Source organism: Stylophora pistillata, chromosome 7 (genome assembly GCF_964205215.1).
Source record: "Stylophora pistillata chromosome 7, jaStyPist1.2, whole genome shotgun sequence".
Classification (NCBI taxonomy): domain Eukaryota; kingdom Metazoa; phylum Cnidaria; class Anthozoa; order Scleractinia; family Pocilloporidae; genus Stylophora; species Stylophora pistillata.
This window is the reverse complement of record NC_142525.1, coordinates 3,012,263-3,247,244: the sequence shown is the minus strand read 5'-3', so window position 1 is coordinate 3,247,244 and position 234,982 is coordinate 3,012,263. Positions and strand designations below refer to the sequence as shown.

At 38.8% G+C, this 234,982-nt stretch overlaps 17 protein-coding genes, 7 long non-coding RNA genes and 1 pseudogene across 40 annotated transcripts; 11 read left to right on the top strand and 14 right to left on the bottom strand.

Moving 5' to 3' along the window:
* The first annotated feature begins 2,200 nt into the window (after nt 1-2,200).
* LOC111342966 (uncharacterized) lies at nt 2,201-18,202 on the top strand. 3 transcript variants are annotated; one of them, XM_022950094.2, is made up of 23 exons: nt 2,201-2,469; nt 2,643-2,705; nt 5,066-5,143; nt 6,214-6,252; nt 7,328-7,385; nt 7,488-7,567; nt 8,129-8,180; nt 8,770-8,815; nt 9,436-9,528; nt 9,761-9,832; nt 10,162-10,243; nt 10,514-10,589; nt 11,322-11,383; nt 11,926-12,008; nt 12,151-12,251; nt 12,613-12,668; nt 13,797-13,888; nt 14,302-14,399; nt 14,962-15,056; nt 15,719-15,787; nt 16,544-16,600; nt 17,012-17,102; nt 17,204-18,202. In XM_022950094.2, the coding sequence occupies exons 1-23, from the start codon at nt 2,437-2,439 to the stop codon at nt 17,284-17,286; spliced, it is 1,659 nt and encodes a 552-aa protein (XP_022805829.1). In that variant the 5' UTR covers nt 2,201-2,436; the 3' UTR covers nt 17,287-18,202. The 3 variants fall into 3 exon arrangements, with proteins under 3 accessions (XP_022805829.1, XP_022805828.1, XP_022805830.1); XM_022950093.2 differs by lacking the exons at nt 2,201-2,469; nt 2,643-2,705 and adding an exon at nt 4,779-4,992; XM_022950095.2 differs by lacking the exons at nt 2,201-2,469; nt 2,643-2,705 and adding an exon at nt 4,780-4,941.
* A 447-nt stretch (nt 18,203-18,649) lies between these two features.
* On the bottom strand, nt 18,650-22,918 carry LOC111342967 (uncharacterized). The gene is made up of 3 exons (XM_022950096.2): nt 22,779-22,918; nt 21,118-21,257; nt 18,650-18,884 (listed from the first exon to the last, which is right to left on the bottom strand). Exons 1-3 carry the CDS (start codon nt 22,845-22,847, stop codon nt 18,863-18,865), a joined length of 231 nt encoding a protein of 76 aa, XP_022805831.1. The 5' UTR covers nt 22,848-22,918; the 3' UTR covers nt 18,650-18,862.
* Nucleotides 22,919-24,916: 1,998 nt separating this feature from the next.
* Nucleotides 24,917-85,287, bottom strand: LOC148726182 (uncharacterized). Of its 5 annotated transcripts, XM_088729113.1 has the most exons (8): nt 85,169-85,269; nt 84,423-84,467; nt 82,151-82,226; nt 47,082-47,313; nt 45,450-45,536; nt 42,343-42,429; nt 28,797-28,883; nt 24,917-28,083 (listed from the first exon to the last, which is right to left on the bottom strand). In XM_088729113.1, the coding sequence occupies exons 4-8, from the start codon at nt 47,134-47,136 to the stop codon at nt 28,010-28,012; spliced, it is 390 nt and encodes a 129-aa protein (XP_088585239.1). In that variant the 5' UTR covers nt 47,137-47,313; nt 82,151-82,226; nt 84,423-84,467; nt 85,169-85,269; the 3' UTR covers nt 24,917-28,009. The 5 variants fall into 5 exon arrangements, 4 of the variants coding, with proteins under 4 accessions (XP_088585239.1, XP_088585237.1, XP_088585240.1 ...); XM_088729111.1 differs by lacking the exon at nt 84,423-84,467 and having other exon boundaries at nt 85,169-85,287; XM_088729114.1 differs by lacking the exons at nt 82,151-82,226; nt 84,423-84,467; nt 85,169-85,269 and adding an exon at nt 75,000-75,099 and having other exon boundaries at nt 47,082-47,218.
* On the bottom strand, nt 51,703-53,568 carry LOC111342963 (uncharacterized). Its single transcript, XR_002696004.2, has 3 exons — nt 53,022-53,568; nt 52,862-52,951; nt 51,703-52,509 (listed from the first exon to the last, which is right to left on the bottom strand). It is a non-coding gene; the product is annotated as an uncharacterized LOC111342963 (long non-coding RNA).
* On the top strand, nt 55,892-57,473 carry LOC148726186 (uncharacterized). 2 transcript variants are annotated; one of them, XM_088729116.1, is made up of 3 exons: nt 55,996-56,821; nt 56,891-57,100; nt 57,352-57,473. In XM_088729116.1, exons 1-2 carry the CDS (start codon nt 56,722-56,724, stop codon nt 57,085-57,087), a joined length of 297 nt encoding a protein of 98 aa, XP_088585242.1. In that variant the 5' UTR covers nt 55,996-56,721; the 3' UTR covers nt 57,088-57,100; nt 57,352-57,473. The 2 variants fall into 2 exon arrangements, with proteins under 2 accessions (XP_088585243.1, XP_088585242.1); XM_088729117.1 differs by lacking the exon at nt 57,352-57,473 and having other exon boundaries at nt 55,892-56,821; nt 56,891-57,101.
* Nucleotides 57,572-70,609, top strand: LOC111342965 (uncharacterized). Of its 5 annotated transcripts, XM_088729110.1 has the most exons (22): nt 57,835-58,034; nt 58,111-58,172; nt 58,315-58,831; nt 59,183-59,299; nt 59,377-59,440; nt 59,675-60,424; nt 60,507-60,573; nt 60,770-61,322; nt 61,409-61,525; nt 61,616-61,675; nt 61,950-63,039; nt 63,126-63,242; nt 63,602-63,667; nt 64,107-64,637; nt 64,725-64,853; nt 64,934-64,997; nt 65,370-66,172; nt 66,588-66,645; nt 66,949-68,577; nt 68,681-68,803; nt 70,186-70,246; nt 70,511-70,609. In XM_088729110.1, the coding sequence occupies exons 14-16, from the start codon at nt 64,523-64,525 to the stop codon at nt 64,993-64,995; spliced, it is 306 nt and encodes a 101-aa protein (XP_088585236.1). In that variant the 5' UTR covers nt 57,835-58,034; nt 58,111-58,172; nt 58,315-58,831; nt 59,183-59,299; nt 59,377-59,440; nt 59,675-60,424; nt 60,507-60,573; nt 60,770-61,322; nt 61,409-61,525; nt 61,616-61,675; nt 61,950-63,039; nt 63,126-63,242; nt 63,602-63,667; nt 64,107-64,522; the 3' UTR covers nt 64,996-64,997; nt 65,370-66,172; nt 66,588-66,645; nt 66,949-68,577; nt 68,681-68,803; nt 70,186-70,246; nt 70,511-70,609. The 5 variants fall into 5 exon arrangements, with proteins under 5 accessions (XP_088585232.1, XP_088585233.1, XP_088585234.1 ...); XM_088729109.1 differs by lacking the exons at nt 57,835-58,034; nt 58,111-58,172; nt 58,315-58,831 and adding an exon at nt 58,846-59,096; XM_088729106.1 differs by lacking the exons at nt 60,507-60,573; nt 60,770-61,322; nt 61,409-61,525; ... (11 more) ...; nt 70,186-70,246; nt 70,511-70,609 and adding an exon at nt 57,572-57,821 and having other exon boundaries at nt 57,903-58,034; nt 58,315-58,806; nt 59,675-59,807.
* Nucleotides 70,762-72,265, top strand: LOC148726185 (uncharacterized). Its single transcript, XM_088729115.1, has 4 exons — nt 70,762-71,276; nt 71,358-71,504; nt 71,595-71,658; nt 72,178-72,265. Exons 1-3 carry the CDS (start codon nt 71,165-71,167, stop codon nt 71,651-71,653), a joined length of 318 nt encoding a protein of 105 aa, XP_088585241.1. The 5' UTR covers nt 70,762-71,164; the 3' UTR covers nt 71,654-71,658; nt 72,178-72,265.
* On the top strand, nt 72,394-74,271 carry LOC148726184 (uncharacterized). Of its 2 annotated transcripts, none has more exons than XR_015990173.1 (4): nt 72,394-73,492; nt 73,576-73,689; nt 73,769-73,852; nt 74,156-74,271. It is a non-coding gene; the product is annotated as an uncharacterized LOC148726184 (long non-coding RNA). The 2 variants fall into 2 exon arrangements; XR_015990174.1 differs by lacking the exon at nt 74,156-74,271 and adding an exon at nt 73,953-74,149.
* On the top strand, nt 75,539-85,059 carry LOC148726183 (uncharacterized). Its single transcript, XR_015990175.1, has 3 exons — nt 75,539-76,961; nt 77,035-77,097; nt 84,822-85,059. It is a non-coding gene; the product is annotated as an uncharacterized LOC148726183 (long non-coding RNA).
* A 7,190-nt stretch (nt 85,288-92,477) lies between the features above and the next one.
* On the top strand, nt 92,478-99,244 carry LOC148726181 (uncharacterized). Of its 2 annotated transcripts, XR_015990196.1 has the most exons (4): nt 92,478-92,583; nt 94,287-94,406; nt 94,944-98,107; nt 98,188-99,244. It is a non-coding gene; the product is annotated as an uncharacterized LOC148726181 (long non-coding RNA). The 2 variants fall into 2 exon arrangements; XR_015990195.1 differs by having other exon boundaries at nt 94,944-99,244.
* A 925-nt stretch (nt 99,245-100,169) lies between these two features.
* Nucleotides 100,170-103,979, bottom strand: LOC148726180 (flavin-containing monooxygenase 5-like; annotated as a pseudogene). Its single transcript, XR_015990039.1, has 3 exons — nt 103,857-103,979; nt 102,660-102,838; nt 100,170-102,022 (listed from the first exon to the last, which is right to left on the bottom strand). The product of XR_015990039.1 is annotated as a flavin-containing monooxygenase 5-like (transcript).
* A 912-nt stretch (nt 103,980-104,891) lies between these two features.
* Nucleotides 104,892-115,790, top strand: LOC148726178 (DNA polymerase alpha catalytic subunit-like). Its single transcript, XM_088728684.1, has 15 exons — nt 104,892-104,903; nt 106,276-106,335; nt 106,481-106,534; nt 106,639-106,701; nt 108,320-108,393; nt 108,750-108,814; nt 108,963-109,000; nt 109,300-109,362; nt 109,789-109,845; nt 110,060-110,144; nt 110,774-110,835; nt 112,132-112,221; nt 112,581-112,640; nt 113,168-113,224; nt 114,981-115,790. The coding sequence occupies exons 1-15, from the start codon at nt 104,892-104,894 to the stop codon at nt 115,116-115,118; spliced, it is 978 nt and encodes a 325-aa protein (XP_088584810.1). The 3' UTR covers nt 115,119-115,790.
* On the top strand, nt 113,231-114,953 carry LOC148726179 (uncharacterized). Its single transcript, XM_088726978.1, has one exon. The coding sequence runs from the start codon at nt 113,792-113,794 to the stop codon at nt 114,812-114,814; it is 1,023 nt and encodes a 340-aa protein (XP_088583104.1). The 5' UTR covers nt 113,231-113,791; the 3' UTR covers nt 114,815-114,953.
* On the top strand, nt 115,203-120,145 carry LOC148726177 (uncharacterized). The gene is made up of 5 exons (XM_088728683.1): nt 115,203-115,224; nt 116,005-116,069; nt 116,689-116,743; nt 117,022-117,076; nt 120,011-120,145. The coding sequence occupies exons 1-5, from the start codon at nt 115,203-115,205 to the stop codon at nt 120,117-120,119; spliced, it is 306 nt and encodes a 101-aa protein (XP_088584809.1). The 3' UTR covers nt 120,120-120,145.
* A 2,084-nt stretch (nt 120,146-122,229) lies between these two features.
* LOC148726176 (uncharacterized) lies at nt 122,230-131,925 on the bottom strand. Its single transcript, XR_015989366.1, has 2 exons — nt 131,757-131,925; nt 122,230-125,740 (listed from the first exon to the last, which is right to left on the bottom strand). It is a non-coding gene; the product is annotated as an uncharacterized LOC148726176 (long non-coding RNA).
* An 86-nt stretch (nt 131,926-132,011) lies between these two features.
* On the top strand, nt 132,012-147,373 carry LOC148726175 (uncharacterized). Of its 2 annotated transcripts, XR_015989365.1 has the most exons (6): nt 132,012-134,414; nt 135,543-135,607; nt 135,773-135,805; nt 143,762-144,245; nt 144,879-145,069; nt 145,375-147,373. XR_015989365.1 is itself a non-coding variant. In XM_088726979.1 (5 exons), the coding sequence occupies exons 1-4, from the start codon at nt 134,347-134,349 to the stop codon at nt 143,938-143,940; spliced, it is 345 nt and encodes a 114-aa protein (XP_088583105.1). In that variant the 5' UTR covers nt 132,012-134,346; the 3' UTR covers nt 143,941-144,245; nt 144,879-147,373. The 2 variants fall into 2 exon arrangements, 1 of the variants encoding a protein (XP_088583105.1); XM_088726979.1 differs by having other exon boundaries at nt 144,879-147,373.
* On the bottom strand, nt 135,736-140,405 carry LOC111347496 (uncharacterized). Its single transcript, XM_088726977.1, has one exon. It carries the CDS (start codon nt 140,233-140,235, stop codon nt 136,591-136,593), a length of 3,645 nt encoding a protein of 1,214 aa, XP_088583103.1. The 5' UTR covers nt 140,236-140,405; the 3' UTR covers nt 135,736-136,590.
* Nucleotides 147,374-157,008: 9,635 nt separating the features above from the next.
* LOC148726174 (uncharacterized) lies at nt 157,009-159,210 on the bottom strand. Its single transcript, XR_015989356.1, has 2 exons — nt 158,905-159,210; nt 157,009-158,494 (listed from the first exon to the last, which is right to left on the bottom strand). It is a non-coding gene; the product is annotated as an uncharacterized LOC148726174 (long non-coding RNA).
* A 3,286-nt stretch (nt 159,211-162,496) lies between these two features.
* Nucleotides 162,497-178,924, bottom strand: LOC148726172 (uncharacterized). Its single transcript, XM_088726934.1, has 3 exons — nt 178,490-178,924; nt 171,547-171,642; nt 162,497-165,905 (listed from the first exon to the last, which is right to left on the bottom strand). Exons 1-3 carry the CDS (start codon nt 178,554-178,556, stop codon nt 163,141-163,143), a joined length of 2,928 nt encoding a protein of 975 aa, XP_088583060.1. The 5' UTR covers nt 178,557-178,924; the 3' UTR covers nt 162,497-163,140.
* Nucleotides 174,965-177,414, bottom strand: LOC148726173 (NLR family CARD domain-containing protein 4-like). The gene has a single exon (XM_088726942.1). The coding sequence runs from the start codon at nt 177,190-177,192 to the stop codon at nt 175,894-175,896; it is 1,299 nt and encodes a 432-aa protein (XP_088583068.1). The 5' UTR covers nt 177,193-177,414; the 3' UTR covers nt 174,965-175,893.
* Nucleotides 178,925-180,508: 1,584 nt separating the features above from the next.
* On the bottom strand, nt 180,509-183,348 carry LOC148726171 (uncharacterized). Its single transcript, XM_088726949.1, has 5 exons — nt 182,780-183,348; nt 182,532-182,695; nt 181,922-182,134; nt 181,520-181,624; nt 180,509-181,228 (listed from the first exon to the last, which is right to left on the bottom strand). The coding sequence occupies exons 1-5, from the start codon at nt 182,805-182,807 to the stop codon at nt 180,731-180,733; spliced, it is 1,008 nt and encodes a 335-aa protein (XP_088583075.1). The 5' UTR covers nt 182,808-183,348; the 3' UTR covers nt 180,509-180,730.
* Nucleotides 183,349-191,403: 8,055 nt separating this feature from the next.
* On the bottom strand, nt 191,404-207,334 carry LOC148726170 (NACHT, LRR and PYD domains-containing protein 12-like). Of its 2 annotated transcripts, XM_088726936.1 has the most exons (3): nt 206,903-207,334; nt 199,969-200,064; nt 191,404-194,339 (listed from the first exon to the last, which is right to left on the bottom strand). In XM_088726936.1, exons 1-3 carry the CDS (start codon nt 206,967-206,969, stop codon nt 192,127-192,129), a joined length of 2,376 nt encoding a protein of 791 aa, XP_088583062.1. In that variant the 5' UTR covers nt 206,970-207,334; the 3' UTR covers nt 191,404-192,126. The 2 variants fall into 2 exon arrangements, with proteins under 2 accessions (XP_088583062.1, XP_088583063.1); XM_088726937.1 differs by lacking the exon at nt 199,969-200,064.
* A 1,767-nt stretch (nt 207,335-209,101) lies between these two features.
* LOC148726169 (uncharacterized) lies at nt 209,102-211,938 on the bottom strand. The gene is made up of 5 exons (XM_088728682.1): nt 211,389-211,938; nt 211,141-211,304; nt 210,531-210,743; nt 210,129-210,233; nt 209,102-209,837 (listed from the first exon to the last, which is right to left on the bottom strand). Exons 1-5 carry the CDS (start codon nt 211,414-211,416, stop codon nt 209,331-209,333), a joined length of 1,017 nt encoding a protein of 338 aa, XP_088584808.1. The 5' UTR covers nt 211,417-211,938; the 3' UTR covers nt 209,102-209,330.
* Nucleotides 211,939-215,782: 3,844 nt separating this feature from the next.
* On the bottom strand, nt 215,783-219,499 carry LOC148726168 (uncharacterized). Its single transcript, XR_015989357.1, has 2 exons — nt 218,801-219,499; nt 215,783-218,675 (listed from the first exon to the last, which is right to left on the bottom strand). It is a non-coding gene; the product is annotated as an uncharacterized LOC148726168 (long non-coding RNA).
* A 510-nt stretch (nt 219,500-220,009) lies between these two features.
* On the bottom strand, nt 220,010-222,941 carry LOC148726167 (NACHT, LRR and PYD domains-containing protein 12-like). Its single transcript, XM_088726939.1, has one exon. The coding sequence runs from the start codon at nt 222,923-222,925 to the stop codon at nt 220,733-220,735; it is 2,193 nt and encodes a 730-aa protein (XP_088583065.1). The 5' UTR covers nt 222,926-222,941; the 3' UTR covers nt 220,010-220,732.
* Between the last annotated feature and the right edge of the window lie 12,041 nt (nt 222,942-234,982).

Sequence of the window (234,982 nt, the reverse complement as noted above, 5' to 3'; positions counted from 1 at the left end):
ATGATCGCAAGAGTGGAATTTTTCTAACAATTTTTGTTGTAAATTCAAGTCAAGCGTACAAAAAGGTTTAGACTAAGTAGCTTCATTTTCAAAGGTTACCTAAAACGTTTATTACGGTCGACAAGAATTGAAAAAATGATTTATTGTATGTTCTATACGAGTGTCTGTGGGAAGTCTCCTTCGCAAAGACGGAATACTAATGAACCATCTGCAGAGATTCTTGTTGCGTTTCCTAAATATCATTACCCTAAATTTAAGGGAGATATTTCACGCTTGCACTAATCCTAATTTATCAGTTACATAGAAGTATTCCCTGAAAAGTTATTTTGAAATAATTAAGGAGTTTAATTTTCTAAGATTATAGGATGTTTTTCTCGAGGAGAATACAAAAGCTTGTAAGTACAACATCAAAGGTGGGTGGTTTCTTGAGCTCAAAGTTAACGACAAACAACGATCGAGGCGTCGCCAATGGATAAATAGATCGTAGGAGGTCACATTGCAGAGCATATTTGCAACTGTCGAGGTCTACGACGAAGTTGCTTTACAAACAGTGGGTTATCAATGTTTCGATAAATGCCAGTTGGAGTTGATGGCGAGCGATGAAACGAAACAATTGAGATATGGGGTACCGCACGCGGTTTAGATCAACTGTTAACTCAAATTCGTTTTTCTTTTGGTTTGTTTTGCTCATGTTGATTCATATAAACATCCAGATATAGTACAAAGTAATTCGAATTAACCCTCTTGAAAATATGTCAAATGAGTTTTGAGATATTTATTTTTTTGCCTTCAAATGTACTACTGTAAATTTCCGAAGAAACCCTTCCAAATTTTGCGCTTTGTAACCAACAAACCATTTTTAAATATAATATCCAAGCTTTTTTAAAGCTGAATCAATTTAGTCCTTAGTCGAGCCTCGAGAGATGAGAATAATTTATTTGCAATATCTGTCAGCTGTCTGCGGGTCTAAAAAGACAAATTTCACAATCTGCTATAGATACAAAATAAAACTCTACTTTTGAGATTTTTGCCGACTACTTTTTTTCTAATCAAGTTCTTTTCTGTTATTTTTCACCGGCGTGCGCGTAAAACAGAAGTCAAAAATGAAATTTTGAATATTTAGTCTCAGACTTGATGATAATTTTGCTCGAAAAACTTCTGCCGTGTTCAAGCGCAAATTTGCCCGGCTTTTTGGGGAGATACAATGTGAATTGTAAGCAAATTAAAGTTATCTGTAATGGAAAAGAAAACATTTATTTCAGTCTTTAAGTTGAATGCATGATTGCGATATTTTGGGTAAATAATATGATTATTGTATTAGACACACTATATTTAATGACAGAACAAAATCAGGCAACGATCAGATTTTTTAATTTTTCAGTTTCAATGGTAAAGTGAAAATTTATTGGACAGTAAAAACTGGGGACTTTCGCCACAGCTTGATTTTGCCGCCGACACCTCTCACACCTGGAAATGTTCGTCTATTCGGCTGACAGTCGGAGCTTTCCGATGAAGTAATTGACTCTCATTTTCTTCAGTCTGGAAATTCAAGAACGATTAAGCGCCGAATGAGGTCTTCAATTTTTCCATATGGAATTGCATTTCTATTTCAGCTGCTCGAAACTTTCATCTTTAGAGAATGTCTTTTTTTTCAGTTTTTGTTTTGACACGATCTCGTATAAATCCATCAAGAATCTTTTGCAATTAAGTTCCAATGTTCGCACATTGTCCTCGAAAAAAACACCAGTTTGAAAGACTATTATTTTAGTCATTATTTTCTCGTTGTACAAAAATTTATTTAATAAGAAAATATAGCCTTTCAAACTAGGTTATTGCATTACTTTCTCAATTATCAATTCTAAATAATTCGGTAGTAGAACAGATCTCCTTTCGTCTTTTTAAAACCATAAACCCAAGTGCGACAGTGGACGTAATAAATTTTCCGCAATAAATAAATTTGTGCCAAATATGAAAAAAACTTGACCTTATTTCACTAAGACAATCACAAACTCATTAATTTCTTTCAAATTTGTTATTACTTGTTAGACAAAAGATTGCTTTGTACCAAAGAGAAAGAAATGAATTTTAATGACGTTTATACGGAAGAGGTCCTTTTTGGAAGCGAATATTGACTTAATCTAGCATACGCTTTTAATATTCAGTGAAGTTCATAACTACATGCGGTTTCTAAGAGGAAATTGCCTCGTGTTTACACAAGGAGACGGAAAATTCTAATAAGAAAACAATTCGAAGTCAGCTTGCTCGACCTACGAACATTTGAGCAAAATGGAGAAATTTATCCATGACAACGTTTTTCTTCGCCTCGTGCGAGAGCATTAGTTTACAGTTACCCAAACACGACAATTTGGCGACATTGTTCGAAGGCAAAGCGAAATGAAAGGATGAAACAAACGTAAGCGTCTGTACGGGTTTACAATGAGTACAATTGCCCGTAGTCACCCTTCCAAGGTAAGCTTAACTTATATTGGACACGCTGTTCGAGTCGCTCTCATCGAACAGTAAACAATGTCGTCAATTGTGCTTGCTCGCCGGGTTACGGCAAAACTGCGCTCGATTTGAATGCTCTTTTTTTTTTTACTACTTAGTAAATTACAATGTCTGTTTATAATAATAACTCACAGGAAGATGCTTCGTCGGTTGAAATGAAGAAGAAGACGAAAGAGATGAAAATACGATTGGCGAAGGTAATTTCCGTTGCGTTCAATGAATTTACCGTAATTAAGCGCTTTACTGAATACGCTTTGAACCATTCAATAGTTTATCAGCGAAATTACTTGGTTGTGATTAGAAAATTGTTTTGAAACCGTCTTATCTCCAGTGAAAGCTTTCTGAGGTCAGCCAATACAAACCTGTGCAAGACCGAGCGATTATTTGATTATCCATATATCTTTGAGGATTGTGAAGCAAAGATAATTTGTAACAACATAAAATGGCCATGGATTATCGCAAATACGGTAAAAAATCCAAAGTCCAATTAGATTTTATTCTAAAGCGTCAGCAATCAAACTCGAAATATTTCCTTGCCACAACACATCAAAGGCAAGAGTTTGACGCCTGGTCGGAACGAAAGTCAAGTTGTCGAAAGGACTCGGTGTTAATTGCTGTATACAATCTCTTGTTCTGAAACAGGGGGAAAAAAACATTATTTCCTACAAGTCAGATGTGCAATGCGCATTTAGCTTTTTAATATACGAGTCACAAATAAAATTCGGCAATTTCTGTTTTGCGTGTTCACGAAAATCTTCTCTGACATATTTTAAGTGTACGAACAGTAAGTCATCTATTACCTTGGAAACGAGAAAACATGATGATCTTTATGAACGAATTAAAGGCGCGAAAAGTAGTAATTTTAACAATCGTGACTTTCCTTTTTCCCTCGAGATTAATTAGAAGGGCCTCGATCACGTCGACCTTCTCGTGTTAAAGTTACCAACAAGATTTGAGTGGAAAATTCAAGATTTTGTGAGAACCTTGAAACTGCACGTAAACTCCAAAACTAGCATTTAACTTTATTCGATTCGCATTTTCGCGAAAGTAAGAAATTAAGTTCTCAGTGATACGCTTTAAAATTAAACCGCGTGTGACTTCGATTCTCTTTGACATGTTTGAAGAAGGAGATAAAATATCTTCAAACCTAAAAGTTTGTTTACAAGTAAACATTGATCATTGATTCTAGTTGTTATTATTCCTCTAGCAAGGGCTACAAGAGAGGTTATCAGTTTTCATGTCTGTGCTAATGTCAGTGAACACCGATATAGGATTGGGTAAAATTGCTTGCGTAAATAAAACACTTATTAACAATTCTATCTATGCCCCTTTATCCCTTTAAGCTCTAGCTAAAGATTATAATCTTTCGGAACGTCAGAGCAAAATTCGATTAAAAGGTCGTTACCAATTTCTCGTTGCTAGGTGAAGTGTAAAAGAATAATAAAACTTGTTCTTACCAACAAGTTTGTGAGCGTGACTGCACACATCTGGTTCGCGTGCAAGGAAACCATTTGACTGCAAGCTCTTGGCACGAGCTATTAATTTCTGACCGAACTATGTACGATATTTTTGGGTCTTTCTCTCGTCCTATTTTCAATTTTTACCGCTTCCTTTTAACCAAAAAATCCAATAAGGTCGGTCGAAGCCACTAGGGGCGGGGGGGGGGGGGGGGTGGAGGGAACCAATTGACCGACCTAAGAGTTTCCCGAGAAGGTTTCCGGTCATTTCTTTTTAGAGAAAAAAAAAAAAAAAAAAACCAACAACACCAAAAATTAGATTGAAAATATACACCATAATGCGATTCGCACCGCTTTACAATGCCTAAAGAGAACTAATCGAATTAAACAAAACTACATCCGAAAGAGAGCATATCATCGAAAATCGATATATGCTCGCATACATTCTAAAACAAAAAACAGTTCTACGATTTTGATTTAGAATTAAGATGAGCTTGTAATCAAATCCTTCGATGAATACACACATTTGGGCGATAATGCAAGCTTTTTGCAACATGAGTGAGCTTTGGAACGTTATCTGAATCAACGTTGAATGCGTAGATACACTTTATATTTCTAACCTAGAAACGGTACTTATAAGTCCCGGAAGTTATAATTAACAATCTTACTATAATACCTTATTTGTCTTTGCGGTAAAGGATTTTGGTCGTAATATCTAAATCACTGCATGCTGTGACTTTGTATTGTCTCCTACGGGGTATCTTGCATATTATTCTGTAAAAAAAAAAAAGAGAAGGTCAAGAACTGTTCGTAATTTACATTTCCATGTCGCCATGGCAGTGCTGTCTGCAGAGCTAATTTTCTTCATGAAAACTTGATTCAGTTCTTGCACATTTTTGATAGCTGGTTGATTTAGAATCAAACAATGAACGAGGTCTTTGGTTTCCTTGTTCTCTGTGGTGAAAGACTGAGCGAGGTGTGTTTATGCAGCATGTGCGATGCACGAATTGCAGAGTATTATTACCGGGTGAGCAATGAGCTCGCAGCAACAATTAATGTCTTGATTTACCAACTCATGTGTAATGTGCCTTTTCTTTCAGATGTTTGATCTGTTCGATAAAGTGATCGAATTCAATCACAACCCGACGAGTGAGTCGGCGAAGAGGAAACTCGATTTGGTAAGGCCGTGTACTTTTTCGCATCACGAAAATCTAAAGAACATTAAACGAAATTGAATTAACTACAATGAAACCGGTTCATTCAAGTTCATCATCAGATCTAAGAAGAAATCTTCACAATGAACCATTCACAATGGATAAGACATACAGCATGCATATGAACTCAGATAACTCGAAAATCGTAGGAGAATTTGAGACGAAAAATTTAAAATTAGTTCTTGAGTACTCGCTAATTTAAAGCCCAATGGCTCTTTAATCTCTCTGCGGCACCGTGGATTTCTGCTACGTAAAACGATCGCCTTGCGGATTAATCTTTGGAAGTTTTATTTGAACAAACCTGATATCATAGATTAATTCAGTGATACTGAATCTTTATGCAAGAATATCTAAGGGAAAATTACAGAAAGGCCTCTGGCATCTTCCGTTGTTCAGACTTTCTATTGTGGCGGTGCATCACAGGAAAATATTCGTTATTTTGAATCATCTCAACGCGCCTGATCAAAAATGAGTCTACAAGGTTTAGAAACCAATTACGTAAGAAAGGGAAGTTTTACTCTTAATAGCATCTATTCTGGTAGCTAACAGTGGAAGTTAATTGAAAATCAATACCTTACTTATGTATTCGGCAATTAAGATCATATCTGCGTATGAAATTAAAAACTTTCTGGGTGGTTAATAATGAAAATGGCCAAAGAGACAAAAGATGATGGAATTGCAAATTATTTTGTAGGATATATATAATTTATCGTTAGTCGCTTTCTATAACTTAAGCGTCCTAAAGATCTTAATCTTTCACGAGTTATTTGCAAGAAAAGTAAACTCCCCGCTCGTCGTACAGTAAATTAGTTGATTCGCGGATTCAACAAGTTAAAGTTGCTACTACGAGACGTTGTGAGGTTTTTCTTCGAATGTTGCATTAAAATTTTTAGGCTCGTTTCGCAAAGCACTAATGAAAGCGTCTATCAGCAATCTGCTGGCTGCTTTGGCACTGAGCAGATTTTTTCAGATCAACCTCATCATCACCTTTTCCAGAAAGGGAGAGCTAACATAGTTTCTCTTAATTGCTTTAGGAAATTGAGAAGCTGAAATCCCTTCAACAACAACTTGAGGTACGTAAATATATCAGTAAAATAATAGAGAAATACCGGACGAGCGAAAGAACGAATCGATAACACATCGTTGCATATCAATAGACAGACGGGTAAATAGAGCCTGAACGATCGGATCATCCAAAGTCTTGACAGACAGACAGACAGACAGACAGAAAGGCAGAAGGGCAGACAGACAGACATATACATCCGATTTGCTTTGACGCTTGAAAAGTCAGTTTCAGAATCTCCTTACGATGGCCGATTCGCGTTATCCGACTCAATTGATAAAACAAAAAATATCTTGATGAGCTCCAACCGACGCAGCAGCAAAGTTTCTTTAGAAACTTACCCTCTTTAGACACGGACAAACAGAGAAAAAAAATAAGAAACAGACAGACGTAGACAGCCATGCAGATATACATACTTAGTACACACGTACATTTATGCAGGCAGGCAGACAGACAGACAGACAGACAGACATCGAGACAGATTGACAATTTGACAAATTGACAGACTGACAGACCGACAGGCAATCAGACAAATAGACAGCCTGACAAAAAAATGGCTGAGGTTTTTTCTGATGTCCCACCCTTCGCTCCACGAACGAGACCTGACTCCCAGTACAAATGTGTTACAAAGCGGCATGACAAGAGGTCGTCTTAGAATGACACTGTCAGCGGTAATGTTTGATGTACAACCGGCGTGATTTCACCGGCTAAAATAACGTATGGATTAGCGGTCTGATCTGGGCTTGAATCCCAACTGGGATAAATAAGTATTCAGTGAACGTTACCCCAGCGCTCTCCACAGTCTTGCTTGTCTCCCATTCAAGAGTTTTCAAAGAAATTACTATCACCTTAAACTTAAAAAAAAAATGCTGCGACTGAGGTGTTTGGACAGTTAAAATTCTCTTCATTTAGAAAAATGTTAAAAATAACACTATCATCATCATCATCATCACAATCGTCGTCATCATTATCATTGTCATTATGAACAGCATCAAAAGAACAATAGCAGGGCTGCACAGAGTGACTTCAGTATTACAGATATTAGAAAAATACTTTCCTTCATCACCATTTTCTTGCATTTCTAGAGGGAGCCTCAAAAGATCGACCTTTTCGAAGAAAATTTGAAAGATGTCCAAGAATACGGCAAGTGAAACGTTCTTTCTAACACTTAATGCAGTTCGATTTCACTGCACTATAGTGTTTCTTAAATAATCTTCTGTTGACATGCACCTCTTCTGTTTTCAGATAAATTCTACATCCAGTATGTCAATCATGTTTCTCAAGATTTGGAAAATTTGAAAAACAGTATAATTCAGTATATACAGGTAAGAGTCTAAAAAGGAAATATTGACTGCCTCGTTTTTTGCCTATGGTCCTCAAATCATTATCTATCAGGGAAATAAGGAAAAAAAACCTTATTGTCATCTAATGCAAATGTATTCCCTTAAGTGCAAAACTGCTAGAATCAGAGGGAAAAAAACTAAACTCTTTATAGATTCGTAGCCGAAGATCCTGAGGTAAGGAGGGGAAGAGAACAGTAAAAAAACACACAAGTCATATTTTTCAGCATAAACTTTGTTTTCATCCTCCAATGATCTCAATTTTGCGTCTTACACTAAATCCATTTGGCAAACGATGGTGTTTCTGCAGTAGTGTTCACAAAAATAAATGAGGTCCGCTTTAGTCATAACGTCCCACACCCCCCGACCGCTTTCATTGAAAATATTATTTCACAAAAATCCTCGTAAGCGGCCCCTATGCGGTGGGGCGGGTTTGGCCGGAAAAAGCCCCACGGCCCCACCGACGGCTCCGCGAGAAAAAAGAAGAAGACTGAGGTGGCCCTCCCAGTCAGTCAGTCAGTAAGTACCCTGTCTTCTGCTTTATAGGAGAAAACTAAAGCTGAACAACTGCTCGCAAAGGAAAACATGAAACTGAAACGTGAGTTTTCATTTGCATGTATTCCACTTTTCTTTATTACTTATGTCGTTCTGACTTTCGTACATTAACAGTTAGGCCAGGTTCTCGAGAAGACAATTCAAGATCTGAAATGAACGAATGGTGTTCTGTTAATAGGATCAATCTAACTTTGGTGAATAGCACCCAGCTCTTCCTCAGACTGACATTTCTGATTCATAGCGAGTATACTAACTGAGGGTGAAGTTCGTGAGCGGAGGCCCATAGCAGAAAACAAATATGGCAACTTTGTCAAACCGAGATAACTTAGTTGCCACGCGAAAGCTATTCGTCTGCCAGCGCACAAAATTGCATTCGGACGTCGCCGGGCAATGTAAATGGACGAGTGGACGGGCAATTTGTAGCTGGGAAATCCGAATGAAATTAAGTGTACTAAAAAATTCACCAACTTGGGCACCGCTTTGAAGACTTAGCTGAATTTATGGTATTGATTGATATTTTTTAATGGTTCACATTGGCTTTCTTTTTATGTATGGAAGTGGCTGAACCTTGATTTAGTAGTGTAGACCTTCTCAGTAATAAAAAAATGCCTTTTTTGATTTACCTATTGCAGTTGACTTACAACGCGAGCAAGCTGAATCGATGCATCAGCAACAAAAGTAAGGAACATAGGCAGAAAATGTTAATTTTTTTTTCCGAGGGGTTAAATGTGATTTTCCCACCGTAGATCGAGAAAAGTGGAAGCTCCAAGTAAAGAGGTATTGGTTTGAGATCTGGTCGGGTCATGTCTTTTAAAGAGAGATTTAGCAGTGCGTTTAGGTGAAACGGCAAACGTCAGCTTGCCCATTCACGTTTCACGTAAAATAGCGTGAACCCTGCTGCTTCAGCTTCGCGTGTGCTCACGTCAAGGTGGATTTGAAGGCGCCCTTGTATGGCTTACATAGAATAGTTTTGATGCCCTTTTTCCGGCAGTTAACTTCTACTCTGTGAGAGAAAAGGGAAAAAAATCTTACGTACACGGCAAACGCGAAACAGGATGCTTTCAAGTAGAAGCGGAAAAGCGCAACTGGCAAACGTGAAAAAATGGCGGGAGAAATGAGGTGACGTGGTCACTTTTTCCGTTCACGTTTCACGTAAAAGCAGCGCTAAATCTCTCTTTGATCTCGGTGCTCCCGTCCACAAGGGATACAGGATTCTACAACGAAGTGATGTACCAATGAAACATCATGTTTTAAAAATTTGGAACTAAATGTCAATGTCATTTATTTTTGTTTCCAAGGCACGAATACGCTGTGGCAGAGAAGAACACAGTCTTGGCGACTTGTAGAAAGCTGGAGGAGCAACTGGAAGAAAGAGGAAAACAAATTCAACAGTAAGTTACATAGATAAGTAACTTTTCTAAATTAATTTTCTGGCCTGGAGAACTCAGTGAGGTTTTTAAGGGTTCACATGGAATAGAAGCTTCGGAGTTGAGCTTAAGTTGACAATTTTCACAAACCATGACGATTTACCGAGTAACACGAGCTACGGAAGAACTATGATCCTTTTTCTTAATTATTGACGATGCCTTATTCATATTAATGTACCACCGAAATTTCTTTCAGGCTTCAACGCGAGGGAACTGTGAGTCTGTGGCAGCGAGAAAAGGCGAAGCTGATAAAAGACGTCCAGTCAAAGTAACGTTCCCTACTTTCTGTAGATCATGTTTTTTTTATAGAGAACCTCGGTCGATGTTTAGCCGATATGTCGATCGATAGTCCATCCCTGATCGGTCTGTGGTCAGCCGATAGAGATAATAGTTGACCGATACCTTACCGATAGTTGGCCGATGGTCGACCGACGGTTGGTCGAGTGTGGTTCGGCCATCGGCTGACCTTCAAGAGACATCGACTGTGGTTACCTTAAAACATACGATCTTTTTCTTTATGAAGGAGGTGAGATTTGTTTTTGAGTTTTTCCGTTCATATGTCAGTGAACAAGTATTCTTATATGATTTGTTTTTTAGTGAGGAGAGGCTTGCAAAGGAACTCAAAGAAACTAAAGATCAATTAGATGATACAAAATCAAGACTAAATCAGAGAATTATGGTATGGAATAAAATATAAGGGGGCTACAGAGCACAAGCATATTTTACTGCTTTTCCTCCATATGGCTGGGTCATTCGTGTAACTGCTAGAAATTCCGCTTAACAATCCAAAAAACGCACAGCTGTTGAACTCATCGCTGCTCAGTCGATTGTCAATCTGTTGGGAAGCAAAAGCGCTAAAACCAAAGTTGCAAGGCCGTTTACTCAGAGCACCAGACCTCCTCAGGCTTTATTTATTTATTTAATAATTGGATCTTTGCTGGTTTCATAGGAGCTTATGGATCAAGTGAAATATCTTAAAATGGAGAAAGATGTCAAGAATGGGACAGTGAGGACGCATGGAGCAGGTAAATTTGTGAATAAGAAGGGATATATATAGCGAAATTCATTTGGTTAAGCTAAGAAATGATCCTCGCTCCCAGGTGGACTGCGAAGCTTAAAAAAATTCTGGCTTTGAAGGAGATTGGAACCCAGACCTCCTAGATACTAGTTGGGCGCCACTACCATTTGAGCTACGGAGCCTTATCTTGGGAGCGAGGCAAATTTTATAGGGTTCGAATTTCGTCGAAACCTGAATTTTTTCAAGCGTTTTAATTCTTGCAATTGCAGTCAACTTTTCACCCTTACGTCCTGAAATGCGCGCAGAAACGAAAATGCAGTGATTTGACGATATTTCGTCAAACCGAGCGAATATTCAGGGTTTGACAATTTTGGTGAAATTTCGTCAGAATCGTCACTTTCACCAAATTCGTTAACTTTTTGGCACTGCTCTAACCACGTCATATCTAGTTACTTGTAAAATTTCATAAACAACCTTTCACCGATTTCATCAGAATCATCACTTTAAACAAAATTTGCATAAATTGACAAATTTCGTCAAATCTGTCAAAATCGTCGACAAAATCTCGTCAAATCTGCCATTTTTGTCCCTGCATGCATTTCTGGACATAACTCACCTAGAAGGATCATCTCTTTGCTTGAGTTTCATCCGCAGGTCAAATGAAATTTATTTCTTTACAAGTTCCCATGAATGGTACAGTGCTAAGATTTGTTGTTTTTTTTATCCTTTTTCTCCCCAGTTCCCCATGTTTCCTCAAGTGAAATGGAGAAAATCAAGCAGCAATTATTCCTTAAGGACAGAGTACGTATCAGGGTTCGCATTTTTAGTACACAATGACACGCAGCTCGCAAGAGCGGAAGAAAGTGGTACTGATGTAGTAAGAGGTCAAGGAAAATACTTGAGCTGTGTAAACTTAAAACAAAAATAAACGGATAGAACCAGGTTGCACTGAGTGTGACAGGTCTTGGTCCATTTCTCTCTGTGATTGGTTAAAAAAAAACTCGCGCCAGCCTCTTAACCAATCAAACGCAGAACTACAACGAATTGTGACTTGGTCAACCGCGTTTTCCCGCGCTTTAGGCAGTTGTTTTCACTCTAATTTCTCATTGGCTCGTTTAGATATGTCCTTGGTTCTGATTGGTCACTGTGATATGCTTAGTCTGCTTTTACCTCATGCCTCTTTTCTAAAGCGAGTCCTGGTGCTCATCCTTTCATACGATGATTAGTTTTCATTCACATTTAAATTTAATACATTTTCAAAAGAGTGGTGGAGCACCAGGCCTAGTTTTAAAAAAAGAGCCCAAGGGTAATTCGGAAATGGCCTATTCATTTTGTTCTTTCAGTTATTGGTTGTGGCAGAAGGCGAAATCCAAAAACAGCAAAAATATTATGTAGGATTTATAAGTGGATTGAGTCGAGATTTCAGGTAAGCCACCCCAACAAATACTGAACTGGCTGGTAATTGTTCTTCACGACAGTTCACTCTAGTAGAATGATGTCTAGATCTGTAACTTTTGGTACAATAACTGCCTAACACGCTTTAAAAACCTTTTAAAACTTGATTGCAGGATTATGCTGGAAAGACAACATCTGACAATCAAAGAATACAACAAAGATCAAAAAGCGTACGCTTCAATGTTGAATAAAATGTACGTGGCAGCGAAAGAAGGTGAGCTTATGTCGATGCCTATTGCCCTTTTAAGCAATGGACCGCACTTTTATTGGTTTTTTACCACCATTAAAAGTACTGTCGTAATCTGACTGACCAGTTAGCAAACGTGTCACGCACTGAAAGAATTGTTTCATTTGACGTCGATATTGTGGTGAAAACAGATCGACAATGATTTAGAAAGGTCTGTACTCTTATCAACAACGATATTCGTCATCACAATGGTAAAAAATTGTTGCGCACTCACTTGGCTGCACCTTGTAAGTCCACAACATTTTGACCACTGTGGTGACGTATATATATATTGTGCATCATATGTAGAATGTGGACTAACCTGATTTTAACGAAAAATTTACACTAGGAACTTTGACGGAGTTTAGAGCGACGTTACCTTCTCACTATCTTGGAATAAATGAGGTAACAAGCCATACTTATGTGAAATTTTAATCTCAAACAAATTCATTCAGAGCTGGAAGAACGATTCAAAAATTGCGGCAAGCTGATACGAAAACAAACAAACAAAAAGGACTCGGAACAGTGGCAGGTCGTGTAAACGCTTACAAACACAGAAATATACTCACTAATAGCGCATGTTCAGTTTCAATTTCCGTCTTAAGTTATTTTTTGGTCGATTCTTCAGTGCGATTGGCTAATCTGACGGATAAAAAACTTACTTAAGATGGTAAGGTGTGAGTAGTCCAGTGGGTAGTCCAGTGGGTAGTCCAGTGGGTAGTCCAGTGGGTAGTCCAGTGGGTAGTCCAGTGGGTAGTCCAGTGGGTAGTCCAGTGAGTAGTCCAGTGGGTAGTCCAGTGGGTAGTCCAGTGGGTAGTCCAGTGGGTAGTCCAGTGAGTAGTCCAGTGGGTGGTCCAGTGGGTAGTCCAGTGGGTAGTCCAGTGAGTAGTCCAGTGGGTAGTCCAGTGGGTAGTCCAGTGGGTAGTCCAGTGGGTAGTCCAGTGGGTAAGGCGTGAATAGTCCAGTGGTCAGTGCGCTGGACTCTGGGTCGGCTGGCCCGAGTTCAAGTCCTGGCTGGGGCATGACGCTGTGTCCTTAAGCAAGACGCTTCACTCACATTGCTTCGTCTTCTCGGATAAGACTTAAAACCGTAGGTCCTGTCTCCAGCAGGGTTAGGGGAAGGAGACGTAAATTTCCCATGCACGAGATTACTGTGTAGTGGATGTCCTCCCCGGGGTGGGATGGGTGGGATGGGTGGGAAGGTGAGATCGCTACATGGACTGAAGCGGTTGCCAGAGGCGCCTGATAAAAATGCTGACGTCCGATCTCAACCTTACGATACTGTTAAGCGCGACTGAATATATCCACATAGAAGTCTGCGCTATATAAATGTAAATGTAAAAAATGTAGACACAGGCAGTATTTACGCATCAATGTCGGTACCTGAGAAACTGCGCACGTACCCCTAACCCAGCACTGGCTCTAACTTGTCATCAATTGACTGTTGTTGGTTTTCTCATTTCCATCCGCTTTGGGGTTCTTGGAATCCTTCCGTATGTCGACCTTTTTTTCTGTATGTGTCATGGTATGTAGGATCTTTCTGGCCATCCATTGGGTAAAAAGCTTTCAACGCCTTTCCAGGATTTGGAATTGCATTTACAAGAAGTTGAGAACAGTGAATTCAGGTGAATCAAAATAATTTTTAAGACTTTTATTAAGTTCGATAAATGTCTTTCTACGCTTTCACGTTTCAGTTACAGTCAGTCTTTCAATCAGTGCGCTGGACTCTAGCTAGGCCGAGTGGTCTGGGTTCAAGACCTGACTTTGTCATTTTGTTGCATTCTTGGGCATGACACTTTATTTTCACAGTGCCTCTCCCCATATAGGAGTAGAAATGGGTAACAGCGAATTCTCAGGGCTGCCTGATGAAATGCTGTAGGGTAGTCTTGTGATGGACTGGTATCCCTTCCCAGGGGGGGAGGAGTCATACTCATAGTTGCTTCATGCATTGGAAACCGGGATAAGCTCTGGCTTGATGGGTCACTTTGCTCGGGTATAGACTTTACCTTTACCTTTATATTTTTTGAAATTATTACAGAGTTGATATCAACCATCCATTACTTACGGGTTGGAGAGAGGGCAGGTCAGCAAGTGCCAGAGAGAATGCCAGAAAGTTTTCCAAAAAATCATCTAAAGGTAAAACAGTCTAAGCGATAAGCCAGTAGGACATTTTTTGTAGATCACGAGCGACCGTCTGTTATTTCATTCACACTGAATATTCGGGGGCACTACGGGGTATAGCCAATCAGGTTACAAATCAAGTCGATATATTGGATGCCAATCCGGCCAGATGATTGGTTTATACTAGCTACCTTCATATCCATATTTCATCAATAAAATCTGAGCGGCTGTGAAAAAAAAAAAAAAAAAAAACAGTTTTCTCACGTTGTCATTCCTTAGTGGAAACTCTTATATTATCAGCCGAACGTGGATAGAAACAAAAAGCAGCCAATGGCTTATTTTAGTCTTTCATTGCTCACGGGCCTGTTTCTCTCGGTCATTTAGTCAGCCAGTCAGTCAATGCGTCTGTCAGCCAGTCAGTCAATGCCTCTGTCAGCCAGTCAGTCAAGGTGTCTGTCAGCCAGTCAGTCAGCAGGCTGGTCGCTCAGTCAGCCAGTCGAAGTGTCTCAGTCGGTCAGCTGCTCTATGCAGTACATCAAATTTAAGCGTTTCTAATCTGACTGACTTACATCGGCAGTTACCGGCGTTCATCCGAGGCTTGTCGACACGAAGCTTGGAAAACCGCTTCTAAATGAGGCTAAAGAACACTTCCCTGAGTGGTCTGACCAAGAGGTAACATTTCATCACAAAAATAGTTATCACAAAAACTTGACCCCGGTATGGGTAGCTCGCTGAACTCCAGATAGAGCGGTCTGTCTAGAGTGCCAGACAGGGCTCTTGTTTGAGTTCTTGTTCGAGGTATCTTTTCTTGGCCATGCTTCTCTTGAGGCCGAATGCGTTGACTTATAATTAGCAATGATCCAAACTTGCTGACTTGGCGTCGCTGTTAATCGAGTTCCGTTTAGAGTACTTTTCAACTGACTTTACAATTTGTGAAATCTTTACCAAAGTAGTCACAACAGCCAATAAGACTGAAGGAAACGCTCACAGAGATCCAATAGGAACCCTTTGTAAAAAATAGAAAACTTCCTGAAGGGCGGGAAGACACCGGTGCACAGGTCACGTTTGGTGTAAGTTTGGTACTTATAGCTGATTGGGTGAGAGAGTAGCACAAGTTTTCTGGACCAATCAAAGCGCGAAGTAACGCAATCTTGCCTCAGGATCACTTTCGATACACAGGTGAAAACTGTTCCAAGTGATCCCCTTTTGCTCTCAAAGAAAAAAAAATGCAGAAAGTTAAAGGTTAAGAGATTGAGGTTTTAGTTTGATCGTTGTAAACAAAGACGAACCTATAGAGCATTCTGCATTCAGCATAATCCTTGATTTCTTACCAGATTCAGATGATGTTCGAGCAGTTTAAGAGATTCGACACAAACGAAGATTTCAACCTTGATACGCAAGAGGTAGGAAAGGAAAAGGAACTTTGTTACGTTTTTAACTCGTAGATCTATGGATATGCAATATGTAAATTTTGTGGCGCCAACATGGCCGTAGGAGTCTAGGGAGAGCAGATGACGGACCAGTTGTTAAACATAGGGTTTAACAGTAACTCACTGACTACCCAAGTTGTTACAACCCAAAGTTAACAACCCAAGTTGTTACATTTTTAACTCGTAGATCTATGGATATGCAATATGTAAATTTTGTGGCGCTAACATGGCCGTAGGAGTCTGGGGAGAGCAGATGACGGACCAGTTGTTAAACATAGGGTTTAACAGTAACTCACTGACTACCCAAGTTGTTACAACCCAAAGTTAACAACCCAAGTTGTTACATTTTTAACTCGTAGATCTATGGATATGCAATATGTAAATTTTGTGGCGCTAACATGGCCGTAGGAGTCTAGGGAGAGCAGATGACGGACCAGTTGTTAAACATAGGGTTTAACAGTAACTCACTGACTACCCAAGCCCTCCTCGGTTCCTAGAGGCTCAATTCTGTTTCTTAGAATCACAGACTCTTTGGCTGCCAGGACAATCACTGTAAATTTTAGTTCTATTCTGCAAGGTATATCCACGAGTTCACCATTTTGTCACTTTAATGACTGACGTTTAGGAAGTTAAGATAACGCTCTTTCATGTTTGAAATGTGTGATTTTCTTAATTGCATCCCGTATATCAAAACGAATGGACATGTTTTAATTTCTTTTCTTTTCACAGTTATTACGAGCAATCCCTGATACGTTAGGTAGAATGGCAACCACTGAAGAAATAAAGGTACTTAAGATAATAGACCACTTTCATAAATGGCTGCCGGATTAATATTCTTTTGTTTAAATTTAAATTAGCCCTACTGGCCTCGTTCACAAGTACAACATTCAAAATAATACATTATCTCAAGCGAGGCCAGTAGGGCTAATTTGAATTTAAACAAAAGAATATTTATACGGCAGCCATTTATGAAAGTGGTTTATTATTGTTAAGCAAAAAAATAACCTCTATTTAGTGGTTATCTCTATAAGAAATGCAAGGATTTAAGTATTAAAAACCAAAAAAAAAAATTTCTGTGGTGCATATTGCATTGTTAATTTTCCTAGATAGGCTCTGACGAGAAAAAGTAGGCGACAAAATCTGTAAGTTTTATATGTACTTCAGAAAGTTTAACTGTAGGATAATTTTGTCACACAGGAAGCGATGTTAGAGGTAGATATAGATGACTCTGGAACGGTGGATTTTTTCGAGTTTCTCTGCGTAGCAAGACTAATTTCGCAAGGGAAAGGTAAGTAAAAAGATATTCCACGAGTACTAAAACGCGACTTTGAGTTGGCACCGATGGATGCATTCCAATGCTACATTAAGTATCCGTGTTCTGATATTTAGGAGAAGCAAGGCTATTCAAGAAAAAGACTCTCACAGCATTACAGAAACCGAACGGGAAGTCGACCATCTGTTCAGTTCAGTAGCCTTCACCACGCCCCACACACTTCAGAACTATTTTCAATGAACATTATAACTAAGAGTGTCAGTTTGTTTCTCAAAAAGAAAAAAGGACAAATATGTCAAGACTCGAACCTGATATAACAGTACAGTGCAAATAAAATCCCAAAAGATACGCTGTAATGTGGATTTTAAGATAGTCCTCGTAATTCAAAGTCGAACCAATTGTACTTAACTCCCACTTTCACAGAAAACTTTAGAGAACCATCTCTGAACACATCTTTTTAAGTCATTCAATAGCTGATAATTGCATATTTGTCATGAATGTACAAATGAATCATGTAAACATTCAAATGCGTTATTTAAAGTCGTTCTTGTCAAAGAAATCCTATGGTTAATTGTACATAGTTTTAAGTTAATCTCTTTATTACATCCATTTTGAAATCTTTAGTGATTCCTGCAATCTGATTGGCTCTCATTGGTGCAATTAAATCACGAATAGCACCATTTTTTTGCTCTAAATCGCATCTTTTCCTGGCCAGTGACAAAGCTCTACTGAAAAACAACCACCAATCAGATTTTAAGGCTTATTTAAAGTAACAAATCAAATTTCAGGAAAATGAAAGACAATTTCTTTTTCAACTTTTTTGTAAACCAGATCAATACTGGATCAATAAAATATTTTTAAAGACTACAAAAATCCTGTATGTGAGCAACTGAAATTTGCGATCTTTAAATTGGATGTGGTAAAAAGATAATTGGGCTTTGTGTTGTGCAATTTTGGTCTTTTTGATATTTGTGATTTCAAATCAAACTTGTGCTGTCTGCTCATTCAATTCTGAAATCACTTGTATAATTTTCACACCAAATTACACTCCACTCAGTTCAATTACAATTATAAATCCAGCTGGTGTTTAAATAAAAGACAGAAACAAGAAGTAATTCTGACTGATTCTCTGTGCAAACGGTCAACAAATGATTTTTGTACAATCTCCTTCATTTCCTTTGACCTTAAATTGACAACATTTGAGAATCACTCCAAAGCATTGAATAATAATTGCATAACCTCACAATTTAAAAGTTTTTTTAGCCTCTGCTACAGCAAAAATGACTTGAGGTCTGAATACTGGAATTTGCTCAGTTTTCACTGTTGTTAATGGTATCCACAATACCCCTCTTTAAAACACCATGTGTTTTTTAGTGTGTCTCCAACCCCCCCTTCCACCCCCCCCCCCCCCACAACTTTTGTAAAGGGCATCATGAGAAATGCAAGTGAGACTTTCTTTTAATCAGTTTTGGAAGGCAAAAGAAAAAAAAAAACCATAGGATCCCAACTTAGATAAAATTTTTGAACAACTGACAGTCTACAAGACAGTACAAATATCTTCATCAAGTAGGACCTTTAGTATGTTTATTGTAATGCGCACTCGGAGATTTTTGATTTGTGCATGTCATGTACTCTGACAGAGGTGAAAAATTCATCTGCATATATATTTACAAAATGAAACAATGAACAGATAATCTATGAACACTGCTAAGATGCTTCTATGTACAATTATATTTCAGGTTATTTTTCACAATTTTCCGGCTCAGCATTCTTTGTCATCTTATGCTCTTTGTTCTCCTGTGGAGATCAAGGAAAGAAAATATTTTAGAAAACCTGCTGCCAGTCTTCCCTTCGTTTTTTCATCACCCCTTGAACACCCATGAGTAGCGAAGAGAGAATTTCCTTGCAATGTCCAAACAATATGGAGTAGATAATGTAGTGATTATTAACTGGGTTGCCTGTGCATGCGCAACCCTAAGGAATTGCAGGTGAGCAAGAATTAAACATGTTCTTGTTTATCTGTCGATGATCCACCTGCAACAACAGAGTTCCCGTTAACGCACAGGTGTGCGTCTTATACACACAAAAAATGAAAAGGACGCACAGTTTTTGCCAATGTGCGTCCTCGGGACGCAGGAAAAAGGTTCCGACTAGTTAGGAGACTGGGTCTGACGGGCCCTACCCAAGAATTACTGCAATCATCAAGGCATGTCCTTTGACCCGCCATTTTGTCATGGTCAAGAGCATGTCTACTCAGAAAGGCTTATTCAATATATTCGATATTCAAAAGGGGAAACCTGGAAGTGATACAGATCTGGGGGATGATACCCTAGTGAAGAAATGCAAATTTTGTCCCAAACGGTTGGAGGAGTTCCAATGGTTAAAATATGATTCAACCGAAAAACAAGTGGTTGGTGTTAAGAAACATGAGCACACTTTATTCCAAAATTAAAGCTCTATTAATGGCATTAACACCTGGTCTTGGCTTTTGCCTCTCTGTTAAAAACTATAAAATTAAATTTTAGTAAAAAGGCAGGGAACCCCTAAAAAGCTAAATGGACCCCCAACTTTTAAGAACTGGGGGTTCCAAGGACCCTTAACTATCAAAAGTATTGGGAACTCTGAACAAGGACTTGGTTGTAGTACTGACATTACAGATAAGTGTTAAGAAAAAATTACCAATCAGAGCACCCTTAGTTGATCAAATACCAAATTCTTTAAACTAGCATCATAAGAATTGAAGAGCAAATGATTAGGAGAACTGGTGAAATCTTCAAAGTAAAAGAGTCAACTATGAGCTCTGTGCTGCTAATACGAACTCACAAAAATTTCTAACATTGAAAAACTGTCCAAACATTATCAGTGTTTCCCAAAAAAATCAAGTAATCTTGGAATTTTTACCACATTCATAATCTTTCAAAATCTCTTTTATTTGCCCATTCTTTCCTTCAAACTTTCATATTTCCTTGATTTGAATTTAAAGTTACTTTTCCCTGACATTGAATAGGTTTATTTCTAGTCTACTTCTTGACATGAGGCACCCATTCTTAGAAAAAGTTGTATTGGCAATTTTCAATATTACAAAAAAGCAAGAAACTTCAATCTATTCTCTGATTTTGTTTCATTCATTCACCCTTTGGCCTGTCCATGTTTGAATTTGATTAAGGTTATTTATCAAGGTTAATCAAAGCTTAAACATTCCCCCATGACCACACAGAGGCATTTGACTGTCCTCCTTGCCCAAAGGTGGTTTTTTTAACCTTATATGGGTGGGGTGGGGAATTTGAACGCCATCTGTAAAGTCATTCCAACTAAACAAACATGTCTTATCTCTTAAAATGGAGACATTTAAGGGTAAAAAGTTCACTTCTACAAGCAGATGGCTCATTAGAAAAGGCCTACAAATAAGTCACCCTCACTAATTGTGCCTTTTACAAAAACAATCGATGATCAAATCAGGCACATGGGTGGGGTAATTGACACCATTTTCGCCCCAAGGGGGGAGGAATTTGAATAACCCAAACATCAAAAGTTCAAATGCTCAAGAGTTGCCCAGGAAGACATACTCGAAACATACTCAAACTCATGCCAACACCTTGAATACATGCCACATGAATGAAGTGATACAGTGGCTCTAGAGGTAGAGTGGTATATTTGTATACAGTGCAGCTCAAAGATAAGGTTGGCCTTCTGATAGGGTGCAATAAAAATGTAAACTATGCAATTTAGCCCTGATTGCAGACTAGTCTTATACACTCATCTGACGTGTGTGCATCGGTAAACAGACTAGTTTAAAAAGGCATTGAAATGAAATGTGATTTACTTATTTCATTGTTCATGGTAGATTTTTCTTCAAGAAGATTATTTTCTTTAGAACAGCATGTATAGCTTCCATCATTCACCAAGTGCCGAGCCCTGATTGTGATCAACACATCTGCCTACCAACAAAGCTGTCCGGTCTCCCATGATTATTGTGACAATTTGTGTCATTTGGTGTGTGTGAGTGTAAGCAATTAAAACACTTTCTCACCTGAAAAATTCTAAAATTCTGTTTGGAACTCTGAACACAAACTTCATTACTTCTTGTCTTCTCCTAAGGGTCTGTCTGTTAGATGTTACTCTTCTGTTGAACTCTGCAAATCGTCTATAAAGTCTTGGGAATCCATAGTACTATGGAAATATTAAAAAAAAAAAAAAGAAATAGATTTTTTTGCATTGCTAACTCTGTGACGAGGGAACATGGAATGAACCCACTCAGATTTGCATAATTTTTAAGCCAGGGGGGGTGGGGTCTATGCTTACACGAAGTCCAAGTGGAGTCCCCTTTCTAAAATAATGGTCTCTGCCCAAAATAATTGGAGACACATAAGCCTGGTTTTTTGATGTAACCTCAATATCTTGTCAGCTTAAGGAATTCGACCTCAGAATTTAAGATTCTGCACTCTGGTATTCTGAGTCACAAAGACTCTATGATAAGCTGGACCATATGGTTATTAATAGGGGCCTTAAGCAGCCACGAAGGAGACGGCAACGAGGACGTGGAAAAACAAGAGATCTAATTGGAAGAACAATAGCTCAGCACGTGCATTTTGAAACTTTGAACATTTCTTAGCCGTCCTATGCAAAACAACAACGTGAAATCGCCAAAATTTGCGTCATCTGCAAACTGAAACCACAACGGCAAATTATTTTAATTTCCATTTGTAACTCAACACTACTTTTATACGTCATGCTGAAGTTGAGCTGTGGCGCTGTATGAGACAGTAAGCTCATGCAGCCATTTTTGAAATTCTGACTAAGAGTAGAAATTCATTTTTTAATTGAAGTCTTCCTTGGCGTTGCCATCCTGACTGCTTAAGGTCCCTATTAGTGACACACATCCTGTATATTGCTAGACTGAGCAATGGCAAAGGTATCATGTGTGTAAACAGAATTAGAAGATAATAGATTTTACACTCAGTAAGGAAATAAGGTAAGACATTTTTTTTTCTCTTGTCAAGAGACAAGAAATTACCAAATACACTGTATGAACAAATGATCTCTCTTGCTGAGATCAAAGTTGAAAGAACTCTGCTGTTGATCCCAGTAACCAGACTCAAATTTCTTATTCCAAAGAAATAATGTAACTGAGCTAAAACATAGTAGCGTAGTGAACAGGATGAAATTTCTCACATGAAGAAATAACAATTATTCGCTCCTAAAATCGGACCAGCTTTGCTGCCAGGCTCGTATGGAAAGCACCAAATTCTTAAAACTCTTGAGCTTATTGACATCCACCAGTATCGTGTTAGGTATAACAGCAAAATAACGGCAGAATGGTAGCCTGGTGAAATCTTACGATGTTATATTTCTCCAAGCATTATCAATTGTGGTATTTTGTAACCAAATTGAATGTTACGTCACCCTCATCGATCAGCTACATGAAGATCCTTCGAATCATCGATCGGATACGTATTCATCTAACCATGTTCAAATTTAAAGTCAGCAATAGCAAAAATTATACATCGAAGGAGGAAGAAACTCAAAATGCCAGTTATGATCAGAGTTCACGAAACTTCACGAAACATCACGAGTCACCGGATTAACCTCTGCCACGATCAGAGAGGTACTTCTTGCCACTGGATATATCTTACACAGAATATCCCCAACAGCATCAAGATCAATCACATAAAATAGGCTGCGCATACTCACCCTTCCCACAGCATATACCGTAACTTTTTTTCCTAAAGATACAGCTATGAGGGCTAATATTTTCTCCATGAATCGCAGTTCTTGTCAGTTTGCACATGTTCTTAGACTAGCTATGTCGCCGCGCCTTTGTTTATAGTGGGATGGTCTGGGATCGGAGTTAAAACTGACCAATGCGCATCGAGGACAGAAATAGCATCAAAGTAAAGTGTTCGAACGACGAGAAGACTTTTTTAGCACGAAACATTTTATCACTTACTTACTCGGATGAACACAGCAATTCTTACCTGTATTTTGTCAGCTATTTAAAGCAGTTTTATTTTCCAATTCAGCACTAACAGTTTTCTTCGTTTGTTCGTCTATTTATTGTTTAAATTCTGATTTAGCGTTCTACAAAAATTACCATAATTCGATAGAAAAAATCAGGAGAAACAAATCAAAATATATATTGTAATAAATAGACAACTTTTTTGAGAGACATGTTTCGGCATGCTTATGCCATCTTCAATCAATGAGTAACTGAACGTGAGTAATTATAAACCATACAAGTAGATGAATGAAATATTTACAGTATGATGTAATATAAAAGCGGGCACTAGTTACAACGTGACAACAAACCTCAAAGGTGCGAACTAAAACGCTAGAAAAGTGTTATAATGCTATAATTGTTTGTTAAGTTCAGGTTTGGTCTTATTTATATAAAAGCATCTTTGAGTTTTAAATCAATTGAGTTGTTAGCAGAATCCAGCATGCTAAAGCAAGAAAGGGAGTATTTGTTCTTACAAGAAGGAGATGTGTTGAAATGCTTAAAAATATGCGAGTTTTTGTCGCTTTCCGTGTGCTCCTTTATCCTAGTAGAGAAGTGGCGACTATTTTCGCCAATATAACGGGAATTACAACCCGCACAAGAAAATTGGTAAACTACCATGGATTTTCGAGCATCAGGAGTACGATCTTTAACACTGAACATGTTTTCAATTTTAAAAGAAGTGAAAACTAGTTTGATATTAAGGTCCGATTTGCAAAAGCGCTTAGTGAGTTGTCGGAGTTTAAGGTACGCTATTTTAGAATAATAGCCGACAAAGAGGAGTTTAAAGTAACGTGTATTATTGTCATCAATGTTCCGGCTATTTTGAGAGGAGGACCCGTCAAGATACCGTCCCCTCGATTAACTATGCACAGAACGACTAAGTTGAGAAATCTTCTGGCATCCTACAGCTATTGTACAAATTATATTCAACATTATTATATGCTAGTATATAACCAGCCATTGTGTTTGCCAAGGTGTATTACCAGCTTGGGTTAATGCAAGAGTGCAAAAAGTCACTTATGGGTGTGATTACCATTTGACTCTCAATGTTTCCTTGGCCTTAATCATAATAGATGTTTTTCTTAGCAATGGTCGGACGGCCCGGGTTCAAGTCCTTGCAGGGGCACTACGTTGTGGCCTTAAGCAAGTCGCTTCACTCACATTGCTACGTCTTCTCGGATAAGACGTAAAGCCGTAGGTCCCGTCTCCTGCAGGGTTTGGGGCAGGAGACGTTGATTTCCCACGCACGGGATTACTGTGTGGTGGATGTCCTCCCCTGGGTAGGATGGGTGGGAAGGTGAGATCGCTACATGGACCGAAGCGGCTGCCGAAGGCGCCTGATAAAGTGCCGACGTCCGTTATCAACCTTACTACATTGAGGCTGAAAAGCCCCTTTAGGGGAGATTCAATTAACGTTGCATGGTCTTTCTTCTGCGATTTTCTATCATAAGCAAAATAGAGCATTTTTTTTTTTTTTTAGGTCGAATTTTCGATTCAGCTCGATTGAATCTTACACAAATTCTTAACCTTTTTGATACTTTATTTCAACTTGTATTCTTCAAAACTATTCATGGTCAGGTTTAGGGAATAACAAATACAGAGTCTTGATGAGAGTTCACATACAGACTTAAGGAGAGCTCATAATCTAGGCATGAACTTGAATTGCAATTTCTATCAAATCTATTATGAAAGAAAAGGCACCATGGTACATAGGCCGGGCCTTTATCTGATGCAGTGCTGATATAACCGTCTGGTGCGCATTCCATCCCATATAGTTTATTTCCTACACCTGTACAAAAAGTATATACAAGATATCATCATTAAAAAACCATTGAAAGTTGAACATCCACAACTTTATTTTCACTTTGATTTCCTCATAATTGGTGGGTTCCACTAAGTTTTTGGGCTGACACCTCTAGAAAAATATAATAATGGTCTGAACATTGCTATTAATAAAGAATGTCTGATAACTAATTACAATGTCGAAGACAACTTTTTACATACCGACTAAAAGAACTTTTATTTTAAATTTCTGAGTTATGCAGTGTGAAATATTGCTGCAGGGGTAATAAATTTCCTCAAAAAAATTTTTATTCATTGCTTCTTTTTCTATTTTTCACAAAGGTCAAGAAAATATGTTCAATACTAGACATAGTTCCATAGTGGAAAAATTTGTTTGATTTGAAAAAGAAAAAAGAAAACAAAAAAAAACCAAGGACAGAAATCTAAAAATATAACAGTCAATATTAACCCTTTAACTCCCATGAGTGACCAAGATAGAATTTCTCCTTACAATGTCAATACAATATCAAGCAGACAAGTGATGAGAATATAGAAAAATATCAGATGGGGATTATTAGGTGTTCAATTCAAAATTCTCCCAAGTAACACCAAAAGAATTGTATGGCAGACAATAAGGAGAATTACTAACAAGATCATGGGAGAGGAAGGATTAAGGTGGCCGAACACAGTTTTCGCGCGTGCTTTTACTGACGCCATTCAGCGCACGAAAAAGGATCGTAAAAAACAAACATGCCGTAAATAGAGCGGTCATTTTATTTACTCAACAAGTACCTGTACCCGCACTATCTGCGCTATTTTTCTCTCTAGTTGATGCAGTGTATTGATGGTTTTAGTCTTTTGTTACAAAGATATGTAAGAAAAGGTAAAAGTGCAAAGAACGCAGTAATTCTCAGCTTTTTCGTTGTTAGTGAAAGAGCCCAGTTAAATGCAGCGCATGCGTAGTAAGTCAAAAAATTTCTGATTGAATGGAAAATTGCTTTCTTGGAAATACGCCTATTTCATGAAAACCACTCATTAGAATTTCATGAATTTTGGCATGGAAATACTTTAGGAAATAAGTAATGGGAGTATTGAAAAAAAATTGAACTTTAATGAGGGAAATTCTAGATATTTCAGTGAACCCTCAACAAGGTATAATTAAAGATCTACCAATTAAATTATTAGCAAAATGGTGTCAACTTGTGAGTATCATTACAAGCTCATTGCATGCAAATTATAAAGAAAATCTAATGACTAGGTTTTCTACAAATAAACAAAACCGATTTTAAAAGCCAATTTATATTTGTTCATGCTGCCATGGCAATGGCACATCTGTCAGTTTAACTATCAAAAAAGCAAAGTTTGTGTTGTTCACTTGCTTAATGCCAGTTTTGGCAACTGAGGGATCAAGGGTTTTAGAGAAAAAGGTGAATGAAACACAGGCATCAAAATCTGTGTATAGCCACCTTAAAGGAAAACTGATCATGTTTTGTTCATCAGCAAGAACAAGACCTTTGTTTCAGTTAAATCAATCTCGCATACCTTTACCGTACAGTTAAGAAACTTTTTGTTTCATTCATACTACTGAAGAGTTTTCTTTAATAGGCAACAATTACTTTAAGGTTTCCTTTTGTTAATCAAGGTACTCATTCCACTCAAGAATACTTTGTGCGGTCTTTCTCTAACTTTTTCTTCTAAACTCTCCTCAGTTCAACTGAAGGGAAAGAAAAGCAAAGTAAAGACATAATTAAATCGAAGTTGAAACTCTGATATTGATGACCACATAATCGATATCAATACTAATCAATATGTAATCAATACTATAAATTATGGATTAAATTTATTCCATTGGGATTTAGGGCCTGTGCATGATGAGGTCCCATAACTTACAATACTAACCACAGAAACAAGGTTAACATGATACCTTCATGCTCAAATAGAGGGGGAAGATTTCAAATCAAACAAACTGTTGAAATCAGTAGGCCATACATGTCAGTAAAAATGACCAATTATGATAGGTCTCAGGGTTTTGATCTGATGGCACCATTAACATTTCTGTTCTAGGCCATTCACTCAATCCAAATTAACTTTTGTATGAAGCTGTTCACCAAGTTATTTTGAGAAAAATATCATTTGACCTCATATTGAACATCAAAACTTTAAGAATCAAGACCCAAATCGGCAGTCTACAGTCCTGTAAATATCTTGACATACACCCTCCTCCTCCCCCCTTTCCTGGTCCAGTCCTGTCCACAGCTATAAGGAGGAGTCTTTTTGCAACTAGCAATAGCCTACCTACCACATTTGGTATGGGGTATTACTTAAAACTGGATCATTGGATAATGCAATTCAAGACTTTTTAATGGCTTAGCCATTATAGTATATGAGCTAATATACCATAATCTACAAATATGGTAAGCGTACGTGTCAGCTTAAAATCAAAAGGGAGCTAAAAAATCCCGATTCTTCTTACAAAATAATAATTTCTTGGGAGCGTTTTTAATAAAACAATTATTCCACTCGGCTTGTTGGATATGAGATGATTATAGCCAACTCGGCGCTACGCGCCTCGTTGGCTATCTATCATCTCACATCCAACGCGCGCTTGTGAAATAATTGTTAATTATATCAATTTGTATGCAAAATGACCCAATGATCTAGCATAATATAACTGTCAACATTTCAGAGCTTTCACACATTTATACTGATGTATGCACTTTTACCCCTTTACAGTTTAACCCTAATTTGTATATGCTTTCTACATTTCCCAAGGTGCTGACAAGGAGAATTTGTCAAACACTCCAAATTTCTTTAGTTGGTGATCACTTCCTATTCTCTCCTGACCTTAATGTGTGATTCAGGGGTGATATTGTAAGGAGAAATTAGATGCTAGTCACTATTAGGGTAACTGGAAGCAAAACCCTGTATATGGGGGTTATACCCCTCCCATATAAACTACAAGAGCAGTTAATATTTCACTACACTTTGGAATGGAGCCAAAAAAGCAGTTAGTGGGTACATTCACATGCCAAAGCAGTCCTCTTGAGGCATTTTTTTCTAGGCTCTTTTCATCTGTTTCTTGATACATGGTATTTTTTCAAAACCAAGGAATCTGCAGGACAACTTCAACTTAATTCAAATCTCATAAAGTATCTTTCCCCTTTAAGCAGACATCTTTTTCCTGTGTTGCTGGCACAAACCAACCTCCTTTTTTCACTGTACAACAAAGAAAATTAGAGATGTCATAATGTAGGTTGGGCCAAGTGGGAGTAAAAAACACCTTCTCATTCTTTCTTAAGGTTACCAAAAGCCTTCATGAATTACTTGTACACTGAATTGAGACCTTTAAAAGTATGTTAAGTTGATTGCATTTTGTTTTCATGGTAAAGTATGTGCTCATGCCAAATGGCCCTGCACCCAACCAGAGCATATCTTGGTTTCCATGTAGCATGAAGTGACTTACTAGAGTATTCTTACCCCCCCAGGATAGGATGCTTGTCCCTTGCAAGGTTACCCCCCCCCCAAAGCATTTAATCAGGCTTTCTTGACAATTCACTGGTGTCCATTTCTACTTCTGGGTGGAGACAGGCACTGTGAGAGTAAAGTGTTGTGTCCACGAACACAACACATTGCCCAGGCCAGGTCTAGAACCCAGACCCCTTTACCCAGAATCACATGCGCTGACCATTAGGCCACAGCATCTCCCACAGGCTTTCTTGCCTGGCTACTTTATTTTGGGGGGCGTACTAACAGTCATTTTCAAAGGTCAGTGACGTTGATTTTGCATGAAAGAGAAAGAGATGAACCAAAGACCTTAATTTGGAATTAGGGGGTGATGTTATGGGATAAAATTAGACGCTAGTCACTTTAAGGGGTAAATCAGAAGCAAAACCCTTAGCTTCAGCAAATAAAATGGTTACAATTTCTACCTGACATATCTTCATCTGAATCATTCCATTTGTAAAAAGTTCCTTTGCACTTATGTTGCCACACCTTTTCCTCTAAATGCAGCTTCTCTAAAGACAAAAGGAAGGCCATGAGACAAAAAATCAAAGAAGTAATTCTTTTATTTAGGAATTGACCATTCTAGGACTGGGCAAAAGAATATAATAATTTCAAAAAGCTCCAGTAAAGTTATCAAACTGTAGGATTTCCATGATATGTTTGTCCAATTACAGACACAGTTTGTGCCAAAAGCAAAACTTTATCCCAGGACAAAGTAATACACAGGGTTGAGCTACCTACATTCATACATACATACATACATACATACATACATACATAGTTACATACATACATAGGTTAATTGACCACTACCCATAGGGGCTTTTCAGGACCAACACCCACCCACCCCACCCAGGGGAGGACATCCACCACACAGTAATCTCGTGCGTGGGAAATTAACGTCTCCTACCCCTAACCTTGCAGGAGACGGACCTACAGTTTATTCGTCCTTATCCGAGAAGACTAGAATATCTATCCATTTCTTGATTATAGAAAGGTAGCAAATTCTCCTCAGTTATTTTAAGACCATGAGTATTGGTCTGGCTGGGGCTCAAACCCTCAACCTCCTGCACAACACAATCCGGCACTCTAGCCAATTGAGCTAACCGGGAGGCCGTTAGGAAATACTGGAGGAGAAGGGAAATACTGAAAAGAAGAGGGAAGGGGAGGGAAAGGGTGTAGCAGGTTTGGGACATCCAGGAGATACTGGAAAGAGAAGGGGAGGGGAGGGGAGGGAAAGGGTGTAGCAGGTTTGGGATATCCAGGTCTCCAAACTCATGAATGCTCATGAATTTTAATCAAACCCTTTTTAATTTGTAGCACTTTTCTCACCTATATCCATCTCTCTTTATAGTATATAGGAGCCAAGATCATCTCAAAGTAATAGAAACTGTGCAGAAAAAAGAATGAAAACATGTTCTTGTTTATCTGTGGATAATCCACCTGCAACAAGGACTTGGTTGTAGTACTGACATTACAGATAAGTGTTAAGAAAAAATTACCAATCAGAGAAGCATTAGTTGATCAAATACCAACTTCTTTAAACTAGCATCATAAGAATTGAAGAGGAAATGATAAGGAGAACTGGTGAAATCTTCAAAGTAAAAGAGTCAACTATGAGCTCTGTGCTGCTAATACCAACTCACAAAAAATTTCTAACATTGAAAAGCTGTCCAAACATTATCAGCGTTTCCCAAAAAAATCAAGTAATCTTGGAATTTTCACCACATTCATAATCTTTCAAAATCTCTTTTATTTTCCCATTCTTTCCTTCAAACTTTCATATTTCCTTGATTTGAATTTAAAGTCACTTCTCCCTGACATTGAATAGGTTTATTTCTAGTCTACTTCTTGACATGAGGCACCCATTCTTAGAAAAAGTTGTATTAGCAATGTTCAATATTACAAAAAAGCAAGAAACTTCAATCTATTCTCTGATTTTGTTTCATTCATTCACCCTTTGGCCTGTCCATGTTTGAATTTGATTAAGGGTATTTATCAAGGTTATTCAAAGCTTAAACATCCCCCCATGACCACACAGAGGCATTTGACTGTCCTCCTTGCCCAAAGGTGGTTTTTTTTTAACCTTATATGGGTGGGGTGGGGAATTTGAACGCCATCTGTAAAGTCATTCCAACTAAACAAACATGTCTTATCTTTTAAAATGGAGACATTTAAGGGTAAAAAGTTCACTTCTACAAGCAGATGGCTCATTAGAAAAGGTCTAAAGATAAGTCACCCTCACTAATTGTGCCTTTTACAATAAAAAATCGATGATCAAATCAGGCACATGGGTGGGGTAATTGACACCATTTTCGCCCCAAGGGGGGAGGAATTTGAATAACCCAAACATCAAAAGTTCAAATGCTCAAGAGTTTCCCAGGAAGACATACTCGAAACATACTCAAACTCATGCCAACACCTTGAATACATGCCACATGAATGAAGTGATACAGTGGCTCTAGAGGTAGAGTGGTATATTTGTATACAGTGCAGCTCAAAGATAAGGTTGGCCTTCTGATAGGGTGCAATAAAAAATGTAAACTATGCAATTTAGCCCTGATTGCAGACTAGTCTTATACACTCATCTGACGTGTGTGCATCGGTAAACAGACTAGTTTAAAAAGGCATTGAAATGAAATGTGATTTACTTATTTCATTGTTCATGGTAGATTTTTCTTCAAGAAGATTATTTTCTTTAGAACAGCATGTATAGCTTCCATCATTCACCAAGTGCCGAGCCCTGATTGTGATCAACACATCTGCCTACCAACAAAGCTGTCCCGTCTCCCATGATTATTGTGACAATTTGTGTCATTTGGCGTGTGTGAGTGTAAGCAATTAAAACACTTTCTCACCTGAAAAATTCTAAAATTCTGTTTGGAACTCTGAACACAAACTTCATTACTTCTTGTCTTCTCCTAAGGGTCTGTCTGTTAGATGTTACTCTTCTGTTGAACTCTGCAAATCGTCTATAAAGTCTTGGGAATCCATAGTACTATGGAAATATTAAAAAAAAAAAAAAGAAATAGATTTTTTTGCATTGCTAACTCTGTGACGAGGGAACATGGAATGAACCCACTCAGATTTGCATAATTTTTAAGCCAGGGGGGGTGGGGTCTATGCTTACATGAAGTCCAAGTGGAGTCCCCTTTCTAAAATAATGGTCTCTGCCCAAAATAATTGGAGACACATAAGCCTGGTTTTTTTATGTAACCTCAATATCTTGTCAGCTTAAGGAATCCGACCTCAGAATTTAAGATTCTGCACTCTGGTATTCTGAGTCACAAAGACTCTATGGTAAGCTGGACCATATGGCTATTAATAGGGGCCTTAAGCAGCCACGAAGGCGACGGCAACGAGGACGTGGAAAAACAAGAGATCTAATTGGCAGAACAATAGCTCAGCACGTGCATTTTGAAACTTTGAACATTTCTTAGCCGTCCTATGCAAAACAACAACGTGAAATCGCCAAAATTTGCGTCATCTGCAAACTGAAACCACAACGGCAAATTATTTTAATTTCCATTTGGAACTCAACACTACTTTTATACGTCATGCTGAAGTTGAGCTGTGGCGCTGTATGAGACAGTAAGCTCATGCAGCCATTTTTGAAATTCTAACTAAGAGTAAAAATTCATTTTTTAATTGAAGTCTTCCTTGGCGTTGCCATCCTGACTGCTTAAGGTCCCTATTAGTGACACACATCCTGTATATTGCTAGACTGAGCAATGGCAAAGGTATCATGTGTGTAAACAGAATTAGAAGATAATAGATTTTACACTCAGTAAGGAAATAAGGTAAGACATTTTTTTTTCTCTTGTCAAGAGACAAGAAATTACCAAATACACTGTATGAACAAATGATCTCTCTTGCTGAGATCAAAGTTGAAAGAACTCTGTTGTTGATCCCAGTAACCAGACTCAAATTTCTTATTCCAAAGAAATAATGTAACTGAGCAAAAACATAGTAGCGTGGTGAACAGGATGAAATTTCTCACAAGAAGAAATAACAATTATTCGCTCCTAAAATCGGACCAGCTTTGCTGCCAGGCTTGTATGGAAAGCACCAAATTCTTAAAACTCTTGAGCTTATTGACATCCACCAGTATCGTGTTAGGTATAACAGCAGAATAACGGCAGAATAGTAGCCTGATGAAATCTAACGATGTTATATTTCTCCAAGCATTATCAATTGTGGTATTTTGTAACCAAATTGAATGTTACGTCACCCTCATCGATCAGCTACATGAAGTTCCTTCGAATCATCGATCGGATACGTATTCAATCTAACCATGTTCAAATTTAAAGTCAGCAATAGCAAAAATTATACATCGAAGGAGGAAGAAACTCAAAATGCCAGGTATGATCAGGGTTCACGAAACTTTACGACACATCACGAATCACCGGTTTAACCTCTGCCACGATCAGAGAGGTACTTCTTGCCACTGGATATATCTTACACAGAATATCCCCAACAGCATCAAGATCAATCACATAAAATAGGCTGCGCATACTCACCCTTCCCACAGCATATACCGTAACTTTTTTGCCTAAAGATACAGCTATGAGGGCTAATATTTTCTCCATGAATCGCAGTTCTTGTCAGTTTGCACATGTTCTTAGACTAGCTATGTCGCCGCGCCTTTGTTTATAGTGGGATGGTCTGGGATCGGAGTTAAAACTGACCAATGCGCATCGAGGACAGAAATAGCATCAAAGTAAAGTGTTCGAACGACGAGAAGACTTTTTTAGCACGAAACATTTTATCACTTACTTACTCGGATGAACACAGCAATTCTTACCTGTATTTTGTCAGCTTTTTAAAGCAGTTTTATTTTCCAATTCAGCACTAACAGTTTTCTTCGTTTGTTCGTCTATTTATTGTTTAAATTCTGATTTAGCGTTCTACAAAAATTACCATAATTCGATAGAAAAAATCAGGAGAAACAAATCAAAATATATATTGTAATAAATAGACAACTTTTTTGAGAGACATGTTTCGGCATGCTTATGCCATCTTCAATCAATGAGTAACTGAACGTGAGTAATTATAAACCATACAAGTAGATGAATAAAATATTTACAGTATGATGTAATATAAAAGCGGGCACTAGTTACAACGTGACAACAAACCTCAAAGGTGCGAACTAAAACGCTAGAAAAGTGTTATAATGCTATAATTGTTTGTTAAGTTCATGTTTGGTCTTATTTATATAAAAGCATCTTTGAGTTTTAAATCAATTGAGTTGTTAGCAGAATCCAGCATGCTAAAGCAAGAAAGGGAGTATTTGTTCTTACAAGAAGGAGATGTGTTGAAATGCTTAAAAATATGCGAGTTTTTGTCGCTTTCCGTGTGCTCCTTTATCCTAGTAGAGAAGTGGCGACTATTTTCGCCAATATAACGGGAATTACAACCCGCACAAGAAAATTGGTAAACTACCATGGATTTTCGAGCATCAGGAGTACGATCTTTAACACTGAACATGTTTTCAATTTTAAAAGAAGTGAAAACTAGTTTGATATTAAGGTCCGATTTGCAAAAGCGCTTAGTGAGTTGTCGGAGTTTAAGGTACGCTATTTTAGAATAATAGCCGACAAAGAGGAGTTTAAAGTAACGTGTATTATTGTCATCAATGTTCCGGCTATTTTGAGAGGAGGACCCGTCAAGGTACCGTCCCCTCGATTAACTATGCACAGAACGACTAAGTTGAGAAATCTTCTGGCATCCTACAGCTATTGTACAAATTATATTCAACATTATTATATGCTAGTATATAACCAGCCATTGTGTTTGCCAAGGTGTATTGCCAGCTTGGGTTAATGCAAGAGTGCAAAAAGTCACTTATGGGTGTGATTACCATTTGACTCTCAATGTTTCCTTGGCCTTAATCATAATAGATGTTTTTCTTAGCAATGGTCGGACGGCCTGGGTTCAAGTCCTTGCAGGGGCACTACGTTGTGGCCTTAAGCAAGTCGCTTCACTCACATTGCTACGTCTTCTCGGATAAGACGTAAAGCCGTAGGTCCCGTCTCCTGCAGGGTTTGGGGCAGGAGACGTTGATTTCCCACGCATGGGATTACTGTGTAGTGGATGTCCTCCCCTGGGTAGGATGGGTGGGAAGGTGAGATCGCTACATGGACCGAAGCGGCTGCCGAAGGCGCCTGATAAAGTGCCGACGTCCGTTATCAACCTTACTACATTGAGGCTGAAAAGCCCCTTTAGGGGAGATTCAATTAACGTTGCATGGTCTTTCTTCTGCGATTTTCTATCATAAGCAAAATAGAGCATTTTTTTTTTTTTTTAGGTCGAATTTTCGATTCAGCTCGATTGAATCTTACACAAATTCTTAACCTTTTTGATACTTTATTTCAACTTGTATTCTTCAAAACTATTCATGGTCAGGTTTAGGGAATAACAAATACAGAGTCTTGATGAGAGTTCACATACAGACTTAAGGAGAGCTCATAATCTAGGCATGAACTTGAATTGCAATTTCTATCAAATCTATTATGAAAGAAAAGGCACCATGGTACATAGGCCGGGCCTTTATCTGATGCAGTGCTGATATAACCGTCTGGTGCGCATTCCATCCCATATAGTTTATTTCCTACACCTGTACAAAAAGTATATACAAGATATCATCATTAAAAAACCATTGAAAGTTGAACATCCACAACTTTATTTTCACTTTGATTTCCTCATAATTGGTGGGTTCCACTAAGTTTTTGGGCTGACACCTCTAGAAAAATATAATAATGGTCTGAACATTGCTATTAATAAAGAATGTCTGATAACTAATTACAATGTCGAAGACAACTTTTTACATACCGACTAAAAGAACTTTTATTTTAAATTTCTGAGTTATGCAGTGTGAAATATTGCTGCAGGGGTAATAAATTTCCTCAAAAAAATTTTTATTCATTGCTTCTTTTTCTATTTTTCACAAAGGTCAAGAAAATATGTTCAATACTAGACATAGTTCCATAGTGGAAAAATTTGTTTGATTTGAAAAAGAAAAAATAAAACAAAAAAAAACCAAGGACAGAAATCTAAAAATATAACAGTCAATATTAACCCTTTAACTCCCATGAGTGACCAAGATAGAATTTCTCCTTACAATGTCAATACAATATCAAGCAGACAAGTGATGAGAATATAGAAAAATATCAGATGGGGATTATTAGGTGTTCAATTCAAAATTCTCCCAAGTAACACCAAAAGAATTGTATGGCAGACAATAAGGAGAATTACTAACAAGATCATGGGAGAGGAAGGATTAAGGTGGCCGAACACAGTTTTCGCGCGTGCTTTTACTGACGCCATTCAGCGCACGAAAAAGGATCGTAAAAAACAAACATGCCGTAAATAGAGCGGTCATTTTATTTACTCAACAAGTACCTGTACCCGCACTATCTGCGCTATTTTTCTCTCTAGTTGATGCAGTGTATTGATGGTTTTAGTCTTTTGTTACAAAGATATGTAAGAAAAGGTAAAAGTGCAAAGAACGCAGTAATTCTCAGCTTTTTCGTTGTTAGTGAAAGAGCCCAGTTAAATGCAGCGCATGCGTAGTAAGTCAAAAAATTTCTGATTGAATGGAAAATTGCTTTCTTGGAAATACGCCTATTTCATGAAAACCACTCATTAGAATTTCATGAATTTTGGCATGGAAATACTTTAGGAAATAAGTAATGGGAGTATTGAAAAAAAATTGAACTTTAATGAGGGAAATTCTAGATATTTCAGTGAACCCTCAACAAGGTATAATTAAAGATCTACCAATTAAATTATTAGCAAAATGGTGTCAACTTGTGAGTATCATTACAAGCTCATTGCATGCAAATTATAAAGAAAATCTAATGACTAGGTTTTCTACAAATAAACAAAACCGATTTTAAAAGCCAATTTATATTTGTTCATGCTGCCATGGCAATGGCACATCTGTCAGTTTAACTATCAAAAAAGCAAAGTTTGTGTTGTTCACTTGCTTAATGCCAGTTTTGGCAACTGAGGGATCAAGGGTTTTAGAGAAAAAGGTGAATGAAACACAGGCATCAAAATCTGTGTATAGCCACCTTAAAGGAAAACTGATCATGTTTTGTTCATCAGCAAGAACAAGACCTTTGTTTCAGTTAAATCAATCTCGCATACCTTTACCGTACAGTTAAGAAACTTTTTGTTTCATTCATACTACTGAAGAGTTTTCTTTAATAGGCAACAATTACTTTAAGGTTTCCTTTTGTTAATCAAGGTACTCATTCCACTCAAGAATACTTTGTGCGGTCTTTCTCTAACTTTTTCTTCTAAACTCTCCTCAGTTCAACTGAAGGGAAAGAAAAGCAAAGTAAAGACATAATTAAATCGAAGTTGAAACTCTGATATTGATGACCACATAATCGATATCAATACTAATCAATATGTAATCAATACTATAAATTATGGATTAAATTTATTCCATTGGGATTTAGGGCCTGTGCATGATGAGGTCCCATAACTTACAATACTAACCACAGAAACAAGGTTAACATGATACCTTCATGCTCAAATAGAGGGGGAAGATTTCAAATCAAACAAACTGTTGAAATCAGTAGGCCATACATGTCAGTAAAAATGACCAATTATGATAGGTCTCAGGGTTTTGATCTGATGGCACCATTAACATTTCTGTTCTAGGCCATTCATTGTTAGCAGAATCCAGCATGCTAAAGCAAGAAAGGGAGTATTTGTTCTTACAAGAAGGAGATGTGTTGAAATGCTTAAAAATATGCGAGTTTTTGTCGCTTTCCGTGTGCTCCTTTATCCTAGTAGAGAAGTGGCGACTATTTTCGCCAATATAACGGGAATTACAACCCGCACAAGAAAATTGGTAAACTACCATGGATTTTCGAGCATCAGGAGTACGATCTTTAACACTGAACATGTTTTCAATTTTAAAAGAAGTGAAAACTAGTTTGATATTAAGGTCCGATTTGCAAAAGCGCTTAGTGAGTTGTCGGAGTTTAAGGTACGCTATTTTAGAATAATAGCCGACAAAGAGGAGTTTAAAGTAACGTGTATTATTGTCATCAATGTTCCGGCTATTTTGAGAGGAGGACCCGTCAAGATACCGTCCCCTCGATTAACTATGCACAGAACGACTAAGTTGAGAAATCTTCTGGCATCCTACAGCTATTGTACAAATTATATTCAACATTATTATATGCTAGTATATAACCAGCCATTGTGTTTGCCAAGGTGTATTACCAGCTTGGGTTAATGCAAGAGTGCAAAAAGTCACTTATGGGTGTGATTACCATTTGACTCTCAATGTTTCCTTGGCCTTAATCATAATAGATGTTTTTCTTAGCAATGGTCGGACGGCCCGGGTTCAAGTCCTTGCAGGGGCACTACGTTGTGGCCTTAAGCAAGTCGCTTCACTCACATTGCTACGTCTTCTCGGATAAGACGTAAAGCCGTAGGTCCCGTCTCCTGCAGGGTTTGGGGCAGGAGACGTTGATTTCCCACGCACGGGATTACTGTGTGGTGGATGTCCTCCCCTGGGTAGGATGGGTGGGAAGGTGAGATCGCTACATGGACCGAAGCGGCTGCCGAAGGCGCCTGATAAAGTGCCGACGTCCGTTATCAACCTTACTACATTGAGGCTGAAAAGCCCCTTTAGGGGAGATTCAATTAACGTTGCATGGTCTTTCTTCTGCGATTTTCTATCATAAGCAAAATAGAGCATTTTTTTTTTTTTTTAGGTCGAATTTTCGATTCAGCTCGATTGAATCTTACACAAATTCTTAACCTTTTTGATACTTTATTTCAACTTGTATTCTTCAAAACTATTCATGGTCAGGTTTAGGGAATAACAAATACAGAGTCTTGATGAGAGTTCACATACAGACTTAAGGAGAGCTCATAATCTAGGCATGAACTTGAATTGCAATTTCTATCAAATCTATTATGAAAGAAAAGGCACCATGGTACATAGGCCGGGCCTTTATCTGATGCAGTGCTGATATAACCGTCTGGTGCGCATTCCATCCCATATAGTTTATTTCCTACACCTGTACAAAAAGTATATACAAGATATCATCATTAAAAAACCATTGAAAGTTGAACATCCACAACTTTATTTTCACTTTGATTTCCTCATAATTGGTGGGTTCCACTAAGTTTTTGGGCTGACACCTCTAGAAAAATATAATAATGGTCTGAACATTGCTATTAATAAAGAATGTCTGATAACTAATTACAATGTCGAAGACAACTTTTTACATACCGACTAAAAGAACTTTTATTTTAAATTTCTGAGTTATGCAGTGTGAAATATTGCTGCAGGGGTAATAAATTTCCTCAAAAAAATTTTTATTCATTGCTTCTTTTTCTATTTTTCACAAAGGTCAAGAAAATATGTTCAATACTAGACATAGTTCCATAGTGGAAAAATTTGTTTGATTTGAAAAAGAAAAAATAAAACAAAAAAAAACCAAGGACAGAAATCTAAAAATATAACAGTCAATATTAACCCTTTAACTCCCATGAGTGACCAAGATAGAATTTCTCCTTACAATGTCAATACAATATCAAGCAGACAAGTGATGAGAATATAGAAAAATATCAGATGGGGATTATTAGGTGTTCAATTCAAAATTCTCCCAAGTAACACCAAAAGAATTGTATGGCAGACAATAAGGAGAATTACTAACAAGATCATGGGAGAGGAAGGATTAAGGTGGCCGAACACAGTTTTCGCGCGTGCTTTTACTGACGCCATTCAGCGCACGAAAAAGGATCGTAAAAAACAAACATGCCGTAAATAGAGCGGTCATTTTATTTACTCAACAAGTACCTGTACCCGCACTATCTGCGCTATTTTTCTCTCTAGTTGATGCAGTGTATTGATGGTTTTAGTCTTTTGTTACAAAGATATGTAAGAAAAGGTAAAAGTGCAAAGAACGCAGTAATTCTCAGCTTTTTCGTTGTTAGTGAAAGAGCCCAGTTAAATGCAGCGCATGCGTAGTAAGTCAAAAAATTTCTGATTGAATGGAAAATTGCTTTCTTGGAAATACGCCTATTTCATGAAAACCACTCATTAGAATCTCATGAATTTTGGCATGGAAATACTTTAGGAAATAAGTAATGGGAGTATTGAAAAAAAATTGAACTTTAATGAGGGAAATTCTAGATATTTCAGTGAACCCTCAACAAGGTATAATTAAAGATCTACCAATTAAATTATTAGCAAAATGGTGTCAACTTATGAGTATCATTACAAGCTCATTGCATGCAAATTATAAAGAAAATCTAATGACTAGATTTTCTACAAATAAACAAAATCGATTTTAAAAGCCAATTTATATTTGTTCATGCTGCCATGGCAATGGCACATCTGTCAGTTTAACTATCAAAAAAGCAAAGTTTGTGTTGTTCACTTGCTTGATGCCAGTTTTGGCTACTGAGGGATCAAGGGTTTTAGAGAAAAAGGTGAATGAAACACAGGCATCAAAATCTGTGTATATAAAGGAAAACTGATCATGTTTTGCTCATCAGCAAGAACAAGACCTTTGTTTTGGTTAAATCAATCTCACATACTTTTACTGTACAGTTAAGAAACTTTTTGTTTCATTCATACTCCTGAAGTATTTTCTTTAATAGGCAACAATTACTTTAAGGTTTCCTTTTGTTAATCAAGGTACTCATTCCACTCAAGAATACTTTGTGCCGTCTTTCTCTAACTTTTTCTTCTAAACTCTACTCAGTTCAACTGAAGGGAAAGAAAAAGCAAAGTGAAGACATAATTAAATGGAAGTTGAAACTCTGATATTGATGACCACATAATCAATATCAATACTAATCAATATGTAATCAATACTATAAATTATGGATTAAATTTATTCCATTGGGATTTAGGGCCTGTGCATGATGAGGTCCATAACTTACAATACTAACCACAGAAACAAGGTTAATATGATATTCATGCTACCTTCATGTTCAAATAGAGGGGGAAGATTTCAAATCAAACAAACTGTTGAAATCAGTAGGCCATACATGGCAGTAAAAATGACCAATTATGATAGGTCTCAGGGTTTCGATCTGATGGCACCATTAACATTTCTGTTCTAGGCCATTCACTCAATCCAAATTAACTTTTGTATGAAGCTGTTCACCAAGTTATTTTGAGAAAAATATCATTTGACCTCATATTGAACATCAAAACTTTAAGAATCACGACCCAAATCGGCAGTTTACAGTCCTGTAAATATCTTGACATGCACCCTCCTCCTCCCCCCTTTCCTGGTCCAGTCCTGTCCACAGCTATAAGGAGGAGTCTTTTTGCAACTAGCAATAGCCTACATACCACATTCGGTATGGGGTATTACTTAAAACTGGATCATTGGATAATGCAATTCAAGACTTTTTATTGGCTTAGCCATTATGGTATATGAGCCAATATACCATAATCTACAAATATGGTAAGCGTATGTGTCAGCTTAAAATCAAAAGGGAGCTAAAAAATCCGGTTTCTTCTTACAAAATAATAATTTCTTGGGAGCGTTTTTAATAAAACAATTATTCCACTCGGCTTGTTGGATATGGGATGATTATAGCCAACTCGGCGCTACGCGCCTCGTTGGCTATCTATCATCTCATATCCAACGCGCGCTCGTGAAATAATTGTTAATTATATCAATTTGTATGCAAAATGACCCAATGATCTAGCATAATATAACTGTCAACATTTCAGAGCTTTCACACATTTATACTGATGTATGCACTTTTACCCCTTTACAGTTTAACCCTAATTTGTATATGCTTTCTACATTTCCCAAGGTGCTGACAAGGAGAATTTGTCAAACACTCCAAATTTCTTTAGTTGGTGATCACTTCCTCTTCTCTCCTGACCTTAATGTGTGATTCAGGGGTGATATTGTGAGGAGAAATTAGATGCTAGTCACTATTAGGGTAACTGGAAGCAAAACCCTGTATATGGGGGTTATACCCCTCCCATATAAACTACAAGAGCAGTTAATATTTCACTACACTTTAGAATGGAGCCAAAAAAGCAGTTAGTGGGTACATTCACATGCCAAAGCAGTCCTCTTGAGGCATTTTTTTCTAGGCTCTTTCCATCTGTTTCTTGATACATGGTATTTTTTCAAAACCAAGGAATCTGCAGGACAACTTCAACTTAATTCAAATCTCATAAAGTATCTTTCCCCTATAAGCAGACATCTTTTTCCTGTGTTGCTGGCACAAACCAACATCCTTTTTTTCACAGTACAACAAAGAAAATTAGAGATGTCTTAATGTAGGTTGGGCCAAGTGGGAGTAAAAAACACCCTCTCATTCTTTCTTAAGGTTACCAAAAGCCTTCACGAATTACTTGTACCCTGAATTGAGACCTTTAAAAGTATGTTAAGTTGATTGCATGTTGTTTTCATGGTAAAGTCTTTGCTCAAGCCTAATGGCCCTGCTCCCAACCAGAGCATATCTTGGTTTCCATGTAGCATGAAATGACTTACTAGAGTATTCTTATCCCCCCTGGATAGGAAGCTTGTCCCTTGCAAGGTTACCCCCCCCCCCCAAACCATTTAATCAGGCTTTCTTGACAATTCACTGGTGTCCATTTCTACTTCTGGGTGGAGACAGGCACTGTGAGAGTAAAGTGTTGTGTCCACGAACACAACACATTGTCCAGGCCAGGTCTAGAACCCAGACCCCTTTACCCAGAATCACATGTGCTGACCATTAGGCCACAGCATCTCCCACAGGCTTTCTTGCCTGGCTACTTTATTTTGGGGGGGTACTAACATTTTCAAAGGTCAATGACATTGATTTTGCATGAAAGAGAAAGAGATGAACCAAAGACCTTAATTTGGAATTAGGGGGTAATGTTATGGGATAAAATTAGATGCTAGTCACTTTAAGGGGTAAAACAGAAGCAAAACCCTTAGCTTCAGCAAATAAAATGGTTACAATTTCTACCTGACATATCTTCATCTGAATCATTCCATTTGTAAAAAGTTCCTTTGCACTTATGTTGCCACACCTTTTCCTCTAAATGCAGCTTCTCTAAAGACAAAAGGAAGGTCATGACACAAAAAATCAAAGAAGTAATTCTTTTATTTAGGAATTGACCATTCTAGGACTGGGCAAAAGAATATAATAATTTCAAGAAGCTCCAGTAAAGTTATCAAACTATAGGATTTCCATGATATGTTTGTCCAATTACAGACACAGTTTGTGTCAACAGCAAAATTTTATCCCAGGATACATTCATTCATTCATTCATTCATTCATTCATTCATTCATTCATTCATTCATTCATTCATTCATTCATTCATTCATTCATTCATTCATTCATTCATTCATTCATTCATTCATTCATTCATTCATTCATTCATACATACATACATACATACAACCATACATACAATTTCTTTAGTTGGTGATCACTTCCTCTTCTCTCCTGACCTTAATGTGTGATTCAGGGGTGATATTGTGAGGAGAAATTAGATGCTAGTCACTATTAGGGTAACTGGAAGCAAAACCCTGTATATGGGGGTTAGACCCCTCCCATATAAACTACAAGAGCAGTTAATATTTCACTACACTTTAGAATGGAGCCAAAAAAGCAGTTAGTGGGTACATTCACATGCCAAAGCAGTCCTCTTGAGGCATTTTTTTCTAGGCTCTTTCCATCTGTTTCTTGATACATGGTATTTTTTCAAAACCAAGGAATCTGCAGGACAACTTCAACTTAACTCAAATCTCATAAAGTATCTTTCCCCTATAAGCAGACATCTTTTTCCTATGTTGCTGGCACAAACCAACATCCTTTTTTTCACAGTACAACAAAGAAAATTAGAGATGTCTTAATGTAGGTTGGGCCAAGTGGGAGTAAAAAACACCTTCTCATTCTTTCTTCAGGTTACCAAAAGCCTTCACGAATTACTTGTACCCTGAATTGAGACCTTTAAAAGTATGTTAAGTTGATTGCATGTTGTTTTCATGGTAAAGTCTTTGCCCAAGCCTAATGGCCTTGCACCCAACCAGAGCATATCTTGGTTTCCATGTAGCATGAAGTGACTTACAAGAGTATTGTGAAGGTGTAGTCTGATCGTCCGGGTGAGTGTAGTCCTGAGAAGGACTGTTGTCGGTGGCAGTGACTGACGTTTCGACAACCTGTGCGGAAGTCATCATCAGAGTCAAGTGAGTGATTGTTGTCAGTAGAATGTTCTTATTCCAGTTCGTGTGAAATGATCGGTTGGTTTTGCCGTGATGTTATTGGCTGTAAGACTCAAGTGACGTAAGTCGTTCGTGATTGGTCTGTTTCGGTCTGTCGGTAAAGCTAGGTTGTTCTTTTTCGGTCGTTTGTGATGTTTATGTCGTGAATGAGTCGTTCGTATGGGGCGGGTAGTTGTTGACATCTGTTTAGGGGAGTCTGTTCTAAGTTAGTAAACCAGCTTTCCAGAGTCAGTCGTTGAAAATAGTCAGTGCTGTAGGTTAGGCATTGCGCAGAGTCCCAGTCAATGTTGTGGTTGGTAAGTCGATGGTGTTCAGCAATGTGATTGCTGACATCACCTTTCCTCGTCGCCCGTCTGTGTTCAGTCAGTCTTGTTGTGAGGTTTCTGCCAGTCTCACCGATGTAGGAGGCTTGGCAGTCAGAATACTATCAGAACTCTAACACGACGCGCACAACTAGTATGTGACTCGACAGACAGCTTATCCGACGAGAACAAATACCTTCACCGTGTTTTTACGAAGAACAACTACAACAACGACTTCATCCGACGAAACACTCACCGACCCACTACCACTACCGAAACAAACGACACCGCAACCCCTACGACTACAGCAACCATACCGTACATAAAAGGTATGTCTGAAAACATCTCGCGCATCTTACTACCCTTCAATATCCGCGTCGCCCACAAACCCATCACCACACTACGTCAGTTACTAACCAACGTTAAAGACAAAGACGAACCGAGGAACAGACAGGGAACGATTTATAAGATCAATTGTTCCGACTGCCAAGCCTCCTACATCGGTGAGACTGGCAGAAACCTCACAACAAGACTGACTGAACACAGACGGGCGACGAGGAAAGGTGATGTCAGCAATCACATTGCTGAACACCATCGACTTACCAACCACAACATTGACTGGGACTCTGCGCAATGCCTAACCTACAGCACTGACTATTTTCAACGACTGACTCTGGAAAGCTGGTTTACTAACTTAGAACAGACTCCCCTAAACAGATGTCAACAACTACCCGCCCCATACAAACGACTCATTCACGACATAAACATCACAAACGACCGAAAAAGAACAACCTAGCTTTACCGACAGACCGAAACAGACCAATCACGAACGACTTACGTCACTTGAGTCTTACAGCCAATAACATCACGGCAAAACCAACCGATCATTTCACACGAACTGGAATAAGAACATTCTACTGACAACAATCACTCACTTGACTCTGATGATGACTGCCGCACAGGTTGTCGAAACGTCAGTCACTGCCACCGACAACAGTCCTTCTCAGGACTACACTCACCCGGACGATCAGACTACACCTTCACATGTTACCCCCGGGTTCAAACCATTTACTGCATTACAAGAGTATTCTTAACCCCCCTGGATAGGATGCTTGTCCCTTGCAAGGTTACCCCCCCCCCCAAAGCATTTAATCAGGTTTTCTTGACAATTCACTGGTGTCCATTTCTACTTCTGGGTGGAGACAGGCACTGTGAGAGTAAAGTGTTGTGCCCACGAACACAACACATTGTCCAGGCCAGGTCTAGAACCCAGACCCCTTTACCCAGAATCACATGTGCTGACCATTAGGCCACAGCATCTCCCACAGGCTTTCTTGCCTGGCTACTTTATTTTGGGGGGGTACTAACATTTTCAAAGGTCAATGACGTTGATTTTGCATGAAAGAGAAAGAGATGAACCAAAGACCTCAACTTGGAATTAGGGGGTAATGTTATGGGATAAAATTAGATACTAGTCACTTTAAGGGGTAAATCAGTAGCAAAACCCTTAGCTTCAGCAAATAAAATGGTTACAATTTCTACCTGACATATCTTCATCTGAATCATTCCATTTGTAAAAAGTTCCTTTGCACTTATGTTGCCACACCTTTTCCTCTAAATGCAGCTTCTCTAAAGACAAAAGGAAGGTCATGACACAAAAAATCAAAGAAGTAATTCTTTTATTTAGGAATTGACCATTCTAGGACTGGGCAAAAGAATATAATAATTTCAAGAAGCTCCAGTAAAGTTATCAAACTGTAGGATTTCCATGATATGTTTGTCCAATTATAGACACAGTTTGTGCCAACAGCAAAACTTCATCCCAGGACAAAGTAATACACAGGGTTGAGCTACCTACATTCATACATACATACATACATACATAGTTACATACATACATAGGTTAATTGACCACTACCCATAGGGGCTTTTCAGGACCAACACCCACCCACCCCACCCAGGGGAGGACATCCACCACACAGTAATCTCGTGCGTGGGAAATTAATGTCTCCTACCCCTAACCTTGCAGGAGACGGGACCTACGGTTTATTCGTCCTTATCCGAGAAGACTAGAATATCTATCCATTTCTTGATTATAGAAAGGTAGCAAATTGTCCTCAGTTATTTTAAGACCATGAGTATTGGTCTGGCTGGGGCTCAAACCCTCAACCTCCTGCACAACACAATCCGGCACTCTAGCCAATTGAGCTAACCGGGAGGCGGTTAGGAAATACTGGAGGAGAAGGGAAATACTGAAAAGAAAAGGGAAGGGGAGGAAAAGGGTGTAGCAGGTTTGGGATATCCAGGAGATACTGGAAAGAGAAGGGGAGGGGAGGGAAAGGGTGTAGCAGGTTTAGGATATCCAGGTCCCCAAACTCATGAATGCTCATGAATTTTAATAAAACCTTTTTTAATTTGTAGCACTTTTCTCGCCTATATCCATCTCTCTTTATAGTATATAGGAGCCAAGATCATCTCAAAGTAATAGAAACTGTGCAGAAAAAAGAATGACCAATTATGATTGGCTCTGATGGTTTGAAGAGATAGCACTATAAATTTCTGTTCTAGATCAATCACTTGCTCTATTTCGAAATGCAACTCCCTTCCCTAGTCCACCATCCACAACTAAAGAGGGTCTCTTTGTACCTAGCAATAGCCTATATACTACATTTGGTATGGGTTATTATAATTTCAATTTGTACACAAAAATGTGACAAACATTAGCATACATTTTTCCCAAAGATTTATCGTAATATGGCTGCCAACATTTCAGAGCTTTCACACATTTATATTGATGTATCCTTTTTTAAACCTTGAATAGCCCTAGCTACTTGCGGGCCCAAGCATTGTAATTTTCTTATTAAGCTTAAATACATTTGTTGTTGTTGTTGTTGTTGTTGTTGTTGTTGTAGTTTAACCCTAGTGTGCACATGTTGCCTACATTTCCTAAAGTGCTGACAAGGAGAATTTAATTTTGTTAAACATTCAAAGGTTCTCTAATTGATGATCATTTTCTTTATTCTCCTGACCTTAATGTGTGATTCAGGGGTAATATTGTAAGGAGAAATTAGATGCTGGTCACTTTTAGAGGTAATTGGAAGCAAAACCCTGTATAGGGGTTAAACCACTCCCACACCCCATATAAAATACAAACTAAAGCAGTTAATATCTCACCACATTTTGGGATGGAGCCACAAAAGCAGTTGGTGGTGTGACAGCACATCCACATGCCAAAGCAGTCCTCTTGAGGTGTTTTTCTGCACTCTTTGCATCTGTTTCTTGCTCCATATTATTTTTCAAAACCAAGGCATCTGCAGGACAACTTCAACTTCAAATCTCATAAAGTATCTTTCCCTTATATGCAGATATCTTCTTTTTCCTATGTTACTGGCACAAACCAACATCCCTTTTTCAGTATGCAACAAAGAAAATTAGAGATGTCTTAATGTAGGCTGGGTCAAGTGGGAGTAAAAAAACACCTTCCCATACTTTCTTGAGGTTACTTAAAACCTTCAGAAATTACTTGTACCCTGAAATTGAGACCTTTTTAAAGTTTGCAAAGTTAATTGCATTTTGTTTTCAGGGTAAAGTCTGTGCTCCAGTCTAATGGCCCAGTATCCAACCAAAACTTATCTTAGTTTCCATGGTAGCAAGAAGTGACTTAGAGTATTCCTACCAACCCTCCCCTGGATGGGATGCTTGTTAATTGCAAAGTTACCCCCCCCCCAGCATTTCATCAGGCTTCCTTGACACTTTGCTAGTGCCCATTTCTACTCCTGGGTGGACAGAGGCACTGCAAGAGTAAAGAGTCTTGCCTGAGAACACAACACAAGGACACTGCCAGGTCTAGAACCCAGGCCCCTTGACCCAAAATCCAATGCACCAACCATTAGACCACAGCAACTCTCACTGGCTTTCTTGCCTGGCTACTTAATTTTTTGGAGGAGGTGATATTTTGAAAGCTCTATGCTGCTGACTTTGAGTGAAATAAGGAAGAGATTAACCTAAAGAAAAATAGCAATACAAGGAAACTATTTAAGAGGTAAACATCTCTGTCACAATCAGTCCTACGACCAAAATTCCATGATTGTGTAAGTTTTTATCATCAACCTTTTTTATCCCTCACTTAAGCAGATAAAACCTCTATCTGCAATACAGCTAACTAAAAATACATTTCTGATGTATAATAACTAAAAAAAAACAACAACTTAAGCAAAAAAAAATTATAGAGTCCATTGACATCCCAACCAACTCATAACACCCTACCGGCTCATCCACAGAGAAAATTTAATGTCATGATTTTCACTCCGGATTTTCTCTCCGTTCAATGCAAAGCTTCAACACTCTCCTCCTCATGGGCCACCCCATGGGTATTTGAACCTTGCCTGGCCAGGGTGGGGAATTTTGAGCTGGCAGTGTTAAGTCTTTGCAGTGGGTTATAAGTGTTATATTTAGTTCTTAATAACCAAGCGGAAGGTCTGTATAGGAGAATCTTGACTGAGTGCCAGTACAGACCGAACACAGTGAGGCCTGTACCAGCGACCGAGGTCAAGATTCTCCCATACAGACCGACCTAGCTCGGTTAATAAGATGTTTATTATATGGCTGTGTCTTATATGCCAATTTTTTATATTCTTTGTATCTTTTTGTTTTCTACACCGCTCTAGATGCCGGTCTAGATGGGAAAATCTAGACTGCTTTCAATATTGATTTCAGCCAATCAAATTCATGAATTTGATAGTTCCCAGTCCTTGTGAAACACAGCCATATAATAATACTTATTATTACATCGCTCACAGCGCTCATGGGAAAGATGAAGTGGATCTTTTGTTCTGATTGGCTACCCGAGCGGGCAAGATGGGCCCATCTTGCCAGCTCAGGATTGCCGGCAATAATACCACACGTGAAAAAAAAATAGAATTAGAACTACATTCGTAATTCTTGGATGATTTCAGCAATAGAAACAGAAGAAGCGACAAGATAGTCAAAAGAAAACAGAAGCAACTCTCGTGCGTTTGTTGTGCTATGAGCACAGTTGGCTTTCTTTCCAGGCTCTTGAAGTAAACAAGTCACTCCTAATTCTTATTTGGTAAACCAAAATCCTATTACAATGTAATAAATCCTTTACTAACCAAGCCCGTTCAGTCGAGATGGCTGGATATTGGCCTCATTCTTTTTTGCATTTTTATGGGCCTCAACTTCATTTCCATCCATAAAAATGCAAAAAAAGAACTTGGCCAATATCCAGCCATCTTGAACTCACATTTGGTTAATAACCCATATATCTATATGGAGGTGTTTAAAAGTAAAGAGTTTACTTTTGCTAGTGAAAGGCTCAGAAAGAAGTGTACAAGGTCCAGGTTGTAAAGATTGGTATATATGTAGAAAGTCACAATCGCTGAATTTGCCTTGTACAAAAAAAGTGGGTGGATATTTGAACACAATTTTTGCCCTAGGAGCTGGGAATTTAAGCAAACCAGTCTTCAAATGTTAAAATGCCTAGGGGGTTGCCCCAGGGCAGGGGGTTGGGGGTGGGGGGGGGGGAGTGTTGAAGCTTCAAAATGATTGACACAGTAATGGGTAATTTAGAAAACTGTGAAGGAGATAAGACGAGAAGAATCCCTTTGTATTCAGGAGACTTACGAGTATATAAGTAACAGCAGTTTTATATTTAGGTGGCCCAGGACCAAGCACTGGTGAGGTTTACTTTTTCATTCCCTAATATAATAAATTATAACAAGCATCCTTACTGAGCATTATTTCAAGAATTTTTCATTCATTATATCAAGTAGACTTCCCAAGTTCTTTGATAGTAATTCAATTTGATTTTTGCATGACTGTGAAATTCACAAAAAAACTTGATTTGTGATATTATCAGGGCATATGCATTTCTATATTCAGCCGAGTAATTACACTACAGTGCATTACTCACAGCTGAACCCTAATAATTTTCACTGCCATACTCACCCTTACCATAAATCTCCTATTAAGCCCCCCTCTGACAAGCCCCCCCCACTCCTCCCCCTTAAAAACAAAAATTCAAATAATACTCATGTCAGTAAGTATAACAAATTTACTACTCAAGTACTGCAATTTAATCATACAACTTATCAGACTTTACTGAGGGTTTTGACGCCATCAATTTGGTAAAATTAAAGAATCGTAAAATGAGAAAAATTTTTGAATAAATGCAGTACATCATACCCTGTTTTACCCTGGTAGTGAACATTGGGCTGAATTAATAAAAAGCCCCCCCCCCCCCCCTTCCCCCCTCTATTCTTTTTATTTCTTTTTTTTTAATTATTTACTTGTAGATCAGACAAAATAAATAAGAACTCTATCAAGAAACCATCCACCTGCTGATAAGCTTGTAGGTCCTCAAAGTCTGTTTGTAGGATGGCATATTAGAATCCCATGAAGTTACAAATAAATCACTTCTGGGACTTAACATGTAATTGATAATGCTTAAAAGTTTTGATTTTAGAAGAAATTATAGTGCTATTTAGAAGATGGGGAGACACACTCTCCAGGTATTGCTCCACCCCCACGCACTGATCTTCACAACCTTCCTTCTGGCCCCCCCCCCCCCCCCTCCCCAGCCCCTCACCATTTCTAAATGCCATTAGACACTGCAACATGGTAAAAGTTTGACAAAAAAATCCACATAAGTTCCATTTCAGAGGAGTGAATCTCACTGTCATTTATAATTATCTGTGAGAATCAATTGGCCCTTTGCAGTTCACAACACTAATATTATTTGTATCTAATTTACTATTTATGGTTAAACAAATGCCGTATTTCAAGTTCACATAGTTCTGTTTGTGACTCAGCTAACGAATGAACCTTGGAAGGGCGAGATTTCTAATGGCTGGTATCTTCTACTTACAGTTTGCAACACAACAGTGACAATAACAATAATAAAAAAAACATTTGTATATCAAAGTATAGAAAATGAACTGTCTCACCGAGCACCATATTATAGATGTCTCTTCAAATGTTTCGATCGTTGCGTGACAGTTCCAAGAATCGGGAGGTTTTCTCGGAAGACAACTATATCACTTTCACAATTTAAAACATTCAAGGCTATCTTTCACAACTAATCATCGTTCAGCAAAAGAATTTTTGCCTTTGCACGCCAATCAGAGATGAAATTGCCTCACATGGTAACCAAAATGAGAAAATTAAGCAAAGTAATTCCGCTGAGAATTCTTCCAATTGGCTAAATTCGTTCCAGACTCTTCGCGGAATAAAATAGACGCCTGGCGAAAACGCGATTTTATGGGAAACTTGGAAGTCAAATCGATGGCAACCCTCACTCTTCTTCGCTCTTCCATTACGTTTTGACAATAAAGAGTTGTTTCCGATTATGTTGTTACCAGTAGACCACAACTACGAAAGGGAAAGTCCCAGAGTCCAAAATTATTTCTATTTCGTTGAAGAAATATTTCAATTCCATATCATAACATAACAGTTAGGAACGTTCCAGTGAGGAAGGTTTCTTGGCGAACAGATTGTGGATGAGATTTACCGCCCACCTCGATAACCTCTTCTTCAAGTTTTGTCAACTGTGAAACATTTCAAAATATGTTTTCGAAAGTACAGATCGAATGCTCTGCTTTTCAATCATTTTTAGTGTGGCGCATGAAACAACAATATCGTCACTGCCGTAACTAGGCAATTATTTAAATAAAAGTAGATTAACTCCAGCTCCTAAAGTCAGAAGACGAACACATGTAGTAACTAAAGATCACCGAAAACAGCCCCAGGAAATTAAAAAGAACACAACACAACTGTCAAAAGACAAAGTTCAATTATTTATTTCCGTGAAGTCTTATCGAAAATTTACACATTACAATAAACGCATTTTACGTTTTCGTATCACAACGTCAAGTTTTTGGCGTTGGAAAGTAAAAAAAAGGGCAGATTTTCCAAACTATGAGGCTCGAAAGTAATTAATAATATTAACGAGGGTGTGAACAGTTTCAGACGATGAAAAAATATTGAAAAGTAATAGCAATTTTTATTCAAAAGATAATGTTAAAATAACAGACTAGAAAATTACCAAACCTGCACATAATCTTAATGCAGCCGGGATGTATAATACAATTAAAGGAAATTAAATGCTCATGTTTGTATCAGTTGGGTCACGAGAGGTTAAAGCACAACTCTAAGTAGATAAAAGTGAACTGATATAGCATGTTTGCTGAAGGACATAATTGACGAGATGAAAGGTGATATTAAACGAGGGACGCTAATTTCCATACATACCTGGGTAAGCCTTTCTCTACAATAACACATTTAACGTACGAAAATGAAATATTCTGGGTGAATATGGTCACTGAGCCAAGCAGCAGAAATCAAATTCATAATGGTGGTATTTGAATAAATCAAAATGTTTCAATTTCTTTGCTGACACCTTGAATCAATTACTTAGCAATTATGTCTTTTTAAAAGTTTCAATCTTGACAGTCCAAGCCTTCACTCGTTCGAACATAGTCCCAAAGCCTCCCTGAGGATGTGCAGAGTTGGTCAAGAACCATGCTTTGTCCACAGTCGAGGTTATCTGATCCAGACAAATCTTCTATTCATTTTCGAGTTTATCCTGAAAATAAAGAAGTTAAGAAGTTTTGATAACACGAAACACTAAGTTGATATACCACGCTGTCTGGTGCCGAATGGGTCGACAAGCTCGGAAAAACAGATCAAGCGGCCAGTTAAGAAGAGCAGAACTGTTGCATTCTGTTGATATTGTAAATATAAATATTTAGTTCAACAACGCAGACAGTCGTGTTCCATTTCGACATTTCATCACTTAGAAAGAGCAAAGTGAAGACATCTAATTAAACGAGAGTCGAAATTCAGATATTGATTACAGCGGAATTTCAAGACAATTAATCAAAATGAAAGACAATGAGGAATGGCAAACAAGATGCGATTGTTATAATGTTGGTTACCTGATGTCTCTTCGTCGTCACTCCTTTGGTAAAATTCTCCTTCGTGCCGTCTTCTTCTAACTTTTTCTTCTAAACTCTCCTCTCCTTCATCTGAAGGGAAAGAAGAAAGTTTTAAGAACCCACCAGGCATATATGTCGTTGGATATAAACGAAAACGAACCTGGTGGTTCTGGAGTGACAAAGGGAGTCGGTGGTGTGAGCGTACAAGCCAATGCCAAAGCATCCTTTTTGAGACGTTTCTCCAGACTTTTAGCTTCGGTTTCGAGCTCCATATCGTTCTTACCGAAATTAAACCTGGTTTGCAACTTTTAGAGAGGCAAATGTTGAAATTTCCACGCAACGTGTTAGACACAATGACCTGAATATTTCAATATACCACAAACAGCTGTCGGGAGAGTCCCTTTACTCTGCGCCCTCCAGCTAAGTTCTGCCCCAGCCAATCACCATCCTGCAATTCTGACAGCTCGTCATTTGCAGTGACGTTTGAAAGTTTCAATAATACACGGCTCAGAGAAGGTAGCTGTGTTTACTTTTTGATCAACCAATCAACAAGCGAGGTTTGAAAGCGGTAGTTAACCCTTATGCAGATTAATGGCTTGGAATAGAATTTCTACACGCAAAGATGCAAAACAAAGAAATGAGTAAATTTCGAGTGAGATTCTTGCGTAAAACGTTGATTTGAAGGCTTTGGATGCTCATTTCATCGAAACTAACGATTTGTTTGGGCGGTGGAAAATGCCCATATAAGGTAAGGTTTTCATCTTGGATGGTCGGTGACAACAGATCTGCTGCATAGGCACATTATTTGCGATAAGATCATGGCTATGTAAGCAATTTCAAATCTGCTTACAATGCATTTGCATTGTTAAAATCGAAACCACGGGCTAAGCACATTCTTGGACCCACACGTAATACAAAAACAGGAAACTGAAAGCGATTACTAAGCACCTTTGGCCCGCGACAACAAAAAATTCATTCACATTATGATGGTTTTCCCACGATAAACATGGCGCCAGCGATTCAACCCATTGCACCGTTGACAGGTGATCGATCATCATTCTGTGACAGGTGCATGTGAGGAGAAAATACGAGATAATCATAGCGGAGCAAACAGCTCGTTTTAAAACCATTTCAAGGGAAATAAACTATTTGGGAGATAATTTTATTGAGGTCTTAGTCTAGGGAGTCGATGGTATGAATCACATTTGTCAAAGTGGGAGGAAAATATTTTGCGTGCAGGCATGCCAAGGCGGCAGCCTTTTGTTTGTGGAAGCATATTTCAGGAAACGAGTAACACTCGCGAGTGGTCCACGCGTAGAAATTTCTTGCGTGTATCACTCAGACTTTGGACCACGCTTTCGGATGAACCAAAAATTTGATAGATATGAAAGTCTGTTCTATTTTGTCTAACTTGGTTTGCTCACTGCTTTTTGTAAGGTATCAGAATTACAAACTCTGAGGTAAGAGGTTTTCATATTCTCCACTAAGTTTGATTGTCTAAAAGGCAGTCGTATAACACGCTACAACTTGCTTAAACATGAAATTTCGAAAATAATATTGCATCTCTACATTGCATTTTTGCAGTTTAGGGAGGAAGATGTTTACTTTGTATAAGACATGAGAACGTACAAAATGTTCTCTGCAAAAATTCCCGTTTATTTTCGTTTAACTTAATAAAATGAATATTTCATCTCTTTAGTGTGCACTCTAAATTTCATTTAGCAATTTAGGGAGGGAGATGTTTACTGCGTATAAGACACGAGAACGTACAAGATGTTCTTTGCTGAAATTTCTGTTTATTTTTGTATAGCTTTATGTTATAAATATTGCATCCCTACAGTGTACACTATAAATTACATAGGAGGAAGATGTATACTATATATAAGACATGAGAACGTACAAAATTTTTACTGTAGAAGTTCCTGTTTATTTCTGTATAGCTAAATGTAATAAATATTGCAGCTCTACAGTGTGCACTGTAAATTGTATGAAGAGAAGATGTTTACGTATATGAGACATGAGAACGTACAAAATGTTCTCTGCCGAAATTCCTGTTAATTATTGTACAGCTTAATGCAAAATAAATATCGCATCTATGGTGGGCAATGTTAATTACATTTAGCAATTTTGGAAGGGAGAAGTTTACTGTATATAAGACATGAGAACGTACAAAGTGTTCTCTGCAGAAATTCCTGTTCATTTTTGTTTAGCTTAATGTTTCAAATATTGCATCTCTACAGTGGGAACTTTCAATTGTATTTAGCAATTCAAGAGGACGATATTTTGACCACATATATATCTGACACATCCACTAGTAAGTTTCCAAGATAAAATAAAATTCATCCTTCATGCGGAAGTAATGTTCGATTCTGTAGGACTAAGCTGCGAACTTCCCATTGACTAAATACTGTACTGTAAAGTATTTGAGATGCTCAACAATATGACGACTTTAGGTCGAAATAACAGGAACACATAGTTATAAACAAAACAATCGGGACTTAGGGAGTCTTGGTTTCTTAAAGCTGTAGAATGTTCTGTCAGCAACAAAAAATGCACCTAAAATGAACTTCTGTAAAGAATTTTAGTTGCTAAAATGACGAAATTATTACGAGATAACTTGAATATAGAGTTATCAACAAAACAATCGGAACCCAAGGTGTCTTGATGTCTTAGGAGCTGTGCACTATTCTATTAAATTATGGAACGATTTACCGAGCAACATTAAGCACGCGAGCTCTTTACATAACTTTAAAGCCTTAATTAAACGGTTTTATACAGAAAAGCTCACGCTTTATACTCCGCCCTAACTAAGTGTTGCAGTCGGTCGGCAAATTATTTTATTCTATAGACTAAGCACATAAGTGCATATGTAACCTATATTTTTCTATTCTTTGTATTTTGTAAGGGGACAAATGTCAGTTGGGCTCGCCCTGTATTTTTCTCCTGCCATTATATTTTTGTTTATTTATTGCGTGTCTCTGTTCATGTATTTACTTGTAAATTGTATTTTTCAGTGGAAAATCTCAATAAACTAAACTAAACTATTACCGACAAAAATTGCACCTAAACTGTTGCGATCCAAAAGATGAATGCATTGTAGTGAAATAATTAATTGCTAAATGTTTCTTGTGTGTCGTAAATAGTTGAAAAATCCTTTATCACAGCATACATTGATAACATGGCTTTGGAGGTTCAGCTATATCACTAGGTAAGCTATAGATATGTTTTACGATGACAATGGAAACCATTTCAAAGTAAAAACCATCACCGTTGTGTGACAGAACGAGGTCAGATTGACTGACAGCAATAAACAAGATATCCTTTATTCTTTTCACAAGCAAAGTATGTCACCCTCTACAGTTTTTCCAGCCACAACAAAGCCAGACTTAAAGTGAGAGGTGGAAACAACTTAGTTGTTACTGCGCAAAATGAATGCAAACGAACTTCATCTCGGAAGCCATTTGAAGTTAGCGAAAATGAATGATTTTCACAGTAGCAAGAGGAAGTTTAATCGACTAGATACAAGGAAATCTTCAAGGCAAAAATAATTCCTTCATTTCGTGTGTTCTGGCTATTGCGTTGCGTGGTCAACAAAATTAGGCCCAATACATAGATTTTTCTTGCGCGCAGAGTAAAAATAGAAACATATATTTTGGACACTGACGAAAGTTGTGCGGTAGATCTAAGTAAAGGGTTTTTCCCCATTTATCTGACGTTTCGCGCGCATTTGATTGGCTAAATCTTAAACAATTAATTGCAACCATATAAAAACCCATCCCAAAGGAGTTTTATTCGCTTCGAAGAGGAACACTGAGTAGAAAAATTGGAAAGGAAGAGAATAATTTTGCTGTATATTGAGTATGAATCCACCAGATCCGAACGGTCGTTCTCGCTATGAAATCTTAAAAATCTGGATACCCACTCATGGAGTGGTTAACATCTACAGAAACCCGCGAGGAGGTAAGAACTACGCAGAAAAGTAATGATAGAGTTTTGAGACCTATTTTAACTGGGCTTTCATCTCAACAGAATACCATGTTGACAATGGATTTATACTCGAAAAGCCTGTCAATAGATATGGTGTAGAAAGACTCCGAGTTTTGGCCTCGCAAGGTGGTGTTATCAAAATTACAAGAGACGCAAGTGTTCCAGCGATGCAAAACAAGTATACAATCGAGCCAAGCCTTTCTATGGATCAGACTGAGGTTTGGGTTGATAACCCTTAGCCTCGGTAAAAAGGTAGGTATAGACGTTGATCTATTAGTTGCGATTGTAAATGTCGTTTTAGCTTTCTGTTCTGGGGTTTACGATTACACAAAAGTAAAAATTCTACAAGTGTACGCAGTAACGCGATGAGTCAGCAAGTTTGCGCAAGGAAGAGAAGCAAGATGGTTACGTCGATAAATACAGAAAGTGTGACTAAGCAAAGCAGAAAAACTTTAAATGATTGAGTTCTTTATGAAAGAAGTCCTTTTTTTTCTTGACTATAGGAAACCTCAACAACAACATGACAAAGACGAGGAGTGCGAGGGAGAGAGAGCGTCAGCTTTAATTTCTTATCTTGTATTAAAAATTCAACTTCCTATAATAAAATTGATTTGATTGTTTGAAACTATGTCTGTTGTTTCTGTTTATTGAGAGCTGATACTTTTGGCACAAAATTAGTTTTTCTTGCAAGCGAGACAGAGGACAAAAATAGGCCATGACGCAATGGGAAGGCTCACGGTTTCTGGATTGTGCGCAGAAGCGCGAAAAATGCGAGTACCCCTTGTGACTCAACGCAAGTACTCAAGAGCGATTTTCAATGCATTTGACTTGCACAAAGAACTAATTTTAAAAATGGCCGGGTTTGAAACAGATGAGCCGGACCTTTCCGACGAGTCTGAATATTGTCAAGCAGTGAGAATAGGGCGGGACGATAAAGGCGCCGAACTTACAATCTTTCACACACAAAGCGGAGGTCAGGCGAGATTATGTTTCCGCACTTACAAAATCACGGCCTAGATTCCATCAATACATTCCTTAAAATATATATTTTTAGGATACGAAATTCACAACGGATACCTAGCAGAGAAGAGGAAAGGCTACAGCCATGGTAGACGTTACGACAGGTTAACAATAGTTACACCCAGAGGAAAGAAAATCGTCGTTCGTCGCTACGAGGACGATGGAGGTGATTTCACAAAAATTGAGCTTTGAAAATGTTCATAGGAACATGGTGTCATAATCAACCTCTCTCACTTTTTTAGAGTTCGATATAATGTCACAAGGATATTGGATAAGTCAAAAGGACGTCGAACTTTAAAAAACGGTAAGAGAAAAGTATGGCGAATATGATGCCATACCTTTATACGAGAAAAATGCTCAATAAATTTGCCATGACAGCTCTAACTCAACTGAGCAAGTCTTTGGGACGCTCTAATGAAAATATGGTATGTCTATCTCATTTGCAGAGTACATCAATTTTACAAGATGTCTGAAAATGCTTAAGAAGACCTTCGACATTTTTCCTTCGTGACTTTTTCACTAATGTAACTTAGAAAGATTATCTTGCCAATCAGTAATAAATAAGACACTTTTGTAACATTCTCCATGTGTGTAAATGCGTCCAAAACATTTCGCCACCCAAAACTGAACGCAGCAACATGTATGTGATCAAAATACGTTTTCTCTCTTCCGAACTCCACGATCAATGCAGTTCCCAAAATAGCCTTTCGGTCATGTTGACATCTAAAGTACCCTACAAACGCAACACTAAACAAACCCAGAACCACGAGAACTGGGGCCTTACTGATAAATAAAACTGGTTTCAATTGGAACTTGAGTTATAGAGGGGTAAAAACTTTGAGGAGTAATCCGAGATAAGCAACACATTATTGCGAGTTCGCTGGAAGTTGGAGTGAGCGCCGGTCGGTAGAAGCAGACAAAACATATCGAGAGCATAAGTGCGTGCTGAGATGCAAATATCAGGTTTCTGCCATGCGCATTACAATTTTGCTGATACATCGTATTACCTGCGTATACATCACTGCCGATTTTCGGAAAACAACAGATAACAGCAAATTTTTCTCTCTGCGTTTTCACCCATTAGATTGTCGTAGATAATAGACTAAGATGTCTCAGTTTGAATATTGGGAACCGATACACTCTTTCACAGAAACAGTTCGTGTTGGAAGAGGCTGAAGTTATCTTAACGTAATAATTCGTTACAATAACCCCGGTTTTGGACGAGGAGGTAATTTGAGTCTGTTACTCAACGATGTTTGCGCGAAATAGGGTGTTACTAAAAAGGTCTCGCGCTCAAATTGTTCTCTTGTTTAGAATTCACCGTTGAATATGGGTGGAAACAACGTGAACAAGAGGTGAACGGAGGACGAACACTGTGTGTTCAGACATACGACGGACACGTTTTCCAGATCACCCGTCGACGACGAGGAGGTATTTTTCTTTTCTTGAATTTCGATTCAAATACCAACATTACTCCTAACATTACTACATGTGATTCTATCTTAAAGAATACGTAATGCAAACACCCGGTTACTGGTTCCTGAAGGTATAATGCGGCTAAAATTTGTGAAGGTAAGATACTTCCAGTTTAATTCTCTGCAGCAAAAATTACTGATATTGGTTGACAAGCCTCCAAACACTGTAATCTACTGATTCACTCAAAGTTGTTCAGTTACGTTATTCTTTACTGATCTCACCTATAAAGAAGAGCTAAATCGTTTCGACGCAGAAGCAAATTCATCATATATGTTTTATTTGTAAAACAAAAGTGCACCAATTGATCCATTGTTTCCCCTTCTATTTCAGGCTTTGCCAAGAAGAACAAAAAATTTATCTCTATATTAACTAGTCAATCGAATTCTATAATCAGTTATAAACTAATACATAAATTTTGTAGCAATCAGCAAGAAGGAAATAAAATGTAAACTGTTAAGATACAGATACGTCTAGCCTCTTTATTTGTATAATTGCAACGACGTGTATCCCCTTACATCATCAAAATTGGATAAAAATATATAAATTTCATCCAACACAGCTATGGGCAAAATAGGCACAAATTGTAACAAGCACCTTGGCATTTCGCATAAGACTACATATAGGAAAGAGGACAAAAGCTTACTTGTTTAACGTATTCAAACTCAAAAGTGTTATACTAAATCACTATTTAGATTCTAAGATTTGCAGATGGTCGAAACGATTAGGTTTAGGAAGCACTACTTGTCGCTTCATGAACGACCCTTTAGGGCTCACGAGCGCAGATATAGTGAGGTGATCCGACTAGGCATAGAAGAGAACAATGCTCGAGAAATGTTTTTTCTGACCCTCAGAAGCTAAGTGACGCTGGTTTTCTATAAGCTAGTTTGAGAAAAACATATACGCAACTGGTGATAAACTGGGTAAATATGTTGATCAACCATCTTAGTTTCGCTTGAACAAATCCAAAAATGTCCCCGCCTGATCAAAATACGCTAAATTATAAGAGTGACTTCGTTGAAATATGGATTGCTATGGGCCATGGACGTCACTTAATCAAAGTCACACGTTTTAAAAGAGGAGGTAAGTTCAGTGTTACTGCAAGCGCTTAATTTTTCATTTAGATCCGTGTTAGAAGCACTTTGATATTTTTTCTTGTTTTTAGCATACCAGATAGAAAATGGCTACTGGATATCGACACCAAAGCGACTTCAGTTGTCAAGATGAGTTAGGTAAAACCCGCTGAAAATCATAGTTTCATGCTCCAGATTTTAATCTAATACGTGCACACCCAATCAGATAGTACTTGTCACAATAAACAGCGAGGTTCATTCGCTTACTAGAAGGCGTTCTTCACAGACAAATACGCTGCGTTTCTAATAGATCTCGTATTGTGCGAAGATCGATAACTCCTTTATTTCATTACAGATTCTCTGACGAACATGGCTGTGCTATTATGACGGAAGCAACTAGTATACAGTGTATAATGTATCAGTTTTGTTATGTAAGTCGTTCTCGCTCGCCTCAAAAGTTTTAAGTGAATAAAAATTGGGTTTGGTAAACTCATTGTACACTCAGCTTGTTATATATTTTTTCTTGGTGGAGTTCAACTGTGCTGGCTTAAAACATGATCTGGCACACTGGAGCAAACATATTGAAACAAGAAGATCGAAAGTCAAATTCTCATTGCCTATTGTCTCGCCTCACTTGTTATGTATTCAAATCTTTTGGCGGGCTATGCATTCGCATTGCATATGCACGAACTAATCATCTCATCGCCAAGAAAAGGTATCGCTGTCGTCTTCCTCAGTTTTTCTGCTATTACCTTGGTCAAATATCACTCAACCAAATACCAAGATGTACGGGTTTCGCAATCTAGAACCGACAAACCGATTTTCCGAAACAGTTTATGTTACAAGACACTTTGTTCAAGACAGAAAATACGACGTGAAAATCGTCTACCACAGCGAAGGGCGAGGAGGTAAATAAAGATTCTGATTTTTCGTGGTCTTTTAGATCTCAATGATTACTGGAAAACATGTTTCTCCTGTTTTCTTTATCATTTAGTATTTGAAGTTGAAGGAGGAAAGAAAATTTCAGATGAAAAAGTAGAAGGAGGTCGCAGACTAAAAATTAAGATTAATCAAATGGAAAAATGTTTTCATATCACTCGGGCGCAAGGAGGTTCGTATCTTTTGATCTTTACTTTCATTATTTCGGCCGAGTGAATTACGAAGAACACCACATCTAAATTTTCATCGTTCTCTTTTGCAGAATACACAGTCTCTCCCGGATACGATATAGAAGAAGAAGAACGCGTATACTACTAGAAAGGTGAGACACTTCTTAAGTAGTTCCTTCTTGCTACACAGAAAACCGATTTCAAGCCTTAGCCTAACCCTAAACCTAAGCAATACTAACCGCTCACTTCACCATCTGTATCACTCAGTTCTAAAGAAACATCTTACCTCTCAGAAATCTCTTGAATGCGGAAACTAGCGGACAGCAACTAGCAGACAAAATCCATTTCATTATAAAACGTTCTCACTTATATGTGATCCTCTGTCAAAACAATTTCTCAATATGCCCGTGCTCTTTTCTTTTTCAGACTGACGACTTACATTTCGCATTCCTGATTACTCTGGGAATTTGATAAATCAAGTTCTGTCCACAATGGAGGTCAAATGTTTTGATTCCTCTCAACACAGAAGTAGCCGCCATGTTGTTTCGCATAGTAGTTTTAACACACCATCCTTGCTACTAAATTAATATCCGCTAACAATAGCCCCTTAACGTGACAAATCTAAGGAGAGCTAGAATATGCTTTTGCTTGTCTTGGTTAATTTCGTCGTGAATTTCTATCCGTTTGACGCCTTTGAGGAGCTTTTTTTCCCCTGAAGCGCGCATAAAACTCAGCTTAAGCACAGCCTGCTGTAACATGTAGGCAGTTATTAGGAAACAAGTTACTGAACTCGTCTGATTATAATTTAAAACTTAGCGAAGGCGTTTTTTGGAAAACTGGAAAACTTGAATAAATATCCATTCTACATGGTTAAGTGCGAGAGTTATTTATGTATCGTAGCAAGAAAATGGAAGCGGTTATAAGCAACTAGACAAACCGTTTGAAAACATGCGCGTCAAAATCAATTGTGAATGAAATATTGAGAACTGTTCTACGCACGCATCCTCGAATCACATTTCACGCCTGATTTCGTCATATATGTAACGTTTGGATACAGTATCTGGCTCTTTGCAATTTCGCTACACGATGGCGCAACTACCCGCAAAGACCCATCTCAAATATTAATTAGTGGCTAAAAATAAATCTTTTGAGAACCATCTAAAAATGCGCAAAATAAACATTTCTCAAGTCGCACACGTTGACAAACATACGAGAACACCAGGTACTTCGTTTTCAGATGAGCTAAAAATATGTTATGACACAATAAGTTGGGGAATATCAGTGCTAGACAATCACTGCTGAATGCTATAAAAGCACTGTACTTCGATTCTCTGCTAATTTGATTCGAAAATCGAAGGATTGTGCTGCTCAAGCTGTTTTTTGTCAACAAGAATTAAGATGGCTTGCTTCCAATCTAGAGAACCAAAAAATTTATTCGTAGAAACTGTTCAGATTGGAAGGAACTTCGTACATCACAAAGATGTGACGCTTTACTACGACTCTCGTGGAAGAGGAGGTATGTTGAATCCGATGAAGCTATGTGTGACCTCAAATTATCTAATAAATATAAAATTAAATTTCTCTTTTTATTGTTTTCTACAGAATTTTCCGCGCAAGGAGGAGATATACGTCACATTCAACGCCACGGAAGAGATCGAAGGCTAACGATTGAAACCAATACCGGACACAGATTTGATATCACTCGTCACAGAGGGGGAGGTTTGTAAAGTTCTATCTGCATGCTTCAGTTTAGAAATTTCATCATACACCTTCGATGTCACCTTTTAGACAAACCGTGGTTCTTTAGGAACGGTTCATTCCAGACAACTCAGCTTACTGATTCATCCGCTGGTTTCACGAGCGTAAATCAACTGCGTAACTGTAAAAACATGCTCCCTGATTTTGAGACTACTTGTAGATAGAGAAAATAGATGTATACTTATTAATGTTGTGTCGAATGCTGTTAACTCGTGCGCGTCCAATTATGGCTTTAAACACCTGACCGACAAAATCAACTACTGGAGGCCAAAAAGCTAAATAATACCCATTCACTCTCTCTCTTTCTCTTCGCTCTAAAGGATATCATTTGAACACTGGCGGATTCTGGTATAAAGAGGGAGAACGTGTATACTACTAGTTCAAAGGTAAGACACCTCATTTATATATTGTATATATTATATATTAAACAGACTAAGAGAAGTCGTGGCTGTGAAAAAGTGCGCGATGCGGGTTGCAGAGCGTTTCAATAGCGGTTATAAATTAATGACAGGAAGATCGTTTCACCATTACTCTGAGTTTCACGCAGCTTGCACTGCGATCGTCAGACGGTTATATATATTATATACATTATATATATTATATCTCCTTGCGCAATTCACAGAAAGCGATTTTCACGAGCGAAACCTATCTCGTCGACTATTTTATTCAACAATGGAGTAAGGTGTCTTCTTAAAGGAGCACCACACATAAGCAGCAGTCAAATTTACCTTTTTACTAAAGTATGAATTACAACTTTAGATGAGTGTTAATGTTCATTTAAAACATGCGCCAGTTGATCTACAGTTACGTCTTGCTCTATTGCAGGTTTTCCTTGGAGGAACCATTTGTTTATCTATTTATCACTAAGTTTATCACAAGATCCTAGGACAGTCAAGGCTGTAATCGGCGAAAATGTTAACACATAAAAATTCCGTAATCAGCACAATAATAATAAAATTTGTATTGTGACGACACATAAAAGCCTGGTCTCATCATTTGCATGGCTTCGATGTCAGAAATTCCCTAACATCGCAAAAAGGAGCTAAAAATAGGTCTCTTATTAATAAGTTGAGAATGCGCAGTCAAAGCAAATATCGTGACGCGCTGGTTCGAAAACGTAAAGCGGCGGGACAAGACAAAACAGAAGAGATATAACGAGAAATCAGGTTATTTGGTGAGGAAAACATCACAGTTCAACACCAAATTATCGTCTATCTCCTCGAGGATCGTGGTTAGTCAAAATGAGTGACGGATACAATCCCCCCGAGCCAAACGCGCGCAAATATTGCGAAGTAATCCAGATAGGCATAGAAGATGACACTGCTGAAGTAACGCTTTTCTATACTCCAGAAAGAGGTTTGAAGTATACTTTTCTGTACAATTGTTTGAGATAAAAACGCAGCTACATCTGCTTAAAATCGGCACTTTTTAAAACGTCAACAGAATTCCAAGTTAGTGATGGATACGTATCGGAGGATAAAATGGAGAGTAATTATGGCCGGCGATACCGCAAATTGAAACTCGTTACTTCAAAAGCTAACGTGATAGAAGTCAGGCGATATACCAACGGAGGTAGGCATTTACGATCATCATAGAAGTTTTCAACGTTATTTGCCAAACATTGATGCACCAAATCGTTCTTTTCCGCCAAGAATATCACGTGGACGCGGACGGGAGAGACTATCACTTCGATGGAAGAAAAGTTGAAGTATAAACGTAAGTAGCTAGGCAAGGCAAAATCTAGTTGTACGCCAAAGCTTGTTTGCTTCTTAGACCCAAGGGTGTAATTTTCTGTATTTGGCCAGAAAAAGGCGAAGAAATACGTGCATGGGATATTGAGCAACCAAGCTACAAGCATGTACGCAATGATTCGCTCCTGTTAGAGGAGAGGAAACATGTCGAAATGGCTTTTTCTTACGACAAGAGGGACCATTTCACCGCGCAACGCTTCGCCAATTCGAGTGTTTTCGGTAAATCCAGAAGATAGCTGTACCAAATATAAATTTGCAGGAAATTGATCCTACTTATCTGGTTAAAAATAGGCATTTCTGCTAGGAGTAATATAATGAAAATTGTCTTTTCCTTCAGAGGATCACTCACGAAGGACTTCAGGTGACAAGAAAGACAGCCGACAGATCTTGATTCCAATCTAACGTAAACGAAAATCATGTTAATTGCCATAAATAGTCGAAATGTTTCTCCATGTCTGTGCATTGGTAAAACTGTTGCTATAATAATGTAATCAGTTCAGCAAGTTCAAAGATTTAAAATGCCCTTGGCGAAGCAAAAATAAAGCATTCTTGCCATGTTCAGAGTCAGTTTTCTCCTTTCCATAGCTCCGCCTACTGAATAATTATAACCTCTCACGCGAAACACGCACGTTGCAGATGATTGAAAAATCAAGTCAAGCTGAAGATGGCTTTTGATGATCGCGCCACAAATGACTATTAAGCTGACAGCATTGCCTTTAAGAGCAAAAAATTAAACTTAGAGATATAAATGAACAAGTTTTGAGTTAAAATTGTAAGTCAATGAAAAAGAGAAATTAATTCCATGCAAGAACGTAAACAATCACACAAGTTCAAGAGTGCGATAAAAATTACGTCGCTCGAGAAGCGCGCGCGAACGAGGAAGTGAAACTGAAAACTCGCCCATCACAAACAAAAGCTTAGACAAACCTGCTGGGAGAAGCAGATTTCTCTCAGTGTATTCGCAAACCGCGCATAAGAGGTTGCCTTCGAGAAAGTGCGAACATTCAATCACAATTCACTTGAGGGAAATGTCGGGGCATGAAGGACATGAGCCAAGACAACGAGAGGTAGTATCCCTTGGAAGACGCTTTTGGCATTGGAATCCAAATGTTATACTACTGTACGAACTCGATAGAAAACGTAAGTGGCTTTAATTGTTTCGCATAGCACTAAGTTTCAAATTTCCTTACACGACATCTGGAAATTGTAGTTTTTCAAGCCAAGTACGGACAAATAAAAAAGACAGAAACCTCTGGGGCAGACACAAAAGTGACACTCGAATCGAACGACGGATATCGTTATGTCGTCACTCGGCATGGTAAAGAAGGTAAGTGAAGACTAACTGATTTCACCTTTTAGTAGGGAGTTATGCATTTGTGATGCTGCCGTAGTCGACAGATATCGCGATTACACAGGATAATTTTCAACTTCCCATTGTGTTTATGGTCTGAACTAGGGTCAGTTGAACACCTTCGAACTAATTTTTTATGAAAATTTTAATCGTTTGTTGAGCAATTTTATTTTAATAGCTTCTTCTTGTTCATCTTCATCATAGATTATAGCACTAATTGGTATAACTGGACGAAAGTTACGACTGTTTCTTATTAGCTGTGGTAAGTGTGTAAAACTCAATATGCTCAATCATATTTTCTTTGTAAATACTGGCATACCAAACAAACAAATGCAAATGGCGGCCACTCTAGTTTCAAAGCTATTCTAGTACTAAAAATTTGCTCCTTAGCGGACACAATTCTAAGATTGAGACCTAGTAAAAGAAGCCTTGAGGACGTTGGTTTAACCGAGTACTTTGCTTGGTAGTGCCATGTTTCATTACCTTAAGCAAATAGTACGTGAAATTTCTTTGTTTGTTATCTGCAATTAAAATGCGTTCTTTTCTTATTTCATCTCACTTGCAGACTGTTCAAGAGCACTGCCTAGGCCATTCTGTACAACACTAGGAAATTGTTGATTATAAACGAAGCGAAAGGCTAATAAAGTTTTCAGCATGGCATAAACCAAATATGACTCTTCATGTAACTTCGCTGATTTAAGATTTTGAGAACCAAGGGTGTGAGTTCCTGTATTTGGCCTGAATAAGGTGAAGAAATATGGGCGTAGGATATTGAACAACCACTATGCAGGCATGTAAGCAATTATTAGCTCCTTTTGAGTAAAGACGAATAACAAAGTCGACATGACTTTTCCTCACGACAAGAGGGCCCACTTCAATCGCTATTCGTTTAGCAAAATTGAGTATTAGCAAAGGTAGATTTACTATGTAGGCACGTTCGTGCAGTCCTTCCAATCCGCTTACCATGAGGGAAATACAAAATTTTTTTCTGACTGTAGTCATTTCTGCTGTGGACAAAATAATAAGAGATGTACTTTTCTTCTTTGTAGTATCACTCAAAGAGAACTTCCAGCTTGCAAGAGCTCACTAGAGACGGCTTATACGTTTAACTTCATCGACATGTTTCTCTGAGTTCTTAAGAAATCACAATTATGTTGACTGCAGTAAACAACACTCGAAACGTTCCTCCTTGCATGTTCATTGCTAAAAACTATTGTCACAAGAACACGTGATCAACTCCGTAAGCCTTAGAAACGACGAATCGCTGCATAACGGTGATTCCCCACAAATTATCAAAAAAAATCAAAATGACCTTACTGAGGCAAAAACAGAATCTTCTCGACGTACTGGTCTGTGGTCTGTTCAGATTCAATTTGTTTGCTTGCCTTCGCTCCGGCCTCTGAGTGTTAATCAAAAGTAACGAGCGGGCTTACGATGATTGAAATGATGAAGCGACACGCCTAATGTTGATTATGAAAATGATCGCACTCGAAACGCAAGCCTTGGCTGGTTAAATTACTTTCAGCTGAAATAGAATTTCTGAAAATTTAGTGAGGGACAGAAATAAAGACAAACAAGTTTTAAGTGTCTGTTGCTAAGCAGAAATCCAAGAGAGGAAGAAAGGAAACGGGAAATAACAATATTAGCTCACGAGAGGAAACGCGCGGCTGGACGCGTTCGCGCGTAAAGGAAGTGGGAGAGATTTAATTTTGTTGTGTGATTCACGACGGCTCGAAGACACCAATGCCCCCCAATAAGTCTTATAAGTCGCGAATCGCAAACTGCTTAAAGGCCATTACGAAAACACACACACAATTTTAAAACGCAAATACAAATTCTTCTCTTAGAAACGTAAATAAACTCTCAGCCGAGGTTCTCGCGCGAGGAAGAAAAGTGACGCAAAGCAGGAAGCGTGCTTGCGAACATGGAAGCGAGGCCATACACACGAACCAATCATTAAGAAGAAGAGGAGCTGAGACTACGAAATAAAGCGGATATTTCCGGTTTGATCTGCATTGCGGTAGAGGACGTTTTCTTGAAAACATCGCAATTTATACAAACGAAAACCTGAAAGACATGTCTTGGTATGAACCAGACGAGCCTCGGTATCGAGAAGAAGTGTCTCTTCGAAAAAAAGAATTTCATCCCGTCAACTATGTCGATGTCGTACTTACTTACAATTTAACTACTGGAGGTAAGTTGCTATTTGGTTCACGACACGGTTCATGTAACTATTCCTATTTTGCTCGATGTCCAAAGTGTTTGACTTCGCTCTGACTCCATTTTGCTCCGGTCAGCTTTTAGAGCAAGGGGTGGACGGTGCAGCACACCGATACAAAATCGGTGGGGGTACCCAACAGTGACTATTACATCGAACTACTCAGGATATAGTTATGAAGTGACCCGACGTGGGCCAGAAGGTACGTGTGGATGAACTTGAATCAATTCTTTCGTCGTCTCTCAGTTGCAAGATATTCGTTTATCTTTCTGACCAAAGCCAGATCTTTTAAGATTGATATATCTAGCAGCGATAGATCTCGAGGAAACCTAGAATTATACACCTTTTTAAACGGTGTCAAAGCTGGTATTCAGTGGAATACCGCAAAATATGTACTTGAAAACCTCGTGGTAGGTTTAGCGCAAAACGAAACATGGTTCTCTCATTTCGGGCTGTTGTCATTTTTTCCGGAACAATTTATCTCTCACGATAAAAAGGTTCTCTCAGAGCAAAGCTTCTCCAATGTTCTAAGAGTTGCTTACTATACAAACAATAATTTATCTTCACGACAGAGACATGAATTTATACTGTCGATGACTTTGGCGCCTTGATGGATTAAAGTACACAATGTTCGTTACTCGTATTTATTGTGTGGAATTCTTTACATCAGTTTCTGTATGGGATTCTATTTTTTAATAATAGTTTCACCAATGCTTTGCCTACATACACTTTCCAGCCTCGTGTATTGCAACCAGAAAGAAACACAAACCATTTAGCAACATAGATTGATTAGATTTTCAATTCAGTAAGGCACTTTACCATCAGTGGTGACATAGTACAAGATCTTACAGATTACCTATCTAATTTTCGAATTTTTCATAAATTTACAATAATGCCTTGCACTGTTGAAATATTCAGGAGAATATTACTCGAAAATCGATCAGTAGGTCTTGATCAATGACATTTAGTTAATTGACCGGGAAACTGTTTTAGCTTAATGCCAGTAAATGCACTTTGTTGAGATCATTCTAGTCAAAAATTTCGAGTACAATAGATAAACATATACCAGTCAAGCAACCGTCTCGGAGGGAAAAAGAGCTTACATCAAAGGCATGGATAATTGGTACTCTACCAAAATCTATTCGAGTTCAACGTTATAATTGCAAAAAATACCTTAACACAAGCTACCTATCGCCACAGGGATATAGAAGGCTACTAAGCTAGTAGAACACTTCAAGTCACAAACGAGCCACAAACTAGCAAGATTATGGAGATTAATTCCTTAATTATGGAACTTAAAATTGTTGCCAATGTATTCAATGATTATTTGGCCAAAGTTGGTAAAAACTAGACAGTGAAGTAAAAATCGTTAGATATCTGTAGATATTTCATCTTGGATGAAAATACTGTTTTGCATTGCAAGAAAATTTTCCTAATCGTAGTCCACTTGATTTAGTTGATCTCTATTTTTCTGTATGTCAACTGGTACACGAAGTTGGGTTACCACTGCTTATCTCCGTTTGTGTGTGTGTCTATATTAGTTTGTTTCTTTGTTGAAAAAATGACACTTATTCCTCTTAGCAGACTATACCACTGACAACAGAGCTAACGGGATGAGAGTGGAAACAGTTTGTTATTAGTTGTGGTAAGTGGACAAACTTTTTCGACTTCACAGAGTCCACGAATATTCGCAAAGGATCTCTTAGCACGCACGGTGGTAATTCAATCTATCTTCGTACTATGTAAAAATATTTTATCACTTAACTGATATTTAACTAAAGGTTGAAACTGAGAGGTACTGAGATAAACCGTCGTAACGAGAAATTAATAACTTGTATTGGTGTTTTCCTTAAATGCAATGGTTTGTTAGTGTGAAAATAAATGTTCTCTTTTCTTGCTTTGGTTTCAGAATACTCAACGGTGTTGATACAACAAGTTTATAATTAGCTAAAACGTTACGCTTGAAGTGTAAAACAAGGAAATAAAGTTCATGACCCAGTATCAATAACACTGTCTCTATCATTCTACAAAATTAAACAACTATTGACGACTAAAACACAACGCGCGAGAGAGATAGTTAATGCACATCAGTAATACTATCTTTTTTTAAGGAAAGATATGCGCTTTTTACGTTCAATTATTAACAATCACCCGAACCAAATCTTATCTACGTTTCTGTTCGACTAGAGGTTCTAGAATTCCAATGTCTTGCTCAGTTAATGTTTCTTTGAGTCCTATCAGGAGATCCAAGAAAAATATGAGTAGGGGGAGAGAAGAAAGTTCCATGAGAGAGATTTATTTGGTGCTAGTTGGGTGTTTTTCGATAGCATGACATTGCTAGCTACATTTCAATAAGAATTTGCTCATATCTCCAATTTCAAACTCTCACAGGAACTGCTATGACTTCACCATTGTAACAGTGCGCGCGTTGGCATTATGGGATCCGTGACATCATGAATAAATTCCGCACCAAGAAAGTGCTTACTCGTGTCATTTTTGCGATTTCAAACTCCGCCGCAAAGAAGATAACACCTCTTTCTTGATATACACTTTTAGCTTTGTCATGAGCTGGTATCCACCTCCCGATTTTGTCGATAACACCTGCGAAATTGTGAAAGTCCAGACTAATCTAGGTCAACATGTAGCGACAATCTTTCGCAAGCCACCAAATGGAGGTATGTCCGCAACCTTTCCTAGTCTGACAAGTCAGTAGATAAAAACTCAGTTTCCTAACATGTTTTCCTTATTCGCGTTAGAATTCGAAGTTCACGGGGCTTGTTTGGTTCGTAATGAACTGGTACAGGACTTCGACTGGCGACGTAATCGGAATCGCCCATATAGAAAACTACGAATCGTAACTTCTTTGGGAAGCGTTTTGGATATCAAGCGCCGTGGCACAAATGGTATTTTGCTGATAACTTTATCACTGAGGTTTATTATAAAGAAAACAAGTCGTCAAAAACTCAGTTACACGATTTTCTCCCCCTTTTAAGATTACGAGATTGAAACTTCAGGATTTCACTTGACTGGAGTAAAGTCGGTGAGCATTTGAGTGAGGTAAGAAGAAGGAAATATAGCTCTACTGTACTACTGTATAGCACTTTACAATTTCGATCAAAGAAGAAAAACCTACGTTAAACATTTGAGAACGAAGGCTTTATGTGCGGAGGCCCCGCGCTAATAATATAAAGTGATATGACAGAAACTAAATTACGAAGGTATTTCGATATTAAGCTAAGAAGGTCCTTGCTCTTTGGGTAATTAGTATGACATGTATGGGATCGTAGTCGCCATGACCTGGTTCTTGTTTGATTCCTTCAACCGAAGCACAGCACTATCCAATTAAGAGTTAAATCTACTATGAAACACCTGGAGCAATCCAAAAACTGCAGCTCAATGCCTATGTCTCGTGATAACCGATCATTTCTCGGAGATGTTATCGAATTTTACTTCCAATGGCCCTCACACGAGCGAAACGAAAGCATTCGGTCGATTGCGGCGCGAAAGATACTCGACCAAATTGACGTCTTTCGGACTGTTCTTCTCTTTTAAGCAGATCTCTGTCTTTCTTTACAGGCTTAGAAATGAAGACGATACGACTCCTGAATGTAGAAAATAGCACTGTAATGATTTTGTCAGTAGAATAAACATTATTTCTAAATGCCATGTGCTTACGCCTTGTTGCTATAATCACTTGTTCACAGCTATGGGCTAGAAAAACAAAGCAATAAACGCAAATCGGTGTAAGTTTCCCTTTAGGATAAAGCCAAAACTCGACCAAAAAAGACGCATTTGTAAATTAAAAATGACGTAATATCTAAAATAACACGGTAACTCTGGGCGAAAGTGATGAAGATCTGTCTGCTCAATACCATCCCCCCTTTCATTCTTTTCGACTAAATCAATATTCACAGTTGGAAAGGCTAGCAAATCTGACAAGCGACGCGAAGTATTATGTTGACCGCGACGATGAACGATTCGTCCTCTTGAATCCCTTAAATTTCAATGTTTTGTATAATGTACAGTGGTAAAGTGATAAGTGAAAGTTAAACGAGCATAACGACAAACGCACGACAAAAGATGACCCTGCGCGCAGTGATGGTAAACAAACTGTGGATGCACGCGCACGCACGCAACGCGAGAAACATGCGTGGAGGGAAACAACAAGAAACTAGGTAGTTTGACGAAAGGATACATTGTGAGATGCACAATCTTTGGGAAAGTTTCTTTACCTCCTCGTCCTTCTTATCACAAGAATTGCTAAGCACAAAGGGAAAAGCCTATTTTCCTCCCTTGGCGGCCGAACAGTGTAATATCAAACCATCAGATAATGTTATGCAGATTTGAAAGTCAGAAATGGAATTGTTGACTAAACCCTAGTGAAATTCGATTGACTCAAACCTACTTCCTGTATCTCTATACCTTTTGCTTTCCTTCAATAAAAGTGCACTGCAATGCAACACGCACTAATCTCAACAAACTTATGGCTACCACCTCTCAGAGCAAATACCTCAACGTACAGAACGAGAAGGATATCATAAGAGCCTCAAAATGTATCCTATATAAAGTCAATTTTAGATTGCACGGAGCATTTTTTGGCCCCCGACATGTATTCATTGCGACTGTCAGTGTTTATACATGACGCACCAAGTAAATTAGCATGCTAACCAGAGTCCCACAAGGAGCGCATGTCACTGTGACGTCTGAAGTACGCGGCCGGCGCTACTGGGCAAAAGAGTAAAAGACTCCGTCCATTATCACTGCGTCTCGATCAGATGCAACATGGCTGAGCCGGTTGAGCCCTCCAATGATTTCATTGAGTTTGTGATTGTACAGAGAGCTTTTGTTTCCTCTCCAGAAGCGATAATATTATACGAATCAAGGAACCGAAGTAGGAACATGAAGATACGTTGGTCGAATTTCAGCCAAATATTGACATTTTTTCCGAATACTAAGCTGAAACTTTGCTTGCAGCCTTTACGGTACAAGCTGGATATTTGGTTAACGAATCAAGAGAGCAAAATGGGCGACGCCTTTCAATCATAACTACCGCTGGAACCATTTTAGAAATCAAACGAGGGAAGCGAGGTAATGTTCTATGTATTGTTATTCGTCATACTTGTTGATAACCACGTCTTAGAATATATATTGCTTCCTTTCTTTAAAGGGGACGTTCAGAGAAGATACACGATTGAAGACAATAGTTTCAGTCTCGCTGTCTCCAGAACGTATTTGCTGTATTAACTCCAAGGTAAGCAGAGCTATCGATTTTTTTCCTTTTTCATTTATTAACTTGATATTTTCGTCAAACCCACAAATACCTTAAGACATTCATTCATTCTTTTCATTAGAGAGGAATAAAAGAAAACCATTTCACGACATAACTTATGTCTCACCCTCCTCATTAGAATAAAAAAAGTGCATCGAATCACGGCGCAAACATAATTCAGGGTTAGTAACACCAATCTCTTAGTTACACAATCTTCCATCATATAAGCATCTCCACATCTGTTTTAAGTCTAAAATAAAAACTTTAAAATTTTTTTCTCTACAGCTAGAAAACTTTATCGAGGTCGTTCAAGTAAGGAGGATGCTTCCTATTAAAGCATATTTAATTCAAGTAATCTGTTAAAACAATGGCCACGTAATAAATTACAAGAATTCAGCGAGTTTATTCTCAAACAAGTTTCTCTCTGCGACTGCATACGGATCTACAGTTTGATCTTGTGAATTTCCTCGAAAAAAAGAAATGCAGACGAATAATACGACCACCAATCGAATATTTGACAAAAATAAAAAGCGCACGCACACATTCTTTCCCTAGAAAGGACTCGAAAAGCCTCCAACAACTTTTGAGGTGCAACAGATAAACATCTACTTCTCCTTACGTGTAGCTCCTCCCCATCAGGCGAGGGTGGAATTGATTAGCTTTCTTTATCATCGATACCTCACGCGATGAAAGAAAACTCCATGGAATAAAGATTTCTTTGGTTAAAAACTTAATGATAAATACCGTACGAATAAGCACTCAAAAGCTAAGCACAGTTTCACTATATAAGAAAATTGACCATATTTAAAGGTAAAATACTTCTTTAGGAGAAAAAAGAAAGGCAGGCGTGTTGAGCAAGCGACCAAATCTCTTCAAGACAAAAGCCTTAAGAAGAGCGCAATATCAAGGACGACCGATATGATGACCTGTCTGCCTTTTAGTTGTGCCAGCATTCTCAAGACTATCATAAACAAGTTTACCAGCCGCAGTACACCATTGCGTTTTTTTGCTACGCAGATAAACAAATCAAAAACGAAGTGCTTTTGTTGTATGATATCCTTCACTAAGCAATATGGGTACTACTTCGAGCGAAAAAAAAAAGCTAGGACAAAGAATGGCAATAACACACCTTAAATTTCGAGCTTCATTTCCAACCTCCACTTGCATTGCAGTTATCAACCACAGTTCTTCCAAACATTACTCGACTAAGCCAACATTTTCATTTACGCAACAAACAATACAACTGCGTGAGAGATTCGGTGTCCTTAAATACAACGCGGGCTATTTAATCGTGACGTATTTTGTCTATGAATTGTGATTGGTGTAGTCGTGACATCAAATTGACGGCTTAGCAAAATCAAAAGCACTCACGAACGAGATGCTTCGAGAAGTCTTCCCAATAGTCTCTGGTATTTAACTGAACAACTCATAAAATTACACGCACAGTAGTACAGCTGAGGAATTAAAACTGCATTGTAGGCAGCTCAACAGAAGTATGAGTAAATCTACGCTATGAAAACGTGTTTGAGACAGATTGAATCAACATACTCTTAAAAAAATTTAAAATCCAGCTTGTAGAATACGACAGCTGGCTCTGATTTCTTTCTGCATTCTCGACCCAAATACTCCTCTTCTTACTTGGAGCAGAAAAAGTCATGTGCCTGTGCAATCTAATGAGCATGACCTGTTATCAGCTGGCTTATTACCCAATAGCTTTAAATCAATAGCTTTAAATTGCAAAAAAGCCTCCAAGAAAAATCATAAACTTCATAGAAGATAGTGATTTTATTTGATCTAATAGTTATGCCCTACTCCTTGGTATGATGTAAGCAATGTTAATCGTACTCAAGATAGCTCTGTTAAAAGTCTGAGGGTTGATTTTCTCTGTCATTAGGCTGACTAAAAGATGGGTAAGTCTCCATTCTGATCACTGAGTGATCGAGTCTTCCAGAACATCCTAATGTAACAGTGCAACCCAGACCACAAAAATGTGTCAAAAATCTTCTTAGATTTTAGAGTAACAGACATTTAATCATGCCAGTAGCAAGTCAGTCACCACCTACCTATTAGTTGCATTAGCTCTTTCAGGGATGCAATAAATGTCCAAAACCTTTAAGCACACCGTGAAGCCTCGTCAGCTGAATCAAATGTAGAACAGCGATGAATGATCCACACAAATGCGAAGGTGTTTCAAATCGACCAAAAAGTTATGATCGCTTTGTACAGTAAGCTACTACTGTAAAAGTTTCATTAACAAGCCTACACATTATATAGCCACCATGTACAACATGAGATAGAATACCACAGAAGAGCTCGGCTGAGTGGGATTCTTTTGAATGATCACACAACAGGGTTTTATCCTCACAACTCAAAGGCACAACCACTTCGCAAAGTAGAAAGAGGAAACCACGTGAAAATTCTTCTCAGTAGCTACATTACTTTGGACACTTACTAGAGTTTTGTTCACAGACTAAAACAAATTAGGATTCAATTGCAGATCATGATTAGTAGCACCAGAAGAAATTTTTGCTCAGTTCTTTTGACACAAGCAGCTTCCAAAGGCAGAGAGGATATAATTTTTGAAAACTCTTAAAAAAAAAAGACTTGAAATACAGAATGAGATTTATAAAAAGTCGGAGGGAGGCTATTGATGTACACAGGTCACACAGATACGAAATTAGGGAAAAGCCCTGAGACCACATAAACAAAGAAAGCATAATAGTTGTACGTCGAGAAGACAATACAATCTATTGGGATTCTCCCATAGTAGAGGGATTTTTTTAATGGCAAGGTAGGGAAAAATAGCTCCTAGCTCATGCAATGATACCACAACGCTTGCAGATTTCATACTTACGAGCTTTATAACCAGTATCAGAGATATCGCCAAGCAGTTAAAAGTACTCACAGAGACACGCAGATCATTTTGGTAGAGAAGCTACACCAGTCGAAGGAATCATGGAAAATACATCAGATAGAAAAGGAGCACAGAGTCAAGCAGCAGGTGAAGGTCGGAAATCAACGCCGTATCAACGAATAGTGATCGCATGCCCTGAAAATCACATTATTGTGGTGAAGAGATTTTCGAACGGAGGTAAGAACGCACCTATGTTGTTTATTAAGGATTCAGGGATTCCACACTTTATGGTGGTGTGTTTTTGTTACAGAAGTCAAAGTCGAAGGAGGACGACTTGTCGCTGTTGAAGATAAGAAGGGCCGCTAGATGAGAGGTTTGTTTATGTAATTCCGTTGTTTGTCTCAAGATGAATAAAACTGAAAGTAAACAAGTCCAAAACTGGACAATCGATACAAACATTATGCCAGAAAATTAACTCATCTAGAGATAGTTCGCACTCATACTTGAATTAATAAGCTGCTTCAGATGCGTTGAAAACAGATGAAATCGAGACGATAAAAACAGAGTAGACGAGATAATTGCATTTGTAAGGGAGTATGATGACGGCATAATTAGCAAACGGGAAAAAGCAATAACCTTTGTAATTATGTAGGTATGCATGGCGAAGATAAAGAGACAGAAATGAGTGTCCAAAGCGAAGATAAATAAGCGGAAACTATTAATGAACAGAATAGCAGATACAAAATACAACTCAACGTGAAAGCTGTTAAGGTAGCGTGACTGACCAATACTCGATTTGTTCTGAATGTATTCCCACAAACGAAAGAAAGCAGAAAACTACGAAGAATAGAAATAATTATCGTAGCTTTCGTCCTGTTAATCAAGTAGTAGCTTCTGCGCTGATGCTACACTAAATCCTCAAAACAAATTTGGATCAAAAGTATGGCAATCCGTAAGGAGAATTCATGTACGCATGTATGTCAAAGGAGCAACGTAAAAGGAATTTTCAGCCAAAAGCTTTAGCCTACATTTTTTTCAGCTGCCCTTGTCACGTTTTGATTTATCATTACCTAATTTTGTTTTTTTTCCCACCAATTTCATCTAATGCCTAGGAGATTCCTTTAAGTTTCAATAATAATTTGAAACGTCTCTGAGAAAAAGTCACTCAAAACATTGTGAGCCTTCGAGCAATAGAAAGAGCGCAAAGTTTTTATTGAGCTTCAAATACTAATATATGAACTACGCTTCCAGTATCTAGAGTCTTCGAGATCAATCTATTGTAAGCATAGGCAACTGATATATTCGGTGAATTGAGCAGATCAGCTTATGAATTTTCCGCACCATTTTTAACAGGTGGACAAAAGCACAGGAGACACAATCAAAGCTTATAACAAGCAATGGGAAGACTAACTAAAAAAAATGAGTTAAAACTACGATCTTTTACCAAGTAAAATGTGATATTACAACCTAATTTTGAGAAATGTAAATTTCTGCGAAGGAGTGTTAATGGCATCTCTAAGTTTCCAAAAATTATCCCAGTAATTTTCCCACGATTTCAGTCCTCAACTTACTCCTAAGGCAACCGGTACCAAATTATTCTCCAAAGTATCTCGCGAAATGTCTCCACTCCTTTCAGAGAAAAAAAGTCTGATCTGTTTTGCTTAAGTAAATCTTTCTATCTTCTCTCTTTCGGTGGATGCTCAAACGTTCGTAGAACAACAGCTTAGAAAACTCAGAACATACCTTCCAAAAGCAATTTCATCAACTTCCAGTTTCCTAAAAGGAAATAAATTGGCTTGTGGGAGCACAAAGTTGGTGTGGTCAAAGGATCTGTCTATCTGCTCAAAGTAGTTCTCTCGACCAACAAAAGCCTATTGATTGTAGAAACACAATTGAGGCATTCCGAAGATGTATGGTCAAATCAAGATAACATAAATCTCGTTAAAATAACAAAAGGCAATTAAGAAAGGCATTAAATCGGTTGTGGACACCCTAATGGCTTTAGACAGCTGGGAACTTTGGGATAGCTTTGCCTAGTTTGAGATCATATTTTTTTTTTTTTTTTTTTTGTATCTTGGCCTACCGACTCGAGATGATGAACACTTCAAAACATAATTCTAAGTTTCTCGTAATTGAACGCAATCGATGGAGCAACAAGGGCCCTTTGTGAGCAAATTCTGAGGCGTAAGGCTAGGAATGATTTTTCTCAACCTGACAAGTTCAATGAAAGAGTCGTTAATTCTCAGGCTTCGTTCGCTGCTCGAAATGCTGGTATTTCATTGGATGAGGCGTGTGCGTTAAGGGCGTTTTTCCCCTCTTACAAACGTTTTTGAATAATTTATAGTGACCTTAACATCACATGATCGTTTCTCCAATAGCGCTTCGAAATTTTTTACTCTCGTTCGTTCTAGAGCCACAGCTAAAATTATTTCTTTTTTAATCCATTTTTTTGGGGGAGGAGGGGGAAGGGCAAGGGGGGGGGGCTATACAAGGATGGCACTTTCTGCGTTAAATCTGAAATGGTAGTAACCAGTGCCACACCTCATTTCAAATACATGAAGTACTCCGTCTCACTTAATCTTTGTTTGGAGAGCAGCTATTTATCTAAAGTTGTGGATAAAGGCTCCTAAATTTAGACAATTTTATTTCAAACAGTGGAATGAGCATCTCAATTTAAGCCAGGAATATTTTCAAGGCTTTTGTAGATTTCATCTTGGTTAAGGATATTTTATTTCTGATCTCGCATCTTACCCCAGGGAGTAATTTTGGCCACCACCCGATCGTCCCGGTCCTCGTGACGTGGGAGTACACCCGAAGAGGAAGATACTACTTATTCTTGCGCTGCCTCTCTTCACCCTGGAGAATGTGAAGGAGCCCATGAATTGTCATGGTAGCCAAACAGAGTCCTCAGAGGAGGGGGAAGGGGTCCAAAGGGAGTCCTTAGAGGAGGGGGAACGGGTCCAAACAGAGTCCTCAGAGGAGGGGGAAGGGGTCTAAAAAGAGTCCTCAGAGGAGGGGGAAGGGTTCCAAACTGAGTCCTCAGAGGAGGGGGAAGGGTTCCAAACTGAGTCCTCAGAGGAGGGGGAAGGGAGCCAAAGAGAGTTCTCAGGAGGGGGGAAGTGGTCCAAACAGAGTCCTCAGAGGAGGGGGAAGGGGTCCAAACAGAGTCCTCAGAGGAAGGGGAAGGGGCCCAAACAAAGTCCCCAGAGGAGGGAGAAGGGGTCCAAAGAGAGTCCTCAGAGGAGGGGGAAGGGGTCCAAACAGAGTCCTCAGAGGAGGGGGAAGGGGTCCAAAGAGAGTCCTCAGAGGAGGGGGAAGGGGTCCAAACAGAGTCCTCAGAGGAGGGGGAAGGGGTCGCACGACTTCTGCAGCGCACTATCATTTTCGGCTTTCTCTCCAGAGAAGGGGGTAGAAGCAGTCCCCTACTAATTTATACCTGGGCGATAGGAATAATGTGTCAACTTCATAAAATAAGTAAATTACGAACCGAATTCAGGCCGCGTTAGCGCTCGGAACTTTAGAGTCAAAAGATCAATTCTCCATATTGAATGTCATACACGTCTGCTCATTTTATTTCTGAGAATCTGGTACCTCATCAATTTATCATCTTGTTAATAGTTTTCTATATTTGCCTCACTTGACTGTTCGACACTGAAACAGCGAGGAGAAATCAACTGTTGATCTATACCCAATGAAAAAAAGTTAAATATTCTGCTTGTGTGTCTCAAAAAGTCATTATAATTCACATATAATTTTCAAGAAGTACCTTTTCGAGAAAATTTTTCTAGCTTTGCCAATTCATATTGCTTTTTTTTTTACCTAAACTGAGACATTGCTTAATTTTGGTGTGGGCAGGTGTCACTTTTCATGTAGCACTATATGAGACAATACCATTTGTTTTAGAAAACACGGCAGTCATGAGCAAAAGAGACAAGGATAGGATATTTGATCCGCTGATCAGTAATACTGCTGATTTACAGAATCCACTTTACTGAGGCAGGGAGGAAGAGATATTAAGGAATATCTCAACAGTGCTCACCTGCAACATGAGCAGCTGTAAAGAAAGATGTGAGATGTTAAAGATTTGATTTAAGAGTGAGACAAAGATAGAATAAGTGTTTGTAGTCTTGAGATGTGCTGACTTCAAAAAAAAAAACCACCATAGTAGGGAATATTTCATTGATGTGCAAGGACATTTTTGAGAAAGACATTTAGATCAATGTTGTTTGAAAATATCCAGGAAAACATTCAAGACACCAACTTTGTGAGACATACACTATTCAGCACCATTTGCCATTGATGAAACTTTTTGTACCTTACACCAAACCTCATTCATGAGTTAAAAGGCAATACCTTGCAAGCAGCCCTTAGTGACTCAAAAACATCACTAACACCTTAGAAATACCTCACTAGTGACTCGGACCATTACCAATGAGCTGACATTTTTCCAATGATTACATATTTGTGCTAGACCAGTACAAATAAAACAGCCCATGTCCAAGCCATTGTTCAACTGTGTTGAAGTGTTGGGACAGATACATCCTCAAGGAGCTAACACCTAATCCAGAGTAAGGTTCCCGTATAGAAGTCTACTGATGTATAAATTTACACTTAGTCTAGCATATAATCACATGTTACCATAAACAGCTTGAGGTCACATTCTAATTTATTGTCCTCCTTCATGGCATAGTTAAAAGATATTTCTCTGTAATACTGTAGTTACTAATTACCAAATAAGTCTATTAAATTTGAATGTTATCCTTAAAAGCACAAAGAATAGATAAACAATAATTCAAGGCATGTCGTACACTGCAATAACAATTCCTTAATAGACAAAACTCAACTGAATCAACTATGTATTCTAAGAGTCCACATGACATCATCACCATCATCATCATAATAATAGTAATAATAATAATAATAATAATAATAATAATAATACGGTGGGTTTTTTGGGTCATATCAAAACTACTATGATACAAGTCAAATCACTTCCATGATTGAATACAAACATTCATGTTTCAACAGTTAAGATTAAGCAGTCAGCTTTTTATCAGTCTCATTTCTGATACACACCTGGTTAGTATTTATGAATAAGAATGGATCTCTTTAAAGCAGAGATATTGAGGAAACATGGAAAATTACACATTAAGTTAACTGGCTTGTGATATGCTCAGTTCCCTCAACTATTGGACCTTTAGAAGTAACTTGCATCTAACTTCTCCACACAATATCACCCCTGAATCACACATTAAGGTCATGAGAATAAAGAAAATGATCATTAACTTAAGAGGCTCTTGATTGTTAAACAAATTCTCTTTGTCAGCACCTTAGGAAACCTATAGAGAACAGTATGGAGAATATGCACAATGATGTTAGGGTGTAAAGAGTAATGGGAAATGGCTCACTGCCTTTAAGACTCTCACCTTATAAATCCAAGTCACTCTTTCTTCTAGATTCTAATTGTGGCATATCTCTTCTTGTCTCTTTTCATGTCTAAATCTACATAAAAGGTAAAAACTCCATGTTTAGATTTCAAATAAAACCTGTAATATAAGAAAATCAGCAAACTTTAAACTTTAAACTTTATCAAGGGTACATAATTACAGTAAAAAGAAACTGTACTCTCCCTTATGGCCCTTAAGGTCGGCACACACGAGGGGACTATTCCCTGCGACTAGTCCCAGCGACCAGTTTCATGCGACTAGTCCCTTCGTGTGAACTACACATTTCTGTGGTCGCAGGGACCAAAATTTGGTCCCTGCGATTGGTCGCACGAATTCAAACTTGTTTGAATTCGTGCGACCAGTCGCAGGGACTTGTCGCATGAAACAAATGTTTGTCCCCTCGTGTGAACTGTTTGTGCGACCAGTCCCTGCGACTAAACGGTAAATAAGCCAATCACGGGTCAGTATGATGCGTGACTTCCGGTATTTGTAAACATTGCAGTCCCTATGAATTTTCCCTGAATTCTAGATTTCTACAACTGAAGAATAAAAAACTATTTCTAATTTTGTAAACATATACAGATGTCTTGGAGCCGTTTTGATGGAATTTTTACCCTATTTGACTCTGTGTCTGTTAAAAATAAATAAATAAATAAAAAAACGGAACGTAAAAACATGAATAATTCGACTGAATAAGTGTAGTTCATTTGCGTTGATGTTTAATAGTGCCACAATGAAAAGTTGTCAAATTTTCAATGTTTACGTGTAACGCCCCAGACCAAGAAACATCTTTTGCCTCTTAATTTTCCTATGTTCTTGTGCAATTGAGTGCCCTCGTGTGAACACCTTAAGGGACTAGTCCCTGCTACCGGTCCCCTCGTGTAAACCCTTTAAAGACTTGTCACGGGGACTAGTCGCACGGACTAGTCGCAGGGACTAGTCCCCTCGTGTGTGCCGACCTTTATTAAATTATATACAACTAACTAAAATACTAGTTTTCTAAGACACTTAAATACTAAAATATTAAGATAACATACTATTACAATTCTAAGATACTAGAAAACTCAATTACTTGAATACTAAAATATTCAAATATTTAACTATTAAAGTGCAAAAATAATAAATTGTGTGAACTGACAGCAACATGGAAAACTACTTTGTTATCACTGAATTTTTTGCTATCAGATTTAAATAGCCTTGTGTACTGTCTAAGTTGCTATGAAATATACCCCCTCAGTATGACAGGCTAGTGATAAAACAACCAGAAATGTCCTAGCAAACAACAAAAGTCTGAAATGATGAGTTCAAATGATGAGGTCCTGAATTAAAGCCTAAAAACACCAAATATATTTGTTTCTCTGTAGCCCTAAGTTCAACTCCATCATCAAGCCCAACTTGTAAACAACCATTTTAAGGTTTACAGACATGTTATGTTTGATTTAGTTTATTTGTCTTGGAGTTTAACTTTCTAAAGCCATAATGACAGCTACTACTTCACCAGTAATTGAGTCAACCTTCTGTGATCTATATATTTTTTGGTGCAAGGAATTGGCTGCAATGATCCCCACCTCATTAATTCTATAAGTGAGCTTGACCAAAAGTCCTTTTTAGTGGAACAGTTTTTATGTGTAGGAGAGCAAAGCCTTAATGCAAAGGTCACTATGATTTCAAAATATCTTGCAGTCTTATGTAATATGAAGGGGGGGTGACTAATTCAACTATAGGGGGTAGGGGGGTCCTGTAGCATATAAAGCTTATCAAAGAAAGCAAACCATCAAGTTGAACAATGCCAGATTGACAAATGGTGCTGGAAATAGTTCACAACAAAATTTCATATTTTCTGAAGCATGATTCCATCTTAGCATTTATATTTTAGTGCTTCTGGTTCGGCGATGGTGACCTTTGAGTCTCTCGCATAAATGCTCATTAGTATCTTGAAATAGTTCTTGGTTGTACTCAACATGAATTTAAAATCCTTGTTCTTTCATGTGAAGAATTATACTGGTAATCCCGTTACTGTTTAACTTAACTTGGTTCGAAATATAAATCTGCAGATCTGGGCCCAGTTGTTTGAATGGGGACTAGCACTAACCCAGGGTTAAATTTTAATCCAGGTTTCTTTATTTCTTGGTTCAAAAGCCTTTTTTGAGAAAATTTTTTCTTAGAACATCCAACCATCAAATTGTAGATGTAAAGATTACCTGAGTTTTCCTTTAAAGCTTTCAGATACTAAATGAAATTTCACACTAACCTTGGGTTACCTTTACCCAGCTTTGAATAATCCCACCCTGAAGAACTGCCACAAAGGACAAAAAAAAATACATACATATCCCCTCTTGTGAAATCTAAGTTGTTGGATGCTCTGTGATTTTGCATGCTGAGACCCAAAGAATCTCTTTACTGAATTAATATTCATTATGACTGGAATCATCTGATCATTATTGGTTATGATATATTGAAAGAAAGGGGGAAAAACAGATTTTACCATCAAGTCTAACTGAATAAGACACTAAGCACCAACTAACTTTACATGGCTAGAAGACCCTCTATTTGTAAATGTTTGAGCTTTAATTGTAATGACTTTAGAGAGAACGATCTCTTCGCTTTTTCCCTTAGCGTGATATTGATCAATCTACCATTTTCTTTAAAGAGTGTTTCAAGAGCTGCCAGAAGATCTATGGACCTCAAGCATGTCGAACGGATTTGGAAGTCAGGGAATCGCTCGAAGAAAGAAAGCAATGGATACTGTTAGCAAGTTTTAGGACTAACTGCGTGTAAAGTTAAATGATTTTGCAGTGATCATAGAGATCAATCGCTAAAATGTATTAATCTTTTCAATTTGACATTAAAGTATTGTAAATCGAATAAAATGTCGGCTCTTTCGAAAAGTCGCCTCAGTGTTGCGTGCAAGAAGGACGATTTGCTCGTCAACATTAAAGCTAATCGTGCTATGACAAAAAAGGATTGGATTAACATTGTAAAACCGTAATACTTTACCTTGCTAAAGTAAGACACCAACATCTCAAAACTCTTCCTTTACCATGGGTGAAACCCGTGCTTTTGATGTTGAAAAATATCAAACCGCGCGGCGGAAGGTAAAATATAGAAGCGCATTTGTCCAACAGACTCGTCCCAGTACACCTCGACAATTACAATAACATCACGCATTGTAGCCTCCATGACAGTCACGAATGTAAAACAAAGTTCTACACTATCTAAAAAAACCAACACTTATTCTTTAAAAGTATGGTGTAGTAGGTGAGGTATGGTACAGTCTCGTGAAGTGCGTGTAGTTGGTGGTGTAGGTTTATCACCAAACTACACCTACGTACACCAAACTGCTCCAAACTACTCCAAATTACACCACCTGGTGTAGTTTGGTGGAAACTGAGCCACACCAAACTCCATCAAACTGCACCAAATTGCACTTACTATACGACATCGTACCAAAATACGCCTTGTGCACTTACTTCTCGATTATATGAGGGAATAAGTGTTGGTTTTTTCTTGGATAGTGTAGAACCTTGTTCTACCGATTTTCGTCACGGTAATCATCGATCTGTTACCGTTCTAGGCGATCAGTTACTAAAACGAAGCGCTCTAGTAGCGTAGGAGTGAACTTTCCTCATTTTCGCGCTGGCGCCTCTTACGCATGTTCACTATTGCACTCCGTTTAACTAACCGAGTACCTGGAACAGGCCAGTAGTCACTCAGCTGAGTTATAATGAAGAGACAGTGGGAAACTTAACCCATGCCTAAACATCGAGGTCGTGACACCAATCTTTGATAGATGGTGGCTGGAGGAAGCCCTCAATCTTAACGATTTGGTTGTAAATTGCTACACAACGATTCAAGCCCCCTGTTAACGTGCGGATTCTGTTTACCGTATCAAGATTCAACTTTGACATAGTTGACATCGACATGAAATACTGAGCATAAGTACAAGAATTGTGATATGGTGTTGTTCTCGATCTAAGAAACCCGCACGAGGGTGTGTAGTTGCGTCTTCCTAATTACATGTCCCCAGGGCATATTATTAATATATGCAAATGACTTTGCATAGTAAGCTGTTTTTTTTGTCCTGGAATTCTAAGGATGAATACATGTTTAGTTTTTTAACCATGTAATCCTATGGGAAACGTTGCCTGATCTGTAAGGAGTAAAAAAAACAACAACAAAACGAGTGTATCAGCTAAAAAAGGTGAACTACTCAGTACTACGTTGAGAAGCCTACAAACCTCTTTGAAATCCGAGTAATCCTTCGAAAAGTATTATTCCTTTAAAAGAAGCCTCGCTACTGCAATTTGCCACGTGGAACAATTTTCTAATAGTGGTGTCACGTTTACGGAGATGAACTTTGATCGTTATATACTAAGAACTTTTGTTACCTTTTCTAACACAAAGACACTTAGAAAGTTTCAGGGATTGACTGAGTGATTGCCTAATTTCCGTCTGCAGCTAGCAGTACAAAGCTTTGCTCATTTTTATCTCCCTCACGTCGAGGTTGCACGTGACGAATGCTCGTGCATATAATCAAATACCATCATTAGACTTTGACTATTCGTGGTATGTCTCACCTCTGTGATAGAATAATTATAACCGTGTATATAAAGGTTCATCAACTATTGCATTTAAATTGTTTTTGATTTCTACTTGTTACAATGTGGTCGTTCGTCTCCTGTACCGTTCGTTGCAAAGGTGGTAGCTAAATTTCCTTTCCATGAGCTCTTAGATTAGTTCTCAGTAGTCGCTCATAATGTAAGGAGTCACCAAACGGTGTCCAGGGTTTCTCAGGAACTGGGAGACTTGGAGTTCTTTATTCCTCAGAGACAAAATCCAAAGTAAGTCACGCTTGTTACGTTTAATCTTTTTCATTCGCGGTTTCTTAGTTCAAGCTGTAGCTTCTTCCGTTTCCCTTATTCCAAAATATCGTATATTTATTTAGTTATCACTGCATGTGCTTTATGGAGTGATCTTGCAACCTGCTTCATACATGAAGGTTGTTATAAACCTGGCGAACTCTGGTGCACAACACCACGTGTCTGTGGCACGGGGAACACGACAAATAGCTTTAGTGGTATGACCATTTAAATAATTTGGGAACCGGAATTATTTGCACGTAAAACACAAGTTCAGGTTCAGGAGGAATACTGTTCACAATCGTTGTATGTCGTTGCGATATGCCCTCATTATTCAGTAACGCTGTAGAACGCGCACTTTGTGCCCAAGGGAAGATTTGAGACATATCAGGGAGTAGTTCGCCGGGCCGGGGTTCTGGTACTTAATGAGAGCCCTTCACAATTTTTTAAATGCTCGACCCCTTTGCAGCTCAAAAGGTACAACAGTAAAGTCTATACTCGAGCCTATTTACCCATCGAGCTGGAGCTTATCCCAGTTTCCCCATAGCATGAAGCGACTAGAAGTATTGTTACTCCCCCCGGATGGGATGCATGTTTAACCCCCTCCCCAGCATTTCATTAGGCTGCCTTGACTATTTTTACCCATGGGCCGTAGAGGAGCAGCGTGAGAGTTTCAAATCCCTAAAAAAAACTTGAGGGCCCTCCCCCGCTAAGAACCAAGCGGCTGTCGACTGTAAGAAAAATCCTTAACCACCAGGTGCCAGTCGAGAGTGACAAAAGTGGTCGGTAAAAGAATGACTCGCCAAATACTCACACGAGAGGCACGCGAAGGTAGCCACAACAGGGGAAAATGCAAAAAATCCTTTGCAATGATGTAAACCTTTGTAAGCTGAAGGATAAATACCCAGAATTGCTGAATGATATTCACATATGCTAAAAATTATCTCATTATTAAGGAAACAGTTCCCAATGTTGAAAAGGCACAGATTCTTTACTCAGCAATGTCAAGACTCCTCTACTGAAGCCAACTACTATTTTAAATAAAAGAATTATTTTTTAAAGAAGATACTTCTGCCAAATAAATTTAATTTATCTTGTATGGGCAGGTCAGGTTCCTTGATGAACAACTCAATGAAACAGTGTAGCGTTAAAGTTTTGCTTTAAAGTGGAATCAACATTTCATGAAAATGTCAACATTTGTAATTCAGGATCTAACAAGAGATATGCAGAAGGACCTCAAAATGCAGTGTGTCAACACCGTATTAATTTTATTTTTATTTTGGGCTTAACTAGGACTATCCTTAAATGTTTCGCTACTACATTTCATAATTTGACTCATCATCGAGTGTATTTTATCTGTATGTTTGGTAAACCGTTTTAAAGCCACATTTTACTGATGACCATCATGAAAACCTCACTGTACTGTCATGTAACTCAGAGACAAGCAAACACCGCCATAAACCTGAGAGGAAGAGGTGGAAAAAAAGATCACAAAGAAAAGGAAGGAGAATAAGTAAGTTTTTATTAATTTTACAGCTGACAGAAAGAGTAAAAAGGGTTTATGGAACTGTGTTTACATATGCATGACCGTTGTGCACTTTACGGACGGAGAAATGTCAAGTCAGATAAAGAGGAAAAGGTGGGAAAATAATTGACCTAAAGGTATGAATTTTTCTTCCTACTGAAATATACCAACCTATGTTCTTATTGAGTAACGTTTATAAAGTTTTGTACCATCCCACACAAGTTGGACCGGTGCGATATATGTCAGAATTATCTTTGCCCCATGTTCACCTTTCTTTCGATCCGAGCTCAAAACGTATCCACATTGTTCGTTTGTTAGTAAAATTCAAATTAATGTCTACTTCTGTATTATTTAGGTGGTTTAAAATATAATTTCCTTCATTTTTTTTAATCTTTATCATCTTTGAAATTATAATCATTACCAGACAAAAGTGTGTATGTTATACTTCTTTAAAAGGAAAACCAATTATCAGGGGATAATTTGAATATATCAACAAAGTTGAAATGGTAAATTGGCCACCGTTACGATTATAAAATCACACACAACCCACAATTCTTCTATTCGCTCCGACGAAGGGCTAACGCTCGAAATGTCAGCTTTTATAATCGTAACGGTGGCCAATTTACCATTTCAACTTTGTTGATATATTCAAATTATTTTGTTACCCCCACCGACGCAGCCCCAAACAGTTTCTTTAGAAACTATCAGCCTTTATTCAATTATCAGGGGGTGGAGGATTTGGAGAAACGGGGGAGGGGGGGAGGGGAACAGTCGTCATCAATAAAGTAGAAAGGGGAGGACCATAAAAATTGACTGCTAGTCAACTGCCAATGAGGGGGACACACCAGTCCCATAGGGATTCCATATAATCAATTTATCACATTTTCCCATTGTTATATATTTTTCAATCGCATTTCCCTTTTTTTAGGAGGAAATCTTGTCTAAACTGATAAAAATGGATGAAATGATAACGCAAATGGAAAGAAATGTAGAAGAATTGAAAGAACAGAACAGAAAACTGAAAGAAAATTTACAAAATCGAAAGAGGCACACAAACAACCGGACAGGAGATAGCTGGTATGTGATGGTGAAATGTGTACCAGCCCATGACTTTATGCAACCAATTTACGGTTCACTCTGTCTAAAGCATATCCTCGCAACTGCAACATGTTTTCATTTCTCTTTCCCCATTTCCTCAATATTCTCACTGATTATACAGATACCGTATTTAGCCTTGCGACTAACGATGAAATTTAAGACAGTAAAGATGTCCTAGTATAGCGCTTTAGATGAGATGGGCATTCATAGGGATGACTAATGGGTGAAAATTAACACAAAAAAAATTCTCCAATTACCCCCCCCCCCCCTCTCTTATCACCGATAAATAGTGACTAGCACCTTAAGAAATTATTTACAACAAACTTGAATTCCTTGGTTTAAGTTAATCACATATTCCCATTGTTCAATTTCTTTTTTTTGTAGGAAGAGATCTTGTCAAAACTGATAAAAATGAATGAAAAGATGGAGGAAATGGAAAGAAAATGAGACAAATTAAAAGAAGAGAATGAAAACCTGAAAGAGCAAATTTGCAAAATCGATAGGGGCATACAGACAACCGGAGAGGAGATGATCGGTAGGTGATGTTAAAACTTGTACCGGCCCATGACTTTATGAAGGAAGTTACGGTTTCCACTCTGTTCAAAGCATATCCAATGCAATTCTGCAGCATATTTCCCTCTCTCTCTCTCTCTCTCTCTCTCTCTCTCTCTCTCTCTCTCTCTCTCTCTCTCTCTCTCTCTCTCTCTCTCTTTCCCCCCTCTCTCAATATTCTCATTGATTATACAGATGCAGTATAAAGCCTTGCGACTAACGGTGAAATCTAAGACAGTAAATATGTCCTAGTATAGCGCATTAGATGAGAGATGGGCATTCATAGCGTGATGACTAATGTTTGAATAATTTCTTATACCCAATTTTCCCTCAGACTTTAGAGCTTAAGCCTTAACTCTCTTCATGCTACTAGTAATGAACTTTCTTTTATAGGTTCTTATGTTTTATAGAAGGCCAAAAACAAAGGGAGATGACACGGAATACTTGTTAGATAAAATTTCTGCTGGTGGATGACTTGAAAAGATCACTCGCCAATGATATTACAAAAAGTTGAAGATAAATTTTACTCCACTGTGAGCATAATTTCTCGACAACTTCACAATTCCGTCTTGCGTGAGTGTGTTCATCGTTAATCCTCTCACACAATGACATCACAGAGGCAGGTAAGCAAACAGAGTATGTATATGAGAACGATCCTTCGCAGTAAAGCACTATTTGAGCAATAGTGAAAATCAGACCTGAAAAAAAATTAATTTGAATTAATTTGATGGCCTGCTCCCAGTTGGCTTGTTAGCTCAATTGGTAGAGCGCTGCACTAGTATCGCAGAGGTCAGTGGTTCGAGTCCCGTACAGGTCTGATTTTCACTATTGCTGAAATAGTGCTTTACTGCGAAGGATCGTTCTCATATACGTCTCATAACCGCAGTTCACACATATGTTTCATATGTTTGTTGTTGTCAAACAGAGTATGTCGTCTGCTACTTGAAATCGGGGGTCGGAAACGCAGTTTGCAGTGAAGCTAGTGGAAAGTGTTTGCGGTCAAGGGACTGGCACAAGGTTCAGCCCAGAAGTTAAAAGTAATGCTTGAAAGGCATGAGGAGCAGGTAGAAACAATTAAGGTATGAGGAAAAGCAAGGAGAACTGACAGAAATACAAGAGCCTAAGTAAAATTGTGGTGAGTTTCATTTCTTAAACTCGGCTATTCATACAATTTTGAGTTGTTTCCGTTTTTCTTTAAAAAATGTGTGGGCAATTTTTTTTCTCATTAGTTATTTCATTCGTCTAAAAGAATGCGGTAATTGTACTATTATTATAACAATGTTAAAGTGCTATATATATTTTCTCGACAGATTATATTTCATAGGATAAGTGGAGCTGCATAAGCACCAGCGAACGATTTTTTACTAATTTCAGTTTTTTCGTTATTTTCATTTTACCTTTCCATCTTATAATACTCAGCTCTTATTCGTTACCTAAGCAAAACATTTTCAAACACCTTTTTAGCCGTTTGGCCATTCTCGATTTCGCTAAAACTAGGTTTAGTAGCAACATCAATTTCATCGGTCGTTACCTTTATTCAAATGTTATTCTACGGGTTTTCGCTCGAATTTTTTATTTATCTTCCTTTCCTCTTTCTAATCAATATCGTCATCAATTCATTGCCCTCGAAATTCTTTTTCGCTTTCAAATATATCATTACCTTATTTCTTTTCAATCCCTATTTTCTTTGACAATTAACATATGTCATAGTCTTTTGTACCTCGACTTTTATGCTGTTTGGAAATACGCAATAATTACTGCACTGATGATAAATTATTACCGTCAGGAAACTCAGGGAATGACAACCCAAAGCAAGAGGAGGCAAGATCAGCAAGAAAAGCAATTGAAAAAGGTACGATTTTTTTTTCCAGCACCGTCATGACATCTCTACTAAAGCCAAAAACTTCTTAAAATACTTAGAATTCGTTTAATGTTTACTTTACCCACTAGATTTCATTTTTCTTGTATGCGCAGTTCAGGTTCCTTGATGAACAAGACAGTTAATTTAATTTAGTCTAATTTAGTCCATTAAGTTTTGCAGTGGGGAAGGACTAGAAAGGAATATAGGAACCATTCGTGCTAGTCCACCCTCCCACCCATCCCACCCCAGGGGAGGACATCCACCACACAGTAATCTCGTGTGTGGGAAATTAACGTCTCCTACCCCAACCCTGCAGGAGACGGGACCTCCATTTATTCGTCCCTATCCGAGAAGACTAGAATATCTAACCTTTTTTTGATGTTTTAGAAAGGTAGCAAATTCTTCTCAATTATTTTAAGACCCTGAGTGTTGGTCCGGCCGGGACTCGAACCCTCAACCTCCCGCACAACAGTCCAGCGGTCTATCCATTGAGCTAACAGTGAGACGGAGCTGCAAGGTAATTGTTTATAACCATAATAGCTTTGCTTTAAAGTGGATTGATCATTTTATGAATGAACGTGATTTTGATGGTTGAGGAAAAATAAGTTCCTAAACTATAACTAGTTCAACCCCGATTGTCGACATTATTTGTTATTCAGAATCTAACAAGAGAGAGGCTCGAGGATGAAACTCCAATCGCGGTATGTCCGAAAGGCAGACCACTATGTTTTAATTTGGATATATCTACAAAGTTGAAATGGTAAATTGGCCACCGTAACGATTACAAAAGCTGACGTTTCGAGCGTTAGCCCTTCGTCGGAGCGACGACGAAGGGCTAACGCTCGAAACGTCAGCTTTTGTAATCGTTACGGTGGCCAATTTACCATTTCAACTTTGTTGATATATCCAAATTATTTCGTTACCCCCACCGACGCAGCCCCAAACAGTTTCTATCGAAACTATCAGCCTTCACTCTATGTTTTCGTGGCTAATAATTATTGTTGACACGAGACGATCAAAATCTAATGCTAAGCTGAATATATTAGACCGTACCAGAAAAAAAATGATAGTCAGTCGCAAAATGGTCACCATACTCGAAACTGTACACTGCCAACATCCTCCTGATGTGTGAAACTCGCATTAGATTGCGTAAGTATGGAACAATTAACATAACCGCTAAACATAACGAAAAAGCAGCAAGCGAAGTCGATCGGTATGTCAAGGAGTGAAACGCGACTTGATTCTTGGTGATAATGTACTTTCGCCGATATAACTTTTTCTCCTCCCTACCAACAGCAATGTCTGTTGTCGAATACCGTATTCTGCTGTATCAGTTCAGCGAGAAAATCGATTGGGAAACTTAACGACAACACTTGATATTTATCTTCAAAGCTATCCTTCCTGATGGCTCTGAAGACCATATCACAGACCGCGTTACTTTGTTGCTTAGCAAGTTGGAGGATAAGAATATTCTCGGAATTGATCGTCTTAATGTATTGCATGAAGGATCTATCAAAAGGAATTGGAAAATGGGATTTCATTCTTACAGGAAAACAATTTGAAATTAAAAGGGCTACAAACAATTACTGGAGAAGATAAGTTTTGCACTCGAACTGACTCTCATGAACTGCAATGACTTATTGAAATCTGCCGAGCCAAAAATCTAATAACTCGTGGAAGAAAACGAATAGAAAATATCATAAATTTCAAGGCATTGTTCGCAGAATTAAAACAACAGGAGAATTTGGGGATAAGAAGACTAGATCTTTTGAAAACCATAGTAAGTGAATAAGAGAAACCCAGAGTTGCGCAGATTAATCGAGGAGTTTGAAAAGAGGGCATTTTAGAACATTTGAGCAAGAGCATGCGCATGGCCGGGTAAGAGATAGTCCCACATCTTTCAAAATGCTCAGCCGCCTCTGTTTTTGGTAAACCGTTAGAAGCATTCTGAAGAGCAATTTTTACCTGCTGACCCTTTTTGCAAAGGATAAACCTCACTGCATTGTTATGTACCTCCGGGACCAGCAATGCGGCCGTTAAGAGAAAAAGAGGTGAAAGAAAAGAACGAGAAGAAAAGAAAAAAAAGTATTTTTTCTATTTTACTCTCGACCGTCAAAACTTTATTTGGTTCAAGTGGATGGTAGTTTATATGTATTATTCCGAGTGCATTGTTTCCATTGTTCTATATTTTTCAATCTCATTTCTTTTTTTTTTTTTAAGCATGAAAAGTTAACGGAAATGGATAAAAGGATAGACGAATTTTAAAGAAGAGAACATAGAGCTTAAAGTAAATTGCGAAAACTAAAAGAGGCACAGAGACGACCGGACAGAAGATAACCGGTATGTGATAATAAAACGTGTACCAACCTATGACCTGGGTGGTTAACTAGTGTATGAATGATTTCTTATGCCTAATTTTCCCTCGGAGTTTAGAACTGAAGCCCTATCAGCTAATTTCTCCTAGCAACTTCAACAGTATGAGAGACACACCAGGCACCCCAGGGAATCTCATTGTCATTTACAATTCTTCGTGATAGGTTCATACTAAGTTTTTAAGGCTTGCTGAAAGAGCAGTCCATATCTATCGCATACGGAGCTGTGACTTTTCCAAAGTCTTGTTGATCATAACCTTCCTTAGGGGACCAGTACTAGCTATTATTTTTTACCAGTGAGGTCGGAGAGCGTTATTTTTTTAATTTTTTCATTGCCATTTTTTAATAATAAAGTGATTAACTTAACATGCTAAAGCATGACCTGTCCCTTTAACAAGTTTAAGTGTTTCTGCATTACGACAGAGCAACACAAACCCAGTGTAACTTTCAGTGTTTTAATTGTTGAGTGATTAACTTTCTTTTATGGTTGCTTATGTGGCAATAGGAGACCAAGAGATTGTCCGCTTCTAAGCGAAAGAGTATCTCGCCTGCCACTTAAAATCGGGTCGGCAACCCAGTTTACCGTGTGAAGCTGGTGAAAAGTGCCTGCGGTCTGGAGACCATGAAGGTGTCAACCGTCACTGGCACCAGATCCGGGATGGCCCAGCTGGAACCGGACGTCTTAAAGGTAATTTAGACTGAGTTAAGTCAATTAAATCGTATGATGTGCATATTGAATGAGTGAGAGAGCCAGACATGGCCGAGTAAAGCATGCCCGTGTTTCGTCACCTCGTTCCTGGTCTAATAGTTTTTTCAATTTCGATAATTTTTGTCTTAGCCTGCCCTAATTACATCATTTCATCTTTTAGAATATAGGTTTCACTTTGTTACACTTTTAAAACATTCCCAAACACGCCGATCTAAGGCGAAGAAAAATTCTAGGAAATATGGCAGAACTCGTAGAAGTTGAAACAACTCATGACGGTGAACCTCTATCAGCAGAGCAAGTTCGAGTAGAACAAATCGTACAAAGATTTTTACAGCAGAGAGAACAATTTTACAATGATGCACCGGAAGTGGATGCCGATAACGACGAAAGCGAATCGGAAGAACAACACTCTGCTACAACGGACGAAAGACAGTTGTCCGAGTTGCCTCGAACCACGGGTCACGATTGGCGAAAGTTTATACTCGTTCGAGGAAAACCCGGTACGGGCAAGAGTTATGCTGTAAAAAATGCAATAAGAGCATCTTTACAACGAGATTCTAGAGTTCTGTATGCAACACCCACTGGCATACTTTCCACCGTATACACGAGTACTAAACGTTGTCCGGCATTCTCTGCAAATACGGTTCACAGCGCTTTCAGGTATCCCGTAGGCGATTCGCAATCACCGCAGATCAATTGGGATATAGGAAATTATGATTTACTCGTTCTCGATGAAATTTCCATGGTATCTTCTAAAATTTTCGATCACGTAGCAAATACTTTAACGCAGTTACGCGTTAGACCCGTTGTACTCTTGTGCGGTAATCAATAGCAGCAGAACCAATAGCAACTATCGATGGTCGAATCACCACTACCAGTGGAATTTGCAGAATCGGTTACTTTATTCCAATTCAATTGTGATTAACTTTGTTCAACAACACAGATGTGTAGATCAAGAATTTAATGATTTGTTACATCTGTTGCACTATTTCAAGCCAAGTACGCATACCATTCGAAAACTAGAAGAAGGACGCGTATTATCTAGGCACGAACCCAATGACTTAGACATATTGAATATATTTAAAGCAAACTCAGGAGCATTGATGGTCACAGTCAGTCGTGCAGCCACTTCGAGAATAAACATAGTGGCTGTCACCAATCTTTTCGAAGAATCCGAATATCTAGGCTCTAATTGGTATGATAACCAACATGAATCCACTCGACCATTGTATCGAAACGTGAAAGTACTCATCATTTGGAATAGAAACAAAGAATTGTGGGTAGTCAACGGTCAGACGGGTACCGTAGTGACAATGCAAAATGCAACCGTTTTCATAAAGTTGCCCAATGCCAGCCAATGTAGTTGCAATTTTTCCCGTGACTGAGAAAAACGATAACGACAATAGAACTTTTTACCCTATTGTACCAGCATATTCCTGCATTATATGCAAGATTCGAGGACAAAATTTGAAAGATGATTCTTTGGTTGGATTCTCAATTTGTACCTCAATTTTGTATGCTGCATATATGGCTCTATCTAGAATTAGAAAGCTTGATGATCTTATTCATGACCACAACTAACTCCGATTAATATAAACCAATTCTAAAAAATGCAGATTAAACTTTTTTCCAGACAATGTATACTCCAAAGAAGAACGCTGCTTCTCCTGGTAGCTGCAGAGGAATCAATTATTTTAACCATTTTCCTCGGCAAAGTGCCTTATGGAGCTATCACGGAGCCAACACCTGATAGTAACATGTTAGATAAGGCAAAATCCATGAATTGCGAATACACAAAAAGACCGAAAGTTGGCTTGAGCGAATTGGCTGATACTGTGAGCTCCAACGAAGATCGAGTTAAGCACATGTCCGCCAATTTAGATCACGACGAGATCGCTACGGCTTTAGATCAATTGGATGACGTCCTTCATAGCTTTAATAGAAGAGGGGATTAATGCGGGAGTTGGCAAAAAAAGAGAATAATATCTAGTTAAAGAGGATGCGCAAACGGATCAAATCTTTGATCGTATGGAGCATCTGGGAATGATACTCCACGTGGTGGGAAGCCACGTCAAACAGGTAAGAGCTTTAGTCTGGGAACCGAAAGAGTACAGTAAAAAATGCGACCATCTAAATGCTAGGGAAGAATTTAAAGTGAATCCCAATATCGAAACCTTAAGGACATGGTGGATCACGCAGACCGTAACTAGTGAAAAAACATTCACTCCGGCAACCTCTAGTGGTAAATATCTTTATTTGAAGAGCTCGAAAGCAGTGCTTCATCCGAAGACGAATCTTCTTCTCACGATCAAAGGGCTGCGGTCGATGTCACGAGAAAACAAGTGGATTCTCTTAGAGAACTAGCAGAAGAACAAAATGCAGAAACTTCACATGTACACTCTTCTAAGAAAAAAACAAAGAATAGTAAGAAAAGAAAGAAGTAAACAATTGTACCTTTCAGGTTTAAAGCTCTCCTGGTATAATTAGTGAGAGGTACTTTGCCTGGTTTCACAAGTGACAGGTACTTTGCGTTTTTCTTTTGTTTCTTTGTTTTTCTCCTACTTTTAGATGGCAACGCGTGATGTAGAAGAATTTGACTTGACCCCTGATTGCGACATGGAGGTGTCGAGCGAGAGTTCGTTTCCACGTTCCGTGGAGAACCTGTGTTTGATCACGGCCGCCGAACAACAACAAACGGAGACGGAGAAACAACACCAAACTCTCACAGTAGATTTGACCGATCAAGTCAAAGCCAAAAAAAGATAAATAAAAAACTAAGAAGAAGAGAACGTCCACTTCCAGAGACGACCATTCTCCCGACGAAGACAGGAGGAGAAGAAGGATCAGAACCAATGAAGTGGACAGGAGAGCGACCCATGCTTCGTCCGAAAGGACAAGATAACACACCACGAGACCACACGACACGGAAACTCAATCGAGGAATAATCCTTATTACAATAGTGAGTGCTATCATTTTACTCAATCACTACAATATAAAGAACAAAATGACTATCCGATTTTCGTATCTATTCTATTATAGAAACCTGTTACAATTGTGGAGAGGGTACATAAAGAAATTCTGTAGAAATCCGAGGAGAAGAATACCACGGAGATTCAATTTTGTCATCCAAGGAGGCACCATGCAAGCACACTTTCACGAAAGTCGACACATTAGATGTAAATAGTAACCATTTGTATTCACGTTAAGAAAAAAAAATTCCAAGATGCACTATGTGCAAAAAAAAAAAAAATTGCACATGCACTATGTGCATAAAAAAAAATTGTACATACACGTTACGTTTGTAGTTTGTAATAGTTACCTTTTTAAAAGTTCTACTGGTACTTTGCATATGAAAAAAAAGGAAAAACACAAAAAAATTGTAACTATAAGTTCTATTTCGACAGCCCAGCTACAATGAGCTCAGTTGGCAACTGAGTGATACCCCCAACATGATGACTTGTGCTGAAATGAAACAGTGTTCAGCATATTTCGTGATGCGTGGATAATACCTTTTTATAGGGGGGACTGGGAAACCAAAAAAGATACTTTGCAAAAAAACTACACCTTCTTTCTGTTATTATGACAAAGGAGTAAATAAAAACTAATAAAAAAAAAACCAAGACAACGTGCTTTTTCTTATTAGAACTAAGGACTAAATAATACCTTATAAAAAAAAAAAAACAAAAAAACCAACAACAAAAAACCACAACCATGCAGCAAAAGTGAAGATTGAAAGAAGAAACGAATTTACCTTTACAACTCTTAACTTAAGAACCATTAGAAATATATCTTACCTGAAATTTGGCTTGGACAAACCGCTGCTGCTCATTTCAATGACGAGGGATCATTGGAACGTCCAGAAGAATACGTTTACCCACCAACAAAGAGGCCGGCAACATCTATGATATCCTCTTTCTTGTAAGCCTAAGTAAGACAACCCAGGTCACTTAAGCTTCGACAAAACTCACCCATGTTTCAATGTGATTATCAAATAGTTACCATGAAGACCAAATTGTAGAATCCAAGTTTCAAATCGTACAATCTCAAAATGGAATGTTTAAGGTCTCGATGGTTGAATATTTTTTTGCGTATGATTTTCTTGAGGATAGAAGCCGTCAGTTGAATCGTAGGAAAAAAGATGAAGACCACATTTCTTGTACGTAGGATAGAAGCCGTCTTTGAATCGAAGGAAAGAGGAGAATGACCAAATCTTTTTCGCGTACGATTTTAGAGAAGCCGTCTGTATGCGAGGAGAGGAGATAAAAAGGAAAGTTTTTTTTCACGTACGATATCCAGTCTGATATTCGCTATTGCATAAATAGCGCTATCTACTGCCAGGATCGTGCATCATACGTATCTAATACCGCAGTTCAAAATATATGAACTTCATATATTTATTGTATCTCATTTATCACTTTCACGGGTTTATTACGAATCAACTTAACGGCCTGCTCCCAGTTGGCTTGTTAGCTCAATTGGTAGAGCGCTGCACTAGTATCGCAGAGGTCAGTGGTTCGAATCCTGTACAGGCCTGACATTTTTTTTTTTTTTTTTCAGGTCTGATTTTCGCTATTGCATAAATAGCGCTATCTACTGCGAGGATCGTGCATCATACGTATCTAATACCGCAGTTCAAAATATATGAACTTCATATATTTATTGTATCTCATTTATCACTTTCACGGGTTTATTACGAATCAACTTAACGGCCTGCTCCCAGTTGGCTTGTTAGCTCAATTGGTAGAGCGCTGCACTAGTATCGCAGAGGTCAGTGGTTCGAGTCCCGTACAGGCCTGATTTTTTTCAGGTCTGATTTTCGCTATTGCATAAATAGCGCTATCTACCGCGAGGATCGTGCATCATACGTCTCTTTAATACATTAATATTCTAGGAAAATAACTTCTCGTTGTTAAAGGATTTTAAAACAGCTGATCATTATCTCGGATTAATTTGTTGGTAAAAAAAAAAAATTAAGCGCGGACAGCTCACGACCTTAGATCGAAACTAAATTACCACTTCACTCTTCATCTAATCTTTATTGTCACTGAAACACTATGTGTATAATTCGACATTTTTAACGAGTAATTCAATACTTTGTAAACGTTGTTCGGTTTAGTTAATTTCTTCGTTGGTAACCTGTATTTACTAAAGTGGCTCAATTCTCGGTCGTTCATTTGCTTGTTCCTTGTTTTCTTATTGTAAAAAAAAACAAGTGGTTTCCTCTTTTTTTTTTACAAAAGAATAAAATGTAACAGACAACAAGAGTGCAAAAAATTACCATGATGGTAACCCTTTGAATCCAAGAGTGACCAGCATCTAATTTCTCCTTACAATATCAGCCCTGAATCACACATCAAGGTCCTGAGAATTAAGGAAAGGATCATCACTTGGAGAAGCTCTTGATCGTTACACAAATTCTCCATGTCAGTACTTTAGGAAATGTATAGAGAGCAGTATGGAGAATATGTATGTTGATGTTAGTGTATGAAGTTTCTGGTTTAACAAAATTTAAGAATTATAAAGGTTACAATGAACATTACCAACACAAGCAAAGTGATGGTTCCATAACGCATGAGTGGGGTGATGGGAACAGAACGTACAACTTCTTTAGCCTTGCTCCACTTGTGTGGACCCTGCAGTCTCCACTGAGCTGGCCCACAAGAACCTATAATCAAATTCCAAGCCAACGAGGGGTATCTCCATAACTGCGGCCTTACACGGAAATAAGATGTTATCTTGTCAATGTAAGGAATGGGGTCTTGTTGAATGGTGTGTCTTGCTGAGGCATAGTATATGCTCTCACTTCCTTGCTGGTCTTGCTTCATGTTGTGGAACATTTTCTCTACCGAAGGGAGTTTGATTGTTCCTTTACACAGCTCTTAAAACCATCCAGCTTGGATTTCAGAAACTGACAGTAGACCACCAGAAGCTGGCTGCGTAAAACCTACGAATGCTAATGAGGCTCCAATTTCTGGAGCAAAAACATTTTTGAAGAGCTTCATTTCGTTGGTGCTTTCCTCCAAAACTTGACCTTTAACTTTGTCATCTAAAAATGGCAGATCAATATGATACCCAGTACAACAGACTATAACATCAGATGCTGTTTTTGTCCCATCAGTAAAGGTAACATTGTTTCCTTCTAATGCTGCAATGTTAGGTTTCACTTCAATATTCCTCCTCTGAATGTGATGAATTAGCGTAGGGCTTACAGTGGGCTGGGTTTGACGAGCTTTCATTTTGGGGTTTAAATTCCAGCGCCAAGGGCTTCCCACCACACTTTGAACTAGCAACTGAAAGACAAAATTTGATAAACTCCATGGAAGCCAAAAGAACAGACGACAGGCATAATGATCAGTTGGGTAGCCATGGACGTAGTTGGGTATAATCCATGCACCAGATCTTGTTGAAATACAGAGGGGTTTTTTTCTTCCCAATTCTGCCACATTGACTGCAACATCTACAGCACTATTTCCTATACCAACAACCACAACCTTCTTTCCCATGACCTCATTGCTGATTGCATCTTTATGGTCAACACTATGGAGTATTCTGCCTGTGAATGTTTCCTGACCATCAAAGTGAGGCATGTTTGGTTTGGCATGATGCCCAGTTGCTATAGCAACACACTTGACAAAGGTTTCCTTGGAACCACCTTGATGCATTCCTGCACTGTCCACTTTCACCCATGTTATTTTCCATCTCTTAGGGAGCTGCTCAATGCGAACCACCTTTGTTTTGAAACTAATGTTCTCTGATACCAAAATGCCCAGCATAGTTGTTGATATACTCTGCCATGTGCGAGTGGTGAGGATAATCAGGAAAGTCTTCAGGAAATGGGAAGTCAGAGAAGCAGTAGTTGTGTTTTGAGACATTTCTGTGGAACAAAGATTCTGAGTTTAGCATTCAGTGACTCATGTGAGTACGAGATATGCCGGTAATTAAACTTTAAACTGAAGCCTGGGTGCACGGAAAAAATGTCCCAAGTCACTGGACCCTTTCATTCCTGAGATCTGATTGTTAATTCTCCCGTACAGCTGCTGTACATTTCCTTGTAAATGAGAAATGAAAATTTGTTGTTGGATCAAGACAACTTCTACCTGAAAAGTTTGTGTATTCTCATTATCTGTTTGTTGGATAATGAATAGAATGATGTTCTAGGGAGAAGTCAGATGTTAATTGCTTCGAGGAATTACAGGCTGGGTTACAATAGACTGCTTTGAGTTGAACATGAGAGGTGAGTTGAGCACCACAAGAGAAATTCCATTTGTACAAGAAACCATGTATTATTTTGTTTATCACATAAACACCATAGACCTTTACTGATGAGAAAAGATGACATTATAGGTGAATGAACCTGACAAGTGACATTTCAGAAGCTGATTGGCAATATCAAACCTACATAAAAAGTTATTGCAATTTTACACAGGTGAAGTTAAAGTTTTTTTCAGGAATGGAGATATTTATAAACCACAGCAGTTTGTACAATAAATAGTGTTATTTTTCCTACATACATATGAGTGAACTGCATAACTCCATATCCATGCTCTGTAAAATGCCACAGACCTCCAATGTGGTCAGTCTGTTCAAAAACAATGATCTTGAATTTGTCATCCAACAGACATTTTGCTGCAGCTATCCCAGTAATCCCAGCTTCAATAACTGCAACATCATAGTCTAAATGAAAGCTGATCTTTTAACCTTAAAAATCAGATAAAAATGTAGTGTTTAAGTAATCAGCGAAGAAAAATAAGTCTACTGTATTGCTTCAAACAAGAGCCCAAGCTCTAATGAGCACCCTTCCCTGAATAAGCGCTCACCCCCTACGGCACAATATTTAAACAATTGCTTCTCTTGAATAAGTGCACCCCCCTCCAATCTCTCTTTCTTAAATAATTTGTAGGAATACACGGAAACCTTGTTTCATAACTGCCTCCTGGTTAGCTTATGTTGTAGAGCATCAGATTGCTGTGCGGGAGAGTGAGGGTTCCAGCCCCAGACTGGACCACACTCAGGGTCTTAAAATGCTTGAGGAGAATGTACTGCCTTGCTATGACATCTGCAAATGATTAGACACTCTAATCTTCTCTCATAAGGACAAGACATCTGCAGGGCCTGTCTCCTGTACCTTCTTTGTACTGGTTAGTGGGGAAGTTAAAGAACTCACACACTTCTGTGTTAGTCATTCTGGTATTCCCGGAAAAGGATAGAAAACCGTAGGCCCTGTCCCCTGCATCTTCTCTCTACTGGTTAGTGGGGAAGTTAAAGAACTCGCACACTTCTGTGTCAGTCATTCTGGTATTCCCGGAAAAGGATAGAAAACCGTAGGCCCTGTCCCCTGCATCTTCTCTCTACTGGTTAGTGTGGAAGTTAAAGAACCTACACACTTCTGTGTTAGTCATTCTGGTATTCCCGGAAAAGGATAGAAAACCGTAGGCCCTGTCCCCTGCATCTTCTCTCTACTGGTTAGTGGGGAAGTTAAAGAACTCGCACACTTCTGTGTTAGTCATTCTGGTATTCCCGGAAAAGGATAGAAAACCGTAGGCCCTGTCCCCTGCATCTTCTCTCTACTGGTTAGTGGGGAGGTTAAAGAACTCGCACACTTCTGTATTAGTCATTCTGGTATTCCCGGAAAAGGATAGAAAACCGTAGGCCCTGTCCCCTGCATCTTCTCTGTACTGGTTAGTGGGGAAGTTAAAGAGCCAACACACTTCTGTGTTAGTCATTCTGGTATTCCCGGATAAGGATAGAAAACCGTAAGCCTTGTCCCGTCCATCTTCTCTGTACTGGTTAGTGGGAAAGTTAAAGAACCAACACACTTCTGTGTTAGTCATTCTGGTATTCCCGGATAAGGATAGAAATCCGTAGGCCCCGTCCCCTGCATCTTCTCTGTAGATGCAGGGGACATTAAAGACATTAAAGAACCCACACACCTATCACAAAGTGTAGGAAGGAAGATTCTGGCGTTGTGATCTGATCATGCGCTAAATTATAATTTTGGATAAAAATGCACATAAATGGCTTATTATAATGTACTTTCCTTGGTATCAAAACACTACCTTATAAATACATGAATGAGTTTTGATACTCTCCCAGTGATGCATGGAAAATAAATGTGTACCACATGCATGACTAGCTGAGGCAATCGGGACGATGCGGGCGATCAAAAGACCCTTACCTTACGAGTGAGTGCACTTCGAAAATACAGAAACTGTGAAACACTTGACTAACTCTAGTCTCCCTCGCAGCCGTTTTTTTTTTTTTGGATGTCACGCAACGCTCCCCCAAAAGAACGGCTGCTGACAACCGAACTACATTCCTTTCTCCGAATTGGCCAATCACAGCTCGGGTTCCATTTTCAGGAACCTTTTCGCGCCAGACTCACCTTTTGAGACTCCTCCAATCAGATATCGTTTTCTATCGCGATTCTCATGTGGAAAACACAAGACAAATGGCGGTGCTTGAAGGAGCTTTCGCAAAGCGTCGTCAAAGTTCAAAATTTTCGAGCTTAATGCTCACCAGAAGCTTGCAATTTAAAAAATTTTTAGTCGAGAAAGAAGATGTTTTTGTTAAGTTGCCTACAGGATCCGGGAAATCGTTAATATATCAAGCACTCCCGCTCGTGTTTGACCATGTTACCGATGAAAGTGGTCATATCATTGTTATTGTTGTTGCGTTGTACCAACGTGCGGAAACACACGATAATTCGGGCCGATTTCCTTTACCGGTGACAAGAAGCCACGAACATGACTAATCAGGTTCGCTCCAGCTAGCAGCGGACTGGCAAATGAAGAAGTACAAGTAGTGTAGGAGATACGTATGATGCACGATCCTCGCAGTAGATAGCGCTATTTATGCAATAGCGAAAATCAGACCTGAAAAAAATCAGGCCTGTACGGGACTCGAACCACTGACCTCTGCGATACTAGTGCAGCGCTCTACCAATTGAGCTAACAAGCCAACTGGGAGCAGGCCGTTAAGTTGGTTCGTAATAAACCCGTGAAAGTGATAAATGAGATAGAATAAATATATGAACTTCATATATTTATTCTATCTCAGTGTAGGAGATGTTGGCCGACCTAAATTGCAGTGTTCTCGAAGCTTCGCCCGGTTTGTTGACGGCAAGCACGCGCTTTTTTCCTCCTGATCTCCATCTGTAGGTCGAAGCAAGCGTTTAACCCTTGGCCTAGATTGAAAGGCGTCTTGTATTTCCTTTTTATTATTGATGTAATTTACTGTTTCCTATAATATTCTGACTTTTATAATCTGTAGTAACCTCTTGAAATACTGCGAATAAAGAGTTTCAGTTCAGTTTTTAGCTTCTTCTACTTTCTCAGTTGCTCGCTGAAACTTTAACAACCGCTCAAACAATCTAGCGTTCGTGTCGTTGGCGTAGCAGTTGACGTCTATGTTAAGCGTAGATTCTATAGTTTCAACCAAATTGTGAGAAGTTTTCCCAAAAATATATACTCTATCTTTACCAGGGCACAATGATGAACATATGAAACATTTCGAGCTCGCATCGACAAATTTCTTCAGTGTTTCTCCCGACATGATAGTTAGATCATCTGCCACATCCACATTTTCGCGCGAAACCTTACGTCATTCAGATTTTCTGATATGTGATTGGTCTGTTCAATAGACCGCGACCAAACCGCAAGGACAATGAGAAAGGAATGCAGTTCGGTTGTCAGCAGCCGTTCTTTTGGGGGAGCGTTGCGTGACATCCAAAAAAAACGGCTGCAAGGGAGACTAGGTCACCCCTAGCCTCACTCCCGTTCAAAGGCTTGGCCACCAAGCATGTAACTGTAAAATGGACTATTAATTAACACTTCTGCATTGTAAATGAAAATATGTTTTGACTTCTTCAACCACAAAAGAAATAACTTGAACTAGTAAACTAAGGAATAAGGAAAGTATAAGGAAAAGATGGCGTCTTATTGATTAATGCCAAGAACATTTTCGAAGTTACTTTTATTCAATCATGCATTTTTTAATTTATTTTTTTCCTATTTTTCTTGATATGCAAAAAGGAAACAAGGACCACTTGAGGTTACTTGATTTCTTCATCTTTTAATGTCTTTTTTTGTTGTTTTGGGTATACATTTGCCTTTTTATCTAATCAAACAGAAACATGAAGTCGATGGCACTGAAACAAATGAACCAGTTGGTTTTAATGACGTGTATCAGGTAAAAACAAAAGAGGAAATCATTTACACTATTTTATTGTAATTGTCTCCTTAAATGTAGAATGTAAAATATTTGATTTTTTTTTTCTTGTGCAATTTTTTTTCCAATGACTTAAAAGTAAGTTTCCATGTTCTTTCTTTGCCAGGAATTCAATGAGAAGATTGCAACAAAACACAAAATTATGAAGTTCACTTTAAGGGTAAACTTGAATATACTAGAATATGTTTGCTGGATACTGATCGGTGTATTTCAAATCTTGTTTAATTTTTTTTTCCTCTAAAGTGTTGTCATGTGTCTGTTTAGAAAATTCAAAAGGCTTATGCTTTTGAGATTGAAGATGTCCCTGTCACATCTGAGTACCTGGAGGTTAGATTGTTACGAGGATCGAATTATTTTTACTGAATCTGTCACGCAATCCCAGACTTTTCTAGAATTATCTATAATCTGTAATATTCCAGAAACTTCTTTCATGTGACTCAGCAGTTTCCAAAAATAGTACAACTTGTAATACGCTATAAATAGTAAAAGAACATTCTAGATAACTAAAGTAAATGTATAAAAGCTGGCTTGTGAGAAGTACAAAGGCGATTTGCCCGAGGGCTCACCCTCGTGGCTTGCTGACTGAACTTTTGGAAGCTATGATATGACGAGGCTATGACCTTTTGACCTTGCGATATCCGGAGAGAAGAAAGAGATGAAAAAGACGATAGTCGAGAGAGGAAGAAGATAGAGAATACAGAGTTTACTATGGAGTCCTTCGGAAGAGTTTGTGTGCAAGGAAAGAATGCGATAAATCAAGAAAGCCAAGCGCTGTTGTCTTCAGTCGGCGGAAGTTGGAATTGGAGGTTGATCAAGACGATGAACACTTACACGGCATGAAGGATTGTAAGCCTGCTTTATGAACTGCTTAACTTAATCTTTAACCTAAGTAAATTAGACAATGTAAAACTAATTAAATAATAGTTAAAATGGGTAACTGCTTGTTGTTACATTTTTGTTGCGTGCCATATATCGTACTCGGGAGTTTATTTTCATATAAGCTTTGTTAGCGGACATTTCTTGGTCATTCGTGCACGTAACAAGATATTCAGTAAGTCAGAATCTTGTTTATTGGTGGCATAAACTTTAAGAAATATTACCTCATTGTATAATTATAATTACTAAAATTTTTACTAACATTTTAGGGAAATGCTAGAAAATTGTCCATCAGATTGATTAATTTGATGAGAGCTGATACCCTGGGTTTATACAAAATCAAACTCTGAGGTTGCTGTTTGATCTTATTTGTTTCACTCCCAGGAGAGACTCTAAAGGAATTTCCCCCTAAAATACCAAATTTATATATTCTTGGGGAGATAGGTAATGAGGAAAAAGGAAAATAGTCGTGTAGCCCTTTGACCCCTGAGAATGATTGACTTCTAGTTTCTCGTTACTCTATCACTGCTGAGTCAAATAGTATGGTCAGGAGAATTAAGGAAATGATCACTGTTTGGAAGCGAAACGGAAATCAAACAAACACGTTTATTCGTAACACGGTAAACGGTAAACTCACAGTAAACATGATAAATACTAACGACTGCCAAACAAATTGCCACTCAAAAAACTCAAAACTTTTAACTCCTCTAAATGATTTATTCACGACATTTTAATGCGAGTTGCGTGCGCACAAGTTCGGTAACTTCTTAACAATCACAAACTCTAGAAGTTCTCGATTGGTGAATAAATTCTCCTTGACACCACCTTAGGAAATGTGTAGAGAACAGTATGGAGAATATGCATAGTGATGTTATTGGGGTAAAGGGCTGAGAGATTTGATCGGATTTGACATCAAATTCTTAGCACCAAAATGATAGGGAATGTGTAGTACAAAGTGCAGAGAATTGAAACTTAAATATTTGAGCTGGCAGTGGAGACAACAGCATCAAACTTCCCTGTCTTAAGAGAGAAGATTACCTGAAAATTGTCCTCATTTGCTTCTGGACAGGCAGACGGCCCTCAGTTACCATCGGACCTGTCTGGACAAACATTCAGTCATGTGTTTGGTACTAATACTTCAAGGTAAGGTTCACTTTGGCTTATACCTGGGGGATTTCAAGGGTTGAGGTGTAATTGGGGAGGGGAGGGAGAAGTGAGTCTTCCAGGTAGGGCGGGGGGGAGGGGGGGAGGCAGGTGAGTATAGGCTATGTGGTGAAGGTAAGGATAGAGTTATATTACTTTTACCCTAACCGTCCCCTCCCACCCACACACACACATCACGCGTCAAAAGTGTTATTTATTTACGCCCTAACACTTGCAGCAACAATTGATAACTTTGGAGATATTCCATGCGATTGTTTAACTCGAATGATAATTGATTTTTTGTAATGTTCCCCTTGGAGGGAGATTTTCCTAAGTTAAGTTCATTTCTATTTCAGTCTTGAACTCCTTTTACTCAATCGCAAGATGAAAGGACCTTGTTGGCTTAATGTCAAGTTACCTCGTGAGTACTTACAGTGATTAAAAAATAAACTCTTTTAACTGATTCTCCTACATTTCTTTCATTGCCAGCTGTGAGAACTTTGTGTCACCACGGAAAAAAAATATTTGTGAAATTTATGTTCTTTTACTTTTCTTTTCGGTTTTTTTAGAGCTTCCTCAACAACCAGTGAGCTGGTGCAAAGTAGAGGTTGGTATTCTCACTGCTGGAGCGTTCGCAATATGTATCAACTGTTTTCGGTAAAATGTGTGAGGCTTTGAACAACGCGAGTCGGTGAGAGGTCTAGCACTGAAGAGTACTAGCCCCCTGGCAAACTACTCCTTGACTTGTCCCAAATCTTGCAGCGGGCGGAGAAAAACGCCCGTCTTGTAGCGTACTAACGAGGACTGCTCGCAGGCTCAAAAGCTAACAATACCAATGGCCATTTAGATATGATTTTCAACGAAATTTACTTTAAATTTTTTTTTTTTTGACATGGTGTCTTGTAGGCTGTAGTCCCCAAACCTGACCTCCTTGAAGTAGCAAGTCAACAGGATCCACCCCCGTCTATGGTAAGAACAGAGATAAAGCAGAGTGTGTTTTTAAAAAATGCCGATGTCAGGATTTTCATTTAAGAAAACCTAGTTGCAGCGAACTAGGGTAAAGCAACAGGACCCAGTTATTCAAAAGGCGGATAACGCTCTCCAACGGATAAATTGCAATTCTGCGGATAAGAGTAAACAAAACGTACTGCGCTGTCCACTGGATACAGAATTGTCTTTTGTCCATTGGATGGATCTTTATTCGGTGCATAGTCATCCACCCTTGGGCCTAGCGAATGCTCTCTAGGCTGAATGAAAAGAAAACCAAGGCACTGAACTTTAGCCAGAGGATTTTCTGATCTTTTTGTGTACTGAACGCGTTACGTTGTGTCGCAGTGGCTCTATAAGATGCTGCTAACATGAAGAATTTTATACTGTTTTTCTTTCTTCTTGTAGGTTGTCATGAGCCTCAGTTTTCGGACAATGTTGAACACCAAAACTCACACACATGAGGTGAGCTACAATAGTTCATTGAAATCTTGAAATAGCCTTGAAATGGTCTAGCTTACCGTAAAGTCTCTCTGGCTCAGTGACATTACATCGGAGCTTGGAATCCAATGATCTAAGACCTGATTCCTCATAAAGACTCAGAACTTTTTCTTTCCCCCACGGTAGTGACACGACTTAAAAACATCATCCTTTAAGTTTTTCCATGTTTTGATTTTAGATCTTTGCTGTGTCAGCTCTGGTTCACCATCAAGTGTCATTAGACAAAGCTGCACCCAAACAGAAGTTTCACTATTATTTCTGTGGTGAGTTTAACTACCATACTTGCTTATAACTTTAATAATAACCTTATTGAAAATGAAACGCCTGTGATGATATTTTGAAATCAGCAATTACTTAAATAACCCGAAAACAAGGAAATTACTTGAAAAAGAAGCTGAAATCTCAGTGTGGAAATTTTACGCGATATACACAAAGAGAATAATTTATTTGGACCACAGGAATAAATTTGAAGGCGTGATGTTCGATTTCTCTTGGGGACTCTGAATGTTTTCTTTGCCGTCCCACGCTCGTGACGATACAACAAGCATCTTTTTCCACTTCTTTACCAAGTACAAAACTTACCATCTTTCTTACATTATTTACAGGATAAATTTGTTTGCAGAATGAGAGTTTAAATCCACAACCCGTTCAATTTTCGCGTTAATCAGATTTGGGTAACATTTTGGGTCTACCCGATTTAAGACGGCGTCATCCGACTTTTGACGCTTCCGTCGGATTTGGGCGTCTCCGTTCGATTTTGGGCGTCTCCGTCCGATTTTGGTCTTTCTATCATGGTTCTGTTTCATGATTCCATGTCAGGTTTTCACGACTTTTTTGAGACATCTTATTCAGATACAATCACATCTGTATATCTTTTACTTTTCTGTTTTAGCTGTAAGCAAATCCAACGATCAGATGTATCCTTACGACTTTAGAGATGCTGTCAAAAAGAAGGTAAAAAACGAAAATACTTGCCAACTCTACCCGATCATTCAAGAATTCCAGATGAAAGTTACTTAGCCTGTGCCACAGGTCACCAAACCTCTCACAGAAAATTGCCAGAGTCTCAGTCAGCGAAGACAAGCAAGAACGCAGGCGGGCAAAATATGGCGGGAAAGTCAACCGCCCCATTCAAGTTCTTGCGCTTTTTCGGGCATCTCCCGTGACCGCAACTTTGATCAGCTCCATCCAAAAACGTGACATGCTAAATCTATATTTTTTTTAAAATCTAAAACCGTTTAGGTTTCTATGCTCTTCCCACCTCATGTGCGTAGTGTGTGTCAGATGAAGGAAACTTAGGCCCGGTTTAAACGTCGCATTTTACATGCGCCGAATCTAATACTAATTTAAGTCGACCTGAATTAAAAAAGTTCGGCATTTGATTTAAACGTCGCATTTAATTGTGCCGAATTTAATTGCCGAGTGCGAGTGACAGCTTCATTCCCAGACTCCGCTCCAAGTCCCCCGCTAATATGGCTGACAAAAATAAGGAGGCTATTTTGTGTTTTCGGCGTTTATGCCTCTCAAACACCATTCGTGCTAACAGGAAACGGCAACTTATAATCCAGATGGCAGTGCATCATCTGCTAGCAAGAAAAAGACGGCTTCTGTATGTTTGTTCCCTTGTTATGCTTTTCCTATCCCAAAGAAATGCTATAGGACGTGTCCCAAGACCCCGATTGTGCCGTCGATTGATACAAAATGAAGGCCGGTGGCACAAGTTATGGACTATATATTCTTATGTTCGATTCTTTCCCGCCAGTTTTCTTTGCGCATGTCATGTACCATAAAACTGTTGTGTTATGTGTAAAATATAATTAAACATAATTTATGAATTAGATTCGGCACATGTAAAATGCGGTGTTTAAATCAACTGTCGAACCTCAGTCGCATATTCGACTGGATCAGTCGAATATTCGACTGAACTCGTATTTAATACAAATCTACTGAATTTAATTGATTTAAACGTCGCATTTTACATGCCCTTAATTCGGCAATTAGATTCGGCGCATGTAAAATGCGACGTTTAAACCGGGCCTAAGCTCTTGCAGCAAAGAAGCAACGGTTTGATCGCAAGACAATAGATGTGAGGCATCTTCCCTGTCGGGGGATGGGACAGTGCAGAGGAAGGTTTCCTTGGAGAGGGGGGAGGGGCGAGCGGCTCGGTAATTGGCAGGATTTGACGTCTATGCAAACTCGACGAGCAATCTGTAGGCAGTTCTTTTTAATTTCTTATCGTTATCTCATTAGCAAATAAACATGGAGATTACGACATCAGTGAGGGCTCTTTTAGGACTGTTCATGGCCAAGATTCACCAAATTGACCCGGATGTACTTGTGGTATGCGACCTTTATGTTTGAAGTGTTTTTTCAAAGTGATGTTACACCAGCATGCAAAAAGAGAATGTTTAACTGACGTTATAATAATGTAATTTTAGAATTTACTCGATATTCAGCTCTAGCGCACACAAAATTCAAATTCAAATGAATATAGTCAAATCCATTCGGCATTTTCATTGTTGAAGTAGCTATAATAACCCGGAATATTGATTTAATTTTAGCGAACAGGCAGTGTGAGGTCAGAATCATGGCGCCTTAACTTATAAATGGATTCTTGTCGTTGTAGCTTGTCGTTTGAGTCGTAAAATGTCGTCATCACTAATTCTACCACTCATTTTTCCTGTCTTTTTTTGCTTAAGGGTTATGATATCTATGGCCTTGATCTCGATCTTCTGTTGCACAGAATCAGTGCTTGTAAGGTGAACACTACAGCTTAAACAATCTACGTCTTAACAGTGCGTTAGCAAAACAAAGGATGATTCATTCCAAAACCTCCAGTCCTTGGGAAGAGCAGTATACCTCATTACTATACAGTTGGATCTGCAAACGGTCAAGATGATGGGAATCCTTCATTCTGATCCGCTCACAGAACCCATCTTGTTCGTGATTGCCTGCTGCCCCTACAAAAGCCAAGCCCTTTTGCTATGCGAAAAAGCTTTTAATGACCAATTTCGTTCGTCGGCGTTTTTAATATTTTTACGTATCATAGCAAAATGAAAAAAGAAAAGAAAACTTAATACTCAGTATCTTGTGATCTTGACCACATCTTTGGTCAACAATATATGTGTATAATGTTTCTAGGCTCAGTGCATAGGGTCAGTTCTTTCCTATGCTGAAATCTCTGGTTATCTTTCGTTACGCGATGATGTTGCACATAATGTCAGAACGTCTATTAAGATTTTTTAGAATTAAAACTGAATTGAGTTTATGTATGATGTTTCTCTAGATTCCCCATTGGTCTCGCCTTGGACGACTGAAGAGAAGCGTTCTTACCAAGCTTTCTGTAAGTGTCTCGTTCTCACTTTTATATTAGGGACCTTAAGCAGTCAGGACGGCAACGCCAAGGAAGACTTCGATTAAAAAATGAATTTGTTCTCTTAGTTAGAATTTCAAAAATGACTGCATGAGCTTACTGTCTCATACGGCGCCACAGCTCAACTTTAGCATGACGTATAAAAGTAGCGTTCAGTGGATTGTAGTTTATGTCTGGATTTGTTGGTTAGCGGTTGTAGTATTGTCGTCAGGTACATGGATAGTTGGTATGTGGGAGAGCCACTGAAAGAAACAATAGGTCGCATCGGGAAAACTGCAATCCACTGAATACTTCATTAATGCTACCAAGACTGTTCAGATACCAGACGACTACAAACTAGTGCCATTTGATGTGAAATCACTATTCACAAGTATTCCACTTCAATTGGCATAATAATGTACTGAGACTGCAATCCGACAATCTACCGACCCACTACCGCTACCGACAGACGACATCATCGACTTGCTAAACATTTGCCTAACGTCTACTTAGTTTCAGTACAACGGTAAACACTACAAACAGTTACACGGCACTGCCATGGGGTCTCCAGTTTCTGTTGTTATAGCAGCAATTGTGATGCAGAACATCGAGGAACGCGCCCTTTCGACTTGCCGACAAACGATACCGCTTTGGTTACGTTACGTTGACGACACATTCACCGCCATTGGACACGACGAAATCGACGCATTCCACCACCACCTTAACAAACAAAACACTGACATACAGTTTACCAGAGAAGTCGAAGAAAATGGCAAACTTCCTTTTCTAGACTGCCTGGTAAGCCACAACGACAACTCATTACGAACGACAGTTTACAGAAAACCGACACACACCGACAGATTACTAGACGAGTCATCCTACAACCCTACATCACACAAAGCCACAACTATCAGAACTCTAACACGACGCGCACAACTAGTATGCGACTCGACAGACAGCTTATCCGACGAGAACAAATACCTTCACCGTGTTTTTTCGAAGAACAACTACAACAACGACTTCATCCGACGAAACACTCACCGACCCACTACCACTACCGAAACAAACGACACCGCAACCCCTACCACTACAGCAACCATACCGTACATAAAAGGCATGTCTGAAAACATCTCGCGCATCTTACTACCCTTCAATATCTGCGTCGCCCACAAACCCATCACCACACTACGTCAGTTACTAACCAACGTTAAAGACAAAGACGAACCGAGGAACAGACAGGGAACGATTTATAAGATCAATTGTTCCGACTGCCAAGCCTCCTACATCGGTGAGACTGGCAGAAACGTCACAACAAGACTGACCGAACACAGACGGGCGACGAGGAAAGGTGATGTCAGCAATCACATTGCTGAACACCATCAACTTACCAACCACAACATTGACTGGGACTCTGCGCAATGCCTAACCTACAGCACTGACTATTTTCAACGACTGACTCTGGAAAGCTGGTTTACTAACTTAGAACAGACTCCCCTAAACAGATGTCAACAACTACCCGCTCCATACAAACGACTCATTCACGACATAAACATCACAAACGACCGAAAAAGAACGACCTAACTTTACCGACAGATCGAAACAGACCAATCACGACCGACTTACGTCACTTGAGTCTTTCAGCCAATAACATCACGGCAAAACCGACTGATCATTTTACACGAACTGGAATAAGAACATTCTACTGACAACAATCATTCACTTGTCTCTGATGATGACTTCCGCACAGGTTGTTGAAACGTCAATCACTACCACGGACAACAGTCCTTCTCCGGACTACACTCACCCGGACGATCAGACTACACCTTCATATGTTACCCCCGGGTTCAAGCCATTTACTGCACAGAATATTATGACTTGTATATAAAGGCTTCTATTGGTCTTCATGGTAAATGTTGTTGATTTTTGAACAAAAGAACTGCTTACTGTACAGAGAACTCACTAAAGCCAGATGACAGAGAACAATAGTTCAGGCAATTTGGTTTCCATCAATGAGGCTTTCTTAGGCCTTTCTTTAGCAGCGATCTCTAACGCTGCCTTTCCTCTGGATCCCTGGGAATTAATGAGACTTCCTAGGGGCTTTGTACAGAGTTTATTGTTTAAGCTCTTTAGTTACCATAAACTTTACCCTTTAACTCCCAAGATCTGATTATGAATTCTCCCCTCTAGCTGCTACACATTTCCTTATAAATTAGTTAGGAGAATTTGGTGTTCAATCAAGATAACTTCTACCTGATAAGTTTGAGTATTCTCATTACCTGTTTGCTGGATCATGTATGGAGAAGTTACAGGTTAATCACTTGTGAGAGTTAAAGGGTTAATCAACCTCTATATTTACCCATCATCCAATGCAGTGTTGTTCTCCCCTATTTTAAGCATGTTACATGTAGATATAATAAACCTCCAAACTGGCAGGGCAAATCCTTTTCGCACTGTTGAACTTTCAGGAATTCCTAGTGGTTTTCAACAGTGATAATAGGTACTGCAGGGTGTGCATTTTACATGTCACAACCTGAGAAGAACACTGCTAAGGTTTATACTTTTAAAAAGTATTCATTGCTCTTGTGATTGTAGGTTGAAACAAGTGACAGACAGAAAATGTGCTCTTTCTCACAAAAGTATGTAAAGTGATTTGAAAATGTGCCTTCCCAATGAAAACCACATGGCTAATAAAAAATAATTACGCTTTCTCATCATTCTTGGAATCTATATTTTGCTTGGTAATTTTTTAAACATCATTTTTGTATTTTCAGAACAACAGAAATTTCTGGTGACAGCTTGGGAGACAATTCCAGAGAATGAGGAATCACATCAACAGGTAATAAATAACAAACCATTTTACTACATTTTTTAACAAAATGTTTTGCAAAATTTTTATGCTAGTTGGTTCTTCATGCGCTGTCCTATAGTGCTCAAACTGGACTAGTGATAACCTATCATGTTAAAAAATTTTGTTAAATTTTTGGTTTTGATTAAGGATTACCGGTATGATTAGAAATTATAACATAATAAACACTGTGTGCATTGGCTGATTGGCCAATTCAATTTCTAAGGGGATGCTTTATTAGATTTTTAGAACCTGTGGTAACTAGTTATGTCATTAAAGCGATAGAACACATTTTCTGGGCTCTTTAATTAATCCACTTGAGATGTCCTTAAGCAATAGAACACATTTTCTGGGCTCTTTAATTAATCCACTTGGGATGTCATTAAGCAAAAGGGCACATTTTCTGGGCTCTTTAATTAATCCACTTTGGATGTCATTAAGCAATAGAACACATTTTCTGGGCTGTTTGATTAATCCACTTGGAATGTTTGGAGAACAGAAGTAGAGCTTTCCTTATGTTCTCCCAACAGCTTTATCAGGCTGTAGAGCCCAAAAAAGTGTGTTCCATTGCTTCACTAGATTTGATTGTTTACTTTTGTTTTAACTCTAGGTTCTGTCTGATGTCAATGCTGATTCCTTTTCTCTCCCACTTCAGGAAGTTGACAGTAAGTGCAAAATCTAGAAGAACACTAATTTTTAACAAACCTCCACAATGGAGGAGTTCCATTCTGCCATGATTTACCCCTCTACTCTTACAAAATCAGACATGTGCTTTATCTCATTTTGAATCTACAATTTTAAGAGAAAAAGTCCTCTAGTTTTACTGGTTTGATGCTTATGAAGATAGATATAAACTGCCAGGTAAACAAAAAGCAGAGGGCCCAATTTCACCTAGGGTACTCCAAGCTGTTTTCAGTTGCTCCCAATTTAGTCATTCTCTTAGGTACTGTCTACTTGTGTGGAAAAGTCTGGATTGAATCTGCAAAAATTTACATCAGGTGAAGTATCTTCTTTTAAATTAGTTCGTTTTGGATGTAAAAACCTGTTACGCTGTATGTTCACAAGAGAGAAAACAAGGAAGTCAGAACAAGAGAGAGTTAGATAAGTAACCCTGAAATACCCAGAAGTGATTAATATGTAACTTCTCCTTATAATATCCATACATCATCCAGCAAACAGGTAATGAGAATATTCAAACTAATCAGATGTGGGTTGTTATTCTTAGCTACACCAATTGCTGGTAACTTACTTACAAGGAAATAAGCAGAGGGGAGAATTAACAAGTAGATCTTTGCAAAGTTAATGAGTTAATTAAAAAAGCCAAGACAAAGAAAAAGCTCTGTTAGGCTCTTAGACTGAGGCAAACCATTCTTTTTTTTTTTTTTTTTTACCCTTTCACTCTCAAGATCTCATAAATAATTCTCTTTACTACTACTACTACTAATAATAATAATACTTTATCCAATCAAATCACAAAATAAGTAATTTGAAAGAAAGGGAGACACCAGAGGTTAGCCCTATCGAGGGTGTCCATCATACAATTCTTATAAGTTTGGAGAATTTGGTATTGGATCAACTAATAATCCTTCAATTGACATTGTTCTCTTTTCTCATCACTTGTCATCTTGAAACTTTCTTCAATTTGTAAGGAGAAACTGACGACTACCTGACAACTACACAAACGTGTCATTTGATGTGAAATGGCTGTTTACAATCCGACAATCCACCGACCCACTACTGCTACCAACAGACGACATTGTGGACTTCAAGTTACTGAACCTTTGCCTAATGTCAACTTACTTTCAGTACAACGGTGAACACTACAAACAGTTACACGGCACAGCTATGAGGTCTCCAGTTTCTGTTGTTGTAGCAGAGATTGTAATGCAGAACATTGAGGAACATGCCCTTTTGACTTGCCAACAAACGATACTGTTTTGATTATGCTACGTTGAGGATATATTCACTGTCATACGACAAGATGAAATCAACACATTCCACCAACACCTTAACGGACAAAACAGTGGCATACAGTTTACCAGAGAAGTCTAAGAAAATGGCAAACTTCCTTTTCTAGACTGTCTGGTAAGCTGTGACAACAACTCACTACAGACAACAGTTTACAGGAAACTGACACACACCAACAGACTACTAGATGAGTCATCCTACAATCCTACATCACACAAAGCCACACCTATCAGAGATCTAACACGACGTGCGCAACTAGTATGCGACTCAACAGACAGCTTATCCGATGAGGACAAATACCTTTACTGTGTTTCTTCAAAGAACTACAATGATGACTTCATCTGATGAAACACTCACCGACTTACTACTACTACCAAAACAAACGACACCGCAACTCCTACGACTACAGCAACCATACCATGCATAAAAGGCATGTCTGAGAACATCTCGCACATCTTATAACCCTTCAATATCCACGTTGCCCACAAATCCATCACCACTCTACATCAGTTACTAACCAACAAGACAAGGACAAACCAAGGAACAGACATGGAGCGATTTAAGATCAATTGCTCCAATTGCCAAGCCTCCTACATCAGAGAGACTGGCAGAAACCTTGCAACAAGACTAACTGAACACAGATAGGCGACAAGGAAAGGTGATGTCAACAATCACATTGCTGAACATCATCGACTTACAAACCACAATATTGACTGGGACTCTACGCAATGCCTAACCTACAGCACTAAGTACTTTCAATGACTGACTCTGGAAAGCTGGTGTCCTAATTTAGAACAGACTCCCCTAAACAGGTGTCAACTACTACTGGCTCTATACAAAGGACTCATTCACGACATTAACATTACAAACGAACCGAACAGAATGACCTAACTTTACTTACAGATTGAAACAGACCAATCACGACTGACTTACGCCACTTGAGTCTTGCAGCGAATAACATCACGGCAAAACTGACCAATCATTTTACACAAACTGGGCTAAGAACATTCTACTGACAACCACTATTCGCTTGACTCTGATGATGACTTCCACACAGGTTGTCGAAACATCAGTCACCACCACTGACAACAGTCTTTCTCACGACTACACTCAAACTGACGATCACACTATAATTTCACATTTTCTTGAAATTGAAACTAAAATTTAAATTGATCTGAGTGACTTTTTTCAACAAGAAACATCCATTTCTTTGTAGGTTAAGCCTGAAAATTTTAAGTGGTGTTATGCTATAAAATGGGTGGTCAACTTCAGTTGAGAGTTTCTCAATTTGTAACCAGGCCTCCCTTTCTGAAAAGCCTTCCTTGGCTTCTCCCCCCTCCCCTGGAACAAAACTCTAGTATTGTTATTCATTTTGCAAGGTAGCACAAAGCACTCATTAACCCTTAGACTGCCAAGATCTTACTGTTAATTCTCCCTAGCTGCCACACATTTCCTTTTAAATTAGTTGTGAGAATTTGATGTTAGATAAGGATAACAACTTCTACCTGCTGAGTTTGATTACTCTCATTACCTGTTTGCTGGACAATGTATGGAAATGATAAGGAGAAGGTACATGTTCATCACTTATGGAAGTTAAAGGGTCAAAGCTTATTGATTACCAGAGGAAAAGTACTGGCCTGCATTCCATAGAAGAGTTTTTAATATTCCTCTTCTCCCCTACTGTCATAAGCCTCGCATAAAAAAAACCTGAAAAATTCATAAGTTCTGCAGGGCTTTCTGTGGTCAGTTAACTCTCTACTCTTTACCCTAAAAGATAAACATGTAACTTCTCTCTGCAATATCTATACATTGTTTTACAAACATGTTGTGAGAAAAAACAAGTGTATCAGCTAAAGAGAGTTATTGTGATGAAACACTAAATTCTCTTTCATAATTGACAAGAAAATATATAGTTCCAAGAGAAGACAATAATTACTCAAAAAGATCTTGTACTTTACCTGCAGGAAAAAGAAGTTCAGGTCAGGCAAAAAATGGATGAAATCAAAGGAAAGCTTACAGACAAGTCCCAGGAGGTGCTTCAAAAGTGGGAAGAAAAGTCGGGCAACTTTATAGGCAGCTTTATTGACATGTTTGGAAGGGATGGTCAATAGTCCATTTTACAGTTGTGTGCTTGGTTGCCAAGCCTTTGAATGGGAGTGAGGCCAGAGATGACCTTGTTATGATACAAACCTTGCTGCCTTTCAAATGTAAATTACTTTGTTATCATGCTAGGTAGATACAGGTCTCTATCACAACAAGGTCATCTTTAGCCTCACTCTGAATCAAAGGCTTGGCAACTAAGTACACAACTGTAAAATGGCCTATTGGTAAGCTTGGTGAAGTCTTTCTCTAAAACAAACATTTTTCAAGAGGAAGAGAACAATAACGGCGCCTCTAAAAGTGATTAAACTTTCTATTGCTCTTAAGCAGTTATGTCCCTTATTTTCAGCATGACTGTTAAAAGAAACCTTCAACTTGTAGAGCAATCCTTTTACCTGCTGAATTTCAAGAATTCTGAGCAATTTCAGGGGTTAATATGAGGTATAACAAGCAGTAAAGTTTACCCGTTATCACGCAAAAAGGAGAACACTGCCAAGGACAGATCACTGATCCCATAAAATTCAGTCTGACAAGACCAAAGATTCTCTTAATTTTTTGTGTTTGTCTGTGCCTTCTTTAATTGTTATAATAACTAAATATTTGAGCAGCAAAATACTTTGTTGGTAAAACTCAGGAATGTCAGTTTTAAAAGATTAGTAAATTATGGTAATAAATTGTAAAAAGATTCATTAGAAAGATATATAAATGAAAAGAATTTTAAAAATATGTAGAATTTTGTAGTTTCAGCAATGTCACCTCACTTTCTACCTTTTTATTTAATCTTGGTTAATATTTTTTTCAGTTATGACTTTTCCATGTAATCTGATCTGTTAACCTTAACCCAAGGGATCAGTAAAACCTCTTTATTGTTTTTATGCTTTGTTTTCTGACAAAATTAAAATTAATCTTTAAACTATTTATACTAAAACCCACTCTAAACTATGGTACCTTTGTAAATTATTGTAGTAATATCCACAGACATAAATTGAATCCTTAGGCATTTGATGAAGTTTTAAAACTAGAAAAAATAATTTTAATGCTACTTGAAGCTACAATTTTAAGTTGCAAGGAGAGTGAATTTTGACCACCATGCAGATGAGTTTAATTAAATTGACGTAACTGCTCGTCAGTAATCCATACCTGAAGGCAATAAATGAAAATTCATGAAGGATTAGAAAAAAAGCCTCATCTTAGTTTCACTGTAATTTTGTGGTAAACTCTAAACATTAAATTAAATGTTAAAATTAACCTTATTTGAGTAAGTTGCTGAATTTGAATTGTTAGCAAGTGAATTCCTTACCAGTACTTTTTTAAAATTTTAAAATAAATTTTTTTGAAATCCAAATGGTATTACCATAATCTCTTTAAACTTTTCATTCCTTTGTCGCTTCTATGAAAAGATGTGTGTTGACAACCGTCAAGTCATTACTTCTATTAAAAGGTACTTGTGAATTAAAATAATAACAAATACATAATTTTGTTTGTTGATATAAGGAGTAACATTTGCTTTTTAAATTATGTGTGATCAGTTACGTAGTGAACAAAATCAAAGTAACTATCTTTTGATATTCATGTTTGCTTAGGGAGATGACATCCCTCTTTAAAAATTGGTCAATAATTTTGGTCAATAATTTTGGCAAGCATAAATATTTTTTAATTTCTTGTTGGTTAAATGGACTGCTTTTTTTCATTCTTGTTGCAAGAAATTTATGGATTCTTTCCATGTTTATTCCTGTCTTATGCCGTATATGTACCAACATGCAAATATTTCAGCTATTTGAATTTATATTTTTGCTTGTGTTCCACAGAACCAGCTAATTGGCAAAGGCAAGGACACTATATTTGATGCAGGGGCACGAATTAAGGGGGCCGGTGTCAGAATAAAAAGGGCACTGTCGCCTGGACGAAACATAGACCCAATGCTGGATGTGTCTCCATCTTGTTCCCCTTCGTCATCACCTAAAGTTTCTCCCCTGTCTTTTGAACCAGAAATTAGTGATGATGACGATGATGGCATTGATGAGGGTAGTAACATGCCAATTTAAATGATTAAGATATAAACACTATCTCCCATTCAAATAACTGCAAGTTATTTGTCATTATTAATAGCAATTTATCAACAAAATTGAATGATTAAATATACTATTTTTTTTTTAATAATTCTGTTTTTGGTGATGAAGAAGAGAATCATTAACTTTTTTTTTGGCATCTAGTTGGCGTGCTGAGATAGATCTGGATGTACCACTAAGCTTGAAATGTGTAAGTAAAGAATGGAAAGGAAATCAAAAGAATGCAGCAGTTAACCTTGTAACTCTTAAGAGATCTGATTGTTAATTCTCCCCTCTAGCTGTGATACATTTCCTTGTTAATTTGTTACAGGAATTTGGAGTTGAATCAAGATAACAACCTCTACCTGATAAGTTAAGATAGTCTCATCACCTGTTTGCCAGATAATGTGTGAATATTTAAGGGAGAAGATACATGTTTATGGGAAATAGGGGTCAAGATGCTAACAAGACGTGATGGATCTCTTGAGATGTAGATTTAATTTTTTTTTGTTTTTGCTTATTTATCCCAACATTGTGAAAAACAAACAAATATGATCATGTGTGCCACTTCTATGCTGTAATGGCCGCCTTAAAAAGAGAGGCTAATGTTTAAGGTTTCTTAAAATATGAAGTTCAGTTCCATTTGGATATGATCGTAAAGAACTATTTTCTCATTGACATCTCCATCATTGACCTCAATGTAAAACAAAAGCTTTAAGAATCTTAGAAATGGCTGACTAGCTATAGCTTTGTGATGCATTTTGGTCTGGAATAGGCTGGAGAACAAAATTAATACATCATTAATTGCAATTAATGTATTTGAAAAAAAGATTAAGGATTGAATTATTTATGTTTGTACATTACTTTACAAAAGATTGAGTAATCTACAAATTTGAAATACACAAAAAAACTTTTCAAAGACATGTTTCAACATGGCTTGTGTTATCTTGGTCATGGCTTAAATATACCTAAGCTTCAAATTTGAAATAAACTAGGATACAATGTGGTTACAATATTTCTAGCTATTGATAGGATTTTCTGAAGCAGTTTGTGTTTCATTTTCTTGTCTCTTCTATAAACAAAATTAATGAAGTGGGAAACATAAATTGATTAAAACTTGTTTCATAAAATGTTTCTCGAAGGAAATTGGAATAAAAGCAGGTGTATGCAATCATGATGAAAGAAAAGATCACGCAGAGATGGGTGGTATTAATTTCACATTGTTTATGTCTGTTTTTGTCTTTATAGCTTGTCTATATAAATACTGGTACTTTGTAGTATCAATTCTTTGCTAAATGAAAGATGGTGTAGATGTGTCTTAACAAAGTTTTTCTTGTTTTTAGATGTCTTTTTATTATTTTGTTTGCTAATGTGTACACTTTTCTACCTAGGATGATCACTTGTATCATTGTTATTATTAGTAGTAGTGGTTTCAAAAAATTGACACTTGAAAATGTGTAATTGTCATCCAGAGGCCAACAAATGAGCAAAAGGCCATCTTCTAACAATAATTTAGGATTTTCTAATTCTCATATGAAGTCAATAAATCTAATCACTAAGTGTAGTTTGCTTTTACCAAAAAAGAAATTTTCTAATGGTACTTAAAATATGTAGATTGTAACCTCCATGATTTTTGAAGTAATTATCTTACATGATGTAGTACTGATGTCTTTAGTTAGAAGTTAAAAGTGAATCTTACCTAGGAGCTTGCACTTAGAGGTAAATTGAAATAAAATATGGAATCTTTGTCTTAAAACTGCAAGGAATGATGATTACAAGGAATTTTTATTATTGTTTGATATTCAAATAAAATTATTTTCTATTTACTTCGTTGTCAAACCAATAGAAAATTAAAGAATAATTAATTTTGAAAATGTGTTGTTGATATTTATTTCTGTTCCTGAAAATTCTTAAATTCACCTACTTTCTTTTGTTTTTTTCACCATGTGAAACCAGAGATGTCATGGAGATTTTGATTCTGTACATGGGGAAAGTTTAAATCAATACATCAGGCACCGGTTGTTCAAAGGATGGATAACACTATACAGTGGATAAATCTCTATCCGGTGGATAGCACAGTATGTTTTGGCAACACTTATCTGCAGGATAGCGATTTATTCATTGGATACTGTTATACGCTCTTTGAACAACCAGAGCCAGGTCTCTTTAAGATTCTCTGCTTTTTTTATCAATGTTTTTCACTAATAATCCCTGTCAAGCTCCTGTTAGTGGCATGATGAGCTTTGCCTGGCCGAAGAGTTCTAATTCTAATTCTTAATTAATGGTCACAAGGAATGAGAAATCAAAAGATACTAACAAAAATTGCTACAGAAATTTGCATTCCTTCAATTTTGCAAGTTTAGTGCCTTCATGACTTTAAAGTTATAAGGACAGTGGAAGAGTTTCCAATTTGTGTCAACCATTACAACCTCATAGGTGAGAGGTTACACTGCCAAGCAATATTCTAAATGGTGACATCCATCATCAAATATTTTGCACATTTACAAAACCATCTCCTAAGTTACTGTTAGGAATCTCAATCCGTGATTGTGTATTGCAATTTGACACATACTTTTTCTTAGTCAAGATAAAAAGTACACATAGATTAGCCCTAACACAGGGTTCAATTTTAATTCAGGTTTCTATATTTCTCTGTTCAAAAGCTGTTTTGGCATAATTTTCCCAATTCTTTTTAGAGCATTCAATCATAAAATTGTAGACACATGGAATTAAACTGAATTTTCTTTTAAAGCTTTCAGATTTTAAATCAATTTTCACAAACTGTGGGTTATCTTATCCCACCTTTGAACAACCTGGCCCTTGAGTACATCTATTCTTCAATTCCCTTTTCCTCATTAGAGAAGACTGCCAAACCCTAACAATTATGAACTGTAACTTTTCAAGGCTTCAGAAGTGATGATAGGATGTTACTAAAATGAGGAATGGGGAATAGAGAATGGGAAATGGGAAATAAGAAACTGAAATGGGAAAAGGGAAAATGACATGGCAAATTGAAAATGTGAAATGGATTGTTTGAAAATTAATTGTTTATAATGCAGAATATATATTTTCAGTAGTGATTATCGATATCCCCATAACCTGTTTTAATAACATCCTGACACAGACTGTGTTTCTGACACTTGCTCAAAAATTAAGCACTAGGGCAAATATCAGTGAAGGTTGTCGGAGCCACTATATTTCGTTCATTCTAGTCACCAGCTACTGGTGTCCTGCAACGGAAAATTTCCAGGAAAACACTTCAAAGCTTCCTACTTCACCAGCAGTAAATAACAGGGTTGACAAGGGAAGCTAACAAAACTACACACAGTGCACAGCCTACCATAAGAACATTTACTGCTGCTGCACCAGGTTTTTTCCAGCTGGATGTTAGGATAATAACCCCAGCCATTATTGTTGTCAGGTAGGTCAGAAACGACGCTAATAAAATGACCACTATCACCTTGGTAGCCCTCTTTTCTTTCTTTACTTGCTTAACTTCTTCTCTTCTTGTGGTAGTTGCTCTGATTTAATTCTTTTATTCTGACCCTGTAATTAAAAAAACAAAAAAAAGAGTTTGTGTAAACCAAAGTAGCTACAGAGACCATCATAATGAACAGTGAAATGCTATGCCAGATAACCGCATAGATGAAGAAAATTTCTGTCTTTGGTGGCTGTTGAAATAATTTTTTGAATACTCACATTCACAAGTATTGCAAAGAACAAGGAAAAAACTACACAAGTGGTAAGCCTGTGGTTAGTCACAATTTCTTGATATCTTCACAGTCCTGGATCTAGCAAACCTAGTTCCCAGGGAATTCTCTCACACTCCTTGAGGAGGGAATAGAGAGAACCCTGAGAATGACCACAGGATATTGTCCACATCAGTGATAATTATACTATTTTGAATCGATTACCGACCTACTGAGACACTCTGTGATGTGAGTGCTGTCTGTACTGTCGATAGGATCACACAGAGGAGACACAACAGGGTGAGCTTGAATTGCCAGATAATACTTAATGTCTGTGATTTAAAGACGTTAGGGAAAAAGGCCTCGATCATAACAAAATTTTGTTGTGAAATTAAACTTATCGAAGCCAAGATGCCTTCTCTGCCGGACTGACGGAAAGGGATCATGCCAAAGTAAGGGTGTTACATATGAGTTGGTTTGCCGTGCTTGTAAATTGAAATATGTAGGAGAGACGTCCAGAAGTGCGTATACTCGTAATAGAGAACACTTCCATCCTTTAGAACGGCGAGAAGAGAGCTCTGTTCTGTGGAGACGTTGTGAAAGGTATGATGGAAATGAAGTGGGCTTCGTAATGAATGTAACGGGGGTTTTTTGTGATGATGCAATGTTGAGGCAGATAACCGAATCTGTACTGATAAATAAGATCGAAGAGGGAAAGTTAATCAATTCCAAAAGCAAGTGGAATTATGTCAACGTCCCTAGGGCAGTTATGGCAATGTGACAGTTCTAGAGACCTGGATCCGAGCAGCTACTTTTCGTGTGTTACTACACGACGCGCGCGTTTTTTCAAAAAATTTTTCAAATTTTTAGTTTTTGTTTGTCATCAACTGACGAGGTTGTAGACGAAACTAGTTTTGAAGTTTTCGCAGTAGTGTGTTGAAAGTAGAAGTTAGTTGGAGTTTTTTCACTCACATGGTTTATATGGCATAACAAAATTTGTTACTTGATTAATAATATACATGAAAAAATTACTCAGTTCTGATTGGTTAAGATAAATGCAGTTTTCAGGTAATTTAGCATAGAAAAGAGTTAATTCAGTGCAGAAGGGGGTTAATTCAGTGCAAAGGGAGTAACAAACCAGACATCCTGATAATGGTCAATAATCAAAGAAACTCAGAATTACCAAACTCACTAAACAATTCCTTGAACTGTTTGGCTGGACTCTGAGCTTTTTTGTGCCTTACAGATGTAAAAATTTCATTTTGTCTTATTGTTTTGATCGTATGCGGTTGTTTTGACCAAATGTTCAATGTCACTCGCACGGTTTGAATAAATTATTTTTGCACATGATGTGCACACTTTTCTTCTGCATAATTACGATAAGCTACGTTGTATTTTTTCACATATATTATGAATACATAAAATGTTTGGAACCGAAGATGAAACCAACCACGTGAATCATTCACAATATGTCGAAAAGTGGCGCAAAGCAATGACAGAGGCCTACAAATTGGCAGGCAAGAAGTCCAGTGAAGCAGGCACTGGTGCCAAACAACGTTATGACCATTTTGTACAAAGTTCGATATTGCTGCCTGGTGATAGAGTTCTTGTACGCAATCTAAGAGAACGGGGTGGACCGGGGAAGCTGTGCTCGCATTGGAAGGATCAGATTCACAAAGTCGTTAGTCGTAAGGGAGAAGATAGCCCTGTGAATGAAGTCAAGCCTGAGGCTGGCCCCGGGAGGAACAGAATCCTACATAGGAATTTGCTATTGCCATGCAATAATCTTCCCATTAACATCCCAAATGGAGTTAGTCAGAGGAGAGAAGAAAGGACCGAGAAAGATAAGCGTAGCACTGCTTGTCAGATACCCGCACCACAGGTCGAAGAATTGGAAGATGGCACCTGTAGTAATGATGAATATACAATCACTCCAGGGAACCCTTACACTGGGCAGTTCATAGAGGAGGCGGTTACTGAGGAGCTCGCTAAATCATCAGTTGAAGAGAAACAGCCTAGGCTGACACAGTCGGAGGATGCAATATCGGACCACGCCCATCGAGGGAAAGTAATCAGCGATTACAGATCATTCACTATATCCTGAGTTTCAGTCTGCATATCATAAAAATCATAGTACGGAAACGGCTCTTGTTAGAGTCACGAACGATATCCTCATGAAAATGAACACTCAAGAAGTCACCTTCCTGGTCATGCTCGATCTCAGCGCCGCTTTCGATGCGGTTAATCATAACATCCTCCTTACTCATTTGAATGAGGAGCTTGGGATATGCAGATTGGCGTTAGAATGGTTCAGGTCGTATCTGGTGAAAAGAGGCCACCGAGTCTCCATCGACGGATCTCTTTCAGAGCGCTTTAGCCTGGAGTGTGGTGTCCCACAAGGGTCATGTCTGGGCCCCCTGCTCTTTCTAATCTAAGCATCCAAGCTATTCAGAGTGGTTGAAGATCAACTTCCACATGTGCATTGCTATGCCGACAACACACAGATTTTTCTGAGTTTCAAACCTATCAGTAACACATCCCAGGAAGATGCAATCCGTGTGATGGAATGTTGTATCGAGAAGATCAGGCGCTGGCTGATCCATGATAGACTCCTTCTTAATGAGAACAAGACTGAGTTTATTATTATTGGAACACGGGAGCAACTTAACAAATTACAGGCTATGAATATTAAAGTAGGTCGTTCAGAGATAAAATCTAGCCACCAAGTTAAGAACCTTGGGAGCTGGCTTGATCCAAACCTGAATATGCGCCACCATATTACTAATGTATGTAAGGCGGGTTTTTTCTACTTGCATAATATTAGACGCACTAAGAAGTATTTATCGAGAGACAGCTTACTCACTCTGGTACACGCATTCATCACGAGTAGGTTAGATTACTGTACTGCTTTATTGTATGGCCTTTCCAAAGAGCAAATAGCTAAGTTACAACGCGTGCAAAATGCTGCCACCAGACTAATTATGGATATCGGGAAGTATTCTCACATTACTCCAGTACTCTATGAGTTACACTGGTTACCAGTACTAGTGCGTATACACTTTAAGATCCTATTATTAACTTTTAAAGCCATCCATGGCGTCGCACCCACATATATTAGCAATCTTTTAGTTATCAAACGCAAGTCCTTGTAGAATCTTAGATCTAACTCAGGTATTTTATTAGAGCCACCTAAAGGCAAAATGCTGGCAACTCTGGCTAAACGTGCATTTCAGGCAGCTGCAACGCATCTATGAAATAAGCTTCCATTGCAATAATGCAATATTCGATCTGTAGAAATTTTTAAGAATTCAATTAAGACTTTTCTTTTTAAGCAAACCTTTTAATAGTAGATAAATTATGAATCCTATATAGCCAATTTAACTGTAATATGTAATTATTATTTATTTATTTATTTATTTTTTAATTAGATGAGATTTTAATATTTAGAGATATCAGTTGTAAAGCGCTATTGATCTGTTATTGTAAATAGCGCTATATAAGAAATATCTTATCATTATTATTATTATTATTGAACTGTTTTGGAAGAGACAGAAGAAAGCGGCTTAGAGAACGGAAAGGGACAAGATCCCCTAGCCCAGGATAACAACAGCCCACCAGACAGTCCAGAACTGGAACCTAGGCTTAAGTGACAGACACTCACCAACAGTTCTGAGGTACAACACACTTGGCAATCCCACGTATGAGACCCAAGATGCTGTACACGACATAGCCGCCAACAGTTTTTCTGGAACTCAATTACCCCAGCGTGGTGCTCCGAATCTTCAGTGGAGAACAGGTTTGCCAACTGTAAAACAGTTTCAGCTACCCCCATACTCACCTTTGTCCCAGTATCCAGTAATCTTTGGCTACCCGGGAACGTACCTGCAGTATCCACCCATGCCTCCACCTGTGTTCCATCCGGTTAACCAGTTCCCTGCTGCCTCACCTATCTTGTATCAGCCAAGGAGTGATCTGATACAAGCACCCGTAACCATGAACTCTGGGCACATACCTGTACCCGGCTTTGTGTTTTAATCGAACTTTTAGTAAATTAGGTTGCTCAACCAAAAAAAAATGCACTTAGATTTACATCTCAGTTGTCATACTTCCCAATGAGGCAAGTGCATCCTATGGACGGGAGATGCTACCGTGGTTTTCAGTTGTTGCAGCCTTTTATTAGAGACTGATATGTCAGGATCCTATTATTTTACAAAGTTGTGTGTAACCTTCAGTAGCACTCCCCTTTACGGGCATGAAACCTATTCATCTGTGCTTTTTGCGTATGCCTATTTAGGTGCAAGTGTCACGGACGACACTTTTCTTCAGGGGGGAAGTTTGTTAGAGCGTGAACGTAATGGAAACATGTGACTTGTTACATGGCAACATCCGAGACAGTTAGAAGAGAGTTGTTGTTGTAATTTTTGAAAAACAAAAAACAAGAAATATATTCTTCTAGAAGCGTTAATTATTAAGAGTTCTTTGTGGTTCTTGGAGTACGGGTAACATTTGCTCACTACAAATGCTGTATTTAGTAATTCCTAGGAATTACTCGGAATAAGAGGTGGGAATGTTCATGGTAAGTTCAAACAGGAATTCAATTCCTAACTGCAACAACTCTAGTTCTAAAAACCAAGAAATTCCCCAAAATTCCATGTTTATAGCCAACAGGACTTGGAATCCTAAGAAATTCCTAGGATTTCCAACTCAGAGCACTAATCACTTCCCTGAAAGACTGTAAATCTAAAAACTTGCCGGAAATTCCAGGAATATTTAAGAATTATTAGGAATTTGAGGAAAACTTCGGGGCAACTATTAAAAAATAAATACGTGCATCAACTCCTGACTAATTAACAATTATTCCACGAGCGTGCGTTGGATTTGAGATGATAGATAGCCAACGAGGCACGTAGCGCCGAGTTGGCCATAATCATCTCATATCCAACAAGCGAGAGTGGAATAATTGTTTTATTAAAAAAACACCCCCAAGATATTAGACAAATCTTCTCGACTTTATTTTGTGAAAAGAAACCGGATTTAACATTTGTACAGAAATTAGATTATGGTATATTGGCTCATATACCATAATGGCTGAGCCAATAAAAAGTCTTGAATTGCATTATCCAATGATCCAGTTTTTAATAAAAATTCAAATAGTCAATGAAATTTATTTACGTGCTTAATTTAGGTTTACACGTAAATTACTTTCAATTGTATATTAACATCAACATGTAGTAATATTAGGATGAAATTTGATTTCTTTTACTTTTCTTGAAAATTTAATAAAAATTATCCTCAAATAGTCAAATAGTCCTAATGAATCATAAACTATGTTTATTGCAATAAATACTATCAGTCCAAAAATAGTCTTTAAATTAATCATTTCATTTGGAATGATAGTACAAATAGTATTTAACTCTTTCCTCACAGAGTCAGGGTTTGATTTCATTTTATGCGGTTGTAACTTCTTTGCATAAAACTCTTGTGTGTTAAAATTCAAATGTAAGCTGTCAAGCAGCATTTTCATGTTATACTGTTTATTTTTGTTGATTCTGCAAAATTAAATTCAAAGATTTCTACTCAATTTTGACTTAACACTCTGGGAGTGAAGGGCTTAATTACTGTTAAATAATTAATATTTGAGTGAAAATCTTCTTGTAACTGTAACAATAAATTGTAATGAAGTTATCCTAAACTGCAGACTAAGCAGCTGTTTGTCTTTTTTCGCTGGGCTCGCAGCTTATCAAACGTGACTAAAATAATCCTGAAACCTTTAGCTTGCTGATGTATTTGTTTCATTGTAAAGCGTACGCTTAAGAAAATGTGACATGCAAGTGACCGATTCGATTCTACCGAATATCGCAATTTTTACTCACCACAAACTTTCAAAATCGAAGCTTTATAAATTGCCGCTCGACCCTTGTACCGGCCAGTTGACAAGTGAACTGTTGTCCCTTCTTTTAACTCCACGGCGCCAACGACTTGCTTTTCATTTATAGCACTCACGCTATTCTCGTTTTCCCATTGAAAAAAGGTAAAACCCATCTTTAGAGTTGTTAAGCAAAACAGTTGATAAAAGAATTTAAACGCACCAGCGAACCACCGATGAGCGCCATTTGTTTGTTTCTGATCAAGAGTAAATAGAATCCGCTGGCTTCCCCGATTGCAATCTCAAATGAAGCGCGCAAAAGTAATGTGACTTCTCTCACCGGTACTCTGCGATTGAACAATGAATTAATAGATTAACCTAAGATCCATGTTTTGACGATGATGAAAATAATGATGTGAACTCACTCTATGTGGAAATAATCGAAAAGAATCGAGCGTAATACAAATGCACGATTTGTGGCCAAAAGTCGTCGAGGAAACGAAGACTTGGAAGCCCTGACTTCAGTTGAGTTCACGGCAAAGGTGAGAAATAGCACAAGCCAATCAGAACTTTGAATGTGATTTAAAACGTGTTTTAAGAACATGCAGAGATTTGAAAGATATCACTACATTGAAAACATTATACTGCAATCTTGTCAGGCCCCTGCTCGAGTATTCATGTGAAACCTGGAATCCTCGTACACAACGCAATATCAATAAATTAGAGGCAATTCAGAGGAGGGCAACTAAGTTTATTCTTAACTCTGATGAGGATTATGATGTTAGATTTAAGAAATTAAAATTACATGGTTTATTTCATAGAAGATACATCAGGGATATTGTTTTTTATTCAATTTAATGAATGGGCATTATGATATGGATATTTCTGATAAGTTGCTTTTCTGTAAAGATCGTAGTGTAGATTATAACTTAAGGAAGAATGATTCTCTTGACCTAGATAGCATGTACAGTAAAACATATATTTTTAAATATAGCTTTTTTATCCGTGTTGTGAATGAATGGAACAGTCTTCCAAATAATATAAAGGATTCTGCTTGTATTTCTAGCCTTAAACATAAAGTTACCTCATTCCTTGGTAATACTTAGAAATTTTAGATCTGATTTAATGTAATACCAAGATATCAAACTCTATACCATGATAACTGTTTTTTAATATTATATCTTACTGGGGAGCATCCCTTGTATGGTGTCTAGGACACTTTTGGATGCTGCCTCTCCATCATCATTATTTATTTATTCTGTTTATGTTTATGTCTATGTATTTATTTATGCATCTATTTAGTAATTTAATTAAATCTAGATTTGGAGAAACTGTACTAAATAAAAAATTCCCTCATTATTATAACAGGTGGCTTATTTATATAGTTGGGAATTTTTGAGAATTTCAAGGAATTCCCAGAAAACTGGGAATTCAGTTCACAAGGGCATTAGGGTTTATGGAGGTTTCGACAAATTGCAAGTTTGCACCCCTGTCAATTTTAGGAGTTCACCACCTGGGCCCAGTTGTTCGAAGGCCTATTAGGGCTAACTCTGGGTTAGTTGTTAATCCCGGTTTCTATATTTCTCTGTTGAAAGGCCGTTTTGGGATAATTTTCCCAATTCTTTTTAGAGCATTCAATCATTAAATCATAGAAAAATGGAATTCAAGTGAATTTTCTTTTAAAGCTTTCAGATCTGAAATCAAATTTTACACTAACCCTGGGTTTTCTTAACCGACCTTTGAACAACCCGGCCCTGGAGTAAAGCAAGTTGCCCACCCCCCTTTACCAGTTTTCCCCCAAAGTGGAGCATGGCCTTCTAGAGCCTTAGCTGACTTTGTTGCTCTCTGAATCCCTGGATTGTTGCCTACAATTGTTGTCTCTTTCTTTTCCCCTTTGTTATTCTTCTGTCACTGTAAAAGTTTAGCAGTAGAAAATCTTGTTTAATTTGGTTGGATTTGTTTTGACAGACAAAAACTTTTTTTAAAGGTACAGGATTTTGGTTCTTGCTTCTGGTTTCCTGTTGCTTCCACTGTTTGCAAGCAGAATTTTGCCCCCCCCCCCCCCCCCACCCTTAACCTTTTCTTTCTTGTCAAGTATATGAGGCCTTCTTTCTATGCAGTTAACTACATTCAAAATCATGTAAATTAAAGATCTTTTTAATTATTTGAAAGCATGCAACATAAAGATCTTTTAATTATTCTCCTCCTGATCTTTCACAGAAGACTGCAAATTAAAACAAACAACTTTCTTAAAAACTCTCAGCTTGGTTAAGTTCCAACAAGCTTGCATACAAAAAAAATTGTTATTTGTGTTGTTAATAACATACAACATTAATTACTGAATAATACCCACTTCCCTTAAAATATGTATGCTACAGGGAGTTGAGTCTTGGGCCAGTTTTTTTTTTTTTTGTTTGTTTGTTTAATTAGGAACCAAGAGGACAAAGGTCTGGGTGACAATGCCAAACTGGATACTCTATGACATGCATCTCCCCGTGAGCATTTTCATTCTGAGACCAGACAAAAGAAATATTAGAGAAAGATGTTCTTTTTTATCTCCTCATTATTGTGGAAAAAAGAAGGAAAAATGAGTCCTCATGAGTAGTCAAGAGGTAGAGCTTTGGATTCTGCAGCTCCATGCTCTATCACTAAGCCAACAATACAGGTATAATTTTCCATTGTGTTGCACTTGCTCAAAAGTCAAATTAATCACAGTAAGCAACCAATGTAAAATAATATTGTATGGCAAATTAATAATTATTACGTAAAGTCAACTAAGTTAAAAGCTGGGATTATGTGTATGTAAGGCAGCTTTGGGTCTACATGTTGACCAAGTGTCAGTTGATACCCTCATCAGCTGATACAAGAAGTTTATAACCCCGTTTTAGGTCAAAAGCTCTTGCTGATAATAAATCCAAGTTGTTGGTAATGTATCAGCCAAGTTTTAGCCGCATGTATCATTTATTGTACATGGCGCACCTTATGTGGCAAAATTTAAACTCATACTGGGCCATAGTATGTAGATTTACATTTCTGATGTGATATTGCCTGAGGCAGATTATCCTTAATTTAACTTATTATCCATTTTCAACATTTCTTTTACATGGAAATATAGCTCTATACCCAAGGTTGTGAAATTCTGGTTACTCACTGTTTTAGATTTTAAATTTATTTATTTTGCAACTTCTATTTCAACTCTTGGCAAAGTTACCAGCTGCTGTCAAATATTTGTCTTTGCACGCCATCATTTTCTCAACTTCATTGGAAACTGATATGAGAAACCGAGGCAGGAAAATGAAATGGATAAATTTGTATGTTTGCATCAAAAATCCAGGTTAAAAGTGTTGAAAAATTAGGAGGAAGTCTGAAGTGTTTTGCTTTTCCTAAGCAGGAAGAAGTACTTTGTGGGGTTTCCTTGCCTTCTCTTGCCATTCCTTTTACCTGTGGAATTCATGTCTGTTCTCTGATTTGTTTTAGTTCTTTTATCCAGTTAGGATTGTTTTTTTGCTCCCAAGTTCCGTCAATGTCATTAACATTGCATCAGCAAAAGCTTTTAAAACATGTGTCCTCCCATCTGGCCAATATTCTGCATGAGTGGCTAGGTTGGAATGTATTAAAGCGAATGCGTGACTGATATTTATTTCATGTCACTCACATTTAAAGCTTTCTTACACATTGGTTTGAGACGTGGTGAAGAATTTCTGTTTTATTATTGGGAGGGAAATCATTCTTACTAAGATATGGTGAGGGTTTTAATAAAGGTGCCATAAATTTCCACTATTTTTTTGTTTAGTTTGCCATCAAGTGTAGGTGATGTTGAAGACAGCTTTTTAAGGAGACTTGAGGCATATTTGTCAGGTAAATGTATTCTTTTTCTTGAAATTAGGAAGGCTTCATCTCCCCCCCCCCCCCCCGCCCCCATCACTCTTCCCCATTGCTTTCAAGTTGTCTCTAATCATAGGGGATAAAAAGATCACTACACAAAGTTCACAATCCTTTACAAAATTTATTCCACACTGATAGGTTTGGGAGTTCTGGCTCTATTAACAAGTACTGGTAAGTTGAAATCTTAACTGCAAAGGCTGATTCTTCATTTTCCGATTTTGCAGTACAATACTACTTATGGACAGTTCATTAGACCGGGCAAATAACAGGCCCTAGATATGTACAGAAGTTCGCTAAATATATACAAAAGTTCGCTAGTATGTACATCAGTTGTAGAAACCTAAGCAAAATTGATATGATTTAAATCTCTCACTACCGAAATAACTTTTCTTTCAAGCACGCGACGAGTTTATTTTCAATTGGCTAGGATTTCAATGGCAGTTGATATGAAATTACTTGAACCTGATCGCTTCAATCGAAAGGGAAAACAAACTATAAAACAAATGTGTTCTATCTATAATCTGTACTGAAAGTAACTCATCCGATCCGCTTTTAATCTCCAAAAGAACTTCGATAAACTTAACTGGAAGCTATTCCTTGTGACAGGCATAGGCGATCAAAACACACAGAAGCTTGCATTAAATTTAGGATCGAAACTAACCAATCATCAAACGATAGAGTTTCCTGAGAGGTCCGAGATTTGCCGGCTCTCTTGACAACCTTTCCTCTCAATAAACATGTTCATTGGTTCATTTTTCTTTATTTCGATCCGGTTCAAATCATCTGTCTGCCGTGAGCGCCTTTCAAACCTAGTTTGTTTTCATTCGCGTTTTAAGTTTTTGGATTGTAATTTGTCACTGAGCTGGTTACCTCACAGTTAACGTTGAATAGTAAGATTTTGAAAAGTAAGTAGTTCAGATAATTTGTTTACAGTTTACAATTTCAATTGCCGAGGCTTAAATATTTAGCTCACACTTAGACTTACTCTTACTTACTAAACTACGTGCATGTTGCTTACCTGTGACTGTGATGTTATTGCGTGAGAGGTTTAACCTGCGTAGCTGACAGTTGCTGTTTGTAATGGCGTCAGCCAAGTGCTGTGCTCCTGTGTCTGTGATGTTAGTGTGTGTGAGGTCTAACCTGTGTAGCTGACAGTTGTTGTTTGTAATGGCTTTAGCCAAGTGCTGTGCTCCTGTGTCTGTGATGTTATTGTTTGTGAGGTATAACTCGCGTAGCTGACAGTTGCTGTTTGTAATGGCGTCAGCCAAGTGCTGTGCTCCTGTGTCTGTGATGTTAGTGTGTGTGAGGTCTAACCTGTGTAGCTGACAGTTGTTGTTTGTAATGGCTTTAGCCAAGTGCTGTGCTCCTGTGTCTGTGATGTTATTGATTGTGAGGTGTAACGTGCGTAGCTGACAGTTGTTGTTTCTAATGGCGTCAGCCAAGTGCTGTGCTCCTGTGTCTGTGATGTTATTGTCTGAGAGGTTTAACCTGCGTAGCTGACAGTTGCTCTTTGTAATGGCGTCAGCCAAGTGCTGTGCTCCTGTGTCTGTGATGTTATTCTGTGAGAGGTGTAACGTGCGTAGCTGACAGTTGCTGTTTGTAATGGCGTCAGCCAAGTGCTGTACTCCTGTGTCTGTGATGTTATTGTGTTTGAGCTCTAACGTGCGTAGCTGACAGTTGTTGCTTGTGATGGCTTCAGCCAAGTGCTGTGCTCCTGTGTCTGTGATGTTATTGTGGTGGAGGTTTAACTTGCGTAGCTGACAGTTGTTGCTTGTGATGGCGTCAGCTAAATACTTTGCTCCTTCATCTTTCAATTGATTTCCTTCGAGGTTTAACCAGCTCAGTTGAGATTTCCTACATTTTAACAATTTACAAACCTCTAAACAACCTAGAGGACCCAGGTTATTTTCACTCAATTCTAGATGTGAAATTTGTTGAACATCCATAATTACATTTACTAACGAAGAACAATCAACAGCTGTGAGGTCCATTGAATAAAAATTTAAACCGTTAAAGTTAATTTGTTGTAGTTTTCTCTGAACTATCGATTGCATTCTATCACTTTCATTAAAACATTTGAACAGTGTCATTGCTAAATACCGTTTTCCTCCAGTCGGCCACATGGTTACTTCCCTTTGCGTTTCACTCTCTGACAACAGTTCATAGTCGTAAACAGTTTTCTTTTCAGTTTCCACAGGAAGAAGGTCTGTGATAATTTCGCTCGGTAGGTTTTCTTTATCGTTCATTAGTCCTGCTAGGAACTGGAAAACCAGTTGCCATTTTCCATCCTTGATGTTTTGGGAAACAAATTCCGTCAGTTCACTTTCCGTCATTGTATTAACTAGGTGCTTCGCAGCGAAAAACTCCTGCATTGTTAAGTGAATGAAGCAGAATTGTGGTTTGTATTGAAACGCTTCAGTTTGACGGTCGGGTAAGCGATGGAAGAGAGCGCTGTCCTCCATTCCACGTACTTCGTGTCCTTCAAGGATCAGCTTCCCTTCTTTAATTCCCTCAAAGGCCACTCTTCCTAGTGTCTCGAATTTGTCTTCCAATTCAGTTGGCAGCTTATCTGAAAGAAAGCGTTCGCGAGTTAAACGTTCATCGCGAAATTCTTTTGTGTGTTTGAAATAAAACACTCTCACCCCAATCTTGTAAATCGTTGTTAATTTGGAAGGGAGGGTAACGCGAGCGGAACTATTAAACTGCAATATCTGTAACAGACTTGAGCAAAGGATGAAGCTGTTCACAGGGATATAACAGAGCGAAAGTAAGTTCATGTTGCTGCTGATGTGTCGCCATAGTGTTTCGCCTGCTTCTTGGTCATCCCCAGCGAATTTGTAAACGTATTCTTCAATTTGCTCGGTTGAAAACCCCAGAATTTCTAAGGTTTTGTCAAACTTAAGATCTGCGATGCCTTTCAAAGCCGTAGGTCTCGTAGTCGTCACAACCGAGGCATCTTGGAGGAGTTTCCCGGTCACAAGCAACTGATAAAGGATTTCGAGCGGCATCTTTTCTTCGATGCTGGGAAGGGGAGGCTTCAGAACGGCCATGTTCGCGCCATGTTTAAATTCGTCGAATCCATCAAAAATTATAAGGACACTCTCAGGATGCTGCAGGATGTACTTCCAGACTTCACCGTCCAGGTGATTTGAGGGAGGATATTCTGACATGATCAGTAGTTCCTTGAGGCTAAGTTCGTTAACCGAGTCGAATCTCCTGAATTTCACCATGAAAGCAGCATCAAAATGGATTTTGGCACCGGATGTTGCGTTAAAAACTCTATCAAATGCCCAGTCTCTAAGAATTTTGGTGCAACATAATGTCTTGCCGATTCCAGGACGACCAACAACAAGGACTTTCTTATTTTCATCATTTAAGAGGTCTTTCTGGCTTTTCAGTTGTGATTCTTCGTTGCGCGACTTTGGATAAACTTTGAGTTGCTCTTGTCTGTCTGTAGTAAAGTGGTACATAGCCCTGTCGGGAATGACCACGAGGTTCGTGTAAATGTGATCCAGAGTCAAATCTTTGGCAGCTGTTTGTTCCCCAGGAGGACCTGAAAACGGTGATCGGAGTGCGGCGAGAGAATGGGTGTCTCTCTTAATAGTTTTCTTTGTTTCCGCGATGAATGTCTGAAGCTGTTCAGAGTTCTCATTTCCGCTCCTTCCATCAAGCCGTTGTGGTTCTCGATGCGACTCGATTTGGTCTCGTGGCTGAAGTAGGACAACAGGATCTTGTGGAGGCTCTGAGCACAACCTGACTTGGGTAGGACGGTGTTCACGCTCTCTTAGCAGAAGTTGAATAAGTTGAGGTTCCAGAAGCGACTTGTCATCGGTGGGTTTTAGATGGGTTTTTAGAAACTCTGAGTCTTGCACGAATCTCCTCTCTTTGCATGCTCGTAACAAAATGTAGACGGTTTCAATCAGAATGCCAGCGACAAAAGTTCCATTCACTATAAGGACAGCGTACATCCAGAAGGTTTTCCTTTCCGCTCGTCGATTGTAACATTCGTGAAAAGTACTGTTTGGGGCGGCGTTAGATGAATTTCTTGGCTGATTGGTTTCATAGTTAAAATTACAGTCAAACTTTGAGGAAAAGTGTAAAGGATAAAGCCACTGAGTTTGTAGGACTATGAAGAGAATTCCTAAAACAAGTCTTGTGGATAGTTGACAACAATAAGCGATGAAAAGTTTGTGTCCGCGGTTTCTGTCTGGCCCTCTTGACTTTCCTTGGTCGTCCGACAGTCCACTCTCGGGATCTCCGTTACGATTACTTGACGACAAATGATCGACTGTATGTCTCACTGATTGGGAGTACAGAGCACATACGATTCCAATGAGGCCGAAATTGATGATCACGAAGCCATATATAGGAACGCCGTAATTGTTGTACTGTTTCTCGTACTCGTCGAAACATTTTCCACGAACGAGGTCGGTGTATTCGCTCCTCGCTCCACCACACCGGAAATCAAATCTTTCTTCAGTGTTCTCCACTTCAGCAAAAATGCCAAAGAAGACTGCGCTGATCATGAACCAAATTAAAACTGCGGCATAGCTAATTTTGTTAAAGGTTTTAGGGGCAATTGTTTCCTTGAGATGATCCATCGTTTCAATGCTGTTGCATTTTCGCTGTTTCGATGAAATGAAAAACGCTTTATAACTTGGCTTGTGGACTTCGGTTGCGCATTGTTTCAGATTTTAAGTTTATTTAATGCAAAACTGCAATTTCAACTCATGGCAAACTTACGGTTCTTAATGATTTGTTCTTGCACGCTATCATTTTCTCGACTACATGGGAAACCGAAGCAGGAAAATGAAAGGCTTGGGTCAAATTTTTCCTTTTTTGAAATGCGTCAGATTCTATGAATTTCTTTGAAAGAGGCGCCAAAGAAACGTTTTCAGGTACGACGAGAGATCGTGAGTTGATATTGTCAGGGATTTTTACCGAGTATGAAAACCTCCCAATGACTTGGTGGCGGTCGCTCGACTTCCATTTTCCCACAGAGTTTGCAAAATCACATGTTTTCTCTGTTCACCTGTTTAACTACAAATTGTGACTCATCAGTAGCTGAGGAAGCGGACCATGATTCTCGAAGGAAAGTGAAACCATGCATTTCTTACTCAACACTAGAAATTTGCATAACTGCAGAGCATCCTTGTATTATCCAAATAACAATAACCACTATTATATACCCGCTCTTTCTTCTTGTTATTTTTAAAAAAATGCTTACTCCTCTGAAATAGAACTGAAAACTTTCGTCCCCGCCTCAAGACGGTCTACATGTGGTCAATCTGTCAACCGTCAAAACATATACGATTTTTACCGCCGGCCTTTCCGCAAACCTATAGTTCTAAAAAGGGTTTTTAAGTTACCTCGAAAAGCGTTGTCCGACAAACAGACACTTGAATATATATCTTATTAAACGTTTTTTTGTGTTGTATCGCTGAGTATTTTTACGAGTTGTGCTATATTTTGAAAATATACGGCGGACACTCGTAGGAAAGTGAAACCATGCATTTCTGACCAAACACTAGGAGGCCCAACCAGTATTGTGCCGTATTTAGAAAAACACGGCACAACTCGTAAAAATACTTAGCAATACTACGCAACAAAACGTTTAATAAGAGATTTATTATCTAATATGCCAAATTGCTATTTCAGTGCGGGGGAATGTCTTACTGGTTCTCTGGAGTACAAATACCGCGAGATATTTTAATTTACTTGTTTTGAGCGTTGTTTGTACTCCGCAAAGCACATTTGGATAAATATGTTATCAAACGTTTTGTTGTGTAGTATCGAGGAGTATTTTTTCGAGTTTTGCCGTATTTTGACGCGGAGCTCGTAGGTCGAGTCAAAATACAAATAGCGAGTAAAAATACTCAGGGATACTACACAACAAAATGTTTAATGAGTTATTTTTTAATCCAACACGCCAAATGGTTTTTTCAGTGAGGGTGAATTTCGCGGATATTTATTTTCGGGAAATGCGTGACATATTTTCTTCAGTAAATGATGAAACTTGTCGTCGAACTGCTTTTCTTCGTCTGATTTATCTAATGAACTTGGATCAATATTCGCCAGCCATTCCGACTCTTCGTCATCAGGAAAATAATTTAAATCGTTCGCCTTTTTTTTTTCCTAACTTCAATCCAACTCGTCGCCTACCCGATGCGAGGAAACCTGTCCAACCGCTTCTCTCGTTTTGGGCCCTATTTATACTCTACGAAGCACCGTTGGATAGTAAAGTAAAAGAAAAACTCCGGAGAAGTCGAAATCGGACTTAACTCAGATATTTTTCGGAGTTGTTGTATCTTTATTGACGGATAAAGGTAATGCACTCCTCTTTAGGGAATTGGCTGAAAACAATCTAATTATTCCAGAAACGTTTTCGTGTTGCGTTTTCAAAAACAAATGGTGTGGTCTGTAGTAATACATTTTCAACAGAAATCAATTCATCAGGGTTCCAAGTAGCAGAAATTCGTTCAAGTGTTGAAAACTCTGGGTTTGTGCTTTTAAGCTAAATAAAGGCTACATCAAGGAGGCACGCGAGGAATACGCGAAACTGCAGCGTGTTTGTTCAGTATATGCATCAGGAATTGTGTATACTCTGAGTAACGGATCCTACCTCCCAGAGTTTCTTTGTGCACGGTGGGCACACAGGGCCCAAAATGATGCACGCGCACGCAGTAATATAATATGTGGGCAGCGGCAAATCTGCAAAAATATATCCAAGATGGCGGCCGAATCGGCCGAGTCAATAGCCTTGGAAAAGCAGATTGAAGTATGCTTGGAAGAGTTCGAAGCACTCGAACTGGGATCTAATCTGGAATTTTTCAAAGGAAACGTCCGAAAATATTTAAAAGCGTCTGATAATGCCTTCAAGCCACCTTCAGATCCCTTAAAGGTAATGCTGAACGTTGGCATAAGCTGCGGGTCAATATTCAAGGACGAATCCAGGTTGTGGCTCACTAGAATTTATACCAGACTTGCTATGAAGATTAGCATAAGGAACCCTTATCATTCAGAAATTTTACGGAACATTCCTCTGGAGGTGTTCCTGTCGCTCAAGAGGGCGGTTGATCATACACGGAATGGTGAAATAGCAGGCAACGTAATAAGCGAGGAAAACCGGAAATGTCACGTCATTGCATTCACTTCAGAAATTTGCTAGAAATGTCAGCCACGTTAACGATTTTGGCCACAGTTCATTATGAAGTATACCTAGACTGTTTTAACGAACTTTAATACTCCGACCAATGCTGTTGTTTTTGCACCATTGTACGCGCGTACAGCAACACGAGTTTTCAAATGTTAGTGTCGACGAGTATGAAGTCGCGTAGCTTTGTTAACACTGAGAAACACCAACTATTGTTAGCGATGGAGAAGATAAAATCTTGTCGCCAAAAGAACTGCAAGCGGTAGTTTATTTTCTAAAGCCCCCGACATGGCAAGAGTAACAAACACAGAATGTTCGTCAGATTTAGGATGTCCACTTTCCCAAAGAACGCGAGTGTTGGGGGTTTCACCACTCGCTTGGCTATTAACGAGAAGTAGTGAGACTCCGGACTCTTCTCTATTTTTATTCTTTCCTGCTACAACGTTTCAGATCTCTTCTTCTACTGCTGCCGCTAGTGCAGCTATTTTTCTTCTAGTTTTAGCAGGGAGTTCCCACGTATTAAATGCAAAATCACAGACATGTTTGGGTTAGGTGGCCATAGTGCATTCGTTGTTTTGCAAAGTGGGAAATTGGCTGGCTCGCTCCAAAGCACTTGGCGAGCACCAAGGAACCAATTAAATGCCAATGATCGAGAATCACGCGCACAAACAGGATCTTCAGTGTAGGTAAAACTCAAGGGCAGTTTTACCAACCCAAACATGACCACTTATTAAACTAATTATTCTCAACCCCAACAAGCGATTAAAATGTCTAGCACGGTAAGAAAGAAATCTGCGAACTGAGCCAAGTTCAAGCACACCCTAAAAATAAAAGATGAAAACTATAAATTTACCAAAATAACACGTAGGCGCAAAAAGGTGAGACTTAACAAAACAAAAGATAAACCTAAAAATACTCAAAACAGCAATCCTTTAAAATACTCTACAACACGAGTCTTCAAATGTCGACTACAGGTTTAAGAAGTTCATGGCGATCGCGATGTGAAGGCGAATTCCAAAAGTGTGACAGTCATCAGCGACAATTCCTCACATCGCCTTGTCACGGAACCAAAGTTGCGTTACTCTTCCTCAATGACGGTCACCGCAAATTCCAAGAATGTGGCACTTATTACCGATACGTTCCAATCCGATGAGCAGCTTCGTTGATACATATCAAGCGTCTCGTGCTTCCAAAGGCATGCTCTCCGTTCCCGTTTAAGACCTCGATTTTGTTTACAAAGCAAAAACCATGTCCTGAAAAATTTTGCAACAATAAAAGTGGAATACTTTCGTTCTTCATTCCATCTTCACTTTTACATGGAGTAAACCCCGCGCTCGCTGACAGTTGTGTTTTGCGCGCTTAGAACATGAAGAATTCTGGAAACTTCTGCTTCGCGTGCAAGGTTGGCAATGATAGGAAGAGCCGACATCGAAGGATCAAAAAGCAAGTAAAGTTGTGGTGAGTTTTATTTCTTAAACTCAGCTTCTGATACATTTTTTAGTTGTTTCCTTTTTTCTCTAAAAAAAAGTGTAGGCGATTTTTTTTTTTTTTTTAATAGAAAATAAATTATAAGCAGTACAATATGTATGATGGACGATCCTCGCAGTAGAGAAGGCTATTTATGCAATAGCGAAAATCAGACCTGAAAAAAATCAGACCTGAAAAAAATCAGGCCTGTACGGGATTCGAACCACTGACCTCTGCGATACTAGTGCAGCGCTCTACCAATTGAGCTAACAAGCCAACTGGGAGTAGGCCGTCAGATACGATGAATATATATTATATTATTACTGCTTACATACAGTAACATGTATGTAAGCAGTAATAATATAATATCTGCTTACATCAGATACAATGAATATATAGTATATTATTACTGCTTACATACAGTACAATGTACTGTATGTAAGCAGTACAATATACTATATTTATAATTACGACAAACCAGCACAAACCCAGTGTGATGTTCGGTGTTTTAATTATTAAGTGATTGTCTTAAAGTGTTAAGACAATTATTCTGACACAACCCAACAATACGACTTTATGCTACTTTTAATGAGCTTTCTTGTAGTGGTGCATATGTGTTAATAGGACGCCAAGATGCCATACGCCTTTAGACAAAAGAGTATCTCGCCTGCTATTTAAAATCAGTGTCGGCAGCCCAGTTTACGGTGAAGGTTAAGGAAAGCGTTTGCAGTTTGGAGACCATGAAGGTGTCAAACCTCACTGACACCAGGTCCGAGACGGTCCTACTGGACCAGAAGTTTCAGAGGCACTTGAGAGTAAGTAAGTCAATAAAATCGTGGCTATTGACTGAGTGAGAGAGCCTTCTTTCCTATTTCATTGTGGCATAAATGTCCTGGATTACGGCTGGTATACACTACATTTTATAAAACATAATACCTTTACAATATTGTTATATAAGGAAGGACGTGTTAAACGGTTGTTTTCGTTTTAATATACCCTTTCATCTCTTAGAATAAAGGTTCCTTTCGTATGTGACAATTCCAAACATTCCCAAACGGGCCGATTGACACAACTGTAACCAGACACGAAATTAAATTGTTTCAGTTTTCTTCAATTATAGCGGAAGTGATCCAGCAATTCATCGAGATGAGCGAGGACGGAGAGTGGAAGAAATGTTTAAACGGCATCAGAGAAGACTAAGATACCAGGAAAAACAAAGGGGAGAAGTTACAGAAATAGAAGTAAAGTTGTGGCGAGTTTCACTTCTTGAACTCAGCTTTTTATACATTTTTGTGTCCGGTTTTTTTTTTCTTTAAAAAATGTGTTGGCGATTTCTCATTAATTCTTTCATTCGTCTAAAAGAACGCAGTAATTGTATTATTATAACATTTTCAAAGTGATAAATGCTTTTCTCATTTTGTATTTCACGGAACAAGTGGCGCTAGTGAAACACCAGCGAGTGATTTTTTCGACAATTTTAGTTTTTCGTTATTTTCATCTTACCTGTGTAACTGCATTATCCACCAATATGAGTAAAGCGTTTGACTAAAAATGGTTCAGAAGCTCGAGGCATGTAGTTTCTCAGGAACATCCCTAAATCGTGTGCAACCTTTCCCTGGCTCACGAAAAAACCGAGTAAAGTTACAAGACCAGTTTAGCTCAATTGGGAGAGCGCCGGACTGCTGTGCGGGAGGTCGAGAGTTCAATACCGGCCGGACCAACACTCAGGGTCTTAAAATTAACTGAGAAGAATATGCTTCCTTTCTTTAACATCAAGAAATGGTTAGATATTCTAGTCTTCTCGGATAGGGACGAATAAATGGAGGTCCCGTCTCCTGCAGGGTTAGGGGCAGGAGACGTTAATTTCCCACGCACGAGATTACTGTGTGATGGATGTCCTCCCCTGGGGTGGGTTGGGTGGGTAACAGGACCCCCGTTGATACCAGTGTTTACTACACTGAAGGGGCTATCCTGTATAAATATAGATGTCTGTCTGTCTGTCTGTCATGGAGAGATCAAACAAGAGGATGCCCACAGGGTTCGTCCTTTAGACTTCTATTATGGAACTTGTTTCAGAACGACCTTCCGTCACACACAGGAACAGAGAATCTCTTCATGTATGCAGACGACCACCAAATATACAACAGTGGGGACTCGGTCCAGATAGCTTTACAAAAACTCAAGAGCGAAACGGAAAAAGTGACACAGTGGTACACAGAGAACCTTCTCAGAGCGAACTCCAGAAGATACCAGATACTCGTCATCGATCCAAAATCCTCAGCAAAAGAGCCAGCATAGGAAATAGCGCTAGAAAATGAAAAACAAGTTGTAGTAACATCTTCAGATCGTCTATCAATTCTCGGAGTGACCACTAATAAAAATCTATCATTCAGCGAGCACATAAGTGCCATCTGTAAGAAAACAAGCCAGAAAGTTGGAGTGCTAACGAGGCTACGCAACCTTACACCCTACTCAGCCAAACTTCAACTCTATAAATCTGCCATTTTACCGCATCTGACGTACTGCGACACTGTGTGGCATTTCTGCAAAACGGCCGATAGACATAAGCTTGAGCGTATTCAAGAACGAGCACTGAGAGGAATTTTCAAATCTAAGGTGGACACGTATAGTACTTTACTAAACAGAGCCTCTCTATCAACACTATATGAAAGGAGATTACAGACCATAGCTACACTCGTGTTTAAAGTTAAAAACGGAGTAATGCCACTGTATATTACAGAAATATTTCAGTCTACCTATAAAGGCTATGAGCTTAGAAACGCTGATTTTAATATCCCGCGGGTTAGAACGTCCCGTTACGGCAAACACTCACTTCGTTACTTCGAACCGTACTTACAGAGGAAGTTAAGCGTCAGTGATTGGGAGAAAACAAACGATTTTAAACAAAGCATAAAGAAACGAAACCTGACCGAATTGTTAAAAGACACCTGCGTGGACTGTGAAATCCGCTCATAAAATAGGTTTTACCATATGGCAATTTTTTTAGCCATCTAGCATCTTTCTTTCGAACCGAGTTCAAATTGTACCCACACTGCTCGTTTGTTGTACGATTCTTCATCACTCAGGTTGCTCAAATATATATCATTACCTTCATTTCATTGCAATCTCTATTTTCTTTTATAATTATTGACATACATTAGAGTGTATTGTACCTCGAATTTGACATGTTGTTTGGAAATACGCACTAACTACTGCACTGACGATAAATTATTACCGTCAGAAAACTCAGGGATGACAAACCGAAGCAAAAGGAGGCAAGATCAGCAAGAAAAGCAAGTGAAAAGGATACAAGATTCTTTCCGCAGCACCGTCAATTCATCTCTACTGAAGCCAACAACTTCATAAAATACGTAGAATTCGTTTGATAGTTACTTTACCCAATAGATTTCATTTTTCTTGCATGTTCAGGTCGGGTTCCGTGATGAACAAGTCTGTGAGACGGAGCAGCAAGTTAATTGTTTACAACACCTTATACCTTTGCTCTAGAGCGGTGGCTTTATGAATGAATATGATTTTAACGGTCAATGAAAAATAAGTTCTTAACGTATGACTAGTTTAACCCTGATTGTGGATATTATTTGTTATTTAGAATCTAACAAAAGAGAATTCAAAGATAAAACTCCAACCGCGGTATGTCCACAGGCAGACCACACTACGTTTTCGTGGTTATTACTTATTGTTGACTTGAGACGATCAAAATCTGTGAAGGTTACGAGCGAAGCTTTAAGAATTGCATAACTAGACTACATTACGTGATACTTTCGTAAATCCTTTTATCAGTTTCGCATGTGGTGAAATAATGTTATGAACTTTTTTTTTAACAGCTCCGACCCGTGTTCAAGAAGTTTGTCAGTTGTGGCAATACTCTATTACACTAGACAGCGTGTCTAGAAAATTAGACATGACTTAATTTTCTCTGGGAAACACGATCGAATGCTAAGCTGAACATTTCAGACTGTACCGGAAAAAAATGAAAGTAAGTCACAAATCGATCACCATACTCGAAGTCATGAACTGCCTGCGACCAACTCAATCTTCGGCTACTCAATACCTCGGCACTTCGGCTACTCGGCTCACTCCGTTCCACGCCTCTGACCGCGCCGTTTTTTAATTTATTAACACACTCGGACCCAGTCTCCTCGGGTATCCCGTTGCAGACGTGGTACACTTCTTATACGCATGGCCGGGTAAGAGATAAGTCCCCGTGTTTCAAAATGTTCCGCCGCCTCTGTGTTTGGTAAACCGTTTGAGGCACACTGAGCAGGCAGTTTTTACCGATGACCATCATGTAGAGAACAAACCTCACTGCATTGTTATGTAACTCAGGAACACGCAAATGCGGTTGTTAAGAGAAAAAGAGATCGAAGGAAAGAACAAGAAGCAAGGAAAGAAAAAGAATTTTTTTGCACCCTCCACCGTCAAAACCTTTTATTTGCTTCAAGTGCAAAGTAATTTATACGTATAATCCAGGTGTGCTAAATATCCACAAATTAAAGATGCTTGTTTCATTTGAATTGTCTTCCTGTACCTTGCATGCATACAACTTTCCATTCGAGAACATTATGCCGCGGATAAATAATAACCAGTCCCCGTATAGAATCAATTATAAAAGACTGCAACTCCATGTTTTCAGTTAATCACATTTTGCCATTGTCATATATTTATCAACCGCATTTTTTGTTTCAACTGATAAAAATGGAGAGAAAAATAAAGAATTAAAAGAAGAGAACATAAAGCTCGAAGAGAAAATTGACAAAATTGAAAGAGGCATGCAGACAACCGGTCCGGAGATAACCGATATGTGATGGTAAAATGCGCATGTGTGGCACTCCATGACTTTATGTAACCAGGTTACCATGACCCGTCCTTTTGATAAGTTTAAGTGCTTTTACATTTGCATTACGACATGGCAACACAAAGCCTGTGTGATGTTCTTAACTTAACTTGTCAACGCAATTATTTTTACACAACCCATCAATACAACTCACAACTTTCTTCATGCTATTTGTAATAAGCTTTCTTTCCGAGGTGCATGTGTTAATAGGAGGCCAAGATACTATACGCCTTGGGTCAAAAGAGTATCTCGCCTGCTACTCGAAATTGGGGTCGGCAACCCAGTTTGCGGTGAAGCTGGTAGAAAGTGTTTGTGTGTGGAGACCATGAAGGAGTCAACCCTCACTGGCACCAGATGTTTGAACGACATCAGAGATCGATGCAAAAGACTAAGATACCAGGAAAAAGAAAGGGGAGAAGTTACAGAAATAGAAGGGTCCAAGTAAAGTTGTGGTATCATTTCTTAAACTCAGTATTTGATACATTTTCTAGTTTTTTTACTTTTTTCTTAAACAAATGTGTAAGCAATTTTTTCCCCTTAGTTCTTTCATTCGTCTAAAAGAATCCGATTTGTAGGATTAGAACTTTTTCATATATATATATATATATATATATATATATAAAAGAAAAAGAAAGAGGACTTTCGTTTTTCATTTATTTTAGTATATACATATATATATATATATATATATATATATAATAAGTTAAAAGGCCTCGAGCCAACAGTGACGACGCGCCAGAAGGATCCAAAAGGATTCACAGTCCAAACCTCTATAAATGGTAGGAGAAGTAGTGTGGCACACGAGGACGGACAACTTCGAGCGAAGGAAGACATATACTCAATAAAAAGTCCAAAAAGTTTAATAAAAAACGTTTCGGTCCGAGACCTTCATCAGCTGTAACACAATGACTTACAAATTCCTTAAAGTGCTACTGAAACGAAATTTTCGTATCTGAAATTTTTGCTCTAACCTGTAGTTTTGAATATGGTGATCATCATGAGATAATTTGCTTTGGCCAAAATGAGGCGAAAGATATCTTTTTCAACCGTTCAAATCAAAAATTTTACACAAAACCATGTCCGGGCTCTGGTACCGAGCGAAATGGATTGATGACGTCACTGGTTGTGTTCACTCCGATAGCATGGTTTATTTCACTCACTGTTTGTTTGTATTCGTGGGCGAAGGAGATGGCAGATATTGAAGTTTTGTCAAGTGAATCTTCTTCTGAACGAAGCGAAGTTGTCTCCAGTAGCGAAGAGGAAGATGGTGCCGTAAAATGGGGTTGATAGGCCAACACGACTCCCCAGCGTGTGTTTAGAGTAGCCTATTCAAAGTTTAGCCCTCACGAGTATGTCTTTGAGCGACAGCCCTCTTTTGTAAGATACGAGCGGCGGATTTTTGTATAGTTCGCTCAGTAGTGGTTGTGTTTCTATTAAATGCCAGTTTTTCATAAGAATTTGCTTTTTGTGTGGCACTGAGTACGCACATCAGGGATTGCGTCTTTTTCGAATCGTTCGCCTTCGTAGATGTACAGCCATTTTTTTTGTAGTTTCGATCGTTAAGTTGTCTTGATTACTTTCAGCTTGCGCCACGCGCGCTGATTCGATCGTACTACAGTTCTTGGTGTTCAGTGTTCCAGCCGTTTTGGCCCGTTTTCTTTTCTTTATTTCGGTATTAATACGACCGATTTCACGTTCATAGAAGCACATGATCGCCTTTACTGTTTCTTGCTCCGGGTTGTTAAGGATTTGCTTTATCTCATTTTTTAAATCCTCGTCTGCTCTTATTTTGGCCCTCGCCCTATATTGTAGGGATTCTGGGCATGTTCTGCTGGGCATTTTTTACAGAGGGATTTGTTCGTTATCGTCAGACTTGCCGAGTAGATCATCTTCAGTGGCGGTATCGTATGAGGCTTCCATGTTTTCTTCATTCTCTGAATGGCATTGCTTTGGTCCGGGGCGTTTAGTAGCCCATCTGCCGTTATAATGTCTTTCGACATTTTCTGTAGATGGTCAGGCAAGACCGCGGTTTCGATCCTAATCTTGTGGATCTCGTCAGTTGCCGATTAACTAAATAGACTGGTAGAGATTCGTTGTCGGTATCAGTCGGGAATTTTGCTCCCTATCCAGGCGAACCTCTCGCAGATAGCCAAGAAGCCGATATGGCGGCCGATGAAGAAGACGAGGATGGCATTTTGCCCGAAATCCTCTTTTTCGGCTTCCCAACATGCAAGCCACACTCCATGGTTTTACCCTTCTTTCACAAAAGTACACAACCAGTGACGTCACAGGGCTGTTTTGGCCGCGCCAAGATGGCCGCCAATTTTGATCTCAGCCGGTCAACTCCGAATTGTTAAAAATGTACTTTCCGCTATGCGTTGGCCCAAAAAAAGTACACAGCGTGTGCAAATAACGTTCAAACTCTATTATATTGCAAAAATCTCGGATATGAAAATTACGTTTCAGTAGCACTTTAAATAGATTTATATAGGGCGTGATGACACATAAACAAAAACAGTAATTACTACGCGAAAAATTATCACAATAAAAAGAAATGGAAAAATTGTCGAATCCACTGAAAATGTTAAGTCAAAAAATGACTTTAGAGTTAGATTTCGCAAGCACAAGTCTGCTATGGTCACTAAGAAAAAGACCTGTGAAGTAGCGTACATTTCAACAAAACACCACATGATTTAAACAAGGACCCTGACTATAAAAGGACTTTTGCCCTGGGCAAGCCGTCAGTCATTTCACCCCTGACACCGAACTGTCGACATCAACCAGTCCGTGACCGTGCGATATCTGCAAAACTATTGTAACCGAAAGGTCACTTGCAGCCAGTGCATATCTCAAACTTCTACGAATTTTGCCATTTTCGTTTACGGCAAAGAAAAGATGATCGGCTCCACTCAGTTGGCTCCACGGAATGTACACCCGCTTGCGATGTCATTTCTGTAAGGAAGGCAAACGGCCAGAGGGCTAGCGGTGAGGACTAGCTTTTATGACCTTTATTATCTTTCACAAAAATCCTCTTCTCATACCGGTTTTGTATTTTTGTAATAAAGTGGTTAGCTTCTTCGACGTTTCGTCTACGGGATTTCATGTGACACTTTTACAAGAACTCCTCTGCGATTAAACAAGAGATCACGTTGGATAGAATTTTTATTTGAATCGCGCGCCATTTCTCCAACGGAATATGTGGTGTTGAAATACGAATCCCGTGGGTGCTCATATAAAATAATTTCGATCACGGATTGGAAACATGTCTGGTTGACTGAAATCCGATGGAAAACAAATTATCATCGGCTATATTGCCTGAACGGTCCTCAAGAACTATTGAAAACCTCGACCTTTTCGTAAGTAGCTAGTGAAATAGGCTTCTCGTTGCAACGCGCGTCTAAAATGTTCAGGCAAAAAATATCCTACATAGTGCCGTGTCAAAATACTTAGAAAACTATGTTCCTTTGAAAGGGACCTATTCTCGAACCTCGCTCTATTTTTTTTTCCTTTTTTGAGGCTTTTTCTCCCCAAAACTCAAAACGTGCGATAAAACATTGGACCCGTTTATGTCGGTTTGGGTGGCCGCGTCGCTGGCGAGATGAGAAGCCTGAGCGAACGAGCAAGATCTAAACAAAGAGGAGTGACTTTCACTTACCATACCTCTTTGTTCAGACCATTCGAATAAGTCTAAGAGTCGTTCCATCAAAATAACATTTGCCATCGGTGTTCGACTCGCTAAATGAAGGCGTTCCTTCAACCGCTGAATTCTTGTCTTCACGCTTTCCAATCGCTCTTCCATTCCGGGTTCGACCGCCAGCTCCAGTGTATAACGGACTCGTAGACCTCGCGCCGCTATTTTGGCTTTTTTTTGATGGAAAATCCGCCATGGCAAAATAAAATGCAATTTTAAAGCCAAAGACTAGTTAGTGCGCGACTGTAGCAACCGTAAAATGGATCAATTCGAAGTGGAAGATGAGTTATGTCGCAACATACACGTACACACATTTACATACATGTACATAAATGTACATATATGTACATGAAAACCACTCTCTCTGAGCATGTCACAGTACTGAGATCCTCTAGTCAATGATATCGACGGCTCAAGAAGTTGAGGCAAACGGAGGGGAGTCAGAGGGCCAGTACGACCATCTCGCGATAGGAGGAGCCGTTAGGAGCGCGAAATTCAAATTGCGATAGCCTAATTTTTTGAGTTTTGCAAATGAAGATCAGTATTTCTCCATTCGTCCCTTTTTAATCGTCAATAAAAACATTTTCAAGTGGAAATCAATTGAAACAAGACAAGGATATCGGTCTTCGTGTATAAATCTCTTTTTCCCCCTTCACCTTCCATTAGTCAGCCATCTTCGATTAGCCATGGAAGCAGAGATTGTGTTACAAGACGGGGGAGGAGCTATCCCTTTTATAGTCAGGGTCCTTGTTTAAAGGCGCTTCCAGAGGAAGACGAGCATGCGATAAAGCCAGTTCCTCGGAAACTTTGTTGTCTGCGTTACACGAAGTTGAGATCGCGAAGATGATTACAGGTAGAACCGCATAACTGAGTTAAATCTCGCATTCTGATCGGTTATCGAAGCGAGGTGTTTATAGTAGAGTTGCATATTGAAAACAAGGCAAAGTGATATAGTTTCGCATCTCTTGTTTCGCGCTCACGATAAAAACAAACAATGTTCCTGTAGTTTCATAGATTTTCTTTCTTTCATTAGGTTTTGCAATTCAAGGAAAATTCTTTACCTGACTCGTGAATTTGCCGTTGTATTACACTTGAAAACCGATATTTCACTTATCGCTTCACGATTCGTGCGACATCGGTTTTCGAGTGCAATTTAACATCGAATTCCCTTGTCCAGCAATGAATTTTCCTACAGAAATACAGCTTTTTTTTTTAATTATAATCTTTTGGCAGATCCCTAAAATTAACCCGATTCTTCATTCTTATAGTACAATTATTGGGTTCGTAATTCTGTAGGTTTGAATCAAAAGTCAAAATAAAGAGAGCCTGAGAAATCTCATCCCGCAGGCCTTACGTGATCGCGTCCCTCCACGCTCCTCGCGTGCTTCTGGCTCGATTGGGGAATATATGTTTCAGTATTCAGTTTTCACCTTTCGCCTCACAGAGGTGAATGGAAATTATTTATTTAAATGTCACAAAAAGACACAAAAAGCACAGAAACTCAAAGACTGATCTGCCATTCAGTTGCTAGACCACATCAAAAGACTAAACGCATTTGCTGGATCAATTTGAGACAACAGAAACTAAATTAAAGGAGAAGAAGAAAATTTTCTTCTTAAGACTTTCTCACTCTGGAGAATGTCATTGTAGAGATATTAGCTATTAAAATGATGTCACGCGAACGTCTTAGTGAAATATTCCTCGTTCTTTGTGCTCCTCATCTTGAGCTATGCTTTACAAATGAGTGTTATGCACGAATTCTGTAAGATATGTAGGCGTTTGACGACCAAAAAGGGAAAGGAAATGCTTGAAGAGCCCCGACACCGTTGAAAACATTTTAATTTGAGGGTACAAGGTCTACCACGCGTCCGTGATGAGGCTTGAGACAAACACAATGCCTAATTTGAGATTTTAAGTTGAAGCGTCCTTTGGCTACACTTCGTTTGCAAAAATTTCAGCGTAAGGCCATACATGTCGAAATTGTTCTGTAAAAGCACGCAGCAAACATTGAATCAACCGAGATATGACATCGTCTTAACTTTGAGATTTGGGTATGCTACGTTTGGATAAGTGATGGAAAAATTGTGAGTAAGGGTTGTTGATCTTTGCTCCTGTTGTGGAATTACATTCCTCGAGTGATTTTCGTAAACGATGCAAGTAATGAATCCTGTAGAATCTTCTCAAGAAAAGTTAACTCGATCTTTCACTCCCGAGATCTCATAAGTAATTCTCCTTACTCTCTGCGGTACAATTCTTACGAGACTAGTTTGGAGAATTTGGTATTGGATCAATTGTTATTTTTCTTTAATCTCGTTATTTGTCGGCTTGATATTGTAATGACTTAAGAAGGAGAAATTCCAACAAAAATTGGGGGCGTTGAAAACCAGATAATGTGATCACGAGATGATAAGGCGGATTGCGGAAAACAGTCGTCGCCGATACAGTGTAAAGGTAGGACTATAGAAAGGTGACAGCAATTTGACTATCAATGAGAGGGGGGATGTTGTTATGAAACAGTGATGTGATGAAAAAGAGAGTCACTTCCCGAGGGGCGTTTATTTTTATGCAGAGGGTTTGGAGGGTAACATGTTGTGTTATAAAAAAAGGCGTATGAATATTTCCGGTTGATAGATGAATTTATTTGTAAGAGAGCTTTGTTTACAGTTTGACTCTTGACCACGAGAGAGACTTTTAAAGAGATTATCTTTTCATATATGTGCACGATCCTTCGCAGTAACCGCATAACCGCAGTTCATATATATGTATTTCATATGTTTGTTGTTTGAAGTATCTTTTCAGTTGACATGATATTAATTTGCAATTTTCAGTAAAGAAACGTCCGACAAAATTACACCGAGTATTCTGATTGTAACTTCTCATTCAAACCTCTTCCCTCTAACTACACAATGTTTGTCTTTCGTTTGCGCTTTCATCTCATGTTGGGTCTATGGGTGAAAATGTATGTTCCAAGGTAATAATTACGTAGCTACGGCGGAGCTGAGAACGAAGGGGGGAGGGGTAGGGACTTTAGGAAATTTAAACTAGATTCATGTGCGGGACGATAAAATAGATACCTATTTCAGTAAACTTGACTTCCACTCGCGTATGTCAAGGGTTGGGCGTATGTGTGTGAGTGAGGGGATGGGGAGAAAGGGCAACTTCAAAAGGAGAATGTGCAGCCTGGGTGTAAACGTCACCTCCTACAAGGGTACATGAGGGAGGGGGGAGGGAGTTAGGGAGACAATTGAATCCCTCCTTCTAAAATTGACCTCCTCTCCCGATGCATGATGGGAAAGGGAGAGTTACTCCCAAAAGGAGCATGCGAAAAAGGGGTAATTTTTAGGGTCGGATTTCCCCAGCAACCATTTTTGATCGATTATACGATCTTTCTCTTATTATACACAGATGTCTTCTCACTAATTATGACATGCATAACTTTATTTCGCTTTTTCGCTCTCTTCTCCATTCTCTTTCGTCATTGCAAGCTTTTTCCATTCGTTTTACATCGTTTAAAGGCTGTGAACCTGTTATACAGACCCAGGTTATAACTCCCCCTTTCCGCAGTTTTCTTGCTCTTCCTTTCCTACTCGCTCCTATCTCAAAATTCTGCGATAAAAGAAACAGCTGACAATATTAGAGGGGAAGGGAGGGGTTGGGAAAGTTTGAACACCTGGGGAATCCGTAGCTGCGGTCAATGTCCTTTTTCTCTTTTTTTCCCTTTCTTCATTTTTCAGTTAGCAAGACAATTCACTCTTTCATTCAGCATTCCTAAAATGAGTAAAAACCTAATTTGTAAAGCATCCAAATTATATCAGACCATGGGTCAGCTTCCAAAAGCTCTAGATCTCAAGCAAAAAAGGTGACATGAAGTAAGGAAACAGATCTCAAGCAAAAAAGGTGACATGCAGTAAGGAAACAGATCTCAAGCAAAAAAGGTGACATGCAGTAAGGAAACAGATCTCAAGCAAGAAAGGTGACATGCAGTGAGGAAACAGATCTCAAGCAAAAAAGGTGACATGCAGTGAGGAAACAGATCTCAAGCAAGAAAGGTGACATGCAGTGAGGAAACAGATCTCAAGCAAGAAAGGTGACATGCAGTGAGGAAACAGATCTCAAGCAAGAAAGGTGACATGCAGTAGTAAGGAAACAGTCCACTGAGGAGCATCGTAATCAAACGGATTTTCAGAAAAATTTTCAAAACAAAAAACTATAAGTAAAGAAAAATTTAAATTCTGCTGATAACACCTTTAGTTACAGCAGTTAAAAGTCTTAAGAAATACATTTATTATTCAAATACCGCCCCAAGAAAAGAAAAACTTCCTAGTAAACAAATGCTACATAAGTCTTACATTAATACTGATATCGATAAGTAGAAGCTACTGTACATTTCCTCTGCTCAGTGTACGAGTCGTGAGTCGCTGATTATTCATTACGTTATCGCTTTTTAAAATTGGTCCTTGGGCTGAGTACAAATTTTCTGGAAGAAGCCCGTCCAACTCGGTCAGAGATGGATTACACTCCTACAACAGTCAGAGCAGCAGCACCAGAATCACAAAAGTAATTTCAAGGTCAATGCGGCAATTTCCGAGATGAATTTTCTTTCAAACGCTCAAGGTTGTTGTCATTTTTGCATTCATAAATGTAGTCTAATTTATCAAAGATAGTATCTGCGGCTTCCTAAGCCTCACCCTCCTGGTTTGACTGTGCTGCCATACTTTTCACAAGGTTCTCTGCTGTTTCCTGGGACTGCGCTGCCAGAATGCCAAATGTAAACAGAAGCACTTCTTTTAGCTCGTGGCGATATCGTCTGTCATCAGTTATGCTGTCCGTGTTAATTTCTTTCTTGATAAGCTGACAACTGAGATAGAATGCTGCGAAGAATTCTTGGAAAGTCTTGTGAAGAAAGCCATAAGGTCTAGTCGGTCTTAGTTTACTGCCTCAGGGCTGAACTGACAAAAATCCAAATCCAGGTAAATCGCTTTCCTTTTTTTTTTCCAAGCTCCTTTTCGTCAAAGTCCAAGTTCTCTTCAAGTAAACCTTTCAAAGCTATCGAGCCAAGGTGTTTCAATTGGCTTTCGTAAAGTCCTGAAGAAGCGTATCGCAGTATTTTCGAAATTTGACTCCAGCTTCGTGCCGTGCCGTAACAACCACGCGACATTATTGTAACACTCGGCCTTCAACAATTTCTGAAAAAAATTGGTAGCTTCTTCTCAGAAACTTCATCCGATCCATCGAGTATAAGCAGAACTTCAGATTGACTGTGGCGAGTGAGGTCGAAGAATCTCTTTCTTTGGTCGTCACCGACATCTCGAGGTAGCAGTTCATCATTAATGGCTTCCCAAAGGTCAGACTGGACTTCACAACATTTAATCAAAAGCACTATGAGGAATTTTGCGAACTAATTTCCGGTTGCGCGTTTTTGAGAAGTTGTCTTTCCCACGCCAGGCTTACCCTCGATTAATACAACTCTTGGTTCTTCACATTGCTCTTGCGGGATGAAGATCTCAGACATTGTGACAACTCGGACCGTAGCTGTTCCTCTCGCTCTCTCTTTGTAGACGACTTTAAGTCTGGTGTAGAAGTCTCCAAGAGAAAAGTTTAAGTGGTCACACCACGGAGGGGGGTTTATCGTACCCTCGCGAATTTCGTAGAGTTGGCGAATGTTCTAAATCATTTTGGTGGGATCATAACCATCTATAATAACAATAGATCTCGTAAGGTATTAAGTCAAACTATTGAAACCACATTGGTTTTTCGAAATATTGTAAAATAACTTTTTTCCAAGCGAAAATCGCTTCAGCACTTCAAAGGCTCATTTTTAACAGCGCCAATCATCAAAAATGGCACAAATTGAACTACTCGTCTTTTCCCAACACTCTCGTCTGAGGAATTTATTTGACTACACATATTTAGACCGATCCTTTGTGAGAACAAGTCACATAAAATTTTCTTTTCAACGGTTTTAAGCTAAAAATTACTTTCCAGTTTGACTATTACTTTGCCTTTGCCGCTATGACCGTAAATATGCAATGACAGTGAAGTTCAGAAATGAAGAATTTCTAGCATTCTATTGTAATTTAATAGTTTACACAATGGATTCTTACCCATAAATACTTGAAAATCATAAAAGCCAGAGACTCCGGATTTAAGTCATTATATTTCTTCCTAAGATGTACAAAAATTAAAAAAAATATACTCTATTGTGAAACCAAAAATATCCATGCATTAGGCGAGCATAATAAGCTAAATTAATTAGTTAAACTAGGCAACTGTTCTAAATAAAATATCCTCAAACTCACGTGAAGCTGACAAACAATTACCTATTATCAACCATATGGCTGTAAGTGTTTATAATTGTACTAAATAAAATTATTCAGATACATCTACAGGGAGACTCTCACTGAGTGAAAAGTCAAGGATTTTCAGCATTTCAATTTGTGCATTTTATAGGGAGATAATTCTTACCTGAAATAAAAACCAAGAGACAATTAGACATGCATCGGGTAGAGGTGACTTCTTTCTGAAATGAACACATTCATTTAATTAACATCTACATGTGTACAATTATAGGGTGCACACTTTCCCAGAAAATTGTGAAAAATTGAAGTGGCTTAAGTGATACTTTCCTTTATTTGTATCCTAAGCGAGGATTTCCATAAACTGCAAGACCTTTGATGGTGATATTACAGGTATTATCACTGGAGGGGCGGGGGGAGGGGGGGGTTATGGGGGCATACCTCCCCAGAAAACTCTGAGAAATTGAAGCGGCAAAATGATGCTTTCCTTTATTTGTATTCTAAGCGAGGATTTCCATTATGGGAGTGTTCGATATATGGTTAATATATTAATATACACTGCAAGACCTTTGAAGGTTATTAAATTGCAGGCATTATCTCTGAAATGGGGGGGGGGAGGTGAAGCTTAAAAGGATATACCTCTTAGAAAATTGTAAAAACATAAAAGTGGCTAAACTGATGCTTTCCTCTATTTGTATTCTAAGCCAGGATTCCTCTGTAGGAAAGTGTTTGACTGTGTACGAAGGGAACAAGGTTTATTGGGCAAGATCAAAATGAAGATATACAAACATAAAAAAATTTAAAGCTCAAAAGGGATGGGCACGAACGGGACACTCAGACGCATGTGGGTAGCTACCCAAGATAACCGTATCATTATTTATGGGGGAAGCATCACATGGTTTCAGGGAGAGCTCGTCGGGGAACAGTCATCGCCAACAGAGTATAAAAGGAGGGGAGGAACAGATAGAAAACTGACCGTCAATTAACTGGCAATAAAAGAGGGTCTCAAAGGGGGGGGGGGGGGGTGGGTTCACGTTGATGCCGGATTGACGGTTAAAAATAAGCCCTTTTGACGGTTGACGGTTAACCTTTTTGGAATGTCATTTCTAAAAAGTTTTCCTTATGATGCGTTTGTAAAGAACTGTTAATTTATAACACCTTTTATTAACAAATAACGAACGTCTTAGAACACCAGAAGTATTTCCACACTGGAAATCAGTTCTATCGATGACCAGGTTTACTCGTGACTAGAAGTTAAAGGACTTACATAAAAGTGTTTTGTGATATATCAAAACTTTTATTAATAAACAACAGAACCCGACATTTGACGGCTAGCATTGGCTTGCTTATTTGATGGTTGACGGTAAAAAGATTGCGTTTAATTTTTGGCGGTTGACGGTTAATATTTTGGCCATTTGATGGTTGACAGTTAACTCCACTGAGACCCTCATTAAAAAGGAAGGGGAGATCATAGCAATATCACAGAGCCTAGAGGGGGATCAAGTAAATTTTATCATGACACGACCGAAATCCTCCAAGACGCCGACACCTATCAGGCAAAGACGTCCTCTGTGATCGAAAGTGGACAGTATCAGCACTTGAACAAAGATTCGACAGACTGTTGAGGAGGTTGTCCTAGAAACTGCGCTTGAAACGAAGCGGACATCTTGTAGAGGCCGTCTAAAAAAAGATGAGACCACGACTCGAACAGCTGCCTAGAATGTATGTTTTACCGAAGATTCATAAAGCCGATGTACCTCTGAGATCGCCTGAGTCAAGTGTGAACATCTTTGCATATATTTTGTCCACTCATTTAGCGAACATTTTATCTCCGTTTATAAGAAATATCTAATAATAAATATCTTCCTCCTACTAAGAAACATCTTCTGTCAAAGGCCATAAGATTTAACCGTCAACCTACTACTCCCCACTGAGACTAAACTGACAATAACTGATAACGTCAGAAGAAATCCTGTTTTTCATGCTTAATACGATCAGCCTATCTTAGATTTCCCGGATGATATTTACACCTCTAGAAAAACGATAAAGCAAAGTCAGCTTCTTTTGCATCAAAGAGCAATTTTCATTTTTGCCAAAGAGCCGCGCAATCAAATTCAGTATACGTAAGCGTGCTCAAAATCCCGATAGCGTACGCTGATAGTGTGCGCAAATCGCTTCGCTAGAAAATTTTCTTTTTCGCCCGAGCGGCCATGGTTAGCGCGGGGAAAAACTAATACATGTCGCGACAATAATGGATACAAACAGAGACTCGGCCCACCAGTCCCAAAACGAAGACAATTTTCCCACCTTTTCGCTAGGACTAGAGTTCTTAAATGAGGCAAAAAAAAGAGAAAAACAACGGAAAAGGAGACTCGGCATTAGCGCTGTCACGATTCGCTTCACTGTCCGACGGTGAAACAAAAGTGCCATTTCATTCACATTCACTCATTTCATTTTCATTTCATTCACCCGGAAGGTCCTGACTAATCTATCACCCAGATCCTCTCTTTTAACTCAAGGGTCTGGGTACGAGACTAGGTCCTAACCCTGTCAAGAGCCGCACCTTATCTTAGCGGCGTGGGGTGGGGTGGGGTGGGGGTACCTGGGCTACTAAGAATCCACCGATCTCCTAGGCAATTTAATAATGACCTTATCTTGCAATCTTTTTTTCAGCGTGTTCTATTGTTCAGCGCGTGCGCCATGTCCGCCATATCTCAAGCGGGTTTCGATGTCATGGGGTAACTCCCGTAAGGAGCTTGCGGAAAAAAAACATTATTCTAGCGTGGGATTACCCAAACAACCCTGTTTAATCGAGTCCGTGATCTTTGATTCATTATGCATAGATGTCTCTTGACTACTTGTGACATACATAACTTTACCGCGGTTTTTCCTCTCTTGTTCATCCTCTTCCATCGTCGCACATTTTTTTCCATTCCTTTTATATTATTTAAAGGCTGGTGAACCTGTTTTACAATCCCGTGTTTGAATTCCCCCTCCCCATGTTTTCTTCCTTCTCCTCTCCTACTCCTTTCCCAGATATTCTGTGATAAAATTAACAGCTGACAATATCTGAGGAGAGGGGTAGGGTAGGGAAAGTTTGAACACCTGCATAATCTGTGGCTGCCGCCAGTGCCCTTTTCCTCTCTTTTTTCTCCTTTCGCCTTGTTTCAATTAACAAGACAATTCACTCTTTCATCCCGTAATCATGACCAAAATAAAACCGAATTCCTAAAGCATCCATACCACATTGAATCAATTGCGTCAATTTCCAAAAGATCTCAAGCAAAAAAGTTGACATGAAGTAAGGAAACAGTAAACGAAGGAGCATCGGGATCAAACTGATTTTTCGGAAGAATGCAGAAAAAAAAAGCAAACACACATAGAGTTACTTGGAGAAAACTTGAAATTCTGCTGAAAATACTTTTATTTACATCAGTTAAAAGTCTTAAGAAATACATTTATCATTGAAATGAAGCTCTTACACTAAAGTAATTAATCTTAGTGAATAGATTCTACATAATATGGATATATCGACAAAGTTCAAATGGTAAATTGGCCACCGTAACGATTACAAAAGCTGACCGTCGTTTCGAGCGTTAGCCCTTCGTCGGAGCGAAGGGCTAACGCTCGAAACGTCAGCTTTTGTAATCGTTACGGTGGCCAATTTACCATTTCAACTTTTTTGATATATCCATATTATTTCGTTACTCCCACCGACGCAGCCCCAAACGGTTTCCTTTGAAACTATCAGCCTTTATTCAGATGCCACATAAGTCTTGCATTAATATTTATATCGATAATTAGAAGCTACTGTACATTTACCCTGCTTAGGGTAAGAGCCGTGAATCCCTGATTATTCGATACATTATCGCTTTTTAAAATTGGTCAGAGCACAGAGTATAAAATTTCAGGGGAAGCCCATCTAACTCGGTTAGAGATGGATGACACTATCACACAGCAGTCAGAACAGCAGCGGCACCACAATTATCAAAGTAATTTAAAGGTCAACACGACCCTTCTAGAGATATGTTTTCTTTCAAATACTTACTTAGCCCGAGCAGCAGCACCAGCTTTACAAAGGTTATTTTCGTTCAGAAATAACATTTCCAGAGATGAATTTTCTTTTACACATTCAGCCAGAGCAGCAGCACCAGCTTCACCAATGTTATTTTCTTTCAAATCCAACATTGTCAGAGATTTATTTTCTTTCAAACACTTAGTAAGAGCAGCAGCACCAGCATCACCAATTTCATTAGATGACAAATTTAAATATGTCAGAGATGTCTTCTCTTTCAAACTTTCAGCCAGAGCAGCAGCACCAGCATCACCAATTTCATTAGATGACAAATTCAAATATGTCAGAGATGTCTTCTCTTTCAAACACTCAGCCAGAGCAGCAGCACCAGCATCACCAATTACATTAGAAGACAAATTCAAATCTGTCAGAGATGTATTCTCTTTCAAACTCTCAGCCAGAGCAGCAGCACCAGCATCACCAATTTCATTAGAAGACAAATTCAAATATGTCAGAGATGTATTGTCTTTCAAACTCTCAGCCAGAGCAGCAGCACCAGCATCACCAATTACATTAGAAGACAAATTCAAATCTGTCAGAGATCTCTTCTCTTTCAAACTCTCAGCCAGAGCAGCAGCACCAGCATCACCAATTACATTAGAAGACAAATTCAAATCTGTCAGAGATGTATTGTCTTTCAAACTCTCAGCCAGAGCAGCAGCACCAGCATCACCAATTTCAGTAGAAGACAAATCCAAATAAGTCAGAGATCTCTTCTCTTTCAAACTCTCAGCCAGAGCAGCAGCACCAGCATCACCAATTTCATTAGAAGACAAATCCAAATGTGTCAAAGATCTCTTCTCTTTCAAACACTCAGCCACAGCAGCAACATCAGCATCACCAATTTCATTAGAGGACAAATCCAAGTCCGTCAGAGATGTATTGTCTTTCAAACTCTCAGCCACAGCAGCAGCACCAACACCACCAATTTCATTGCTAGACAAATTCAACTTTGTCAGAGATGTCTTGCCTTTCAAACACTCAGCCACAGCAGCAGCACCATCATCACCAATTTTATTCCCATGCAAATCCAACTTTGTAAGAGATGTCTTCCCTTTCAAACACTCAGCCACAGCAGTAGCACCAACGTCACCAATTTCATTAAAAGACAAATTAAAATTCTTCAGAGACATCTTTTCTTTCAAACAATCAGCCAGAGCAGCGGCACCGTCATCACAAATTTCATTCAAAGTCAAATCCAATTTTGTCATACTTGTATTTGTTCTAAGAATGTTGGTTAGTAAGATAGTCTTAGCCCACCCTAATCCTAATTTGCTCCAAACATTAATGGTTTCAATTTGGAGACAAGGGCCAAGAGCGCGGGCCAATTTTACATCGAGATAATTTTCATTTTTGCATTCATAAATGCACTCTAATATATCAATCATATTATTTCTGGCTCCCCCACTCCCGTCCTCCTGGTTAAACTGTGTCGCCATACTTTTCATAAGGTTCTCTGCTGTTTCCTCGCACCGTGCGGCAAGAATGCCAAATGTGAACAGAAGCACTTCTGTCAGCTCGTGGCGATATCGTCTGTCAACAGCTATGCTGTCCGTGCTAATTTCTTTCTTGATAAGCTGACAAACGAGATTCAAAGCGGCGAAGAACTCTTGGAAAGTCTTGTGAAGAAAGCCATAACGTCTAGTAGCTCGGAGTTTACTGCCTCCGGGCTGAACAGAGAGAAATCCAAGTTCAGGTAGATCACTTCCTTTGTGTTTTCCAAGCTCCTTCTCGTCAAAGTCCAAGTTGTCTTCTAATAAACCTTTCAAAGCTATCGAGCCAAGGTGGTTCAGTTGGCTTTCGTAAAGCCCAACAAGGTCCGCCTCGTCGACTTCTGAAAGTTGTTTCTTTGCTCTGTATCTTCTTAGTATACAATCCACTATGTCCATGTACAGCTTACTTCTGCTTTCAGGAAATACACCGTTCAAATCTTCATAGACCAGGCAAAGAAGCGTAAAGTTGAGAGGATTCGTCGACATTTCATGTAAGGTTTCATCATCATGCAGTCGTTCGATGAGCTGTTCGGCCAAGTTTGTCTTCTCTCTGAAGTACTTTTTGATGAAGGTTTTCACATCTTCGTCAGTGAATCCCTCCACCTCTAGCAGCATGTCGCAGTATTTTCGAACTTTGACTCCAGCCTCGTGCCGTGCACTTACAACCACGCGACATTTTGGCAGCGCTCGGCCTTGAATAATTTCTGAAAACATTGGTAGCTTCTTCTGAGAAACTTTATCCAATCCATCGAGTACCAGGAGAACTTTAGATTGATTTTGGCGAATGAAGTCGAAGAATCTCTTTCTTTGGTCGTCACCGATATCTCGAGGTAGAAGTTGATCATCAATGGCTTCCCAAAGGTCAGACTGAACTTCACGACATTTAATCAAAAGCACTATGCAGAATTTTGCGAAGGAATTTCCGGTTGCGCGTTTTTGAGTGGCCCAGTCGAAAACAACCTTTTTGCAGTAAGTTGTCTTTCCCATACCAGGCTTCCCTTCTATTAATACAACTCTTGGTTCTTCACATTTTTCGTGCGGGTTGAAGATTTCAGAAATTGTGACGACTCGGTCCGTAGCTGTTCCTCTCGTTTTCTCTTTGTAGGTGATTTTAAGTCTGGTGTAGAGGTCTCCAAAAGAAAAGTTCAAGTCTTCAGACCAGGGAAGGAGGTTTATCGTACCCTCGCGGGTTTTGTAGAGTTGAGAAATGTTCTCAATCATTTCGGTGGGATCAAAGGCATCTACAATAAAAATAATTCTCGTCAGGTGTTAAGTCAAACTGTCGAAACCACCTTGGTTTTTCGAAATATTGCAAAACATTTTTTCCATGCAAGCGAAAGTCCCTTCAGCGCTCAAAGGTCCGTTTTTTAAAAGCACCGATCATCAAATGGCACAAATTGAATTACTCGTCTTTTCACAAAACTCTTGTTTAAGGAATTTTTTTGTTTCGCATATTTAGATCGATCCTTTGTGAGAAAAAATCACCTAAGTTTTTCTTTTATAACGGCTCTTTACATTGAAAATTATTTTCAATTTGACACCTACTTAGCCTTTGCCACTATGACCGTAAATATGCAACTTTTACATCGGCCAGGCGCAAAATTCCAACTTCTACCCAATGATATATTTATTCAAACTAACTAAAATAGGTTAGAGGAGTATGGAAATATAAAAATATCTCGCGGTTTCGGCGAACTTCTTGTACAGCCGATCAACGTAATATGCACATTTTCGAAAATTCCACCCAACAATGCACAAAAGCGGACTCAATTATTTGCAAAATTTACGCCTTCGACCCATGGTTGACGCCTGAATTGAACATTTTGCAGCTTTTTCATGCTTTATGATACCATGAAACAGCATCTAGGGGAGAAAAATCTCTACACCCATGTACAAAAATGTTGCCGCCGAAAGGTGATTCATCGCTCTAAGTGTCCTATTGTTATGTTTATCACGCAGTAATGAGAGACAAGAAAAGAAATCACTAAAAGGAAAGAGAGATATGAAAAATGGTCATGTTAATCCAAAATATTTGTTATTATCCATTTAAAAAGTTTCCTTATTAATATTACTTGAAGTGCACTAATTTTGTATTGGATAATGTATCCTCTAATTTTATACTGTACTAACTTATTCAAAGGACCCATCTGCTGTGTTTATTATCCAAAAGCTCCCGTGAAATCGCCAGAAAATAGTATATTTACGAAAACACACTAAATATGCCAAGTATATTATTATTTTGATCGATTTTTCAAGACTTTATAAAGTGAAAGGAACTGCTTACAAACTTTATGAATATTGTGTCACGCAACGTAATCAAGCAAAATTCAATGACGAGATCGTCCGAAAATCAAGTTTTACCAAGTTGTATTTATTTCAAAATGAAAATTTCCTCTCTCCTACGCGCAAAACTGACGCTATAGTTTGTAGTTTGTAATCGGCCTGGTAGTTTTCCACGGCGCAGCCGGTGAGTGGCTTCTCGATCCTACTTTCAGCTTCTTGCCGCCTGGCGGTTTTTTGAACATAGATGATTATAGAAAAGACCCCAACTAGAAGGCATCGAGGATAATTCGAAGTAATTGTAAGAATATCGTGTGCCTCTCAATCCTTTTAAAATCAAGTGCTATCGAGCAAAAATCTTATCGTTTGGCGGGTGTGACTTGGTTTTGATTGACATTCTATTTGATTGTTATGATGAGTAGCAATTTTTCAAAACGTGTCTGACATACTAAAGAAGTTACCGCTATGACATAGTTTGAACTGTGATATATATCTGATATTTCGAAGTCTTTCCGATGGCCACCCTATCAACAAAATCAGAGAAGAAAACTTTTCAGTTTACACGAAATTTACGCGCAGATCCATGGAAGCTACCACTTGTCAATTATTATTGATTCGCAAAATTAGATTTGGGTCAAAGGTTAAATAGTTAACGCGACAACAGCACGATAGACGGTCAAACCCAAAGCAAAGATGCAACTAACTGAGGCTCAATCCGCGTAGATTGAGCATACATTTGGAGTAAATAAGCTTGTATGCAGAGTCACACGGGAAGAAAGAGCTCGAACGAGTGATAAGTATTTTCAGCCCTTAATAATTGCAGAAAAGGGCACATTCAACTCTCTCAAGCGGAATACATCGCCTATAACCCTTGAATTTAAAAACCTCCGCACCACAGCGACATAGAAATATAGAATTGATAAACCTCCAAGGGAGGAATAACGAAAACAACGTGACCAAAAACTCGACTGATTTCGTGACTACACCTGGAAACGAGACCTAAAATATAAACTTAAGAAACTTTTCCTACTTATTCTTGGTGGGAAAAGACACGCCATCTGGCTCTTTAGCTGTTTGTCCTATTTTGTGTTGCTACCAGTATAGACGAGACCCAACGAGGTCAAAATAATATCTCAAGTTGCATCTCTGGCCTCACATTGTAATATATCTCTTAACCCGTTGTCAAGTTGAATTTTGCACGAAGTTCTTAGTGGTATAATCAGCCCCAGCAATTTCAATTATTACCCAGTCAAAAAATTAAATTTGTCTAAAAGGTTGTGAAGCACAGAAATGGGAGTCCAGGCTTTTTTTTATCGCATTTTAAAATACAGAAGAACATGGGTTAGCTTAAGAAATGTTACACATTCCGTGAGCCTTTAAAATTAAGATGAGTCAATTACAGCAAATCTGAGCTATCGTCACCCATTTCGCAAAATGTTTCCCAGGCATGGCAAAGTACCATAATCATTGATTTAGCGTCTTTGTTCTCCTTCTCTAAGAAGGGCCCCTCTCGAATCTGGTTTTTGTTAATGAGCGCCCCTATTCTGATAAGCACTCCTACTGGATAAGCACTCATGTTCTGTTAAGCGCCCCGATTCTGTTTCAGTGATGGCACTGCTAGAGTATATTTGCAACGAGATCAACCGTAGTTCATTTTCCTTTCAGTTCTCATTTAAAGCCTCGTTACAGAAAACGGTAACCACGTGAGTGCACAGTTTCTTCAAACGAATAATCTCGTTTGCGACCATTGCCTTGTCGGTAGTTTTAGTCTTGCAGGATCCCTGGACAAGTCTGTTCTGTAGTCTTCTATATTAATGGAACAATTCAAGCTTTTTTTTTTTGCATATTCTTCTGTTTCTGAGAAGAAAAATAAGCGCCCTATCCCTAATGAGCTTGTTTTGCACAGGCACCCTTTCTTGAGGCACCAAAAGTAAAGGCCACCGAACGCTGCATCGAAAATTACAGTAGCTCTGATACAGTTTAGAATTTTGACAAGGAAACTAATCACGCCCGCCCATTTTTTTTCTTTTAATAAATTGTAAAGTCGTCGAAAAAAGAAAAGGTTTTCTATAGTTCCCCTTTTGCATTTTTTGGCGACGACTGACCTCCCTTTGATTTCTCCCGAAAACCATGTTATGATCCCCCCTAAATCCTTCATTTCCTTCTCCCCGCCCACTCCTAGCTAGCCAACCAATAACGACTTTTCATCACGGCTGGTTATTTAAACAAAGTTTAGCATTTTTTTTACAAAACTGCCATCTAAACCATCTTCATTTTAGTTGAATCTTTTATCTGAACATTTATTTTTGACAGTGTCAAGAAGGTGGAAAGTTAGCAATGTATGGAAATTTATTGAGTTAAATCCACCGTCACTTAGAGAATCCCTGCGGCTCACTGTTTGCGTAAAACCGGGGTTTGGGTTAGACCTCGGGTAAATAACCGACCCTAAGATTCTGGTTCACGACTCGTGACTCGAGTTTGGGCTTTGAACACGTACATACATCATCAAAACATCATTAAAACATGTAACGGGAAAACTGGACGATAGATGTCAAACCCAAAGCGAAGATGCAACTAAGTAGGGTATGATGGGTGTACATTGAGCATACATTTGGAGTAAATATACGTGTAAGCAGAGTTACGCGGGAAGAAAGAGCTCGAACGAGTGAGACGTATTTTCAGTCCTTAGGACCTAAATAGGAAAAAAGGAATAAATAGGAAAAAAGGAATTAATGCAGGAAAAAAGGCCGTTCAGCGCTCTCGAGCTGAGAACATCGCCTATGGCCCTTGAATTGAAAAGTACCCGCACCACAGCGACAGAAAAATAAAGAACATGTAAACCTCCAAGGGAGGAACGATGAAAACACGGACCAAAAGCTCGAGATCTCGTCATTGCACCTAGAGAACATAACTCACGAGACTTACAAAATAAACTTAAGGAACGTTTCGTACTTATTCTTGGCGGGAAAAGACAGACATTTGGCTTTTTAGCTCTTTTTTCTATTTGTGTTGCGACCAGTGAAGGCAAAGACCTTCGCTTCAACGGTTTGCCGGATTGGTGTTCGTATTAAAGAACGATGTTCTTGGAAGAGGACAGATTTCTACCTTGAGCGCATTATCAATGAGGTCTGTAAGGAGCTCATGCAGGCAGTCCCCTCAGAGCTACCCTCATTGACACTGGATCGAATAACAAATTATTTTTATAATGCAACTTTATTTCATTGTCATGAGGGTGGAGTAACAACCCACCTCTTTTAAGTACATGCCAACTGGTTTAGGTTACCTAGCCGTGAAAACAGTTGATCACATACTGGTAGCCACAGACTTTGGACGTGGGTGTAAAGTTAAGATGCACTTTTCACACCCTCTTTAAGGGTAGAGTGCCTGTGAGCTGGTTAGAATTTTATTGTAAACCTTGTAGAGGAGTTATTGAAAAAAAAAAGTAACATCGTCCTGATAGTGTTGTGGAACTGACCCTGATTCTGCGTCTCATCCGGATGTTCCACCCCTGAGTTCACGTTGTCACTCACTTGTCGGCCGTCTTCACTGTTCATCTGGCCACGATCAGTTCTGATTGTTTCGTTTAGTTGCCGATGATGATGACAGATATATTTTAATTACACGACTCGTGATGACATTAATTCCGTAAAATGATTTTAAAGTGTTAGCTTATCATGCTTTAAACCAGTTCTTGAGAAGAATCAGTAAAGAGAGAAGTAGGTTTTTTATAATCTGTTCGCTTACCCGAATCTGCTAGCCTGAAGAGAGAAATCTGTTTTCACGACCCGCCACAGAGGTAAGTTTCCAATCATGTTTTCTTGAATTTTGGTACGAGATTAAGACTTAATTTGCATTTTTCTGATTTCGAATTACAAATGTATTCCTCTTGGATCCAATGATTCTTAAAGCTTGGATAATATTGCACGATTTGGGATCAGTTCGTGGGCCTCACTTTCTACGCGGAACACTGATCAACTCTGAAGGTCAATTTATACAAGTAATTTAGTCTGCATAGGTTATGAGCCTTTTTTTCATTTTGAAATACAGTCCAAAAAAATCGTTTGAATCACCTGCAAGATCAGTTTTGGTTAAAGACTTTTTCGTAGGACTGACTTCCATACCTCGTGGTCCACTATTGCTTCAAAAACATTCTGCATGAGAGAGTTGTTTAGGAGGATCTCGCGATAGAATAAATTCTGTAAATTTCTTACCTGACCCTTCAACTGCTATGTCTTCGACATTCCAAGGACATTTTTCAAAAATTTCTCGCTGGTACAAAACAACTGCGCGACTTCGAAAATACCACGCAAAATAAAAGAAGCTGGACGATGATGATGGCGAGATTGGAATTTGATTTTCCCTTTGTAATGGAGATCATTACATTGCAGCTTCTGGTGGAGTGGATTCAACGTGGTGCACATTTTGATCCTAAGGATGGGGGCAGGGTGGGGTGGGAGACAACTGATAATGGATGGAATCGCTAAGTACTACCCGTAGAAAATTATGAAAAAAATGTAGAAGAGGTTTATCTTACATATTTCGCAGACTATCATATCAGTTTTAATTGAATTTCCTATCATGTAGTACTAATTGAGTTCTTACCTGCATTCCTCGTGTCCTCTCTCAGCTGAGTGTCCAACTTTTCTCTAATGTTTCGCACTTCACTACTGATCTGCTGCAACTCTTGTCTGTTTGGGTCTGATGATAGAAGGTAATGTTTATGTCAGTTTTGAAAATTGGGACATTTAGGTAAAGATGCCGCAAATCAAGGAGGAGGTGGGGGGGGGGGGGGAGTTGGATCGGTAAAGTGATGAGTTGGTGAAAAGAGTATCCGGTCTTTTCGTCCAAGAGTCTTTCCGTCTAAGTACTTTTCATCTGAAGTCTTTGGTCCACTTGTCCAATATCAAGTCTTTTCGTCAAAGTTGTAACATTGTTTTAAATGAAGTAGTAACAAGATATATTTTATCAAATAGTGACAAAAGTAAAGACTTGCCGTTTAATTATTTCGCGCAAAAGAAATGGGAATATTAGGCTTGTTGCTAAGCGTCTATTGTGCGTAATAGACAACTATGGGTAACATCAATTAGTGTCCGATACAACCAACAACATATTCCAACATGATAAAGAAGTAAAACTAACCAAAAATGATTAACAAATAAACCTAACCCAAAAATGACCCCAAATAAACATCTTCTCTGTGTATTTATCGTAATTAACGATGTTGAATTTGTAAACGAGGATCAGTGAGTAGTAAGAGCTATCGAAACCAAAATGGCAACGGCTCGCACTAATAAGTTCTTTATATAGCCTTATCTAGCCTTCTAAAAGTTACTTAAATGCTCCCAGATAAGACTTAACATTTAGACGAACAGACCTAGATGAAAAAACTTTGGAACGAAAAGACTTGGACGAAAAGACTATTGGACAAAAAGACCGTAATTTGGTTAAAAGTATTAGTGTATTAGCACTGCAAATGAAAGAAAGAAATGGTTTGGCCCATGAACAGCCCAGGATCCAACGATCATAACTCAAATATCTAAGGTAACCATAACCATAACGTGTCTCTAACATCATCAACTCAAAACCGGAAAGAAGTGCAAAGCCTTCTAGAAGTGCCTGAATATTATCACAGGATCAGTCTTAACTTCCCACGGCAGTGAGGAGCGTAATATAAATGAGCTACAGTGTAAGCAACATGAAAATTAGAAAAAGCCGCAACAAACTCTAGGAAGCACCTCCACCAGGGTCATCTTAGGACGGTAGAGAGAATTTTAGGGGGGCAATACAATGTTATTAAGGTTAAAATGGTTCCATTCCTTCCATTTCTCCTATCTAGTGTTTAGGTGCATGGAGGTGGGCTGTAGCTAGGGAGACCCCTTATCTCTCAAGATATTAGAAGCCCCTTTCCTCCTTCTCACCCTAGGTTGCACATCCTTTACTGTCCCATTGTTTCATCTAAATAAGATCACGTGCGATTTTATCTTATTAATATCTTAAAAAACAGAATAATTTAGCATTTTCATTCATTGCGTTAAAAATTAGATCATTCGTTGGGTTCAAATTTAGAATAAGATAAAATTCAGATCATTCATTGGGTTACAAAAAAATAAGGAAAAATAGAAATTACTCAATTGTTTTGTTGTACGCCAAAATGTGCCAATTTTCGCAGCTCGGTGGCGGTGAAGATTGTGGCCGAGTTTATCGTGTGCATGCAACGTCTTCAAGAAAGGTTGTAAGACCTGGGCAGCCATTCCCTGAATGTCAAACAGTACTAAGTTCGTCGAAGAAGAGTTTGTTCCAAGAGTTTGTTGCGGTTTTTTCTAATTTTTTCTCATTTTCATGATGCTTACACTGTAGTTCATTTATATTACGCTCCTCACTGCCGTGGGAAGTTAAGACTGATCCTGTGATAATATTCAGGCACTTCTAGAACATCTTATTTCCGTTTATAAGAAATATCTAATAAGAAACATCTTCCTCCTACTAAGAAACTTCTTCTGTCAAAGGCCATAAGATTTAACCGTCAACCGTACTACTCCCACTGAGATTAAATTGACAATAACTGATAACGTAAGAAGAGATCCCGTTTTTCATGCTTAATACGATCAGCCTATCTTAGATTTCCCGGATGATATTTTCACTTCTAGAAAAACGATAAAGCAAAGTCTGCTTCTTTTGCCTCAAAGAGCAATTTTTATTTTTGCCACAGAGCCGCGCAATCAAATTCAGTATACGTAAGCGTGCTCAAAGTCCCGATAGTGTATGCTGATAGTGTGAGCAAACCGCTTCGCTAGAAATTTCTCTTTTTCGCCCGAGTGGCCATGGTTAGCGCGGGGAAAAGCTAATACATTTCGCTACAATAATGGATACAAACAGAGACTCGGCCCACCAGTCCCAAAACGAAGACAATTTTCCCACCTTTTCACTTGGGCTAGAGTTCTTAAATGAGGCAAAAAAAAAGAGAAAAACAACGGAAAAGGAGACTCGGCATTAGCGCCATCACGATTCGCTTCACTGTCCGACAGTGAAATGAAAGTGCCATTTCATTCACATTCACTCATTTTAGTTTCATTTCATTCACCCGGAAGGTCCTGACTAATCCATTACCCAGATCCTCTCGTTTACCTCTAGGGTCTGGGTACGAGACTAGGTCCTAGCCCTGTCAAGAGCCGCACCTTATCTTAGCGGGGTGGGGTGGGGTGGGGGTACCTGGGCTACTACAGAATCCACTGATCTCCAAGGCAATTTAATAATGACCTCATCTTACAATCTTTCTTTTTCAGCGTGTTCTATTGATCAGCCCGTGCGCCATGTCCGCCATATCTCAAGCGGGTTTCGATGTCATGGGGTAACTCCCGTAAGGAGCTTGCGGAAAAAAAATATTATTCTAGCGCGGGATTACCCGAACAACCCTGTTTGATCGATTCCGTGATCTTTGATTCATTATGCATAGACGTCTTTTGACTACTTGTGACATACATAACTTTACCGCAGTTTTTCCTCTCTTGTTCATCCTCTTCCATCGTCGCACATTTTTTTCCATTCCCTTTATGTTATTTTAAGTCTGGTGAACCTGTTTTATAATCCCGGGTTTGAATTCCCCCTCCCCATGTTTTCTTCCTTTTCCTCTCCAATTCTTTTCCCAGAAATTCTCTGATAAAATTAACAGTTGACAATATCTGATGAGTAGGGTAGGGTAGGGAAAGTTCGAACACCTGCATAATCTGTGGCTGCCGCCAGTGTCCTTTTTTTTCTCTTTTTTTTCCTTTCGCCTTTTTTCAATTAGCAAGACAATTCACTCGTTCATCCAGTAATCATTACCAAAGTAAAACCGAATTCCTAAAGCATACATACCACATTGAACCAATTGCGTCAATTTCCAAAAGATCTCAAGCAAAAAAGTTGACATGAAGTAAGGAAACAGAAAACGAAGGGGCATCGAGATCAAACAGATTTTCCGGAAGAATGCAGGAAAAAAATAACTAAACACACATAGAGAATACATGGAGAAACCTTGAAATTCTGCTGAAAATACTTTTATTTACATCAGTTAAAAGTCTTAAGAAGTACATTTATCGTTCAAATGAAGCTCTTACTAAATTAAATAATCTTAGTGAATAGATGCTACATAAGTCTTGCATTAATATTTATATCGATAATTAGAAGCTACTGTACCATGATCTACCCTGCTTAGGGTAAGAGCCGCGAATCCCTGATTATTCGCTACATTATCACTTCTTAAAATTGGTCAGAGCACAGAGTATAAAATTTCAGGGGAAGCCCATCTAACTCGGTTAGAGATGGATGACACTCTCGCACAGCAGTCAGAGCAGCAGCAGCACCAGAATTACCAAAATAATTCAAAGGTCAATTCGACACTTCTAGAGATGTGTTTTCTTTCAAATAATTACTTAGCCAGAGCAGCAGCACCAGCTTCACAAATGTTATTTCCGTTCAGAAATAACATTTCTAGAGATGAATTTTTCCTGGGACTGCGCTGCCAGAATGCCAAATGTAAACAGAAGCACTTCTCTCAGCTGATAGCGATATCGTCTGTCAGCATTTATGCTGTCTGTGCTTATTTATTTCTTGATAAGCTGACAACCGAGACAGAGTGCTGCGAAGAATTGTTGGAAAGTCTTGTGAAGAAAGCCATAACGTTTAGTCGGTCTTAGTTTACTACCTCAGGGCTGAACTAACAGAAATGCAAATCCAGGTAAATCGCTTTCCTTTTTTTTTTTCCAAGCTCCTTCTCGTCAAAGTCCAAGTTGTCTTCTAATAATTTTCATTTTTGCATTCATAAATGCACTCTTATATAACAGTCATACTATTTCCGGCTTCCCTATTCCGGACTTCCCGGTTTAACTGTGTCGCCATACTTTTCGTAAGGTTCTCTGCTGTTTCCTCGCACCGTGCGGCTAGAATGCCAAATGTGAATAGAAGCACTTCTTACAGCTCGTGGCGATATCGTCTGTCAACAGCTATGCTGTCCGTGCTAATTTCCTTATTGATAAGCTGACAAACGAGATTCAAGGCGGCGAAGAACTCTTGAAAAGTCTTGTGAAGAAAGCCATAACGTCTAGTAGCTCGGAGTTTACTGCGTCCGGGCTGAACAGAGAGAAATCCAAGTTCTGGTGGATCACTTCCTTTGTGTTTTCCAAGCTCCTTCTCGTCAAAGTCCAAGTTGTCTTCTAATAAACCTTTCAAAGCTATCGAGCCAAGGTGGTTCAGTTGGCTTTCGTAAAGTCCAACAGGGTCCTCTTCGACTTCTGAAAGTTGTTTCTTTGCTCTGTATCTTCTTAGTATACAATCCACTATGTCCATGTACAGCTTACTTCTGCTTTCAGGAAATACACCTCTCAAATCTTCATAGACCAGACAAAGAAGCGCAATGTTGAGAGGATTCGTCGAAATTTCATGTAAGGTTTTATCGTCATGCAATCGTCCGATAAGCTGTTCGGCCAGGTTTGTCTTCCTTCTGAAGTACTTTTTGATGAAGGTTTTCACATCTTCTTCAGTGAATCCCTCCACCTCTATCAGCGTGTCGCAGTATTTTCGAACTTTGACTCCAGCCTCGTGCCGTGCAGTTACAACCACGCGACATTTTGGCAGCGCTCGGCCTTGAATAATTGCTGAAAACATTGGTAGCTTCATCTCAGAAACTTCATCCAATCCATCGAGTACCAGGAGAACTTTAGATTGATTGTGGCGAATGAAGTCGAGGAATCTCTTTCTTTGGTCGTCACCGATATCTCGAGGTAGAAGTTGATCATCAATGGCTTCCCAAAGGTCAGACTGAACTTCACGACATTTAATCAAAAGCACTATGCGGAATTTTGCGAAGTAATTTCCGGTTGCGCGTTTTTCAGTGGCCCAGTCGAAAACAATTCTTTTGCAGTAAGTTGTCTTTCCCATACCAGGCTTCCCTTCTATTAACACAACTCTTGGCTCTTCACATTCTTCGTGCGGGTTGAAGATTTCAGACATCGTGACGACTCGTTCCGTAGCTGTTCCTCTCGTTTTCTCTTTGTAGATGACTTTAAGTCTGGTGTAGAGGTCTCCAAAAGAAAAGTTCAAGTCTTCACACCAGGGAAGGAGGTTTATCGTACCCTCGCGGGTTTTATAGAGTTGGCGAATGTTCTCAATCCTTCCAGTGGGATCATAACCATCTCTAATAAAAATAGTTCTCGTAAGGTGTCGAGTCAAACTATAGATACCACACTGGTTTTTCGAAATATTGTAAAACATGGTTTTTTCCAAGCGCAAATCGCTTCAGTACTTCAAAGGCCTGTTTTATAACAGCGCCGCTCATCAAAAATGGCACCAATTGAATTACTCGTCTTTTCACAAAACTCTCGTTTGAGGAATTTTTTTGCTTCGCGTATTTAGATCGATCCTTTGTGAGAGCAAAGCATATACGTTTTTCTTTTTCAACCGTTTTTTTTTTTTACACTGAAAATTACTCTTCAGTTTGACACCTGCTTTGCTTTTGCCGTCATGACCGTAAATATGCAACTTTAATCTGGGCTCAGCGCAAAATTCCAATTTCTTCCCAACGATATATTTATTCAAGCTAACCAACTAGAGTAGGTTGGAGGAGTATGGAGATATAGAAGTATGTTGCGGTTTCGGCCAACTTCTAGTACAGCCGGTCAACGTAATATGCTCAGTTCCGAAAACTCCAGCCAACAATGCACAAAAAGCGGACTCGATTATTTACGGAATTTACGCCTTCAACCCATGGTTGACGCCTGAATTGAACACTTTGAAGCTTTTCCATACTTAATGACACCATAAAACAGCATTTAAGAGAGAAAAATCCCCACGCCCATCTACAAAAATGTTGTCGCCGAAAGCCGATTCATCGCTCCAAGCGACCTATTGTTTTGTTTATCACGCAGAGATGAGAAAGAAGAAAAGAAATCAATAAAAGGCAAGATAGATATGAAAAATGTTCATATTAATCCAAAATATTTCTTATTATCCATTTAGAAAGTGTCCTTATTAATATTACTCGAAGTGCAGTCATTTTAAATTGGATAATGTATCTTGTAATTTTGTAGAGAACTAATTTGATCATGGGACCCATCTGCTGTGTTTATAACCCGGAAGTTCCCATGGAATCGGACCAAAACTCCGACCAAAACACGGACCAAAACTCGGACCAAAACGCGGACTAAAAACTCGAGATTTCGTGACTACACTTGAAAACCTTAAATCAAGAGACCTACAGAATAAACTAAAGAAACAACTCGTTGTTATTCTTGGCGGAAGAAGACACGACATTTGGCTTTGTAGCTGTTTGCTCTATTTTGTGTTGCTACCAGTGCAGGCGAGACCCAACCATTGTCAAAATAATGTGTCTCAAGTTGCCTCTCTGGCATCACATTGTAATCTATCTTTAACCCGTTGTCAAGTTGAATTTTCCATGAGGTTCTAGGTGATATGATCACCCCCAGAAATTTAATAAAGAATTGTGTCTCCTTTTGACTTCACAGAACATACATATACTTGTATTAACATTTACAACATAAAAAACGTTTACCTTCCATCCTAGGTCTCTTGTTATGTGGAAGCCCGCTCGTCAAGTCATCCGATTTTCGTTTCATCATTTGAAATTTACTTGAACCTAGTATTAATAGCAAACATGTACATTTGTAGCTTGAGTTTATTTCAACATGGTATTTCTAACTTGGTAACATTAAGAAAGAAAACATCAATTTTTTTTGGGAGAGGTTTATCTTTCATCTTATCCGCTTCCCTTGTCAGTAAAGAACATGAAAATTAGAAAAATTGGCAACAAACTCAAAGACGCTCCTCCACCAAGGTTATCTTAGGGCACTAAAGAGATTTTCAGGGGGCAATACAATGTAGTCTAGGTTATCGTGCTTCCTTCCTCTCCTTTGTCCTCGAGTTAAGGTGCACGGAGGTGAGCTGCGGCCAAGGAGACCCCTTGCCACTTAAGACATTAGAAGCCCCTTTCCCCCCCCCCCCTCCCCACCTTAGAATACCACCTGTTCCTTTACGGCCACTACCCCATCGCACCACCAGCTCAGTACCTTGAAGGAGTTGTAACAAAACGTGAGATCAAGTGGTGCACAGGTAACTCACTTTGACTTTTATAGCCGATCATAAAGAATACCTTCCTAACTTTCAAAAGTAGCAGAATTCTCAGTTATGTACATGAAACGGTTTTCAGCGTTTCAAAACCACTTCTAATGTTTTTTACAAAGGAGAGTTCCAACACATAACTTTGTTGTAAGTTCGTAGTTGTAAACAGAATGTTCATTTATGGAGATCAATTAAAGTAAGGAATGTATTATAAATGAGCCTAACTTCAATTTGGGCAAAGTTACCAGAAACTCGAAAAAAGCCATTTAACCAAGGTCATCTCCGTGGGGTTCTAACAAAGAATTCAACTTAATCTGTGTTCCTGTAAAAAGACCCAATACTTTGAATACTTTATGTCTGGAACAAAATCAAGGCCTATGCAGGGATTCAATAGCTATCCTATATTATCAGACTGCATCTACAAAACACCAGCAGCATATAAACATTTCCATAGAATTTGATGAACCGCCTCCCGGTTAGCTCAATGGATAGAGCGCTGGACTGTTGTGCGGGAGGTCGAGGGTTCGAGGCCCGGCTGGACCAACACTCAGGGTCTTAGAATAATTGAGAGGAATTTGCTACCTTTATATAACATCAAGAAATGGTTCGATATTCTAGTCTTATCGGATAGGGACGAATAAATAGAGGTCCTGTCTCTTGCAGGGTTGGGGTAGGAGACGTTAATTTCCCACAAAATAAACGGTTTGTAAACGGATAGTAAACGGGTAGTAAGGGCGTTTAAACGGTTTGCATGTCCGTTTAAACGAATAGTCCAAAGCGTTAAATGGTAGAGCAAAGTCCAAAAACGGATTCCGTGAACCGTTAAACGGCCGAGAAAAAAAATAAACGGATGGCTTAAAACGTTAAACGGTTGAACAGCATCTATTAATAGATTGCTCAAAACGTTAAACGGATGGACAAAAACGTTGAACGGATAAGGAGGGCTAAAGAACAGCGGGAAGCCATGCACATATCGATCAGAAACCGTTGTGAACAATTATACGAATTGTTGATGCGGAACACTGACGTTTCATGCTAATAATATTCGACTGATAACGATAGAAAACTAAGTAAAATTAAATTACTAGCCTGCCATTAAGCTATCCACTGGCGAGTGAAGCGAGCCGAGAGCGAGTCTCGCCCTGGAGAGCTCGCAATGCGTTTGAAGCAATCTGTCAATCATACCATGTGGACTGAACATTCTCGATAGAAAGAAAATAGAATTGAGAAGCAAACTCATTTTTTCCCATGTTCCTACATTGTTTCTTTTATAAAGCAATTTCTGTTTCCTTTTAATCGATGGAAATAAAAGATGAGAAACTCGATAGCCACGGATTTTGTAAATTTTGCCGTACACGTCACTCGAAATAAATTTGCATAATCATGAAAACAAATCTCGCTCTCCTTGTCTTAACTAACGAACATCTGTTTTCGTAAGCTAATCACATCCCTCTTCCAACAAAGAAAACCAAAACTTTAAATAAAATTGAAGGTCTCTACAACCATTTTACATCAATAACTTGAAAACGAGAAGCCTACAGTAATCTCAATGAATCCTCAACAATCATAATAGTAGAAACAAATATTGAAACAATCGCGAAAAGCCTTAGTTAAAAACTCTCTTTAAGTCTACCTGTCGCCTGCTTGCTTTATAATATGCTTACTTAAACGACACTTAGCATTTATTTTGCCTTTGATTTATTTTGCCTCTCTCCGCAGAGGACTCGACTGGAAATCTAGAAAAAACTAACACTTTTAATGAGTTTAGTTTCGTAGTGTCTAGGGGAAGTTTCTGGTGTGTTCCGTCTGTGTTGCTGGTGCTCATCTCATCTTTAGTAAAGAAGTATGGCAGAAGCTTAAGCGCGCATTTGTGCCGTTCCGATCCGCTCTGCAGAATGTTCTTCACGACTGGTAGCTTTCTTGGGGTCACGCAGCTACCAATGAGCTCATCGCCAACTTGAGCTTCTGTTAATGCGTGGAAGCTTTGGGTTGCAGGGGTTGAAGAAGTTGAAGCTGTAGGCGGAGTCGGAACCGTTGGTGTTTCTGGAGATAGCGCGAAGATGTCCATATCTTCGTTTAGACTGGCCAAGGCAACAGAATCTATAGTTTGAAGATCATCCTGCTGAAGGATACTGCTGGCTGATAATGGCTGCTCAGTTTCTGGTTGTTGTATCTATTAAAAAGTTAAAAATCATATGTCATTTTGTAGCAAGGGAATTAAAAAAATAAATAAAGGCCATTTTGGTTTGATTAAGTCGAGTAAGTAGAAAATAAATTGAAACCGCTAGCTTTTGATGGCCTTATTTCATTATACCCTGTGTTTTATAATTCTTAAACCGGTTTAATTAGAGTTTAGAGGCACTCAAACAGTTTAGTCTTCTGCAACAAAGTTTGTCAAACCAGTAGTTCCATTACCGAGAACTCCGTCTTTAAAGGCGTAAACGAAAAAGACATTAAAACTTACCATAACGTTTTGCTCTAAAGAATCCAATCTTTGCTCAATTCTACCCAATCGGACTGTGATTTTTCTCTCCACTCCAGACAGGGCGTCCTCGAATTTCTCCATCATCTATTTGAGTAAAACAAACAAATGAACAGTTAATTAAAAAAAGTGAACAATCAAACATCAGGCAAAACCAAAGAAAGTGTCTGTAAAATGAGGTTTCCGTATTAAGACGATTATTTATAAATTACTCAGTCAAAAAGTAATTAGACGTCATCCAAAGGTAAGGCTTGCTTTAGAAACTCATTGTTGACACTGGGTGTCCGTAACGTAGTTAAGCGTGTTGAATTCAGAGAAAAAAAACTGAAAAGGACTTTCCAAGCGACATTTTCTCAACAAGTAACGCATTGTTGTTATGCTTACCTTACAGATACTCTCTTGTAGCAGCAGCTTTATGGAAGCAACATCTTCTGCAGTCGCACCAGCACTGAAACTCTTGGCCTCCTTTTCCTCATTTCGTGCTTTCTTTGCTTTAGTTTCCTCACACCACTGAGCCTCTCTTTTCTTCTGTTCTGCCAAAAACTCTTGGTATGGGTCAACGGGAGTTGCGGAAAGTTTTTTCTGCCCAGCCTTCACCTAAAAGATCAATACAACATTTATCAAAACGAAAGTCTGTTATGGTAGTATAACATCTGAAAACTTAAATGTGATAATACAATGTTGAAACACGCTCGTTCACTTTGTCTCGCGCAAGAAAACGTGATCTTAGACTTCCTGATGTTCGGGTTATTAACAAAAGTCACGTTCAAAAATAGTTATAACCTATATAAAACGATCGCTGTAGATGGTAAATGCCCACTGACATAAAACTATAATAGAATCATAAAGGTAGCTCGTGCATTACATAATTAATTTCAATTATTTACGCTTCACAAGAAGGTAAAAATACCACTTTGAATTTGGAAGTGGCCGGCGTTATCGACATTTTTATGAAACGCGTTACTAAAGAGCACCATGTAGTAATCAGAATTACCTTGGTTGACTTGTTGGGCCGCTGTACCTCATTCTTTTGGGACGGTTGTTGGGCAATTTCCTTAGAGTCTGAATCCGGCTGTTGGTTGCAGTCCAGACTTGGTAACGGCGGTAAGTTTATTTCGCACCACTCCAAGTCTTTCTGATTCAAGACTTCTTCGTCGTCTACAAGAACAAATCGTAAGTACGACAATTAGTTACAACTCAGACTTGTCGCTTAAGCGAGTATTCGCAATAAAACTGACTTACACAAATGTATTCCTGTGAATTCTGCCATGTAATCGAGATGTGAAAGGCATTACTTACCACTTAAGGCTAAGAGTTCAGCGGGTACCTTTCTTCCTTGCCAGTTAACGGTCACCGCCATTCCTTCTTTTAAATCTATACTATTTCCAATGATGAGGCGTGTAGGCGCGATTCCCGTCTTCTTCTCGTCTCGGAAAAAAAAACAGAGCCTTGCGGGGTCGTCTGCTGCTTTCTTTGCACAATTGTCTTACAGTTAAAGCCATTTCGGGTCAAACAATGTCGTTAGAAATGATTGAGAAACAGTGAAGAGTAAAATGCCTTTATATACCAAGAATCCTTAATGAGGAGGATCGAAAATCTCGCTTTTTTATTGGAGTAAAAAAGAACAATAGAAAAACAAGTATATGGTAATATTTATTTTAATCCAACGACTAATCGACAAATCACAAAACGATCAAGTACACTGCAGTTTTTTCCTAAGAAGTCCGCACTAAGATAATATTATTTGTGGCACGTTCCTTCAGAGGTGTTTTAGATCAACTATGGACAACTTTGAAGCTGTTTTTATCATTGACTCCATACGTACAATGCGTCTAGAATTGGTCGAGAGATCAGCAGAAAAGAGACAGCAGATGCTGTGTATTCTACTAGATGTTCTAGCAGATTCAACTATTCCCTACGATGCCCAAATAGTTTTGCAGCAGTTCTTCAAGGAGTACCATGATCTCAAAAAGACCATCGATTCAACACTGACGAGTCTGGACGCGCTGGAACATGAACTGGACTAGAGCAAGTTGTGAAATCAGGTCCGAATAGATTCCATAAAACGGCTCTTGTTAGAGCCAACAAATGAAAAAAGTCATGACCGAGATTCTGGTCATAACCAATGATACTTGAATAAAGGCTGATAGTTTCGAAAGAAACTGTTTGGGGCTGCGTCGGTGGGAGTAACGAAATAATTTGGATATATCAACAAAGTTGAAATGGTAAATTGGCCACCGTAATGATTACAAAAGCTGACGTTTCGAGCGTTAGCCCTTCGTCGGAGCGAGTGATACTTGGTTTCTCAGCCCGACGGAATTAGAAATTGTTCGCCAGTAAATTAAGCAATTCGATAAACGTGATTTTAGAAGTTGCTTCGGAAGCGGCGGGTTTTGCCCATAACGAGTTTCGCACACAAAGCGTTTCGCCCAGACCTAGACCCAGACCATAATTGAAAGATAATTTGGTTATATCAACTAAGTTGAAGTTCTAAATTGGCCACCGTAACGAGTAAAAAAGCCGACGTTTCGAGCGTTGGCCCTTTGTCAGAGCGAGTGGAGAGTTTTTTTAGAAACTTTTAAACCTTTAACTTTTCAACCTTCATCAGAGCGAATGGAGAGTTTCTTTAGAAACTTTCAGCCTTTATTCATAATTGAAAGAACTGGGTAAACAGAATAAGAATCTCTAATCCGACTACAATCATTTCTGATAAGAAAGGTCGAGAGTCGTAAGAAATACATACCGTCTTTTCTTGAATAGAAGCCGCGGCTTCTATTTTTTTTTCAAAAGGAAAATAATGCGGCTTCTATTTTTTTTTTTCAAAAGGAAAATAATGCGGCTTCTATTCAAGGGCGGCTTCGATATTTTGAAAGCCATAGTTTTCATGTGTGAAGTGGTCAATTGTGTCTTTTGTGACGTCTATCGGAAATAGGCCTACTTCTGGGCGAACCCATTTTCTATGTTCCACGCGCACTATTGTTTTCAAATTCTATTGACAGGTGAAAGGGTGAGATATTTCTGGAAGACGGTAGTTTCTTTTTAGTTAGAACTTTCACACCGCACACCTAGCCAAGTCAGAAAAATGAACGCTTTCAACAGCGTTCAATTTGCTTCAACACAAAACCAACGCGACCTTCTCGAGAGAGTAAGTGCTGCAGATAAAACCAAAATCAGTCATACTTTTTTGATAAAGATTTGTAAACGGCTCTTTTGTATTTCGTGCTTGAATTACCCTCCAGTCCCCGCCTGATTCTTAGTAAAAGAAACAACTTGTTCGTTTCAACATTTTTATGGTGTCAGGAAAAGTCACGTTTTTCAAGGCATTACTCAACGTTCGTTCTGGGCATACGCATGCTTGGGTCAACGTTTTTCGAGTTACAGTGGAGGCCTACTTCTGGGTGAAACCATTTTCTATGTTCCACGCGCAATTGTTTTCAAATTCTATTGACAAGTGAAAGGGTGAGATATTTTTGCAAGACGGTAATTTCTTTTTAGTTAGAACTTTCATACCGCACGCTTTGCCGAGTTTTTTCCTAAGAAGTCCGCACTAAGATAATATTATTTGTGGCACGTTCCTTCAGAGGTGTTTTAGATCAACTATGGACAACTTTGAAGCTGTTTTTATCATTGACTCCATACGTACAATGCGTCTAGAATTAGTCGAGTTATCGGTAGAAAATAGACAGCAGATGCTGTGTATTCTATCTACTAGATGTTCTAGCAGATTCAACTATTCACTACGATGCCCAAATAGTTTTGCAGCAGTACTTCAAGGAGTACCATGATGTCAAAAAGACCATCGATTCAACACTGACGAATCTGGACGCGCTGGAACATGAACTGGACTAGAGCAAGTTGTGAAATCAGGTCCGAATAGATTCCATAAAACGGCTCTTGTTAGAGCCAACAAATGAAAAAAGTCATGACCGAGATTCTGGTCATAACCAATGATACTTGAATAAAGGCTGATAGTTTCGAAAGAAACTGTTTTTCCGATAGACGTCACAAAAGACACAATTGACCACTTCACACATGAAAACTATGGCTTTCAAAATATCGAAGCCGCCCTTGAATAGGCTTCTACTCTCCACTCGCTCTGACAAAGGGCCAACGCTCGAAACGTCGGCTTTTTTACTCGTTACGGTGGCCAATTTAGAACTTCAACTTAGTTGATATAACCAAATTATCTTTCAATTATGGTCTAGGTCTGGGCGAAACGCTTTGTGTGCGAAACTCGTTATGGGCAAAACCCGCCGCTTCCGAAGCAACTTCTAAAATCACGTTTATCGAATTGCTTAATTTACTGGCGAACAATTTCTAATTCCGTCGGGCTGAGAAACCAAGTATCATTCGCTCCGACGAAGGGCTAACGCTCGAAACGTCAGCTTTTGTAATCATTACGGTGGCCAATTTACCATTTCAACTTTGTTGATATATCCAAATTATTTCGTTACTCCCACCGACGCAGCCCCAAACAGTTTGGTGTTGCCCAAATGTTTTGGATTCTATCAACTATCACTTTGAGATAATTTTCTGATTCTCAATCACCCGATGATGAATGAGCAATGAATTCAAATGCATCATATCAGAGTGTTAGATATTTATTCAATATTCATATTAAATAAGTTGAGAGAAAGTTATTAATTGATCCTGGTCAATTGATTATCTAAGTATATTTCATCAATGTGTGTGTGTTTCTGCTTTTGGTCGATTCATTTGGTGTCTTTCACAAGGTCGTTGAATAAATTAAACTCACTTAGTGCACATTAGAATGTGTAAATTTTAGAGTTATGAACAATCGCAATACTTTGTTGGATTTTTTCCTCAGTTCGTGAGCGGGCTGTATTCTACAATTTCTGCGATCTGATTTGTTCAGACAGAGGGCAGTAATCTCCTATCCAGCCGGCTCTCAGCGGGAGGTATCCTTTTCGTGTTGAGTCGCTTTGCAGAACATCTTAGGCTTTCTTAAAATTTTTCACAAACATATCTTGTTTTACCGGCTAGAAAGCATTTTTAAGCCAAGACTTCGATCACGACCTTTTGCCAATAAATAACGCTAATTCTTTCTTTTCCTTTTCACTCAGATCACTTTGGTTTTCCGCCAAAATTGATTTCTAAATAAATTTTGGGGTACTAAAACTGTCTTTAAGAAGATTGTAACGCGGCCTAAAAAAATCCCTCCCAAAAAGTAACTGAGAAAGTTAAAATGAGAAGTACTTGCCATTAACAATTAAATTAATCAATGTGACTCTCATTCATATGATATATGAATTCTTCCGAACAATTTGTTCGTTTGTGGAACTTTAAGGAAAGTTTTGAGATCTTCTGTAAATACACTTTTGTTTATCCCTTAACAAGTCCCTTGAATTTGGGTGAGGGTTAGGGTTAGATATTTCTACAGTGAGTTTCACAACAGAAAGCGAACGAATTCGATGGGTGAAAGTCGCATTCAATCCCCTTGTGTCTGGCTAGAAAAAGCTTCTCAATTGACTTCAGTTTTTCGGTGGAAACTGACACAATTTTCACACGCCATTGCAGAAAACAAACAAGCAGACTCACACAAAATTTAACGGACGTGAATCCTCGAGGATTAATCGGAAATCAGCAGTACTTTCCGTGAGATCTTTGAGTGTTTCTTTTTTTCCAAGATCGTTGCTATGGTCAATTTACCCGTGTGTATTTACATTACCAGTACTTACTTGTGCACGATCCTCGCAGCACTATTTACGCAATAGTGAAGATCAGATCTGAAAAAACTCAGGCCTTTACAGAATTCGAACCACTGACCTCTGCGACACCAGTGCAGCGCTCTACCAATTGAGCTAACAAGCCAGTAGCGGTACTTGCCAGTACTGTTGTTTATTCAAAAGTGTATATGCGCTTTTTTGCCTCTCAAATTGACAGTGTCAGATCGTGACAGATACTTATAAGAAACATTTTTCCGAGTTTCCTTGGAAACCTTTTTAAGTTACCTTAATGGAAAGGGGGGCTTAATTTGTTTCTTCCTCTAAAGATAAGGGGGGGGAGGGGGCTCATTAGAGGGGGGTGGCTTATTTTAGGGGGGGGGAGGTTAATGGACGTTTTACCGTATTACTTTTCTGCAGGGGCCCATTCTCGAAGGTCCCGGTAACTTAAAGGGCCCATAAAACTGTTCTGTTGTCATTTAAGATAGGGGTTTCAAAATTTTCTTCCCGCCTAGCAAAAGGACTTCTAAAAAACATCCAAGACTAAAAAAGGTTGTTGATTGAAGTTAGGAAACTCTAAAAAGTGCCCTAACAATTTAAATTGTACCTTTCAATGCAGTCTGCATGCAAGCGATTTAGGATAAAAATGTTCACTGTCTTTAACTGGAGGATGTAAAGTTTGCAAAAATGTATGTACTTAAAAAAAGTTAACAAATTACAGCCGACCTTAAACGTTTAAGGTTCCCTCTAAACCTGAAAGTGACATTAACCTCTGCATGCCGTAATTTGTAACTTTACAGAATGGACGAATCCCTGAAAAGAACGAAAATCAAGTCAGCATCAACCTCACGAAAGCTATCTTGTCGTTAAATATCTAATTGCAGCACTAGTGTTATCACCTGAATGTTGGTCAAACTATTCTGCGTACCTGTATTTATATATATAGCGAAACAATCAGCTTTACCTATGCTCGAAAACTTTCACTATCCTTTCATTTACTTTGTAGAAATGTATGATTTTAAACTACCAAAATTCTCCTGCTTGATATGAAACAAACAACGAATTAATTGTGACCGGACACTAGCCTCATTCAGTTGTGAGTCACTGAAGTATGCTGCATATAGTTATGAAAATGAAAATTTTAAGGGAAAGAAACTTTCGTTATCTCAATTCTAGTTTATTTTTTTAGTTACATCCCGTCAGCCAATTGCATGACAAAAGCGTGACAGCTTGTGAAAGCTCCACGCTCCTCGTGTGCCTCTCGCCTTGCGGTAGTGCAATACACAAATAATGCATGTTCTACTTGGTTTTGCTTCACAAAGCTGACTAAGTAATAACTCAATGGGAAAATTGCCATTCATTCAGCATATCACAGCACAAGGATAAATACATGCATAGGGACAGCAATCGGACTGGTCCACGATCAAACATACTCTCATTTTGCGTCAAGAAAGATCTATAGATTAGGCCTGTCTATTAAAAGCGAAAGAACGTGGAATGAATGCAGTCTCAACACAGGAAGATGAAACGTAAGAGTTGAAAGGTGATGACGTTGATGCTCCTCACATCATTAAGTTACAGACAAACCTGATGCCGTCACAGTTGTTTTAGATCTCATTTAACTCACTTTTGCGAGTAATGGTCTCAGTTTATAGTTAAAACTGGAAATTTCTCTGTGAATTGATGAAAAAAAAACAAAAAAAACAACGAATCTAAGGTGAACTTACGTGAAATTTGTTTTTAGGTCGAGGGATGCTGCCTCTAGTTAGGCGTGATATTGTTTCCCTTACCTGTGATCTCGTTGTAAAGTTACTTTCCGTCAGTTAACTGTACTGTATTTATTTATTAATTAATTAAGTAACTCATGGACCTGAAGAATCTTTTCCTGTTTGCGTAACTGGTTGTGCTTCCAGACAACGACGAAAAAGTGAACTAATCGAGGATGTTTGCTTTAAAGAGCGTGAGCGTAACCAGCCAATCATTGCCGGACCATCAGAGCACGAGATTGAAAGACAGAAAACTAAGGTAGAGTAATAATTCTGGTAACTTGAAGCTGCAATTGCTGGTTTGGTCGCCGGAAAAATAGCTCAATGTAAATTTGTCTGTTGGCACTTATACCTTAGCCACTAAGACAGCAATAATAGTGATGAAAAAGTAAACCGCTATAGAGACCCCGTGAGGGCCGCGAGCATCACGCCTCTCCCGTTTTATGCACAACAGCTGTCACGAACTTCACGCTGCACGCGCGTCTGTTCGCTGGTGAAATACACGATCGAGTAGTGTTCGTTCTAACTTCCTTCGCTCCGCACAGCCAAGTATAACAAAATAAGTTAAAAGGGGGGCGGGGGGGGGAACGCCATTCATTCAATAGAACACATTACATGGAAATATATAAATATCTGCAATTCAGGACGGAAAAACATGAATCAGTATTTTAGGTCAAGATTTTGTTACTCTCGCAGAAGCTGTTGTGGATATTTTAGAACTTGTAGGCTGATTTTACGGCTGGCATGCAAACAAGCGGAGATTCTGGATTTATCTCCACCAGAATGATAATCACAGGGAACCGCATATGAATTTGATGAGCCAACTATTCTACTTTCATTCGACACCAATTCAACATTGAGAAAAAAGTGCAATAACGCGATTCAACTCCCCAAGACTTACGGCGTAATTTCTTTCAGTTCGTATTATGCTTATTGTACGATTTTACGCCGTTAGCAAACAGTGTTATTTCTTTTAGTAAGCAACCAGACTTAACTATCAAGCCGCTTAGAGTCTCTTCTACTTCCTTGGTGTTTAAAGTAGATCCATGTTTCAATTGTAACGTCGTGGAGGGAATGACTTTCTGAAAAGATACAAAGTAAGTTAATTTCAAATTTACACATGGAAAGCTAATTTGACGATGGCTGACGTTGTGGAAGAATAATTACTTCGTGACCAAAATCTCGATGAAACCGATATTCTTTGTACCTTGAACTGACAACCTTTCTACAAGAGTTATTTTGAGCGAGAGATGTGACTTGATCATGTCCATACAAGTAAGGGTCCGTAGTTTAACAGCGAGATCACGTGCACTGATCAGCCCCCAAAAACACGAAGATAGAACAGAAAAATTGAAAGTAGTAACTTCTCTGCTTCAGTCAGAGAAATGATAAAGTCACGCGAGGTAAAATCCTTACTGAATGTTCTTTTGTTACCTTCATAGTTACCTTTGATCTCGTTGTAACGTGACATTCCGTGAGTTAATTTTGCAGATAAAGTGACTCGTGAGCCCCTGTTTACATTAAAGGCGCTTCCAGAGGAAGACGGGCAAGCGATAATGCCAGTTCCTCCGAAATTGTCTGCGTTACACGGACGTTGAGATCGCAATGATTACAGATAGAACCGCATAACTGAGTTAAATCTCGCATTCTTATTGGTTATCGAAGCGAGATATTCATAGTAGAATTGCAAGTTGAAAACAAGGCAAAGTGATATTGTTTCGCATCTCTTGTTCTCTTGTTTCGCGCTCACGATAAAAACAATGTTCCTGTAGTTTCATAGATTTTCCTTCTTTTATTAAGTTCTGCGATTCAAGGAAAATTCTTTACCTGACTCGTGAAATTGCCGTTGTATTACACTTGAAAACCTACAACATACATAACTTTAACGCTGTTTTTCCTCTCTTCTTTATCCTCTTCCATCGTCGCACGTTTTTTCCCAATCGTTCATGTTATTTAAAGGCTCGTGAACCTGTTTTACAGTCCCGAGTTTGAATTCCCCCTCTCCAGGTTTTATTGCTTTTCCTCTGCAACTCCTTTCTCAGAAATTCTCTGATAAAATTAACAGCTAACAATATCTGAGGAGAAGGGTAGGGTAGGGAAAGTTTGAACACCTGCATAATCTGTGGCTGCCGCCAGTGTCCTTTTTCTCTCTTTTTTTTCCTTTCGCCTTTTCTCAATTACCAAGACAATTCGCTCGTTCATCCAGTAATCGTGACCAAAGTAAAACCCAATTCCTAAAGCATCCATACCCTATTAAACCAATCGCGTCAGTTTCTAAAAGATCTCAAGCAAAAAAGTTGACATGAAGTAAGGAAACAGTAAACTAAGGAGCATTGTGATCAAACGGATTTTCTGGAAGAATGCAGAAAAAAAAAAAACTAAACACACATAGAGAATACTTGGAGAAAACTTGAAATTCTGCTGAAAATACCTTTATTTACATCGGTTAAAAGACTTAAGAAATACAGTTATCATTCAAATGGAGCTCTTACTAAAGTAAATAATTTTAGTGAATATATGCTACCAAAGTCTTGCATTAATATTGTTATCGATGATTAGAAGCTACTGTACATTTACCCTGCTTAGGGTAAGAGTCGTCAATCGCTGATCATTCGCTACATTATTGCTTTTTAAAATTGGTCAGAAGGCAGAGTATAAAATATCAGGGGAGGCCCATCTAACTCGGTTGGAGATGATTGACACTCTTGCCCAGCAGTCAGAGCAGCAGCACCAGAATTACCAAAGTAATTTATAACATAACCAAAGTAAAGCGCGCGCTCTGATTGGTCAATTTAGCGTCTCCCATTTGCCCATGGGTGTACGCTGCTGACGTGAGCAAATGCAAAGACTATTTTCCGCGCGCGCTTGTTTTTTCTGGTCACGTAAGATTTGTTAAATAAAAGGGAACTCTTTAGCTACAATGTATCAATGTTATGTTATAAAACAAATGGTAAACACCACACCGTACACTATTGAGTTATGGATGCACTTGGGAGGTTGCTAAGCACGAAAGAAGCTAGAGTCACTCTCGGCTATCGCCTCGAGCGACTCTTACGCTTCTTTCGTGCTTAGCAACCTCCCGCGTGCATCCATAACTCAATAGTGTACGCTGTGGTGTTTACCATTTGTTAATTAGAGATCAATACAACACAGTTAGAGATATGTTTTCTTTCAAACACTCAGCCAGAGAAGCCGCACCAGCTTCACCAATGTTATTTCTGTTCAGATTTATACTTTTCAGGGATGAATTTTCTTTCAAAAACTCAGCCAGACTAGCAGCACCAGCTTCACCAATGTCATTTTCATCCAAGTCTAACTTTTGCAGAGATTTATTTTCTTTCAAACACTCAGCCAGAGAAGCAGCACCGTCATCACCAATTTTATTAAAACTCAATCTCAAATATGTCAGAGATGTATTCTCTTTCAAACACTCAGCCAGAGAAGCAGCACCAGCTTCACCAATGTCATTTTCATCCAAGTCTAACCTTTGCAGAGATTTATTTTCTTTCAAACACTCAGCCAGAGAAGCAGCACCGTCATCACCAATTTTATTATAACTCAAACTCAAATATGTCAGAGATGTATTCTCTTTGAAAGAACCAGCTAGAGCAGCAGCACCAGCTTCACCAATGGCATTTTCCCCCAAGTCTAACGTTTCCCAAGATTTATTTTCTTTCAAAAACTCAGCCAGAGCAGCAGCACCGTCATCACCAATTTTATTGACAGACAAATTCAACTCTTTCAGAGATGTCTTCCCTTTCAAACAATTAGCGAGAGTAGCGGCACCGTCATCACGAATTTCATTACCAAACAAATGCAACGCTGTCATACTTGTATTTGTTCTAAGAATGTTGGTTAGTAAGATAGTTTTAGCCCCCTCTAATCTTAATGTGGGCCAAACAGTAATGGTTTCAATTTGAAGACAAGGTCCAAGAGCGCGGGCCAATTTTACATGGAAATTATTTTCATTTTTGCATTCATATATGCACTCTAATATAACAGTCATACTATTTTCGGCTTCCCTTTGCTCGACCTCCCGGTTTAACTGTGTCGCCATACTTTTCATAAGGTTCTCTGCTGTTTCCTCGCACCGTGCGGCAAGAATGCCAAATGTGAACAGAAGCACTTCTTTCAGCTCGTGGCGATATCGTCTGTCAACAGCTATGCTGTCTGTGCTAATTTCTTTCTTGATAAGCTGACAAACGAGATTCAAAGCGGCGAAGAACTCTTGGAAAGTCTTGTGAAGAAAGCCATAACGTCTAGTAGCTCGGAGTTTACTGCCTCCGGGCTGAACAGAGAGAAATCCAAGTTCAGGTAGATCACTTCCTTTGTGTTTTCCAAGCTCCTTCTCGTCAAAGTCCAAGTTGTCTTCTAATAAACTTTTCAAAGCTATCGAGCCAAGGTGGTTCAGTTGGCTTTCGTAAAGTACAACAAGGTCCGCCTCGTCGACTTCTGAAAGTTGTTTCCTTGCTCTGTATCTTCTTAGTATACAATCCACTATGTCCATGTACAGCTTACTTCTGCTTTCAGGAAATACACCGTTCAAATCTTCATAGACCAGGCAAATAAGTGCAGTGTTGAGAGGATTCGTCGACATTTCATGTAAGGTTTTATCGTCATCCAGTCGTTCGATAAGCTGTTCGGCCAAGTTTGTCTTCTCTCTGAAGTACTTTTTGATGAAGGTTTTCACATCTTCTTCAGTGAATCCCTCCACCTCTAGCAGCATGTCGCAGTATTTTCGAACTTTGACTCCAGCCTCTTGCCGTGCAGCTACAACCACGCGACATTTTGGCAGCGTTCGGCCTTGAATAATTTCTGATAACATTGGTAGCTTCTTCTCAGAAACTTCATCCAATCCATCGAGTACCAGGAGAACTTTAGATTGATTGTGGCGAATGAAGTCGAGGAATCTCTTTCTTTGGTCATCACCGATATCTCGAAGTAGAAGTTGATCATCAATGGCTTCCCAAAGGTCAGACTGAACTTCACGACATTTAATCAAAAGCACTATGCAGAATTTTGCGAAGGAATTTCCGGCTGCGCGTTTTTGAGTGACCCAGTCGAAAACAACCTTTTTGCAGTAAGTTGTCTTTCCCATACCAGGCTTTCCTTCTATTAATACAAGTCTTGGTTCTTCACATTCTTCGTGCGGGTTGAAGATTTCAGAAATTGTGACAACTCGGTCTGTAGCTGTTCCTCTCGTTTTCTTTTTGTAGGTGATTTTAAGTCTGGTGTAGAGGTCTCCAAAAGAAAAGTTCAAGTCTTCACACCAGGGAAGGAGGTTCATCGTACCCTCGCGGGTTTTGTAGAGTTGAGAAATGTTCTCAATCATTTCGGTGGGATCAAAGGCATCTAAAATAAAAATAATTCTCGTCAGGTGTTAAGTCAAACTGTCGAAACCACCTTGGTTTTTCGAAATATTGCAAAACATTTTTTCCATGCAAGCGAAAGTCCCTTCAGCGCTCAAAGGTCCGTTTTTTAAAAGCGCCGATCATCGAATGGCACAAATTGAATTACTCGTCTTTTCACAAAACTCTTGTTTGACGAAGTTTTTTCTTTCGCGCATTTAGATCGATCCTTTGTGAGAAAAAATCACCTAAGTTTTTCTTTTATAACGGCTCTTTACATTGAAAATTATTTTCAATTTGACACCTACTTTGCCTTTGCCACTATGACCGTAAATATGCAACTTTTACATCGGCTCAGCGCAAAATTCCAACCTCTACCCAATGATATATTTATTCAAACTAACTAAAATGGGTTAGAGGAGTATGGAAATATAAAAATATCTTGCGGTTTCGGCGAACTTCTTGTACAGCCGATCAACGTCATATGCACATTTTCGAAAATTCCACCCAACAATGCCCAAAAGCGGAGTCAATTATTTACGAAATTTACGCCTTCGACCCATGGTTGACGCCTGAATTGAACATTTTGCAGCTTTTTCATGCTTCATGATACCATGAAACAGCATTTAGGGGAGAGAAATCTCTACACCCATCTACAAAAATGTTGCCGCCGAAAGGTGATTCATCGCTCTAAGTGTCCTATTGTTATGTTTATCACGCAGTAAAGAGAGACAAGAAAAGAAATCACGAAAAGGCAAGATAGATATGAAAATTGGTCATGTTAATCCAAAATATTTCTTATTATCCATTTAAAAAGTTTCCTTATTAATATTACTTGAAGTGCACTAATTTTGTATTGGATAATGTATTCTCTAATTTTATACTGTACTAACTTATTCAAAGGACCCATCTGCTGTGTTTATTATCCAAAAGCTCCCGTGAAATCGCCAGAAAATAGTATATTCACGAAAACACACTAAATATGCCAAGTAGATTATTATTTTCATCGATTTTTCAAGACTTTATAAAGTGAAAGGAACTGCTTACAAACTTTATTAATATTGTGTCACGCAACGTAATCATGCGAAATTCAATGACGAGATCGTCCGAAAATCAAGTTTTACCAAGTTGTATTTATTTCAAAATGAAAATTTCCTCTCTCCTACGCGCAAAACTGACGCTATAGTTTGTAGTTTGTAATCGGCCTGGTAGTTTTCCACGGCGCAGCCGGTGAGTGGCTTCTCGATCCTACTTTCAGCTTCTTGCCGCCTGGCGGTTTTTTGAACATAGATGACTATAGAAAAGACCCCAACTAGAAGGCATCGAGGATAATTCGAAGTAATTGTAAGAATATCGTGTGCCTCTCAATCCTTTTAAAATCAAGTGCTATCGAGCAAAAATCTTATCGTTTGGCGGGTGTGACTTGGTTTTGATTGACATTCTATTTGATTGTTATGATGAGTAGCAATTTTTCAAAACGTGTCTGACATACTAAAGAAGTTACCGCTATGACATAGTTTGAACTGTGATATATATCTGATATTTCGAAGTCTTTCCGATGGCCACCCTATCAACAAAATCAGAGAAGAAAACTTTTCAGTTTACACGAAATTTACGCGCAGATCCATGGAAGCTACCACTTGTCAATTATTATTGATTCGCAAAATTAGATTTAGGTCAAAGGTTAAATAGTTAACGCGACAACAGCACGATAGACGGTCAAACCCAAAGCAAAGATGCAACTAACTGAGGCTCAATCCGCGTAGATTGAGCATACATTTGGAGTAAATAAGCTTGTATGCAGAGTCACACGGGAAGAAAGAGCTCGAACGAGTGATAAGTATTTTCAGCCCTTAATAATTGCAGAAAAGGGCACATTCAGCTCTCTCAAGCGGAATACATCGCCTATAACCCTTGAATTTAAAAACCTCCGCACCACAGCGACATAGAAATATAGAATTGATAAACCTCCAAGGGAGGAATAACGAAAACAACGTGACCAAAAACTCGACTGATTTCGTGACTACACCTGGAAAATATAAACTTAAGAAACTTTTCCTACTTATTCTTGGTGGGAAAAGACACGACATCTGGCTCTTTAGCTGTTTGTCCTATTTTGTGTTGCTACCAGTATAGACGAGACCCAACGAGGTCAAAATAATATCTCAAGTTGCATCTCTGGCCTCACATTGTAATATATCTCTTAACCCGTTGTCAAGTTGAATTTTGCACGAAGTTCTTAGTGGTATAATCAGCCCCAGCAATTTCAATTATTACCCAGTCAAAAAATTAAATTTGTCTAAAAGGTTGTGAAGCACAGAAATGGGAGTCCAGGCTTTTTTTATCGCATTTTAAAATACAGAAGAACATGGGTTAGCTTAAGAAATGTTACACATTCCGTGAGCCTTTAAAATTAAGATGAGTCAATTACAGCCAATCTGAGCTATCGTCACCCATTTCGCAAAATGTTTCCCAGGCATGGCAAAGTACCATAATCATTGATTTAGCGTCTTTGTTCTCCTTCTCTAAGAAGGGCCCCTCTCGAATCTGGTTTTTGTTAATGAGCGCCCCTATTCTGATAAGCACTCCTACTGGATAAGCACTCATGTTCTGTTAAGCGCCCCGATTCTGTTTCAGTGATGGCACTGCTAGAGTATATTTGCAACGAGATCAACCGTAGTTCATTTTCCTTTCAGTTCTCATTTAAAGCCTCGTTACAGAAAACGGTAACCACGTGAGTGCACAGTTTCTTCAAACGAATAATCTCGTTTGCGACCATTGCCTTGTCGGTAGTTTTAGTCTTGCAGGATCCCTGGACAAGTCTGTTCTGTAGTCTTCTATATTAATGGAACAATTCAAGCTTTTTTTTTTTGCATATTCTTCTGTTTCTGAGAAGAAAAATAAGCGCCCTATCCCTAATGAGCTTGTTTTGCACAGGCACCCTTTCTTGAGGCACCAAAAGTAAAGGCCACCGAACGCTGCATCGAAAATTACAGTAGCTCTGATACAGTTTAGAATTTTGACAAGGAAACTAATCACGCCCGCCTATTTTTTTTCTTTTAATAAATTGTAAAGTCGTCGAAAAAAGAAAAGGTTTTCTATAGTTCCCCTTTTGCATTTTTTGGCGACGACTGACCTCCCTTTGATTTCTCCCGAAAACCATGTTATGATCCCCCCTAAATCCTTCATTTCCTTCTCCCCGCCCACTCCTAGCTAGCCAACCAATAACGACTTTTCATCACGGCTGGTTATTTAAACGAAGTTTAGCATTTTTTTTACAAAACTGCCATCTAAACCATCTTCATTTTAGTTGAATCTTTTATCTGAACATTTATTTTTGACAGTGTCAAGAAGGTGGAAAGTTAGCAATGTATGGAAATTTATTGAGTTAAATCCACCGTCACTTAGAGAATCCCTGCGGCTCACTGTTTGCGTAAAACCGGGGTTTGGGTTAGACCTCGGGTAAATAACCGACCCTAAGATTCTGGTTCACGACTCGTGACTCGAGTTTGGGCTTTGAACACGTACATACATCATCAAAACATCATTAAAACATTTAACGGGAAAACTGGACGATAGATGTCAAACCCAAAGCAAAGATGCAACTAAGTAGGGTATGATGGGTGTACATTGAGCATACATTTGGAGTAAATATACGTGTAAGCAGAGTTACGCGGGAAGAAAGAGCTCGAACGAGTGAGACGTATTTTCAGTCCTTAGGACCTAAATAGGAAAAAAGGAATAAATAGGAAAAAAGGAATTAATGCAGGAAAAAAGGCCGTTCAGCGCTCTCGAGCTGAGAACATCGCCTATGGCCCTTGAATTGAAAAGTACCCGCACCACAGCGACAGAAAAATAAAGAACATGTAAACCTCCAAGGGAGGAACGATGAAAACACGGACCAAAAGCTCGAGATCTCGTCATTGCACCTAGAGAACATAACTCACGAGACTTACAAAATAAACTTAAGGAACGTTTCGTACTTATTCTTGGCGGGAAAAGACAGACATTTGGCTTTTTAGCTCTTTTTTCTATTTGTGTTGCGACCAGTGAAGGCAAAGACCTTCGCTTCAACGGTTTGCCGGATTGGTGTTCGTATTAAAGAACGATGTTCTTGGAAGAGGACAGATTTCTACCTTGAGCGCATTATCAATGAGGTCTGTAAGGAGCTCATGCAGGCAGTCCCCTCAGAGCTACCCTCATTGACACTGGATCGAATAACAAATTATTTTTATAATGCAACTTTATTTCATTGTCATGAGGGTGGAGTAACAACCCACCTCTTTTAAGTACATGCCAACTGGTTTAGGTTACCTAGCCGTGAAAACAGTTGATCACATACTGGTAGCCACAGACTTTGGACGTGGGTGTAAAGTTAAGATGCACTTTTCACACCCTCTTTAAGGGTAGAGTGCCTGTGAGCTGGTTAGAATTTTATTGTAAACCTTGTAGAGGAGTTATTGAAAAAAAAAAGTAACATCGTCCTGATAGTGTTGTGGAACTGACCCTGATTCTGCGTCTCATCCGGATGTTCCACCCCTGAGTTCACGTTGTCACTCACTTGTCGGCCGTCTTCACTGTTCATCTGGCCACGATCAGTTCTGATTGTTTCGTTTAGTTGCCGATGATGATGACAGATATATTTTAATTACACGACTCGTGATGACATTAATTCCGTAAAATGATTTTAAAGTGTTAGCTTATCATGCTTTAAACCAGTTCTTGAGAAGAATCAGTAAAGAGAGAAGTAGGTTTTTTATAATCTGTTCGCTTACCCGAATCTGCTAGCCTGAAGAGAGAAATCTGTTTTCACGACCCGCCACAGAGGTAAGTTTCCAATCATGTTTTCTTGAATTTTGGTACGAGATTAAGACTTAATTTGCATTTTTCTGATTTCGAATTACAAATGTATTCCTCTTGGATCCAATGATTCTTAAAGCTTGGATAATATTGCACGATTTGGGATCAGTTCGTGGGCCTCACTTTCTACGCGGAACACTGATCAACTCTGAAGGTCAATTTATACAAGTAATTTAGTCTGCATAGGTTATGAGCCTTTTTTTCATTTTGAAATACAGTCCAAAAAAATCGTTTGAATCACCTGCAAGATCAGTTTTGGTTAAAGACTTTTTCGTAGGACTGACTTCCATACCTCGTGGTCCACTATTGCTTCAAAAACATTCTGCATGAGAGAGTTGTTTAGGAGGATCTCGCGATAGAATAAATTCTGTAAATTTCTTACCTGACCCTTCAACTGCTATGTCTTCGACATTCCAAGGACATTTTTCAAAAATTTCTCGCTGGTACAAAACAACTGCGCGACTTCGAAAATACCACGCAAAATAAAAGAAGCTGGACGATGATGATGGCGAGATTGGAATTTGATTTTCCCTTTGTAATGGAGATCATTACATTGCAGCTTCTGGTGGAGTGGATTCAACGTGGTGCACATTTTGATCCTAAGGATGGGGGCAGGGTGGGGTGGGAGACAACTGATAATGGATGGAATCGCTAAGTACTACCCGTAGAAAATTATGAAAAAAATGTAGAAGAGGTTTATCTTACATATTTCGCAGACTATCATATCAGTTTTAATTGAATTTCCTATCATGTAGTACTAATTGAGTTCTTACCTGCATTCCTCGTGTCCTCTCTCAGCTGAGTGTCCAACTTTTCTCTAATGTTTCGCACTTCACTACTGATCTGCTGCAACTCTTGTCTGTTTGGGTCTGATGATAGAAGGTAATGTTTATGTCAGTTTTGAAAATTGGGACATTTAGGTAAAGATGCCGCAAATCAAGGAGGAGGTGGGGGGGGGGGGGAGTTGGATCGGTAAAGTGATGAGTTGGTGAAAAGAGTATCCGGTCTTTTCGTCCAAGAGTCTTTCCGTCTAAGTACTTTTCATCTGAAGTCTTTGGTCCACTTGTCCAATATCAAGTCTTTTCGTCAAAGTTGTAACATTGTTTTAAATGAAGTAGTAACAAGATATATTTTATCAAATAGTGACAAAAGTAAAGACTTGCCGTTTAATTATTTCGCGCAGAAGAAATGGGAATATTAGGCTTGTTGTTAAGCGTCTATTGTGCGTAATAGACAACTATGGGTAACATCAATTAGTGTCCGATACAACCAACAACATATTCCAACATGATAAAGAAGTAAAACTAACCAAAAATGATTAACAAATAAACCTAACCCAAAAATGACCCCAAATAAACATCTCTGTGTATTTATCGTAATTGACGATGTTGAAATTGTAAACGAGGATCAGTTAGTAAGAGCTATCGAAACCAAAATGGCAACGGCTCGCACTAATAAGTTCTTTATATAGCCTTATCTAGCCTTCTAAAAGTTACTTAAATGCTCCCAGATAAGACTTAACATTTAGACGAACAGACCTAGATGAAAAAACTTTGGAACGAAAAGACTTGGACGAAAAGACTATTGGACAAAAAGACCGTAATTCGGTTAAAAGTATTAGTGTATTAGCACTGCAAATGAAAGAAAGAAATGGTTTGGCCCATGAACAGCCTAGGATCCAACGATCATAACCCAAATATCTAAGGTAACCATAACCATAACGTGTCTCTAACATCATCAACTCAAAACCGGAAAGAAGTGCAAAGCCTTCTAGAAGTGCCTGAATATTATCACAGGATCAGTCTTAACTTCCCACGGCAGTGAGGAGCGTAATATAAATGAGCTACAGTGTAAGCAACATGAAAATTAGAAATAGCCGCAACAAACTCTAGGAAGCACCTCCACCAGGGTCATCTTAGGACGGTAGAGAGAATTTTAGGGGGGCAATACAATGTTATTAAGGTTAAAATGGTTCCATTCCTTCCATTTCTCCTATCTAGTGTTTAGGTGCATGGAGGTGGGCTGTAGCTAGGGAGACCCCTTATCTCTCAAGATATTAGAAGCCCCTTTCCTCCTTCTCACCCTAGGTTGCACATCCTTTACTGTCCCATTGTTTCATCTAAATAAGATCACGTGCGATTTTATCTTATTAATATCTTAAAAAACAGAATAATTTAGCATTTTCATTCATTGCGTTAAAAATTAGATCATTCGTTGGGTTCAAATTTAGAATAAGATAAAATTCAGATCATCATTGGGTTACAAAAAAGTAAGGAAAAATAGAAATTACTCAATTGTTCTGTTGTACGCCAAAATGTGCCAATTTTCGCAGCTCGGTGGCGGTGAAGATTGTGGCCGAGTTTATCGTGTGCATGCAACGTCTTCAAGAAAGGTTGTAGGACCTGGGCAGCCATTCCCTGAATGTCAAACAGTACTAAGTTCGTCGAAGAAGAGTTTGTTCCAAGAGTTTGTCGCGGTTTTTTCTAATTTTTTCTCATTTTCATGTTGCTTACACTGTAGTTCATTTATATTACGCTCCTCACTGCCGTGGGAAGTTAAGACTGATCCTGTGATAATATTCAGGCACTTCTAGAACATCTTATTTCCGTTTATAAGAAATATCTAATAAGAAACATCTTCCTCCTACTAAGAAACTTCTTCTGTCAAAGGCCATAAGATTTAACCGTCAACCGTACTACTCCCCACTGAGATTAAATTGACAATAACTGATAACGTAAGAAGAGATCCCGTTTTTCATGCTTAATACGATCAGCCTATCTTAGATTTCCCGGATGATATTTTCACTTCTAGAAAAACGATAAAGCAAAGTCTGCTTCTTTTGCCTCAAAGAGCAATTTTTATTTTTGCCACAGAGCCGCGCAATCAAATTCAGTATACGTAAGCGTGCTCAAAGTCCCGATAGTGTATGCTGATAGTGTGAGCAAACCGCTTCGCTAGAAATTTCTCTTTTTCGCCCGAGTGGCCATGGTTAGCGCGGGGAAAAACTAATACATTTCGCTACAATAATGGATACAAACAGAGACTCGGCCCACCAGTCCCAAAACGAAGACAATTTTCCCACCTTTTCACTTGGGCTAGAGTTCTTAAATGAGGCAAAAAAAAAGAGAAAAACAACGGAAAAGGAGACTCGGCATTAGCGCCATCACGATTCGCTTCACTGTCCGACAGTGAAATGAAAGTGCCATTTCATTCACATTCACTCATTTTAGTTTCATTTCATTCACCCGGAAGGTCCTGACTAATCCATTACCCAGATCCTCTCGTTTACCTCTAGGGTCTGGGTACGAGACTAGGTCCTAGCCCTGTCAAGAGCCGCACCTTATCTTAGCGGGGTGGGGTGGGGTGGGGGTACCTGGGCTACTACAGAATCCACTGATCTCCAAGGCAATTTAATAATGACCTCATCTTACAATCTTTCTTTTTCAGCGTGTTCTATTGATCAGCCCGTGCGCCATGTCCGCCATATCTCAAGCGGGTTTCGATGTCATGGGGTAACTCCCGTAAGGAGCTTGCGGAAAAAAATATTATTCTAGCGCGGGATTACCCGAACAACCCTGTTTGATCGAGTCCGTGATCTTTGATTCATTATGCATAGACGTCTTTTGACTACTTGTGACATACATAACTTTACCGCAGTTTTTCCTCTCTTGTTCATCCTCTTCCATCGTCGCACATTTTTTTCCATTCCCTTTATGTTATTTTAAGTCTGGTGAACCTGTTTTATAATCCCGGGTTTGAATTCCCCCTCCCCATGTTTTCTTCCTTTTCCTCTCCAATTCTTTTCCCAGAAATTCTCTGATAAAATTAACAGTTGACAATATCTGATGAGTAGGGTAGGGTAGGGAAAGTTCGAACACCTGCATAATCTGTGGCTGCCGCCAGTGTCCTTTTTTTTCTCTTTTTTTTCCTTTCGCCTTTTTTCAATTAGCAAGACAATTCACTCGTTCATCCAGTAATCATTACCAAAGTAAAACCGAATTCCTACAGCATACATACCACATTGAACCAATTGCGTCAATTTCCAAAAGATCTCAAGCAAAAAAGTTGACATGAAGTAAGGAAACAGAAAACGAAGGGGCATCGAGATCAAACAGATTTTCCGGAAGAATGCAGGAAAAAAATAACTAAACACACATAGAGAATACATGGAGAAACCTTGAAATTCTGCTGAAAATACTTTTATTTACATCAGTTAAAAGTCTTAAGAAGTACATTTATCGTTCAAATGAAGCTCTTACTAAATTAAATAATCTTAGTGAATAGATGCTACATAAGTCTTGCATTAATATTTATATCGATAATTAGAAGCTACTGTACCATGATCTACCCTGCTTAGGGTAAGAGCCGCGAATCCCTGATTATTCGCTACATTATCACTTCTTAAAATTGGTCAGAGCACAGAGTATAAAATTTCAGGGGAAGCCCATCTAACTCGGTTAGAGATGGATGACACTCTCGCACAGCAGTCAGAGCAGCAGCAGCACCAGAATTACCAAAATAATTCAAAGGTCAATTCGACACTTCTAGAGATGTGTTTTCTTTCAAATAATTACTTAGCCAGAGCAGCAGCACCAGCTTCACAAATGTTATTTCCGTTCAGAAATAACATTTCTAGAGATGAATTTTTCCTGGGACTGCGCTGCCAGAATGCCAAATGTAAACAGAAGCACTTCTCTCAGCTGATAGCGATATCGTCTGTCAGCATTTATGCTGTCTGTGCTTATTTATTTCTTGATAAGCTGACAACCGAGACAGAGTGCTGCGAAGAATTGTTGGAAAGTCTTGTGAAGAAAGCCATAACGTTTAGTCGGTCTTAGTTTACTACCTCAGGGCTGAACTAACAGAAATGCAAATCCAGGTAAATCGCTTTCCTTTTTTTTTTTCCAAGCTCCTTCTCGTCAAAGTCCAAGTTGTCTTCTAATAATTTTCATTTTTGCATTCATAAATGCACTCTTATATAACAGTCATACTATTTCCGGCTTCCCTATTCCGGACTTCCCGGTTTAACTGTGTCGCCATACTTTTCGTAAGGTTCTCTGCTGTTTCCTCGCACCGTGCGGCTAGAATGCCAAATGTGAATAGAAGCACTTCTTACAGCTCGTGGCGATATCGTCTGTCAACAGCTATGCTGTCCGTGCTAATTTCCTTATTGATAAGCTGACAAACGAGATTCAAGGCGGCGAAGAACTCTTGAAAAGTCTTGTGAAGAAAGCCATAACGTCTAGTAGCTCGGAGTTTACTGCGTCCGGGCTGAACAGAGAGAAATCCAAGTTCTGGTAGATCACTTCCTTTGTGTTTTCCAAGCTCATTGTCGTCAAAGTCCAAGTTGTCTTCTAATAAACCTTTCAAAGCTATCGAGCCAAGGTGGTTCAGTTGGCTTTCGTAAAGTCCAACAGGGTCCTCTTCGACTTCTGAAAGTTGTTTCTTTGCTCTGTATCTTCTTAGTATACAATCCACTATGTCCATGTACAGCTTACTTCTGCTTTCAGGAAATACACCTCTCAAATCTTCATAGACCAGACAAAGAAGCGCAATGTTGAGAGGATTCGTCGAAATTTCGTGTAAGGTTTTATCGTCATGCAATCGTCCGATAAGCTGTTCGGCCAGGTTTGTCTTCCTTCTGAAGTACTTTTTGATGAAGGTTTTCATATCTTCTTCAGTGAATCCCTCCACCTCTATCAGCGTGTCGCAGTATTTTCGAACTTTGACTCCAGCCTCGTGCCGTGCAGTTACAACCACGCGACATTTTGGCAGCGCTCGGCCTTGAATAATTGCTGAAAACATTGGTAGCTTCATCTCAGAAACTTCATCCAATCCATCGAGTACCAGGAGAACTTTAGATTGATTGTGGCGAATGAAGTCGAGGAATCTCTTTCTTTGGTCGTCACCGATATCTCGAGGTAGAAGTTGATCATCAATGGCTTCCCAAAGGTCAGACTGAACTTCACGACATTTAATCAAAAGCACTATGCGGAATTTTGCGAAGTAATTTCCGGTTGCGCGTTTTTGAGTGGCCCAGTCGAAAACAATTCTTTTGCAGTAAGTTGTCTTTGCCATACCAGGCTTCCCTTCTATTAATACAACTCTTGGCTCTTCACATTCTTCGTGCGGGTTGAAGATTTCAGACATCGTGACGACTCGTTCCGTAGCTGTTCCTCTCGTTTTCTCTTTGTAGATGACTTTAAGTCTGGTGTAGAGGTCTCCAAAAGAAAAGTTCAAGTCTTCACACCAGGGAAGGAGGTTTGTCGTACCCTCGCGGGTTTTATAGAGTTGGCGAATGTTCTCAATCCTTCCAGTGGGATCATAACCATCTCTAATAAAAATAGTTCTCGTAAGGTGTCGAGTCAAACTATAGATACCACACTGGTTTTTCGAAATATTGTAAAACATGGTTTTTTCCAAGCGCAAATCGCTTCAGTACTTCAAAGGCCTGTTTTATAACAGCGCCGCTCATCAAAAATGGCACCAATTGAATTACTCGTCTTTTCACAAAACTCTCGTTTGAGGAATTTTTTTGCTTCGCGTATTTAGATCGATCCTTTGTGAGAGCAAAGCATATACGTTTTTCTTTTTCAACCGTTTTTTTTTTTACACTGAAAATTACTCTTCAGTTTGACACCTACTTTGCTTTTGCCGTCATGACCGTAAATATGCAACTTTAATCTGGGCTCAGCGCAAAATTCCAATTTCTTCCCAACGATATATTTATTCAAGCTAACCAACTAGAGTAGGTTGGAGGAGTATGGAGATATAGAAGTATGTTGCGGTTTCGGCCAACTTCTAGTACAGCCGGTCAACGTAATATGCTCAGTTCCGAAAACTCCAGCCAACAATGCACAAAAAGCGGACTCGATTATTTACGGAATTTACGCCTTCAACCCATGGTTGACGCCTGAATTGAACACTTTGAAGCTTTTCCATACTTAATGACACCATAAAACAGCATTTAAGAGAGAAAAATCCCCACGCCCATCTACAAAAATGTTGTCGCCGAAAGCCGATTCATCGCTCCAAGCGACCTATTGTTTTGTTTATCACGCAGAGATGAGAAAGAAGAAAAGAAATCAATAAAAGGCAAGATAGATATGAAAAATGTTCATATTAATCCAAAATATTTCTTATTATCCATTTAGAAAGTGTCCTTATTAATATTACTCGAAGTGCAGTCATTTTAAATTGGATAATGTATCTTGTAATTTTGTAGAGAACTAATTTGATCATGGGACCCATCTGCTGTGTTTATAACCCGGAAGTTCCCATGGAATCGGACCAAAACTCCGACCAAAACACGGACCAAAACTCGGACCAAAACGCGGACTAAAAACTCGAGATTTCGTGACTACACTTGAAAACCTTAAATCAAGAGACCTACAGAATAAACTAAAGAAACAACTCGTTGTTATTCTTGGCGGAAGAAGACACGACATTTGGCTTTGTAGCTGTTTGCTCTATTTTGTGTTGCTACCAGTGCAGGCGAGACCCAACCATTGTCAAAAGAATGTGTCTCAAGTTGCCTCTCTGGCATCACATTGTAATCTATCTTTAACCCGTTGTCAAGTTGAATTTTCCATGAGGTTCTAGGTGATATGATCACCCCCAGAAATTTAATAAAGAATTGTGTCTCCTTTTGACTTCACAGAACATACATATACTTGTATTAACATTTACAACATAAAAAACGTTTACCTTCCATCCTAGGTCTCTTGTTATGTGGAAGCCCGCTCGTCAAGTCATCCGATTTTCGTTTCATCATTTGAAATTTACTTGAACCTAGTATTAATAGCAAACATGTACATTTGTAGCTTGAGTTTATTTCAACATGGTATTTCTAACTTGGTAACATTAAGAAAGAAAACATCAATTTTTTTTGGGAGAGGTTTATCTTTCATCTTATCCGCTTCCCTTGTCAGTAAAGAACATGAAAATTAGAAAAATTGGCAACAAACTCAAAGACGCTCCTCCACCAAGGTTATCTTAGGGCACTAAAGAGATTTTCAGGGGGCAATACAATGTAGTCCAGGTTATCGTGCTTCCTTCCTCTCCTTTGTCCTCGAGTTAAGGTGCACGGAGGTGAGCTGCGGCCAAGGAGACCCCTTGCCACTTAAGACATTAGAAGCCCCTTTTCCCCCCCCCTCCCCACCTTAGAATACCACCTGTTCCTTTACGGCCACTACCCCATCGCACCACCAGCTCAGTACCTTGAAGGAGTTGTAACAAAACGTGAGATCAAGTGGTGCACAGGTAACTCACTTTGACTTTTATAGCCGATCATAAAGAATACCTTCCTAACTTTCAAAAGTAGCAGAATTCTCAGTTATGTACATGAAACGGTTTTCAGCGTTTCAAAACCACTTCTAATGTTTTTTACAAAGGAGAGTTCCAACACATAACTTTGTTGTAAGTTCGTAGTTGTAAACAGAATGTTCATTTATGGAGATCAATTAAAGTAAGGAATGTATTATAAATGAGCCTAAATTCAATTTGGGCAAAGTTACCAGAAACTCGAAAAAAGCCATTTAACCAAGGTCATCTCCGTGGGGTTCTAACAAAGAATTCAACTTAATCTGTGTTCCTGTAAAAAGACCCAATACTTTGAATACTTTATGTCTGGAACAAAATCAAGGCCTATGCTGGGATTCAATAGCTATCCTATATTATCAGACTGCATCTACAAAACACCAGCAGCATATAAACATTTCCATAGAATTTGATTAACCGCCTCCCGGTTAGCTCAATGGATAGAGCGCTGGACTGTTGTGCGGGAGGTCGAGGGTTCGAGGCCCGGCTGGACCAACACTCAGGGTCTTAGAATAATTGAGAAGAATTTGCTACCTTTATATAACATCAAGAAATGGTTCGATATTCTAGTCTTATCGGATAGGGACGAATAAATAGAGGTCCTGTCTCTTGCAGGGTTGGGGTAGGAGACGTTAATTTCCCACAAAATAAACGGTTTGTAAACGGATAGTAAACGGGTAGTAAGGGCGTTTAAACGGTTTGCATGTCCGTTTAAACGAATAGTCCAAAGCGTTAAATGGTAGAGCAAAGTCCAAAAACGGATTCCGTGAACCGTTAAACGGCCGAGAAAAAAAATAAACGGATGGCTTAAAACGTTAAACGGTTGAACAGCATCTATTAATAGATTGCTCAAAACGTTAAACGGATGGACAAAAACGTTGAACGGATAAGGAGGGCTAAAGAACAGCGGGAAGCCATGCACATATCGATCAGAAACCGTTGTGAACAATTATACGAATTGTTGATGCGGAACACTGACGTTTCATGCTAATAATATTCGACTGATAACGATAGAAAACTAAGTAAAATTAAATTACTAGCCTGCCATTAAGCTATCCACTGGCGAGTGAAGCGAGCCGAGAGCGAGTCTCGCCCTGGAGAGCTCGCAATGCGTTTGAAGCAATCTGTCAATCATACCATGTGGACTGAACATTCTCGATAGAAAGAAAATAGAATTGAGAAGCAAACTCATTTTTTCCCATGTTCCTACATTGTTTCTACGTATTGACTGAAATGAAAACGCACTCTCAAGTGAAAAACGTTAAGAAATGCCGCTGATTTTGTAGATTTCACCGTCGGTTAATCGAAACAATTTTGCATGTGCATGTAACAAAACTCAACTTTCTTTCGCTCGTGTTTCATCTAGCATTCGATTTCGTAAAGTAATGTGTAATTAGAGCTTTTATAAAGCAATTTCTGTTTCCTTTTAATCGATGGAAATAAAAGATGAGAAACTCGATAGCCACGGATTTTGTAAATTTTGCCGTACACGTCACTCGAAATAAATTAGCATAATCATGAAAACAAATCTCGCTCTCCTTGTCTTAACTAACGAACATCTGTTTTCGTAAGCTAATCACATCCCTCTTCCAACAAAGAAAACCAAAACTTTAAATAAAATTGAAGGTCTCTACAACCATTTTACATCAATAACTTGAAAACGAGAAGCCTACAGTAATCTCAATGAATCCTCAACAATCATAATAGTAGAAACAAATATTGAAACAATCGCGAAAAGCCTTAGTTAAAAACTCTCTTTAAGTCTACCTGTCGCCTGCTTGCTTTATAATATGCTTACTTAAACGACACTTAGCATTTATTTTGCCTTTGATTTATTTTGCCCTTGATTTATTTTGCCTCTCTCCGCAGAGGACTCGACTGGAAATCTAGAAAAAACTAACACTTTTAATGAGTTTAGTTTCGTAGTGTCTAGGGGAAGTTTCTGGTGTGTTCCGTCTGTGTTGCTGGTGCTCATCTCATCTTTAGTAAAGAAGTATGGCAGAAGCTTAAGCGCGCATTTGTGCCGTTCCGATCCGCTCTGCAGAATGTTCTTCACGACTGGTAGCTTTCTTGGGGTCACGCAGCTACCAATGAGCTCATCGCCAACTTGAGCTTCTGTTAATGCGTGGAAGCTTTGGGTTGCAGGGGTTGAAGAAGTTGAAGCTGTAGGCGGAGTCGGAACCGTTGGTGTTTCTGGAGATAGCGCGAAGATGTCCATATCTTCGTTTAGACTGGCCAAGGCAACAGAATCTATAGTTTGAAGATCATCCTGCTGAAGGATACTGCTGGCTGATAATGGCTGCTCAGTTTCTGGTTGTTGTATCTATTAAAAAGTTAAAAATCATATGTCATTTTGTAGCAAGGGAATTAAAAAAATAAATAAAGGCCATTTTGGTTTGATTAAGTCGAGTAAGTAGAAAATAAATTGAAACCGCTAGCTTTTGATGGCCTTATTTCATTATACCCTGTGTTTTATAATTCTTAAACCGGTTTAATTAGAGTTTAGAGGCACTCAAACAGTTTAGTCTTCTGCAACAAAGTTTGTCAAACCAGTAGTTCCATTACCGAGCACTCCGTCTTTAAAGGCGTAAACGAAAAAGACATTAAAACTTACCATAACGTTTTGCTCTAAAGAATCCAATCTTTGCTCAATTCTACCCAATCGGACTGTGATTTTTCTCTCCACTCCAGACAGGGCGTCTTCGAATTTTTTCATCATCTATTTGAGTAAAACAAACAAATGAACAGTTAATTAAAAAAAGTGAACAATCAAACATCAGGCAAAACCAAAGAAAGTGTCTGTAAAATGAGGTTTCCGTATTAAGACGATTATTTATAAATTACTCAGTCAAAAAGTAATTAGACGTCATCCAAAGGTAAGGCTTGCTTTAGAAACTCATTGTTGACACTGGGTGTCCGTAACGTAGTTAAGCGTGTTGAATTCAGAGAAAAAAAACTGAAAAGGACTTTCCAAGCGACATTTTCTCAACAAGTAACGCATTGTTGTTATGCTTACCTTACAGATACTCTCTTGTAGCAGCAGCTTTATGGAAGCAACATCTTCTGCAGTCGCACCAGCACTGAAACTCTTGGCCTCCTTTTCCTCATTTCGTGCTTTCTTTGCTTTAGTTTCCTCACACCACTGAGCCTCTCTTTTCTTCTGTTCTGCCAAAAACTCTTGGTATGGGTCAACGGGAGTTGCGGAAAGTTTTTTCTGCCCAGCCTTCACCTAAAAGATCAATACAACATTTATCAAAACGAAAGTCTGTTATGGTAGTATAACATCTGAAAACTTAAATGTGATAATACAATGTTGAAACACGCTCGTTCACTTTGTCTCGCGCAAGAAAACGTGATCTTAGACTTCCTGATGTTCGGGTTATTAACAAAAGTCACGTTCAAAAATAGTTATAACCTATATAAAACGATCGCTGTAGATGGTAAATGCCCACTGACATAAAACTATAATAGAATCATAAAGGTAGCTCGTGCATTACATAATTAATTTCAATTATTTACGCTTCACAAGAAGGTAAAAATACCACTTTGAATTTGGAAGTGGCCGGCGTTATCGACATTTTTATGAAACGCGTTACTAAAGAGCACCATGTAGTAATCAGAATTACCTGGGTTGACTTGTTGGGCCGCTGTACCTCATTCTTTTGGGACGGTTGTTGGGCAATTTCCTTAGAGTCTGAATCCGGCTGTTGGTTGCAGTCCAGACTTGGTAACGGCGGTAAGTTTATTTCGCACCACTCCAAGTCTTTCTGATTCAAGACTTCTTCGTCGTCTACAAGAACAAATCGTAAGTACGACAATTAGTTACAACTCAGACTTGTCGCTTAAGCGAGTATTCGCAATAAAACTGACTTACACAAATGTATTCCTGTGAATTCTGCCATGTAATCGAGATGTGAAAGGCATTACTTACCACTTAAGGCTAAGAGTTCAGCGGGTACCTTTCTTCCTTGCCAGTTAACGGTCACCGCCATTCCTTCTTTTAAATCTATACTATTTCCAATGATGAGGCGTGTAGGCGCGATTCCCGTCTTCTTCTCGTCTCGGAAAAAAAAACAGAGCCTTGCGGGGTCGTCTGCTGCTTTCTTTGCACAATTGTCTTACAGTTAAAGCCATTTCGGGTCAAACAATGTCGTTAGAAATGATTGAGAAACAGTGAAGAGTAAAATGCCTTTATATACCAAGAATCCTTAATGAGGAGGATCGAAAATCTCGCTTTTTTATTGGAGTAAAAAAGAACAATAGAAAAACAAGTATATGGTAATATTTATTTTAATCCAACGACTAATCGACAAATCACAAAACGATCAAGTACACTGCAGTTTTTTCCTAAGAAGTCCGCACTAAGATAATATTATTTGTGGCACGTTCCTTCAGAGGTGTTTTAGATCAACTATGGACAACTTTGAAGCTGATTTTATCATTGACTCCATACGTACAATGCGTCTAGAATTAGTCGAGTTATCGGCAGAAAATAGACAGCAGATGCTGTGTATTCTACTAGATGTTCTAGCAGATTCAACTATTCCCTACGATGCCCAAATAGTTTTGCAGCAGTACTTCAAGGAGTACCATGATCTCAAAAAGACCATCGATTCAACACTGACGAGTCTGGACGCGCTGGAACATGAACTGGACTAGAGCAAGTTGTGAAATCAGGTCCGAATAGATTCCATAAAACGGCTCTTGTTAGAGCCAACAAATGAAAAAAGTCATGACCGAGATTCTGGTCATAACCAATGATACTTGAATAAAGGCTGATAGTTTCGAAAGAAACTGTTTGGGGCTGCGTCGGTGGGAGTAACGAAATAATTTGGATATATCAACAAAGTTGAAATGGTAAATTTGCCACCGTAATGATTACAAAAGCTGACGTTTCGAGCGTTAGCCCTTCGTCGGAGCGAATGATACTTGGTTTCTCAGCCCGACGGAATTAGAAATTGTTCGCCAGTAAATTAAGCAATTCGATAAACGTGATGTTAGAAGTTGCTTCGGAAGCGGCGGGTTTTGCCCATAACGAGTTTCGCACACAAAGCGTTTCGCCCAGACCTAGACCCAGACCATAATTGAAAGATAATTTGGTTATATCAACTAAGTTGAAGTTCTAAATTGGCCACCGTAACGAGTAAAAAAGCCGACGTTTCGAGCGTTGGCCCTTTGTCAGAGCGAGTGGAGAGTTTTTTTAGAAACTTTTAAACCTTTAACTTTTCAACCTTCATCAGAGCGAATGGAGAGTTTCTTTAGAAACTTTCAGCCTTTATTCATAATTGAAAGAACTGGGTAAACAGAATAAGAATCTCTAATCCGACTACAATCATTTCTGATAAGAAAGGTCGAGAGTCGTAAGAAATACATACCGTCTTTTCTTGAATAGAAGCCGCGGCTTCTATTTTTTTTTCAAAAGGAAAATAATGCGGCTTCTATTTTTTTTTTTCAAAAGGAAAATAATGCGGCTTCTATTCAAGGGCGGCTTCGATATTTTGAAAGCCATAGTTTTCATGTGTGAAGTGGTCAATTGTGTCTTTTGTGACGTCTATCGGAAATAGGCCTACTTCTGGGCGAACCCATTTTCTATGTTCCACGCGCACTATTGTTTTCAAATTCTATTGACAGGTGAAAGGGTGAGATATTTCTGGAAGACGGTAGTTTCTTTTTAGTTAGAACTTTCACACCGCACACCTAGCCAAGTCAGAAAAATGAACGCTTTCAACAGCGTTCAATTTGCTTCAACACAAAACCAACGCGACCTTCTCGAGAGAGTAAGTGCTGCAGATAAAACCAAAATCAGTCATACTTTTTTGATAAAGATTTGTAAACGGCTCTTTTGTATTTCGTGCTTGAATTACCCTCCAGTCCCCGCCTGATTCTTAGTAAAAGAAACAACTTGTTCGTTTCAACATTTTTATGGTGTCAGGAAAAGTCACGTTTTTCAAGGCATTACTCAACGTTCGTTCTGGGCATACGCATGCTTGGGTCAACGTTTTTCGAGTTACAGTGGAGGCCTACTTCTGGGTGAAACCATTTTCTATGTTCCACGCGCAATTGTTTTCAAATTCTATTGACAAGTGAAAGGGTGAGATATTTTTGCAAGACGGTAATTTCTTTTTAGTTAGAACTTTCATACCGCACGCTTTGCCGAGTTTTTTCCTAAGAAGTCCGCACTAAGATAATATTATTTGTGGCACGTTCCTTCAGAGGTGTTTTAGATCAACTATGGACAACTTTGAAGCTGTTTTTATCATTGACTCCATACGTACAATGCGTCTAGAATTAGTCGAGTTATCGGTAGAAAATAGACAGCAGATGCTGTGTATTCTATCTACTAGATGTTCTAGCAGATTCAACTATTCACTACGATGCCCAAATAGTTTTGCAGCAGTACTTCAAGGAGTACCATGATGTCAAAAAGACCATCGATTCAACACTGGCGAATCTGGACGCGCTGGAACATGAACTGGACTAGAGCAAGTTGTGAAATCAGGTCCGAATAGATTCCATAAAACGGCTCTTGTTAGAGCCAACAAATGAAAAAAGTCATGACCGAGATTCTGGTCATAACCAATGATACTTGAATAAAGGCTGATAGTTTCGAAAGAAACTGTTTTTCCGATAGACGTCACAAAAGACACAATTGACCACTTCACACATGAAAACTATGGCTTTCAAAATATCGAAGCCGCCCTTGAATAGGCTTCTACTCTCCACTCGCTCTGACAAAGGGCCAACGCTCGAAACGTCGGCTTTTTTACTCGTTACGGTGGCCAATTTAGAACTTCAACTTAGTTGATATAACCAAATTATCTTTCAATTATGGTCTGGGTCTAGGTCTGGGCGAAACGCTTTGTGTGCGAAACTCGTTAGGGGCAAAACCCGCCGCTTCCGAAGCAACTTCTAAAATCACGTTTATCGAATTGCTTAATTTACTGGCGAACAATTTCTAATTCCGTCGGGCTGAGAAACCAAGTATCATTCGCTCCGACGAAGGGCTAACGCTCGAAACGTCAGCTTTTGTAATCATTACGGTGGCCAATTTACCATTTCAACTTTGTTGATATATCCAAATTATTTCGTTACTCCCACCGACGCAGCCCCAAACAGTTTGGTGTTGCCCAAATGTTTTGGATTCTATCAACTATCACTTTGAGATAATTTTCTGATTCTCAATCACCCGATGATGAATGAGCAATGAATTCAAATGCATCATCTCAGAGTGTTAGATATTTATTCAATATTCATATTAAATAAGTTGAGAGAAAGTTATTAATTGATCCTGGTCAATTGATTATCTAAGTATATTTCATCAATGTGTGTGTGTTTCTGCTTTTGGTCGATTCATTTGGTGTCTTTCACAAGGTCGTTGAATAAATTAAACTCACTTAGTGCACATTAGAATGTGTAAATTTTAGAGTTATGAACAATCGCAATACTTTGTTGGATTTTTTCCTCAGTTCGTGAGCGGGCTGTATTCTACAATTTCTGCGATCTGATTTGTTCAGACAGAGGGCAGTAATCTCCTATCCAGCCGGCTCTCAGCGGGAGGTATCCTTTTCGTGTTGAGTCGCTTTGCAGAACATCTTAGGCTTTCTTAAAATTTTTCACAAACATATCTTGTTTTACCGGCTATAAAGCATTTTTAAGCCAAGACTTCGATCACGACCTTTTGCCAATAAATAACGCTAATTCTTTCTTTTCCTTTTCACTCAGATCACTTTGGTTTTCCGCCAAAATTGATTTCTAAATAAATTTTGGGGTACTAAAACTGTCTTTAAGAAGATTGTAACGCGGCCTAAAAAAATCCCTCCCAAAAAGTAACTGAGAAAGTTAAAATGAGAAGTACTTGCCATTAACAATTAAATTAATCAATGTGACTCTCATTCATATGATATATGAATTCTTCCGAACAATTTGTTCGTTTGTGGAACTTTAAGGAAAGTTTTGAGATCTTCTGTAAATACACTTTTGTTTATCCCTTAACAAGTCCCTTGAATTTGGGTGAGGGTTAGGGTTAGATATTTCTACAGTGAGTTTCACAACAGAAAGCGAACGAATTCGATGGGTGAAAGTCGCATTCAATCCCCTTGTGTCTGGCTAGAAAAAGCTTCTCAATTGACTTCAGTTTTTCGGTGGAAACTGACACAATTTTCACACGCCATTGCAGAAAACAAACAAGCAGACTCACACAAAATTTAACGGACGTGAATCCTCGAGGATTAATCGGAAATCAGCAGTACTTTCCGTGAGATCTTTGAGTGTTTCTTTTTTTCCAAGATCGTTGCTATGGTCAATTTACCCGTGTGTATTTACATTACCAGTACTTACTTGTGCACGATCCTCGCAGCACTATTTACGCAATAGTGAAGATCAGATCTGAAAAAACTCAGGCCTTTACAGAATTCGAACCACTGACCTCTGCGACACCAGTGCAGCGCTCTACCAATTGAGCTAACAAGCCAGTAGCGGTACTTGCCAGTACTGTTGTTTATTCAAAAGTGTATATGCGCTTTTTTGCCTCTCAAATTGACAGTGTCAGATCGTGACAGATACTTATAAGAAACATTTTTCCGAGTTTCCTTGGAAACCTTTTTAAGTTACCTTAATGGAAAGGGGGGCTTAATTTGTTTCTTCCTCTAAAGATAAGGGGGGGGGCTCATTAGAGGGGGGTGGCTTATTTTAGGGGGGGGAGGTTAATGGACGTTTTACCGTATTACTTTTCTGCAGGGGCCCATTCTCGAAGGTCCCGGTAACTTAAAGGGCCCATAAAACTGTTCTGTTGTCATTTAAGATAGGGGTTTCAAAATTTTCTTCCCGCCTAGCAAAAGGACTTCTAAAAAACATCCAAGACTAAAAAAGGTTGTTGATTGAAGTTAGGAAACTCTAAAAAGTGCCCTAACAATTTAAATTGTACCTTTCAATGCAGTCTGCATGCAAGCGATTTAGGATAAAAATGTTCACTGTCTTTAACTGGAGGATGTAAAGTTTGCAAAAATGTATGTACTTAAAAAAAGTTAACAAATTACAGCCGACCTTAAACGTTTAAGGTTCCCTCTAAACCTGAAAGTGACATTAACCTCTGCATGCCGTAATTTGTAACTTTACAGAATGGACGAATCCCTGAAAAGAACGAAAATCAAGTCAGCATCAACCTCACGAAAGCTATCTTGTCGTTAAATATCTAATTGCAGCACTAGTGTTATCACCTGAATGTTGGTCAAACTATTCTGCGTACCTGTATTTATATATATAGCGAAACAATCAGCTTTACCTATGCTCGAAAACTTTCACTATCCTTTCATTTACTTTGTAGAAATGTATGATTTTAAACTACCAAAATTCTCCTGCTTGATATGAAACAAACAACGAATTAATTGTGACCGGACACTAGCCTCATTCAGTTGTGAGTCACTGAAGTATGCTGCATATAGTTATGAAAATGAAAATTTTAAGGGAAAGAAACTTTCGTTATCTCAATTCTAGTTTATTTTTTTAGTTACATCCCGTCAGCCAATTGCATGACAAAAGCGTGACAGCTTGTGAAAGCTCCACGCTCCTCGTGTGCCTCTCGCCTTGCGGTAGTGCAATACACAAATAATGCATGTTCTACTTGGTTTTGCTTCACAAAGCTGACTAAGTAATAACTCAATGGGAAAATTGCCATTCATTCAGCATATCACAGCACAAGGATAAATACATGCATAGGGACAGCAATCGGACTGGTCCACGATCAAACATACTCTCATTTTGCGTCAAGAAAGATCTATAGATTAGGCCTGTCTATTAAAAGCGAAAGAACGTGGAATGAATGCAGTCTCAACACAGGAAGATGAAACGTAAGAGTTGAAAGGTGATGACGTTGATGCTCCTCACATCATTAAGTTACAGACAAACCTGATGCCGTCACAGTTGTTTTAGATCTCATTTAACTCACTTTTGCGAGTAATGGTCTCAGTTTATAGTTAAAACTGGAAATTTCTCTGTGAATTGATGAAAAAAAAAAAAAAAACAACGAATCTAAGGTGAACTTACGTGAAATTTGTTTTTAGGTCGAGGGATGCTGCCTCTAGTTAGGCGTGATATTGTTTCCCTTACCTGTGATCTCGTTGTAAAGTTACTTTCCGTCAGTTAACTGTACTGTATTTATTTATTAATTAATTAAGTAACTCATGGACCTGAAGAATCTTTTCCTGTTTGCGTAACTGGTTGTGCTTCCAGACAACGACGAAAAAGTGAACTAATCGAGGATGTTTGCTTTAAAGAGCGTGAGCGTAACCAGCCAATCATTGCCGGACCATCAGAGCACGAGATTGAAAGACAGAAAACTAAGGTAGAGTAATAATTCTGGTAACTTGAAGCTGCAATTGCTGGTTTGGTCGCCGGAAAAATAGCTCAATGTAAATTTGTCTGTTGGCACTTATACCTTAGCCACTAAGACAGCAATAATAGTGATGAAAAAGTAAACCGCTATAGAGACCCCGTGAGGGCCGCGAGCATCACGCCTCTCCCGTTTTATGCACAACAGCTGTCACGAACTTCACGCTGCACGCGCGTCTGTTCGCTGGTGAAATACACGATCGAGTAGTGTTCGTTCTAATTTCCTTCGCTCCGCACAGCCAAGTATAACAAAATAAGTTAAAAGGGGGGCGGGGGGGGAACGCCATTCATTCAATAGAACACATTACATGGAAATATATAAATATCTGCAATTCAGGACGGAAAAACATGAATCAGTATTTTAGGTCAAGATTTTGTTACTCTCGCAGAAGCTGTTGTGGATATTTTAGAACTTGTAGGCTGATTTTACGGCTGGCATGCAAACAAGCGGAGATTCTGGATTTATCTCCACCAGAATGATAATCACAGGGAACCGCATATGAATTTGATGAGCCAACTATTCTACTTTCATTCGACACCAATTCAACATTGAGAAAAAAGTGCAATAACGCGATTCAACTCCCCAAGACTTACGGCGTAATTTCTTTCAGTTCGTATTATGCTTATTGTACGATTTTACGCCGTTAGCAAACAGTGTTATTTCTTTTAGTAAGCAACCAGACTTAACTATCAAGCCGCTTAGAGTCTCTTCTACTTCCTTGGTGTTTAAAGTAGATCCATGTTTCAATTGTAACGTCGTGGAGGGAATGACTTTCTGAAAAGATACAAAGTAAGTTAATTTCAAATTTACACATGGAAAGCTAATTTGACGATGGCTGACGTTGTGGAAGAATAATTACTTCGTGACCAAAATCTCGATGAAAACGATATTCTTTGTACCTTGAACTGACAACCTTTCTACAAGAGTTATTTTGAGCGAGAGATGTGACTTGATCATGTCCATACAAGTAAGGGTCCGTAGTTTAACAGCGAGATCACGTGCACTGATCAGCCCCCAAAAACACGAAGATAGAACAGAAAAATTGAAAGTAGTAACTTCTCTGCTTCAGTCAGAGAAATGATAAAGTCACGCGAGGTAAAATCCTTACTGAATGTTCTTTTGTTACCTTCATAGTTACCTTTGATCTCGTTGTAACGTGACATTCCGTGAGTTAATTTTGCAGATAAAGTGACTCGTGAGCCCCTGTTTACATTAAAGGCGCTTCCAGAGGAAGACGGGCAAGCGATAATGCCAGTTCCTCCGAAATTGTCTGCGTTACACGGACGTTGAGATCGCAATGATTACAGATAGAACCGCATAACTGAGTTAAATCTCGCATTCTTATTGGTTATCGAAGCGAGATATTCATAGTAGAATTGCAAGTTGAAAACAAGGCAAAGTGATATTGTTTCGCATCTCTTGTTCTCTTGTTTCGCGCTCACGATAAAAACAATGTTCCTGTAGTTTCATAGATTTTCCTTCTTTTATTAAGTTCTGCGATTCAAGGAAAATTCTTTACCTGACTCGTGAAATTGCCGTTGTATTACACTTGAAAACCTACAACATACATAACTTTAACGCTGTTTTTCCTCTCTTCTTTATCCTCTTCCATCGTCGCACGTTTTTTCCCAATCGTTCATGTTATTTAAAGGCTCGTGAACCTGTTTTACAATCCCGAGTTTGAATTCCCCCTCTCCAGGTTTTATTGCTTTTCCTCTGCAACTCCTTTCTCAGAAATTCTCTGATAAAATTAACAGCTAACAATATCTGAGGAGAAGGGTAGGGTAGGGAAAGTTTGAACACCTGCATAATCTGTGGTTGCCGCCAGTGTCCTTTTTCTCTCTTTTTTTTCCTTTCGCCTTTTCTCAATTACCAAGACAATTCGCTCGTTCATCCAGTAATCGTGACCAAAGTAAAACCCAATTCCTAAAGCATCCATACCCTATTAAACCAATCGCGTCAGTTTCTAAAAGATCTCAAGCAAAAAAGTTGACATGAAGTAAGGAAACAGTAAACTAAGGAGCATTGTGATCAAACGGATTTTCTGGAAGAATGCAGAAAAAAAAAAAACTAAACACACATAGAGAATACTTGGAGAAAACTTGAAATTCTGCTGAAAATACCTTTATTTACATCGGTTAAAAGACTTAAGAAATACAGTTATCATTCAAATGGAGCTCTTACTAAAGTAAATAATTTTAGTGAATATATGCTACCAAAGTCTTGCATTAATATTGTTATCGATGATTAGAAGCTACTGTACATTTACCCTGCTTAGGGTAAGAGTCGTCAATCGCTGATCATTCGCTACATTATTGCTTTTTAAAATTGGTCAGAAGGCAGAGTATAAAATATCAGGGGAGGCCCATCTAACTCGGTTGGAGATGATTGACACTCTTGCCCAGCAGTCAGAGCAGCAGCACCAGAATTACCAAAGTAATTTATAACATAACCAAAGTAAAGCGCGCGCTCTGATTGGTCAATTTAGCGTCTCCCATTTGCCCATGGGTGTACGCTGCTGACGTGAGCAAATGCAAAGACTATTTTCCGCGCGCGCTTGTTTTTTCTGGTCACGTAAGATTTGTTAAATAAAAGGGAACTCTTTAGCTACAATGTATCAATGTTATGTTATAAAACAAATGGTAAACACCACAGCGTACACTATTGAGTTATGGATGCACTTGGGAGGTTGCTAAGCACGAAAGAAGCTAGAGTCACTCTCGGCTATCGCCTCGAGCGACTCTTACGCTTCTTTCGTGCTTAGCAACCTCCCGCGTGCATCCATAACTCAATAGTGTACGCTGTGGTGTTTACCATTTGTTAATTAGAGATCAATACAACACAGTTAGAGATATGTTTTCTTTCAAACACTCAGCCAGAGAAGCCGCACCAGCTTCACCAATGTTATTTCTGTTCAGATTTATACTTTTCAGGGATGAATTTTCTTTCAAAAACTCAGCCAGACTAGCAGCACCAGCTTCACCAATGTCATTTTCATCCAAGTCTAACTTTTGCAGAGATTTATTTTCTTTCAAACACTCAGCCAGAGAAGCAGCACCGTCATCACCAATTTTATTAAAACTCAATCTCAAATATGTCAGAGATGTATTCTCTTTCAAACACTCAGCCAGAGAAGCAGCACCAGCTTCACCAATGTCATTTTCATCCAAGTCTAACCTTTGCAGAGATTTATTTTCTTTCAAACACTCAGCCAGAGAAGCAGCACCGTCATCACCAATTTTATTATAACTCAAACTCAAATATGTCAGAGATGTATTCTCTTTGAAACAACCAGCTAGAGCAGCAGCACCAGCTTCACCAATGGCATTTTCCCCCAAGTCTAACGTTTCCCAAGATTTATTTTCTTTCAAAAACTCAGCCAGAGCAGCAGCACCGTCATCACCAATTTTATTGACAGACAAATTCAACTCTTTCAGAGATGTCTTCCCTTTCAAACAATTAGCGAGAGTAGCGGCACCGTCATCACGAATTTCATTACCAAACAAATGCAACGCTGTCATACTTGTATTTGTTCTAAGAATGTTGGTTAGTAAGATAGTTTTAGCCCCCTCTAATCTTAATGTGGGCCAAACAGTAATGGTTTCAATTTGAAGACAAGGTCCAAGAGCGCGGGCCAATTTTACATGGAAATTATTTTCATTTTTGCATTCATATATGCACTCTAATATAACAGTCATACTATTTTCGGCTTCCCTTTGCTCGACCTCCCGGTTTAACTGTGTCGCCATACTTTTCATAAGGTTCTCTGCTGTTTCCTCGCACCGTGCGGCAAGAATGCCAAATGTGAACAGAAGCACTTCTTTCAGCTCGTGGCGATATCGTCTGTCAACAGCTATGCTGTCTGTGCTAATTTCTTTCTTGATAAGCTGACAAACGAGATTCAAAGCGGCGAAGAACTCTTGGAAAGTCTTGTGAAGAAAGCCATAACGTCTAGTAGCTCGGAGTTTACTGCCTCCGGGCTGAACAGAGAGAAATCCAAGTTCAGGTAGATCACTTCCTTTGTGTTTTCCAAGCTCCTTCTCGTCAAAGTCCAAGTTGTCTTCTAATAAACTTTTCAAAGCTATCGAGCCAAGGTGGTTCAGTTGGCTTTCGTAAAGTACAACAAGGTCCGCCTCGTCGACTTCTGAAAGTTGTTTCCTTGCTCTGTATCTTCTTAGTATACAATCCACTATGTCCATGTACAGCTTACTTCTGCTTTCAGGAAATACACCGTTCAAATCTTCATAGACCAGGCAAATAAGTGCAGTGTTGAGAGGATTCGTCGACATTTCATGTAAGGTTTTATCGTCATCCAGTCGTTCGATAAGCTGTTCGGCCAAGTTTGTCTTCTCTCTGAAGTACTTTTTGATGAAGGTTTTCACATCTTCTTCAGTGAATCCCTCCACCTCTAGCAGCATGTCGCAGTATTTTCGAACTTTGACTCCAGCCTCTTGCCGTGCAGCTACAACCACGCGACATTTTGGCAGCGTTCGGCCTTGAATAATTTCTGATAACATTGGTAGCTTCTTCTCAGAAACTTCATCCAATCCATCGAGTACCAGGAGAACTTTAGATTGATTGTGGTGAATGAAGTCGAGGAATCTCTTTCTTTGGTCATCACCGATATCTCGAAGTAGAAGTTGATCATCAATGGCTTCCCAAAGGTCAGACTGAACTTCACGACATTTAATCAAAAGCACTATGCAGAATTTTGCGAAGGAATTTCCGGCTGCGCGTTTTTGAGTGACCCAGTCGAAAACAACCTTTTTGCAGTAAGTTGTCTTTCCCATACCAGGCTTCCCTTCTATTAATACAAGTCTTGGTTCTTCACATTCTTCGTGCGGGTTGAAGATTTCAGAAATTGTGACAACTCGGTCTGTAGCTGTTCCTCTCGTTTTCTTTTTGTAGGTGATTTTAAGTCTGGTGTAGAGGTCTCCAAAAGAAAAGTTCAAGTCTTCACACCAGGGAAGGAGGTTCATCGTACCCTCGCGGGTTTTGTAGAGTTGAGAAATGTTCTCAATCATTTCGGTGGGATCAAAGGCGTCTAAAATAAAAATAATTCTCGTCAGGTGTTAAGTCAAACTGTCGAAACCACCTTGGTTTTTCGAAATATTGCAAAACATTTTTTCCATGCAAGCGAAAGTCCCTTCAGCGCTCAAAGGTCCGTTTTTTAAAAGCGCCGATCATCGAATGGCACAAATTGAATTACTCGTCTTTTCACAAAACTCTTGTTTGAGGAATTTTTTTCTTTCGCGCATTTAGATCGATCCTTTGTGAGAAAAAATCACCTAAGTTTTTCTTTTATAACGGCTCTTTACATTGAAAATTATTTTCAATTTGACACCTACTTTGCCTTTGCCACTATGACCGTAAATATGCAACTTTTACATCGGCTCAGCGCAAAATTCCAACCTCTACCCAATGATATATTTATTCAAACTAACTAAAATGGGTTAGAGGAGTATGGAAATATAAAAATATCTTGCGGTTTCGGCGAACTTCTTGTACAGCCGATCAACGTCATATGCACATTTTCGAAAATTCCACCCAACAATGCCCAAAAGCGGAGTCAATTATTTACGAAATTTACGCCTTCGACCCATGGTTGACGCCTGAATTGAACATTTTGCAGCTTTTTCATGCTTCATGATACCATGAAACAGCATTTAGGGGAGAGAAATCTCTACACCCATCTACAAAAATGTTGCCGCCGAAAGGTGATTCATCGCTCTAAGTGTCCTATTGTTATGTTTATCACGCAGTAAAGAGAGACAAGAAAAGAAATCACGAAAAGGCAAGATAGATATGAAAATTGGTCATGTTAATCCAAAATATTTCTTATTATCCATTTAAAAAGTTTCCTTATTAATATTACTTGAAGTGCACTAATTTTGTATTGGATAATGTATTCTCTAATTTTATACTGTACTAACTTATTCAAAGGACCCATCTGCTGTGTTTATTATCCAAAAGCTCCCGTGAAATCGCCAGAAAATAGTATATTCACGAAAACACACTAAATATGCCAAGTAGATTATTATTTTCATCGATTTTTCAAGACTTTATAAAGTGAAAGGAACTGCTTACAAACTTTATTAATATTGTGTCACGCAACGTAATCATGCGAAATTCAATGACGAGATCGTCCGAAAATCAAGTTTTACCAAGTTGTATTTATTTCAAAATGAAAATTTCCTCTCTCCTACGCGCAAAACTGACGCTATAGTTTGTAGTTTGTAATCGGCCTGGTAGTTTTCCACGGCGCAGCCGGTGAGTGGCTTCTCGATCCTACTTTCAGCTTCTTGCCGCCTGGCGGTTTTTTGAACATAGATGACTATAGAAAAGACCCCAACTAGAAGGCATCGAGGATAATTCGAAGTAATTGTAAGAATATCGTGTGCCTCTCAATCCTTTTAAAATCAAGTGCTATCGAGCAAAAATCTTATCGTTTGGCGGGTGTGACTTGGTTTTGATTGACATTCTATTTGATTGTTATGATGAGTAGCAATTTTTCAAAACGTGTCTGACATACTAAAGAAGTTACCGCTATGACATAGTTTGAACTGTGATATATATCTGATATTTCGAAGTCTTTCCGATGGCCACCCTATCAACAAAATCAGAGAAGAAAACTTTTCAGTTTACACGAAATTTACGCGCAGATCCATGGAAGCTACCACTTGTCAATTATTATTGATTCGCAAAATTAGATTTAGGTCAAAGGTTAAATAGTTAACGCGACAACAGCACGATAGACGGTCAAACCCAAAGCAAAGATGCAACTAACTGAGGCTCAATCCGCGTAGATTGAGCATACATTTGGAGTAAATAAGCTTGTATGCAGAGTCACACGGGAAGAAAGAGCTCGAACGAGTGATAAGTATTTTCAGCCCTTAATAATTGCAGAAAAGGGCACATTCAGCTCTCTCAAGCGGAATACATCGCCTATAACCCTTGAATTTAAAAACCTCCGCACCACAGCGACATAGAAATATAGAATTGATAAACCTCCAAGGGAGGAATAACGAAAACAACGTGACCAAAAACTCGACTGATTTCGTGACTACACCTGGAAAATATAAACTTAAGAAACTTTTCCTACTTATTCTTGGTGGGAAAAGACACGACATCTGGCTCTTTAGCTGTTTGTCCTATTTTGTGTTGCTACCAGTATAGACGAGACCCAACGAGGTCAAAATAATATCTCAAGTTGCATCTCTGGCCTCACATTGTAATATATCTCTTAACCCGTTGTCAAGTTGAATTTTGCACGAAGTTCTTAGTGGTATAATCAGCCCCAGCAATTTCAATTATTACCCAGTCAAAAAATTAAATTTGTCTAAAAGGTTGTGAAGCACAGAAATGGGAGTCCAGGCTTTTTTTATCGCATTTTAAAATACAGAAGAACATGGGTTAGCTTAAGAAATGTTACACATTCCGTGAGCCTTTAAAATTAAGATGAGTCAATTACAGCCAATCTGAGCTATCGTCACCCATTTCGCAAAATGTTTCCCAGGCATGGCAAAGTACCATAATCATTGATTTAGCGTCTTTGTTCTCCTTCTCTAAGAAGGGCCCCTCTCGAATCTGGTTTTTGTTAATGAGCGCCCCTATTCTGATAAGCACTCCTACTGGATAAGCACTCATGTTCTGTTAAGCGCCCCGATTCTGTTTCAGTGATGGCACTGCTAGAGTATATTTGCAACGAGATCAACCGTAGTTCATTTTCCTTTCAGTTCTCATTTAAAGCCTCGTTACAGAAAACGGTAACCACGTGAGTGCACAGTTTCTTCAAACGAATAATCTCGTTTGCGACCATTGCCTTGTCGGTAGTTTTAGTCTTGCAGGATCCCTGGACAAGTCTGTTCTGTAGTCTTCTATATTAATGGAACAATTCAAGCTTTTTTTTTTTGCATATTCTTCTGTTTCTGAGAAGAAAAATAAGCGCCCTATCCCTAATGAGCTTGTTTTGCACAGGCACCCTTTCTTGAGGCACCAAAAGTAAAGGCCACCGAACGCTGCATCGAAAATTACAGTAGCTCTGATACAGTTTAGAATTTTGACAAGGAAACTAATCACGCCCGCCTATTTTTTTTCTTTTAATAAATTGTAAAGTCGTCGAAAAAAGAAAAGGTTTTCTATAGTTCCCCTTTTGCATTTTTTGGCGACGACTGACCTCCCTTTGATTTCTCCCGAAAACCATGTTATGATCCCCCCTAAATCCTTCATTTCCTTCTCCCCGCCCACTCCTAGCTAGCCAACCAATAACGACTTTTCATCACGGCTGGTTATTTAAACGAAGTTTAGCATTTTTTTTACAAAACTGCCATCTAAACCATCTTCATTTTAGTTGAATCTTTTATCTGAACATTTATTTTTGACAGTGTCAAGAAGGTGGAAAGTTAGCAATGTATGGAAATTTATTGAGTTAAATCCACCGTCACTTAGAGAATCCCTGCGGCTCACTGTTTGCGTAAAACCGGGGTTTGGGTTAGACCTCGGGTAAATAACCGACCCTAAGATTCTGGTTCACGACTCGTGACTCGAGTTTGGGCTTTGAACACGTACATACATCATCAAAACATCATTAAAACATTTAACGGGAAAACTGGACGATAGATGTCAAACCCAAAGCAAAGATGCAACTAAGTAGGGTATGATGGGTGTACATTGAGCATACATTTGGAGTAAATATACGTGTAAGCAGAGTTACGCGGGAAGAAAGAGCTCGAACGAGTGAGACGTATTTTCAGTCCTTAGGACCTAAATAGGAAAAAAGGAATAAATAGGAAAAAAGGAATTAATGCAGGAAAAAAGGCCGTTCAGCGCTCTCGAGCTGAGAACATCGCCTATGGCCCTTGAATTGAAAAGTACCCGCACCACAGCGACAGAAAAATAAAGAACATGTAAACCTCCAAGGGAGGAACGATGAAAACACGGACCAAAAGCTCGAGATCTCGTCATTGCACCTAGAGAACATAACTCACGAGACTTACAAAATAAACTTAAGGAACGTTTCGTACTTATTCTTGGCGGGAAAAGACAGACATTTGGCTTTTTAGCTCTTTTTTCTATTTGTGTTGCGACCAGTGAAGGCAAAGACCTTCGCTTCAACGGTTTGCCGGATTGGTGTTCGTATTAAAGAACGATGTTCTTGGAAGAGGACAGATTTCTACCTTGAGCGCATTATCAATGAGGTCTGTAAGGAGCTCATGCAGGCAGTCCCCTCAGAGCTACCCTCATTGACACTGGATCGAATAACAAATTATTTTTATAATGCAACTTTATTTCATTGTCATGAGGGTGGAGTAACAACCCACCTCTTTTAAGTACATGCCAACTGGTTTAGGTTACCTAGCCGTGAAAACAGTTGATCACATACTGGTAGCCACAGACTTTGGACGTGGGTGTAAAGTTAAGATGCACTTTTCACACCCTCTTTAAGGGTAGAGTGCCTGTGAGCTGGTTAGAATTTTATTGTAAACCTTGTAGAGGAGTTATTGAAAAAAAAAAGTAACATCGTCCTGATAGTGTTGTGGAACTGACCCTGATTCTGCGTCTCATCCGGATGTTCCACCCCTGAGTTCACGTTGTCACTCACTTGTCGGCCGTCTTCACTGTTCATCTGGCCACGATCAGTTCTGATTGTTTCGTTTAGTTGCCGATGATGATGACAGATATATTTTAATTACACGACTCGTGATGACATTAATTCCGTAAAATGATTTTAAAGTGTTAGCTTATCATGCTTTAAACCAGTTCTTGAGAAGAATCAGTAAAGAGAGAAGTAGGTTTTTTATAATCTGTTCGCTTACCCGAATCTGCTAGCCTGAAGAGAGAAATCTGTTTTCACGACCCGCCACAGAGGTAAGTTTCCAATCATGTTTTCTTGAATTTTGGTACGAGATTAAGACTTAATTTGCATTTTTCTGATTTCGAATTACAAATGTATTCCTCTTGGATCCAATGATTCTTAAAGCTTGGATAATATTGCACGATTTGGGATCAGTTCGTGGGCCTCACTTTCTACGCGGAACACTGATCAACTCTGAAGGTCAATTTATACAAGTAATTTAGTCTGCATAGGTTATGAGCCTTTTTTTCATTTTGAAATACAGTCCAAAAAAATCGTTTGAATCACCTGCAAGATCAGTTTTGGTTAAAGACTTTTTCGTAGGACTGACTTCCATACCTCGTGGTCCACTATTGCTTCAAAAACATTCTGCATGAGAGAGTTGTTTAGGAGGATCTCGCGATAGAATAAATTCTGTAAATTTCTTACCTGACCCTTCAACTGCTATGTCTTCGACATTCCAAGGACATTTTTCAAAAATTTCTCGCTGGTACAAAACAACTGCGCGACTTCGAAAATACCACGCAAAATAAAAGAAGCTGGACGATGATGATGGCGAGATTGGAATTTGATTTTCCCTTTGTAATGGAGATCATTACATTGCAGCTTCTGGTGGAGTGGATTCAACGTGGTGCACATTTTGATCCTAAGGATGGGGGCAGGGTGGGGTGGGAGACAACTGATAATGGATGGAATCGCTAAGTACTACCCGTAGAAAATTATGAAAAAAATGTAGAAGAGGTTTATCTTACATATTTCGCAGACTATCATATCAGTTTTAATTGAATTTCCTATCATGTAGTACTAATTGAGTTCTTACCTGCATTCCTCGTGTCCTCTCTCAGCTGAGTGTCCAACTTTTCTCTAATGTTTCGCACTTCACTACTGATCTGCTGCAACTCTTGTCTGTTTGGGTCTGATGATAGAAGGTAATGTTTATGTCAGTTTTGAAAATTGGGACATTTAGGTAAAGATGCCGCAAATCAAGGAGGAGGTGGGGGGGGGGGGGAGTTGGATCGGTAAAGTGATGAGTTGGTGAAAAGAGTATCCGGTCTTTTCGTCCAAGAGTCTTTCCGTCTAAGTACTTTTCATCTGAAGTCTTTGGTCCACTTGTCCAATATCAAGTCTTTTCGTCAAAGTTGTAACATTGTTTTAAATGAAGTAGTAACAAGATATATTTTATCAAATAGTGACAAAAGTAAAGACTTGCCGTTTAATTATTTCGCGCAGAAGAAATGGGAATATTAGGCTTGTTGTTAAGCGTCTATTGTGCGTAATAGACAACTATGGGTAACATCAATTAGTGTCCGATACAACCAACAACATATTCCAACATGATAAAGAAGTAAAACTAACCAAAAATGATTAACAAATAAACCTAACCCAAAAATGACCCCAAATAAACATCTCTGTGTATTTATCGTAATTGACGATGTTGAAATTGTAAACGAGGATCAGTTAGTAAGAGCTATCGAAACCAAAATGGCAACGGCTCGCACTAATAAGTTCTTTATATAGCCTTATCTAGCCTTCTAAAAGTTACTTAAATGCTCCCAGATAAGACTTAACATTTAGACGAACAGACCTAGATGAAAAAACTTTGGAACGAAAAGACTTGGACGAAAAGACTATTGGACAAAAAGACCGTAATTCGGTTAAAAGTATTAGTGTATTAGCACTGCAAATGAAAGAAAGAAATGGTTTGGCCCATGAACAGCCTAGGATCCAACGATCATAACCCAAATATCTAAGGTAACCATAACCATAACGTGTCTCTAACATCATCAACTCAAAACCGGAAAGAAGTGCAAAGCCTTCTAGAAGTGCCTGAATATTATCACAGGATCAGTCTTAACTTCCCACGGCAGTGAGGAGCGTAATATAAATGAGCTACAGTGTAAGCAACATGAAAATTAGAAATAGCCGCAACAAACTCTAGGAAGCACCTCCACCAGGGTCATCTTAGGACGGTAGAGAGAATTTTAGGGGGGCAATACAATGTTATTAAGGTTAAAATGGTTCCATTCCTTCCATTTCTCCTATCTAGTGTTTAGGTGCATGGAGGTGGGCTGTAGCTAGGGAGACCCCTTATCTCTCAAGATATTAGAAGCCCCTTTCCTCCTTCTCACCCTAGGTTGCACATCCTTTACTGTCCCATTGTTTCATCTAAATAAGATCACGTGCGATTTTATCTTATTAATATCTTAAAAAACAGAATAATTTAGCATTTTCATTCATTGCGTTAAAAATTAGATCATTCGTTGGGTTCAAATTTAGAATAAGATAAAATTCAGATCATCATTGGGTTACAAAAAAGTAAGGAAAAATAGAAATTACTCAATTGTTCTGTTGTACGCCAAAATGTGCCAATTTTCGCAGCTCGGTGGCGGTGAAGATTGTGGCCGAGTTTATCGTGTGCATGCAACGTCTTCAAGAAAGGTTGTAGGACCTGGGCAGCCATTCCCTGAATGTCAAACAGTACTAAGTTCGTCGAAGAAGAGTTTGTTCCAAGAGTTTGTCGCGGTTTTTTCTAATTTTTTCTCATTTTCATGTTGCTTACACTGTAGTTCATTTATATTACGCTCCTCACTGCCGTGGGAAGTTAAGACTGATCCTGTGATAATATTCAGGCACTTCTAGAACATCTTATTTCCGTTTATAAGAAATATCTAATAAGAAACATCTTCCTCCTACTAAGAAACTTCTTCTGTCAAAGGCCATAAGATTTAACCGTCAACCGTACTACTCCCCACTGAGATTAAATTGACAATAACTGATAACGTAAGAAGAGATCCCGTTTTTCATGCTTAATACGATCAGCCTATCTTAGATTTCCCGGATGATATTTTCACTTCTAGAAAAACGATAAAGCAAAGTCTGCTTCTTTTGCCTCAAAGAGCAATTTTTATTTTTGCCACAGAGCCGCGCAATCAAATTCAGTATACGTAAGCGTGCTCAAAGTCCCGATAGTGTATGCTGATAGTGTGAGCAAACCGCTTCGCTAGAAATTTCTCTTTTTCGCCCGAGTGGCCATGGTTAGCGCGGGGAAAAACTAATACATTTCGCTACAATAATGGATACAAACAGAGACTCGGCCCACCAGTCCCAAAACGAAGACAATTTTCCCACCTTTTCACTTGGGCTAGAGTTCTTAAATGAGGCAAAAAAAAAGAGAAAAACAACGGAAAAGGAGACTCGGCATTAGCGCCATCACGATTCGCTTCACTGTCCGACAGTGAAATGAAAGTGCCATTTCATTCACATTCACTCATTTTAGTTTCATTTCATTCACCCGGAAGGTCCTGACTAATCCATTACCCAGATCCTCTCGTTTACCTCTAGGGTCTGGGTACGAGACTAGGTCCTAGCCCTGTCAAGAGCCGCACCTTATCTTAGCGGGGTGGGGTGGGGTGGGGGTACCTGGGCTACTACAGAATCCACTGATCTCCAAGGCAATTTAATAATGACCTCATCTTACAATCTTTCTTTTTCAGCGTGTTCTATTGATCAGCCCGTGCGCCATGTCCGCCATATCTCAAGCGGGTTTCGATGTCATGGGGTAACTCCCGTAAGGAGCTTGCGGAAAAAAATATTATTCTAGCGCGGGATTACCCGAACAACCCTGTTTGATCGAGTCCGTGATCTTTGATTCATTATGCATAGACGTCTTTTGACTACTTGTGACATACATAACTTTACCGCAGTTTTTCCTCTCTTGTTCATCCTCTTCCATCGTCGCACATTTTTTTCCATTCCCTTTATGTTATTTTAAGTCTGGTGAACCTGTTTTATAATCCCGGGTTTGAATTCCCCCTCCCCATGTTTTCTTCCTTTTCCTCTCCAATTCTTTTCCCAGAAATTCTCTGATAAAATTAACAGTTGACAATATCTGATGAGTAGGGTAGGGTAGGGAAAGTTCGAACACCTGCATAATCTGTGGCTGCCGCCAGTGTCCTTTTTTTTCTCTTTTTTTTCCTTTCGCCTTTTTTCAATTAGCAAGACAATTCACTCGTTCATCCAGTAATCATTACCAAAGTAAAACCGAATTCCTACAGCATACATACCACATTGAACCAATTGCGTCAATTTCCAAAAGATCTCAAGCAAAAAAGTTGACATGAAGTAAGGAAACAGAAAACGAAGGGGCATCGAGATCAAACAGATTTTCCGGAAGAATGCAGGAAAAAAATAACTAAACACACATAGAGAATACATGGAGAAACCTTGAAATTCTGCTGAAAATACTTTTATTTACATCAGTTAAAAGTCTTAAGAAGTACATTTATCGTTCAAATGAAGCTCTTACTAAATTAAATAATCTTAGTGAATAGATGCTACATAAGTCTTGCATTAATATTTATATCGATAATTAGAAGCTACTGTACCATGATCTACCCTGCTTAGGGTAAGAGCCGCGAATCCCTGATTATTCGCTACATTATCACTTCTTAAAATTGGTCAGAGCACAGAGTATAAAATTTCAGGGGAAGCCCATCTAACTCGGTTAGAGATGGATGACACTCTCGCACAGCAGTCAGAGCAGCAGCAGCACCAGAATTACCAAAATAATTCAAAGGTCAATTCGACACTTCTAGAGATGTGTTTTCTTTCAAATAATTACTTAGCCAGAGCAGCAGCACCAGCTTCACAAATGTTATTTCCGTTCAGAAATAACATTTCTAGAGATGAATTTTTCCTGGGACTGCGCTGCCAGAATGCCAAATGTAAACAGAAGCACTTCTCTCAGCTGATAGCGATATCGTCTGTCAGCATTTATGCTGTCTGTGCTTATTTATTTCTTGATAAGCTGACAACCGAGACAGAGTGCTGCGAAGAATTGTTGGAAAGTCTTGTGAAGAAAGCCATAACGTTTAGTCGGTCTTAGTTTACTACCTCAGGGCTGAACTAACAGAAATGCAAATCCAGGTAAATCGCTTTCCTTTTTTTTTTTCCAAGCTCCTTCTCGTCAAAGTCCAAGTTGTCTTCTAATAATTTTCATTTTTGCATTCATAAATGCACTCTTATATAACAGTCATACTATTTCCGGCTTCCCTATTCCGGACTTCCCGGTTTAACTGTGTCGCCATACTTTTCGTAAGGTTCTCTGCTGTTTCCTCGCACCGTGCGGCTAGAATGCCAAATGTGAATAGAAGCACTTCTTACAGCTCGTGGCGATATCGTCTGTCAACAGCTATGCTGTCCGTGCTAATTTCCTTATTGATAAGCTGACAAACGAGATTCAAGGCGGCGAAGAACTCTTGAAAAGTCTTGTGAAGAAAGCCATAACGTCTAGTAGCTCGGAGTTTACTGCCTCCGGGCTGAACAGAGAGAAATCCAAGTTCTGGTAGATCACTTCCTTTGTGTTTTCCAAGCTCATTGTCGTCAAAGTCCAAGTTGTCTTCTAATAAACCTTTCAAAGCTATCGAGCCAAGGTGGTTCAGTTGGCTTTCGTAAAGTCCAACAGGGTCCTCTTCGACTTCTGAAAGTTGTTTCTTTGCTCTGTATCTTCTTAGTATACAATCCACTATGTCCATGTACAGCTTACTTCTGCTTTCAGGAAATACACCTCTCAAATCTTCATAGACCAGACAAAGAAGCGCAATGTTGAGAGGATTCGTCGAAATTTCGTGTAAGGTTTTATCGTCATGCAATCGTCCGATAAGCTGTTCGGCCAGGTTTGTCTTCCTTCTGAAGTACTTTTTGATGAAGGTTTTCATATCTTCTTCAGTGAATCCCTCCACCTCTATCAGCGTGTCGCAGTATTTTCGAACTTTGACTCCAGCCTCGTGCCGTGCAGTTACAACCACGCGACATTTTGGCAGCGCTCGGCCTTGAATAATTGCTGAAAACATTGGTAGCTTCATCTCAGAAACTTCATCCAATCCATCGAGTACCAGGAGAACTTTAGATTGATTGTGGCGAATGAAGTCGAGGAATCTCTTTCTTTGGTCGTCACCGATATCTCGAGGTAGAAGTTGATCATCAATGGCTTCCCAAAGGTCAGACTGAACTTCACGACATTTAATCAAAAGCACTATGCGGAATTTTGCGAAGTAATTTCCGGTTGCGCGTTTTTGAGTGGCCCAGTCGAAAACAATTCTTTTGCAGTAAGTTGTCTTTGCCATACCAGGCTTCCCTTCTATTAATACAACTCTTGGCTCTTCACATTCTTCGTGCGGGTTGAAGATTTCAGACATCGTGACGACTCGTTCCGTAGCTGTTCCTCTCGTTTTCTCTTTGTAGATGACTTTAAGTCTGGTGTAGAGGTCTCCAAAAGAAAAGTTCAAGTCTTCACACCAGGGAAGGAGGTTTGTCGTACCCTCGCGGGTTTTATAGAGTTGGCGAATGTTCTCAATCCTTCCAGTGGGATCATAACCATCTCTAATAAAAATAGTTCTCGTAAGGTGTCGAGTCAAACTATAGATACCACACTGGTTTTTCGAAATATTGTAAAACATGGTTTTTTCCAAGCGCAAATCGCTTCAGTACTTCAAAGGCCTGTTTTATAACAGCGCCGCTCATCAAAAATGGCACCAATTGAATTACTCGTCTTTTCACAAAACTCTCGTTTGAGGAATTTTTTTGCTTCGCGTATTTAGATCGATCCTTTGTGAGAGCAAAGCATATACGTTTTTCTTTTTCAACCGTTTTTTTTTTTACACTGAAAATTACTCTTCAGTTTGACACCTACTTTGCTTTTGCCGTCATGACCGTAAATATGCAACTTTAATCTGGGCTCAGCGCAAAATTCCAATTTCTTCCCAACGATATATTTATTCAAGCTAACCAACTAGAGTAGGTTGGAGGAGTATGGAGATATAGAAGTATGTTGCGGTTTCGGCCAACTTCTAGTACAGCCGGTCAACGTAATATGCTCAGTTCCGAAAACTCCAGCCAACAATGCACAAAAAGCGGACTCGATTATTTACGGAATTTACGCCTTCAACCCATGGTTGACGCCTGAATTGAACACTTTGAAGCTTTTCCATACTTAATGACACCATAAAACAGCATTTAAGAGAGAAAAATCCCCACGCCCATCTACAAAAATGTTGTCGCCGAAAGCCGATTCATCGCTCCAAGCGACCTATTGTTTTGTTTATCACGCAGAGATGAGAAAGAAGAAAAGAAATCAATAAAAGGCAAGATAGATATGAAAAATGTTCATATTAATCCAAAATATTTCTTATTATCCATTTAGAAAGTGTCCTTATTAATATTACTCGAA

Coding starts and splice junctions, on each gene's coding strand:
- LOC148726186 (XM_088729116.1), top strand. CDS start 56,722: ATGAATCCACCAGATCCGAACGGTCGTTCTCGCTATGAAATCTTAAAA. Junction 56,822..56,890: donor CTACAGAAACCCGCGAGGAG/GTAAGAACTACG, acceptor TCATCTCAACAG/AATACCATGTTGACAATGGA.
- LOC111342966 (XM_022950093.2), top strand. CDS start 4,891: ATGAACGAGGTCTTTGGTTTCCTTGTTCTCTGTGGTGAAAGACTGAGC. Junction 7,568..8,128: donor GTATAATTCAGTATATACAG/GTAAGAGTCTAA, acceptor TCTGCTTTATAG/GAGAAAACTAAAGCTGAACA. Junction 8,816..9,435: donor TCGATGCATCAGCAACAAAA/GTAAGGAACATA, acceptor TTTGTTTCCAAG/GCACGAATACGCTGTGGCAG.
- LOC148726173 (XM_088726942.1), bottom strand. CDS start 177,192: ATGTTTTACAATATTTCGAAAAACCAGTGTGGTATCTATAGTTTGACT.
- LOC111347496 (XM_088726977.1), bottom strand. CDS start 140,235: ATGGATCATCTCAAGGAAACAATTGCCCCTAAAACCTTTAACAAAATT.
- LOC148726177 (XM_088728683.1), top strand. CDS start 115,203: ATGACAGAGAACAATAGTTCAG. Junction 115,225..116,004: donor GACAGAGAACAATAGTTCAG/GCAATTTGGTTT, acceptor TTGTATTTTCAG/AACAACAGAAATTTCTGGTG. Junction 116,070..116,688: donor ATGAGGAATCACATCAACAG/GTAATAAATAAC, acceptor TTTTAACTCTAG/GTTCTGTCTGATGTCAATGC.
- LOC148726178 (XM_088728684.1), top strand. Junction 106,702..108,319: donor TCACATCTGAGTACCTGGAG/GTTAGATTGTTA, acceptor GCTTCTGGACAG/GCAGACGGCCCTCAGTTACC. Junction 112,641..113,167: donor ACAGAATCAGTGCTTGTAAG/GTGAACACTACA, acceptor ATGTTTCTCTAG/ATTCCCCATTGGTCTCGCCT.
- LOC111342967 (XM_022950096.2), bottom strand. CDS start 22,847: ATGGAGAAAATATTAGCCCTCATAGCTGTATCTTTAGGAAAAAAAGTT. Junction 21,258..22,778: donor CGGTATATGCTGTGGGAAGG/GTGAGTATGCGC, acceptor ATATTTCCATAG/TACTATGGATTCCCAAGACT. Junction 18,885..21,117: donor AGAATTTTAGAATTTTTCAG/GTGAGAAAGTGT, acceptor TGATCTCCACAG/GAGAACAAAGAGCATAAGAT.
- LOC148726179 (XM_088726978.1), top strand. CDS start 113,792: ATGGGGTCTCCAGTTTCTGTTGTTATAGCAGCAATTGTGATGCAGAAC.
- LOC111342965 (XM_088729107.1), top strand. CDS start 57,572: ATGGGAAGGCTCACGGTTTCTGGATTGTGCGCAGAAGCGCGAAAAATG. Junction 57,822..57,902: donor CTTTCACACACAAAGCGGAG/GTCAGGCGAGAT, acceptor ATATATTTTTAG/GATACGAAATTCACAACGGA. Junction 58,035..58,110: donor TCGCTACGAGGACGATGGAG/GTGATTTCACAA, acceptor TCACTTTTTTAG/AGTTCGATATAATGTCACAA.
- LOC148726182 (XM_088729111.1), bottom strand. CDS start 47,136: ATGTGGATGTGCTGTCACACCACCAACTGCTTTTGTGGCTCCATCCCA. Junction 45,537..47,081: donor TGGCTCCATCCCAAAATGTG/GTGAGATATTAA, acceptor TTTTGTCTTTAG/AGAAGCTGCATTTAGAGGAA. Junction 28,884..42,342: donor TTCAGATGAAGATATGTCAG/GTAGAAATTGTA, acceptor TTTTGTCTTTAG/AGAAGCTGCATTTAGAGGAA.
- LOC148726169 (XM_088728682.1), bottom strand. CDS start 211,416: ATGGCAGAATTCACAGGAATACATTTGT. Junction 211,305..211,388: donor ATTCACAGGAATACATTTGT/GTAAGTCAGTTT, acceptor TTGTTCTTGTAG/ACGACGAAGAAGTCTTGAAT. Junction 209,838..210,128: donor CTTTAGAGCAAAACGTTATG/GTAAGTTTTAAT, acceptor ACTTTTTAATAG/ATACAACAACCAGAAACTGA.
- LOC148726170 (XM_088726936.1), bottom strand. CDS start 206,969: ATGATGAAACGAAAATCGGATGACTTGACGAGCGGGCTTCCACATAAC. Junction 200,065..206,902: donor CAAGAGACCTAGGATGGAAG/GTAAACGTTTTT, acceptor TTCTATCATCAG/ACCCAAACAGACAAGAGTTG. Junction 194,340..199,968: donor AGAGGACACGAGGAATGCAG/GTAAGAACTCAA, acceptor TTTTTATTTTAG/ATGCCTTTGATCCCACCGAA.
- LOC148726175 (XM_088726979.1), top strand. CDS start 134,347: ATGAGTAGTCAAGAGGTAGAGCTTTGGATTCTGCAGCTCCATGCTCTA. Junction 134,415..135,542: donor TCACTAAGCCAACAATACAG/GTATAATTTTCC, acceptor TTTTTTGTTTAG/TTTGCCATCAAGTGTAGGTG. Junction 135,806..143,761: donor GGCTCTATTAACAAGTACTG/GTAAGTTGAAAT, acceptor TGTCGACTACAG/GTTTAAGAAGTTCATGGCGA.
- LOC148726171 (XM_088726949.1), bottom strand. CDS start 182,807: ATGGCAGAATTCACAGGAATACATTTGT. Junction 182,135..182,531: donor GGCCCAACAAGTCAACCAAG/GTAATTCTGATT, acceptor TTGATCTTTTAG/GTGAAGGCTGGGCAGAAAAA. Junction 181,625..181,921: donor TACAAGAGAGTATCTGTAAG/GTAAGCATAACA, acceptor TTACTCAAATAG/ATGATGGAGAAATTCGAGGA.
- LOC148726185 (XM_088729115.1), top strand. CDS start 71,165: ATGAGCTGGTATCCACCTCCCGATTTTGTCGATAACACCTGCGAAATT. Junction 71,277..71,357: donor TCGCAAGCCACCAAATGGAG/GTATGTCCGCAA, acceptor TATTCGCGTTAG/AATTCGAAGTTCACGGGGCT. Junction 71,505..71,594: donor CAAGCGCCGTGGCACAAATG/GTATTTTGCTGA, acceptor CCCCCTTTTAAG/ATTACGAGATTGAAACTTCA.
- LOC148726172 (XM_088726934.1), bottom strand. CDS start 178,556: ATGATGAAACGAAAATCGGATGACTTGACGAGCGGGCTTCCACATAAC. Junction 171,643..178,489: donor CAAGAGACCTAGGATGGAAG/GTAAACGTTTTT, acceptor TTCTATCATCAG/ACCCAAACAGACAAGAGTTG. Junction 165,906..171,546: donor AGAGGACACGAGGAATGCAG/GTAAGAACTCAA, acceptor TTTTTATTGTAG/ATGCCTTTGATCCCACCGAA.
- LOC148726167 (XM_088726939.1), bottom strand. CDS start 222,925: ATGATTGAGAACATTTCTCAACTCTACAAAACCCGCGAGGGTACGATG.